Raw genomic sequence first — 288,358 nt, forward strand, 5'->3', positions numbered from 1 at the left:
TGGTAATATCTACCTCCATATCCTCATTCCCATTTGTCATCTTACCATTATCCCTAAGCTCCTCATTAGCCTCATTAAAGAATGAGGCAAAGTATTTGTTTAGATATTGGGCCATGCCTAGATTATCCTTAACCTCCACTCCATCCTCAGTGTTAAGCGGTCCCACCTCTTCTTTCTTTGTTTTCTTCTTATTTATATGGCTATAGAACATTTTGCTATTGCTTTTAATTCCCTTTGCAAGGTCCAACTCTACATGGCTTTTGGCCTTTCTCATTTTATCCCTACATGTTCTGACCTTAGTAAGGTAGCTTTCCTTGCTAGTTCCTCCCATCTTCCACTCCTTGTAGGCTTTCTGTTTTTTCTTAATCACCTCCCTGGGATGGTTGCTCATCCAGCTTGGTCTACAACTCCTGCCAATTAATGTTTTCCCTTTTCTTGGGATGCAGGCTTCTGATAGTTTCTGCAACTTTGATTGAAGTAATTCCAGGCCTCCTCTGCCTTTAGATCCACTGTATCAGTTTCAGGCAGTTTCTTACCTCATGCTTTCAGCAGTATTACTGACCAAACTGTGTAGGTTAGGAACCCTCCCCCAGAGTCAAGTGAATGCTTCCTTTTTTGCTTCAAGTGCAGTGAACACTCACCAGGCTGTTGTGAGAAGATCCAAATGCTGAATCCCACATGCCCTTCATGTGTGGGAGCTGCGCAGAGTTCAGGCACTGTTCCTGGCCTTGATCATTTTGGGACATACGCTTGCACTCAACCCAGATTGCCATAAAAGGAGTGAACTCTCTGGTTTACAGTTTACCTCTTCAGGGGCATGGAGTGGTGAATGTCAGTAGAAACATAGACTTTACTAAGGATTATAAAAAAACACTGCTCTTCAGCTAACAGGATAAAGAGATATACAGATCTCAACAAAATAATAAACACACCTGTATCAATTTCTCCTGTCTGTTTCTTCACCACTCTAGAGAGGTTTTTGTATTGATCTGAGCCTTCTGAGATGTCCAGGATCCTTCCCCAGCAGCTCATGACTTCTCTTCTGAAACACAGCTTGGGGTCTGGGGAGGGAAGGGGAGAGGAGGTATGGTGCAGCTGGCCCAGGGCTCCTCTGGCCATGGGGGCTCGGTGCTCCAGCCAGCCTGGGGATCCTCTGACTGAAGGGCGGGGATGCTCAAGGTTCCTCCGGGCATGGGGGGTTTCGGAGCTCTGACTGTGGAGGGGGAGTGGGGGTGTTGCAGACAGAAGCCGCAGAGCTGGGGGCTAGCCTCCTCAAAGGGAGGCTCCACCATCCACCCATGGCAGCCTACTCTAATCCAGCTAGCCTCCTGTGATCGTATTGGTTTGCACTTAACAGAAACCCCCCCACTACTAAATCATGCCTTTTTTTCCCTCTTCCCCTTTCCTGACAAAAGCTTTCGCCTCTTGTCTCTACAGTTTATATTTTCCCCGTACCAACAGCTAGTTCTTTCATTCTGTTGCTGGTGGTTCTCCACTCCCATTTGATCCACCCCTTGCAGACAAACTGGAGGAAATAGCTTCTCCCAGCTTCAGTAAATCTCCTTATCATATCAACGGTTCAGTCATATACAGTTGTTAAGGTTAATGACACTCTATTGTCCCTTGTCTGGTAGATGCATATTTCAGCCACTGTCAACAAGTGTTGGATTCCATGTCTACATAGAGGTGATTCCTGATACCGCAATTTCATAATGACAACTTCATAACGTGTGGCTCTAAAGAACTTTTCCAAGTATTTCCTGCACCAGTCCCACGAGGAGCATGAGCATGTTGAAAAACTCATGAAGCTACAGAACCAGAGGGGCAGTCACATCTTTTTGCAGGACATCAAGAAACCAGACGTTGATGATTGGGAGAATGGGTTGACAGCAATGGAGTGTGCCTTGCACCTGGAAAAGAATGTGAACCAGTTACTCCTTGATCTGCACAAGCTGGCAACTGACAAGAATGACCCTCATTTGTGTGACTTGAATTTATAAGTTCTACAGCCAAATTTCCCAAATTGTCATAAACTACTAGTCATTATTACCCCAAAAAGTCCCAACTGGAAGTCTGTGTATCTTATGTAGATGCTAAACTATAAACCAAAACATGCAGCAATGGAAATGATAGAAAGGATCCAGCACTTGCTCCTGTATATACAGCAACAACATCTTTGTCTACCTGCACGTATGAAGCATTTTACATGACTGAATAAGGTCTGGTAGCTGTTACAGTAGTTGTCGGAACCAGGAATTTGGATTTCCTGATTTACATGTGATTAAAATATCAATCTCAACCCTGCTTAACGGTAGACTTCTTGTATTTGATCTTAGTTGTTAAAGGTAGGAGAAAGGGATGATTTACTAAATGTCCAAATACACACGAATGTAGCATCTTGAGATTCATGTAAACACACTGGGTGATCTCTTTTGAAAATGGCTCATTCAGCGTGTAATTGTACATTCATAAAAAAAATGCTGTGGCCTCAAAATTACATCAGGACCTCAACATATCACACTCTGCATTCACCAGCTGCACCTGTCCCAGCCATCCTAGTTGTGTAGAACCCATCCTGAAATCTGATCTGCTGGACAGAAATTCCAATCACACATAACAGTGCCATTTAAATTCACACAACATAAAATGTCTGCCAGTTATCCTGTTGAACTGTTCCTATATCCATTTAAATTCTGGATGAGTTTTGTAAGTGATGCTAAATAGAGAATTCCATGTTGAGTTTCTCCTCTCTCCCTCCCCCCAGAATTTAATAATAATAATGCTTTGCCCCCATCATGAATGTATCCCTATACAGTGTTTTAAGATGCAAGGCCAAATCCTGAGTTTCTTATTCAGCTTTTACTCAGTCCTTAGTCTGGAAAACTCCCATTGCAGTCATCGAAAGGTCAGTGCCACATTGCCTCCTCCTGTGGAAGAACTCTCAAAAGAGGTCAAAGAGAAGGAAGGAGGAGGTTTTCCTAATAGCATTGGTTGGATGGGAGGTGGATTTTGGTCTTAGCATTCCCCATGGCTCTTGGATATCTGTGGGGAAGGAGCTCCCCTTTATTTGGAGCCAGGAGACAGTTTATAAGACAGTTCCTTGCCCTGCTGATACCTCTTCTCTGGCAGCCTGGCTCCTGTTGGAGTTGTTCTGACATTGGCTGGTTCTCTGGACTGGAGCCAGAGTGTGGTAACATGGCTCTGAGTGTATAACTTTACACACATACAAATCCTGCCACATAGCGGGGATATGGTCACAGAAGTAGGTCCTCCCTTTCTTCACCCTCTTCCAACCTCAGAAATCTGTGGATTTCACCACATGAGCCTCTTGGGGACAAGGTGGCGGTGTGCCACTCCTCATAATCTCTTCAATTTGGAAAGGAAGAGATCTATGTTTGTAATGTTTTTTCTGCACATGGACACCTGGATATAATCTAGGCCTCAATAAAGAATTCAAGATGTGTCCAATCCATACTCAGTTTTTCTCCTTATGGTGTAAATACAACTGTGTAAACAAATTTAAAGTGAAGCAGTTCTCTATTTAATTTTCACCAATTTTTAATTTTGCTGGTGGGAAAAATACCATGGTTTCCTCTCTGCTTTGTGCTTCCCTGAACTCTGAAAAAGTCATCCATGGTATTATTTAGATTGAAAAGTATGCTTAATTTTATTTCTTTTGCTGCAAAAATGCAGCCTCTCTCAAATCTGAGCAATTGAACTGAAGCTAGTTTGCTGTTGCTTGTATCACATGAGCCATCATATTTGCCAAATGCAGAAATAAAAAATGTATTTGGAAGAACACAGATTAAATTTACCAAAGTAGCTGGACTCCCTCATTTATTTAGTTATTGCTCTGCAATTGCATATGCATGTACATGCTTATTTAAGTTCAATGGGATGGCAATACACCACTTGTCATCCCTTCAGGAAGAGACACATTCACAGCACTGTTTGTTCATTACACTAGAATTTACAACTCTTCCAGCTAAATCACACTTCTGATTAAATCCAACCTATGAAAAATGCCACACTGACACCTAAAATGGGGATAAGTTATTTACGTGAGAAGGGGATCACACAACAGGTTGTAGGAATTGGTTGTCCTATTTCAAATGCAGATTGGAGCTGCAAATCTACTATTTGGTCTGCTTCCTATAATCACTTACAAAAATGTTAAAGCCAACATTAGCAAGAAAACAATAAACATGTTGTCCAAGGGGGGACGGGCTGGGGGTGGTGGTGGAATAGTGATGAACACCAGAAATAGTCTGAGCAGTGCAGAGAGAAGAACAATTTCAGTGCAGCTTAAGTGCCATTAAAATAAATGTCCTCTTTTTTTAACATCTAACTATCAAAAGGAAGGTATACCATCAACAGGCTCATGTCCTGTTGCAGCTATATTAATCAAGCATTTGCTTTTAATTTATTGCATTTCTCTTGTCCATTATATTACCATTAAGACAGGGGTTTGACAGGCTGTTGCTTATGCTCTGTCATGATCTGTCCATAAGGTTTTGTGAATAACATTTTTTTAATCATTGCAGAAATTCTTGACAAATCTACTTTTACAATAGAATTGGTTTATTGCTATCCTGCCTGGTTGTTCCATTTTATTTATGTATGGTCTTCTAGAAAGACATAAATGCATTGCATCTCAATCCCACATTTCATTTATAGCATAGCAGAGAGTGTCTGCAAGGCAACTATAGATAATTTCAAGTCTTTATGATGCCCATATTTGTTTATAGCATCAGAACAGTAAAGACTAGGGAAAAAAGGACATGAAGAGAAGAGATTTGTGCATGGCAGACCTTGTACTGTACATTCAGGAGTAATGACAATGGGTGAAATAGGGTATACAGAATTCCTTGCAGACACATTTCTGCTTTTTCATGAAAGCGGCTTATGAGTTTTTAACTATAGGAGAAAAGGACACATAGGGATGGATTAAGATAGGGTATTGAGTTCATGGATCTGAGAAACATGCACCTCTAAGTATACTACCAAGAGTATAAAGATTAACAATAATTTCCACATCTCAAGGACAATTTTAACCAGAGGGTGTTACCAGAGCGTGTTTAACCAGATACTGGGAAACTTTCACGGGAGAGTGCATCAGCCACTTTGTTAGAAGCTCCTGAGATGTGTTGGATGTCAAAATCAAAATCTTGGAGAGCTAACCTCCACCGAATAAGTTTTTTGTTATTTCCCCTGGCAGTATGAAGCCACTGTAGCGCAGCATGGTCGGTTTGCAGGTGGAAACGCGGTCCCCAAATGTATGGACGTAGCTTTTCCAAAGCATAGACAATGGCATAACATTCTTTTTCACTGACTGACAAGTTGCTTTCCCTCTCAGACAGCTTCTTGCTGAGAAACACTACAGGGTGGAATTCTTGATCAGGTCCTTTCTGCATTAAAACTGTTCCCACAACATGCTTGGACGCATCTGTGGTTACTAGGAACGGTTTGTCAAACTCTGGAGCCCTTAGCACAGGGTCAGACATGAGTGTCGCTTTAAGCTGGTTAAAGGCCTTCTGACACTCTTCAATCCACTGAACTATATTTGGCTGTTTCTTTTTGATTAGGTCTGTCGGTGGGGCAGCAATTTGGCTGTATTGTGGTACAAATTGCCTGTAATATCCGGCCAAGCCTAAGAAATATTGGACCTGTTTCTTTGACTTTGGGACAGACCACTTTTGGATAGCATCCACTTTGGCCTGTAGGGGGTTGATAGTTTCTTGACCCACCTGGTGTCCAAGGTAAGTCTCTCTGTTTAGGCCTATTTGACACTTCTTAGCCTTAACAGTTAGTCCTGCCTCCCTTATGCGCTTGAAGACTTTTTGTAGATGTTCCAGGTGTTCTGCCCAGGAATCCGAAAATATGGCCACATCATCAAGGTAGGCGACTGCATAGTCTCCCAATCCTGCTAGGAGACCATCTACAAGTCTTTGGAAGGTGGCGAGTGCATTCCGCAGCCCGAAAGGGAGGAACTACCAACTGTCTCTGAGGATGCCAGTCTTCCTGGTGTCCACCAGAAAGAGTTTCCTTGTATAAAAGTCCTCGTTCTACAATAAACCTGGGTCGATTAAAAGAGCTGAGAGGTGGTTGGTTGCTCCTTGCCACCGTCCAAGCTCTTTGGAGGCTTTCATCTGCTTCCTGTTCGGTCTGGAACTGTTTTCTTGAGGCTGGAGAAATCAGTTCCTCATTGGATTGTGGATCTGGGCTTGGTCCCTCTGGAAGCGAGGCAGGTGATGGGGCTGTTTCCAACGACTGTGAACCGCTCTCTGCTGGTGCACTATGTTGGGGTTCAGGCTCCGGCTGTGTCTCTTGTGTAGGGTTTTCTGCTGCTGCCAGTGCAGGTTCGGTGGGACCCACTGGTGTTGGGGTTTCAAGTACTGGATTTAGTGCTGGCAATGGTTCTGGTGCCGATTGTTCCGTTGGTTCCGGTTCTGAAACTGGCTTTGTCTGGGTCTCTGTGACTGGATCAACTACTGCTGTTGCAGACGTTGGCCTGGGGTCCTGTTCCATCACCTCTGACCGGGTCCTGGTAGAAGTTTCCGGAACAGAGCTAGGTGTGACAACTTGCTTAGCCTGGCTGCGGGTGACCATTCCCACCCTCTTGCCTGACTTCACACAAATGACCAAGACTTCCCCCAACAGCATGGGGATGGGATAATCATCATAGACTGCAAAAGTCCACATTCCTGACCAGCCCTTGTACTGGACAGGCAACTTGGCTGTAGGCAAGTCAAAAGAGTTTGACTTGAAGGGTTGAATCGGCACTTGGACCTCTGGGTTGATTAAGCTGGGGTCCACTAAGGAAGCATTGATAGCAGACGCCTGTGCTCCGGTGTCCCTCCATGTGGTGACCTTCTTCCCGCCCACACTCACAGTTTCCCTCCGCTCTGAGGGTATCTGGACCTGAGGACTTCTGGTGTGATTCCGGTGCAATGAACTGTAATCTGTTGGGGTTCTTGGGGCAGTTGGCCTTTACATGCCCCGTCTCATTGCATTTAAAACATCGTCCAGCTGATGGGTCACTGGGCCAGGTGGATTGCTGGAGAATGGTGTGGCCGGACGATAAGGTGTTTGGAGTGTTCCTTGGGGTGTAGTTGGGGCCTTGGGATGCCCCCGGTAGTAGGGTGTGGTCTGAGGTTGTCCCTTCTGGTATCCGCTCCAACTGTGACCAGGGTTTTTTTTCTATCTCCTCCCTCTGCCCACTTTGTTCCGGTTTGCCCCACCTCTCTGGCGATCTGGGACTGCTCATATCGATCAGCATAAGAAACAAGACTTTCTGCTGAGTCCATTTTCTTATCCCATGAACACTGTTTTCTTTCCTCCTTGCACATATTCAGGAATTGCTCCTGAGCCATCAAATCACACATTCCTTCAAAGTTAGTTACACCCCTTTTTTGGACTCATTTATCTAACAGATCCTTTATCTGGTTTAGATAAGCCACATTACTTAGTCCAGGTCTTCTCTTAAGGCCTCTAAATTTCACTCTGTAAATTTAAGGTGTATCTTGAAATTGCTTTAAAGCCAAATTCTTGAATTTATTATAGTTAGAAGCCTCATCAATAGGCATCTTATTGAATATCTCCAGAGCTCTTCCAGTCAATTTTGCGACCAATGTGATCATCTTGTGAGCTTCAGGAATTTTATGGAGTGTGCGCAGCCTCTCAAAGGTGAGAAAATATTCAGCAATATAACTGGATTCATCATACTGTGGACATAGTGGCTCCTATTTGTGGATTGTTGAATAAGGATTGTTAGGGTTATCCGGCATATTCTGCTGAGCCTTTGTTTTCTCCATCTCCAGTGCATGATTCCATTCTTTATCTTTTGCCTCCATTTCTCTCCTGTGGACAGCCTCTTTGGCTTTTTATGCCTTGGGTTCTGTCATCTTAGCCTCTCTGTTTTTAACTAACTTTATACTTGAGAGTTAAAAAAACCCAAAAAACTGGCTTGTAAAATTTTTGTGCTCTAATGTGATACCTATGTTCTCTGATAGCTATTCTCAGCCTACAGAAACATCCTTTGTCTCTAGGTAAATAGACAGAAAAACCCTCTAGTTGCTCTTAGCTAAAAAAAAAAAACAAACCTTCAAGTCTGTGAAAAACTTCTGAATTTCCCTGCAGGAGGTTAACTACTGTGCCTTGAGGTAGAGAAAACTCCAGCTCAAAAAAGACAAATCCCTTTTTTATGCTTGCTGCTCTGGCCCCCAGACAGAGACAGAAAAACTCTAATTGCTTTCAGCTTAAAACCTGCTTCTAAGCAGCCCAAAGGGAAAAAGAAAATGTCCTTTTAAAATCCTATTGTGGTTTTGCTTCAAAATAATCTAAAAAAAAAATCTCAAAATTATCCCACTGCTCTGCCACCATGTCAAGTTTCCTTCCCCACTCTGAACTCTAGGGTACAGATGTGGGGACCTGCATAAAAGACCCCCTAAGCTTATTCTTACCAGCTTAGGTTGAAAACTTCCTCAAGGTACAAACTTTTTGCCTTGTCCTTGAACCCTGTGCTGCCACCACCAAGCATGTTAAAAAAAGAACATGGAAACGTCTCCACTTGGAGACATTTCCCCCCCCCCCAAAATATCCCTCCAAGCCCTACACCCCCTTTCCTGGGGAAGGCTTGATAAAAATCCTCACTAATTTGCATAGGTGAACATAGACCCAAACCCTTGGATCTTAAGAACAATGAAAAAGCAATCAGGAGCTTAAAAGAAGAATTTTAATTACAGAAAAAGTAAAAGGATCACCTCTGTAAAATCAGGATGGTAATCAGATTCAAAACATAGAGAATCCCTCTAGGCAAAACCTTAAGTTACAAAAAGACACAAAAACAGGAATATACATTCCATTCAGCAGAGCTTATTTACCAGCCGTTTAAACAAAAGGAAATCTAACGCATTTCTAGCTAGATTACTTACTAACAAGTTCTAATACTCCATTCCTGTTCTGTTCCCAGCAAAAGCATCACACACCCAGACAGACCCTTTGTTCTCCCCCATCCAGCTTTGAAAGTGTCTCATCTCCTCATTGGTCATTTTGGTCAGGTGCCAGCGAGGTTATCTTAGCTTCTTAACCCTTTACAGGTGAAAGGGTTTTGCCTCTGGCCAGGAGGGATTTTATAATTCTGTATATAGAAAGGTGGTTACCCTTCCCTTTATGTTTATGGCACTCCCACTGCATGTATTCTGAAAGATGCTGCACACTATTCAAACCCTGCTCTGAAGATAGTTATTAATTTCCTGATGGGCTCATCACTATATTATCCTAGTTCTGCACAAATATTAATGAATTTATTTTCATAACTTCCTGTGAGGTGAGGGGCTGATATTATCCCATTTTAGAGATGGGAAAGTGAGGCAGAATGAGCTTAAGATCAGAAGTATCCATTTGTTTTGAGAACCTAAATTGAGAGAATGAAGACCTGATTTTGAGAATACTTAGAATTCTTTAGCACTGTAGAAATTCAAAGCACAGCTCACATTGACTTGAGTTGCAGCTGTGAGTTCTCAGCACTTCAAGTCAGACCGTAGAAAATGAACAACAAACAATTAGTGACCATGTGTAAAAAGTTTGGGTTGAGTGACTTGCCTAATATTACACTGTGGAAGAGGCAAGGATAGAATACAATTCTATCCAACTGCCTTAACTGTGAGACTATCCTTTCTTTTTCTGTAATGAATGAGGCAGGTGTCCCATAGACAACCAGTTTCCTTCATTAAACAACCCTGATTCATCCTTAGAGAAGGTCCACACTGCACTGACTGAGGCAGGGTTCCTTTGGGGAAAAAAACAGTATGTGATCATGTAATTAACGATTATATCATAATTATAAACACGAGGGAACTGAGTTAAAGTAGCACAGGTCACCTTAATTTTGCCATTTCCTAATTTTTCAGAGCTTAACTTTGCAACCTGAATGTTCTTTTAAATCAGTGTTTGGTGTGTCATTGTCTAGGTTTTTAAGAAGCAATCTGATAAAACAGACATTTTCCATCATGTGACATCTCATACACACACATTTGGTTCATCAGCTGGGTTGGAACTTTTAGATACACTGCAAAGACTTGTTCCATATGAGATAACAGACTAACTGATGGAGTTAGGAGGCTGTTGTCCTCTACATGGACCAGCACTAGAGGAGGATCATCACTTTGCAAGTGAGTATCATAGATATTTGCTGACAGGAGAGGAAGGGTGTGACTCAGGAATCTAATCTTTATTCCATTCCACACTCTGAAAGGGGAAGATGGTCTAGTGGGCACAGACTTTTCTGCTCATTCTCCACAAGCATCACCCTTTCTGCTCACTCTGCTCCCACTTGACATAATTCCAGTCCTGTCTCTTCCTCATGTCTGGTTCCTCATCCCAGTCTTGTTCTCATCTGTCCAGCCTCCACACTTCAAGCCTCTCATCCCAGTCCCAGGTTTTTTGCTCAGCTAGACTCTTCCGTCCCCATCTCTTCATCTGATGTGTCTCTCCCCCCCCAACCTGGCTTCAAGTTTCACTAACCCCCATGTTCCCTATACCCAATGGTGCCCAGCTTCTCACCTGATGTGTGTCCCCCTGACTCCTTTTCCAGTCCCTTTGCCCAACAAGAGCCTGTTCTCCCCTCACATTATGCTTCTTGTCATATCTCCTTCCCTCCTCACCTCCTTACAAAGACAAAATGTAAAAATAAGAGGAAAAATTACTATCAACAATTTGTAACATAAGAATCTGTCGGACCATAATCAGAACAGCTATTCAGGTTTCCAAAGCTATTTCATAGCAAAATATTTAAAAAAAATTGTTATAACTCCCTGCAATGTAGCTGTCACTTTAAGAGGCTGTTCAGCTTGGTATTACAGGGGCCACCCCTGGACACGTTGCTTTTAGGAAGCAGAAGCACAGACGGTCCAGCTGGAAAAGGCAATTGTAAACACCACATTCAACTCAGTCTGGGGCAGAAACCATCAAACAAAAGGGAATTTTATATTTCTTGTCTCATATGAATACTGGAAGTCAGTAAAGATGTCACAGAATTGTTGCAAGACAGATTGTTGTGAAGTGTGGACCGCTCTCCCCATGTTGGAGAGAATAAGGAAATCAGATTTATTAATTCCATACTCTAGTCACTCTTTGAGAAAGAGTGAATGACTGAGAATCAAATTCTATGTAAAGCAGAAACAGAAGCAAGATCATTATTTGTCATATTGAGCTAGCTTTGGGAAAAGAAAGAAAGCAAATATAAAGAAACTGATTTTAAAATGTTATGCATTGTGTTATATCCTGGAAAGAGAGAGAGAGAGAGAGTTTCTGTGTCACATTGTTTTATTCCTTCATGTCAATAAATTTTACTATTTTACTTGTGATTGAACTTAGGACAGGAATTCTCAAACTCTATGCATTTCATGGGCCACATCAATGGACTGTTTCCCCTCCCGTTGGTGACTGCACAGATCACCTCCTCTCCCTTAAGTGATCCCATTATATCCGTTTGGCAACTGTAGCAATTGCTTACATGGAAAAGAGAAAGTACGTACTTTAGTTCTTGATGCCTTTTTTAATGCAATTCAGCAGCTGGAAATGGGAAAGAGAGAACACAATGTGGCCTGTCAGCACTCATGGACCACCGTCAACCGCTCTGCAGACCTGCCCTGGTCCATGGCTCACATTTTAAGACCTGCTGACTTAAGCAATGAGGCTTGTATTGCTTTCTATGAAGAGACTACTCTGTAGTGTAATACAATTCACTGCTAGTACATCTTTGTTGATATTATCGGTCTCTCTCTCTCACATTGTGCTGCATCCTATATCTGATACATCTTAACTTTTGGGGAAGGGTTTATGCCTTTTTTACAACCAGAAAAATTCCCTCTAGGCACTGTTTGGATGGAGCAATACTGACATCCACTGACGTAATCTTAGGTGGATATTTGCTGTATCTCTCCTAGCCAATGTTACACAATCCTCTACTATGACACAGAGAAAGGATTGGGATTAATATGATCGAAGGAGGGATTGTGCTGAGTCCAATTTGTTGTATTAGGAAATATCAACTGTTACAGATTAAAGCTGTGAAAAGGATTACAGCAGCAAAATGAGAAGCTACACTGTTGTGAGCCAAATAACAATATGCTAAACACAAGTGATGCAAATATCAACTTGAAGAAAATATAAGGTTGGGGAGAATGAATAGCAGCTCTGTACCATCTTCTCAGATGAGGTTTAGAAACATTTTGGTATCTTACATAATGTAAACCTGCACAGTTTTGTACACATTATAACACTGATGGAGCAGAAACAGATTTGTTTTGTTTTCTTTTTTAACCAATGGGGTAGGCAGTTCAGTGAAAACAATAACAATTAATAACTCTCTGGTTGCATCTCAGACCTAGTTGTAATTTAACTTGGTATCTTGTTTATATATTTAGTTACTATTCAGTGGCTTGCCACTGTGAATACTGCAGGATCACTGATGATAAAGGAAAAGTAAATATATCTAATTAAGAAAGAATGCTTACAAGAAGTGGTCACGTGTTTACTGTTTATCACTGCAAAAAGAGTAGATTAGGCTAATTACCTTGGACTTCAGACACAGAGAGCCTTCTATCAGGAGGGGGAGGGGGAAGCTTCAGCAAAAAAGCTTTCCTTTCTCTGTACCTCCCACTGCATTCACTTGCAAATCACTGTGTGCTTGGGAAAGCCTGTGCTTTCCCAGTCTCTAACCTTCCCATGGCAAGTGCTGTGGTTCAATCAGAAGAACCTCTCTCTCTCTCTCCCTCCCTCTCTGTGAGGGAGTGATTTTTTATTATTATTATTTTCTTAATCAGGAGCTTTGAATGAAAGCCAGTCAGTGAGAGAGCTCCCCCCTAAGCATGTCCAGAGTTAAGTGATGCTGGAAGAAGAAGCTGAGTTAGATTCAAGTAGGATCAGTCTTAGAAAATAACAGCAGAAAACAAACAAAAAAGGGAAGATAGTAGCAAATTCTCCAGCGTTGCTTGGGTTGGACACTACTACACTTGCTCAGAAGCAGAATAAAAGGTAGGAGCCTTTCATAATTGTATTTCCTTTGGTGGTTTTATTTTCTTGAACTATCAGCAGCACTGTATTTAATGTAATCCATAGAATTATTCTATTGTATACAACTTTTATACATTACAAAGGCACTTTGATAAATATGACACATACATGAAATCGAGACAAATGTGTGTATACTGTATTCAAAGTGAACTGCCTTTATACATATTCAGGATCGAACTGCATTTTGCAAAGCTTTTTTTTTTTTTTCCTTCCCCCAGTAACCAAGCTAGGTTCTAAGCAGCACAGTTTTAATTTGTATTTGATTACTGTAAATTCAGTGGAGGAATACTATTTGGACTTCAAAAACATAGTGTTTCATATTCTAATTATCACGAGCATAGCATGCAACATACACATACGTGCCCACACTGACTGCATCCTGATTGTAAGTCTATTACAGCTTTCTCTGATATTGCACTATTGTACTTGACTTTTGATTGAATTGAATCCAAACACTTAAAGCAAATACTTCTTCAGAAAGCAAGTCTCTGTGTTGAGACTGATGGCAAGGTAGACAGAGGCAATACTTTGCGTGCGTGTGTGTGTGTATCTGGACATGTACAGAGGGAAAAGTGCACACACTTCTCCTATACAAACATTTCATATTGTGGTTAGAAGGTAAAAAATCAAAGAAAAAAGGGAGAGAGAAGAAAGAGAAAATATATGTAGTCAGCAGTTGTTGTGAGCCTTTATTGTCACTGCTGCAAAGAAATCCATATTTTATGTGTTAAATTCATGCAGCACATTGCAAGTCCAAATCCATATTCCCAAGAAGTAACTGTTGATGGCGTTGTAAGCTGCACTAGATATTTGCAGTAGGCTAATACTGTACATACTAGTTGCAATCAGAAAAAAACTAGCAGACCTTTAGCATAAGAGAATTAATCTGCACATGCAATCAGTGACAAACAGCAACCAGCATTTTAAAACTGACCTATCATCTTTGTTGTTTCCACACAAATGGAGCTATTTCCTATAATCTTCATCTCTCATTCCAGTAAAAGCCTCTCTGTTATCCAAAACTGCACATCCGTTACTTGTAAGGTGTTTTGAGATACATTATTTTGTCCTCTGTGTGTGTGAGAGAGAGAGAGAGAGAAGAAGCAGCTCTGTAAAGAATGTTCTGCTTGCTTTTTATGGTGACGGTAGGCTTTATATTTACATGTTACTATTGCCAGTTTTTTTACTTGGAAAATATTTCTGAGTCTCAAAGCCCCTTGTTAAATATTCCATTTGCTAGGAATATTTTCACTTTCGTGCTAGTGTTCTTGAGAAATTCAGGTGATGGGAACTTTTACGCTAATCACATATTATTTGAATATAATATTAATTGCTTTAAAGAAAGCAATGAGAGAATTAAGTGTGGGATATGGGTAGGAAGAGGGAAGTTGGAAAGATAAGTTATTTTTTCCAGAGCAGAAAAAGTAGCTCTATATAGAGTCAATGTGGCTTCCACAGGGAGATAAATACTTCTTGGATCATAAGATGGTAATCTTCTATGTGCCTTGGGAACTCCTCAAATTCAAACCCATTCTGGTGAATACCAATGTAGCTGACAAGCTCATTTGTGGAGCAGGTTTATATAATAATTTATTCCCATCTTAAATCAATGTTTTCTGTGGTTTTGAGTGTCAGGGCGAGTTTGTATCTTTGAACTTAATTTTGTGTGATAGAATGTTAATGGTAAAATAGATCATAGCATACACTTCATGCTAGTTTTATTTTTGTAATGCTATGTTTGATTTTGTAGCTATATGTGGCATAGGTAAACAGATCTTACTGCTTCCTTTACCCTTCTTTTATATTTGTAATACTATCTCTTTACTATTTTGTAACTTTAAGTGGCAAAGGGAAACATCAAGGGCATATATCTGTAGGTATAGATATTTATATGTCAGTATATAGATACTTAGACAACTGTTGTTTACAGCATTGGTGAGCAGTATTGTGGATTTTGCTTTGGAGTTGATGTGTACGTCTATAGTAAAATTTTATATATATGAATGTTCTCAGTGGACTAAGGCTCCCTTATGAAAGTGCAAAGTGATGAAAATAATACCATACAGTTTTAGTAGAATCTAATATTGTGGTTACAGTCATGGTCCAAATATGAGCTTAGTTTAAAAAAAAAAAAACTTTACTGGTTTCCTATTAAAACACTTAGAGAATGACAGTACAAAACAGCTTATGTTGAAACAGTTACATATTTTCCCATCATTCTTGTTAAGTAACTCAATGTAAAAGACAGAAAAGGTTAATTTGAAAATGATACCCACCTTGGGTCCTCAAAGTCATTTCCTCATCTCAACATGATTTCCCAAGGAAACAAATGACTGAAAGTGTGTGTGTGAGCTGGGTGATTTCCATGCAAATGACTTATTTTCTATGTCTGTTAATCAGATTTACAACCAGGTGGCAGGTAATATCCTCTAAGAATTTCCCTATTGCATACCTTATCATGCCACTAGGTTGCAACATTTAGTGCATAGGGTAAGGGTAAGAGTGAAGTATTTCTGGATTGGCAGCAAAAAAGAGGTGGGGTTTCTAACTTAATATTAAATCTTAATTTTCATTGATTCATTATTAGCTAAAGTGTTGCAAGGTCTCAGGCTTCCTAATTAGACTTCATAATATGTCGATGTTCAGACATATTAATGATGTGTTGGTATTGTCAGTTAGCTCCATAATTTAGGATGATAGACAGAAATGGAAGGAAAGATAGAAAGTCAGTAAGTAGATACAGTAGTAAAGAGGGGCTTGAGAGACATTTTGGGAATGTCTTATCACTGGCTGCACTGAGCAATATATGCATTGCTCTCTTTTATGAATTACTATATGTAACAGAATTGATGCAGAGATGTTAATTAATGTATCATTCGTAATACAGGCTGAATATCTAAAATAAGAGAGAGTGAAGGAGTCTTGGTTTATTTTTAATTACTCTCAAACAGACTGTTTGGGTACCCCAAAGTAAAAAAACATGAAAGATGACTTTGTTGTTAATATCATGGATATTTAAGCAATGGCAAAATTGAATAAGCATTTTTAATCTTCACTGAATTATGTATGATTGTGTATAGTTATTAAAATAGAAAAGAGAGACTCTGAATGCAGTACAGCGAACACTTTTTAAACTGTGTATAAAAGGTCCCTTAAGAAAAACCTGCACCCTGCACCCTTCAATATGGACTATTCATCAATATTGACTAAACGAGACCCAAGCACTATATTAGTGGCTCACCCTCTGACTTCCCATGCTGCCTTTCATAAGATTAATTAACTCCCCTTTAATATTTCCACCTATAAAGATCATATTTATATGACATTTCATGTATACAAATGTTTTTTTCCAGATTTTTGATAAAACTTTGCTTTCTGTTTAATTTCCCCCCCTTGGAATAGGTATTCTCTTGATCTTTCTCTGTTGCCCTAGAAAAATCCCTCTGGGGTGTGTGTGTGGGGGGGATGTGTGTGTATTTGTTTCTGTCCATGTAGATTTACATCCTCCTCACTCTCAAGTCCTTTGAATGACGACTTCCTTGCAGTCAGTGGGTGGGGGTGGAGATTGAAACCCACTCTGCTACTGTGTTGGTTATAGCAGTCAAGCAATAGAAAGTAATCCTTGTCCCTTGGGAGTTGAGCATGCTTTGCATCCACTGGGCCACACTAACACAGTAGAAAGTAAACGAGACCCAAGCACTGCCTTTGCTTTTGCGTGGAGTTGAGGGGAGCCAGAATACGATCCATACCAGAAGGCCACTGAGCTCATGAATCCTCTTTATTAGCTTACCAGTCTATCTTTTACCATGTGGATGGTCTGCCAGAAATATGGTAGCCAGTATTTCTGTATTTCTTTAGCCTTCTTGACTATTTAACATCAAAGCTGATTACTCCACGTGGAAGGAGGGAAGAAACTTTATATGTTCTAAAGAGATTACATTACAATGAATAGGATACTATATTTTCTTTATCTCTTAATTCACATTAGATCTCCATTCCTTCCCTGCGTTTTGCCTCCAGAAACTAGTATGAAAAAGATGACTGTGTCATTCTGTTGATAAGAAGGAAGTATGTGCTGCAAGAGGCATAAACAGCACTAGAAGTAACTCTGAAACATTCTATAGGTTGCACTATCAATAGGTCATATGATTTGGGATCTGCTTCTGAACTCAAACCTTAGTCTTCCAGCTGCCAGTATGTAATGCTATCTTGGTACCAATGGCTGCACTGGGGGAATACAGAATTTTAGGAAGTTTAACTAGATATACTCTCAGGTAACATAGCAGGTGTCTGTTTTAATTATGTGAGAGTGTAGGGACAATATTATTTAATTCATTTAATGACACAATACTTATCTCTTTGTTACTCTTTTATTATGGCAACTCTTACACATAAGTCAAAACCAACTTTAAATCATATTTAATTTTCAAATAAAGGATATAAAATCATATTTTGTTTTTGGATTTTTAAAAGGTAATGGTTCAGAAAGAATATCTAGTAGGAAATGAAATGTCCAGACATTTGCAGAGTTCTGCTGGTGTTCAAAAGCCAAAGAAGTTCCCTTCTGTATTTTTTAACAACAGCAGAAATCTTTGTTTGAAATATTTTCCCATGTGCAATTTTATATTACCCTATATGTAATTATGTTTTTTGTAAATCTTATGATTGTATCACTGGTATTCCATCATCTGCCACGTTACTGATAGGCTAATGCAATAAATCCAGTCTCAGTGCTTTGCATTACCGCATAAAAACATGACATACCTTCATTTAGCATGATAAAATCATGCAATTAAAATGAATGCAATCCTTGTGAGCTCTGCAGATGTTATAGCACCCAGTTTTAAGGAGTAAGGGGTAGATATCAATGCAGTTCACTACACTTATGAACAAAGAGCTTGAAATACAACGTGTAATATGGAGGTTTGCTTTTTTCAAATTAACAATGTAAAATACGTAAAAAATAAATATCATACCCTCATGTGTCAGGGTAAGCATTAGTAACGTATATGTAATAGGTTTATTTAACAGAATGAACTGAACATTTGAAGAATTTCGACATAATCCTAGTGCTGAACATAAATAAAACAAATAATGTGTTTGTGTCTAAGAAACTATTAACTATGGTTTGTAACCTGTCCTTTAAATCAGCTACTGTACCCAATGACTGGAAGATAGCTAATGTAACACCAATATTTAAGAAGGGCTCTAGAGGTGATCCTGGCAATCACAGACTGGTAAGTCTCAGGTAAGTACTGGGCAAATTAGTTGAAGCAATAGTAAAGAATAAAATTGTCAGACACATAGAACATAAATTGTTGCGCAAAAGTCACCATGGTTTCTGTAAAGGGAGCTCATGTCTTACTAATCTTTTGGAGCTCTTTGAGGGGGGGTCAACAAACATGTGGACAAGGGGGATCCAGTGGACGTAGTATACTTAGATTTCCAGAAAGTCTTTGACAAGGTCCCTCACCAAAGGCTCTTATGTAAATTAAGTTGTCATGGGATAAGAGGGAAGATCCTTTCATGGATTGAGAACTGGTTAAAAGACAGGGAACAAAGGGTAGGAATAAATGGTAAATTTTCGGAGTGGAGAGGGGTAACTAGTGGTGTTACCCAAGGCTCAGTCCTAGGACCAATCCTATTCAACTTACTAATAAATGATCTGGAGAAAGGGACAAACAGTGAGGTGGCAAAGTTTGCAGATGATACTAAACTGCTCAAGATAGTTAAGCCCAAAGAAGACTATGAAGAGCTTCAAAAAATATCTCACAAAATTAAGTGATTAGGCAACAAAATAGCAAATGAAATTTAATGTGGATAAATGTAAAGTAATGCACATTGGAAAAAATAACCCCAACTATACATACAATATGATGGGGGCTAATTTAGCTACAACTAATCAGGAGAAATATCTTGGAGTCATTGTGGCTAGTTCTCTGAAGATGCCCACGCAGTGTGCAGCGGCAGTCAAAAAAGCAAACGGGATGTTAGGAATCATTAAAAAAAGGATATAGAATAAGATGGAGAATATCTTATTGCCCTTATATAAATCCATGGTACGCCCATATCTTGAATACTGCATGCAGATGTGGTCCCCTCATCTCAAAAAAGATATACTGACATTAGAAAAAGTTCAGAAAAGGGCAAATAAAATGATTAGGGGTTTGAGGACCCATATGAGGAGAGATTAAAGAGGCTAGGATATTTCAGCTTGGAAAAGAGGAGACTAAGGGGGGATATGATAGTAGTATATAAAATCATGAGTAGTGTGGAAAAAGTGAACAAAGAAAAGTTATTTACTTGTTCCCATAATATAAGAACTAGGGGGTCACCAAATGAAATTAATGGGTAGCAGGTTTAAAACAAATAAAAGGAAGTTCTTCTTCACTCAGCGCCCAGTCAACCTGTGGAACTCCTTGCCTGAGGAGGTTGTGAAGGCTAGGACTATAACATGGTTTAAAAGAGAACTGGGTAAATTCATGGAGGTTAAGTCTATTAATGGCTATTAGCCAGGATGGGTAAGGAATAGTTTCCCTAGCTTCTGTTTGTCAGAGGGTGGAGATGGATGGCAGGAGAGAGATCACTTGATTATTACCTGTTAGGTTCACTCCCTCTGGGGCACGTGGCATTGGCCACTGTCGGTAGACAGGATGCTGGCTGGATGGACCTTTGGTCTGACCCAGTATGGCCATTCTTATGTTCTTATATTCTTATGCAACACATGAGTAATGTGCATTCTTTCACTGGTTGTTGCAAGAAACACGTGTCCACCTTTAAAGCTATGACACATCTAGGACTAGCTTTCACTTCCAGTGAAAGCAAAGGAGCCATGTGTATAAGTGATGGCGTAGCTTTGGAGATACAAACAATTAAAAGGGGGTAATAATCCCTTTATTGAAAATGGATATGGCAAAGTGGACAGGGAAAAATGAATTGTTGTGTTGTGAAAAAGGAGTGGCTGAAAATATTCAAGGTGGGGAGAGGGTTATAAGCTTTCTAACGAGGAAACTATTGGTCATAAACATTGAATAGTATAGGAAATCATTTCCAGATATATTTATTTTGCCAATTAATAATCACTATTAAAAGACTCAAGGGCCCATCAGCTTCATCAAAGAAACAGCAGCTTTATCAATTTGCTGTCCATGTCTCTCAAAGTATTAAATTAATGGAAAAGGCAGACTCAGGCAAGTAAATTATATGCTTTCTGAAATTAGTACCATTGGGTATTTCTATAATGCTGTTAGACATCCAGGGCTGACCTGATCTTGCTAAGGGGCTGTTTAATTGCAGTATAGAAATTCAGGCTCGGGCTGTAGCCTGGGCTTTAGGACCCTGCAAGGTGGGTACATCTCTACTGCAGCTTGGAGCAAGCCTCCCAGCCCAGGTAGACAGGTGTGTGCTAACAGAACTTGAGCTGGTTCACGAGCAATAGCTGTGTGTACGTTGTGGCTCAGGCTGAAGTTTAGGTTCTCAAACCCACCTGACCCCTTCATCTCACAGCTCGAGTCGCAATATCCACATTACTATTTTTAGGTCATCGGCTTGAGCCCTGCTAGCACCGATCTATCTAACCTCACAACCAGCGGCAGTATAGACACACCCACTAAGGGTGCAAATTTTCTGTTAACTTTAATGGCATCACAACCTTCAGACAAAATATTAGAGTAGCTTTTGTGGGCATCTTAAAATAATATCTATTATTGAAAACATTCCAACTGCAACCAAAGTACTGCTTTGTAAGCTTTACCTTTGACAAAAACATCTGAGGTTTTTATCCAAGATGCAGTGAAGTAGAGGACATGGCAATAGGTAATGTCTTGGAAGTTAAATATAGCAAATAGTTTTTAAATTGTTTTAAAGCATCACAATTAATACTGTACAGACTGTTCACACTGATATTAGTGATCTTGTGCCATTGCACTGAGAATGTAGACAATGATTTTGAGGGATGCTGAGGCCCTATTGACTTTGATTGAAAATCAGCTCCACAGTGTGTTATTTCTGAACACAGACCTACACTGTGTTGGTAAATAGGCCCAATTAGTTTAGGCCTAAATCCCAAATGATTTAGGATTATTATCATGGCCCATAGAAACTTCAAGTGGAAAAAGTTTGTTAGATCATCCAATACTTGTCAATCTCACTTTCAGGGCAAGATTGTTCTAAAGTATGATGGGATAAGAGTCTAATCCAATTCCCATTGAAGTCTCCCACTGACTTCAGTGGGCTTTGGATCAGACTTCTAGAGAGGGAATTCTTACTTCCCTGCTTTGTGACAGGATACATTTGCATGAGGAGCAAAATGCCATTTGCTATTTTTACTGCCACATTACAGCTTCCCCAGTTTCTCCCTTCCATTAAGTATCAATATTTCTTATTATTTCCCTGAAATATGTTTGTTTTCATTGTTTTCCAAGTTGAATTTAATTTCTCTTTCAAGGTTTGGTCTCCTGTAAGAATCTCTCAGTGTAAATTTATTTGTAAGCTAATTTATTTTGTCATCATACTGAGATTTGTACTGTTCCTATATAGAGGCCTACAAGCAATTCATGCACTTTCTAGAATTCTTCACAATTCATGTGAAGTTGGCTTAGAATTATGAGGCTTTCCCCAGAATCGCTTAAGTGGGTGGATTTGCTCCTTTTTGTGATCAGTCTTTGGTCACAGGTCAGATTCAATAATGATTTGAAACTATTTTAACATAGGTATCCTGAAAATTCTCAGGTCTACAAATTTGCAATAAATCATGGTGGTGGGAATTTGTGCTTGTGCAAACACAGAATTTTAGATGTGCACAAACTATTGCATGCATGTACAACCTGCAATTTTTGCATGAATTGGATCATTGGTGAAGTTTGTGGAATGGTGTCCAAACCAGATTTAGGAAGATTGGAGTAAGTCTAATAGTAATGTTTGTTCCACTAAGGAAGAAACATAAAATAGAGGCGAAATTTGTCATATCAGAAGTATATACATTTTTGAAAAACTGCACATTGTCACCTAAAAAATAATAAGACAACTCATGTTAACCATGCAAACTACAGATGAAATGTGCAACTTTTACTACGAGCAAGCACCGGTGACAAGTGAGCCATGGTCCAGTTCAGGGCCAATACCTTATGGTCTCCAAGGCCATCTTAGGCCTGAAGGAGGGGGATTTTGGGGACCTCGTCAAAACAACTCCCCAAGTCTCTTAAGGTTTTACACTGAGCTCATAAAGGCTATGTGCAGCAAGTAATTTTCTGATAAAAAGAGGTCTTTTCCAGCCAATTTGTTGTCTGACTCCTACATGCCCCAGGAGGAGGTGCTGCTTCTTCGTAGTACAGTCACCTCAACTTCCCAGAGCACCTGCCTCTTTTAGAGATTATTCCTGGTTTCCCTCACAGTCCAAACTCCTGCTATCTTCAAAGGGTATCTTGAATGAATCACAAATACAGCAGCTGGCCCATATTAGGCTGAGAAATTACTTCATGACAGCTGGCCCTGTCCTGCAATACTGCATTTAGGGCATGCAGCTGTGCATGCTCTTGCTCTCTATCTTCTCCCTCCCCTTTCCCTTTTTAATCCCCACATTTAGATTAAGATTGAGGATGCTATTGATTCATTTAAACATTAAATCAAGGATGGCTGCCTGCAGTCATCAAGGTTTTTTTTGATGGTTTTTAAGTATCAAAGGTATGAGATTCTGCAACAGCCTTCCAATGGGGGTAATAAGGGCAAAAAAAACCTAACTAGTCTTCAAATGAAATTTGTTAAATTCAGGAATAGGATTATATGATGGAATCGCCAGCAATGGCGGGAAATTGTATTTGATAACCTAAAAGTTCCTTCCAGTCCTATGTTCCTAAAATTTATTATATATATTTTTACAAGTAACCACAGTTTCAGCAATGAACCTAAAGCAAGGTCCTGTATCTGGAAGTTTGGATCTGAATTTTACAACTAGGACCCATCTTTATACTTTTGTGAATCCTATTCACTTTACTCATGTAAGAAGTCCTCATTGTACGTTGGAAGAATTACAGCCCTAATTTGGCAGTCTATTTTTTTTTAAGTAAATTACTTAAACCTCAGTGGCACTTAAGCACATGCTTAAGTACTTCTGCTGAACTGAGACTTACAGGGGTGAGTTAAATGAGAAGGATTCAACCCTTAAAAGGACTCCTTTAAAAATGGTGTTTAATAAATAAATGTCCCCAAACTACTGGAAATAATTATTAATCATTTTAGTATCAGCAAATGTCCTAAATCTGCACTAGAATAGTCCATCAATTTTAAAGGTAGTAACTGAAAAGCATAAACCAGGACATGCACAAGACATGCAAAACAAGGAGAGATTACAAAAGTCAAAATAATGTAAATAACTATCATATTATTAAAATGGTCAGAAAATGTAAATATTTAATCTATCCTTTCACATGTAAAATTGTAATGAAATATGTAAATACCCTTTATTTAGTACTATACTATTTATTTCAAATTGTTTAATTATAAAATCTTTTGCACAAATCAGTGCTACTTTAAAGGTGCCCCCCCCAAGTTTTGATTTATGTATCATTAAAGCCTCATTCCTGCAAAGAGAATCACATGCACCCACTCAGCTAGCCTCGGAATTTTAATTACAGAACTGGGACCTAATTACCATTTGTAACTATGGTGGTGAATTATAATCACATGTATAGTGAACAATGTTTATCCTTCTCAGCACTCAGTAGAATCTAGAGTCAGTACCATCAAATGTGAGAGACCATGGCATCATATTTCTATATCACCAGCAGCATTCATTTTATTGGAAATCCTGTTGTACTCTGATCTAAAATAAATGTGGCTGCCTGTGGAGTATGTGAAGGCAGAATTTGGCCCTGTGACTCATAAGACACATCAACACTGAGTAAATTGTATGTAGCACTTCTTACTACATCAATTAAATTCTTAATTCATGAAACAAAAAAAACATTCTCCTTTCAGACATCAATTTATTTAAAATATTCTATTCTATTTTAAATAAATTATCTGAAAAGTATCTCAAATACATAAATATCAGTAATAATATTCAACGTATGTAATGATTTCATGAACCATTTAATTTTTGGTATTTACCTGTGTTGTCCTTGTAACTACTATATGTGCAACAGTATCATAGTAGGTTTCACTTGGATCAACTACTTAAATTTTGGAGCCATGTCCATAAGAGGTCAGCCCTGTGCATCAGGGTGGGAAGTAATTAATTGCACTTATTGTATCTGAAGAAATTAAAGAGCTATGTAAAGAGTGAGTGGAAGATTCCTTAACCTTTTACTGCTTTCCACTCCCCACCAAAAGAAAAAAAAAAGTACTTCATATTCCTGACCACTGTTCCCTCTAAGCTGTTCGCACACAGATCGTAAACCCCGTACACATGGCAAAACACCGTGCACACAAAAATTTGCACAGAAGATGTTTTTTGCGCACATGGCTTGTCAAAAATTAGAGGGAACATTGTTCTTGACACACATCTCTTTTTCCTGCGAGGGGAGTTACTACAGCCTTTGGGCTGAAACAGACCTCATATCTGTCTCCAGCAAAAGGAGGATATTGACATGGGTTACATCACTATGTTTAAATGATTAGAAAATGATACTTTTATGTGGGGGATGGGTGTTTCTGCCATTGAAATCCTGAGGTGGGTTCCTCTCCCTGACCAAGAGATTGGCACCCATCTTTTCCTTGCTGTTGATGCTGAAGTTTTGATTGCCATTGGGAAAACCTTTCTCCTTTCTTGTCCTCTCTCTGACATGTAAAGCAATACGATGTTTCTTTGACTTCATGCTCTAAAGCATTTTATTGAATTGAACTAGTCTCATGATTAAGAACAAAAGAACAGCCACACTTTGTCAGACCAATGGTCCATCTAACCCAGTATCCTGTCTTCTGACAGTGGCCAGTGTCAATGCATCAGAGGGAACAATTTATAGTGATCCATCCCCTGTCATCCAGTCCCAGCTTCTGTCAGTTGAAAGTTTTGGGGCACTCAGAGCATGGAGTTCCATCCCTGACCATCTTGGCTAACAGCCATTGATGGACTTATCTTCCATAAAATTATCTATTTCTTTTCTGAACTCAGTCATACATACATACAGTCACAACATCCCATGCCAATGAGTTTCACAAGTTGATTGTGTGTTGCGTGAAAAAGTACTTTATTTTGTTTGTGTTAAAACTGCTGCCTATTAATTTTATTGTTTGACCCCTAGTTCTTGTGTTATGTGAAGGGGTAAATAACACTTAACTATGCACTTTCTCCATGCTGTTTGTGACTTTATAGGCCTCTATCATATTCTCCCTTAGTCATCTCTTTCTAAGATTAATGGTCCCAGTCTTTTTCATCTCTGTTCATACTGAAGCTTTTCCATAGCCTAAATCATTTTTGTTGACCTTCTCTGTACCTTTTCCAATTCTAATATATCTTTTTTGAGATGCAGTGACCAGAACTGCATGCAGCATTCAATGTGTGGGCGTACCATGGATTTATATAGTGGCATTGTGATTATTTTTATTATTATTTTCATCTATCCATTTCATCCTAGATTCTAACATTCGTTTTGGTTTTTTGACTGCCACTGCACATTCAGCAGATGTTTTCAGGGGAATATTCATGATGCCAATATCTCTTTCTTGAGGGATAGCAACTAATTTAGATATCATCATTTTGTGTATATAATTAGGATTATTTTTTCCAATATGAATTACTTTGCACTTACCAACATTGGATTTCATCTGCCATTATGTCACTGAAATGGGCTGAAACGTACATGGACCAGACCTACTTTTCAAGGGGTTAGCTCCATCTCTGGATGTAGATGTTTCCATTGGAACATTAATACTTTTATGGACACGGTACGATATTATATACACATTTGCTCACCAACTCCAACAGGTTTGAGATGAGAAAGTGTCTTGATTTACTTGACTTATTAATTTGATAAAATCACAAAATATATGAGAAATTATTTCATTCTTTTATTTGGAGTTTTGAGGTACTGCCCACTAATGAAATTGTCATTGTTTTTGATTATTGAAATACTTTATTTTTAGTCATGAAATAACTATGTGGTGAAATTATATAAATTGAATGAGAGCACAGACTAGAGAGAAACAATGCGTCAGCCAGCTGAACCCACTCTGTGAAGTACATTGGGTGTATATGAATATATCCCAGTAGTGGCTCATTTCATCCAGCTTCTTGTTGAGGTCAGAATAATGAGAATTATAAAAAGAGTGATGAACTGAAGCATAGTGCATTATAGAAATAATCCCATTTAAATTTGGGTACATATATATCTTCAGAATATTTCAGCAGTCTATGCTATGACTCAGAGAGGTCAGTAGGCTAGCGCTCTCTTAAATTGATTACCTGTGAATGACAAGAAAGACAGAGATCTTATTTTACTTCTGAAATGTAAAACTTAAAAAAAAAAACAGTTTGTTACATTTGGGGACTTTAATTATGTTAATTAGATTCATGATTTAGAACAATATTAAAAACAGCAGTTTTCAAATCACTTCTCTCTTATAGGTTTTCTTTTCATTCCTACAGTCACCAGGCCATTTAAAGTTACTCACAAATGGAACAGCTCATCTCAATCACTAATGAGCAACCTAAACTACCTGTATTCTATGTTCATATATGACCACTGATTGGGTTATTTTTCAGTGTTGCAGGCTCGCTGTAAGAAATGCTTACTGCACAATACACGGACTCAAGCAAAAAAATGTAAAATTCCTTGGTATTGTAATTTGGTTATTACTTTTCCCCACTATGAATTTAAATATGTATTTTTAAAGCATAGGTTAGCAGGCTTTTAATAAGAAAAGGAAGAAAAGAAAGCACAGTACTGTAGATTTGAATATATGACTAGTCTATGAACATTTTACCTCTGGAGAAGAGTTCCTGTGTTGTCACTAGATAACAGACCACAACTGGACCAGTTAGTGTTAGGGTAAAATAGATTATATGGCGGGGGAGGAGATGACCAAATGGCAGTGACATTTGCAAGTTTAAGGAAAACAGATGAATAAAGGCCTGAACCGAAGTCCATTTGAAGTCAGTAGGAGTCATGTAATTGATTTCATTGGACTTACTTTGAGGCAGTAAGCCCTCAGAGATAAAGTGTGAGTGCCTTAAAATATAGTAGGTAAAATAAATTGATCCATGAATGAAATTTCATCTTTCAATGCAGTTAAATACTGTACAATCATAAACAGTGTCAATAAAATATTTCTGACATAAAATCTCTTGTTTCATAATGCAAACATCCTTCAGGGTATTGTTTTTTATAAGAAAAAAAATGCAGTTAGTTAAAGAATCTTAAGGAGAATGCATAGCTCTGCTTTTTTATGTGTAGACACTATACTTTATCACTATTTTGAAGAGAGATATGTGTCAATAAGTGCAGAGTAGAAGGATTATAAATACCAGTACTGCAATTATGGCATAGAATTTTTACTTTGTTTTCAGCTCTTGAAATAGATAGACGCAATTCAATCGGACTTTATCATAGAATTGTGTTCTTGCATTTAACAAAATTCTCTGTGAATTGTGATGTTTTGTGGAAACTAGGAAATAAAAAAAATTGAACATAATGAAATTAAAAATATGCTAGGAATATTTTTCATCATTGACTCTTTCTTGTAGCATGCACCTTTATAAAGATTTCAGTGAATTCAAAATGGCAACTGAATTTCTGTTTAAAATGTTAATGTGGAAAAATATTTTATAACTCTTCAGTTACCAATGAAAAAGAAATAGTTCAGCAGTTTTTTAGATTAAACTTTTCCTGTTGTTGTGTTTTGTTTGTTTTTAACTTGGATGAAATTCATTTACTTCAGGGTCATCAGTGTTTGGCTGGTTGACCAGCATACCCCTCTGTATGTTTTTGCCCACGGCTTGAAAATCAAGTATTTAATACTAAATTGTATCCCCTTCCTTTCTGCAATTTTTAGGAAACCTAAATTTAAGGAAAACAAACTTCCTGAATATTAATTGAACCAAAATTAGGTCTCAGCATTCAGCAGCTTGTCAAAGCAGGGGAGGGTTATGTGGACAACCTATTGGCTCACTTGAAGGTGAACTGTTGATGGTTTCTCTGGTAAAATTCCCATCAAAGCTTGTTTCATTTCTCTAGCAAGGAAACCTTAAGAATATCAAGATTTTTAGCCCTTTGGTGCCATCTTGTGGCAAGATGTCAGTTGTGAGGCAAGAGAAAAGTCATTCAGTCCTTGCTTTGAGTTTCTATACCTACTGCATAGCCTGGATTTAGTAACAGGAATACATTCAACTTTACTACCAGCTATAAAATGACAAACTGAGTCATGATTAGAATAGCTACAGAAATCGCACAAAACCGACTGTACTAATTACCAGATAGAAATACATTTTTACTGTACAGCTGCATGGAATTTGTATAGAATACTTAAATATTTAGTTAGGTCAAGGCAAAACCTAGCATTCTCCAGTGTGTAACAAAAAAGCAAAAAAAAAAGACCTGTGCTAGTGGTTTTTTTTGGCACTTTGGAAAATGTAAACATAAATGTAGAGGCTATGTGTTAAAATAAAGGGTGGTGACACAGCTGCTGTTCTTATCTAATTTATTATTCTGTTGTCTCAGTGTACGTTCAGCTAGACAAATATACTTGCTTTCATATTAAATTAATGCTTGGTTAACTCCCAATAAACTGAAGGTAATGAACTGGGTGGGTGTGTTGAGTTTGTTGAAGTTAAGGTTTGGTCATCAATGGTGCACCACCAATTGAGTTCAGTGGGAGTTGCGGGTGCTAAGAATCCATCAGGATCAGGTGCGTATTCAGTGCTTTGAAAGGCACCATACACTGTAGGCAATGTTTTTTTTCCCCTCCTCCAGTTATAGACCGTTCCTGGATGCAAAGATAATCTGTGAACAGGTGGGACAGAAATAAAATGTTGATCCTCCTACAAAAGCCATTGGCCCCAATTATTTTAGGAGAAGTTAAAAGTTTGTTTTACTAAGATTAGTGGGGGAAAAGGGAGGGAGAGTTATAATTTCTCTTCCCTTTTTATCTAGGTATTTATATGCCCCCATCAACATAGCATCTGAGCACCTCTCATTTGTTAATTATTTATATCCATAATTCCCTTGTGAATTAGGGGAGTACTATTATCTCCATTTACAGATAGGAAATGGGAAACACAGAGATATTAAGTGCCCCAGATCACACAAGCAAACTGTTGCAGAGCCAGAAAATGAATGCAGGTATCCTGGGTCACAGTCAATTGCCTTAAACACAGGACCATCTTTGCTCTCTTTTTCTAACAGGATATAGTCCCTTTCTATTTTCCTCTTTGTGGGAGTAAGAATACACATATAAGTACTTCCATGGTCAGAAACTCAATGAAAATATTTTTTTTCTAATTCTAACCTTTGAAAAAGGAAGTTGTATTCCATGTGTACCTTTCCGGAATTATATCCATATGAGCCAGAATCCTGACATCAATTTTGGAAGTACTGTATGGGTGTTGCACTCATGGTCAATATTGTTTTCATTATGCATGCTCTGTGTCACCTATCCTATACACTTATCTGGAAAGTAGAGTTAATCTTAACATTATGCCACTGTAATATGCCAATTTGGACAGAGAACTATCATTCCCTACTATGATATGTCTGGAAATGCCAGACAAGAAGAGATTATATTTTAATAAACAATCAATAGCTGGTGCCAGAACAGGACACTGCACTGTCCAGCAAGTGTGAAAAACAAATATCCCTCAATCCAACAGATCAAGGATGCCCCAGGTGGTAGAGAGATGTTAATTCTGTGGGTGTTGCTGTGATTTCTCTGGTTACAATTGGGTCTTATTGCCAAAGAGTATATTTAGAGATGCATTTCAGCAAGGTAGGGATAAACAAATATTAATATGCAGATGCTTGCTAGTGAATGCAGTAGATACAACATCTGGCATTTCAGTTTAAGTATGATGATTTCTCAGTTTACAATTTTCACTGTCTCAGCCCAGTAAAGTTCCCTTGACAAACACCATATTTAGCTATTTATCTCTGTTTATGTATCTTCTGAGCTTTCATATATGATGCTTTATGTATCATAGGATTGTATATGGTATGTGAAGACTAAAGCTTATAGGCCAGATTTGCTGAAGCTGACATAAGTTGAAAATTACTCCTCCCTGTCTCTTTGTTGCCTACTACCAGGCCACAAAAAGCAGGGCCGGCTCTAGGCACCAGCAAAACAAGCAGGTGCTTGGGGCGGCACATTTCTAGGGGTGGCAAAGTTTACAGAAATTTTTGGCATATCGCATTACATTTGGCTATGGTTAATTGTACCTGTTCTGTTATGACACTGCTAGCTTAATAGAACAGAGATGTTGCACTGTAGCAATAAATGGAAGTGCCTGGAATTCCATTGGCATGCATAACAAATTATGGAAAATTCTGCAACCTGTATCACAGGTTGGATACATAATTTTTATGCTTATTTGATCACATGGTATGGCAGAACAACAAAAACAGTAAACCAAAATAAATTTGTGATAATCTTGTTTAAAACAAAGTGTATCCAAAATGCTTTAGAGAGTTGTCGGGAAGAGGAGCCATAACTATTATCTGTGCAAGATTTTTCTCTTCTCTTCTTTCTCTTTTTTTTTTCTTCTTTTCTTTCTGCTTTGTTTTAGGCAAAGTAGAAAAGAGATCTTCAGCTTAAATTTGAAATGAAATGGAGAGTAAATCAGGCAGGGATACAGCCGTACCTCAAGTCAAGATCTGCCAAGGAGAAAGTCCTCACACCAAAGGTGATAGGATTATGTGGAGGGTCCAAGAAGAAGCCAGTACTAGATGAGCAAAGGGAAGTAGTGTGGGAGAGACACAGTGCTTGGAATAGGCTGGAGCAAGTTTTAGAACATGGAGAACAATTTTGAACTGAATCCTGAAAAAAAATGGAGAGCTGATGGAATTTGATAAGGAGGAAGAAGGTTGGCTGCCTGTTTTTATGCAGATGAAAAGGCAGACAGTACCAGTCTGACCATGATGAGGTTTGAAGGGGAAGGTCTTGAGGGAGACCAGAGCCAAGAGCCGCAACAGTCAATGCAGAAGAGGCTTGGCTCAGGATTTGAGCAGAAATGAAGATGAGGTATTGGCATACATGGGAAAAGTTGCAGACAGTGAAAAGTGGATTTACAGCCCTTAGGGATGTATGAAAAGAAGAGTTCAAAGATAAGGTTATGTCAGTGTTCCAGTATGTGGAAGCAAAGGCAAGGTCTGAGTTCAAAAGATAAAAAAGATGGAGGTGCAGGTGTTGAAGATACTGCACTTGCTCAAGAGAAACAAGTTTTGGGTAAAATTCTCTAAAGGAAAATGAGATAATGGCACATGTTTACTTGCTTAATACAAGAAGAGAAGGTGGACAAAGAGAAGTTAGAGTTAGCCAAACGTACATATTTTATATCTTCAGTACAGAATTGTTAATATTAAATATAGCTATGTAATCAAGGGGACAAAGGTTAAATAGAAAGAGCAGAGGGCTTAGAACTAAACCTATTGTGACACTATGAAGGTGGAGCTTTGTTACAGAGATGGAACTCCTTTGTTACCAGAGAGAAAAGAATTTGATACGGGTATAACCATAACAGGAAGAGTGAGAGACACCTAGATAGCCAGATGGGTGGTCTAGAAGGATGGAATGGTCCCCGGAATCAAAGCCTCCACTAGAGCTAAGGAGGGAATAGGTGGCGTTGCCAATGAAACTACGTTGACTGAAACTACATAAAACTGAAATGAGGTGAAACCCAGACTGAGTTAAGGGTGTTGTTGTGATATGACACCACATATGTGAATATTCCAGAACACCTGTTGTGTCTGAGGTCAGCACTGATACATGGTTTGAATGTATCCTCCTGGTCTTCTTTTTTGTAATAGTGAATTTTATGTCTTGCCCCAGTAATGGGCGCACCCTAAGAATTATCACTATGTAACTCAAGTTCATTCACACATCAGGGCTTTTAACAATCACTCCCCCTTCCCCCATTTTTTATGGAGGAAGGATATGTGGTATGCATAATTTCCTAAAAACAAAAACATGAAAAAATACTGCTGTTCTTGAAATACATTAGTCTTAACCTGTTTTGAAATGTCTCTAGTACCATTTTAGAAGAACATATTTCACAAAGAACTGATTTTTTTCAGAAACTAAGGGTTCCCTCCCTCTTAATGTATCAAATCTAAGCCTCAGATAAATCACCTACCTATTCTGTATCAGGATTACACCATTTGTCTATAGATTTCCATTTTCAATCCCAGTATATGCCATTTAGCTAGAATATAGGGAGGCTAAAAAAATATATTATTTATTATACTGGCTCTGTTAGATCTTCACTATAAAGAGGAAACCAAAAAATGTCTGTCATAAACCTTCAGAAGATGATCAAAAGAAAAAAATGTTTTAAAAATGTTTCTGGGGTTAGTCAGTCAGAAAAGATTGATTGCTGCTGTATGGGACTTGTATATTTAGTGCGTGCTTCTCCTGACTGTCAAAATTATTTATGTCTAGTGTGAATACTGACTAGTCTAGGCACTACACCTAGGTAGTGGCAATGAAGGAAGAAGGGGAAAATTTTTCCTGCTGCACAACTGCAGTAATATATAACTGACATGCTTCAGGGGGTGAGTGCCTAGAGAAATTCTAAACAAGATGTAAAGGTCACTAAAGCATAGGTTCCCAATAACTGTGTACTGTTTTTACATATGAGACCTAGATGTAACATCCTTTCAGACACCTGTAATAATAGTCTGAATGAGTTGCTGGCATGACTTTGCCTTTTGGCGATTTACAGTATTTAGGGCAAACCAGGCAGTGGCTATTTAAATGGAAAAGAGAAGTGTTAGAACAGGAAGAATGACACTGTTCTTTCTGGATACACTTTTGGTATCAAATTTAAAAATCCTCCCTCCCCTAGTATAACTCCAGTCTTCCTCATACAGAACTGAGCACAGAGTTAGATGTGCATAGTACCCTCCAAAGCAGGGCATGTTTCTTTCATTGTTTTTATTCCTCTTTCCAGTGGAGGAGTGATTCAGGCCATCTCAGAGGTATGAATATTTATCACTGACACAGAGATGGAAATTGTATTTCAACAGACTGATGCTTGAACTATATACTTGTTAGAAAAGAAAGCACCATTTCCCTGGAATGCATTTTTACCTGTGCCCCTTCAAATAGAATAAATTGTGAAATGCCTACATGGGAATATGTGCAGCTTTCTAGTTTGTAAACAGAAAATTCTGGAATGTATTTTAAATCAAGGACAAAAAGAAATCCTCATGTCTTAAAAATAAGAACAAAGAAAAGCTGTATATACAAGTATTTGCTCTGATGTCATATTTAAAACATTATTTTGCTTGGCCCTGATTTAATTTTATTATGGCATTGACACAAATTATCTGAGGGAGAAGAGAGAGGCTTTTAAAGAGAATAAAACTTTCCAAACTTAGGAATTCACTAGTTGTCCCTCCAAAGGTTGAAAATGAGTGTGTTTGCCAGTTGAAGTGAAATTTCATTAATTTCACTTCAACCAAGAAAATATCAGATGAGAAGTGTTCCAGCAGTCTATGTGACTATCAGGATCTAGCCTGTTTGAGCCTCCCAAGCTCTGCTCTAGTTCCTTGAATGGAAGCGCTTCTACAACAGCAGGTCGAGGTTAGGAAGGCATGGAAATCAGCAATTATCAACTCTGCCATGTTGTCCTCCCTTACCTCATAACTCTTCTGTGAGGGTCCTGCAGGGCTCCTGCTCTGAGAGGCCTTATCTAATCAGGGAAACTCAGTAAAATAAGATGAATCAACTGAAGCAGTGAAGTTAATGTGCATAAAAGTTAAAGTGCATTAAACCCCCATGAGGATGCTCTCATTCAGCAGTAAAGTGGCTTTAGTGGACAAGCCCTGAGTGAGGAAGGCTTGGGGCTAGGGTTTGGTGCTCTCCAAGGTGTGATAAATTCTCCCTCCCTCCTCAAAAGAAAACCCAAAAGAGAATCCGGTTTGTTACAGCCACATATGCTTCTTCCCTCTTTATTACATGTTTTGGCACCCTCAAATAAATGTATTTCCATTGGCAACTGCAGTCCTGTTAGCCACGTACTTGGTCACCTGCAGGAGCCAGGCTGTTCAAGAACAAGTGGGAGCTGCTGGGCTGGGAAGCACTGCAAAAGCTCCTTGCCTTCAGTGGATTTCCTGAGATCTAAAAATTAAGGGGATGTAACAACCTTCCCCTGGAGAGTTTCTACTCATCAAACCCTTGATGTCTCTGGAGGCCGAGTGAAGACCCAGATGTAGGGAAGGGCCAAAATGCAGCTTCATGTGTGCAGACACCAATTCAGTAAATTACTGAAGCATGTACATAAATTTATTTGCAGTCAATGGGTCTTGAGCATGTGCTTAAAATTAAGCACATAGTGCTTTGCTGAATAGGGTTGGGCTTATTTATATATCTAAGTGCTTTGCTTAATTGGGGCCTTAAACAGAATAGCACCAGTGTATCTGCAAGCGCATCTTGCTCCAGAATCTTTTAATTTTCTAACAGAAAGGCTCCAGAAAAATACAACTGAAACTAGGGCTATTCTGTTTACAATTGGCCCTGAACTTACGTTGGATAATCAGTATGTCAGTTGTGTAGGTTTGTCTTATTTTGTGCTCAGATTTATTGTATTACTGATAGCATTAGTCAAACAGTGTACACCAAATATTTCTAATACATTCAGGCATTGTATTGTTTACTTCCTAGATTTTAGTAAGAGGGAAAATTTCTCTCATCACATAATTCTCAGGAGATAGTGGTTTGTTTCATAAACTTTTAATGATCCCTGAGAAGTATTTGACAGGTAGTTATGTTAATTGATTTATACTATTTAAATATCCCAAGGTGAACATTCTACCTTCCTAAATTATATGTACAGAACAGTTGTAATGGATGAATTACCTGTAGAATTGCTTAATAGTACGTGTGACCATATGTTGTCCTGGAAAAAGCTTAAATTGAGACTCGGTTTTGAGATTTTGTTCAAAATCACATCTATTTCTTCGTAACGGCTTAATTTGCTTCTGGTGTACAATATACAAGGTAGCAATTTCTGCATTCAAATGAATGTATGAAATCAATGCATATTCAACAAAGTATTGATCTGCTAGTTGGGCAAAACGGTTACATCATGGTAGGTCATATAATCCCAGTCAATTATTTTAGTAGAAAAGGGTTTATATATCATATAAAATTAAATTAAAACAAATGTGAAGAGAAACCTAAGCCTTTGCTTCTGAATATCTTAGAATGTAGGATTTGAAGGGAGCTTGATAGGTAGGGCCCTACCAAATTCACAGTCCATTTTGGTCAATTTCACAGTCATAGATTTTAAAAATCATAAATTTCACAATTTCAGATATTTAAGCCTGACATTTCATAGTGTTGTGATGGTAGGAGTCCTGACCCAAAAGGAAGTTGTGGGGTGTGTGTGCCAGGTTATTGTAGGGGGAGTGTTGGCATTGTCACCCTTACTTCTATGCTACTGCTGGGGGCAGTGCTGCCTTCAGAGCTGGGCAACTGGAGAGTGGTGGCTGCTGGCTGGGAGCCCAGCACTGAGCACCAGCACAGAAGTAAGTGTGGCATGGTAACCAGCAGCTGCTATTTTCCAGCCACCCAGCTCTGAAGGCAGCAACACAGAAGTAAGGGTGACATGGTATGGTATTGACACCCTTACTTCTGAGCTGCTGCTGGCGGGACGCTGCCTTCAGAGCTGGGTGCCTGGCTACCAGCCGCTGCTCTCCAGCCACCGAGCTCTGAAGGCAGTGCATAAGTAAGGGTGGCAATACCATGACCCACCTCCGACAATAACTTTGCAACCCCCATGACCTCCTTTTGGGTCAGGACCTCCAGTTTGAGAAATTCTGGTCTTCCCCATGAAATCTGTATAGTATGAGATAAAAGCACACGCAAGACCAGATTTCATGGTCCGTGACGTGTCTCGCACGGCCGTGAATTTGGTAGGGCCCTATTGATAGGTTATCTACACTGAGGCAGGACTAAGTATTATCTAGACCCTCTCTTAGGTGTTTATGGAACCTGTCCTTAAAAACCTCCAGTGATGGAGAACCCACAACCTCCCTAAATAATTTGTTCCAGTGCTTAACTACCGTTATAGTTGGTAAGTTTTTCCTAATGTCCAAGCTAAATCTCCCTTATTGCAATTTAAGCCCATTACTTCTTGACCTGTCCCCAGTGACTAAGGAGAACAATTTATCACCTTCCTCTTTATAACAACCTTTTTACACACTTGAAGACTGTTTTTGTGTCCCCTTTCAGTTCTCTCTTCTCCAGACTAAACAAACCCATTTTTTTCAATATTTCCTCATAGGTCATGTTGTCTAGATGTCTAATAATTTTTTCCTCTGGACTTCCTCCAATTTGTCCACATCTTTCCTGAAGTGTGGTGCCCAGAACTGGGCATAGTACTCTAGGTGAGTACTCAACTCAAAGAAGAATTACTTCTCCTGTCATGTTTACAAAACATTCTAATACATACTAGAATTATGTTTGTGGGTTCCCCCCCCAACAGTATTATACTGTTGATTCATATTTAATTTCTGAGGCACTAAAACCCCCCAGATCTCTTTCTGCAGTACTTCTTCCTAGGCAGTAGTTTTCCATTTTGTAGTTATGCGATTTGATTATTTCTTCCTATGTGTAGTACTTTTCCATTTGTCCTTATTGATTTTTTTTCTATTTATTTCAGGACAAATTGAAGAAATGATAAGATCATTTTGAATTCTAATCATATCCTCCAAAGTCCTTGCAACCCCTTATTTTTAAACACACACACATTTTTACTTCTTCTGGTATAACCTTAATTATGTGGTCTATATTTTTTAATGCTTGTGTGGTGGTGGTGCTTTTAAGCCAAAAATTAACTGTAAACTTTCTTTAGGTATTTCCTGCATAGCTGTGTAATGCTGCCCTGCCCCTATTCAGAGGCTGGAACATTTGCTTTCTTTTATCTTTCTGTCTTTTGCACTTATTGATAATTCATATGTTCTTTTCATATGTCATATATTTTTATGTTAATTGAAATCTTCCTTAGGATGGCTTACTCTACCCTATATGATATGCCTCTCACTTCATGTCTCCTACTGTTTGTAGACATTTGAATTAGAGTTGTACTATGTAAAATAGTAAAATCAAGATTTAATGGTATGTAATCTCACTTCTTATAAGCAAGACTGGGTTTACATTGTCATGCTTTAAAAGGCAGATTGAAATATCCTATAAAACACCTTATTCTGCAGCTCTGGTGCACATGTAAAATTCCCATTGACTTTAAGTATATGCATGTAGCAATGGTGGAATCAGTGATACATTTACCTTGGGATGACTCCACTATGTCTCTGATCTACCTGTGTGGCAGCTGGCATGTTGAGGTTTTTGGGGCTTTTTTACATCTCTTCCTTACTGATGAACCATGCTGTCTCCTTAATAAAAGTCCACTATATCGGTCATTACAAAATGATACAGAGCACTGTTTACAGCTGTAAGTACTGGATTCTATCCACCTCCAGGATATTCTTTGTTATTTTGGAGGTGGCTGCAAGTAGCTTCATCTTCAGTTTCTCGTTTGCTAGTTGATAGTGGATTTACAGTATGTTACGGAGCTTGTATGTAATTTAAAGATACTAAATGCCACCCACAGGCCAATACGGTATATTGTTTCACAGTGCAAAGGTATATTTTGCAGATAATTTTACGACATATACTGGGTGGACTCTTAATTAATGATAAAGAAAAGCCAATCACTATCATCTATCACTACATAAAAATAATACTTATTTATGCCTGTCTTTTTTTTTCTATTGCATCTGATAGACAGCAGTCTTCTTAATCAGTGAGGTGGTCAGGGCTGGGACTCTCTCTTTCTCTCACCATGTACAGTGTCTAGCACAATAGTGGCCTTGATGTCAGATATGACCTTTAGGCATTACTGTAATTCAAATAATAAATTATAATAACTAACAAGTACAACAAAATGTACCCACTCTAGTTATGGACTCACCCCATCTTGTTCTGAATCCCATTCAATCTCATTAAACTAATCAGGATTGAATTGGGCCTACAGTTGGATGGGAAATAAACAAGAAACATTTAAAGGCTGCTGCAAAATGGTGTTGATTCAGTAAGTGGCCCTTTTCTGTCTGAATCAGAACTGAACCAATGGTTCAGCATTCTGTCAGGAGGAGTTTTGCTGTTGGTGATGGTATATTTCAAATTAAATGTAAAAGCAAGTTGCAATGACCTTTTGGGTTTGTTAAAGACAATGTCACAAAAGCAGAGATTTTACCTTGGTATTCTTGCCAAATGCTACCTTGGTTATTTATATGTTGTTAGTCAGGGCCTGTTTAAATAAAGTGGGGATCCCCAGCAAATGCATACAAATGGGCATAAATTCCAAACCCAAAATTCAGTCTTTGACCTTCTCCCTCCATCTAACCTAAACTGCTATGTTATGAAAAATTGTATGTGGCAGAGGGAGGAGGAGGGCAGAGTAGGAGGCTGGAGGCAAGTCCTATAAGTGCTAAAAGGGGTAGAAAATAAGTAATCAAAAATGCACGTAATTGGTGCAATCCCTACAGAGCTGTCAGCCAGGATGAAGTTGTATGTAATCAACACCAAGCAGCACTGGAGCACGAGGAAAATCATCAAAGTATAATTTCTTGGGGCCACTGGAGCTGAGTACATCCTATTGGAGGTTTGGCAGAACTGTTTGAGTTAGTCCTGCTCTCTGCCTAAAACTTTTCTGCTGTTTCATCTGAATAGGGTTTTTATTCCTGTCTGTCCCAAACTGTTGTATGGTGTTGCAGTAGGTACTATTAACCAATTGGTATTTCTCTCCACAAAAGCAGCTGCACTTTTGGATCTTTGCAATAAACCTAAGCATAGAAATATAGGTTATTACTGTTTGTATGGGGTACTAATGGCCCCATTGTGCTAGACATTGTACAACCACAGAGCGAGAAACCCTCTCTGATCTGAACAGCTTGCCAACTAAATGGACACCATGAATAAAGGCAAGAGGTGGATCCAGATGCACAGAGAGGTGAAGTGATTTGCCTAAAGTCAACACAGCAGGTCAGTGGCTGAGCCAGGAATAGAAACCAGCTCTCCTGAGTCTGGTTCATTTCCCCTATCCATTATACCCTACCACTGCTCAATATGTTTTAAATAAGAATGACAATAATAATTCTGATGCTTTTTTAAAAATAAATAATAGTGGAAAGAGAAGAATATTATGGTGGACAGGGAATGGACAAGTAAATTAGTTTAGTAAAAATCAGTAGCTAATGGTCACTGTGTTTTAAAAAAGTAGAATTCAACTACCGTTACATCCCCTTTTTCCCCCTTTGGAAACATAAAACTGAACATTTGATGATGAGTTACATAGCAAGTTTGAGCTGAATGGGATTTGAAATGGCTGAGGTGCAATATCAAACTCAGGATATCAGACATTACATTGGAGACAAGCCATCCTTAATAGGGATGCTACTGCTGCTTTAATGTTATCATTTTTTACCGTTTCAGACAGCAACTGTTCTATATACTTAGAATCGTTCCATTTGCCTTCCCTTTCCATACACAATGTATGTAAACATTAACTATTGTATGTTCAGCCCCTGGGGCTATATTTCCTTTTGCCAGTAATGTTTAAAGGTATTTCTCAAAAACCAGAAGTCTAAAGTGACAACTTAAAATAAAACCTAGCAAACTGAACTCCGACTAAACATAATACAAATAGGTATTTCGTTTTTCAAATTCTACTTAACCCTTGGGGCAGATTTGGAAACAAGTATTTGACCTTATATTCATTTTTTGTTGAACTAGGTTAAAGGACTTCTATTAGCAGTTCCCAGACTGTGGTCATTGAAAGATTGCTGGTCCCAGCATGTTGGCTCTTTTACTTTGTTCTGTCTTCTAAATTGGATTAAGATAGCTAAAAATATTTCTTACCCCCTTTTGACCTTGGGTCAGCCAAAGTTTGGGGCCCTGCAGGTTGTTTTCATTAGGAGGCAACATTGTTGATGGAGTCAGGTATCTTTGATGCAGTGCTGTTTATTTACAAAGGATTTACAAAGTCCTGTTTCCCTAAACACAGGAAAACTCAAACTGCTCTTAGCTCCATGCCCCTTTCAGCCATTGCTCAACGCAAAAGCTTTCAGTGTAGGTTTTTCTTAGGGCCATGCTCTCAGTGCCTTTGATGTGGGTGGTGATGTGCCTATGGTATAGCACAGGAGGTGTAATTTCCAGCTTGAGTAGAAATGCCCGTGCTATCTCTGATGGAGGTACCACATTAACAACAGAAGTGCAGCCACAGTGATGGGATGGGCTAGCTGCCCCAAATACAATCCTGTCTGAAACCTTAAGTATTTACCTGGGTGGCTAGCACCTCCTGCTGCTTGTGACAGTGTGGCTACACTTCTAGTTTTGGTGTGTTAGCTCAAGTAGAGCTTATGCAGATATGTCTACCCAAACTAGAAGTTAAACCACCAGTGCCAGTGTACAAAGATCCTGTGTTTGGGGTGGGAGTTGCTCATGCTTGTTTCTTAATTGTTATACGATGGGCGGTAAATACACCCATGAGCTTCAGTGATGTTTTGCCAAACCCACAAGAGTATATATTTTCTGATTATTTGGTTTTTTATTTTCTAATTAATTTCCTAATTAATTTTTAATATAAATAATTGATTTAGTTGGCACAGGGTTGCAATTTTGTTATGATTGGGCACGGTGATCACAAGCTCACAAATGGGCATCGGGGTTGATCCACAAGACACTCTCTATTAAGAGTCGACTCACATTGTGGAAAAAGTGTAAGTACCCTTGCCCTAGTCCTATTTAGAGCTGCAAGCATCTTATTTGCTGGGTTGGGCCCTTTTCCCCTATTTTAAATAATTTGCAAACAGATGAAGGGCCAGATTCTCTGCTGGTGAAAATGAGTACATCTTTGAAGTTCAGGGACCTGAATGTGTTCACATCAGCAGAAAATTTGCCTCAGTAACTTGTAAAAAGCTTAATTACTGGTAATTATCTAGCAGATAGGTTTTATGAATATAGTAGGGCCAATGGGATTGTTCAGAAACTGTAGTGAGTTCTCCTTTGGATATCTGACATTTTTAATTCTCTGTTCATGCTGTGTGATCATATCAGGATGCTGCTGTCTGCTTATGTAATGTCCCACTCCCATTTGTATGGAAATTCCCCTTTTCTGTTCTCAAACTGTATGAGAGAGTTCTTTGAGAGAGGGGAGGGAGGAGTAAGAAAGTGCCCTCTTAAAAAGACACACAAAGGGGATGGGCAGAAGCTGTTCAGGGGCACTCCTACTCTAGGCAACACCAGCATAACCTGTGGCACAGTTGAATGTTTATGTCAGCGTCCGAGCACAGCAATGTGCTGCAAAGAAACAGCAGTCTTTTGGGGGAAACACTAATTGGAAAAGCAGGAGTTCTGGGTATTTGGTGGGGAAAGTATCCAAGTACAGAGCAGGGCTGGACTTAGGTGCCCTGGCTATTCTTTCTTTGGCACCCTTGAAGTACTGCTCCCCAAGCAGTGGGCAGCCGCTCAGCAGGCAAAGCAGCAGCAGGTGGAGACGTGGCAGTGCTGCGGATATCATGCTGCCGGGAGGGTGGAGAGGGGATATGTGTGAGCACCTATCTCCTGCCCCACAGCCCTGCACTCTCTTGATGATGGCAACCCTCCTCCCCTTACCATGACGCCCAGGTGGTCGGACACATTGCCTACCCGTAAGTCTGGATTGGAAGACAGACTATTTTCCAGTCACAGGAAGAGAAGGATACAAATATTGTTGATCTATTTAGAATCATAGAACATTAGGGTTGGAGAGACCTCAGGAGGTCATCTAGTCCGGGGTCTCAAACTCAAATGATCACGAGGGCCAGATGAGGACTAGTACGTTGGCCCGAGGGCCACACCACTGACCACCCTCCCACCCGGGTGCCCCGGCCCCGCCCCCACTCCACCTCTTCCATGAGGCCCTGCCCCTGCCCCCCCTCTTCCCCTCCACCCCTTCCCTGTCCCCATTCCAGCCCCCTCTCTGCCCCAAGGGGGTGCAGGGTGCGGCAGGGGGTTGGGGAGCAGGAAGGGTGCGGGGTGCGGCAGGGAGCTCAGGGCAGGGGGTTGGGGTGCGGGGTGCAGCAGGGGGCTCAGGGCAGGGGGTTTGGCTGCAGGAGGGGTTCGGGGGGCAGGTCCGGCCCGGTGCGCACCGGGGGAAAGGCAGGCTCCCTGCCTGCCTGCCTGCCCTGTCCCCGTGCTGCTCTGGGAAGTGGCCAATGGGAGCTTCGGGGGAGGTACCTAGAGGAGCAGCCAGGGCAACACACAGACCCCTGTGCCCCCTCCCCCAGGTCCCGGCCACTTCCCAGAGTGGTGCGGGGGCAGGGAGGGAGGGAGGGAGCTTGCCCTGCCCCTGGTGAGCGCCAGGCCAGAGCCGCTCTAGGTAAATGCTGGAGGGGGCGCAGAAAATAACCCCACGGGCTGCATACGGCCCATGGGCCGCGTGTTTCAGACCCCTGATCTAGTCCAATCCCCTGCTTAAAGCATGGCCAACACCAACTAAATCATCCCAGCCAAGAGGGTTCTTTTGTGAATGACTCATTGTGATTAGTGGTTTTCTAGTGCCCTTTCTTCCCATCAGTGCTGGCTTCTGTTTCTTCCTGATGACAACAGCCAAGTTGGTGACCTTCTTATCTGTCAGCAGTGTCTTGTGAATTCCCTTGTAGATGCAGGAACTTGTCATGTGTAGAGAGATTCCTAAAGAACAACAGTCTCCCGACATTAATTCTCTTCTTCGCTATCTGGTCACATTTCAGGCAACCCCCTCTGTGTTCTGAACATGCTGTTTGGTTCATTATTGTTTAGTCATACTGTCATTCTTCCATAGTTATTTCTAGGGATGTGTCAAGAGTTTGCAAGTCGAAAAGTTCAGAGGCAAGGAAACAACTTGCAGTTGCTGGGTGCTTTGATATATAATTTCTAGGGCTGTCAATTAATCGCAGTTAACTCACACAATTAACTCAAGTTAATTGTGATTAAAAAAATAGCGATTATCACAGTTTTAATTACACTGTTAAAAACGGAATACTAATTGAAATTTATTAAATATTTTGGATGTTTTTCTACATTTTCAAATATATTGATTTAAATTACAATGCAGACTACAAAGTGTACAGTGCTCACTTTATAGTATTATTTTTATTACAGATATTTGCACTGTAAATATGATAAAAGAAATAGTACTGGTATAAGGTGAGTTGAAAAATACTATAATACAACCTCTTTATCGTGAAAGTGTAACTTACAATTTTTTTTGTTCGTTATGTAACTGCACTCAAAAATAAAACAATGTAAAATTTCAGAGCCTACAAGTCCACTCAGTCCTACTTTTTGTTCAGCCAATCACTAAGACAAACAAGTTTGTTTACATTTACGGGAGATTATGCTACTGGCTTATTTACAATGTCACCTGAACGTGAGAACACGCATTTGCATGGCAGTTTTGTAGCCAGCATTGCAAGGTATTCATATGCCAGATATGCTAAACATTCGTATGGCCCTTCATGCTTCGGCCACCATTCCAGAGGACATGCTTCCATGCTGATGCCGCTTGTTAAAAAAAATGTGTTAATTAAATTTGTGACTGAACTCCTTGGGGGAGATTAGTATGTCTCCTGCTCTGTTTTACCTGCATTTTGCCATATATTTCATATTCTAGCAGTCTTGGATGATGACCCAGCACATGTTGTTTGTTTTAAGAACACTTTCACTGCAGATTTGACAAAACGCAAAGAAGGTACCAATGTGAGATTTTGAAAGATAGTTACAGCACTCGACCCAAGGTTTAACAATCTGAAGTGCCTTCCAAAATCTGATTCGGATGGGTTGTGGTGCATGCTTTCAGAAGTCTTTAAAGAGCAACACTCAAATGTAGAAACTAAAGAACCCAAACCACCAAAAAAGAAAATCAGCCTTCTGTTGGTGGCATCTGACTTAGTTAATGAAAATGAACATGCTTCGGTCTGCACTGCTTTGGATTGTTATTGAGTAGAACCCCTCATTAGCATGGATGTATGTCCTTTGGAATGGCAGTTGAAGCATGAAGGGACATATGAATCTTTAATGCATCTGGCACATAAATATCTTGTGACGCCGGCTACAACAGTGCCATGTGGACATCTGTTCTCACTTTCAAGTGACTTTGTAAACAAGAAATGGGCAGCATTATCTCCTGCAAATGTAAACAAACTTGTTTGTCTGAATGACTGACTGAACAAGAAGTAGGACTGAGTGGACTTGTAAGCTCTAAAGTTTTAGGTTGTTTTATTTTTGAATGCAGTTATTTTTTGTACATAATTCTACATTTGTAAGTTTAATTTTCATCACAGAGATTGTATTACAGTACGTGCATAAGGTGAATTGAAAAATACTATTTATTTTGTTAGCACAAATATTTGTAATAAAAATAAATACAAAGTGAGCACTGTACACTTTCTGTTCTGTGTTGTAATTGAAATCAATATATTTGAAAATGCAGAAAACATCCAAAAATATTTAAATAAATGGTATTCTATTGTTTAACAGTGCGATTAATCACATGGGTTAATCACAATTAATGTTTTCAATCACACAGTTATTTGTGATTGTTTTAATTGCTTGACAGCCCTAATAATTTCATGAATATGATAGTACTCATCTGCCGTAGGGAATGTCTAATGTGGACAAAAAGGACTTAGCATTCAAGCTCTGTTCTCCCCCTCTACCACCACTTAGGCCCAGCACATACACTGGACCTAATGGATGCAGCAAATTATGCATGGAACAGCATGGAAGAGATTGTGCTTGCTTTAAGTTGCTTAGGAATGAGAAGTTAGATACTGCCCTGTAGATATAGACACAGAAGTGGGTTGTGTCAAACCATAAATCCTTAATTACTGGCCCAGTTATGGCATGTTTTGGGGAGACAGTGGATTTCCTTATCTGAGAGAGGTGTTGACCAGAGCTTGTCAAATTTTTCTGAATATTGATGTTTCCAAGAAAAACAGGATTAAAATGTCACAAAACATGTATCCAGTTTTTCTGCCAGTTCCAAGTGTTGATGATTCTGTTGGGGTTTCAAACGATATTGACTCTTTCAGAGAGACAAGGTGGGTGACATGGGCAGCGAGTAAAGCTTCCCCTGAGGGAGACTAGCTCCCTGTCCTGCCTCTTTTGCCCATGGCTGCCCACACTCCACTTCTGCCCTGCCCTCTCCCCTACTCAGCCTCTTCCCCACTCAATGGTCCCTCCTCCCACCACCACTTACTGGTTCTTCCTCCCTGCTCGCCCCCCTGCCATTACTTTCTGGCCCTTCCTTCCCCACCCTTTCCCATTCGACCCTCTACCTGCTTGTCATGTGCGTCCCTCCTCTCCTTCCCCCTCCCTGCTCGGCCACCCCTCACCACGTAGGATCCCTCCTCTCCTCTACCCCTTCCCACTCAGCCCCCTGCTGCCGCTTGATGCATCCCTCCTCCCACCGGAGCGGACCGGTGAGGGGTGGCAGGGGAGAGAGGGAGGAGGGACCAGCAAGTGGTGGTAGGTGGGCTGAGTGGGGTGGAGGGGTGGAACCGGTGAGCACTGTCAGGGACCTCCAGAGATGGGGATGGAGAGTGCTGGAGAGGAGCAGCCAGGCAGAGAATGCTGAGCTTTTAGATGCACCATGCAGGTTCCTGGACAGCTGAGGAGGCGGTATCTGCTACTCAGCTTCCCGATTCATCAGTAATCTCCCTGGCGAGTCCCAAGGACCCAGGAAGCTGAGTAGCACGTACCACCACCTCAGCCGCCCAGGTACCTGCATGGTGCAAAATAAATAAGCAAAAACTTTCCTCAGAGTCCCTCTCCCAACATGGAGGGGAAGTGGCAGGGCCACTGCAGTCCAGAACTCGGGCGGCATGGTCAGTGGTGGCTGTGCTAGGGGAGGCTCAGCCTCTCCTGCCCGACTATACCTGCCGCCGGTGGTGGGTAATGTCATATCTTTTCTTGGACCAACTCCTGTTGTGGAGAGAGACAAGCTTTCCAGCTACACAGAGCTCTTCTTCAGGGCTGGGAAAGGTGCTCGGTGTTATAATATAGCTCAGTATTATATAGAATATGCACAACGCTTTCAAAAAAGGAGCCTGGAAGATGAAATTCATAACTTTGCTAGATGCTTAAAATCATGGTCTAATTAAAGACCCTGGAATTATTGCTTATTACAACAATCTGTAACCCACAAACTCCCCTTTTTGTCTTATGGCTACAGGAGTGTTGTTGGGCCACTTCACGTTGAATGGTCCCTTAGACAATGTACTTGCTACTTACGCTAAACTATCTGTTCCAGCTTACATGTAGCTGTGACACTCTGAGTACCTTTCACAGACCTGAAGAGGAACTCTGTGTAGCTCAAAAGCTTCTCTCTATCACCAACAGAAATTGGTCCAATAAAAAAAGAGTACTGTCACGGGTTGGATCACAGAAACCCCCTTGGGGCTGCCAACTGATCTGCCAAGACTATTTCTTCCCCTGCTTTCCCTGCCAGCTTGGGACTCCAGCACCCTGTCTTGCTAAGCCAGACACGCCTGTCTGCTCCAACACAGACCCAGGATCTGAACCATGTGCTGTGAAGCTGCAGACTTAACTGAAAGCAACTTCAGGACTGCTCCCATCTTTAACACTCAGATGCCCAACTCCCAATGGGGTCCAAACCCCAAATAAATCTGTTTTACTCTGTATAAAGCATATACAGGGTAATCTCATAAATTATTTGCCCTCTGTAACACTGATAGAGAGATATGCACAGCTGTTTGCTCCCTCCTCCCCCTATGTATTAATACATACTCTGGGTTAATTAACATATAAAAAGTGATTTTATTAAATACACAAAGTCGGATTTAAGTGGTTTCAAGTAGTAACAGACAGAACAAAGTGAATTATCAAGCAAAATAAAATAGAACACTCAGGTCTATGTCTAAGAAAACTGAATAAAAACTTCACCCAGTCAGCTTCCTTTTACAGACTAGTCGTCTTCTAGTCTGGGTCCAGCACTCGCTCACACCCCCTGCAGTCACTGTCCGTTGTTCCAGTTTCTTTCAGGTATCCTTGGGGGTGGAGAGGCTCTCTCTTTAGCCAGCTGAAGACAAAATGGAGTGGTCTCCCCAGGGTTTAAGTAGACTTTCTCTGGTGGGTGGACACCCCTCACCCCCCCTGTATAGAATCCCAGCTACAATATGGAGTTTTGGAGTCACATGGGCAAGTCACATGTCCACTCGTGACACAGAACTTACAGGTAGCAGCCATGGGTCGCATGCTATCTTGAACATCCTCAAGTAGACTTCTTATGTGGATTGGAACATTCCAAGATCCATTGTTTCTTAAGTGCTTCTTCACTAGGCACTTAATTTGGACATTCCTTTCTCCAGAAGTTGACCAAACACTTTACAAAGGCTACTTAAAAATCAAGCCAGTACACAGCCAATACTCATAACTTCAAATACAAAAATTATACCTGCATACAAATAGGATTAATAGATTCAGTAGATCATAACCTTTACAGAGATATGTTACATGGTATATGTAGCATAAAACATATTCTAGTTATGTCATATATGCATACATGAGCATTTCCCATAAAGCCTTATGGGGTGTACCATCACAAATACCTCACCTACCTTTTGTATCTAATATCCTGGGATTAACATGACTACAATTACACTTGACTGTGTCAGTAAGCACAGAAGGGCAAGGTTCAGTAAAATAGGTTGTGGCTCAGATTTCCTGCATTGCTTCCCATTGCGTGAATCATCTGAAGGTGTCCTGTTGTTAAGCTTGCATGTGCTCTATGGTTTCTAGTATCCTGAGACGATATTGCTGTTGCCAATAATTTTGTCAGAAGAGTAGGCTGATAAATCGATGTAATCACAAATTGTCCTTTTTTAGTTTGATTTTGAGGATAGGACATACCTCTGTTGTTAAAAATGACTCATAAACCAGTATAGTGTACAGAGAATTGAGTCATTTATTGAAAATCTCCTCAAAAGATCATTTTTTAATGATGTACATGCTGATAAAACAGCTCCTAATTATAAATAACAACAAAGGAATATGGACTATAGTGACAGGAAGATGTAAAACTGAGCCTCAGTAATCTATCTGTCATCTAGTCTCCCTAGCAGGTTACTGCCAAGAAATGGAGATTCATTGGAAGGGCTAAAATAAGCAGCAATTTTAATATTTGTTCCAGTAACACCCTTCTAAATTGCAGAAGTCTTTGACCCTTAATTAGCTCCCTATTATAATGCACCACTATGAATCCCTAACACCATAATCCATTAAAACACCAAAAAGGGTTGGATAATAAATGGACAATAATATAAACTGTAGACAAATTAGGCAGATTCTTCCCCCAAACTGTACTCTATACAGCCCCACTGAAGTCATTGTTAACAACTTGCAGTAACTTCCAATTCTGCTCTTGCCTTTTGTAATCAGAAATTAGCACCATTGAAGTCAATGGGATTGTATTGGGGTAAAAATGGCTTGAGATCAGAATCTCGCAGGAGGAACTTTTTCTGAATACTGCTATTCTTTGCAGTTGCTATTCTTTTTCTGAATAATACTATTTTTTTCTTTTTTCTTTTCTTTTCTTTTTTTGAGAATATATGTGGATTATAGATTTCCCATAACAGAAATTCTGTAAGCTTTATATGTGATCTGTAAGTTCATATTCCTATTGAATTTTAACCATGGTTCATTGATCTCCACTATCTGATGCAATGCCCACAGAATTCTCTTCATACGTTACTGCCTGTTTCTCACATCTTGCTTAGCAGAGAAGCATAACAAAAATGTGCAAGGCTTCTGTTTTCTTTAAATATTATTATTAGATCAATAGGGGTGTTGTTGAAGTAAGGAAGAAGTGAGGCCCTCACATCCCTCCAAAGAGAATTCCTGTGTAGGTGGGCACTAAGTGGAGCTTCTTCACTGGGACTAAACTGGGGAGAGGAGGGCCAGCAGATTCTCTTTACTCTTGGACTCTTTTGAGAGTAGTTGAAAATGGCCTGCTGTTCCATTACTGTCTGACAGCTACAAGTGAGGAGTTCTGATTGGTGGGTGATTCTGAAGAAGGGCAATGGGGTGAGGTATATAACAGTTCAGAGGGAACTAGAGAGCCTGGGTGGGCAAGGTAATATCTTTTTATTGGACCAGCTTCTGCTGGTGAGCAAGACAAGCTTTCAAGCTTACACAGCGCTCCCTGAAGGTGGAATTTTATCAGGGATAAAATTCCACCAACCGAGGGGTGGGGGGGCCCAGAAGCAGACCCTTTATTAAATGGGTTCATCAAGTCTGTTCCGATGTTGGACTCTTAGCCCAACAAGACCTTGCATCCGCACATCAATAGATTAAATGGAGAATGATCACTATGGCCGAACGTTTGGCTAAGCATTGTGGAATTAAATTGGCCTGATCCCTTTTTATGAGTTATTTGTGGGATTGCCGATGGAAACCATTTAGCCTAAAAGTATGCGATCATCTTAGAGTTGGTGAAAGGTACTTGGAATCAGGAATACAGTGTCACTGTTCTTAAGATAGTAATACACCGTTATTGAGTAAGGCCTCCTTAATAGAAGGCTAAAAGCCTTTTCCATTAAAAGCTGACTGGATACATTTCTTTCACACCTTTGCAGCCAGGAGGATGGTTATTCAGCAAAATGGGTAATGTGTAATGTAGTATCCTCTAGGGTCATGATACTGTGAATAATGTATATCAAAAAGGTAGGAAAATATCAGTATTGAATGAAAAATAATGGAGAACAAATAGAACACAAGAGAAAGCTCCTCCTTTCCTTTGTTGTTGTCAGAAAGATAAAAAGGCTGAACAAGCCACAGCAGAAGCAAGCTTTAAGTAACATTCAGTTCAGCACCAGCTATGGAATCTTGCCTGCAAATTCACTGTGTTCCTTAATTGAAAACATGATCACCAGTTACAGCTGTGGTCAAATAAAAGCAGCAACAAGAAAATAAATGGTAACTTCTGTCTCCAAGGAAATCCTAACCTATAACTCGCAGTTCTGTCATCCACTTTCTAATGCACCAGATGCTTCCAGTAAGAGTAGAAAACATTACTTTTATTGTCTGACATATCTCCAATACAGAAATTGCATGAGAAACTTCTCAGATTATCTGCAAATGACAGTGAGGCCTCAAAATGTGTTGCCTACAGAATGGCAAGAAAGAAAAGGAGCTGCATTTTATTCCAGAATAATGTGTTTGCATACTGTGCAGACAATACCCCACACAGTTCTGGCAAAGCAAGCGAAGGACAGTTAAATAGTGGCATCAAAATAAAAGTAATATTCTGCCAGGGGGGTGTTCTCATAATACCCTATGTTTGGAAAACAGTTTGCTTTGGTGCTACACTTCAAGTCACTGAAATGAAAAAAAGAGAGAATTCTGCATATGGAAAGAACTATGGCCAAAATGTTCATGTCCAAAAATTTAGGATACCTCAATTTTTGGGTGCCAAAACTCCGACAGACGGACATACACAAGCTCTGAATTTCAGAGATATTGAGCACCCAGGATTCCAGTTGAAGTAAACAGGAATCGCTTATGCTCAACACTTAAGAAAATCAGCTCCTGGATGTTTCAAGATGGCTACCCCCTTCACTAGGCTTCACAGCCCGACCTGCAGCCTGAGTCACAACTTCAAAGCACTCCCTACACTGCTATTTTAGCATGGTGGCATGAGCCTGAGACTATTGACCCAGGCTGGGAGGCTTGCTGCCATGGGCTGTGTAGACTTACCCCAAAGCTCCTGCTGTGTTTAATACCCCCCACACAGTATAGTGCTGGGTGCTGGAGGGTGCTTAGAGCCACAGCTACAGGTGAAGTTCTGTCCACCACTCACTGTTGTGCTGCCCATTAAACAGTGACTCCAGTTAGGCAGACACAGACTTATCTTGAAGATAACTTTCTACCTTCTGAAGGGCTCTGTCTTATGCAGAATCATTCTGCTGCAGCACACCACACAAAAATCCCAGAGTCTGCAGACTGCCCCAAGGGTCATTCTACCAGACAGGTGATGAAACTCACAATGGTTAAATAATTTAATTAGCGAATTATTTCTATTAGATTTCTCACTGTTCTTTTGCTCTGTGTTCCTTGTGTAAAGTAGAGACTGGAGAATTACTATGATTTTGAGTTTTATTACCCAAAACACTTTTGAAAGCAAATGAAAAATTTTCAGAAAGCAAAATCAAGATGTTACTGTTCACAATATGAAAAATAAAACTCAAGATGGGAACTTACAATTTTCAAGAGATAATAAAACAGTTTGAATTAATTCAAAGTCTCATTACAATCTTATCACAAATTGTTATTCTGGTTTTATACTAGTCTGGTCAGGTGACTTTGGTGCCAACATGGAAATATGGAGCTGTAAATATAAATCCTTATTTACTTCCAGTCAGATTTCTATGTCACTGGAATTATGGGACTGATTGTGTCAGTTCAACTAAAGCAGAGTTTATAAATGTAGACAAGTTATTTAATTATTGAAAAATGTCAATTCAGCAAAATGACCTTGCTGATGTTATATTCATAGCCAAGCGTTGCCACTTATATATGTAAGACTATCACACATCAAATGCAAAACAAAATATGGAGGTAATAATTTTGACACTATTCTGATTTCTCCAGAGTTTCTCCAGTACTGTAAGCTCTTTATCCAAAGGTACAGTGGTAAAATCTTTAGCTTACAAGCCAATTCAAAGATTCTTCCTCTTTTTGTCTAAGAAGCTATAAATTCTCTTGATCACAAAATCCATGTGATTTTTAAGATGAAATCTTTGAAATGCTCAGGGTTTAGGGTTTCTCGCAGTGAACTTTTGCTGTAGGGGAGCGTAGTTTCTATTACAAAAAGTAGTAGGCTTAATTAGCGTAGTGAGTTTCTCTAGCCTCAAATATGTTGCTACTTATAACTTCTAGGTAACTATGATTAAACTTGTTACTGAAGTACACATGATCATACATTTTAGTCATTCAGAAGTTTTTTATTTAGGTATTTTCTAAGAAGCATGCCTACCTCATAACCAAGTCAACACTAGGGTAAACAATGAAAGTACTTTTATCAGTTGGAACTGGCATGATGGTGGGGTTTTCCAAGTGAGTTTCACAGTTGCAGTGGCTGGTTTCTTGAGAGAGAGAATTGATTCACTCAAGGTAGTAAAAAGAACAGGCGTATTTGTGGCACCTTAGAGACTAACAAATTTATTTGAGCATAAGCTTTCGTGGGCTACAGCCTACTTCATCAGATGCATACAGTGGAAAATACAGTAAGACGATTTTATATACACAGAGAACATGAAACAGTGGGTGTTACCATGCACACGATAATGAGAGTGATCAGTTAAGGTGAGCTATTACCAGCAGAAGAGGAAAAAAACTTTTGTAGTGATAATCAAGGTGGGCCGTTTCCAGCAGTTGACAAGAACGTGTGAGGAACAGTAGTGGGGGGCGGGGGCGGGGAAGAATAAACATGGGGAAATAGTTTTACTTTGTGTAATAACACATCCACTCCCAGTCTTTATTCAAGCCTAATTTAATGGTGTCCAGTTTGCAAATTACTTCCAATTCAGCAGTCTCTCATTGGAGTCTGTTTTTGAAGGTTTTTTGTTGAAGTATTGCCACTTTTAGGTCTGTAATCGAGTGACCAGAGAGATTGAAGTGTTCTCCGACTGGTTTTTGAATGTTATAATTCTTGACGTCTGATTTGTGTCCATTTATTCTTTTACGTAGAGACTGTCCAGTTTGACCAATGTACATGGCAGATGGGCATTGCTGGCACATGATGGCATATATCACATTGGTAGATGTGTAGGTGAACGAGCCTCTGATAGTGTGGCTGATGTGATTAGGCCCTATGATGGTGTCCTTTGAATAGATATGTGGACACAGTTGGCATCAGGCTTTGTTGCAAGGATAGGTTCCTGGGTTAGTGTTTTGGTTGTGTGGTGTGTGGTTGCTGGTGAGTATTTACTTCAGGTTGGGGGGCTGTCTGTAAGCAAGGACTGGCCTGTCTCCCAAGATCTGTGAGGGTGTTGGGTCATCCTTCAGGATAGGTTGTAGATCCTTGATGATGTGTTGGAGATGTTTTAACTGGGGGCTGAAGGTGACGGCTAGTGGTATTCTGTCACTTTCTTTGTTGGGTCTGTCCTGTAGTAGGTGACTTCTGGGTACTCTTCTGGCTCTGTCAATCTGTTTCTTCACTTCAGCAGGTGGGTATTGTAGTTGTAAGAATGCTTGATAGAGATATTCTAGGTGTTTGTCTCTGTCTGAAGGGTTGGAGCAAATGCAGTTGTATCGTAGAGCTTGGCTGTAGACAATGGATCATGTGGTGTGGTCTAGATGAAAGTTGGAGGCATGTAGGTAAGTATAGCGGTCAGTAGGTTTCCGGTATAGGGTGGTGGTTATGAGCCGGGGAGCACATCTGGCAGGGGCTGCATTAGCCTGTTTCTGCCTGGGAAATCTTGTTGTCTCCCAGAGCAGCCTGGTCCCCCCTCCCCGAGCGCCCCTCCTCCATGCCACAGCCTGAGCCCCTAACATTCATCCCCGCCTTGCTCCCCTGCCGGCAGCGTTTGCCCGTTGTGCAGACACAGCTGCCTCTGGGGTGGAGTAACCAGAACAGCCCAGACTGCTGGAGAAAGCATCCCCTACCGATCTCTGCCCACTCCCTGCAGCACAGCGCCCCCTAGCACCACACTGGGGCATTGGGGCCAGCCCTGATTGCCAAGAGAGAGCACCCCCTACTGATCTCTGCCCGCTCACAGCACAACGCCCCCTAGTGCCGCACTGGGTAATTGGGGCCAGACCTGATTGCCAAGGGAGAGTGCCCCCTACCAATCTCTGCCCGCTCCCTGTATTATAATTTTTTAAGAATAAAACATGAAACAAGTGAAAGGAAATTACTTCACAAGTTAGTAAGAATTTGTTGATAAGTATAGATAGTTAGCTGTTGTAGTTACTCAAAATGTATGAAATGCAAATGGCATCTTCTATTTTACGTGTTGTAAAGGCTTAGGCCTAAGTCAAGAATCCTGGCCTATATGTGAATGTAAATAATAATTATTGTTATTAATAACTCCAAATGCTTGGTCTCATAACTACCCAGGCGCACCACTGTTTTGACATGGTTTACCTCCCGGTGGTGTTTTTTTAATCTGGCAGGCTTAATTACAACTAGTGGGTAACCAGAATCTGACTGTGATGTATCCAGCCACTGTATCAGATCACAGAATGAGGAAGGTAGACTGGATGTAGTGAAATTCTTTCCATGTCACTGATTTATTGGTTACTCTTCAGTGTTTGTGGCATGCTGCATTTGATGTGCTACCTTATTACTTGCTTGTTTATAGAGAAGGATAATAGAATTCTTGGCACCTGAATGACAAAGTTAGGCTTTTCCCAGGCAGTTGAGGGGTATCACTTGGCTGACACTAATTTAATCACAGCTCATCAACTTTGTGGCATTTTCAAACAGTGGCTCAATGCTAGCAGAGACTAGATGCAGGAAGATACTGTGGGTAGGTCAGTAGCCAGGCACTTGGGAGACTAGAGTTGAATTCGCTGCTCTACCACAGACTTCCTGTGTGACTTTGGGAAAATTACAGCCTCTTTTGTCTCAGTTCCCCCATCTGTTTTAAGGGTGACAGTACTTCCATACTCACAGGAATGAGGTGTGGAAGAGAAGATAAATACATTAAAGATTGATAGCTTGGCCATATAGCTAAGATATATAGAGATGGTAGAGGCCTTTTAGCAGAGACCAGGTGAAGTCTAGCTTCTGTGATCAGGATGGAGCAAAACATTTAGAGCAGTTGTAGTCGGGAATTCTACCATGTCTGAAGAGGAAGCTAACTGAGTACAGCAGTCACAGTTTTTAGTCAATGATAAGCATCATGCACACACAGTTGTCATTCTGTTAAACTGAGGTATTGTGAAAATCAGGGTACATGCAGAAAACATGCACTGCCATCTTGACATTTTGACTGCTGTCTGACTGCAAACTTGGGATAGAGAGGCTCTAACCCAGGGGTGGGCCAAATCTGGGGATGGAAATTGTATGGCAGGCCATGAATGCTCACAAAACTGGGAGTTGGGGTGCTGGCTCTGGGGTGGGACCAGAAATTAGGAGTTCAGCATGTGGAAGGGAGCTCTGGGCTGGGGCAGGGGTGTGGGTGGGGAATGAGGGCTCCAGCTGGTGGTGTGGGCTCAAGGGTGCAGGAGGGTGGGACGAGGGGGATCAGGGCTGGGACAGAGGGTTGGGATGCTGGAAAGGGTCAGGGGTGCAGACTCCAGGCGGCACTTACCACAAGCAGCTCCTGGAAGCAGCGGCATGTCTTCTTTCTGGCTCCTATGTGGAGGCACGGCCAGGCAGCACTGGGCGCTGTCCCATCCATAGATACCACCCCTGCAGCTCCCATTGGTTGTGACTGCTGGCCAATGGGAGCTGTGGGGGCGGTGCTTCGGGCGGGAGCAGGGTGCAGAGCCCCCTTGCTGCTTCTACATGTAGGAGACAGAGTGGGGACATGCTGGTGCTTCTGGGAGCCACATGGAGCCACAGCACGTGCGGAATGGGGCAAGCCCCCGACCCCAACCCTGCTCCCTGGCAGGAGTTTGAGGGCCAGATTAAAACGTCTGAAGGGCTAGATGTGGCCCTCAGGCCGTAGTATGCCCACCCCTGCTCTAATTAATATCTCTAACCTTTCAAAAATGTTACAGTTAGTGTGTACTTTTTCACCACCACATCTGCCCTACATGACATTCTGATGGAAGGTGGTACTGGAACAGACTACAAATAGATGCAGATTACAGCCTTTTGTACACTGAGTAAGGCAGGAGTCCTGGGGGGAAGTAACATGAGATCAAGTAATTATAATATGTACACATGAGAGAGATGAATTAAAATTTTACGAACAATATTAATTTTTATGTTTTATAACTTGAGTGCCTGACATTGCTATTTTAATGGTCTTTTAATAATTTTTCCTGGATGTAATATAGTGGATCTAATATTTAAGGCACAAGTGACTGAGTATATGATCCATACTGAACTATGATTTCTTTTGTGGGTTAACTCTTAAAAATGTTGCTAACAGATTCCACAAGTCTGACTCATTTTGCAGAATTTTACTAGTGTATAGCAGTAGCTTCTGCAGTAAAAGGCGTGAGGCAAAGAAAGCCAAGAATATAATGTGATTGTCAGCACTTCACTGCAGAATTGTAAGAATTCCAAATACATTTCAACAGCACCATAAAGACGAGCTCTTAATTTGCCAGGTAAAAGGGTACATTGAGAATGATACAACAAATACAAGAACAAATTGTACAGCTATAGGAAAGTGGCTATAGGAAAGTGATACATATTTAAGGAACAAACCAAAAGGAGCTGAAATACAAGCTAAAGCTTCAAATTAGTTAAAGATAATTGACAAACCACTTATTGTGAGAATCACTGAGTACATTGTAAATATACCCAGGGTCTAATGTTAGTTTAGTTGAATAATCAAATGAAGGACTTGTAGAAAACATGAATAACAACGCATACTATAGGAAGCATGTGTGTGCTCTGATGTTCAATAACTGTTATGCTAATAAATAATTGTAAAGACACAAATATATCATTTTAAGAAATTTTCTAGAAGTGACGTCATCTCCATTTTACCATCGTAAAGTAAGGTTTAAAACTGTGAGCCTGTCATTTGTCTGCCTGTCTTCACAGGAGATTTTATTCCCACTACCCTCATCTGATTAGCAGGAATGGGAGTCTCCATGCTCCAGGCACAGGCACCAATACAAGTTTGAGGAGCCAGTATGTAGACACCAATGAACACTTTATTAAATTACACAGTCTTCTAAGCAGGCACAGTCTCTCAGTGCTCCAATTCTTCATGCTTCAGTGAACTGACTCTGCTCTCTGAAACTGTAAGGTTTCAGCCTGAGCTGCAGATCTAAACTCCTGATGAGATTATGGTTAGTTTTTAGATGTTTGGCATGCTTCTGTGCTTATTCTATTACTCTGATGGGGTTGATAGTTGGCTGGCAGAAAGAAAGCACTAGAAAGTACAGACCTTGAGCCTTACATTTCCATCTGCCCTGAAGGAAAAGAATGTCTTGTTTATAAATGCTCAGTGTCATTCACTAGAATTCATGCTGCTGGCCAGGAAATCACCTGCAGGACAGGGTGAAAGTTAAGTCTCCAGCACTGCAAGTCTTGCTGTACCTCTCAATCTGGGTTCCTGACAACGTCCCCAGTAGAATTTTATGATCTTTCCATTCCCAGAAAAGTCGAAGAATATCAAAGATGGACTGAAACAGAATAAAGAAAAAGTAAATGTATTGTTACCAAGATAACTTATTTCTCTGGTACATGTTTCTAAATTATAGCGATAGATCCACTTGCCTGGATATTTCACTGTAATTATTTGCATACTTCATTTATTGGAATTTCATGTACTGTACATGTATCCCATAGAGGTTGAAGATTTGGCAAACCTATTGTACTGTCTTGGGGATTTACAAATTGTACCTAGTTCGCTAATATTTTTTCTTCTAATCTAAATCTAAGGTTCTCTCAAGTGCAATTCAGCTGCTAAAACACAAATGAATTCATAATCACTCAATAGCTGTTGAACATAGACTCATAGAATCGTAGGAATGGAAGGGACCTTGAGTCCCCTTCTAGTCCAGACACACTGTATTGGTGAGCTGCATGTAGTGTGTGTGTCTGTGCATTTGTATGAATGTTTGAAGTATCATTGAGTGCTCTGTAGTCAATGTTAAAGCTATAACCTCCTAATATAAACTCAAAGTGTTTTACTTCCCCCTAGTTTATCCAAAGAAAAACTCAATATTCCTGACATTTTGCATGCCGCATCTTTTAGAGTAGTGTTTTTGTTTGTTTGTTTTTCTGGGATGTTTGCTAAAAATCAAAAATTCCATTTTTATGTTATGGTATTTTTGAATATTTGCCTATTCTTTTTAAAATGTATTATTTTTTGGAATCATCTTTTTTCCACAGTGAATTGGCCTACAGACTCCATCCGTAATTAGAAGCAATTTTCTTTGGTTGACATTGAAGAGTAAGTTTTCTTTGGTTGACATTGAGGAGTAAGTACTTTATTTGTGGGAGGGGTGAGACAAAATATAAACAAAGCATTTTCCTGCCTCCAGGCTTTGTTGCTGCAGCAGCTGCTAGACTGAATCTGAGGAGAAAAGGGATAGATTAGGCTAGGTGAGGTGTGATACGGTAGAAAAATAATTTAGGAGGAGGTGTGTGCGGACATATCATGGAGAAGCAGGGTGGAGCTAAACTCCCTTGTCAAAATGAGAGGAGGCAGGAGGACACTGGTGGGAATTCAAGTTTTCAAGATCATATAGTAGGGGGAACTTTGAATGAGTCAGGAGATAGAGAACAGAATGTGGGTGTGGCAGGAGGAATAACTTGTTAGCAAAGAACTTTGGAAGGTACAGATAGTAGACATAGAAGGGGTGGGATGTATTTAGAGGAATCATGGAAGGTTGAGAGGGGATGGCACAAAAGGTACAGAGGCACACATAAAGGGACAGGCTGTATGGAAATGGTGGTAGGAGATGGGGAACAAGGTATGGACTGGAGTGTTTTAGGGAACCATGGTGGGTCATAGAGAGGGGATGAAAGGGACTGGATGATTATAAGATCTCAATTCCTTTTCAAGGAATCATTTCCTTTAATCACCTACTGATTTTTGTTTGGTTAGTTATGAGTGTAACATTTTTTGCAAATTTGAGAAGAAAGAAAGAGTTATAGCTGTATGTGTATGTGGGGGTGATAGTGAGTATTGATGGGTTATAATCGTGAAGGACACACTAGATACCTTATTTTTAATTTTAAGACATAATGTGCTTGTTTTTAAAGGTGTGAAATTTTACAATGTTTTGTTGTATAAAACACACACATACCTATTGTTAACCATGAATCACTGCTAAAAAAAAAAATAGCATTTCAGTACAGTTCCACCTAACATTCAACAACAATATTACACTTTCTTGACAAAGGTAATAATACTGCTCGGCATTTTTTTCTCTTAGAATTTTTTTCTCTGCTCTATTTTTCAGTTTCTTTCTCCTAACTGGGACATGGATAAAATAATGTTTGGGCTTGAAAGAAACATTCATATTGTATCATGCAGCTTTGAAATAGGGGGAAATGAGTTCACCATCCCTAATTAGAAGCAATTTTTCCGAACCATTCAGTTTGACTGTGTCCAGTTTAGCAGCTAACCATGCAGACTTTAGTCACCTTTATCCATTTAGGAACTTGAACTGAAGATGGTTCAGAGATATAGATGTCTCTTTTACAAATACATACTATAAATTAACAATGATGAATGTGTCCAGTGCAGTGTACAATGTAGAGCCGGTAAGCTTCAGGTAGCAAAATTATCAACTTATTGTCAGTTTATCATTTAATCCTTTGATTCAGAACTAGGCAGTTAATTTGTGAATAGGTTTGGGGGCATCTTTACAATTACTTGCATCAAAGTAAAATGACCTTTAATGCATAATAAGATGAATGATAAGATTAAAATCCTCTAAAAATTGTTCATTTGAAACAACTTTCTTTTTCTTTTTCAATTATGGTAACTGAAGCTGCATTGAAAGGCCTTTTTTTTTTTTTTTTAAATGAGGACAAAGTTGTATGCTGAGTATTTACTCAGTTGTGTTTTGGAAAAGCCACTTGTATGTGTTCAGAATCTGTTACACAAGCTGCCACTTTACCATGCTGGGGTCTAGCATATCAGAAGATTTTTTTTCTTTTTCCAGTCTTCATTTTTTTGTTCTTTATATTAAAAATGTGGCAACAGAGGTTGAAATCCCCCAAGTTTCTATGAATGTAGGATTTTCTGGGGCTGATGGAGAGATGAAGAATTTATATATCCAGTTACACTGCCATGCCCACTCTGCTAAAGGCTAGCTGAGTAGACTCAAGAGTTTAGAATTCACTTACACCAATGTAAATTAGGGGTGACTCCACAGAAGTCAGTGGAATTACACCAGAGTAAAACTAGTAGGAGAGTAGAATCTGTTCCATTATATCCCCTAACAGAAGGGAAACTTTCTCATCATAGAACCTCCCACACAGTTTATCTTAATTTGTTATAGGCATTCTCGGACTAGAAAAATACCTTCCTTTGGAATATTTGCAATGTTATGGTACAGGACTGAGGAACAATATTGAAGCTGTGTGTGGATTATTGTTGTGCAACATCTTGTCAGTGCCATAAATCACTTCACTTTCAGGAAGCTAGAACTCACCTCCAATTTAATCTTACTCTGATCTGTTTGAATGCAAAAAGCAAACTTTCGAAAAATTGTGCATGAATCTCTGTATCTCCTTGTTTTGGTTGAAATGTTAAGAATGAGCAGTGAATTCCTGTGCAAGAGGCTTCTCTTGTGGCATTTCAGACCTATTGAAACTAGGGAGCAATGTTACTTTGTGATGGGCATCTCTTGAAAGATTCAAAGGTTCTTTATGATTTGGAAAAGCATGAAGAATCTGGACACTTTTCCATAATCTAAACCTATTGCTAACACCTTGAAATCTGCAAATTGGACTGGAAATTTTGTGAGAAAAGTCTTGACCATGGCATTTCATGCTTCTGATCAGGCCTGAAATGATGCAAATAACCTTTCACATTGTATTGTGGCACACCTGCTTCTATTCTGACTCAAACAGGAATACAGAGGCACACAAGAGTGGGAAAATAATTTTAAAGTAGATTTCTGAAGTGTTTCAAACTTAAAATTAAAAAGTTAGTTTACTCAAGATCAAATTTGGGACTGAGAATCCAGATCAGTTCCCATTTATATGATTTTTTGCTTCTCTTGCCCACATAGCACTGTGCACACGAGCGCTTATGTCGGTATAAGTTTTGTTGCCCAGGAAGGTGGTTTATTCATGCTGCTGAACGACATAAGTTATATCAACATAGACCGTAGTGTAGACATATTAGTGGGAATATATCAAGCCAACTATCCTGATTCTGCTTTCTCACCAGAGAACATAGGGAGTATCTCTTTTTGAAGTACTGTAAGTGAAGCTAAATTGGTGTCAATCAGAGCAGAATCAGGCACAGTCCATTTTCTCAGTGGGTTTCGTTTAATTTGAAATAACATTTTACAGGAATGAGGTTTCAGGTTTAAAATTGTAAATAGCGGTATAGCATGGCAGGCACTCACTGCCATGGCGCCTCCTGCTGGTCATCCAGGAATTAGCTCAGTTCCAGCCTCGGAGTGCCTCCTGCTGGCCAATGTCTTCCTATTGATGCCTGCTTTCTCCACCACTTATAGCACTTCATGCCCCGTGTCCCTCCTGGACCCCGGTGCCCCTTTCCTTAGGGTGCTGTCCCGTAGCAGTGCCCCCACACTCTGGGTCTCCCCTCCTCAGGGAACCCCAAACCCCTAAGCCCACCTCACCTCAGTAATCCACTGCCAGTCCTCATCTAGCCCCTTCCCACAGGGACAAACTGCAGTCTGAAGTGGCCACTCATCATCGGCAAGGGGGGTTTGGACCTGCTGCCTTTCCAGCCTCAGCTGCCTCCCTGCAGCCCTAGTACTTCCCCTGGCCTTTAGCAAGGCCTCAGCCTGGGGACCCACCAGGCCAGAGCTCCCTAGCTCAGCCTGCTTTTCCCCAGCCCTGCTCTGCCTCAGGTACCCTGCTTGCTCTCCTAGGCAGCCTGGTCCTCCCTGTTCCTCAGCTGGAGCAAGAGTCTTTTCTCTCATTCCCTTGGCCTGCCCTTTTATCAGGGTCAGCTGGACCCTAATTGGGTATGGCACTGTTTACCCAACCAGGCTCCCTTGGCTGCTTTTAACCTCTTCCTAACCAGAGTGGGGTATCTGCCCCGCTACACGCGGATTGTATATTGTAACAAATATTGAACAGTGTTTTAAGAGCATGGTCCTGGCCATAGGATGCTGAAAGAAGGGAAGAGATTTTAGGGGAAAAGTTGGGTGAAATCATCAGTATTTCCATATGCATTCTGAATTATTGTTTAAAAAAAAACACTTGAAATTCTGCTGAATTGCACATAACTTTTTGGAGAAAATACTCCATCAGAATTTCGGTACGTTTCCCAGAAATTTCCAGTGGCACTAATAAAGTGAAAACAGTTAGAAGCTGATAACAGTTTCAGGTTCCTCCAGTGATTAGATCAGCTCTAATAAGGTTATGAAGAATCTCAGCTGACTTGCAGTATTTAGTACAGAGCTGGGGATGCCTCAGTGTCATTTGTATCTTCTCGTCTAACTCGAAACCAAAACTGCCATTTCCCCCCCGTGCCCTTTATTTAGTGGCATTGCCACTACCAGTTGCAATATATTAGGCAGAAGGGTTTTGTTGTTGTTGTTTTTTAAGGTACATTTTATTTAGTTCAAGTATGTGACCATCAAACTTAATATTACACTTAAAACAGCAGGCTGAACTCAAAGAGGAGTCCAAAGGGGAGAACCCTACTGAATACATCCATTAAGCAGCATAGCCTGCCAAGTTCATGTACATTAGCTAGTTTTGTAATTTTAACAAATTCCATCAGAGCTTTCATTCCACTGACCTAATTTAACAAGAAGGAAATTCAATAACAATCCCAAACACTGACTCATTATTTCCCAGGAGGAATTTAACAACACTTCTACATCAAATAGTGATGTGTGAACAGTGGAATATACATACCTATGGGCTGGGGGTGGGGGTGGGGGGAGCAAGAGAAAGAAGATACTGTATCTCCTTTACACAGGTAAACCAATAACTTTCCATCTTTGGGGAAAATAGTAACAGGTCTAAGGGCTTAGATGTACATATGCAACTTCCTCTGACTTCAAGAAACATCAGCTAAGAGCAAGATTTAGTCAGTCTCTGTCTCTCTCTGTGTGTGTCAATAAAAAGAATATAGGCATGGGCGTATGGGCAACATAGAATTGTGGTAATGCTATTCATCAACAAACAAACACACAGTACCTACCCCATGTAATACAATTTATGATTGAGCCTGATCCTTCCAACCTTTGCTCACATAAATACTCCCTTCTTATACAAAGTAAGGATGTGTTGGTCTGGCGATATATCATTACAATGGAATGATCCTGGGTCCTGATCTTGCTGTCACTAAAGTCAAAAGCAAACATTAATTTTTGCATCCTGGTAGAAGCAGACACATACCAGCAAGGCAATGTCTCACAGTAATACATCGTGCTGGGAGATGCTCATATTTTATTAATTGTTTTAAAAATTTTAAATATTAAATATTAATGTTTTAAAAACAATAAAATATTAGAATATTATTTAAATATTAAATTAGATATTAATGTTTTAAAAAACAATAAAATATTAGAAACTCACTCATCATCAGGCTTTTGCAAATTGAACAAAAAGATTAACACATTGACTTTTTTTTTGTAAGAACCCAGAGCAGAGCACGGGGCAAGAAATGAGATGCATTTTTTGACATTTATGAGACACACTTTTAAATTAAGAATCTGAAAATGCCTAGGGTTGTATTCATCCATGGTGTAAAGCCACTGAAGTCAACAGATTTTTGTCAGGGATCAATGTAGCCGAATGCATTGTTCTAAGGTATGCTAAACAATGCTGTGTCCAAATCATGGAAGTAAAGGAAAACCCATCAAGTTTCTGTATCATTTCAGGGTTTTTTGTTGCATATGGAAGAATACAGTATATGTATATACTGAGGAGCTACAAGCATTGGCTGTATATACTCCCATTGCAGATTTAAGAGAAAAAAATGTAGAGAAAATGTATCCTATTGAGAAGAAAAAGCCATAGGAGCATTCATATACGCTTGCTGCCTAGCAACAGACACCATTTCCCCCTTAGCAGGGGTCAGTGGGCTCTGCAAACAAAAATGGACGCTGAAATACGAAGCTAACATTTCTCTCTCACAAATTAGCCAGTAAGGAATTAACAAGTTCTACACTTCTGTTCTGGTTGCAGACTGCATTATGTGGCCTATGCAAAGCTGTTCTTATTTCATTTAAGACAAAGTACTGGAAAGAAAATTATATTATTTCCCAGAAACGCACCATTAGCGTTCAGAAATGTGTTAGCCCCTTTACCAAATAAGTAAAAGAAAAGATTGACATTCCCCAACATTGACATTCTTCAACAATCAAACAGCCCAGTCTTGTTCCCACTGAATTAAAGTCACGTCCTTTGAGTTAATATAAAATCCAAGTGACTTCTGTTCAGACTTCTGCCAAATTTGGGTGTTAAAAATTAGACATGACACAATAAGTAAGGGTGGGAAACTTAAATGTGGGGAATGAGAAGGGAAGGCAAGTGTTACAGTAATAATTGTTTGTAGTTACTCATTTTAGTCATGTGTATATCTGAGTTCTGTTGGGCGTGGTACTTAAGGTACTTACGGGACTTACAGATAAAATTAATATTTTTAGGTAGGAGTTGAAGGTGGTAATGGAGGCTTGGCAAAGAGGAACTGAAAGAATAGAGTGCACAAACTGGATTTACAAGTAATCCAATGTTTTAATCTTGTTAGCCAGTGGTCCAAAAGACTAATGCAAAGCAGTTTTAGAAACCACAGAAATGATGAAACATTAGTTCCCCATTGTTTTCTATATTTATTTGCATATAGAGAGAGTTCTCTTATTTATAGCTCCTAATGTTTTGTCTGCTATATTTATGTATATTAGAATAATCTGTAATAATAATTGTATATACTTAAAGTCCATAATGTACCATTATGATACATAATTATATATCTTTCATTTATAGTTAATATATTTCAAAATAGCTTCGGTCAAGTTGCCATGCTGCTTTGGAATGACATTAAATATCAAATGTGATCCTAACAAAAACATTTAAGTGTTAATATTCTTTTTTTTTTAATTGTATTTTACATGGTTTGCCTGCTGAAGCAAATCTAAATGAGCCATGCAGACATTTGCTCTTAAGCGTTTGGTAATTTCCAAATTTAATCTTTTAAAGTGGAAATCAGCTAATGGTGTCAACAGTCATGAAGAGTGATATACTGAGAAGGAACATAGGCACAAGATTGGAAACAGTTTATTTCTGTTTGATGTCAACAAAAGATATTGATGGAATCTGCCTATTGCTTCACAATGGTGCTAAATGCTTCCTTATTGTGTCAGGAAAAAACATAAAATACTACACAAACCTAACATAACAGGTTTGGAAATGGATTTACTTTTTTTCTCTCTCTGTAGTAAAAGTTGCATATTGAATGTCAAATTTAAGTATATTGTAAACCAAAAACATCCTGAGTTCACTATGACTTAACATCAAATAGATCAAGTCCTAGTTATTTCATCATTTTTTTTCTTGCATTTAAAGTTGTTTGCATGCTACCTCACTTCATACTGTAAGTACTACATCCTAAGAACTTTTTATATTAAAAAGTTTGCTTCTTGTCATGTTGCATTTCTTTTGATGCATATGATGTTCCCTTTTGCCATTTAAAGTGCCTGGGGGAACTAGTGTTTCACCATTTCTGTGGTTTCTAAAACTGCTTTGCGTTAGCCTTTTCAGGCCTCCGGATAACAAGATTAATAAAACACTGGATTACTTGTCAATCATATCAGGTGGAAAATATTTGAAGTAAAGGCTGCAGTATTTAATATGTAAGTGCTAATAGTATTAATCCCCTAGTCTACATGAAAAAAAAAATCCTCAAAGTTCTTAAACTGAAAAGTTAAGAACAAAAGTTAATCAGCTCAATGCACTTTTGTTGTGTTTCTCATGTAATGTTTTGAAAGCAGCTACCTGCTACATTTGCAGCCCTCCCACTTGGTGAAGGTTGACAGAAACTCTTTATAGTCACGATATCAGCCATCAGTTGGGTGCACATGGGAAATAATCAGTTGCTTTCTTTGCTGTAAAGTACAGTGTGAAGTCAGTCACAGGCAAATGGAATGTTTTCAACTTACACTGTGTCTTTTCTGTTTATTTTGAGGATTTGGTGGATATGTGTGGAAGGGAGATGAACTATTGGAAATCACTTGGCTGCACTGCCAACTAAAGAGACATCAAAAGGTAATCCAGGAAAAGAACACTGTTGACCCCACAGCCATCTGGCTTGGAGGACAGACAGCAGTGGAGAACTATGATAATACAACAAGTGTTACTGCTACTGCTGCTCTGGATGTGCCTGCCACATCCCTGCTATGCAGAAATGCTGTTCAGAAGGACAACTGACCACCAACCGAAAGACTTTGTGGCACGTGTATCAGGGAGTGATGGAAAAGCATTTCACCGACAGAAAAGGGGCTGGATGTGGAACCAGTTCTTCTTGCTGGAGGAATATACAGGCTCTGATTATCAATATGTAGGCAAGGTAGGTCTGTATTAAGGTTTGATATTTCTCCATTACATCCTTATATATTTGTCCTACTACTGTTCTCAAGTTACTACAATGACTTATTCTCCTAGCTGAATGGTTGGTTTTCCAGGCAACACTATACAAGTTGTTTATCTGCTCTATTGGCGATCTCTAAAAGTAATAATGCAAAGAGTTACTAAAAACTATTTAGGAACATACAAATGTCTGAAACAAGCTAAAGTGTATTTCACAAATTATTGTGTGATCTTCACAGCATTCCTACCACCACCAGCGACCTACTTTTCTCTCCTATTTCTGAATCTTGTATTTTAAAATTCTTTCTAAAATTCTGTTTCATATTTTTTCTCTTTGACCTTTTTCAGTTTCATGCAAATGCATGTGGACTCCTATCCTCTGTCTGTACTCTTTGTACACAATTCTTTCAAACACAAAATGGCCTTTCTCCTCCAGTGCTCCCTTTGTCTTAATAAACTGCAGAGGACGAATGTCATTAACAAATGTGATGGAAAATAAATATGAGGAATGAAATTGTGAATTTAATGCTACTGACACCAAGAAAAGAATTCTGTATTTTTAAATTAAAGCATAAATTAATGGGCCACTTTCTGTGTTGACTGCTCTTGATGTAGTCCGATTTTTTTTTTATGTCAGGATGGTTGTACTGAGTCTGCCAGTGCAGAACGTGGCCCAGTATTTCAGAGCCCCATGCTGAAGGAATAGATGGAATAACAAAAAGTGAAGAATGGCAGCAGTTCTAGGGATGAAAAATGTTCAAATAACTAATTTTATTATAGGCAGCTACTAAAAGTAAAACAGCAACTTGCTCAACCAAAATCTTCCTGTCTTTCCCCCTTTCATCCAAAGCAATTGCTAATGAATCCTTATATAAATGCAAATTACTTGCCCAAAGTGAGAGTAATCAGCATAGTGCAGAGGCCATGCATGGAGCAGGTGTAAAAATGCATTGACTACGTTCTTTCTTTCTTAACCCTCTTTTGAATGAACTCCCATGGTTAATCAAAGACAAAACCAAGAGAGTTCCTACATTCCGTTGACTCTTTGGATTTTTGGGAGTCAGGCACTATCGCTCCCTTCTGAGCAACTGGTTTCTCACATTTCCTTTCCTAGCTATTGGTTTCTCAGCTTACATGAAGTCGGAATTTGGTCCATTAAAATGGAGGCTCTCTCCTTCCTTTGACTGTACCACTAATCAGTAACTATTGTTTGAGAAAGCACCAGTTGAGGCCTTACATTTTTGCTTTTGTTAAACAACAAATGAATTGAGAAGCAACCAAAATGGAGATTTGTGTGATGTCTGTGGATGCCTGTTCTGAAAGATTTAATTACACAACATTACCCTGGGTAATATCCACATCATGTTTTGTTGACTTCCTCAGATTAAGGTTCATGACCCAGATAATCTCATGTCATACAATATAACATGCTGGATTATAAAGGTTTTATGAATTAAAATAGGCCAATTCTCTCTCTCTCAATATAAAATGTTGGGCTTTTGTGCTGCAGAATCCCATGACAAATTGAGCATCGTACAGCCATTCACAAACTTTGACAACACAGATTCGGTTATCTTCATTGACTTGGGTCCTGATGATACATGTGCAAAACTCAAAAGATTTAAACAACAGTCCTGCACTGGGATCAGCTGTGCCTGTATGGAGTCCTATTGATGTCACGGACGATCTGCACAGGTGCAGGTACCAATGAAAAACTGGGGCCTTACTTTAGGCTCAGAACCCCCAGAGTTTCATTTTGAGCCTCAGTCTCATGGAATCCAACACATAAAACAAAATTTCAGCTGATTTTAGTCCAAAACCACATTCTTATAGAACAATCCTATGAAATATAATAGGGGAGAAACCAATAGGGTTCTATGAGAGTTATTCTTGCAGACTTATATAATTTAATAGAGTGAGAATCCTTTCCATAGATTTTCCCAGCCATCCTATGAAATAATATAGCAGGTATGTATTTTTCTATTAAATTCTGTAGGGCTGTCTTATAAGAGCTTGTACATTATGTGCTTACATTAGAAACTACAAATAGGCTCAGGTTCCTTAACTTCCATATTTTTCATTTTAATTTTTTGCAATCCTGGCCTTAGTATTGTGTTGCTATTAGGGCTGTTGACTAATCGCAGTTAACTCACACAATTAACTAAACAAAATTAATCCTGATTAATTGCGCTGTTAAACAATAGAATACCAATTGGAATTTATTAAATATTTTGAATGTTTTTCTACATTTTCAAATATATTGATTTCTGTTACAACACAGAATATGAAGTGTGCAGTGCTCACTTTATATTATTATTTTTATTACAAATATTTGCACTGTAAACAAAAGAAATAGCATTTTTCAATTCACCTCATACAAGTACTGTAGTGCAATCTCTTTATCGTGAAAGTGTAACTTACAAATGTAGATTTTTTTTGTGATGTAACTGCACTCAGAAACAAAACAATGTAAAACTTTAGAGCCTACAAGTCCACTCAGTCCTACTTCTTTTTCAGCCAATTGCTAAGACAATCAAGTTTGTTTGCATTTAAAGGAGATAATGCTGCCTGCTTCTTATTTATAATGTCATGTGAAAGTGAGAACACACGTTCACATGGTACTTTTGTAGCCAGCTTTGCAAGGTATTTACGTGCCAGATATGCTAGACATTCATATGCGCCTTCAGGCTTTGGCCATCATTCCAGAGGACATGCTTCCAGGCTGATGATGCTCATTAAAAAATAATGCATTAAGTAAATTTGTGACTGAACTCCTTGGGAGAGTACTGTATGTCTCCTGTTCTGTTTTACCCGCATTCTGCCACATATTTCATGTTATAGCAGTCTTGGATGATGACCCAGGGCATGTTTGTTTTAAGAACACTTTCACAGCAGATTTGACAAAATGCAAAGAAAGGTACCAATATGAGATTTCTAAAAATAGATACAGCACTCAACTCAAGGTTTAAGAATCTGAAGTGCTGTCCAAAATCTGAGAGGGACGAGGTGTAGACCATGTTTTCAGAATTCTTAAAAGGGCAACACTCAGATGCAGAAATGACAGAACCTGAACCATCAAAAAAGAAAAGCAACCTTCTGCTGGTGATATCTGACTCAGATGAGGAAAATGAACATATGTTGGTCTGCTCTGCTTTGGATCGTTAACGAGCAGAACCCGTCATCAGCATGGACGCATGTCCTCTGGAATGGTGGTTGAAGCATGAAAGGACATATAAATCTTTAATGCATCTGGCACGTAAACATCTTGCAACACCAGCTGCAACAGTGCCATGTGAATACCTATTCTCACTTTCAGGTGACATTGTAAACAAGAAGCAGGCAGCATTATCTCTGCAAATTGTAACCAAAATTGTTTGGCATGAAGTAGGACTGAGTGGACTAGCAGCCTCTAAAGTTTTACATTGTTTTATTTTTGAATTTAATTATTTTTGGTACATAATTCTACTTTTGTAAGTTCAACTTTCATGATAAAGAGATTGACAGTACTTGTATTTAGTGAATTGAAAAATACTATTTCTTTTATTTTTACTGTGCAAATATTTGTAATAAAAATAAATATAAAGTGAGCACTGTACATTTTGTATTCTATGTTGTAACTGAAATAAATATATTTGAAAATGTAGAAAACATCCAAAAATATTTAAATAAATGGTATTCTGTTTTTAACAGTGTGATTAATCACAATTATTTTTTTTTAATTCCTTGACATCCCTAGTTGCTATATAAAAGCTTTACATAACTTTAGTCCTTTGTATGAAGTTGCAGACAAGTCCAGCTATATTTGCATTTAAAATACCCAGTTTAGGAGATAACTGTGCAGGGATCATTGGGTGGAAAAATGGGCCTTCCAGACAGAATTTGTGCTTTTAAATTATACAGTACATTAAAACCCTTACATACTATAGTAATGGAAACTGACCAGATTGATACGGGATGTAACATTTTCAAAAATGCCTACGTCCCATTTTCAAATGTGACGTATATAAGTAACGATATTGTGGAAAAATTTACCCTGATTCTAGTCTTGCATCCCATACTTATGTGGTTCATTCAGCTGAAGACAGTAGAACTATTCATATAATTATAAGTATTGCAGGACTGGGCTCATAATATCTAGAAATGTCAGTTCAAAATATTTACAACAGACATCTAATTTTTGCCAGGAAATAGGCAGAAAAATGAGTTGTAAATGGACCAAGGGATAATGAGGTAGTGACACTCAAAGAAGGAAGCAGTATGTTTCTTCCTCATTAACACCCAAAGAGTATGGTGCTGAGAGGTGGTAAAATTCTCAGGACAGACAGTAGCTTATTTGTAAGTGGAACTTAGTGTTAATAATCAAGATTCTGATTAACACCTTGTAGTTGGTAGCTAAGTTGGTTTATTATAATTTTTTTAGTCCCAGTTTCTATTAAAATTCACTTACAAAGTACTTTATTTTGGGAAATATGTGGGGAGGGACATTCCTAGTAATTTCATTAAATATTTATTTCCCTTTTAGTTCTCTAATGAAGCATCCTTGTTGCATCTATGGATGAAAGATTAAAGTTCATGAAAAAAAGAGGAGAAAATAATTATAATAGCCCTTTTTTCTTTAAAGGTTGGGGAATATACTGAATGCAAACTGACATTTTTTTTTCTGAGGGAGGCAACACTTATTAAAATTTCCAGGAACTGTTAGTGGGAAGAAGGAGTTCAAGAATGACAGAAACTTAAATCTAATTAAATTGCCTTTGTCAGCCATTTATTATTTATTTCTCTGTGTGGATGTAGTTTCAATGCTGACCTTTAAAGACTATTATTTATTGCTCGTACTTACAGGAGCACCCAAAATGTGCTGGGTGCTATGCAGACCTTTTTTTTATATTTATTTCTGTTTATAATACATCTTTCATGCAACCTCAAGGCACTCTTGCCATGAATTAAAAACACAATTGCATAGCCAAGCCAGCAGCACATCCTCATTCCAAACAGAACATACATGATTGGTAATGAAAACAGTTCTGCACAATGCCCCACCTCACTCACAAAGAGCACCCATCATAATATTCTTACCTCCCAAAAGGCCTGAGGAAATAAACAGGCCTGCAGCATACCTGAAGACCAAAGGTTCTGGACTATTGCAGATAAAAGTGTGGAGTAAATTTAAAAGTTAAGAGCACCTAAAAGAGAGAGTCTTGCTAGCAACTCCCTCTTTTCTACATAGAGGCATTTTCAGTTCTGGCACCTCCACCATTTTCATTTCTGCCACTAGAACTATAGCATTAAGGTGGAGAGGGAGAAAGGGACACGATCCTTGCTCTGAGGTGTTCACAACTGGAGATGACAAGCCGCGTATTGAGTTGGGGGAGAGGGATAAAATACAAACAATCAAACTTTAAAAAAAAATGTCTATTGTCCCCCACTGCCCCTTATCTGAGCATTGTTAGTTGTCAGTGTTCTTCTGGGCACAATAGTAGAAATGGGTCTTGTGGAGGGATTTGAAGAGGAAGACAATAATGGCATTATGGGCTAGTTCAGGAAGAATTTCCCATAGTGTAAAGAAAGTGACAAAGGTGGTTATGAGGGGAGATTCAAACAGCTTATTGAGGCGGGCTGAAGGATCAGAGCAAGGAAAGGTAAAATGGTAATAGACAAGAGAAAATAAGTAGAGAGGGGCAGAATTGAGAAGAGGTTTGAAGGGCAATTAAAGATAAGGAAGGATAAATCCAGTCTGCACATTCAGAACATCCCACCTGAAAGGCAGTGGAAATATATCAAAGTATATTTCTGAAAAGCCACCTTCTACATCAGATGCATTCTATGGTGCTTTACAGAGCCAAACACCCTATAAAGAACAGAACAACAAAAAATTGTCATTATTTAACACCTGTTTCTAAAACACAAACAGAGAATAAACAGTTCAGATCTCTTTTTGAAGCCTTCACCTTTTATAAAGTTCATACATTCATATCTGCCTTCCAAGGTTCATGGCTGAGGCTGGGAAGAGGAATGAAACCTTATTTCTTAAATACATTTTACTCCTCTTTATTGTGGTAGAGCCCAAAGATCGCCCAAAATGGGTCTCTATGGTGCTAGCCACTATACAAACAGAGTAGCCGACAGTTCCTGCCCTGAAATGTTTGCAATCTAAATAGACCAGACAGACACAGGATGGGAGAAGGGGTAGAATGAACAAGCAGACTGAACAATGTGATGTTCCACAATATTGTGTGTGTGTTGGGTTAGTTAGGAGGTGCTAAAGAAAAGGGAAGGGAGATGGGAAGTTGAAGAAAAGAAAAATGAGGGTACGAGGGGCAGGTGTGGACTGAAGCTGAGATGAAGATGTTGTGAGGGAGTAGGTTGGAGCAAACGGTCAGTAAGCTGACTGGCAGAGACAGTCCAGTCAATGCCGTAGAAAGTTCTCTGAGTGTCTGAAGCTGCTTCTGCTGCTGGAGTCTCTGGCTGGTTCCTCTTTGCAGTTTTCCCCCAAGGCCACATAGGAAGGGGAGACACCCCTTGGGTCCTAGTTTCCCCAGAGTTTGTGTGGAGTGGCGTTAGGAGGTCAGGATGTGAAGAGGAATGTAAGATTGAAACAAATCATTCAATTAAAATTGGCCAAGAATGTAGGAAAAATGTTTGCCAAGGGCAGAATGTCAAAGTCAAAGTAAGTGCTTAACATAGGCTAATTAAATGCCATTAATATAAGGACTGCAGCAGTGAGATGCTCAGCAGAAATGCAGACTCTGAAGTACCAGATTCTTCATGACTGTGATATCAAAGCTGATAGCTTCCTAAACTCATGGGTGAAATTCTCTGTGGTAAATCACATCTCTTAGCATGCACCCATATCTCTAGCAACTGAGAGGGAGCCTGAAGACTGCTGAATATCATAATATCCAATTAAACCATTCCAACTCATGAGTGAAGTTCAGAATTCAGTTTGCACATTGCTTGTTTTGTGGCCTTTATTATTGTTTAAGCCAGTTCCAGAAAATACAACTGGAAGAATGTTATAGGAATGTAGCCTAGATTATCATGAGCAAGTTACAGGATATGCCTAACTCAGTAGGAACCAAAATGTCACCAATTAACGTTAAGAAAGCAGATATTCAAGTACATTTGTGACCTGCTGAGATAGACACAACAGCTATATATTGCAGTAATTCTGGGGTTTTACTAAATAATATATGTGTTATTTTATTATATTATTTTATATATTATAATATTATAACAATAGTATATTATTATAATACTATTATATTAGTATTATTTATATATGTGTTGTTTTTTTCCAATAACATTGTACTACATATTGTAAGTTCTCTGGGGAAGGGTCAGGCCTTCCTTTATTTGTATGGTGTCTAGCACCTTGTGGGTGCTAGTTGAAATGGATAGTGAAGGTGATACTACACCATGGTTTATTTATGACAAAGCTATATTTTTGTTTCCATTATCAAACACTATCCTTTCTGGAAAACTAGAGAACATTAGACCCAGAAAAGGAAGGCATTATAGGAGGATACGAGTTATATACGGATTGTAGAATCTATTGGAATATCTTTGTAATGCTATCATAGGAGATAATAGCCTACAACAAAGCAACTTTTCATAATTCCAGAATAGGTGACTCAGAGATTGAGCCAATTGAAGTTTAAAATTCTAACAGACACAAGGACATTTTATCTAGATTTTTTGCCTTATAATAATGATTAAGAATTCTATTCTGTTTTAGCCATGGTGAAAGGGCAATATGACCATAATATAGCCTCTTCATGTACCCAAAGACTGATTCCTACTTTATTTCCTCCTTTGTTTTAGTGCCAGGTGCAATTTATTTATTTATTTATTTATTTTTAAGGAAGAGGTGCTGTTACAAGACCTGAGTCATTTTCAAGCTTGTTCTACAAAATTGGATTAATCCTAAATATATTTAGTAGTTTGTTGGAATAAATCTTACGGTACTTTTTATCCTACTTCTGCTGAATAGAATTAACAATTAGTTAAAGATGAAGTTTAAGAAGTTTCCAGTTTAACATGATTTAACCTGAGTAGGTATTGAAAATATTTTTGTTTCATATATTAATAAATTGATGCCCTCCGATTTTGAGACAAAGTGTTGAAAGGCACATCCTGTCTGCCCCTGAATTTATGAGACAGACTTTGCAGCACAAAATAGAATACTTAGCTCTTTATCCTATTCTCTTCATGTGTAGATGGTAGCTGGTGTTATAGGATCACATAGAATACTCATAATCCAGGAAACTCTACTCGGTTGTGTATGTCTCCCAGAAGGGCTATCCAAAACAATCTGGTTTTGCTTCATGAATTCCCACATGCAAAATTTGAAAATTTGGTGAATTTAGTTAAGGGTGAAATTTCACCTTTTTAGACATGGTGTTTCTTACCAAAAATAAATGCATACATACATAAAGGAAAAGGACAGAAGCAAACCTTGGATCAAATTTAAATTTTTCAAAAAATTATGTTAGGCAAAAACTTGCTTATTTTTCCATCGGAAAAAATAACTGTGGTTTCCCCTCTCCCTTCACTTTTGAGGAAAAACATGAACATTTTAATGCAATACCTCAATTTTTGGATTTTCTCCCCCATCACTTTACTGCACATTTTTTCCACCCAGTTCTACATATCTCACACAACCAGTCACCACTCGGGTCACTGGAGATTACCCATGTGAGTAAAATGAGCAGGATTTGGCCCAACACCTCCAGTGCATTAGTTATGGCACAAATTGGAATGTTTATATACTCAATATATGACACAAGAAAATCTGACTAGGCCAGTAGATAGGGTTACTAACATACTTCAAAAATAAGGGTCTGTTTTCCAAGAACCCCTGCCCTACCTCTCCGCCTATTACTATTATTATTAATATATTATGTATTATTAATTAATTAATAATCAGTATTCATCTACAATTGCTACGGGGATTTCCTGCTGCTTTTTGCAGCACTCAGCAACTCCCAACCTTGTTGTACAGAGGTGGAAAAATAAGGGTCGTCCCTTGTAATAAAGGACTGTTGACAACCCTACCAGTAGTTATGCAAGAATAGAAAGTGTTATGTTTCATGGCATAACACAGAGAAGTTAGATAAAACACAGAATTCGCTTGTTGGAAGGTTGCAACATAACACTACTTTATTTGTTAGAAATAAAAATGATAAAGTGCAAGAACCCATAAACAGAGAGAGACAAGGCAGGCTCTCCTTAAAACATAAAGACAAAACTCACCCCACCTTACCCTAGGCTGTCTACCAGTGAACTGACTCCTAGGCCCAGATTGCACACTTTCCTGCAGAGCTCCTTAGCCTGCAAGCAGGAAAACCCCCCAAATTTAAAATGACAGCTTGTAATTTTCACAATTTTCAATACACCACAAAAGAAGCAAGAATCAGTAAACAGAATATCACAGAGTAGACGTGACATCGTGTGCAAGAAGGGGGAATGTAACAGTAGTATGAAAAAAGAACAGGAGTACTTGTGGCACCTTAGAGACTAACAAATTTATGAGAGCATAAGCTTTCGTGAGCTACAGCTCACTTCATCGGATGCATAGAATGGAACATATAGTAAGATAGATAGATATATACATACAGATAAGTTGGAAGTTACCATACAAACTGTGAGAGGCTAATTAGTTAAGATGAGCAATTATCAGCAGGACAAATAAAACAAACAAACAAACAAAAAACGTTTGTAGTGATAATCAAGATGGCCCATTGATACAGTTGGCAAGAAGGTGTTAGGATACTTAACATGGGGAAATAGATTCAATATGTGTAATGACCCAGCCACTCCCAGTCTCTATTCAAACCCAAGTTAATGGTATCTACTTCCCTATAAAAAGAAAATGAGTACTTGTGGCACCTTAGAGACGAATAAATTTATTTGATCATAAGCTTTCGTGAGCGACAAACTTCATCGGATGCATTCAGTGGAAAATACTGTGGGGAGATTTATATATACATAGAGAACATAAAACAATGAGTGTTACCATACACACTGTAACAAAAGTGATCATTTAAGGTGAGCTATTACCAGCAGGAGAGCGGGGCGGAGGGGGGGAACCTTTTGTAGTAATAATCAAGGTAGGCCATTTCCAGCAGTTGACAGGAACCTCTGAGGAACAGTGGGGGGTGGGGGGGAATAAACATGTGGAAATAGTTTTACTTTGTGTAATGACCCATCCACTCCCAGTCTTTATTCAAGCCTAAGTTAATTGTATCCAGTTTGCAAATTAATTCCAATTCAACAGTCTCTCGTTGGAGTCTCTTTTTGAAGTTTTTTTTGTTGAAGAATTGTCACTTTTAGGTCTGTAATCGAGTGACCAGAGAGATTGAAGTGTTCTCCGACTGGTTTTTGAATATTATAATTCTTGACATCTGATTTGTGTCCATTTATTCTTTTACATAGAGACTGTCCAGTTTGACCAATGTACATGGCAGACGGGCATTGCTGGCATATGATGGCATATATCATATTGGTAGATGTGCAGGTGAACGAGCCTCTGATAGTGTGGATGATGTGGTTAGGTCCTATGTTGGTGTCCCCTGAATAGATATGTGGACACAGTTGGCAATGGGCTTTGTTGCAAGGATAAGTTCCTGGGTGTGGTTCTGTTGTGTGGTGTGTGGTTGCTGGTGAGTATTTGCTTCAGGTTGGTGGGCTGTCTGTAAGCAAGGACTGGCCTGTCTCCCAAGATCTGTGAGAGTGATGGGTTATCCTTCAGGATAGGTTGTAGATCCTTGATGATGCGTTGGAGAGGTTTTATTTGGGGGCTGAAGGTGATGGCTAGTGGCATTCTGTTATTTTCTTTGTTGGGCCTGTCCTGTAGTAGGTGACTTCTGGGACTCTTCTGGCTCTGTCAATCTGTTTCTTCACTTCAGCAGGTGGGTACTGTAGTTGTAAGAATGCTTGATAGAGATCTTGTAGGTGTTTGTCTCTGTCTGAGGAGTTGGAGCAAATGCGGTTGTATCGTAGAGCTTGGCTGTAGACAATGGACCGTGTGGTGTGGTCTGGATGAAAGCTGGAGGCATGTAGGTAGGAATAGCGGTCAGTAGGTTTCTGGTATAGGGTAGTGTTTATGTGACCATGGCTTATTAGCACCGTAGTGTCTGGGAAGTGGATCTCTTGTGTGGACTGGTCCAGGCTGAGGTTGATGTTGGGATGGAAATTGTTGAAATCATGGTGGAATTCCTCAAGGGCTTCTTTTCCATGGGTCCTGATGATGAAGATGTCATCAGTGTAGCACATGTTGAGTAGGGGCATTAGGGGATGAGAGCTGAGGAAGCATTGTTATAAAAATAAAAATAAAAATGCCATAAAAATGTTGGCATACTGTGGGGCCATGCGGGTGCCCATAGCAGTGCTGCTGATTTAAAGGTATACATTGTCCCCAAATGTGAAATAGTTATGGGTGAGGCCAAAGTCACAAAGTTCAGCCACCAGGTTTGCCGTGACATTATCGGCGGTCGGAATATGAACAAGAGGCTGCTAGGCAGCTCTCCAACACCACTTTCTACAAGCCATTACCCTCTGATCCCACTGAGGGTTACCAAAAGAAACTACACCATTTGCTCAAGAAACTTCCTGAAAAAGCACAAGAACAAATCCACACAGACACACCCCTGGAACCCTGACCTGGGGTATTCTATCTGCTATCCAAGATCCATATACCTGGAAATCCTGGATGCCCCATCATCTCAGGCATTGGCACCCTGACAGCAGGATTGTCTGGCTATGTAGACTCCCTCCTCAGGCCCTACACTACCAGCACTCCCAACTATCTTCGAGACACCACTGACTTCCTGTGGAAACTACAATCCATCGGTGATCTTTCTGAAAACACCTAAAGACTGAAAGTGGATGGGTCATTACACAAAGTAAAACTATTTCCCCATGTTTATTCCCCCCACTGTTCCTCAGACGTTCTTGTCAACTGTTGGAAATGGCCCACCTTGATTATCACTACAAAAGATGTTCCTCTCCTCCCCTGCTCTCCTCCTGGTAATAGCTCACCTTAAGTGATCACTCTTGTTACAGTGTGTATGGTAACACCTATTGGTTCATGTTCTGTGTGTATATAAATCTGCCCACTGTAATTTCCACTGAATTCATCTGATGAAGTGAGCTGTAGCTCACGAAACCCTATGCTCTAATAAATTTGCTCTAATAAATTTCTGTAAGGTGCCACAAGTACTCCTTTTCTTTTTGCGAATACAGACTAACATGGCTACTACTCTGAATACTTCACCATTAATTCAGGCTCAGCAGTTTCTCATTGGAGTCTGTTTTTGAAGCTTTTCTGTTTCAAAATTGCCACCCTTAAATCTTTTACTGAGTGGCCACAGAGGCTGAAGTGTTCTCCTACCAGTTTTTGAATGTTATGATTCTTGATGTCAGGTTTGTTTCCACTTATTCTTTTGTGTACAGACTGTCCAGTTTGGCCAATGTACATGGCAGAGGGGCATTGCCTGGACCAGTCCACACAAGCGGTCCATTTCCTGGACACTACTGTGCTAATAAGCGATGGTCATATAAACATCATCCTATACCAGAAACCTACTGACTGCTATACTTACCTACATGACTCCAGTTTCCATCCAGGACACACCACACGATCCATTGTTTACAGCCAAGAAAACACAAAATATAAATGGGCAGAGTCTGTTAGTGTTCAGAAATGTGTCCAATAATGTTACAGATGGTAAAATGAATTTAAGCAGAAATAGGAAGATGCAGCTGCAAAACTTACAGGACAGTTAGTATCCACTGTGCATGCTGTATCATAGCATAGTGTCATAACACTCTAGATATGTAAAAGATTTTTTTTGGTCATCTAATTCTATTCCCCCGAAAATGCAGGATTGTTCCCAATGGTTTATTTTCAGAGCTTTGTCCAGTCTTATTTTAAATGGCATGTGTGTCCACTATTCGTTTTTGTAAGCTGTGCCACAGCCTACTAGAGTTACCGTAATAATTTCTTAACTTGTTTGTCTTCAGTCTGTTAATCAGTGGTATAGGGAAAACAGTGCTCCAATATCATTTGACCAATGTTGTTCTAATAAAACAGCCAAATATTTGATATCTTGCAGTAATGATCTCAAAGAAAGATAAAACACTAAATAGAGCTCTTTACACATGCTAAATGAAACAGAAACCATACAAATGATCTCCTGCAAAACTCTTTTCAGATACACCATTAACTTTGGCAGAAATCTGCAAAACTTCTAGTTGCATCCAAAACCAGGCAACTTTACATGACACTAGATTTCATTTCAGCCGATTGTCTGCCATGAGACTCCCACGAGTCTGCCCAGACTCCTCCTTTGCTTTCACCAGTATTCTGGGAGGAGAAACCTAGGGTTCTCCTTTAGCTGTCCCCAACAAGCACACATGTGGTGTCATCAGGGATGATTGGCTATCCTGCACTCCTTTTTTTATACATATATTGACTGTAAGCCAACTCCCACATAAATCTATTGGACCTATATTAAGAAGAGTGGATGGTATACTACTTCACTATGCACCTGGAAAAGTAGGATAGGGAACAGGCTGCTGCTGAAGAGCTAGGAGGGAAGGGAGGACATTCAACCAAATGCTGTAGGGAAGGTGGCTAGAAGGCTAATAGACTTTCTCCCAGAAGGCAACTTACTATAAGGGAGAAACTCTGAGCTGCTAGGTCGGGGGCACAAAGTTTCCTTGCATTTAACTTAGGTTGTCTGGAAGTTTGGATGGATTATTTCTCAGTGCAAGACCAATCTTAGAGATCCTCTAAGTGCCATAGACCCCTTAAGGGCTGTTATTCTGGCATCTGATTGCTTTCTGGCCCTGCATTCTCTATATCTGAAGACCATTTAGGCACTTAACCTAGTGCAAAACATTCACAAGCACTAGTACAGTCTTCACAAACTCAGTTTCCTCCTCTCTTCCATCAGTCTGCCAGAATAAGAACATAGGAATGGCCATACTGGGACAGACCAATGGTACATCTCACCCAGTATCCAGTCTTCTGACACTGGAGGGTGCCAGATGCTTCAGGGACAATGAACAGAATAGGGCAATTATTGAGTGATCTATTCCCTGTCATCCAGTCCCAGCTTCTGGCAGAGAGGTTCAGGGACACCCAGAGCATGGAGTTGCATCCCTGACCATCTTGGCTAATAGCCATTGATGGACCTATTCTCCTTGAACTTTATCTAATTCTTTTTTTTTAACACAGTTATAATTTTAGCCTTCACAAGATCCCCTGGCACTGAGTTCCACAGGATGACAGTGTCTTATATGAAGAAGTACTTCCTTTTTGTTTGTTTTAAACCTTCTGACTATTAATTTCATTGGATGGCACCTGGTTCCTGTGTTATGTGAAGGGGTAAATAACATTTCCTTAATCACTTTTTTCCATACCACTCATGGGTTTATAAAAATCTGTCATATTCCCCAGCCGCTTAGTTGGCTCTCCTCTAAAATGATCAATCCCAATCTTTATAATCTCTATTCATATGAAAGCTGTTCCATACCCCTAATCATTTTTGTTGTGGTTCTCTGCACCTTTTCCTGTTCTAATATATCTTTTTGAGATAGGGTGACCATGGATTTATATAGTGGCATTATCTTAACATTCTGTTAGCTTTTTTAAGTGCCACTGCACAGTGAACAGATATTTTCAGAGAACTATCGGCATTGACTCCAACATCTCTTTCTTGACTGGTGGGAGCTCATTTAGGCCCCATCACTTTTTTTGTGTAGTTGGGATTATGTTTTCCGATGCATATTACTTTGCATTTATCAACATTTAATTTAATTTGCTATTTTCTTACCCAGTCACCCAGTTTTGTGAGATCCCTTTGTAACTCTTCACAGTCAGCTTTATACTTAACTGTCTTGAATAATTTTGTATCCTCTACAGACTTTGCACCTGCACCATTAACCCCTCTTTCCAGATTATTTATCAATACTTGAATAGAACTAAACCAAGTACAGATTCTTGGGGAACCCCACTATTTATCTTTCTCCACTGTGAAAACTGACTGTTTATACTACCTTTTGTTTGTTATATTTTAACCAGTTACTAATCCATTAGAGGGCCTTCCCATGTTATGCCATGACTACTTACTTTGCTTAAGAGCCTTTGGTGCATGACCTTGTCCAAAGGCTTTCTGAAAGTCCAAGCACACTATAGACTAGGTCACCCTTGTGCAGATGTCTGTTGATCCCCTCAAACAAATTCTAATAGATTGACTCTTCCCCAACATATCATATTCATCTGTGTCTAATAATTCTGTTCTTTACTGTAGTTTCAACCAATGCGTATGATACTGAATTTAGGCTTAACAGTCTGTAGTTGCCAAGATCACCTCTGGAGCCTTTTTTTTAAAAAGCTGCATTACTTTAGCTATCCTCCAGTTATCTGGTACAGAGGCTGATTTAAGCAATAGGTTACACACCACAGTGAGTAGTTCTCCAATTTTATATTTGAGTTCCTTCAGAACCCTTGGGTGAATACCATCTTATCCTGGTGACTTATTACTGTTTAGTTTATAAATTTGTTTCAAAAGCTGTTCTACTGTCACTGGGACAGTTCCTCAGATTTATCACCTAAAAAGAATGGCTCAGGTGTGGGAATCTCCCTCACATCTTCAGCAATGAAGCCCGATGCAAAGAATTCATTTAAGTTCTCCACAATGGCCTTGTCTTCTTTCAGTGCTCCTTTAGTACTTTGATCACACGATGGCCCCGCTAATTGTTTGGCAGACTTCCTTCATGGCCTGGATCAATATTAAAAGCTTACGGCACCCTACATGATTGATCGATTCAGATTCAGGAAGTGTAATTGGGTTATATAGGGAATTGTTTGTTTTGATGGGTAGGTGAGGGACAGTTTATTTAAACTGATTTTACCTTTAAATTGTGTATGTTTTTTATACTGTATATGCACTTGGAGTGCAAGCCATTGTTTGTTTGTTTTGTTTTAAAGAAAGCAAGCAATAGATTCTGAGCACCTTGCAGGATCAGATACTGAAATTCCAAACTATAGGCAGGATCTGTCTGAGAGTGTGAGATCTTGGGGATACACATACTATGGTGATGAGCACAGTGTAAATGATAGATGGTTTTAGTTGAACTGCAAAGACGTTTTCAGTGGTAGAGATGTTAATGACATAGTAAGCTACCTACTGAATATAGAATTGTGTATGTTAGTAAATTAACTGATAATGAAATACAGAAGTTGACATAGTCACACTAACTGTTACTCTAGGGTTTCTGCCATTTGCCTCTTTCATCCCTATAAGAAAACTATTTTAAAATGTTCTAAAATTTTCCTTCAGAACCAACCAGTAGCATTGATCTGACATTGCAGCATCTCATTTCTAAATGAGACGATCAGTTCAGTCTAGTGCCAGCACAAAAATGTAATTCCATTGATCAGCTGGCAGGGAGATTTAGAATGAAGACTCTGTGTAGATAGTGGCACCTGTCCACCAGACATACAAGAGAACTAATCATCAGTGAAATGTACTTAGCTACCATCATGCTAGGGGCTTGCAATCCTGTTGGGTGGTTTCCAACCAAGGACTTTTAAATGATAATGTGTTTCTATAGGCTAGCTTTTCTTTCCTTTAGGAAAGAAAGAAGTCTGTGTGAAACAATATTCGTATTTTAAACTAGTGTCTTAGGAAATATTTTTTTTCTTTCTTTTTAAAGTGATGTCTGCCTGTCACAAAAGGATTTTCTAAAAAGTAAAAAAACTGATTAAATTGAGGTGATATGTATTCGTAGCTGTAGCTATGGAAAAGCAGAGTCCACTTCATCACAATACAGTCATTCACTCCAGGAATTAAAAGCACAATAAAAAAGGAAGCTTCAGAAATGTTCGACATATACCTTGTTTGAAGTTATAAATGTATAAATAGCTGAAAACCGTGCAGTTTCAACAGCAATTTAAAGTCTGGCGCTTTAGGGGTATTTCTTTTATCAAATGCAGATGACCTTTTAAAAACCCTATATACACAGATAACAATGAGGAGTGGAGAGTGTTGGTGATGGAAAATCAGTCACTTACAATAAAATACCCATGAGGGGGATGGAATATGTCTAAAAAGTAAAACATGACTGTCTATCTTTTTAAAATGTGTATCTGCTGAAAGTCTTGTCTTATTATTATATTGGAATTTTTGTCTGTGCAGCTGATAAAAAATGTTTAAACCTAAAATTCTGCATTAAACAGTTCCCTCATTTTTTTTGAGTTAATATATAATTTAGGTTCAAATTATTTTTTGTCCTAAGTGGACAGAGGAACATTGTTCTTCTGAATAAACACACACAACAACCCACCCACCCCTGTTCCCCACTAATGTTGCTGTTGGTTCATGTGTCTCACCCTAGAGTATTTTCCCAGGCTTGATTGTTTTCATGCCTCATTTTTTAGGAGGTTAAAGGAGGAGTCACTCCTCAGTGCAGGGCATTTTGTGCATCATACGCTCCCTGTTTTGCCCTTTGTCAGTTTTAAATATGCAGCCTCAATCCAGTTTCTGTGTCCTTAGGTTTGAGAATGACATCCATCTGAGAGAATGGGAGTGAGACCTGTCATGGTCAAGAGACTAATGGCTTGAACTTGCATGCTGATGAGCAAATCCTGTAGGTACTGTGCTACTCCAGCTCCCATTGACTTCAGGGAGCTTAGCTGTTTCCAGGATTAGGCCTGAAATTTTTGGAAAATTCAGAAAATGCTAGAAGAGAGAAGAGATGAGAATGGACAAGAAACAGGCGGGAGGCCCCACCCACAAATCCTGTTGATCCCCTCACCTCATCTCTTGCCCCTATGCTCCAAAGGCAGAAGATCAACAGAAGGTCAGAGGCATTTATATAGAAGCCCCATATGCTGCATGAGCTTACACTTCAGCAGCCAACTCCCCCACTCTGCCAGTGCAGCTGCTTGACCAAGACTCACCCTCAAAAGATTTTGCTTCATAGAAAGGGCTCTGTTGGAAAGGCAGTATGGACCCAGATTCCTATTACTTTTGCTTGGGTCATCTACACAGAGGCAGAGGAGTCAATTATGTGTTTATCAGCCTTGCCCTACTCAATGCCAAGGTTTCCACTCCTTGTCCCCAACCCAACTCTTTCCCTGAAGTTTTCTATCCCATGGACCTCCCCCTCCGATGGAAAGGCATAGTGATATTGTGAAAGTGGCTAATGCATGCACAAGGTCACAACCTCATGTGGATCTTGGGGTCATGATATTGTCCTTTCTTTACAATTATTTTCTGTGACTTCTAAGCCAGCCTTTCTCCACAATGACTGTTTTCTTTACTTCAGGGGTTCTCAAACTTCATTGCACCGTGACCGCATTCTGACAAAAAATATTACTACATGTCCCCTAAGCCTGCCTCAGACTTATTGCCATGGGTGGCAGGGTCAAAGTCAAAGTCCAAGCCCCACTGCCCCAGCCAGGGGAGCCAAAGCCCCAAGGACTTTAGCTCCAGTCAGAGGGCCTATAACCTGAGCCCCGTCGCCCAGGACTGAAGTCCTTGGGCTTCGGTTTTGGCCTTGGGTGGTGGGGCTTGGACTTCAACCCTGGGCAGTGGGGCTTGGTTTTTGGCTTTGGCCCTGGGCCCCAGCAAGTCTAAGAGAACCCTGGTGACTCCATTAAAATGGGGTCACAGTCCACAGTTTGACAACCGCTGCCCTACTTTAAACAATTTCCTGTCAAACGCTCCATATTAATGAGACTTCACGACTAGCAGTAGTGGCTGGATATAGAGCTCATCATTGTTGCTCCTCACATTGGCCAAAGAAAGCAAATAGAGAATTATACCAGTCACTCTGATATTTGCACCCCAGGGGCTAGCAGGGTGGATACAAAACAATGATTTTTTTGTTTGTTTGTTTAAATACGGGTTCATTTTTAAAAAATGCCCATTTAAAATTAAATTTGAAATTGACAATTTACGTTAAGGCCTAAAGTTATTATTATCTATTAAAATCCTTTAAATACAAAAAATAATATGAAGCAAGACATGTTTACTGTCAAGTTTTAAAGAAGGTCAAACCACTGAACTGATGGAAGTCATGGGGTAAGCACCCAAGTTGGAACCAAAGTGCTGAACCAGCTTTTGATAGCAGTAACCTCTTCTGCAGGTACAGAGAGAATCTTTTCTTTATTTCAGTTTATTCAGCTAGCTCAGTTCAATGATTAGTTCATTTCAAGTTAAGAAACCAATTGAGAGATGAAAATGCTGAAAAGCTCCTCTTCCAAACTATGAATAAAAAGTTAGATGAGATCTACTAGTTCTGAAAATTTGAAGGACATAGTGACCAGAAACAATCAGTTCAATTCACTAACTACAGATATTGCTTCCTTTGTTTAATAAATCAGTTTTAAATGTAATACATTTGATAAACTTTTTCTATTTATCCAGCACATTTAAGGTAATTTTAATTAATAATTATACTATTAATAAAAATGCTATTTTCATACATTTTCAATTGATTTCTATCCAAATAGAGTTTGACACCACATAATCAAAATGCATCATTCACCATTTTCTAACATAAAAATTAAATCTTAATACATTTAAGATAAACTATATAATTGCTTAAATAAAAGTATATACTGACACTAAATTTGAAGCTTCTTTTTGCTAGCCAGGAAGATACTGTGTAAGGGCTATATTTGCATATCAACAGGCTTTAAAAACAACAACAATAAGGAGTCTGGTGGCCACATTGGAGCACATTGAATAGAAAGAATAAGCTAAGTAAGAAATATGTGGAGATGAAACAGTTCAGGGCCTCCTTTCTTACACATTATTCACCAAACTTTCCAATGTAGGCATGCACTTTTGCATGTTTTCTTCTGAGGCAAATGCAATCCTGATGTAATTGCTTGTGCCATGTGTATTTTGAGGTTTATGTGTTTCCGTATGTACATAAGTGTGTGCTTCAGGAAATTTGGGTGCTTATGCTGAGTGCTTACAAAATATTTTAGGAAGAGGAAGAATACATATTGACTTGCTGTGAGAGGTTGATCAGGTCAAATCACTTCTATGTGCCTCACTTACTCCACATGTAAATTGACAATCACAATACTCATCAAACTCACAAAGGTGTTGAGAGTAATAAAATGTATACAGAGCTTTGAAAATACTCTATCGGAAGAATATAAAGGCTAAGCACTATTATTATTACTTAAGCAATCATGGTTGTAATCTAGTTAAGTTAGTAATAAAGGTTAAAATGATAACAGAAAGGAGATAAAGAACTATGCTGAATTTCACCAAAGCAAATTCTGACAGAATGAGACGAGCATTGAAGGAAATTGAGCAGAAGACATCAAAGTAAACTGGTAGTTTAAAAAAAAAGAGAGACAGCGAGAGAGAGAGAGAACATCTAGGGAGTTATAATTTATTTAAATATAGTATGAATTTAAGAAAATACGCTCATGACATTTTTATCACTTTCGAGGAAGCTAATAAAAGGAGCTGATGGTGTAAAGGTGGATGCCGTTTATTTGGAATTTAGGAAAGCATTTAATAAAATGAAAATGAATCTCTACTTTGGTGTAAGTAAATATGGTATCAGTATTGACCTGCATGAGTGGCTAAATGGATATGGCTGGATATTAATACAGAGGGAAAGCATTTAAGGAAGATATAGTTTGAATTGTGGAATGTCACACAGATCAGAACTAGAAGATGTTTTGTTCTCTGTAAATATCTATTGTTTAGAAGAAATATTGAACATTAAGGTAATTAAATTGTATGATGATGTAATGAGGTTGCCATCTCCTCTGTAGGTGCCCCTTGTATGTTGGAATGACCCTTAAAGACAAGGAGAGTATTTCAGGTCATCCTGGAAGGATAAGGAGCCAGACAAGTGAATAGTCCAACTGAGGGGAAAATAGACATGTTCTTAATATCCTTTTAAGTCAGTTCCTGATGGGTGCATCCTAATAGAGACCACTCAGTGGATCAGAAGTAATACTTATGCTAGCAAACTACAGGCAGATTAAGGAAAAATGGTGAAAGGACCACTAAGGAATGCAGAGTTGGAGGAATGCAAGGGGTTAAATGTGGAGTTGCTACTTGAGAAGAATTGGAGGACGTTTCAGGAATGATTACTTCTGGGGGAATTCTGAGCCAAAAATTTAAAATTTTTGTGCACAATATTTTAAAATTCTGCATATCTTATTTGTCAAAATAACACAATATAATCACACCAGTTTCAATTATTTTGGTAATTTATTTCAAAATACTTGTGAGGAACTATGTCTGTAACAATACAGAAAACAAAAAAGATTCAGGAAATGTTTTTTGACAAATAAATTCCTTAATAGGCATATTAATACTGAACTCTAAGTAATAATTCATTTAAGCTACAATTAAGAAACATATTTCCTGCACCCCTCAGAAGCAGTGAAAAAGGGTTGGGGGAATCAGGGATAATGGAGAAGCTGTGGGAGAGGGAAGTAATTGCTGGGCAGGAGCCTTGGAGTGAACCTGGAGGGTTGTTGAATGTGGGTGGGAGAAGAATGGAATGGGGGAGGGGGAGGGATTTTTAGGGAGTTGAGGAACCTCCCCCATGCAGAAAATGGTTGACCCCTAGTCTCCCCCATTCAGTCTGCCCCATCCCTATGTGTCCCTGCACCCCCATTTACCCACCTCTTCTCCCCCCTCTCCCCCATGTGGCCCTGCACCCATACTCCCATTCAGCCCCTCACTCAGTGCTGTCATCCCACTAGCTCTTGTGTCCACTCCCCAATTTTTCACTCCCACTAGCCCTTCTGAATCCCAATCAATGTGACCCCCGAGCAGCCCCATGTGACCCATGCTGCCCCCCCGCCCAGTACATTAGAAGCAAGAGGAAGACCAAGGACAGATCAGGCCCATTACTCAATGAGAGGGGAAAGACAATAACAGAAAATGCAGAAATGGCAGAGGTGCTTAATGGCTTATTTGTTTCAGTTTTCACCAAGAAAGTTGGTGGTGATTGGAAATCTAACATAGTGAATGCCAGTGAAAATGAGGTAGGATCAGAATCTAAAATAGGGAAAGAACAAGAAAAAAAAACCTTAGACAATTTAGATATCTTCAAACCACCAGGGCCCGATAAAATGCATCCTAGAATACTCAAGGTGCTGATTGACTGAGCCATTAGCAATTAGCTTTGAAAAGTCATGGAAGGTGGAAGGTCATGGAAGGTGGAAGACATTCTAGAAGACTGGAAAAGGGGAAATATAGTGCTCATCTATAAAAAGGGAAAAAAGGACAACCCGGGAAATTACAGATCAGTCAGCTTAAGTTCTGTACCAGGGAGGGATAGCTCAGTGGTTTGAGCATTGGACTGCCAAACCCAGGGTTGTGAGTTCATTCTTTGAGGGGGCCATTTAGGGATCATGGGCAAAAATTGGGGATTGGTCCTGCTTTGAGCAGGGGGTTGGACTAGATGACAAATAATTAAGAAATCAATTTGCAAACACTTAGAAGATAATGCAGTGGTAAGTAACACTCAGCATGGATTTGTAAAGAACAAATCGTGTCAAACCAACCTGATAGCTTTTTTTGACAGGGTAACAAGCCTTGTGGATCAGGGTGAAGCAGTAGATGTTGTATACCTTGACTTTAGTAAAGCTTTTGTTACTGTCTCGCATAACCTTCTCATGAACAAACAAGGGAAATGCAACTTTCATGGAGCTACTATAAGGTGGGTGCATAAATGGTTAGAAAATCATTCCAAGAGAGTAGTTATCAGTGGTTCACAGTTAAGCTGGAAGGGCATAATGAGGGGGGGTCCCGCAGGGATTGGTTCTGGGTCTGGTTCTGTTCAATATCTTCATCAATGATTTAGATAATGGCATAGAGAGTACACTTATAAAGTTTGTGGATGATACCAAGCTGGGAGGGGTTGTAAATGCATTGAAGGATAGGATTAAAATTCAAAATAATCTGTACAAACTGGAGAAATGGTCTGAAGTAAATAGGATCAAATTCAATAAGGACAAATGCAAAGTACTCCACTTAGGAAGGAACAATCAGTTGCACACATACAAAATGGGAAATGACTACCTAAGAAGGAGTACTGTGGAAAGGGATCTGGGAGTAATAGTGGATCACAGCCTAAATATGAGTCAACTGTGTAACGCTATTGCAAAAAAAGCAAACATCATTCTGGGATGTATTAGCAGGAATATTCTAAGCAAGACATGAGAAGTAATTCTTCCGCTCTACTCTGTGCTGATTAGGCCTCAACTGGAGTATTGTGTCCATTTCTGGATGCTAAATTTCAGGAAGTATGTGAACAAGTTGGAGAAAGTCCAAAGAAGAACAACAAAAATGATTAAAGGTCTAGAAAAGATGACCTATGAGGGAAGTTTGAAAAAAAAATTGGGTTTGTTTAGTCTGGAGAAGAGAAGACTGAGAGGGGACATAACAGTTTTCAAATACATAAAAGGTTGTTACAAGGAGGAGGAAGAAGAATTGTTGTTCTTAACCTCTGAGGATAGGACAAGAAGCAATGGGCTTACATTGCAGCAAGGGCTGTTTAGGTTGGACATCAGGTAAAACTTCCTTACTGTCAGAGGGGTTAAGCACTGGAATAAGTTGCCTAGGGAGGTTGTGGAATCTCCATCATTAGGGATTTTTAAGAGCAGGTTGGACAAACACCTGTCAGGGACGGTCTAGATAATACTTAATCCTGCCTTGAGTGCAGGGGACTGAATGAGACACTCTGAAGATCCCTTCCGGTTCTATGATTCTATATCCCAGGCCTCCTCACCCGGCTCCAGAGCCAGGGCATTATGAGAAGGCAGCCTTTCCCCCCTCTCTCCATGGCTGGCTGCTCTGGCCCTTTGCCAACTTCCCTGTCTGCTGGTGCACAACAGCCCCTCGTGGGCAAAAGGTGTAATTTAATTTGAGGGGGTGGGGTGGGGGTGGGGGGAATCTGCAAAGTACATGAATTCTGTGCATGAGCAATGGCACAGAATACTCCCATGGAGTATGCGTTTGCAGCCTTTCCTTTCTGCCAACCCAAATGGTGATTTTTTTTCATAGATGAATAATTTCTAGAATGCACTGGGTACTAAAACTAACGGGGCCAAAAGTGCCATTTACACTCTCCTGATGGCTTGTGGTACACCTGTCATGCTACCAACTACCCAAAAAGGCTTTTCTGTAACATGACACCTACATGATCCATAAGCAAGGATACTATAGGTAATGAAAGCCATAGAAATGCCAGTAATTATAACTGAAGAGGGACAATTACATTACAGTTGGAAAACAAAGTAAGTGGGAACAGAGGTGGGAAACAAAGAAAAAGAGCGAAACAGTTCCGGTGGCATTTAGTTGAAAATAAGAATAATGACTATCGATTATGGTGGTTAAATTTTAAGAATAAGGCTTGGCAGTGGCCTTAAGGAAAAAAAAACTCAAGTGGCCTTATATAAGTTGGAGAAAATGAGAGAGAGAGTAGTTTAGAGAGGTTATGTTTAGAATAGTGTACACAGTTTTGGTCCCTGGGGTGCAGCCTGGAACTGGGATACTGCTGAGTACTCTGGCTTACCAACCTGGGCTCCATCTCACACTATGATGTTGTGACAAACTGTAAACCTCTCCAGCTACTGCACTTACACAGATATCCACAGACAGGGACACTCCCAGCTGATTTATAGGAATGCTTTTGCCAGCCACTCATGAAGTAACAATAGAGAGGCTCCAGCCAATTTCCCCAGCTCCCCAGCCTAGGACCCCAGAGCTGTACCATCTTGCCCTGGTCAGAAGCCTGACCAGTGTAAGTTTATTACTGAGTACCCCACTTCTACAAAGGAAAGGGGACATGCACCAGCCCTTGCAACTTGAGTACATTTCCCAAGCACTTCAACCAAAATGCACTGTTTTAGGTAAAATACAAAAGAGATGTATTAATTACAGAAAGATAGATTTTAAGTGATTGTAAGTAATAAGCGCACAGGTCAAAGTTGGTTACCTAAGAAATACCTAAAATCACAGTCTGAGTTCTATAAACTAGACAGGATTTGAATCAAGCAGTGTCTCACCCTGAGAGATAATACAAGCAGGTTACAGATCTTATGAATAGCTTATTAATAGTTTTATATTATTGCTGTAGCAATTATTCAGATGCTCAGCCAAATCAGAGAAAACTGTCACAGCTTCCGGATACAAATCTCTGATGCAGTCCAGATCTTCTCTCAGAGATTTTATAAGATGTACAAAAGGAACAAAATTGTGATCACTTCCACCCGACTGAATCACCTCAATGTCTGGAAGATTACAACTTCTTAGCTCACCAGTTAGATGCTGAAGAGTAAGCAAATTATGATGCTAAGGTTGCCACCTCTCTCCATCCAAATCAGTCCGTACTCAGCAATGTCTGTGTCATGATGTACTCCTTGCTCTCTCACCAGCTTCTGCAATCTCATGATCCAAGAATCCCCAGCATCCATATGTTGGCAACAGCACATATTTCTTTTCCCTCAGCAGTCAAGGTACCTGCATTGTCAGGTCCAACCTCTGGGCTGTGTGTCTTTGGAAACACCACATTAATCTGTGCTGAAATCAGGAAGTTGCCACTTCTTTCTCCTCCCACTCCTTTCCAAACCCCTGAGGGACCAGTAAAATGCAGATTTTCTCAAAGAATCCATCCAAGGCTTACTGACCACACATCTTCATTTCCTGACCCCTCTGCAGCTAGAACACCTCTTGCCATCCCTCTCCTCCTAGCCACACCATTCCCACCACCTAGCTTGAGTAGACATATTCACATTAACTCAGTGAAAGCTAATGCACTACAAATACGAGGGTAGCCTTGGTATCATGGGCAGTGGTGAGCAATGGCATAGGATAGCTGCCCCAAGAATGTACCCATGCCACTATAATAACAGTCCTTGCCTTAAAGCATTCATAGCCTAAATCAATTGGTGGTTCTGTACAAGGTTTGCACATGGATTGGGGTGCACTGACAGAGTTGTGGGCTGTAGGAAGTCTGGTGTATGTTGGTAGAGCTGGTGCTGCCATGCCATTATAACTGGTTTCCAGAATGTTTGTGAACGCAAAATTGACTTAAGATAGAGAGGTACATTTTTTGCCCAGCCCTTAACAATTTATATTTTACAGTGATTCTATCTGGAAACAAAGAAAACCTTGTTTTCGGTGAGCCTCCAGCAATAGCCAAAAGAGCTAAGAAGCATTGATGTTAATGAAGTTTTGCATTCATTTAAAAAGAAAAGGACTTAATGATGTTTATACATAATGCAAATTGTATAATAAGCTGTATGAAGTCTAATGTTGTTTTAATGGTTATTTGGTTAATACCTAAGCTCCTTTATAAAGTCATATTTAAGCTATCTAATAAAAAAAATGTTGCTTATTGTTGGCACAAAGGTCTCCTGAAACTGTTGCTTAATTACCTCTTTGATTGTTGTCCTTATTGAAAAGCCTGTGTAGATTAATATTTTTTTCTTTCCTGTGTTTATGGAGTTTCCAGTGCAGTGAAAGAAAGGGCTGCTTTGGGTTTCAGCACATTAAGCTTCCTAATTCACCTTAGACCAATTTATGCTGAGTGGGGGTATGCTCTTGAAACCTGGTCAACTCTTTTCAAAATGCATATAGTGGACAATTCTCAATTATACCCCATAAGAGTTTGCAGCTCCAGAAACTAACAAGCCAGCAAAAAGAAACATTCCAATCTTGAAACATATAAACTATGCAATAATGAGTATAAGGAAACTTAAATTCCTAGTCATAAGTAGCATCCTCCCCCCTCCATACTGTGCTGAGATCCTTAAGGAAGGAAGAGAAAGGCAGTGGACAGTTCCAACTTGGGTATGGGTCAGGCCAAAGGATGTACATCACTTTACCCAATAGCTATGTGAAGAACACCTAAGAGAGTTGATATAGCTTGAGATTGCTTTACATTTACCATTGAAACCCCTCTGCCATGGGAAGCCTGTTTAAGAGGTTGTGCAGCAGCCCTGTTCATGGTTGGGGTTATCCTAGCTTCTAGAGAGTGGGAAAGGGAAACTGGGCTTCAGAGCCAATGAGAAGACCAAGTGACTATGTGGATGGTTCTTGCCTCTTATAGATCAGCAGGGTTTGTGGGTCTGCCCTGCAGCTCAGTCCATGGCAAACACAGCTATCCTGCCAGAACAATGTTGGAGAAACTCCATGAAGAAAACCTCACAGTTGTGTCCTTTTCTATTGGCTTGAACCATTATCAGGTACAGGTTACATACATATTTCACACGGATCTACTTCTGATCTTCTGCAGTTTTAAAAGGAGAACTTACCCTAATATTTTACTTTTTGCACTAAACAATGGAAGGAAAATTAAGCATTCACCTGATAACTCACAACTGCTACTTGGTGCATAGTATCAAATTAATCTCTAGGTCCCACTGGCTCTGCCAGAAAGGGTATGGCCTCTGCCAGAGTAGAAATTGTGGCAGCACAAGGCAGCTGCATCTTCCCCGTCTGCTAGGTGGCCTTGACCTGGGGAGGGGCATGGCCAGGGTGGCACTGATTTCACACACTCATGATGAAGCCTCTGTTGCTCCTATGAAGTTCAATGCCTAAAACAGCAAGGAGTCATCAGCAACAGACGTCATGCTGGAGAGCAGTAGTTAACAATGGGTTTACCGAGTCTGAGATTAATTGTCATATGGACCTTATGGGGTTTGTTCAAATTTTCTCCCCTCTCTCCCGAATAACTTGAGTGGATTTACACCAGAGATAAATTTGGCACAGTGAGACTAATAAATCCAAACTGAAATCAGCTAATCTAACCTTGGCTGTGCAGTGCAGAGTGGAGTGTTTGTGTTTGTCTGTTCTGAGCAAGTAAGAGGATTTCAAAGCTTTTCTTACCTTGCAACCAATATGCAGTTGCTGTACTTTCTTTTAACTTTGTTCTCTTGTCATCTTTCCCAGTCCCACAAAATTGCTCTTTCAGATATGCATTCTTCTTCTCTGTTTCTCACCTCTTTTAAATAACATGCTATAGCACAGGACTTGCAAGCTGTGACAACATAAATGAGTGAGATTTCAGTAGATTAAGGGTATGTCTTCACTACCTGCCGGATCGGCGGGCAGTGATAGATCCAGTGGGGATTGATTTATCGCGTCTAGACTAGAAGCAATAAATCAACCCCTGAGCGCTCTCCTGTCGACTCCTGTACCCAGCACCATGAGAGGCGCAGGCAGAGTCGATGGGGGAGCGGCAGCAGTCTACACGCTGCAGTGAAGACACCAAGGTAAGTCGATCTAAGTATGTCGACTTCAGCTACGTTATTCATGTAGCTGAAATTGCATAACTTAGATCAATCCCCCACCGCAGTGTAGACCAGGACTAAGAGTGAGACTGTAAGTATCTCATTGAAACACAGTGCAAAATCCTTCATCAGACAAGAGAGTTACTTTAAAAACTACCTTCAGAATAAGTCAAAATAAGTGAGTCTCATTACAAATGAATGAAATTTGGCACCAAGCTGCTTCACTTAAAACTCAGCAGTTAGGGAAAAGATTGTGCAGGATAAATACTCTAAAAAGAGAAAACGGAAAGGAGAAATGGTTTTGCCACATCTGTTGTAGATCTTGTCTTCTAGGCTGGTACAAAGGGAAATTAACTGACAAGTTTTAATACCTTATGTTTTGAGATGTAGGGGAAATAACTGTTCTTCAATACCATAGTTATTAGAATTAGGGTCTGCTTTTGTATTTTATAAGTAAGCCTTCCTGTAGGAGTTAATTGCAAGGAGAGTACTACTATACTACAGGGTGTTCAGAAAAGAGATGAATGAAAAAAAAAGGGTTTGATCTTTTTTAACATCTGAATATCAGTGTCTAGGGCAAAGAATTACAGTATAAGTGAGAACACTTCCTCCAATATATGATTTAACTATAATTAAATAGAAAGAAGCTAAAAAATAAAGATGGAGTTAAACATTCCATCTGAAACTACTGTTCCAAACTGGAGAAAATTCAGGACATTTTCTAGATTTGAATTTTATATCTAGGTCTCATTGTTGGTGTACATGCTCCTGAAAATATACACAGTATAGAGTGATACAATTGCAAGTTATAGGAATTAAAAACACATTTGGGAAGGTAGAACTGAATAGTCTGTATTATTTGGTGAAAACTACTGAGGAAAAAAGTGAGATTTGTTTTATACAGGGAAGTTTCCTATATATTACTGGGCAGTAAAACAAGATGAAAATGGGCTTGAAATGAATAGAAGTTTAATGTAAGAATTTAGTTGATAGATTTTACTTGTAGTACAGTTCTAATCTGAAAAGTGACTACATACATTCTTATTATTTGTATCTTGATACTCTGAATTTTAGGTTAACTAAAATTCAGATAATGACCTTGGAACCTGTAATTTGAATAGAAACAAATTGTATTAATCCTTACATCAGAATACTTGCCATTATTATTAGCTATTCCAGTATTCCAAATTTTCTTGCATGTGAAAATGGCACCTTCTTAATCAATCTGCTCCTTATGTTATTCAGAATAGTATCTTCTGTCTTTTCTGATGGAAGTAGGTTTCAAACTTTTTACTTTTGTTAGTACTACAGCAAGAATTCAACTTTCAGATTCCATGTGGAGCTTGGAGGGCTGGCAATTAAGGAAGAAAAATCTTTTTACTTATATAGTGAGCAGATTTGATTTGGAATCATTGAAAGGCAATTAAGGTGTAAACCTCCAGTGTAATTTTCAAGTCACTTTTCAAATTAGAACTGCACCGGTGTAAATTTGAAGTAACTCTACAGACTTTAATGAAGATACTGCAGAACTCTGGAGGTATAACTGACAGGAAATTGCTCAAGAGACTTATCAGTCTATCAACTTTACATATCTGTCTTTTCCATGAAGGGGCTGGGGGGAACAAGTCTGAGTTAGCTTTATTTTATGTAACTCAATTACATTTTCTAGCTGTTGTGTATCTTTCCCTATTGCACTGCTAATAATGTTTCTATAAAAGCCATACACCTAATAGGCTTATTGCTTCATCTTTTTCCAAACATTGTCCAGTATTTATGACACTGCATTCATTTTAATAATACTGCCTTACAGTAGTAAGTGATAGTGCTCTGGTTAATGTGTTTTCAGGTAAACAAAGTATTTTAATCTCAGTCTAGATTAATAACTAAATGCACAGGGCTGTGACATATGGTAATTGCAGTTGCTGTACAGTGAGTCAAACCCATTGGGAAAAAATACAGGAGATATTCTGTTTTTTGTCTAGTAAGATAAAGTATACAGTGGTGACCACTGAAAAGTGAAGTGCTCCTGTGGGAGGTAGAAACAAGTAATTCATTGGTTTGCAAAATATCAGGTGTGGAGATTGAAACAAAACCACATCTTCACAGCTGATTGTTTTGTGAGACAAAATTGTTAAGTGAAACAGATGTCTCTTCCTTTCTCAGCTTGGCTGTCATGAAACATAGACGCCCATTAGCCAAAAGAGCTATGTGAAATGTTTTACACTTAAAGTAGTATACAGGAAAACTCCACTAGCTTATTTTTTGCCAACTTCCCTGCTAGTCAGGAAAAGACAAATTTCATTTCACTTGGGACAATATCTTTTAAATTTTCATAGAACTATTTAAAATAATTCAGTTTTGGGGGTTTTTCCCCCAAAACGTCATTTATAATGGACATTTCTGATATTAGCACTATAGGTTGCCATCTTACTGAACAGAGGTTTTGGTTTTGTTTTTGATTTGCAACAATGCTATGTGTGTGAAGTCAGTGCCAGAGGACCTGCTTTTGATCTTACAACAGAGTAAGGCTGTAGCACCTTGCAGAAGTTATTTCATTTCTGACCCACAGAAAGGAAAGGTGGCAGTGCTTACAGAATGAGCTAGAATATAGTCTACCTCCTCACCTCACTTCTGTGTGTTTTACTGCTTTACTCCTCTAGTTGCCACCTGTAGTCTGACCTACAGACCGTGAAGCTTCAGGGGAGAGTGAACACACTACTGTAATGTGTGCTTGGTGTTGGAGTAGGATTGGGTGCCAGCATAGTGCCCCTGCAGTGTCTGTGACACCATGGTGATAGGTCCTCCCTGTGAGTTCTTCTGAAGTCTTTATGTATTAAGTGTGGGAACTACAGCCTCTTTCTAAATATTCTGCTCTGCAGTAGGGCAGCCAGCCACCCCCAAAGCATTCATAGGTGTGTCCTCAAAGTCCTTTATTTAACTACTTCTGGTTCATTTGGGTGCAGTAGAGGAAGACACTCTTCGTTGACTAAATGTTGTGGCTTTTCCCAAATATCGTTACATTTTCATCAGCAGTTTATTAAGTACTTTTTATACATATGTAGCAGCTAAGAGACCTTTTGAAATATGACAAATCTCAGAAACTCAGCATAGGTTTGTGATCCTTTTGGAGAAACAGAGTTCCATTTTAAATTCATGACAAACTAATTTGAAGTACTGTTGTGACTATTATGAACAGCCCTACTATAAAGTAATGGGAAACCCTATATCTATCTCCATTCTGTATTGCCTTTATCCAGAGTGTCTAGCTATCCTATACTCATTCTATGAAAAATAGGGACAGTCCAAATTCCCAACCTTTTTCGGGAGGGCGGGAGGGCTTGGAAACATTTCAGGATTCACCCCGGTAAATATGTCATGTAAGTAATGTAATTATCTGCCAACAATGGATCCATGAGTTTATACAGTGTATCTTGTGAAAATGAAGGAAACAGATTCTCCAAATTATTATGCAATTAATTGAACAGTTGTTTAAGGTAATTCTGAACAAAATAAGAAACAACTCAAACTTTCCTTCATCCCTCAGACTGGAATTATCTTTTGAGGTTTTAAAAAAAATGGTTAATACCATTCTTTCCTCCTTACAGTTTTTTATCACCTTTATTTTCTATTTGCTGGTTGGGTAAAAATGAAGAAAAGAAGAAATCCCAGGAGAGGTTATTTTTGAGAGCTATGTACCCCAATTTGCAAATGAAAGAGGGTCTAAAGTTCTGATAAGTGATTCTTTGAGCCCAACTTAAACCCTTTAAGTGTTTCAAAGTCCTCCTATCACTAATGCATATGTTTGTTGTTGAATACAACATAGCTCCTCAGACCACCTTAGGGTGATATACGCATGCCAGAAAACAGTTACTTATGCTTTATGTCTGTGGTTCTTCATGTGTTATTTTTGCCTACCTGCAAATGTGAGTTGTGCTCCCAGCACCCCTGAGCTTGGGGAGACTTCTAGAAAATGAGTGCCTATTGGGACCGTGGAAGCACCCCTTAGTGACACTGAACATTTGGAGTGAACCTTATAAACCTCTGTTTCTTATGATAAACCCCAGAATCCTGTGTGAGCACAGCTCTAGGTGGGATATTTGAATATGCTGTAGCTCATAGGCTAGAAAAGTAACTGAAGGGAGCTGCTTTATGGACCCACACTCTGACTCTGATTTTGAAAAGTGGATTTTACCTCAGCAAACGTGACTTCCTTCATCTGCATAGAGCTTTATTACTCTGATTTAATGCAGGTGAAGCGAATTCATTCTGCAAGTGCAACTCCCATTAAAGTTGTTAGAAATTTCACATGCAGATCAAGGGCAGATATATCTCTTCATCTCTACAATAATTTGGTAAAAGAAAAGGGCTACTTTAAATTAGCCTGTCACCACTGCATGTTTTTTATAACCACTCAGTGACCTGAACAGATAAATATTTCAGGAATGGCATGTTGACTTTGCTATGGTATTAAGAAAGTGGGACAATCTGTGACTACATGCAGTAATTTAATATTTAAGGTGACAATATTATTGACTCAGAACTTTGCAATTAGAAATGTATTAGAATGAAGTGTAAATATATTTTAAATACTGTAGATATATAGATATGCACAGATAATATATCACATACACAGAATTCTACATTTAATCCATGAAACTGTCAAAGGCTTCTAAAAATGAGCTCCTTGCAACTATGAGTGGAGCTTTGTCTGGCCAGTTGGGGGAAAAGAGGTTGTAGCCCCTTAAAAGATTTCCCCCTCCCTTAGGAGTGATATCACTTGAGATGGGGGTTGACCAGAAGAGGCTCAGGTAGGTCATTGGGCCCCTGAACACTTAGGGGATAGGAAAGGTGTATATATACACCTGTCACTCCAGTCAGAACCCTTTTTCTCCCTGGATCAGCATAGAACCAGTTTTTTTGGTTTGCCGAGGGAATTGCACTACTCACCTTTTTGGGACTGAGACGGAATTTTTCCCTCAAAGCTAGGGCAGGTGTGAATTTTTTCACCTACTCCACAGCAGCTCCAGGATCTGATGGGGTAGGGTCAGGAGATATTATTCAAGATGTCACAACTTAGCAGGTAGTAATTGTCAAGTGGAAGTATTTGTTCCAGAGGGTGGTCTAGTTTCCTGATAAACCAGAATTGGAAGTGTGTTTAGGGAAGTGTAACAGGGTACCTGGCCCCTTAAATGAAATTGGGCCAACTTCTCCTGTTGCAGTCCTACTGCACCCTAGTTTGGTGTCATGGGGAGGGAGGGGCTGCCTCTGGGAGTTATAAATGACAAGTGGTCCAAAGGCAACAGAGTTTGGAATCCAGAATTCAGAGGACAAGAGAGCTCAGAGGAAAGGCAGAGATAGGCTCAGAGCTTCAGGAAGGGGATGCCCCTGAAGAAGGGAGCCATGAAAGTTTCCTAGTGAGCAGCAAACCAGATCAGGCTAGTGAAAACAGGAGGCAGCTGAGAGGGGTCCACCTACAAACTTCCCCAGGACACAGTGCCACAGTCAGAGAGGGATGAAGGCTGAGAGCAATAGAAGGAGATGCCTGCTGGCTCTCTGAGCCGGAGGGCTGAAGTCTGGGGAATGATGGAGGAATGAGTAGAACCATAGGGAAACAGCTAAAGTGTGAGGTGTGGTAAGAGAAGTCAAAACTGCACTGGGGAGCTGGGGCACAGTGAGAAGAGCCAGAGCTGTATTTGGTGTATTGTAGGGACTGGAAAGAGTGAATGTACTATTTGGACTGGGGAATTTTGAATTATGAAGTGGGACTTTTGTTATAAACTAACCCCACAAAAGATCCATTTATATGTAGAAGCATGTCTGGAGTTATTGGGGACTCTATAAGAAAAGGGGATATTGAGGCAGGCACACTTTTTGTGCTGTGGCCTGCCATAGGAGGGAACCTCAGGCAGGGCCACCATAGCATAGGAGAAGGTATGCCCTAATGAAGCTAAGGAAGGGGTTGACTCCTATATCTGGTACAGCAGGGAGACAGCTCCTTTTCCCCAGCCCCAGAACTCTCATATGACAGGAGGGTGGTGGGGTCTCAGCAGGGAGAGCTGATAGTATCTCTCAAATTGGTGGAAACGTTTCGTGAAGGAATGGTAACGTGTTGTACAAGTTATTGCTGGATAGTTCCGAGGTGCATTAATAAAGCTGTGGCCTAATGTAACCACATCCTTTGTACCTTGTGTTTCTTCCTGCATGGTTGAGACCATGTACCCCAGATGTTTGCAGGCACATTTGTTTTCATGCCAAAAAATACTTCAAAAGGAAAGTTACTTTTTGGTAATTCAATATATCTCAGTCTCTTCTTCTCCCTTCCCATGATAGAGCACCAGCTGTTGTGTGTATCATGACTCTGCCCCTCCTAGGAAGCACACAGCTGAAGGAACTGTCAGAGAGATTTCCTTTTTGTCCTTGGGTATGTCTAGGAGAAAACCAGTGAAGAAAATTAGAAAGCAAGGAAGAAGTGGAAGAGAGAGAGCCTGAGGAGAGGTTGAGACTTCCAAGTTGTAGGGGGCAAAGAAACTGGAGGGGGAAAGAAGAGGACTAGATCTTACATAGAAGAGACTCCCCTTACAATTTCTTTCCTTGCTTTCTTCCTGTTAGATGTAACCAGCTGTCCCTGACTGTCTTCCTTGTTTTTAGAAAAAGGAAGATGTATGACAAACATGTTTTGTTTTGTGTTCACTGTTTATTTTAATTTTTAGCTCAAGCAAAATTTAATCTGTAATTCTTTGCTCCATGCTTACGCTTACTGTTAGTTATTGTTGAATCAAGAGAGAATGGGAAAATTACTCTAATCAAAGTTCAGTAACTTTTAATCAGTTTTCTAAGTTTCTCAGTTTCTAAGCTGATAATGGCTTTGGTCCTAGATCCTGCATGAGTTCCTTCCCTTCTCCAGGCTCTGCTCATTATGAGTGTGTGGGAAAGATTCAGCTTCTGAAAATTTACCACAGCAAGAGGAATTAATCCTCAGACCTTTACTTCATCCCTCTGTTCCATTGAACTCATTTGGTTTCTGCAGAGACACCTGGGTATTGCTACATCAGAGCAGACCAGTAGTCCATCTAGTCTAGAATTTTGCCTCTGATATTGGCCTGAAATAGATGCTTTAGAGGAGAGTATGAAAGCAACATAGTGTACCAGGAAAACAAATGTAATAACTGGATACCATGGGGGAATATTTATACCTGATCTACGTGTGTGATCCGTTTATTCCCTAAGCATGAACATCTTTTTGTTATCCTAGCTTGTAGGATTGAAGATGGTATTCTGATAAGTAGTCAATGCTACTTTAATATCGCTATGCTGTTTCCCCTAATTATAGTTAAAACATGAGGGGAAAGCCCAAAGTGCTGCACTAGTTTTATTTCATGTGTGAAACTTTTTGGATCATTCTAATATTCTTGCAGCCTGACCTCCTTTTTTTTTTTTTTTTTTTTTTTTTTGGTGAACTTTGATTTTGCGGCTACAATGTTGTGCCTATAAATAAATGTTGCAAAAAATTTGATGGTGCAAATAAGTGTGGACACATTTTATAGTGCTTAGATGCCCAGCTGTTTGCACCTAGAAATGAATGTTATTGTTGTTAACTATTATGTATAGTGTCATTAAATGCACAAATAAGTTAGTGAGGCACGTAACTGCCTGCTTACAGTGATCATAAATTTTGCCAATGGTTGTTTGAACTCACTAAATGGGCTTAAAGAGTTGGTGGTGGTTGTTCCCCCCCCCCCCCAAAAAAAAAAATCCATGCTCAACAGCATGGCCACAAAATCAGAAACAGATTAGAGGTGCTTAAAAAAAAATATCGGGGCCTTTATCAGACATGACACATCTGCAAAATTTAAAAACATTTTAAAATATACATTTCAGGGTGAAAATAAATTGAATTATTTAATTCTACAAATCAGACATAACAGACTCAATGAGAAAGCAGGGAATTGTGTAACAGGAAGCGGGGAGGTGGTGTTGAGTGTAACACTCTGGCTTAGCCAATTGCATTTCAGTACAGTATAAAATAGCAAAAACATTTTGCATTAGGGCTCTTCCAGTGTTAGAAGTCATTTGTAAAGAAAGATATCTGATAACCTGATTTAAATCAATACTGATTGCTTAATGAATCTGATGCTTTTTGGTTTAGCCTGATAAAACTATCTGATGGGCATAAAAGTGATAATGAGTTACACTGAAATGTACTCCAGTTTAGGAGAAGGAAACATAAATAATAAGAAATAAAAAATTTAAAAATCGTGTGACACACTGCCAGTTGTTCTGTTTTCCTTAATTGTCATGTATCCTGCCATGTCCTTTATCTGCTTAGTGAATTTACAACTAACACAGCAGGTTGTGAATTTTTAATAGGCTCTCTTTAAGGAAAGAAAAGGTCAACATTAACATAAAATTCTTCTTTAAGATTTGTGGCACAAATGTTTCACAGCCGAGAACAGGTGTTGCTGGAAAACTAAAATCTGCCACAACAGTCAAGTGAAACGACTCTTTGTGTTAAGTGAGGGAGACGTGAATGCTTTAATACAGCACAATGACTGCAATGTGCCAAGTCAATGTAAATAGAAAATGAGTGTTTTTCCAGTCCTCATCTTGTTTTTTTTGCATGCAGAATGACTTCATGTCTTTAAAAAACTTTTTAAAGTAAAATATTTCTTTCTCTCTCTCTCTCCTTTAGCTTCACTCTGACCAGGACAAGGGTGATGGATCTCTCAAGTACATTTTATCAGGAGATGGGGCTGGTACTCTTTTCATTATTGATGAGAAAACAGGTGACATCCATGCCACTCGAAGAATTGATAGGGAAGAGAAAGCCTTTTACACCCTTCGTGCCCAGGCTATTAACAGAAGAACTCTGAGGCCAGTGGAGCCCGAGTCAGAGTTTGTCATAAAAATCCATGACATCAATGACAATGAACCAACGTTTCCAGAAGAAATTTATACTGCTAGTGTTCCTGAAATGTCAGTAGTCGGTAAGTAGTGATTTCTGGTGTAAGGACATACTTTTAACTATGATCTTTGACATAACCATTTCCCCAACCATTATAAAGTCAGTTAAGTCCTGATTTTCACTCAGAAGGTAAGTAATATTAGTACTTTTCTTGTTTAGAATTAGAAATAGGCCTGAGAGAAAACCCTACATCTGGTGCGGAGTTCAGGGTTCAGACTCTGCAGCCAGATCCAGATACAAATTTTATGGTTGGAGCTTTTGTCTATTTATAATCTTAAATACATTAATTCAAATGTTGTTGGAATTTGAATAAAAAGATGTGATACATAATTCATGGTTTGGTCTATGTGAATTGTATCCCTCCCTGAAATCTGCAGGAAAAAGGTGATTGGGGAAGCCTTTGATAAAAACTTCAGTGGAGTGTTTCCTTTCTATTTTTATAAACTGAAGCAACTCTAGTCTGCCTTCTCTCTCCTGGGTTCTGTGGCTGAGGAGCTATACTTCCTTGCTCCTGTCTCCTAATGCATTGACAGCAGACACAGTCCTGAAGAAGCTTCTGTTCATTCTGTGCCTTTGTTCACCTCTTTGCATTGTTTTTTTTTGTTGTTGTTTTTCTTTTGGGGGGGAGGGGCGGGGAGGGGTGGACTTTGTTGTTACCCTTCCAGTTCTCCCACAGCTTGCTTGTGGCTGGTGGTAGTCGGAATCCGAAGTGGCTTCGCTGTTCTCTTTATGCTTCATTTCACCCTCTATACTGGTTCTTAGATAAGAGCTTTGCCAGTTCCCATTCTCATTTTTACTTGTGGCTGGTACATGGGCAGGAGCTGAGCAGTTGTTAGGCAGAGTCCCATGGAAGGACATAAAAGTACCGTTACACATTGTGCTACATGCTGAGCATGACTGAGATAAATGTAAGCCAGTACAAATAACATTCAGAATCACAATTAGTTGACATGATGCTGAATTCAATTTGTCTTGGTGTATGAAGACTGCAGTGTTGTGGTCAGCATCATGTCAGCTAACCTGTTCAAACTATAGAACAGTCCTCCATATGATGATAACAATTTTACAGAAGAATCATGTAAGGTATGTTTTATGATAAAAAGTGGTCAATATTAAAAATTCACTATTTCCCAGATTAGTATACAATTGTATATGTGATACAAAGTTTCCTACTACATTTAGAATACAAAATAACTTGAGTGTGGAATCTGTTGGTAAATATTGACTTTATAGTAGCTACTAAAGTATGACTTACAAGTATATCATATAATTTTTGAGAGACCTCACTGACCCTGATTAGTATTTACAATCAACAGAAGAAGACATGGACACTAGAAGAGAAGAACCCCCAGAGAACTTTACAGAACTATGTGGGAGCATCATCCTGTTAACTGCATTGTTAACTATATGCATCTACCACATAGTCTAAACCTTCCATCATCTCAAAGTTTCAACATTAACCGAGCAAAGTTTATTTTAAAAAATGGTAATGCATTATCTGGGAAGGCACTGCACAGGGTTATATTTGGATTAGGGCTGTCAAGTGATTTAGAAAATTAATCATGATTAATCATGGAATTGATCACACTGTTAAACAATAATAAAATACCATTTATTTAAATATTTTGGATGTTTTCTACATTTTCAAATATATTGATTTCAATTACAACACAGAATACAAAGTGTACAAAGCTTACTTTATATTTATTTTTGATTACAAGTACTTGCACTGTAAATAAAAACAAAAGAAATAGTATTTTTCAATTCACCTAATACAAGTACTGTAGAGCAATCTCTTTATCATGAAAGTTGAACTTACAAATGTAGAATTATGTACAAAAAATAACTGCATTCAAAAATAAAACAATGTAAAGCTTTAGAGCCTACAAGTCCACTCAGTTCTTGTTCAGCCAATCACTCAGAAAAACAGGTTTGTTTATATTTGCAGAAGATAATGCTGCCCTCTTCTTGTTTATAATGTCACCTGAAAATGACAACAGGCATCGTCATGGCACTTTTGTAGCCGGCATCACAAGGTATTTACATGCCAGATACATTAAAGATTCATGTGTCCCTTCATGCTTGAATCACTATTCCAGGGGACATGCGTCCATGCTGATGATGGGTTCTGCTCAATAACAATCCAAAGCAGTGTGGACTGATGCATGTTCATTTTCATCATCTGAGTCAGATGCCACTAGCAGAAGGTTGATTTTCTTTTTTGGTGGTTCGGGTTCTATAATTTCCTCATTGGAAAGTTGCTCTTTTAAGACTTTTGAAAGCATGCTCCACACTTCATCCCACTCAGATTTTGGAAGATTCTTAAACCTTGGGTGGAGTTCTGTAGCTATCTTTCGAAATCTCACATTGGTACCTTCTTTGCATTTTGTCAAATCTGCAGTGAAAGTGTTCTTAAAATGAACATCATGTCCTGGGTCATCATCTGAGACTGCTATAACATGAAACATATGGGGAATGTGGCTAAACAGAGCAGGGGACATACAGTTCTCCCCCAAGAAGTTTAGTCACAAATGTAATTAACACTTTTTTTTTTAATGAGCATCATCAGCATGGAAGCATGTCCTCTGGAATGGTGGCCACAGCATGGAGGGGCATACAAATGTTTAGAATATCTGGCATATAAATACCTTGCAATGCTGTCTACAAAAGTGCCATACAACTAAATGCCTGTTCTCACTTTCTGGTGACATTGTACATAAGAAAATGGCAGCATTATCTCCTGTAAATGTAAACAAACTTGTTGGTCTTAGCAGTTGGCTGAACAAGAAGTAGGACTAAGTGCGCTTGTATGCACTGAAGTTTTACATTGTTCTGTTTTTGAGTGCGTTATGTAGCAAAAAAAATCTGCATTTGTAACTTGCACTTTCATGACCAAGATATTGCACTACAGTACTTGTATGAGGTGAATTGAAAAATACTATTTCTTTTTATTATTTTTACAGTGCAACTATTTGTAATCAAGAGTAATATACACTTTGATTTAAATTACAACAGGGAATACAATATTTATGAAAATGTAGAAAAACACTTACCATATTTAATAAATTTCAATTGGTATTCTACTGTTTAATAGTGCAATTAAAATTGTGATTAATCATGAATAATTTTTTTAATCACAATTAATTTTTTTTTAGTTAATCATGTGAGTTAACTGCAATTAATTGACAGCCCTAATTGGGACCCTACAAAACTAGTCTGAATAATGAAGGGATCACAACAAGGTTATCTAGCTTCAGTGTTTTTAAAATGGAACACAAAAATAACATTGACTATATATAAATTATAGCTTTTCTGGTACCGTAAGTCTCAGCAAATGTCATGCAGCTTCAATTAAGGAGATGATTTTGACAGAACAGTTCTGTATCATTTGGAAAGGGAGGCATATGGCAGGAGCTGGGATTGGAAAAGCCATCTCAGACCATCAGTCCCATCCTCAAAATCTTTCTCTAAAAGACATAGAATCATAGAATATTAGGGTTGGAAGGGACCCCAGAAGGTCATCTAGTCCAACCCCCTGCTCAAAGCAGGACCAATTCCCAGTTAAATCATCCCAGCCAGGGCTTTGTCAAGCCTGACCTTAAAAACCTCTAAGGAAGGAGATTCTACCACCTCCCTAGGTAACGCATTCCAGTGTTTCACCACCCTCTTAGTGAAAAAGTTTTTCCTAATATCCAATCTAAACCTCCCCCACTGCAACTTCAGACCATTACTCCTCGTTCTGTCATCTGCCTCTGAGAATGTCACTCTGCGGTATTATCTACTTTAGTCTCTTGTTACCTTGTTCATTTTTCCTCTGTGCAGGTCATGGGCAAAGATGAGGACCCTGCATTTAGGTCAGTAGCCCAGTAAGGCTGCCCGCTTTATGTAGATTACTGTACATATCCTCTTCCTTCATTCTTTTCCTCACTGAGTCCCAAAGGATTACCACTTATAACTTTATTCTTTGTTCTTTCCTGTCTTCTTGGTGTTCCTCATGTTTCACAAAGGGTTTCTTCTCATGGCTGCAGATAAATCAATTTTCTTCCCTGTACTTTTTCCTCTGGACTCTCTGCTAATATCCTTCAAACAAGAATAGATGTTTCTGACTTTAAACCTGTTATGATTCCTGTTATGATCTCATCCTTTCTTTCCTTTCAATTATGCTTCTCTATTCATCTCTTCCAGCCTAGGAATTCTGTTCTTTAATCACTCCCTCAGTGTTCTCACTTCATATCTTCAGGGTTTAGCAGCACAGCCTATGAATTCCCCAGGCTATGATTTTCTTCGCATCTTTGATGGCTATCATCCTTCCTAGTTGTTCTTCTAGCCCTCTAATCTATTCTGCCTTCCTGCATTATGGATATCAATGTGCACTTCATAAAGGTGTAACCTCCCTCTGGGTTTACATGTGGACTGCAACTTGGCCATCCCACAGTTAGCCTGTCATCTTTAGACATAGTTTTCCTTTTGTCTTTCTCTTCAGAAGAACAATCAGGACTATTTATAGCTGCCACTGCTCTACTTGCTCCCCAGGCATTTGTTCACTCTCTCATTAGTATGATATGTCCCCTTTTCCCACTGCTAAAATATCATAGCAATAATTGTTTTCTATAGCACTTCCTTCTTATTTCAGTCACTTACCATGCTACCACTTTGGATATTTTTATTTTTATTTTTTTCTGTACTTCTTCCTGCTAATTCTCCAGCAAAACCCTCCCACATCTGCTCAGCTAGAATCTCAGAATGACAGGTTTTAATGGCTCATACGATTACATTGCATCCTCGTATTTTGTACCAAACACTATGTCAATCCACTGCACACTAAAATAAAATAAAATCTACAGTCAGTAGCAGAAAAATCCAAGGAATAATGATTATTATGTTATTTTTTGGAAGGCCACCCAAAAATATTTACACAGTCTTGAGTGCTATGCTTGTCTCCAGCAGCTTTTTCCTCACTTACTGGAATGCCAGGTATCTAGACGCTCTTTCTGACATTACTTTCACTGAGTCTATCTCCTCTCCATTTAATTTGCTGCATGTAATATAGCATTCACATTTCAAAAATTAACAAACTGGAAAGTACATGCAATTATTTCCCCTCTTTTTCTCGGGAAACAGCAGATAGATTTCTGCTAGATTTCTTCAGCATGCTGTTTGTATAGATATGCCAGCAGAAGGGAGCTTAGTGTGTAGTTAATGCACAAAACTGGGAGGGAGACGGTCTGAGTTCTCATCCAAGCTCTGCCATGCATTTCTTATCCAACTTTCTTCTTGTTAATTATCCTGTCTGATCCTTACCTAATTTAAAGGTTAAATTCATGAATAGTTGTAAAGTGTTTTAAGATGCTTACATGGAAAGCAGCATAAATTGTGAAGTGTATTAATATTATTATACCCAGTTTAGGTCAGACTTTAGAGATGTTCAAAAGGTATCATTACAATTATTTTCAGACATGCCTTCTGAGAGCTACAATATTCTAGAAGCTGGCTGTTTAGTTATATTATGTAAACGCTATTGGCCTGATTCAGCAGTGCATTTCTCCACTGTATGGCATCAAATGTGTAGTTATCGCAGGGTAAAACTGGATTAATGCAATTGTTCTATAAATTATTTATAATGTACCAGATTCACCAGTACACTCCAGCTACTTTGGTCTATTTACAGAGTAGTTGGAGTGTGTTTGGTGAATTTTGGTCCTTTTATGTTCTACCATACAATGGTATTCTCAAGGGTCAAAGTTTGCTCTCAACATGTAGCTCTGCCTCCTACCAATTTCATCAGAAGTTGTGTATGTGCATCCAAGGGACAGAATTTAACTTGAGGGCTGCATAGAGCAGAGTATTTACAGTTCTTCTTTCAGCAGGAAGTATCTTTTAAGTGCACTGGACATGATTTTTCTCTGTCTCAAATTTTCCATTAATTTGATAGTTATTCCTGATTTATACCAGGTGTAAAGAGGAGGAGAAATAGATCTGCTATTTATTTCAGTAATGCCATGAGATACTTACCCATCTAAAATGGTGTAACATATCATGGAATATCAAAAATGCAACCCGTTTTCATAGGTTACCTAAGTTGACTTCATTTTAAAATGGAAACATTGATGAAAGACTGTGCAACACTAAGAGGTCTGACAAATTTGTTTCAGTATTTTTCAGTACATTACTGAATTGGCAAACAAAAGGGAAGCAAAGGATGTGCAATCGTTTTGCTTGCATTTCAGAAAAGCTTTTGATACTATTCCCACAAAAGACTGATCCACAAAGATTTGATGTATAAAGACTGGTACATGGGAGTGCTATTGAAATGGATTAAAAATTGGCTACCAGATGGGAAACAAATGGTTTCTTAAGAGGTAACTATAAATTGCCGACAGGTAATAGCAAGATAATGTTGGAAAGGGCAATCAAGGTCCACTTTTACATACCTTGAATGGCTTGAAAGAGGGTTTTGTTTCAAAAGTGGTTAAATGTGATGATGAAATGTAAAGGAAAGCAGCTAACACATTCAAATTGATCTGTACAAATTAATTTTGGGGGCTGATTAGACACATGCAATTCAGCATCGCAAAATAGAAGGCAATAAGGCTACAGGGTAGAACAAATCATAACTTGAGCTGGTAGAATTATTCATTGGGAGTATATTATGTAAATTTAGTCTTTTTTTCTGTTTGGTTAATCACAGGGTCCCTATTGTAGGTGAGATTATGTCAGATCCCTGTGTGGTGCATGGAGAGGGTGCAAGGAGCTTTCCTTTACTTTTATGGCCCCTGCCACCACCCCTGTGCAAGGGCCAGACCCCCAGCAGTATCTCCTACATCCAAAGGAGGCACAAGTCTAACAAGTTTAACAGGGTCCATGCTTTTCCCCCCAACCACCACATAGCAGCTAGCCGGGTGGACAAAGGGAAACAGGCTGCACCATCCAATAAGATGGTACAATCCCTCACCAAACCTGCCCTCCACCCCACCGCGGGTGATGTGGCTCCACATTGCCCTCAGCATGACACTATCTGGTAATGAGAGGCTTGATGCAGAGCTCAAGCCTGCTCCCATTGGTTTCAGTGGGAACAGGATCAAATCTGTAGCCTTCAGAAGGAGCGTGTGTGTGTGTGTGTGTGCGCGTGTCTACCTACACTGCAGCTGGGAATATGCTTTCCAGCCTGAGTAGACAGACTTGTGCTAGCTTGGTTCAAGCCAATGTGCTAAAAATAGCAATGTGGACATTACGGCTGGAGCGGCATCTCAACCTCTCAAGCCCGCCCAATTCTCAGCTGGTGCCATAACATCCACACTGCTGTTTTTACAGCACAAATCTGTCTACTTGGATCGGGACACTTGCTCAGAATAGCAGCATAGATTTACCTTGTGAAACTGCACAGGGGACACTTTGCAATGGTGGTCATTACAGGTATGGAGGTGACCGAGGTAGAGGGAACGTATCCAAAATAATTTATTCCATGCTTAGTGTGGTGTGGCTTCAAATGAAAAATGGAGTCATATGTTGTCTGTGCATCTTGTGAAACACAACTGGTGGAGCATAGCTCTCAGAAAGGCATGCTATAAGATCCAGAAGAAAAGAAATAAATGCATAGATTTAAAAACAAACAAACAAAAAAACAAGGGACCAATAGATTATCTAGTCCAGTGGTTCTCAAACTTTTTTTTTTTTTTGCAGACCACTTGAAAATTGGTGAGGGTCTCAGCGGACCACTTAATGATCTTTCGAAATGGTGTTAATACCGTTAGCTAACTATTGTAAAGCACTTTGGATAAAAGCGCTATATAAAAAAAATCTTAATAATTAACATTTTTCTTCTACAAATAAAAGCACACAGCTCATATTTTAATATCAGTAGTCTTGACTTTCTAATGCAATGGATGTGCCGTCTCTCACCCACTGCAGCAGCTCCTGAGCTGGGGCTGGGAAAGAAGGCCATCTGTCTCCCCGGCAGCCGTAGCCCTGGAGCTGGGGAAAGTCACCTCAGCACATCCCACAGCTCTTCACATCCCAAATTCCCCCATCCCCTCTTCACCACCCCACTGCCCCCTCCCACCTAGCCTTTATTCCCCCCAAGGCCACCACCTCACCTTACATGTGCGTCTTCTCCAGGGTCCAGGCACCTGATTAATGGAGCCCCACCGGTGTGGCTCCACTACTTAGGTGGGTGGCCCTTCATTCTGTTGTGTGCAGCTGCCCAGGCATGCACCTTAGAGGGAACTATCCATGGAACACCTGAATGGAGCTCAGACCACAGTTTGAGAACTTCTGATCTAGTCTGACCTCCTGTATAATACAGGCCATAGCATTTCCCCATTTAGTCCTGTCCTGAGCCAAACAACTGATGTTTAACTAAAACTTGTCTTTCAAAAAGGCATGCATTCTTGACTTTTTAAACGTTTACAACAAGCTGTTCAGAGTTAACAAATCATCTAACAGCAAATAATCAAAAATGGAATTTAAAGCAATAAATGTCCTATTAATTAGAAAGCTCTATTTCTTTAGAAGCAAAAATGTAAAGCAAGCTGGCAATTTCAAATATCTGTACTTCTACATTTTTAAGGTTGCTCTGTAACTTTTTAAAATATTGATTATAAGGAAGGGCATAATTCTTCACATTGTTTCGCTAAATTGCTTTTATATGTAAGAGAACACTAAGCATCGACTTTCATTAAGGGTGCAAAACCATGAAGAGGTATGTAGAATATTCACATGCTATTGAAAAGAAAAATGGAGAAAGGGAAGCGGACAATTTTTTACTGTAACTTTCAATGTCCGTTAACTTAATCCTCTCATCAGCATTCATACCATAAAACAAAATAAAAATACATCCTCAGATAGGAGGAAGAAATATTATCCAATATCCAGAGTCTTATTACCCTTCAAAATTCAATCAAACAACACTCGAAGGTCCAGTTCTGCTAAGGATTCAGAAATTATAAGTATATTCTCCAATTTTTCCTCCAGAGAGAACTGATAGATATATTTAGTTTTGGTAGAAACAGAAAGACAATCCAATTGCAACACATTTGAATTCCTTTCAATAAATGCTGCTAATTGGTCTGTATAAAGCATATGCATATATAAGCCCCTCCAATTTCACTCAGCACTTAAAAGGAAAGAGAGATAATTCAGCTAGTAAGTCTATAAACTGATCTTGCAAGTTGTTCTGATGTGTATGGAGGAGTGCAAAGTTGTGCTCTCCCAGCTTCCATGCTTGGTGGTAATATATGTCAAGCCGCTTTGCGACCACTCCCTTCTTTGTGAATGAACAGGGTAAAAAAAGGGGACAGGGCCAGGGCAGAGAATGAGTATATCTCAGGAGACATGGTCTAAAGAGAAACCTTCATCATGCTAATCAGGAACTTAGCTATGCATTGCCTTTGCTGCTTGACTCCTTCTCCTCATTAATGTGTCACTTTCATTAATGCTATAGTGCTCATCATTGTTTAGCTTTGCCTTGGATGTGCAATACTCCACTCCTATGCTGTTTGGGATCAGGAAGGTAAACCCTGATCCTGCAATTTGTTGCATGCAGATTCAGAAGTCCATCCACGCACAATACATTGTAGGATCAGAGTCTCGAAACTTAATTTCAGACACCGTAGCAAAAATTATGAGCACTGTACCCCTCAGAATCTACTCTGTGCCAAAGTATGTAATCGTGTCACACACAGCTGAGTCAGTCTCTGGTTTGATGCCTTCCGTCATCGAGATGCACATGTGACTCCCTTCTTAATTTACAGAGTTAAAAATGTACCTTCCCTAAAAGAACAGCATAACCTGTTATCAGTTCCCAAGAGGGTTTTTCAGTGTCACTAAGGAAATCTGTAGATTAGAAAATGCTTTGGCATATAATAGATTTTAAGTTTTCTGCCTCATGTGGACATGGCCTTTAGCAATTATTAGTATAACAGAAGGTATTCCAGATGTTTGTCTTGTGTTTGTGCAGTCTCCATGTGCAGCCATTTTTTCTATGATTTCTATTCCCAATACCATTTTCTTCAATGAATTCTGCATTCTGTTTTAAGTGTTCATATGAACATCAACATAAAAAAGCAGGAACCACCCTCCTGTCCTCCTGACATGCTCTTGCCTTAATTTAGAGGCACCCCTTACTTAGTCATTTCTTGTTTGCTCTGTAGGGACTGAATTCTGCAAGATGCTGAGCTTTCTAGCTCTGGTCCAATAAAGCACTTATGGATGTGCTTAAAATTCAGCATATATATAGTTCCATAAGCAGGACTACTCACATGCTTAAAGTTAATCATGTGCTGAAGTAATTTGCTAGGTCAGGACCAGAGTGCTTAGCACCTTTAGAGAATCCTGCTCCAAGCAAAGTAACAATGTAGACTTTATCCCATACATCCTGCCATGACAATTGCTTTTAGGGTCAGTGGTTAATGTAGATCAGATTAAAAGTACAGAAAACTGATTCTGGTTGCTGTTGTCACAGGTGTCAATATTATGCAGTGATGTGGTGAAGGTATGCAGGAGAGGGAAGATAACTGGAACAAGAGAAGAAATGTACCTGAAGGACTTCCTGTCCCCAAGAAGTCCAATGGCTAGCCAAATGGGCAGATCCCATGGTGATAGATGACTTTTTAAATACACAATAAGAGAAGCAAACGTATATATGTGTGTGCAGTATATGGAGCTGCAATACATAGGAAACAATCATGATACTCCCCATCACTGTAAGTGCTATAATTTGGACTTCATCGGGATGGAGACTCTGCAGTGCTACAAACAGAAATAATAGTGAGGATGCTTGAAGGGTTTGGGGAGGGATTATTTCACAGAAAAGTTTGAAGTAGCCATGCTATTCCATGAAGGGTAGAAGATTAAGACATTTCAAAATATATCTTTTAGGTAAATATGCATGTTTTATGTAATATATATTTGTTTTTCCCTTTAGAGTGGAGAGGCAATGGTGCTTATATCTCCTTTTTCCCACCAGGGCGAGATGTGCAGATCTAGGTGAACTATTCAATCTGCTGTCCTTTTAACATTCCTGGATCTTTGTATATTGCATTGCCATTAGTGCACAGAAAGATTTATGAGACAATCTGGTGTCATTGAAACACACGCTTGTTTATGTTCAAAAACCTAAAAGAAAACAATGGTTATTAGCCAATAATAATCATGTAAGGATATGCATTAAACTCTGCTGCTCTTCTGGTTTGACTTTACTAACTTGGTTCTGATCTTCTATTCAGATTTAAGGAAACAGCTTCCAAACTGCTTAGTACTAGATCCTATAACTTGAATAAGTAAATATATTTTTTTTAATTGACCACAAGTTTATATGTAGATAAACAAACAGGTCCCTGTGATGCAGGAGTCAATGAAGATTTCAATGGGGTTACTTGAATGAAAACTAGTGCTTTTGCTCCTCCTCCTGGTGCCATGCAGAACTAAGCTGAATTTGGATACTTCAGGTACTTCTGTGGTGCAAGTCACAGCTACTGATGCGGATGACCCTTCATATGGAAACAGTGCCCGTGTCATCTACAGCATACTTCAGGGACAGCCATATTTCTCTGTGGAGCCAGAAACAGGTCAGGAAACTGATATTGTTTTCGTCTACCACAAGCGTAGTAGTTTTCTTTCTTCTAGAAAACGCACCAAAAATAGGGCAGATTTGTACAAAGCCAAGCAGTGAAGGGCTACAACGTTTCTTACTTGCTGTGTTTCAGTAACTTACAATCCTTGTAATAAAGGTGAAAGCCCTCTCTATTACAGCTATCTAAATAAAGCATAAGTTACTTGTCTTGTTTTGGGTAGGAATGAGAAAGTTGTAATATAGGACTAATGTTTTTGTTTCTATCGTACATAGAAAGAGAGAAGCTGTAATGAAAACTCTTCACAGAGATACACAGATAATTGGATTGCGCTGATAGTGGATGCACGCTTGAAAAATATGTTTTAAAGACACATTGAAAAAAAACTCAGTATCGTGATACGGTGCATGTCAGAAATGCAGGGATGGATAACGGTTGCTTACATGTTTTCCTAAAGGCATCATCAGGACTGCTTTGCCAAACATGAACAGAGAAAACAGGGAGCAGTACCAAGTAGTTATCCAGGCAAAAGACATGGGAGGCCAGATGGGTGGATTATCAGGGACCACTACGGTGAACATCACACTGACTGATGTCAACGACAATCCACCGCGATTCCCCCAGAGTAAGCTACATTTAATAGTCCTCCTGCACTACAAAAGCTTCAGAATTAAAGAGTTAAGCAATCGCCATCTGGTTTAATTTAAAGTAAATCTAGATTATGGAGCACACATGAACAAAAGGCTTATGTACAGATTTATTCACTGTTATTAAAGTAGAAAATTAAATGTTACAGTAGTCCTTTGTTCAGGGAAATGGTTACATGATCATATAGAACAAAAGGAAACCTGGGATACCTTTCAGGATTATTTGTGGGAGTGGGGCAGGATCATAAGAGCATTAGAGCAATTCTTTCTTTCTGGTTACCTATAGATTAACAATTTTTAATTCTTACTGGAAAACAAAACATGTATTAATTTTAGCAAGGAGGAAATAGGTGCACTGTAGTCCCTGCTTAAACATTTAATCATGAAGACCCCAACTCTGGGGAGGAATTACCTGAGGAAATCCAAACAGATCTGTATTTGTATAGACACAGTGCTCTAAAAAGCTGATATGCAGAGAACCTCCCAAAGTGAATGTGAATGGCATTTAACATCACTGTTTTTGACAGCTTAAACTTATCAAAGCACTTTATATTGCTTTTTAACCTTTTTTGTGATATTACAGCTTTCAAGCCTTCATAGTCTCAAACTAGAATAGGAAACCATTATTAGCCTCTATTTATGTAACCTGGAATTGTTAGACTCTTTCATATTGCAAACTTGTTAGAATATTAATTGAAAATTCCAATTGGTAGGATGGTTTATGTAGGTGAACATTTTATTACCTATTTAAAACATTTTGCATATATTGCAGCCAGAACATTTATGGAGTGCCCAAGATTCTATAACAGCAAATAGTTCCCATCCTTCTTCTCTCCCACTACTTTTATCCTGATGCAACTCCATTGACTTCAATTATGTTATTCCTGACTTGCACTGGTGTACAACAGAGGAGAGTCAGGCCCGATATCTCTGACTTCAACAAGTTCAAATAACAGGCAGTGCGTAATTGTCTTGGACACACAGGAAGAAAGACGAGATGCAAGTGATGTGGTTTAATTAGGCCACAACTTTATTAGCTTCACTCTTCTGGGAACTGTCCAGCAATAACTTGTACAGTGCAGGTCATGATTCCTGCCTTAATCATTTGCACCTCATGCAGGACTGTCATTTGTCCCCCCTCCTTCCACAGCTTGTTCCCAGCCTGTGGTTTATGGAACGGCTATAACTGAATTCTTCATTGAATACCTACGACTTTTTAGCTTTTATATTCATTGTATTCACTTGTGGCCTGATCCAACTCCCAAAGAAGTCAGTGGGTATCTTTCCATTGACTTCAAAAGGAAGTAATTATAAGGCCCTTCATCTATAGCAATTAATTTGTTGCCGAATTACTTTGCAGTTGGGGATATTTTTATGGCTATCCCTCTCTTTCTGCTGATACCCGCCACTGCTATGTTAGACATGGAGTAAATTACAACAGACACACAAATCTTAAAGTGTTCATGAAACTGACTGAAAACTTGCCAGATTCATGACACTGCTAAAGTAGTATTGATTTAAAAAAAAAAAACGTTTAAATTGCATCTAAAACTTGTTAATAAACATTAAAATGATTCTTGACTTCATCATGTGTATATGAGCTTAAAGAAAGTGACAGTCTCTTACTATGTTAATGACATTAAAATCATAAATCTGTCATATTAATCAGACATTTTCAGATTCATGATTTGGACAGTCTCACTAGATTCATAAATTTATTAGATAAACATCTGTTTTCTTAAACCAGTGAAGACAACACAGATATCAGTTATGGAGTGTTTACTATGGATACTTCAGGGTACTGATCACTGTTAATACCCAGTGAGCTCAACCATCAGCTGCAGGCATAGGGCATTTGGTGTAGCTCAGTTGGGAGCACAAAGGGTACCCAGTCCTAGACCAAAAAGGTGCTGGTCCCAGGGTATAAATTAGAGTAACCTGATAACAGCTGCAAGAAACTCTTCTGGAAGATGGGGAACACCAATGTGCTGGAATTCCCTGGCCAAACCCCTTTTCCTGTCTGGAAGGAAGGAAGGTTGAGTAGAAACATGAGGATCACCAGATGCTGGAGGAATGGCCAGTTAAGGTGGCTTTGGGGTCACTTTGTGGGAGCAAAGTGGCATAAGTAACTTAAGTGCAACCAAGGATTGGAGTCAGCATATACCACTTCAGCATATCAATCCACTTGTGATTTTTGACATGGAAAAATTGTATTTTGTGATGGGGAAAAAAGATGTCTTATCCTAGAACAGCTACAAGTAGAGAATATAAAGAACTAGTTAGAGAACTGTGAAAAAGGAAATGCATAACTTCAGTTTTTTTGCTGTGTTTTGATTGTTATATGACTAACCAGTATTTGATGACGGTATATTGTCATGACATATCCCAGCAAATTATGTAGGTTTTATTTTGGTATTAAATAGTTTCACTGATAAACTGCTCAATTAAGCTTTTAGTAAATGTGTCCCTTAGGGAACTGATTTCAGAGCTGTGAACAAATCCACCATGTTGGTTTGGTTGTGATTTTGACACGACTAACCATGATGCCATGAACAGCTGCATTTCAGATAACTCATTATGCAAGAGCATCTTTTTGTGGACCATTTAGAGAAACATGAACATCTTTCAAATCCCAGGCTATTTCTCAGAGAGCTCATGCACAATTTCTCAAATGCTCATCTCATGGTTGGAAACATCAGTTTCTACTAAGACTTTAGCTAAAGCTCATTCTGTTTGGTTACAAGATGATGCAAGTGTAATTAGGCAATTCTACCTCTGGTCCCACTGTGATATTTACCAGGAAGAATATCCAATACAAATTCAGTTACATTAGCCAGGTCCTATGTCCATAATTGAATTTAGAAATTGATGGGATTTGTGACCTTCAGTGGGTCTTTTGCTCCTAAATCCCTTAAGCACATATGTAAATATCTCCCTTATGCTACAAAAATTTGCCTGGTTTTCCTCATGGAGCATCCACAAGCAGATAACTGTCTCTGTGGGAGCAAGATACTCACTGTTGGACAGACATGTAACACTAGGTTTTGAGCTGCTGCTGTTGTTTTTCAGGAAATGGGCTTAAGTTACAAGCATAGAATCATAAGGTTAGAAGGGACCACAAGGGTCATGTTTGGATTGATACACACAGTTTCCCTAACTTCAGTTATATTCAGAAATGGAGTTTTGTTTTGGGATCATCCTAGCTGAAAAAAACAACAAAGTTAATTTGGTTGAGTTCTCTGGACTCACAAAAGCTAGTGCAGTTCACAGATCTTTCCCCCCTGTAATTTAAATCCAAGTTGTTCTGGTTGAGCACAGTGTAGCAAGTAATAGAACTTTAGAATGGTTAATAGACTATAAGACAAAACCAACAAAAAGACAGACTGTGGGAAGTGGTCTGATACTATGGTGATGAGCGTTATATAAGTACTATAGACCAGGTCAGGATGATGATACACAAATAGCTTGTTAATCTCCCTCACCCCAGCCACCATTCCAAATAGCCCTTCAAGTGATCCATTAGCTGTTGGCCAATGTATTATAAACATTAAGAAGTGGACTTGCAAAGGGATTCAAAGGAGTTGCCTTACAGTCTGGCTTTGGGAATGGTGTTCTATGTATTAAAGGCAGTGCAGAACAAAGTTCAAGGAGTGTTTCTCATGCACCATAAAGCATTTTAAAATTTTAAAATGAAAAACAATTACAACATATCTATATTCATTGAAAAAAAATAAAATTAAAAATTGAAGTAAGTTCTATAGTCTGTTTTAAACACTTAAGAATATGGAAAATGAGACTAAATGTTGCTATGGCACCCTTAAATCTTCTCCTTCATGTGTTCTGTCTCGTGAAATGTTAGGAGACATATGGTCTTTCCTCATGGTCTCTCACAGCACTGAATAAATATTTATTTTATAAATATGAGCAGTGGGATTTCGTTGTCATTTTTGAACCATTAACAGATTATAGAGAGATTATGTACTAATGTATCAAAGTACACAGATTTAAATATTACAGAAGGGTAATGAAAATGACAACATAAATATGAGCTAAATCATGGAGCTGAAAACACTGAGGTGCAAGAATGTCAAGAAACATATTAATAAACAGAACTAAGTGCACTTTGGCGATACAATACTCTGTCACCACTGTGCATCCTGTAACAGGGTATACCCCAAACCCCATGAAGCTATGAGAAATGTAATTTGACTTAGTGTTCTGTCTTCTCTGGTTTGGTAGTTGATGGTTTTTCACTAAGTGGGTACAGTCTAAAGCCAATATGTCAAAGTTTAAATTACATTGGGCAAACATTATATAATAACTGGGAGAGATAAACTAATTCCTACAAATAAGAATAAGCCTGAACCTCAGTCCTATCCCCACAATGAACCAGACACTTTCCTTGATATGGATCTCCTCAAAAGGAGTCCACCTCTTCCCTTGCAACCCCTATTTTAATCTTTCTACCATTCTGTTAAGTATCAGGAACAACCACCAAGTGACTTGCCTAGGTCTTCCCACAGCTTTATTGACAAAAGAAGGTTGCCAGTGACCTTCCCAATTCTTCTTATGCCTTTCTTTGGGAGAACATGTCCACCACTGGCCTCCCTTAACGATCCTGCTTGCTTGGGGGCTCATCGCCATCCCACAGTCACTCAGAACCTAGATTTCTAGTCTGCTGGGCCTAAGTCAGTTTTTTCCAATTTCAGAATTCTGATATATTCTGCAACAGTATGAGCAAAAGGAGAGTGGATCTAAATGGGAGAAGGTTAAGGGATAGGAGAGAGCCAGGGACTTGTTTTTAGTGAGGGGTGGAATGAGATTTGAACAGGTTTGGATAAGCATCTGAACTTTTGGATACTTTCCTCAACTGAAGCTCCAAACCTTGGAGATTCCCCCATTACTAATTAATATAAGCTACAAACAGACAAAACAAACAGTGCTAAAGTACTTGCTAATGTGATCCTGTCAGATCTCTCAAGAAATGTTTGTATTTGCATGAGAGACCCATATGGAAAAGCCAAAGGTTTTCAGGAAGTGGGGCTGCTAATTTGTTAGGGTACATCTCATCAACAAGCTCCTCTGCATCAATACTGAATCCATGCCCCACTATGATGTAAAGCATCACTGTGTTACTGGATGCGCCATCTTGTGGGCGTCATGTTCATCTCCTTTCTTTGTACAGCAGTTTTGCCTTAGATAATGTAACCTTAATATTCCCTCTAGTTCACCATGCTTAGCATACAGAGTGCCTAGGAAATATTGAGGTAACATTACTTAGTTAACTAAAGCCACTGGAAAACAAGGTTTTTATGGGTAGCCAGTACACAGTGTAACTATCTTAGATTTCCTCTTTGAAGCAGGGTAGTGTCATAGCAGCATCTGTATCAATTTTAAAATTTTCCTTTATAAAAAAAAATGCTGCTAAACACACAATGTGGCTAAAGGTTTTTCCTCCTCATGGTCCTGGCAGATGAGGATAATGTACACTTATACATTAATGGCATGGATAGGGCCCAGAATGCTAGTCTGTATAGTAAAACTCTGTTTTATTTCATTGTTGTTATTTATTGCTTTACCTTCATGTTTGTTGGTCAGTGCTTTGCTAAAGCTCTAGGAATGCTGATGAGACAGTTTAGGTAGTACAAAACCAATAAGAAAACTTTTTTTGGGGGGGTGCATCCAATTTTAACAGTAGTGCTGAATGTATAATTTGCAATAAAAATTGGTTTAACAAAACTAGCTACCCTTTTTTTCTCATGGGAGGTTCATGAGCAGTTTCCTAGAACTTGTTTGCTATTCAGATTAATTTGGCATATCTTTTTTGAATTTTTTACCATATGGACTGATGGTAAATACTTGAATTTCAAACAATCACTTATATGTGATTGGTCAGAGAAGTCAATTGATTCTTTTTGTTCCTTGACAGAATGAAAGTGAATGCACTTCTCATGCAAATATATGCATGTGAGAATTTAAAAACTGGTTTCGGTGAATAGTTATGCAGTTGGCTTTAAAATATGCTTTTTGCAAATATTTATGCCAGTGAAATTTTATAACTAGAATATGAAAATGAAAGCACCAAGCATATTTCCTGCTTTGAGCAGGGGGTTGGACTAGATGACCTTCTGGGGTCCCTTCCAACCCTGATATTCTATTGCCAATTTGATTCACTTTAAAAGTATAAATCAATATTTTTACATTATTCACCAAATAAATTGTAATAACTCTATTTTAATTTTTCTGTGATGTCAAAGTAGATTTAAAAATTAACTAAATATGGTTCTTTCTTCAAGGATCTCAATCAGGATATGAGCCTTAGTATTTAGAATCTGAAAAGTGTTTGCCACTCAATTATAAGGATTTTAAAATAGGTCTACTTTGTGTCTTAGAATTAAATGGCATTTTAGAAATTGGGTATTTTATTATTACAGCCCTTTTAGTATTAGGCATAAAGTAAAGTGTAACAATGAAATTATACTATCATTTTTAATGTTTTAAAAATGAATAGAAATGTTTAGATAATGAGCAATAAATAGACGCTTTTAAGGGAAAAAGTCCTCTGATGAATCAAAGGAAAGAATTACATTTGTGAGTTTCCAAGTCTGTAGCTATGGTCACAGGAGTAAGTGAAATAAAATGAGTGTGGGACATGTGAAAAATGAATATTTTGTATCTATAATAAATATATATCCTAAGGAGCATGATTGATTATTTTGTATATTTAGTCACACAGAAGTAGAGTGATTATTAGTATCTGAAAAGTACCAACACTATGTAATATTACATTAAAAGAATACTGAGGTTGCAAAGTCAAGCACACATTAGAAAAGGTCAGAATTAAGTTTGCTTGTACCACTTTGATTTGTCCCCCTTGTCTGTATGCATTTATATTGATTTGCATAACATAACCTAGGAAGTTGATGGCAGAGCCAGGAATAGAATCCTGTTCTCCCCTCTGTACTGAATGAAACAGAGTTCTTGAAGAACAAATAGTCTAGGATAATGTAATTAAAGACTGAATCATAATGCACTGTTTCTAAAACTTGCTGTGCCTCTCTTTACTTGTTCTGCTTCTTTTTCTTTGTAGACACCATCCACCTCCGCATTCCAGAATCTTCCCCAGTTGGCACTGCCATTGGTAGTGTAAAAGCCACTGATGCTGACACTGGGAAAAATGCAGAAATGGAATACAGAATTATTGATGGTGATGGAACAGATATGTTTGACATTGTGACACAGAAGGACACACAGGAAGGCATCATAACTGTGCGCAAGGTGTCTATAATCAGTAACAACTGCTGAATGGTTTTGGTGTAGAGGACTGATGTAAATACCAATGTTGTACATTAGACACATATAGAAACAAAAGTAGATCATATTATGATCAACCTTAAAAGCTCAACATTTGCAAGAGTTACCACACAGCCGTATCTTAGAACATGTACTATTTCCCTGTACTTAGAATAGGAAATAATTGGTATTTGAGATATCACTGAGAAGTAGGAGTAGAAAGGGCCATCTCCAATATACTGCCACTATCATCACTGATTTTAGTACAAGTTTGTTTGATGCTTGACTGACAGTTTTTCAGTTTTTGATGCTAGAAACAGGTTTCAGTGTATTTCAGAGAAATACCGCACTGCTATAGTATAGGGAAATACTTTGTCCAAGATACATGTGCACAGTAACTGATTTTTCATAACTGTAGTATCACAGGGCAACAGCATCACGATCAGGAACTGCCAGCCAGGGCTTAGTAGCATGCAACCTTTACAGAGTAATAGCAGCAGCTAAGAGTGTGGGATTTTCTAAAATACCTAAGACAGTTGAATGCCTAACCATAGCTAGAGCACTGTGGATTTCTTAGCGCTGGTCTACATTACAAAGTTAGATCAGCTTAACTGTATTGCTCAGGGCTGTGAAAAATGTCATAGACTCTTATCATCCCCTGATGGTAATGTAGGCAGTGCTAACTTCTTCAGACCCTGCAACGGGATTGTATGCCTCAGTCTGCTTTCCCTGGGCAACTACCACCTCTCTCTTGAGAGAAGGCCCTTTTAATCCTGTCAGAGTTCTTTCATCCTTTTGTGTTCATAGGCCTTTACCTGTTCTGATCAAAACCATTTTTGTGGATTGGTTGGAAAGGAGGCAAAATCATTCAAGTTAATGGTCCAGGTATTGTTTACCTCTTACATGTTTGCTGAGCGGTAGCTTATTTTGAGCCATTTTTTTTTTCCTACCTTTTTTTCCCCAGGCAGATTCCTGTTGAGTTAAACCAATATAGTCTTTCAGAAAACAGCCCAAGAACCAGGCCTACACATAGAATTAATAAATTATTACAGAGCAGTTCCAAATCCATCACAAATAGCTCATAACAAAGAACATATTTCTGGACTAATAATTATGTGTGCTAAAGCGTTTGGACTTTTAAGGGTTCGTGCTCCTCTTCATGAATGAAAATGAATAATACTGCCCCACCAATAACAGGGAACCAAACTGACTGCGTGTGCATTTGTGAAAATATTCACAAGTCAATTTTTGTATTATTCAACCAGTTCTAACTGAGGATTTCCAGTGCACCTTCCAGTAGTGAACAACTAACAAACAATTGCTCTTTTACTACTCCACCCAAAATGTAGAGTAAGGGCCCCATTCAACATTAATTATAATGAAACTTAAGTACATGCTTGAGTGCCTTCCTGAAGAGGAATGGGATAACTTAGGACTCGTCTTCGTGTATAATGGTGCGGGCGCACTATTGCAGCTGTGCTGCTGTAGTGCTTTTGTGAAGAGGCAACTATGCCGACAGTAGCGCTTCTCTTGTCAGCGTAGTTAATCCGTCTCCTGGAGAGGCGGCAGCTATGTTGGTGGGAGAAGCTCTCCCATCCATGTAGCACTGTCTACACAGAGGGTAGGGCGGTTAGGTCAGTAAAACGACATCGCTCAAGGGTGTGGATTTTTCACACTTGAGTGATGTCATTACACCAATATAGATGTGTAGTGTAGACCTGGCCTTAGATGCTGAAAGGTAAGCACCTGTGGTTTAAAATCAGACATGTGGTGGACTGCTTTGCTCAGGAGATTTGGTAATGAGCTGCAAGGCCTTTCACTTCCAAGTGATGGGTTCATACCCAGCTTGCATCATTAAATGCTGCAAATTATTACGATCAGATACCCATTTCTGAGTTTCAGTTCCTTGAGGACAAATTGCTGCATTTCAGTTGGTATCTTCAATGGCAGTCTCAGTAAAAAGACATTGAGAATGGGCTTGGAGACATAATTACTCTTCCTTCTACTCTGATTTCTCTTCATAACAAGGTGGAGCAGAGGAGAAAGAGGAAAGTTTCCATTGCCTGTACTATACCTCTTCTGCTGATACATAGAATATTTAAATCCCCAAAGCTGTCACTCAGGCATCTTTCATGAGCACTAATTGTATAAGTTTGAGGTGGGGGGTAAATGTGTCTCTAGAATCCATTTTGATAAGTGAAAACCACTGACTTGATATCCCTGTTGTTTGTGTGAGCTAATGAAGTCTGCTCTGCAATCAGACAGGTAAATTCTCAGCCTGCTCATTCTCTATATATCATTCATTAGCTACCACTTTCCATCTGTGACACTTGCAGAGAAATTGGAGAATGGAATTTCTTGTCTACACAAAATGGATTCTAATTATAACCCTGAACCCTTCGCTTTTCATTTTAAAGGTAGCTGCTGACAAAATGTCAAATCTATTTTGCAAAAAATTCTCTGATCTTGGATTCATGAAATTCAATGAAAACGAGCAAGATTAAGTACTGATTTTTTCCCAGTAAGGTTTTAAATCTTTGTTTCAAATTTTTTTTTTTTTGCACAATTACAGTTGGCGGCTTAGGTCTGTTTAAATTTATTTCTCCTTAAACAATGAAACTCAGACAAGTGTAAGTATGTGCCTTTTCCACATAAGAATGGCCACATTTGGTCAGACCAATGGTCCAACTAGCCCAGTATTCTGTCTTCTGATAGTGGATGATGCCAGATGTTTCAGAGGACATTAACAGAACAGGGCAATTATGAAGTGATCCATCCCCTCTTGTCCAAGTTCCAGCTTCTACCAGTCAGAGGTTCAGGGACACCCAGAGCATAGGATTGTATCCCTGACCATCTTTACTTATAGCTACTGATGGACCTATCCTCTGTGAACTTACCTACTTCTTTTTTTAACCCAGTTATACTTTTGGCCTTCACAACTTCTCCTGGCAATGAGTTCCACAGGTTGACTGTGTGCTGTGTGAAGAATTACTTCCCTATGTTTGTTTTAAAATGCCTGCTATTAATTTTGTTGGGTGATATCCGGTTCTCGTGTAATGCAAAGGGGTAAATAACACTCTTTCATTCATTTGCTCCATGTCATTCATGACTTAGACCATTTTGTTAGCTTTTTTTGTCTGCTGCTGCACATGAACAGATGTTTTCAGACAACTATCCACAATGACTCCAAGATCTCTTTCTTGAGTGGTAACAGCGAATTTAGACCCCATCATTTTTGTATGTATAGCTGGGAATATGTATACAGTGTGCATTACTTTGCATTTATCAATATTGAATTTCATCTGCCATTTTCTTGCGCAGTCACCCAGTTTTGTGATAACCCTGTGCAACTCTTCACAGTGAGCTTTGGACTTAACTTTGTTTAGTAATTTTGTATTGTCTGCAAACTTTGCCACCTCACTGCATACACCTTTTTCTAGATCATTTATCAATATGTGGAACTGCTCTGGTCCCAGTGCAGATCCTGGACTGTGCTATTTACCTCTCTCCACTGAGAAGACTGACTATTTATTCTTACCCTTTGTTTCCTATCTTTTAACCAGTTACTAATCCATGAGATGACTCTCCCTCTTATTCCAAGACTGCTTACTTTGCTTAAAAGCCTTTGGTGAGGGACCCTGTTTGTCTGTCGACCCTCCTCAAAGAATTCTAATAGACTGGTGTGACACGATTCCCCTTTACAAAAGCCACTTACTCTTTTCCAACGTATCGTGTTCATCTACGTTCTCCTTCCTGCAAATGTTTCCTGAAGAAATTTGGCATTATGGCCCTGATGCTGCAATCGTTCCACAAGCACAACTCCCATTTGCTTCAAGAGAAAGGTCTGGGTGTGGAATGCTTGTCTGATTTGACCCTGTATTTGTGCAACATCAGCAAAATTCATCAAACAGTTGCTAAGTTTGCAGGCAAAAGTTTGCACACAAAAATCTGTTTAGAAAATAGCAATTAACACAACATTTCACTTTTGGAATTTTCTCAGATTTACACTAAGCCGTTCTACCTAGCTGCAGGTGATACTGTAATACAAATAATAATAAGTGGTGATTCACACTGACGTCACTGGACGTTTTGGTTACTCAAGGAACTGGATCCCTATTCTGTTCAGCTGTGGAAAACGACTCTCTGGATTTTCCTGTGAGGTTCTGAGTGCCATTAGCGCCTATTAATCACAGTGGAGTTACACCATTTTACATCAGCTGATGATTTGGCCCATTATGTCTTTACTTCCCCTATGTATCCAACACATACAGTGTAATTTAATAAAGTTTATCTCCTTTTTTCCTCCCTCATAGACACTGGACTATGAAACCAGAAGTCTTTATACTCTGAAAGTAGAGGCTGAGAATACCCATGTGGATCCACGATTTTATTATCTTGGGCCTTTTAAAGATACTTCAATTGTAAAAATCTCTGTGGAAGATGTGGATGAACCTCCTGTCTTCAGCAGATCCTCTTACCTTTTTGAGGTGCATGAAGATATCGAGGTGGGGACAATCATAGGAACTGTAATGGCACGGGATCCTGATTCTGCTTCAAGCCCTATCAGGTAATGTCACAGTCTCTCTATATACCTCATGATTTAAAAATCAAAATACAAAAACAAGCAAGCAATTGTGTGGAGAAAATGGTTTCCCTTTCAAATTGTGATTGATGAACGTTGAGGTAGCTTTTCCACCCTGAGACTTGGGGAGAGGAGAGCAGGGAGGAATTTCTGTAGTCTGAAGGAGAAGAACCCTTCTTCTGTACAACTACTAATGTCCACAGGGGAGAGCCCCTCCCCTGCAGACAGTAGGAGATACACAGGAGCTGATATTTACCTGGGTATATGCATAATCTCCCCGGTAACCCCTTAGGGAGTTCATCAGCCCTTCCGAGGCTCAAAACTGAAGAACTTCCCTTGCTGTGAGCCTATGCAAGTTGATCTACCTTTGCCTCGTATTTCCAGCCACTGTGAGCCTTAGAGGCCTCATTATTGCCCACCAATACATCTCCAGGAGGCTTGCTGGCAACACCCCAATCCTCCACCACCACTTCCAAGCCCTTGGAATTTCTCAAGCCATAGATGAGCCTAGGTAAGCTTGTCAGGCCCTCCTGTGACTAAACCTGTGGGGTTTGGGAGCCCCCTGATAAGCCTATGCTCCATGGGAGTGTGCGGGCTGTTGAACGTCCTAATATTTCCTCGTGTCAACCTCAGACATGGTAGGACATTGACCCAATGGTAGGATGAAATACCACTCTAAGCTATTCTCCTTTCTTCTATAATCCTCCGAAGGTCCATAGGAACAGGTCTTCCTTTCTTCTGTCCAGGGTCCATGCAGGAGCAACAAGGAATGAACAACCTCAGTCCTTGGTTCCTGCCTCCTGCTTCCTAGCCTTATCTGTGAAGCTGCTGGCTAGTTAAAATTAGTTGTGCAAATCCAGACAACCCATCCCAGTGTTACAGTTTAAACTGTTAATGATTTCAAAAAATAGACTTTCCAAGTACTCCTCTATTTTGTACAATTAATCTCATTGAGCTGAGTCCACTAAGTTTTACCACTCTCCTTTTTGCTTGGTTCTCCCTCCCCTTCCCAAAAGTATAAACTGTAGAAGAGAGACAAGGACGATGAAGTAATATCTTTTAAATATATTTTATTGGAGCAACTTTTGTTGGTGGAAGAGACAAGCTTTCAAGCTTCGCAGAGCTGTTTCTCAGGTCTGGAGAAGGTAACTAGGCTGTCTGAGCTAATTACAAGTTAGGACAGGTTGATACACCTATGGGGTTCACATATGTTGTAGGAGACCACTTAAAATGAAGTGGACAGGTAAGGGTTAGCAGGTTGTGGGGTGTGTTACAAACTCTTGTAATGAACCATAAAACCAGTGTCTCTGTTAATCCGTATTTTTTAATGTCTAACAGAGTTAGGAATGTACATTCCCAGGATAGTCTTTCAAATATATTATGCAGGTTTCCTTTGAGGATGAATTGAGAGGTCAGACATGTCATGATCTTGTAGGAAAAGTGTTCACCACAGGTGGTGACTGAAGACAAGGAGGGGGTTTGGGAATAATTTACTTCAGGATGTGGTCCCCATTGTGTGTGGGTTGTGATTGTTTAATGATACCCCCAAAATATACTGGAGATACATTTCTTTTTGTCGATGTTGTGATGCATTTTTTCACAAATTCTTCTTCAAGGTGGCCCATAAAAAGGTTGGCATATTGGAGAGCCAGCCTAGTACCTATGGCTGTTTCCATGGTTTGAACAAAGTGTTAGTTGTTAAACAGGAATTTGGTGTGGGTGATGTCTGAGTATTGTACATTGTCTTGTAGGAATTTGAGGCAGGCAGCAATGCCATCATGGTGAGGAATGTTGGTGTATAATGAGGTGACATCCACGGGGACAAGGATGGCATTCTGTGGGAGGTTGTTAATAATGGAGAGTTTCTGGAGAAAGTCAGTAATGTCTTGGCAGAAGTTGGCCCTTTGTGTGGTGAGTGCTTTGAGGATGATTTCGGAGAGTCCTGATATTCCTTCAGTGAGAGTACTGTGGCCAGATTATGATGGGTCCATCTGGGTACCTTTGTTTGTGTATCTTGGAATGCATGTAGAAGGTCCCTGTTCAGAAGGAAAGGCTTATGTGGGATGAGGCTGTAGAGGTTTTTCTTGGACTGCTTGAGGAAGGATTTGATGGTATCTTTACATTCCTGTGTGAACTGGTATGGGGTGGTCTTTGAGTTCCTTATAGCAGGTGGTGTCAAGAGCTTTCTGTTGGCCTCGTTGATGTAGCCATCAGAATTAAGGACTAGGATTGTGCACTATAGTGGTTGGATTTCAGGGACTGCATAGCTATCCTCTCGGTGGTAGAGAGATTGTGGTATATGTAGTGTTTCTCTGACCACTACATACTACTCCAAATATGCTGAACAGCTCTGCAGACCTCAAAAAACTGAAGAAATATCTCCTGCACTTCCATATTCCAGAATGAAACACTTCAAACAAGAAATTATAACATACTCCTACATACTGGATGAAAAAAAAATCAGGAAGTCTACCTGGAGTCCATGCAGGAAACTCAAACCAATCTCTAAGCACTAAGCTTTAGAAGACTATTTGGACTTTGGTCACATTTGACAAAGGTGTCAAAATAAGTGTTTGTCTTGTCTGATTTTCTTCAAATATGGTAGACACAAAGCATCATTTACCATCTATAAGGACAATATTCCTTTGTTTTTAGACTTTGAAGCATGGCAAAACTGGGTTTGTAAAGGAAACTGAATTGTAGCCTCACTTATGATGACTACTCTGGCTGGAAGAGTAAGATAACAGATGGAAATTTTGAACCTTTAAAGCATCCAGTATTGATAATGCATTTGAATATTGTTCCTTTATCCATTCTAACTTGATGTGACAACTGGGAATCTAAGTAGTCAGGTTTTTGAAGCTGTGATCTTAAAAGGAACAAAGTTGTTGGTTTCACTTGTCTCTGGCACAGCTTGATGAGTGGAACTGCTTCAAGTGAATAAGCTATTTCCCCCCCATCATGCTCTATTATTGATATAGCATAATAGCCTGACGATGCTGTCACACCATCACTCTTGGTCATGTTAGTGTTTCTTCCACTGAATGACAGAAGGTAATTCAGAACAGGCAAGACAGGTGAACTAATGAAATTAAGGGCAGAGGTGTAAACAGCTTTAACGGGGAAAAAAAGTGAAAAGAATCAATGAGTCTTGATTTAAGTTTCAGAGTAGCAGCCGTGTTAGTCTGTATTCACAAAAAGAAAAGAAGTACTTGTGGCACCTTAGAGACTAACCAATTTATTTGAGCATAAGCTTTCGTGAGCTACAGCTCACTTCATCGGAGGCATTCAGTGGAAAATCCATGCTCCTCACTGAAGGAAACAGAACAAGGCAGGACTTTCCATATATGTGGTAGTAATATAAATGTGTATGATTCTTTACCTTTCTTGTTATTGCTGTTTTCTGCTGGAAAAAAAACCTAACAAACAAATTCCGTAGTAGGGATCAGATTCAGCCCTCCAGTGTACATATGCTGACTCTATTAATTTAAATAACAGCCTTACATTTCTATTCCAAGAATCCAGCTCTTCAAAATGAGGATTATAACATTTTAGTTACTACCAAACCATCACCAGACAGTTATAGAATATCAGGTATTACAGGAGAAAATGGACAGCTAAGATTTTGCCTTCTTTATTTAGACAGGTTGTGTCCTTTTGTAATCAGGTTAGCCTGAATAAATCTTTTATGAAACTTTCTATTTAAAAAAGAAAAATTTGGGCAGCTTATGAAGTTGCCTGTTTCTTCTTTTCTTTTCTTTTCTTTTCTTTTCTTTTCTTTTCTTTTCTTTTCTTTTCTTTTCTTTTCTTTTCTTTTCTTTTCTTTTCTTTTAAATAATGGAGATGAGCCTAAACTAAACCTCCCAGGTATGAACTACCCTCTTCCAAAGCTTGGTGGAATCTGAATCCAGGTCCAGATCTGCATTTTACATGTGATTCTTACCTCTAAAAGGGTATGTCTATGGAGCCTGGGGCAGCAAGCATCCTAGCCCAGAATGAGGAGCTTGTGGGCTTGTGTTACTATACTAAAACTAGCTGTCTAGATAGCACTTAGAAATTACAACTTGGGCTGGAGCTTAGGCTCTAAAGCCCAACTCTCTCCCTAGGTTTCTGAGCCTGAGCTCCAGTGTGAGCCACAATGTCTACACAGCAATGTTTATCACAGTAGTACATGCCCTGGGAGCCTGTGTTTGTCGATCTGAGCTGGGAGGCTAGCTGGTGCAGCCTGTGTAGGCATACCCAAGTAGTCCAAACCAAAGCCAAGATCCAAATACCCCAAATTTTAGATAGGATTCAAAACCCAGTGCTGTATCTGAATTCTGTAGCTCAGGTCTTCCCTCTCATAGAAATATGATTTTTAAAGTGAAAATAGGCTATAACTACAGAATAAATACAGAATGTGTGGTTTGCTGCTTTCTGTGGCACTATTCTTTTTTTAACAGACTTGAGTAACAATTGGGCTATTGTCTGGGATTTAGAAGATCAACAGTAGCATCTGCAGGCTTTTGAGAACACCGGGATGATGTAGAAGGTGTATGGTTGCATAACACATACATAACCAAATATTTTGGGCTTATAAAGATAATAGGATTGAATCTTATTTATCTGGGTTGTGTTGGGTTGTGGAACTGTGATGTGAGAAGTAACTCAAATAGCTGCATCACTTGCCTGTTGAAAACCTGTACTATGGAACTTTGACTTATGTCCAGATTTTAAAAAAATGCATTTGATGGCTAAAGTATAATTGCTATGCAATATAAACATCTTGATGAAATATAAGTTCCCCCAAACTTGCCAGGCACTAGGGAATTTTCCTTAATTGTAACTTGTAATTTGGCCACCTGGTTCAGAACTAACACAAACCTTTTACCCCAACTTTGAAGCAAATTGTTTGTGTGCTTTCAATGGTTTAATTGGGACTGGGAGCATCAAAATACTACGAGAGGCTATTCCCATGGTACACTATTTCCAGCCTGGGTGAAATGAGTAAGTACTGGAAATACAAAGACAGGTTTTTGTGAAGGTTCTAGAGCATTCACATACATTCACAAAAGCACGCAAACTCTTGGATCATTCTCCAGACAAGATCATACCCGCATACTGTCAGAGGTACTGGACAGGGTTACCTAGTGTTGGCCTATCTATGCTTCCAGTAAGTGCAGAGTTAGGCAAACCTTCAGTGCTTTTGGAAATCCCATGATACACCAACTGAAAGGCCCCAATCCTTCATTTACCCACAACCTGCCACTGATTTCAGGGGCAATTTTGGACGCATGAGAAATGTAGATTTGGGTCCTAAATGGGAAGAATCAGAGAGCAATATGATTATTGATTTCAGTTTGCCACCATGTGACAGAATGACTTTCTCGACAAGTCAGTTGAAGGTTTGTCCATATGAGTATTTGCAAGGCAAAGGCTTTGCAGTACGGTACAAAGGTTCCTTAATATCAGTAGCTTCATTAAAACTGAAAATCCTGCCAGTTAACATACTTTTAACATTTTTGATTTTTTAAAATTATTATTATTATTTATTATTAAATAATTTATTTTTCTTTTAAATAAATTTACATTAAACTAGGAACTGAAAGCTTTAAACTGTCATTTCAAAAAGCTCAGAAATGAGTTGGCAGTCTGATGTGTTTTTTTTCAAACTGAAAGAGAATTTTCCTCTCAGGAAAAAAAGTGTTTAATTACTGATTTAAACAATGTTCTCTCTCCGCTCCCTATAATAATTCATATTTTAATACAATATCATTTAGTTACAAAGAAAATATTCATAGAAGCCTATGAAAGTTACAGGATAAATTGCAAGAGGAAATATAATGGATACATCTATATTGAGATCATTCTTAGGATTTGTATTTTTCTGTGTACTAGGTTAATATTTTAAGAATTATTTTAAGTTTTTTTTGTTTTTTTTTAGTTTCAGGGACAGTCATCAACATAACTAACAGATGAACTGCACAGCATTTTAAAAAGTTTAAACTTGCAGAAACTAAGCATTTATCTCATCTAAATTATCTCATCTATCATTTTGATGGAATGTATATAGAATTTGAACGTTATACAGATGTACTGTAAGGTAGAGTTGCTTCTTTTAATTTTCAATCACTTACATAATAATTTTTGTCTTCGTTTATCATGTTTAGATTTTCTTTGGATCGTCATACTGACCTTGACAGAATATTTAATATACACTCTGGAAATGGATCCATCTACACTTCCAAACCACTTGACCGTGAGATATCACAGTGGCACAATCTTAGTGTTATAGCATCCGAGATCAGTAAGCCAAATCTTTTTAGTTTTCCTTCATTTCTAAAGTTATTTAAATCTTTCTGGTGCTCAGAATAAATTTCTTAAAAATAAATAGCGTTAAGCCTGGTGCTTTATACATCTTTTCATTCATCTCAGACATTTACAAGAAGCCATTTTGACATTACAAGTAAATAGAATAAACCCAATGTACCATTAAGATTACTACATCATTGCATCTAATTCCAGTCCCACTGGCACAAAAGATTCTAAGTGACAAAAAAAAATCTGAGATTCTTCAAGGGAACTCATGAGGAGCGTTCATTATGAAATTATCTGTTTTAGCATAAGCGCTATATCACTGGTAAAAGCAATAGTTTCTGATGATAAACATGGCTGGTGCCACCATTCTTCAGGCTGCTGGCCACTGTGATAAATGTGTTCTTTCATAGTATTTTCATACTGTGGGAATTCAAGGCCCTTCTGTGCTTAAACTGAGATAGTAATCTCATTTCTTTGTGAGGATATTTTGAGAGAATTTAACTTCTCAACTTAGTTGTAGGAATTAGGTCTCTCTAAAGAAATATGTTAATTTTTTTTGAAAAGTTCAGGTTTTTTAAGGGCAATCAATCTACATAATAATTGCTTGAAATTCATACCTGCCAGACTCTACAGTCACCATCCCTTTATAATGTATTACTGAGCTTCTTCGAAGAGAAAAGGCAACATTGGAATATTTAGGACATTGCTTTCATGACGTTCAGATTTTTGTTCTGTTTTAAAGAAATTTAGTATGTCAAGTAGACATAGCATGTATTTCCTACAAACACTGATACTGTGATGCAGTGGAACCATAAACTGAATTCTTCACAGATTGCTCCCAAGACACCACAGCATGTCATACACCCAGTCAATACAATAATTTATGATCCATCTTCATTGTTTCCTACCCTATTCCAGAAACAAAGCAAAAACATATAAATGTTTAATATAGTTTGGTAGAGGAGTTCTCAGAAATGAATGATGTATGCATGACTTGCCTTTCACTAAAGAGTAAGGACCTCAAAAATTAAAAACAACCAAAACCCTATTCAGTTTAGTGCTGCAAATTTTCACCCAATCCTACTCCCACAGAAGTCAGTGGGATTATTGGATTGATTTAAAGAAAAACCCCTATTTATAGATTTATATTTTTTCTTACAGTAATTTAAGTATGTGATTCTGTTCTGACTTACACCAGTTTTACACTGGTGGAATATTTTTTTCTTTACTGAAGTGTCTACTGATTTATAAAAGGAGAAGTGAAAGGAAAATCAGACCCTGAGAATATCCTTTCAGAGTATGTTTGTCGCCAACCAGTGACCGCTCCTCAGTGTAAAACAAATTTGATAACATCCATTGTGTTTTGATTTTAAAAAACAAATTTCTGGCAGAACAATACTCCTGAGCCCAACGAAAACAACAATTGTCATTGGGTTATGCTAATAGAGTTTATTTGTATACATTATATTTGCTTATTTCATTAACAGAAGTAGTGTTTATCTTCATGAAAACAGCCTAATTGCCCACTAGATACCAGTGAATGAATTTGTTTCTGGCACTAAGCAAAATCTGTTCTGAACACTGATGTGGCCTGATCCTCACCTAGTTTGAGTCCAGGGAGCTATGCCAAATTACACCATCTGAGGATCTGGCCTTGAATGCTGAGTTCTGGAAGAATTTTAAAGAAAACAAACTTTTTTTTTTTAAATGAGAGCAAGAGATCACTTGTTTCTGTTTTCACTTCTTTTCTTTTGGCAGACAATCCCAAAGATACCACTCGTGTTTCTGTTTATGTTCGAATTTTGGATGTTAATGACAATGCCCCGCAGTTTGCCATATTCTATGATACTTTTGTATGTGAAAATGCAAGAGCTGGACAGGTATGCATTCTGTAAATACTTTAAGCTATTTGGTTTTGCTATGGCACTCAGTTTTAGGTCATTCTTTAGAAATGCTAGAGAGAGCATGCTGTTTGAGAGAGAGTGCTTCTAGTACAGTTTATGAAACAAAATGAAGACAAAGAATGGCTGTCAGTAAATCAGTCTTTAAACCTACACAATAATACTTTACAATTGCTCCAGCATGTAAATTACCAAATTACTTTTCTTTACTTTTACAGAAATGGCTTTCTACAAGAGATCTGTTCATTTTACTCTTAAGCTTTTGCATCAGTGGATCTGTTTTTGTTTGCTTTAGATACCTAAGCATATAGGTCTTAAAGATGTGTTCTTAATTGATTTCAGTGTTAGCTTCCAAGAAGAAAGCAACATGCTATAAATAATAATTGGTAATCAAATTTCAATTTTTTTTTCAAAAAGAGGTCAATACTATGGAGCTCAGTTGTACTTTGAATTCATATTTATCGTGTTTAGAAACATCAATGTCACACTTACTTTTTTATGCAAATGACAGTTTATCTCCCAAACATTTTCTGTGGGTGAATCAAACAAAAACATAAAAGATGTTAATATCTGAACTGGTAACATATTATTTTGTTTGGCTTTTATAGAAACCATACAAAATAATACAGAAAAATATACTTGATTAAAGTAAAACAACTCTGCTGCCCACTGTCTAGTTCCTAGTAGGCAGCTAGCCATTAGGGATGTTGGAAACCCACCAGTTTCCCTATTACTGTGTTGTGTGTTCCACAGCACATTAATCCAAGAATTAAAAAATGTCCTTAAAAGTGGCATCAGTGGTACCAGAATGGCATGTACACATTACAGTACTGTTGAAGAGAGTGTGGAGGAGGAATGCAGACTTCTCTGAAAATAGTTAATTTCTTGGACACCTTCATTTCCAGATGGCTGTCTCATTTTATTTATTTTTCTGAGTGGTTTTATAACTGTAAATTCACTGGTACAGATTATGTTTATGATGCACACAACTTAATCTCTCTGGGTCATTGCTAGTTTAATTCTGTCCTCTTGTATATTAGTTCCTCCTTTTTTTTTTTTTTTGTTACCATAATTACAAATGATGTATAGTGAAATTTAGACTTCACCGAATAGTCTTCCCCACTGATAAGTAACCACTGTTTATCAAAAAATGTTCAATCCTATCCTAGAATATGGTGTTTTATGTAGTTAGGTATTTTATTTCTTTATATGTTTAATATGTGACATTATGTTGACTGGCTTCTTGATATCTAATATATTAAATAAGCTTCAGAGGGGTAGCCGTGTTAGTCTGGATCTGTAAAAATGGCAAAGAGTCCTGTGGCAACTTATAGACTAGCAGATGTATTGGAGCATGAGCTTTCGTGGATGAATACCACTTCATCGGATGCATGTCAATATATTAATATGTGAGCTATTGAGAGAATTCAATATATTAATATGTGAGCTATTGTGATAGCATCTAACATGTGCTCGACATTTTCCAAACCTACAGAAAAACCCCAAAGAGATTACACTATAAGTTCACAAGACAGACAAAGGCACAGACAAACACCATAGAAACATAATGTATAAGTACGAGGTGATGCTGAGTAGGAGTCTTGATCGTTTTTCTCCTCTTACTCTTCCGAATCATCCTTGCTCCACTCCTCCAACTTCCCCTTTATCCTCCAGTCTCCAACTAGCCTTTACTCCCCACCATATAATCAGAGAGACAAAGAAACCTACAGCCAGTTAGATGGTGTGCATGCCAAGGGAAGCGTGGAATTACAGTTGTCCTGTGACATCCTGGAGGTGGAGCAGCCTAAATAACCTTTCACCTGCCCCCAGCCTGGAAAGGGTCCCTACCACCTCTTTCCTCTGTGAAAGAGGGTTGCATTCAGCAGAGAAATCATTGGATTAGGGCAAGTACAGCCAAATCTGTTCCAGATATTGAGTGCTGTCTTGCCACTTTTTCTTCCCATTGAGAGGGGACAGGCTGCTTCCTCCAGTATGGTTCTCGGAGCAAGGTTTCGGACCCCCAGGACCTTACCTGCACAGAGTCTTGAGTAGCTGTTGAATCACTAACTATGATGGAGGCTTTTAAATTTGGTTTTCATGATCAGTGTTCAATAAACCAAAACTGCTTGTCAGTTATTAGACTCTCCTTTACCAAATGTATACAGACTGACTCCCTTATCATATGTGCAAATATTTTACCTGAAAAAAACATATCCATCTAACTGGCAAATTCATGGATTTTTCGTCACTACATTTCTTAAAGTATGTTTTGGGTTTTTTTTTAGTTGTTGGGTCTCTCTTCTCACTGTCTTTAATTTATTGCAGATTATAAAGAATTAGTAGAAAAGATCCAGTGTTTGTTCAACTCTTTAGTGCATTTCATCCAGATCCATACGTGTATATCTTTTTTGTTTTATCAAATATTGTTTTACTGTCTATTTGTTTATCCTTTGCTCTTGCCATCTTCAAGTATCATATCCAACAGTTTCCCTGATTAGATCCTCCGATGTCCTTGTTATCATTAGCCTTTTTATTACAAGCTAAGTTCAAATAGATTTATTTAAAAATTCACAGTCCTCACCTTTTCAAGTTGTAGCAATTTTATTTTCTACCATTATTCTTCTTTTCAGGATGTATTTATAGGACATTCTTATTGCCTTTGATTCCTTACTAGCATGATATCTGCTTTTTTCTGTCATTATTTCTCAGTGATTCATTCACTCAAACATCTTTCTTATTAATCTCTTATCTCTTCCAATTATTTCTTACTTTAGTTCCTTCTGTGACCTTCCTTTCTATTTATATCTCCCATGCGTTTTAAGTTGTACTAGATTAGACTTTCTTCTTTCAGTATTGTGTTTTTTACAGCTTTCCAAGCCTTACTCTATTTTGTTTCCAGATAGCGATGCATCTCATGCCACACTAATGTACTGTTTGCTATGAGTGTGTGATGGGTATGTAAATCATGTATTAGGATTTCTGTACCCTGAGTAGAACACAGATACACAGGAATCTGCATATCAGATTTTAGATTAGTGGTCTTTTTACTCCAGTACAGTGGTCAGTACCAGGAAGATTTAAAGAACCCTGCAGTGAACTATTTTGGAATAAACTGCCCACAATACTGATCAGCTAGTGCCTAGCTTATGTACTGGGTCTATACCATTCATGATGTTTTTACACCTTTATGACGTCTCCTCTTATTCATCTCCTCTCAAAACTAAACACTCCCAATCTTTTCACATGCTCTTCTCATGGAAATCTTCCCATTCCTCTAACCATTTTACTCACCCCTCTCTTGATCTCCTTATGTTTATCTCCCTCTGTTGAGAAAGAGTGATCAGAACCATGCAGAGTGTACAAGATCTTTGGCTCCATTGCAGTTGCTATATACCACTCCGGCAATGAAAAGGGGCTGGTGAAGGATAAAAGAGTGTGGGGAATCACTGGTGGCATTTCCAGACAGCTATCTTTTTTTCTTCTTCTTCTTGGTTTTGTATTTTCCTTGGAAAATCAATAAGCAAAGAATGCAATGAGTGGAACATTGAAATTATCTCAATAATAATTGCTAGTGACATCACAACAAAGGAATGTACACGTAACTTTTTTTCTTTATGATTTTAGTTTCTGGTTTTTCTTTCAAAAATAAAACATAGGAAACAACCAGTGCATGATGAGGGGGGTCAAGGACAGTAATATATGTTTGGAGAATGGCTAGCATGCATCATGTTGGCTTGTAGGAGCCAACAGTATACATATAATATATACAATTAAATAGCCATAGTGCATAAGAGTTATACATATTATGGCATAATATATTAGCCCTATGGCATCCATTTCACAGCAAATTTAAGTGTATTCTCCCCTTTTTTGTCACCAATATCATTACTTTCTCACGTAGTGTGCACAAATATTTTCAACCATTCCAAAGAAACGAGAGGTTTATTAGGAGTTTCATTTTCTGAGTATTAAACACATTACTTTTAAAAGTACATTTTTTGGTGTTTGCTGGAAAATTTAATTCATCTACTAATCCCAGTATACACATTTTGTTTTATATTCAGAACTGTGGAAAGAAATTTCCACATGTTGCTTCAGTATATTTGAAGTAAGCAAAAAGTAGGTAGAGTGGGTTAGCTGATGGTTGGTGGCATGTCCAGTGTTAATTAGCTTAAACTCCCTTGATGTACATGCTCTAGCATTCAGTAAAATCTGTTTAAGATTTTGTTCTGGAAAAAACAACCACGTCGTGATAATGGACAAAATGCACTTCCAACATTCTGGTTTTTTTTTCAAAAACCAGTTTTCTTCTGACAATGAGAGATATAACTGAGCTTCCTACTCATCTATTTTACCTGCATACATCAGTGGAGAAACAGAGTTAATTAATTTGTTATTGCCCGCAAGGTGTCCTTTATTACTTAACAAAATGTGTTAATAGGTACATTAGTTCATTTGACCATGTCTTACCTCGTTGCTGCTGTTTACGTGATTGCGCTTTCTGTAAAATACAACAAGGTGATCTAGGCAGGGGACTTTAAGAAGCAAAGACATTTTGTGAAACATTTTGAATACTCGAGTCACATGATCAAGAATAATAATGAACCAAATTTAGTTTTTTTATTTGCAGCCTATTTGGCAAATCAGTTTTAATATTCAAATTGTCTCAAAATGTGACTACCTATTTACTTACATTGCATGTTTTGCAGATACCTTTCTTAATATCGGAGGCAACACTAACTTTCATGACTGTTACAGATACAGTGAGCAGGATTTAGCCCACCAAAACTCCAGCAACATTGAATTAACAGTACAAATGTTCTTCACTTCCAAAGAGACTAGTACAAGAGTCCACGTAATCAGCTGGACTCCTGAATTCCTGTCGTATCTAATAATGTATTTTATGAGCAACTGAAGCTCGGGCTTGACCAATACTTGGATGGGGGAGCCACAAGAAGTGCTAGTTAGTGAGGCAGGTGTCACGCTTCCGTACAGCATGGTGTTAGACGGCTCTGCTCTGCTGGAGGTGCTGCCATTCAGATCAGTGCGCAACCAAGGGCCCGACTGCTTGTCACTAAAGATCCCATGACACATTTTAATATAGTCAAGGTGTTAGTCCTCAGCAAACTGAGCCTGGCTCAGGATGCTGCCCTCCTAAAATCCCTGTTAATATTTTATCGGGTTTAATTCCCCTCCTAAATTTTGTTTAGCAGCATTGTTGGCACAGAATGCTTGCTGTATTCCACTTAAGACATAGCTGTGTCTCACTGCGGGTGAGTGATCCCTATTGCTTGGAAAACATTTTAGGATTCTCTATGAAAGAGTTTACATACAGAGAAAGTGTGTGTCTATGTGTGTAATATGAACGGAATGCAAGATCCTAAATCAGCAGGAATATTATGATTGGTCCTCATGCCAGTGTCCCAGCATATAGTGTATATACGTAGAAGTATCTCAAGCCAAATTTCATTGTCCTGTTGAGTTTGCCTGTTGTCAGAAACAAACTTTTTTGAAATATGTTTTCTTCCTTTAGCCTAAGCTGTGACATATTTGTCTTTAACAATTCATTTATGTAACTGTATAATTAAATATATGAGGACTTCTTTTTGACTTGTTCAAGTACTCCAGGAGGTTTATTAAATCTCTTGTGCTTCATTCCTTAAGAATACAGCCACTAGTTTCCCAACTAGTGGCATGACACTGTAAAGTGTGTCTATGGTGATTATACATATGTTTACAATAGCACATTTCATCTAGAGATGCAAAAACACCTAAACACTTTACAGACTGCTTAATTATACATACATGTGTATATATTTTCAAGGATCACTTCACCAATTGCAAATTAACTACCGGTAATCTTAAAACTACTCTTTGGTTAAAACACAAGAGTGGAAGTGTTAAGTGAACTGTTTTATTGATTTACAATAATGTGATATTGGAGGTTGCCATAAAATACTTACAGGCTTTTGGTAATGTAAATGTAGCTGAACTTAATTGGGGGTGTTCTGGTAGGGAAGAGCCTGATGAAATCTAGCCTTGGGGAAGAGAGAGGCTTCCAGGGAGGAGGAGAGCCTTGTCTCGGATGCAGAGGCAGAATGTGGCGGGCTCTATTTTGTGGGGAGCTGAGACTGTTACTAGTCCCCTGGTCAGGGGACAGGAGATTCTTTTGTGGACCTCTGTCCAAGCCAGCAGCTTCTGCTAATCTCCTGTTAGAATGCTAGAAGCTGCAGCTGAGAAACTGTTGGGGCTTTGATGAAACAGGGAGCCAGGGGTGGCTATGCCTGGGCTACACTGGAGCCAGTGACTGGCTGTGACCAGAACTGACTGAAGGGAGAACCACCACCACCTTTTCATTTGGGAAAGTGCTTTTAGGGGACAGGGGATAGCCAAGAGACTTTAAGGGGTTTCCTTGACTCTGAGAAGAGACAAAGTGGTCTTATTGTCTAACCAGGGTCCAGGGTTACTGACCTCTGGGTATAACAGCTCCAAGTTTCAAGGAGTTGTGCCACTTAGAATGATCCCAAGTTAGAATTGCTGTGCCCCTTGTTGCTGTGGAGGGACTGATTTACTGGACCAACAGAGTGCTAACCCTGGCTTCAAGATCTTCAAGCATGCCCATGCAAGGAAGTGCCTAGAACTCTGAAATTCAGAAGAGTTCACACTCCAGGATGGTGTCAATGTAAATGTAAGTTAGCTAAGTTGTATTTACTACTGTAAACTGCATAGATTAATTAATTTATTGAAGTGGGCCCCTGCTGATTTAAAGTAGTTGTGACATTTTAATTAATCTCAGTCTGTTATAACATGTTTTTTTTTTTTCTAAATTGTTACATAAAGGTGTGTTAAATCTAATTAAGAATATATTGTTTGTTTGTAATTGGTACTTTTGAGTTAGACCCCTTGCAGAGATTAGCTCTGGTTTATTCCTGAAGGCTTCCAAGGCACACCAGTGAGCAGGAGGCTCCAGCTAGGTTGAAGCGCCACCAAGTAAAAATATAAGTAAAAGGACTGTCTTGGAGAGGTGAATAGAGGATTCCTACCAATCCAACATCACCACTGATATACTCAAGATCTCCTTTACTGTCAACATCATTGGGTAGCTGGTCACACAAGTGAGTGCTGCCTGCTCCCGAGTAACCCAGGAAGGAAAGTGGAGGTGCAGGGGATGTTTGGAGAAGGATAAAGGGATACAATTGAGAGAGAAAAAGCCTAAGCTTGCACTGTGAAAGAGTTTTGCCTCTGCAATGTGGAAGGACTGGAGGAGAGAAGTGGGGAGTTAGATGAGTGTTTGGAAGGCCACAGAGAGGAGGTTGCCATTGCTGAGGCAAATGATGATATATCTTGACAAGAGTTTTAATGGTAGGAATGAAGATAAACAGATGCATTTTGGAGATTCTAGAGAGACAAAGAAAGCAGGATTTAGCATGTCATGGGAGAGATGTCAAAAATGATAGGGTAGATTGCATGCTTGAGGAACCAGTCGGATTGTATAGTTGACAGCAGTAATGGAGCAGGGAGGATATGTAGGAAGGTTCTAGAAGAAACTTCCATTTTTGCCAAGTTAAACTTGAGTAGACAATGGAACATTGAAGGCAGGATGTCAGTCAGTGGAGAGGTATTTCTGGTAATCATCAGCATAGAGTAATAACCGAGGCTGTGTGACTGGAAGTCACCCTGGGATGAAGCAACAAAAATCTCAGATTTACATCTAAGAGATGGGACTTGCAGTAGCTAACAGCCAGTAAGTTTCAATGATGAACTACACTGGTTCACTGCATACTTAAATAGAAGAATGGCAGGGAATCACCACTACTTCCTGCAATGCCTACAACAGGCTTTCTTTGGAAGTCTGCAACCCAAGTACTCTGATGAAGCTGAAGTTATGATATCTACCCAGGATCTCAGATCCCAGCTAGGGGTGATAGAGGTGTATGTGTTTTAGCATTTTGAATAGAATGTTTGAGTGTCATGGTAAACAATTTTCCCCTCATAAACTCTTAATTTACATGATTTTCTGTGCTGGGAAATGGACAACTGAATTTCATTACAAATTTAGAAGTTTCAAAGTGGTTTCCAATTTGCAGTGTTTGGCATTGAACAATTTTTGTTTCCCCCATCTTCTACCTTTTTACCACTGAGTGTAATCAAATTAAAGTTCAGGGGGTTTTCTTTTAATCCCTCTTTGTCTTGCAAGTTCCTCAGATTTGGAAGAGTTACAATGGCAGAGTCAGTGTTTCATTTTTGCTTTTGTTCAGTCTAACTTTTCCAAAGTTGAAGAAGTGTTGAAAAGTTAGAGTCGGGGGAAAAAAGTAGACAATGATTTTTTTTTTACATTCAGTGTGGTGGGGAGGGAGAGGATTAAAACGTTCATGTTATTTTCAGTTTTCAAACATTTAAATGAAATACAAATTTCAGTTTGAACCATAATGAGTATTTTTGTTTTGAAATTGAAAAATTTTCTTGTGAAAAATTGTGGCCAGTTCTTTGTGTATATTTTAAGTGTATTAATTTAATCTGAATTACTATTGTATATACTTGCTAAAAATATGTATAGAGAAATGTGTAAGGGGCAAAGGTAGGTAGCAGTTCAAAATATAATGGGGGGGTGGTTGTTTTGATTTTATAAACACTGGGTTTAAACTTTGCTTTGCAGTATTTAGAATCCAAACTCCCGACCAATGAGCTAGGTTACTTACTACTTTATTTTTTGCACTTCATCAGGAAAAGCAGCAACATATATGATGAAAGCTACATTTGATCAGTTACCATATTATATAGTATTATTCATACCATAGTTTTATAAATATGGATTTTTTTAAAGCTGGTACTGTTCATTGAAGTACCCAGATAACTGTATCACAATGTCTGCTTGTTTTTGTTTTTCCTTGTCTGCAGCTAATACAGACCATAAGTGCAGTAGACAAAGATGACCCACTTGGAGGACAAAAATTTTTCTTCAGTTTAGGTGCTGTTAACCCAAACTTTACTGTTCAAGATAATGAAGGTAAAATACAGAGCTTGCCCATGGTATAAGATTTATCTTTCATTCCGAACATATTACAGGTATTTTTCTGAAATGTTTGAACTTGTGTTTGCAACAGTTAAGACCTATTAACTGGAAAAAAGGACAGGGCCTTCACTGGCCACTGAACCTCATACAGAGAGCAGACAAAATTAATGTTACTACTGTGGAATTGCCTATTATCTTACTGTGCTTATGATCCTTTCTTCTTCTTGTCCATCTTCTTCCGTCCACTTACGGAATTATGATGGAAAATTGGGTATCATCACATCTTATATTATTAATTGCAATATGCTTGTTGGTGGGGGGACAATATGATGGAAATAATTTCCTTTATTTTAAAAGAAGTGTAAAGATTTAAATATTTTACAAACCCAAAATGTAAGCTTATGTTGAAATAAATCTGGATCAAGATTTCAGTTGCATTTGGTGGCTTTACATGTTTTTAAAACATGGTGATTTTGTCCTCTTTTGGTTTGGGGAGTGTTACAACCTGAACTCAATAGCAATGGATTAGTGGGGAGTAGATGAGACAGTTGAAGGCTTATGATAAATGCTGTCTGTGACATGGATATAACCACTACATGTAATCTATAGATACATTTAGTACACCATAACCAAAATATAAATCCACTGAAGTTATATAAAGGACACAGACTTGTAATCATTGGAGGTTTACTTAATCTATACACATTCAAAACCAAATAGCATTGATCTGTTCTCATCATTAAGCCCCTTATCTGGAAATAAATGAATTAATGTATGCTCTGTAGAGGTAAGCCATAAGTGGGAAATGGTAGAGTCTCAACTCGGAAGATAGTTTGGAGGTAGGTAAATGCCTACAGAACCCATAAGACTGTCAGCTGTCCTCGACGTGCAGAAGATTTCACTTTATATAATCTTAATTCACCTAGTCAGCTTCAGTTTAAGGTCACAGAATCTTAGACTCAGAAGAAAAGAAAAATCTTTCTAGGCTTAGTAAGCCTCCACAGCCTCCTGCACCCCAAAACATGACCACTGAAAAAAGTTCCTCTGGCTGATGTACAAGCAATGGAGAGTCTGTAACAATTGGTGAAGGGGGAGGAACAGAGAATAACATAACAGGATCTAACATCAAATTATTTGGGGTTGTGGGTCAAAGGCAGTGTATAAGAGAGGCTAAATCTAATGCCTGATTTTTTGAGGGGGGTTGGGGAAAGGGCAATGAGAGCAGAGGAAGCGTGAGCATAGGGACTGTGTTCTTAGTCTTCTGTCTTTGCTCCTTTGTATAGCTGAATGAGGCTGATGACTCCAAGTGGATAGCCACTTTGGGTTTCTTTTTGCTCATTTGTCATTTTTTTTCCTGACTGTTGCCAGGAAATGCTTTTAGGATTTTATCTTTTGTTGGGGAAGTGGGACATGACATGAGCACTCATCTGTAGTCTGTTTGGTTTGTGTTAGAATTATGAAATCAGCCAGCATAAAAAGATATGAAACCAGGATGACATCAGATGGGAAGAGCTGTAAAGGAACATTCTAGAATGAATACAATGGAATGTTCTTCACTTCTCTCAGCCTTCTAGCTCAAACCAAGTGTAATATTTTAATAGAGGATATATCTTGGGGACTAGATCCTGTCTATGCAGATTTCAGAGTATCAGCCCTATTAGTCTGGATCCACAAAAACAAGAGTACTTGTGACACCTTAGAGACTAACAAATTCATTAGAGCAAAAGCTTTCGTGGGCTACAGCCCACTTCATTGGATGCATAGAATGGAACATATAGTAAGAAGATATATAACACACACACGGATAAGTCAGAAGTTGCCATACAAATTGTGAGAGGATAATTAGTTAAGATGAGCTATTATGCAGAGGATAGGCTCTAAGAAAATATATCTTATCATTTCTAATGATATTCCACACTTTTTGTAGATGGGTTACACTCATTAACTTCAATGGGAAGTCAACTGGCAGTACAGATAATGCTTATCTATCAGAGATTGACAATGCTGATCAAAGAGGAAACATTTGCCCCAAATCTTGTTTTTGTATTTTTGTCCTGTATTAGTAGAAAGAGCAGCAGCCCTCCTGGCAGCTCTGACTTGCAGGGAGGCTATTTGCACAGCATTTAATGCTACTGTTTACACTACAGATTAATAACAGCATGGTAAGACTCTGTACTACTTGACACATATACAGTATCTGGAGTACATTAACATGTCTAAACTGTTTAGGAATACAGAATTGCATTTTGATCTTCTGAATGCCCATGTTAATCACTCTTCCAATCACATTTCAGCTTGAGATACTGAGGAATACAATGCATTGGACAAAAGCGTGTTGAGCAGAAGAGAGAGGCAAAGCGGCTTTTTGGTCAAGTTTAAACACCAGTAGAAAAAAGCCTGATCTCAGATGTTAAGGAAGTGCACTTTCCAAAATAACATAGTGAACCAAAAACTCTGATAAAAAGTGTTTGTGTCTATTATATATAATATGCATTTTATTGTTATATATATTACTCATGTGTAATATATAATTATTTTTAACTGATATAGATAACACTGCCAGAATTTTGACTCGAAGAAATGGCTTCAGTAGACATGAAATAAACACCTATTTCCTGCCAGTGGTGATCTCGGACAATGACTACCCAATCCAGAGTAGCACCGGCACGCTGACAATTCGAGTGTGCACCTGCGACAACCGGGGGAACATGCAGTCCTGTAATGCCGAGGCCTTGCTCCTTCCTGCTGGCCTGAGCACTGGTGCTCTAATTGCCATTCTCCTCTGCATCATTATACTTCTAGGTAAGTAATAGAAAAATGCATCTTTTCCCAAATTAACTAATACTTCAGAGATATAGAGGCCTGAGCAGTTGCAAGCTACATAGTTTTGAAATATTAGTGTTTTGTGATATAAGATTCAAATTTACTGTAAAACAGTGGAAACGGTTTATTCTCTGGTGAACTTAGATGTAGTAAAACATTGTTTCTAGGTGACTAAGAATGAAAAACTCAGGTTGTTAAATTGTTCCAACAAATTTCAGTATGCAAATGGCAGTACCTATATACTTACAGTGAAGTTGTTCCCTAAAAAAATGGCTAAGAGGGTTGAACTACATAGCAAAGTCAAATCAATGAACTGGGACTTCGGTTTTTGGCATTTACTGGCAGAGAATTGTAAAATGTACTTTTAATCAGATAAATGATTTGAGATACTTTTACCCCTTCATCCATGTGAAATCATTATCTATAACACTTTCTAATAGGAAATGTACTAGAAATGGTTGTGAGAGCCAAGCAAACCGATCAATATTTCTCATCTTAAGTTTACGTAGTGATTCATCCTTCTTAGGGGAGCAGTGTTCATTTCTCTATAAACTGGTGGAGTTTGCCCCCTGAAACCAGTAGATCTTGTGAGAACTAAATGGAGGCCAGGACACTCCTCAAATGCTTTGGGATGAAGTAAAGATAACAACTTCAGTGTGTGTTCCATGAGAAGACACACGAAAAGCCTGGCCCATGACCAATGTTATTTTATGTAAACTTTATTTACTTTGCGATAGAATGCCTCAAAATCCTTAATATGCTTTTTACGATAACATTTCAAATATATCTCTGGTTTGTTGTATTGTTAATAGATGTTCTCTCATGCACATGGAAAAAAAAAAAGCTCAGGGAATATTAAGTAAAGGGCCAAATGTTGCCCTTAACACTGTTAAATCCAGAGTAACTTTCACTGATTCAGTTCAGTGCAATAGGCTAGAGCCTGATCCCCTGCTATCATGCCATACATGGAATTTGTTTGTACAGACTCTTAGTCCTCAAATAAGAAAATTACATGTAATATTATCTTCTATCATGCATTTCATAAGTCTTTCCCTTTCTTATACAGTGAGCCTTAGTGCAATTGAGCCTTTACTGGGCCATAGGAAAAACCTGATTTAATGTGTCTTTAACATTGAGTCACACCATAATTTTGTGTCTTATGAACGGAACAGTAAATTATTCTTTGTAGTGATAGCGCAGTGTTTTAGGAAACCTAAATGTCATAAAACTTCACATTTAAAATTTAGGTCTCCTGTGGAATATAGGGGAGCGAACAAATTTTGGAAAAATTGTAAAGGCTCTTGATAGTACTAAAAACCTTAGTCTGCAAGTAGAAATACCTTACGGTAGTTTGATTTGTCAGGGGTAATTATGTTACAAATGGAAAAAAAGTTCAGCTGATGCCGTAGTAATAATAAAGGACAGGTATTTTTAGGAACATATAAGATCACCACAGGGGTTTGTCTTAGCAAAATTGCCCAATATAATGTTGAAATATTTTTTCAGAAGCCAATTTGGTGAAATGATGTAACTAGCTGTGGAGGAGGAGGGAATTGTCTATTATTTTAAATTAATATCATATGCACCTCAGTTTATCTACTTGATATTATCCTGCCTGACTATATGGAATTAAATCAAACAAGGCTGTTAAGGGGAAAACAAAACAATGACAAAGTTAAGTTACCACCAGAAAGAATACCAAGGTCCTTACGAACGAGTAGCGGAAGCTATTCATTGGGAAATCTGTCTGGTTCCAATTAGACTAAAAGGTTAAGAGAAAACTGCAGGAGGACATTCTCTCTCTCGGAGATGGAGGCAGCTGGGCTAAGTAGAAACTGCCAAGGAAAGAGTAAAGTTTAGGTGACAAGATGTATACACACACACTTGTTTAAACCCTTCTCCTTGATAGTTATGTATTTTTCATTGAATAAGCAATACTTTTTCTTAGGGCTCTCAAGCGATGAACAAAATTAATTGCCATTAATTGCACTATTAAAGAATAGTAGAATACAAGTTATTTAAATATTTTTGGATGTTTTCTACATTTTCAAATATATTGATTTCAATTACCACACAGAATACAAAGTGTACAGTGCTCACTTTATAGTACTATTTTTTTACAAATATTTACACAAGTAAAAAAACAAAAGAAATTGTTTTTTTTCAATTGACCTAAGAAAGAGATTGCACAACATTTGTATCATGAAAGTTGAACTTAAAAATATAGAATTATGTAAAAAAAACCCTGCACTCAACAATAAAACAATGTAAAATTCTAGAACCTACAAGTCCACTCAGTCCTATTTGTTCAGCCAATCTCTCAGGCAAACAAGTTTGTTTTTACATTTTCAGGAGATAATGCTGCCTGCTTCTTGTTTACAATGTTACCTGAAAGAGACAACAGGTGATTGCATGGAACTGTTGTAGCCGGCGTCACAAGATATGTACGTGCCAGATGTGCTAAAGATTCATGTGTCCCTTCATGCTTCAACTACCATTCCAGAGGACATATGTCCATGCTGAGGTTCTGCTAGATAACTATCCAAAGCAGTGCGAACCAATGCAAATTCATTTTCATCATCTGAGTCAGATGCCACCAGCAGACGGCTGATTTTCTTTTTTCGTGATTCTATTCTGGAGTTTCCACATCAGTGTGTTACTTTTATAAGGCTTCTGAAAGCATGCTCCACACCTCATCCCTCTCAGATTTTGGAAGGCACTTCAGATTCTTAAACCTTGGATTGAGTGCTGTAGCTATTTTTAGAAATCTCACATTGGTACCTTCTCTGCATTTTTGCAAATCTGCAATGAATGTGTTCTTAAAACGAACAACCTGCTGGGTCATCATCTGAGACTTCAGTCACAAATTGAATTAACACATTTTTTTTAAATGAGTATCATCAGCATGGAAGCATGTCCTCTGAAATGGTAGCCAAAGCAGGAAGGTGCATACGAATGTGTAGCATATCTGGCACATAAATACCTTGCAATCCGGGCTATAAAAGTGCCATGCCAACACCTGTTCTCACTTTCAGGTGACATTGTAAATAAGAAGCAGGCAGCATTATGTCCTGTAAACATAAACAAACTTGTTTGCCTTAGCGATTGGCTGAACAAGAAGTAGGAATGAGTGGACTTGTACGCTCTAAAGTTTTACATTGTTTTGGTTATTTTTTGTTATATAACTACACTCAAAAAATCTTTATCATGAAAGTGCAACTTACAAATGAAGAGATTGCACTACAGTACTTGCATGAGGTGAATTGAAAAATACTATTTCTTTATCATTTTTACAGTGCAAATATTTGAAATAAAAATAATTTAAAGTGAGCATTGTACTGTTGTATTGTGTGTTGTAATTGAAATAAATATATTTGAAAATGTAGAGAAACATCCAAAAATATTTAATACATTTCAATTGGTAATCTATTGTTTAAAAGTGCAATTAATCATGGTTAATTTGAGTTAATCGCATAAGTTAACTGCAGTTAATTGACAGCCCTACTTTTTGTTTGAAGATGATTTTTTGAGTCACTTTAATAAGCTGCTAGTGACATGCCTCCTAAATGGAAATTTCTTAGAGGTGCCAAACACAGTTGGGCCTGTAGTGTTAAAACATTTGGAAAGAGGGGTGCTGCCACTTGAGGAGTGCATTTGAGAGGGGCTGCAAAGATGGGATTAGGAGTGACCCAGTCAAAGAGGGGCAAGCCGTGAAGTTAGTCACTCTGGGAAAAGTGCCCGTGGACAGACTGGAGGATGTGACTCATCCCTGAATATATGAATAGCCATTTCTTCTCTGAAAAAGAAAGGGTTCATTAGATAGTTCTTATGTGTGTTAATGTTTAGATTTCTTTTTTGCAGGGAGATAAACAACATTTCCAGGTTCATCCTATTTCTAATTATATGTAGGAATATGAATGGCCTCTCAACTGATCTGCATTAGGCAGAACACTGAATTTCAGCAGTGGTCTTCATAGAATCATAGAAGATTATGGCTGAAAGAGACCTCCAGAGGTTATCTAGTCCAACCCCAACTAAATCATCCCAGCCAGGGCTCTCTCAACCCAGGCCTTAAAAACCTTTAAAGATAGAAAGTCCACCACCTCCCTAGGTAACCCATTCCAGTTCTTCATCACCCTCCTAGTGAAGTAGTTTTTCCTAATATTCAATCTAGACCTCCCCCACTGCAACTTGAGACCATTGCTTCTTGTTTTGTCATCTGCCACCATTTTGAACAGCCTAGCTCCATCCTCTTTGGAACCCAAGTCACTCTTCTCTTCTGCAGACTAAATAAGCCCAGTTCCCTCAGCCTCTCCTCATAACTCATGTGCCCCAGTCCCCTACTCATTTTTGTTGCCCTCCACTGGACTCTCTCCAATTTGTCCACATCCTTTCTGTAGTGGGGGGCCCAAAACTGGACGCAGTACTCCAGATGTGGCCTCACCAGTGCCGAATAGCGGGGAATAGTCACTTCCCTCCATCTGCTGGCAATGCTCCTACTTGTATAGCCTAATATGCCATTAACCTTCTTGGCAACAAGGGAACACTGTTGACTCATACCCAGCTTCTCATCCACTGTAATCCCCAGGTCCTTTTCTGCAGAACTGCAGCTTAGCCAGTTGGTCCCCAGCCTGCAGCAGTGCATGGGATTCCTCTGTCCTAAGTGCAGGACTCTGCACTTATCCTTGTTGAACTTCATCAGATTTCTTTTGGCCCAATCCTCCAATTTGTCTAGGTCACTTTGGACCCTATCCCTACCCTCAAGCATATCTACCTCTCCCCTGCAGCTCAATGTCAGCCGCAAACTTGCTGAGGGTACTATCCATCCCATCATCCAGATCATTAATGAAGATGTTGAACAAAATTGGCCCCAGGGCAGACCCCTGGAGCACTCTGCTTGATACCAGCTGCCAACTAGAGATCAAGCCATTGATCACTACCTCTTGAGCCCAATAATCTAGCCAGCTTTCTATCCACCTTATAGTCCATTTATCCAATCCATACTTTTTGTAACTTGCTGGCAAGAATACTGTGGGAGATGATATCAAAATCTTTGCTAAAGTCAAGATATAATCACGTCCACCGCTTTCCCCATATTCACAGAGCCAGTTAACTCATCATAGAAGGCAGTCAGGTTGGTCAGGCATGACTTGCCCTCGGTGAATCCATGTTGACTGTTCCTGATCACCTTCCTCTCCTCCAAGTGCTTCAAAATGGATTCCTTGAGGACCTTCTCCAGGATTTTTCCAGGGACTGAGGTGAGGAAGACCGGTCTGTAGTTCCCCAGATTCTCTTTCTTCCCTTTTTAAAGAAGGGCATTATATTTGCCTTTTTCCAGTCGTCCAGGACCTCCCCCGATCACCATGAGTTTTCAAAGATAATGGCTCTGCAATCACATCAGCCAACTCCCTCAGCACCTCTGGATGCATGAGATCTGTACTTGTGCATGTCCAGCTTTTCTAAATAGTCCTTAACCTGTTCTTTCACCACTGAGGGCTGCTCACCTCCTCCCCAACCTGTGCTGCCCAGTGCAGCAGTCTGGGAGCTGACCTTGTCAAGTTTCAAGTTTCACTGCTCTGCATGTGTTTTCATTATGAGTTCTAACTCCTCCCCATATGGATATCTAGTCAGGAGTCAGAAACTGATGTATGTTGTAACTCAGAAAAATAAAACTTTTTCCTCAATAAATCAGCTCCCTGAATTCATAGTCAGAGCTGCTTATTTAGACTAAAAGAAGTGTTTAGTCTTATTACTATTTAAGCACCTTCAGGTGTTTGAGAGAAGGACTTGGATTATATTCCTCCTTGTGCATTGCCAGCAAGAATGCACTGTCATGTTCCAATCGGTTACACTTCTGCAGACTCCCTGAAGTCACATTGGTTGCATAGGTCTATCTGAGGACACCATGGGCTGCAGTAATGGGTGTTCATATGTGAGGATAAAACAACACAGCTTAGGTTTGATAGGCACAGATGAGTTTCTAGGGCTAGCAGGGTTTTTTTGGTTATTGGTGGTGGTGGTTGTTTTTTAAAGCTCTTTATAAATAAAAAGATGCTTTATTTGAAACTACTGTCATGGAAGATGGCAAGCTCGCAATCACATGATGTCATTTTAGAGTCACTTTTCAGAGAAGAGCCTCTCATTTATAAAAAGAAAAGGAGTACTTGTGGCACCTTAGAGACTAACAAATGTATTTGAGCATAAGCTTTCGTGAGCTATAGCATAGCTATAGCATAGCGTAGCTCACAAAAGCTTATGCTCAAATAAATTGGTTAGTCTCTAAGGTGCCACAAGTACTCCTTTTTTTGGATACAGACTAACATGGCTGCTACTCTGAAACCTCTCATTTATAAGTAATGGAAGCCACCTACGCTCAGGTCTTAGGGTGGGTAACCTGACTTTGCAGGGTCATTACCAATCTGGTGGTGAGGAGAGAAAAGTAGATTAGTTTACTTGTAGTGTGTGGGTTGCAGTCCAGGACCTATGAAAAGAGCAGCTGTCGCAGGTTGTTCACTAAATTTAGATCCAGATGGATCGGTGCATTAGCATAGCTTTAAATGTACAGACTTGTTTTAAGATTCAAGTTGGTGTCTAGGCCCAGCACTACCTGCTAATTATTGCTGAAATGGGGCAGGAGGGAAGGAACTAGTCCGGTCCCACCAAGGCAGGAAGAAGATTGATGTTAGTCTGTATGATAATCAAGGAAATAATTTTAAATACTTAATTCTTTACTTAATATTTTAATAAGACTTTATATTATGTTGCTAGGATTGTTCTGTATTTTTTGGTATCATTTTCATTTGAAATGTGTAATTTTGTGTGGCACAACACAAAAGCTTAGAGTTTAGTGTCAGAAATACTGTTACTTGCAGCACCAATCCTGATCCTGAGAGAAATTAATGTAGTCCTGTGATTAACTTTGAAATAAGGTCATATCAGTAAACAAACATGCTTACTGATATGACCTTATTTCATAGTTGACACAAAGAAACCATTAATGAATTGTAGTTTGGGGTTCTCTGCAGTATGACCATGCAAATTGCATATGTGCATGGTGTCTGGAGTGTCTCACAACTGAGAGTGCCTATCTCAGGGTAGACACTCCAAGCTGGTGGTGTGTTCTATAATTAGACTTCACCAAACCATTAAAAAAGGTGAACTCCTAGATCACAGCAGGTTGCTCCCTGTCCTGAGAGACCAGTCACTTACCCCAGGTCAATTGGTACTCTAGATCTTTCACCAAAGATAACACTGGTAGCCAATTCTATAGTAAACTAATCAAAGGAAAAGAGAGTTATTAAAACCTTAGAGCAGGTAAAATATATGTATACATGAGTCACAATTTGTAATTCCAAATGGTGGCAGTGGTGAAAGAAACTGCAAGTTTCCCAAAAGTCTTTTCAGGGTACCCAGATTACCTCTGGGGATCTCCACTTTGCATCTGGCATACTTACCCGTAAGAATTCAAACAGTCCAGAGATGAAGGATCTTTCCTTAAATCCATACTTATAGCTTCTTCTCATAGAAAACAAGCTGACAGGGTCACTACCTACTTGGGATTTTTCTTTGATGATGGAGAGTGAGGAATGCATTTTGAGTCTTTGTTCACTGATTACAACACACAATGACCACTTGCTTTGAAATTAGCACTTTTCTGTTAAAGTTCTTCATATGCATTCCACAAGGCTTCTTCCTTGTTTGACGGGTTATTTAGTTACAGGGGTATACACAATGTAAAATGTTTGCTAGTATTATAATGGGATTACATTATAATGGGATACAGAAAAGTGAAAACAATGCCGGTAACATCCCACTTGTTTTCATGCAGTTTCAACACCAAATACACTCTTATGCAACCACTTTGATCTATACAAATACACAACCGAATTGACCTGGGGCTTTGACATGAGCTGGCACCTGGTCTGCCACCATCACACGTGGGATCAAATCTACTAGTTTTATTCAAGTGGCAGTCATATTGGGATTACAACTGTAATTTCTCAGCACACATCACAGAAGGTGCTTATCCTTTAGAATTAGGATTCTAATCTTTAGTTGGGAAACTGCATTGTTATCCCAGCGGGTAAATTTCCCCATTTAAAAGTCTGTTTTCTACAAGGCATTTTGAAATAAACAATTTCCAGAGGTTCAGTTTTTGAAAACAAAAATAATTGAATATTGTTAGATTTCTTTCTCCATTTTTTCCCTCCCTTGAAAAGGAGGTGGGAAACCCATAAACTTTCTGATGGTATTAAAGTTAATATCAGAAAGGGTATATGTGTGTAGCTCTTTTATGCTCTTTCAGTTCATGAAAGCATTGAAGTATAAAATGAAAGAAAGTGTTATTTTCATAGTACTTTGAATTTGAAAGTGTTTTTCCAACTGGAAATATTTAGAGAATGTTTCCACCAGCCTGTTTTTCCAGTGAAAAAGAGGGAGGGAAAAACCCTGAAAATACCCAAATCAAAATGGAATAAATATATTTTGTTTTCTAAAAACAAACAAACAAACAAAATTTATTTTGAAATGCTGATTCAAAACAACTTATTTTTTTCCAATCATAAAATTAAACGTTTCCATCAAAAATACATGTTTCCGGGGTGGGGGGGGGCGGAGTGTTAGAGGAAGAGACACTTTCTGATTGGGGGGGAAAAAAAAGTAATTGAACTAGCTTTACTTATTAGGTGGCTCAGTATTTCATACACGCAAGCCTGTAGTCAACTAAAGTATGAATACTGGTGTTTGGGTCAAGAGGTTTCATCAAATTTCCTAGTCGCTAGAAAATCCCGTTTACGAGTTGACTGCAGTCATATTGCTTGTAGCCATTAAAATTGGTTGATTCACAAATACCTTGGTGACTAAGAGTCTGAGCAAAAGCTCACTGAGATTAATAGTTTTCATATTAGATGATAGAATTAATTGGTTTCAATGGGCTTTGGATTAGGCCCTAAAAGTTCGTCTCACTATGAGTTTTTCTTCTATGTAAAAATGTTGACATTTCCTGAAAGTTTAATAATAAATTTAACATGAATAGATTTGTGTAAAAAAAATAGATTTGTCCTTTGTTAGTTATTAAGTTCAAAAACTGAGGTAACGTATAATTTAAATGACCAAACAACACTAATTTATAATGAACAGTTGGCAAACCAATTACACTATAGTCTGAATATTATTCATGTATGCTATTTTGTGAATACCTGCCAAATACACTCATAAAAAAATCAAGCTCAGTTCATACATTATTGGGAAACCAAAAATGGGCTGAATGCCTATTATTCATAACAATTATCAAGGCACGCTAAAAAGTAGTCAGTATCTTTGGACACAAAGTGAAATTAATTCTAAATTAAAAGATTATAGCTTAATTGAAACAATTATACAGCATATATAGTATGTGTTCAAGTGAGTGTGTTTTCATAAGGGAGATAGAAACAAGGTAATTTAAATTCCAGTTTCATTAGGAGTTCCTCTTTTTTATACTAAAAGAATATATGTTCACTACAAACAATAAAAAGTGACATCTTTCTTCTCTCTAACTGCAACCAGCCATAAAACAGCACCACACTATTTCTCACACAAAATCACCATTGCAACAGAGACCTCAATCAGCAATACCTTGATGATATATTCTCTTCAAGTAAATTCCTGTGCACTAGTTCACAAATGTTTAACTTTAAATAAAGTGGTCAGAAACAAGCTGTTTGGAGTGGAAGGATACCAAGATTGAATTTTATAATTTTCAAAATAATATTTAATTAACTGCAACTCAAGCACCGTTTGAGCAGTCTGCTTGAAACCTGCAAAAGTATTCTCCCTCATCATCAAAGTAGACCTGGCCATTTGCAGACCAAACCAATGTCCCTATTCAAAGATACAGAAAAGATCTTATTCTGAGTGCATCCTGTCTTCTTAAGCACAAGAGAGGTTTTACACAATACATGGTAAGGTGATGAAAAACCAGGATGGAGCTGTTTCAGGGACTCTTAAGCTTAGTTGGTAAAATTAAAATAAAGTAAAGCTATTGTTTCTGCTGGGCTTGCCATTGAGAAATTGTTAAACGGAGATCTTTAGTTTATCAATCTGCTCTTCTGTTTTTTTGTGTTTTTTTAAGTTATAGTGGTACTATTTGCTGCTCTGAAGAGGCAGCGAAAGAAAGAGCCTCTGATCCTGTCTAAAGAGGACATCAGAGACAACATTGTGAGTTATAATGATGAAGGTGGTGGAGAGGAAGACACTCAAGCCTTTGATATTGGCACACTGAGAAATCCTGCAGCTATTGAAGATAAGAAGCTTCGACGAGATATTATTCCTGAAACATTATTTATACCACGCAGGACTCCTTCAGCACCAGATAATACAGATGTCCGAGATTTCATTAACCAAAGGCTAAAGGAGCATGATACTGATCCCTCCGCACCACCATATGATTCACTTGCAACCTATGCCTACGAAGGAAATGATTCTGTAGCTGAATCCTTGAGTTCCTTAGAGTCAGGTACTACTGAAGGAGACCAAAACTATGATTACCTCAGAGAATGGGGCCCTCGATTTAATAAGCTAGCTGAGATGTATGGTGGAGGAGAAAGTGACAAAGACACTTCTTAACCTCCGATAGGGTCAATTTGAGAGGAAGTAACTTGACAGACACCTTCTCCACTCAACAATATTTAACATTCAGGAAAATTTTCCTGCCACTCAGCACAATGGTTTTCTTTTTAATTTGTTCATGGTCATTCATTCTTTCTAGTAGGATGTCACAGAATATATACAGCATTTTATTTAATCACCTTCCAAGAGCCAAAGCTATGGAAATTCAGTGTTGTCCATTTTAGTAAGTACAAGTACTTTCAGAAGCTTGAACAGGGCGATATTCCCTTAAGCAACCTCATGTACAAGCCGCTTTTGTTAGGTACATGTACTACCCTTGCAAGTGCAGCTTTTAAGAAGGCAAAGAAAAAAAAGTATGTCCAGTTCTGTACATTAACATTTAAAAAAAATGTACACGTGGTGTTAATAAGTGTGATATGCAGCTGGTTTAAAACAGTTTGTGCAACTTCATTTCATCAAATTCTATCTGCCAATGTTTTATATTTATATTTTTGTATTTATTTTTAAGAAATAAACCAGTTTTTACAACTATGTTGCCTGTTCTGGGAGATGAATTGTGAGTCCCTCCCCTCCAAGATAGCTATCTATACACTCAGGCTGAAGGACAGAATACAATTACTCCTGTAACAGTGCTTACTCCAGCCACTTTTATGCTGTCTATATTTAATCAAGCATTTCCCACCAAAATTTAGAAGTGAATGTGTTCAGAGAGAGAAGATTGGGGGGGGTCCATTCATTTGAAGAGGAAAAAAAAAAAAAAAAACACCAATCTTTCAACTGTGACCAAAAAGGTGGGAAGCAGCACCACTAGGAAATCAAGTTCTATTTCAAGAATACGACGAGTTTAAGTCATGTGATTAAAAATTTGCAATATTAGACTTGAAATCAGTAGGACTACGCAAATGCATGAGGACTACTTGGGGCTTCAATACCTCTAGTATAGCTTCTCTTTGCTGGTCCAGAGTCCTATTAAAGCCACTGAGGTTAATTTAACTGTAACAGTTAATGTGGAAAAAAAATAGTTAAAGTTACTTTTTTTTTTGTTAAGGCACCTTAACTGATTACAAAGCTATAGTTTATTAGATTGTCTAATTTAAAGGTGAATTTCCTCTTCAAAAGGATTACAAACTGAAAATATCTGTCCACAGAACACCCCAGTTTTTACTAACATGCCTCATTGAGTATCTAATATCTTCCAGAGATCAAATTAAAAAAATGTAACAAACTCAAGATTTATCATCTAGTAACAGGATCTAATGATTACAGAACAAAGCATATATTCAATTGAACTTGGTTCTCTGACTCTCCCTCAAACTTTAGATTATACAAAATTTGTTTGTGGAAAAATCAAAGATTATTTGACAATGAAATATTTTCCAGAGCCTTTAAAGTGGAAAAAATCATACATATGTTTGGTGGAATGAAGATTTGTGTAGTGTAACTTTTTCCAATTTTCTTACTGGCATAAATTCAACAACTATTTTAACAATATTAGCTTTTGGAGAGATGTAATATGACATTCTTATTACAGCACAAATCTCTTCCTTAATGGAGTGCTTAAAACCAGTGCAGCTGAGAAAATAAAAGGTAGGCAGTCATGATTGTTCCTTCAGCATAGAAAGGTCAAACTTTTAATGAGTTAAATCTTTGAATTGTAAAAAAACATGCAGATTGATTCCACCCTTGATTCCCTTTATTTAAATTGATTTTAGCTCATGAAGAATTCAGAGTGATATATAGCATTTTCCATTTTATCTGATACAAAATATGTCAAAAATCATCAGTTCAAAGCTATTTCACAACTATTTAGATCATTTAAACAGCTACCCTTTTCCATGGTTATTTTGACACAACACACAAAAGTTGATCTGCCTTCTAGTTTTATAACAAAAGTCTATTCAGTTACAGTGATGTAAAAAATTATTGACTTTAATGATGTTACTGTAGTTTCAATGGTGTAACTGAAAGAAGAATTTTGCTATTAGTCTCCCATCCCATTTTTGGTTTATAAATGCTAAGTGAATCTGACTTACCAATAGGTCATCTGCAGAACTGAGTAAATTCCAAATGCAGAAGATTAAAGTTTCTTTGACAAAACTTTTATTTTCACATCCAGATTTCCCAAATTTCCCAGTATTAGAAACAACAACAACATTAATTTAATTACAAGTGGACACACTACCCAAAGATCAAGTTCCAATACTGTCCTCCATTTACAGAAGAATTGATATTAGTAAGTCTCCATTTAATGTAAAGAGGAATTGCATGTGCAACACACAGAAGAAGTGAGGATGTATGTGTATATTGTATATACGAGACTGCATAGAAGAAATATATAACTGCACATTTGGATCAAAGTCAAACCTATGCTAGTATAAATCCAGTCAATGCTTCTGTATATTGCTCATTCAAAAAGAGTTCCAGCATTTTTAGCAAGCAGGAAAAATTATTCTTTAAACACGTGCAATATTTTGATTTACATTATAATATTTATGAAAATTAACAGAGGAAATGTTTCTTCATCACTGCAAAGACATTGAGAACTCTTTCCCTGATGAAAAACGCAGCAAAATTCTTGAGTACTAAAATTTGAGAGGGGAGTGAAACTAAAAATATAGCTGTTACCTGTTTGGGACCATGTTAGCTGCAATCTTTCTGTTAGTAGCCTTAGAAAATAGTTATTAAAATAAAGAAGTATACCTAACCAAAATACACACAGAAGTGTGCAGGGAACCAATAATCTGGATCCATGATTACATGTCAAATAGACTCAGTCAAATTTGTCAAAATTCATATAGCAGAATGTAAGACAGAGCCCAGATTTAATAAAAATACATTTTGTTGTTGAGGCAGTTGTCTGTGTGCTCGTATGACATAAATGATCATAGAGGAAACCAGTCCCAACACAGCAAAAATACTTACAAATTGTAGTGAAGATGGAACTTCAAAAGGTTTACAGCTTAGTTCAGCTAAGTATCCAAGAATTCAATCAACCTACGGCCCCCAACCACTAAGCTTCTGTCCCCAACCTAATCTCCCACCAACCCCTATCACAGGAAATAGGGTGTTTGTAAAATAAGATCTTCTCATGGACCTACCTCCTTTCCTCAGTGTTTACAGAATGACAACACTGATTCATCGTGCCTATCTCATGGTGTCTTCAGGAGAAAGGGATGATAACAAGCCAGGGGAAGGGAATAAAATGCACATAAAATACCCAAATGAGTGCGCTTCACTGCACAGTTCCACCTACATCCATCAATTTTTTCCCAATCTAGCCATTACCAGCTCCATGCAGATATCAATCCATCCACCCACCTACTACAAAGTGAATCAGCATCTTGCCAGTCAATTCATTTCTATATCCCCCTATAAGCTAATTCCGCACTCTGCCACTTCGAGCGCAGAAGTTGGAGGCCCACAAGGATTCTAAAAATTAATACTGACCACTCCAGAATTGTATTAACTCTCAAGGTTACAGCTTTTCTCTGACCATGAATTGGTAGATGCTGCCACCACCCAAGTGTGGAACCCCTCTTATAGCCCAGGAAGGCGCACTAGAGAATTCCTTCCTGTGGGGTACCCTCAAGCCCTTTCACCCCCCCCCCCACTGGGGAAGAGCAAAAAAAAAAATAAGGAAATCAGCTGTTGCCACCAGCTAATTAAAGCACATGTGCACAAATCTCTTAAGACACAAAGATCCAAATCTGTTCCTAAAAAAGGTAAAATTTATTAATAGAAAAAAAGAAACTACAACTGGGATCTCAGGCTATTTATAGATTTTAAAAGAGCAACTACATGGATTAAACACCAAGAATAGCTTTCTTCAGGTCCAGCTTAAAGGTTACAAGCAAAACAAAAGCACCTGGGGTTCGCACAGAGGAATCCAAAAGCCATAATGAAATAAAAGGGATAAACCTAATCGTATCTTCCTAGACGTTTCCTGATCTACTTACATATCTGGGGTTTTAAATGAGTAGTTTCTAGGTATGATACTGATGATTTTTTCATACCTGGCCCAAGCTTCTTACAGCATAGCTGCTGCCCTGTCCGCCTCTCCCTGGGAGAACGACAGACAGACAAAAGGGGAGTCTTTTTTCAATTTTAAAAAGTTCTAGCCTTCCCATTGACTCTTTTGGTCAGGTGCCCACTCATTTCCTTTTACCTATGCATAGCAGTGAGACTTTTGAACCCTTTACACATAGAGCAATTAGAGAACAGCTACTAAGAGAGATTTTATAGCTATTGGCTGGCTGGGTGTCCATAAAAGGGAGCTACCTCCCGCTGCCCCACCTTCATTTATCACATGCCCCCCAAATCAGAGACCGTGTTGGTCAGCGTGGTTCAGGTCGTGTCCACAATGGCTGGGATTTCTTCCTAGAGTTTTAGGAAAACAGTAAAAAAGATACATGCACCTCTAATTTTACTACTACTTATATGAAGAACTAAACAGTTTAAGGACTACAATGACTTGGAATACAGGGACATTTTTACCCCGCTGAGTCTGAGAAACCTTCCCAGGAGAGTGCATCAGCCACTTTGTTAGAGGCTCCTGAAATGTGTTGTATTTCAAAGTCTTAAAGAGGTAAACTCCACCAAAGAAGATTTTTGTTACTCTCTGACTGTGTGAAGCCACTTCAGTGCAGCATGATCAGTCTGCAGTTGGAAACGCTGTCCCCAAATGCATGGGCGTAGCTTCTCCAGAGCATACAGAATGGCATAACATTCTTTTTCTGAGACTGACCAATGGCTTTCCCTCTCAGAAAGATTTTTGCTGAGAAACACAACAGGATGGAATTGTTGATCTGGTTCTTCCTGCATTAAAACTGCTCCTATGCTATGCTTAGACGCATCTGTGGTTATGACAAAAGGCTGATCAAAGTCTGGGGCCCTTAGTACAGGGTCAGACATGAGGGCCGCCTTAAGCTGGTTAAAGGTTTTCTGACACTGCAGTCCACTGAACTGCATTTGGCTGTTTTTTCCTGGTTAGGTTGGTCATTGGGGTGGCAATTTGGCTGTAGTGTGGTACAAATCATCCGTAATACCCGGCCAAGCCCAAAAAGGATTGGACCTGCTTCTTTGACTTAGGGACAGACCAATTTTGGATAGCATTTACTTTAGCCTGTAGGGGGTTGATAGTTCCTTGACCCACCTGTTATCCAAGATACGTTACCCTGTTTAAGCCTATTTGACACTTTTTGGCCTTAACAGTTAATCCTGCCTCCCTTATGCACTGGAAGATAGCTTGGAGGTGTTCTGCCCGTGACTCTGAGAATATGGCCCCATCATCAAGGTAGGCAACTGCTAATTCCCCAACTCCATCCAGAAGGTTATCTATCAATCTCTGGACTGTGGAAGGTGCATTTCACAGTCCGAAAGGGAGCAAATTAAATTCATACAGCCCTACATGGGTGATGAAGACTGACCTTTCCTTGGCTGGGTCATCTAGCAGCACTTGCCAGTACCCTTTAGTTAAGTCTAAGGTGGAGATGAATTGGGCACATCCCAATTTCTCCAATAGCTCATCTCTAGGTGGCACTGATAGTTCTCTGGGCGAATTACAGCATTTAGCTTATGGTACTCCACGCAAAAGCAGATTTCCCCATCTGGCTAGGGAACCAGAACGACTGGAGAGGCCATGCACTCTCAGAGGGATGGATTACACCCATCTGTATTATGTCCTTGATCTCCCTTTTTATTGTGGTTTTGGCTTGAGAAGCCATCCGGTACTGTTGGGCTCTAATTGGGTGAGCATCACCTGTGTCAATGGAGCGGTACACTGAAAACATTGGCGTGAAGCTGGTGCACAGCTCCTGGATTTGCTGTCGCTGCTTACGCCCAAGGGTTATGGAAAGGCTCACCTCTTCTACACCATTGCTTTTCCCTTCACAGTAGACTCCTTCAGGCCACTCAACGACTTGTTTCTCTCCTGGGCTGTAAAGTGAAGAACCTTGATTTCTTGGGAATAAAAGGGGTTTTGAGAATTAACATGGTATACTTTAGGTTTTAGGGTAGGGTCTGGGAACACAATGAGGTAATTAACAGCTTCCAGGCACTCTCAGACCATAAATGGCTCCTCCCACAAAGCTTCCATCTTATTGGCCTGGACCGCTTTCAGGACCATGATTTGGTTACCTCCTCTGAGGGAACGCTCTCTGGCATGTTTATCATACCAGGCCTTTTGCTCTTGTTGAGCATCCTGTAGGTTTTGTCGAGCAAGGGCTAGAGAGTCTTTTAGGGTGTTTTGCAGGTTGGTTACAAAGTCCAAAATGTTAGTTCCTGGAGAAGATGTAACCCTCTCCCATAGCTGCTTCACCAACTGTAATGGCCCCTTAACTTTATGGCCATAAACAAGTTCAAAGGGTGAAAACCCCAAACTGGGATGTGGTACAGCCCTGTAGGCAAAGAGCAACTGTTGCAACACTAAGTCCCAATCACTGAAGTGCTTATTCATGAATTTACATATCATGGCCCCCAAAGTTCCATGAAACTTCTCCACTATGCCATTCGTTTGATGGTGGTAAGGGGTGGCAACCAAGTGGTTCATCCCATGAGCTTCTCAAAGACTTTCTATGATCCCTGCCAGGAAGTTAGTTCCCGAATCCATAAGAATGTCGGAGGGCCAACCTACCCTGGCAAAAATGTCTTCCAATGCCTGGCTCATGCTTTTAGCCCTGGTGTTGCTTAGAGCTACTGCTTCCAGCCATTGGGTGGCAAAATCCATGAAGGTCAGTATGTACAGCTTTCCTCTGGGTGTCTTCTTAGGGAAATGACCCAGAATATCCGTAGCTATGTGCTGAAATGGAACTTCAATTATGGGGAGTGGCTGGAGTGGGGCCTTGACCTGGTCTTGGGGCTTTCACACCCTCTTGCACACCTCACAAGACTGGACATAGGTAGAAATATTCTTGCCCATTCCCTCCCAGTGGAATGACTTTCCCACATGGTTTTTGGTCCTGTTCACCCCAGCATGGCCACTAGGGTGATCGTGGGCTAAGCTCAAGAGCATTTCCCTATACTTCACTGGAACTTTCAACTGTCTCTGAGGATGCCAGTCCTCCTTGTGCCCACCAGAAAGGGTTTCCCTGTATAAGAGTCCTCCTTCTACAACAAACCTGGACCTATTAGAAGAGCTGAGAGACAGTGGGCCATTCAGTGCTGCTGTCCAAGCTCCCTTGAGGCTTTCATACACTTCCTGCTCTGCCTGGAACTGCTCCCTTGATACTAGAGACATTAGTTCCTTGCTGGGTTATGGACTTGGGCTTGATCCCACTGGAAGCAATGCAGGTGATGGGGGTGTCTCTGTTGACTGTGAACCACTCTCTGCTGGTGCACTAGGTTGTATTTCAGGCTCCAGTTGAGCTTCTTACCGGTTTAGCTGCTGCTAAAGGTGCAGGCTCTCTGGTGCCCTTTGGTGCTGGCTCCCCTTACTCTGGTGGGGTTGCAAGCACGGGCTCTGGTGCTGAGTGTTTCACCAGTTCTGATGCTTGAGCTGGTTCTGGCTGGGTCCCAGGAACTGGATCTACAACTGCTGCCATAGACTCTGGTCTGGGGTCTGGTTCCACCACCTCTGGCTGGGTCCCGGGCCTGTGGTACCAGGAGACACAGACTGGATCCTTGTAGGAGAATCAGGAATGGAGTTAGGTGTGGAGGCCTGTTTAGCCTTGCTGCAGGTGACCATCCCCACCCATTTTTTTAGCCTCACGTGGTTGGCTAATTCTTCTCCCAGCAGCATGGGAATGGGATAATCTTCATAGACTGCAGAAGTCCATATTCCTGACCAGCCCTTGTACTGGACAGGCAACTTGGCTGTAGGAAAGTTAAATGAGTTGGCCTTAAAGGGTTTCACCATCACTTGGGCCTCTGGGTTGATGAATTTGGGGTCCATCAGGGATTGGTGGATAGCTGACACCTGCACTGCAGTGTTTCTCCACACAGTAATCTTCCTCCCACCCACACTCACAGTTTTCCTTCGCTCTGAGGGTATCTGCGAGGCATCTGGGCCAGAAGGCTCTCATTTGGATCCTGGAGTGATGAGTTGCAGTTGGCTTGTGCTCTTGGGGCAGTTGGCCTTCACATTCTCCAGCTCATTACATTTATAGCATCACCCAGCTGACTGTGGGCTGAGGTGAAGGGGGTGGTTGGAGAGTAGTTTGGTGGGACAAGAGGGCATCTGGGGTCTCCCTGGCTGTGTGGAGGGCTCCTCCTTGTAAGGTGGGGCCTTGGGCTGGCTCTGATGGTGGGGTGTCATCTCGGGTTGCCCCTTCTGGTATCCCCACCAACTGCTACTAGCTTTCTTCCTCTCCGCCACCTCCACTCATTTGGCTCCAATCTCCCCCACTTTGATTACAGTTTTGGGCTTCCCATCTAGGATGTACCTTTCTACTTCCTCAGGAACATCCTCTAAGAACTGCTCCATCTGTATGAAGAGAGACAGATCTTCCAGAGATTTAACACTTGCTCCTGAGATCCAGGCATCCCAATTTTTTAAAATGTGGTAGGCGGGTCGGGAAAATGCCATGTCTGGTTTCCACCTTAGGGCTCTGAACTGCTGATGGGCATGCTCAGGTGTTAACCTCATCCTAATTCTGGCCTTTTGTTTAAAAAGTTCGTACTCATTCATGTGTTCTTTAGGCATTTCAGCTGCCACCTCTCTAAGAGTCCACTGAGTTGTGGCCTCATCTCCACCATATACTGGTCTATAGGGATGATGTACCCAAGGCAGGCCCTTCAAAATTTTCTAAGAAGCCCTCTGTATCATCACATACCTTGTACGTGGGGAATTGCTTGGAATGGGGAACGGTACCTGGAGGAGGACTGTTAGGGCTACATGGCTGACCCAGCTTAGCCCTTTCCAGCTCTTAGCCCTTTCCAGCTCTGTCTCTGCTTTTAAGTGCTTCACTTCCATTTCCACCTCCAAGCGCTTTGCCTCTCTCTTCTTCTCTGACTCCAAGCACTTCATCATTAGAAGAAATTCCTGTCTTCTGCAGTTAGAACTTGGTCTGGGTTAAGGACATTCCTCCATCTTCACATCTGGATCTCGGGTTGAGGAGGGCTCTCTGGGGAAATCTCTGGTCCCCCATCCCCTCCCTGCATTTCTGTCATGGAGCTGGATGTCTGGGATTGTGCTGGGTCTGTCTTCTCTGTGGCGTGCTGTTTGGGAAGACTGATTGCTCTAGGGTTCGGTGCCCGACTGCAACCTCATGCACAGAGCTTCCTTATTCAAGCCTAGCTATTTATTGCCACGAAGCTAGAGAAAAAAAAACCTGCTTGTCAGGCTCCCTGGCTTTATAGGCTAAACTGTTTGCATGCCTGTTCCCCCTCAGGCAGCGAAGAAAAGAAAAGAAAAAAAAGTTCCCTGGCTTTGCAGGCTGCCAAAAGGAAAAATGTTTTCTTTTAAAATCCTGCGGTCTGGGCCCCTGGTTCAAAATGATCCCACTGCTCTGCCAGCATGTCAAGGCTAATTCCCCACTCTGTCACTTCGAGTGCAGAAGGTAGGGGCCTGCAAGGCTTTGAAAAATTAATATTGGCCACTCCTGGCTTGTATTAAACTCCCAAGCTTATAGCTTTACTCTGACCTTGGATAGATAGATGCTTCCACCACACAAGTGCAGAACCCCTTTGAGAGCCCAGGAAGGCGCACTAGGGAATTCCTTCCTCAAGCCCTTTCACCCCCATCTCTGGGGAAGAGATGAGAAAGAAAATAAGAAAATCAGCTGTTTCCACCAGCTAATTAAAGCACATGTGCACAAATCTCTGATGACACAAAAATTCAATTCTGTTCTTAAAAAATGTAAATTTTATTAATAAAAAAAGAAAGAAAATACATCTGGAAATTCAGGCTATTGATAGATTTTAAAAGAACAACTACACAGATTAAACATGGAGAATAGCTTTCTTGAGGTCCAGCTTAAAGGTTACAAGCAAAACAAAAGCACCTGGGGTTAGCACAGAGGAATCCAAAAGCCATAATGAAATAAAAGGGATAAACCTAATCACGTCTTCCTAGACATTTCCTGATCTACTTACATATCTGGGGTTTTAAATGAGTAGTTTCTAGGTATGAGACTAACGATTTTTTCATACCTGGCCCAAAGCTTCTTACAGCATAGCTGCTGCCCTGTCCGCCTCTTCCCGGGAGAACAACAGACACACAGACAAAAGGGGAGTCTTTTTTCAATTTTAAAAGATTCTAGCCTTCCCATTAGCTCTTTTGGTCAGGTGCCCACTCATTTCCTTTTACCTATGTATAGCAGAGAGACTTTTTAACCCTTTACACGTAGAGCAATTAGAGAACAGCTACTAATAGGGATTTTATAGCTACTGGCTGACTGGGTGTCCATAAAAGGGAACTCCCCGCCCTTCATTTATCACAGCCCTGACTACCTATCTCCCCCACAGTACAGAGAATCTTCCCTTTGCATGAAAAGATTGTTGTCTCAGATTACAGACTCTTCAGCAGGTTTCAGAGGAACAGCCGTGTTAGTCTGTATTCGCAAAAAGAAAAGGAGTACTTGTGGCACCTTAGAGACTAACCAATTTATTTGAGCATGAGCTTTCGTAAGCTACAGCTCACTTCATCAGATGTTTACCGTGGAAACTGCAGCAGACTTTATATACACACAGAAATCATGAAACAATACCTCCTCCCACCCCACTGTCCTGCTGGTAATAGCTTATCTAAAGTGATCAACAGGTGGGCAGTAGAGTTCAAACACACACTACCTGTCATCACTGCCCTCCTCCCCACACCTATCATTTCCTATATGTTATTGAGTTACTGACCCTCACCAATAATGTCAGTCTCTACTGCCACAAAGACCTTCATGCTTTCTCTCATGCCACCCCTCATGGAAAGGCCCAACAAAAACTTCCAAAGCTGCTACATGGCTCTTCTTAAAACTCACTTCTACAATGATGCCTGGAATTATTTTTTTTGCAGTGGCTATACAGTTCCTGTACTGAGTCCTGTGATTATTGCACTAATTACAAACTGTACTACATAGAAAGGTGGGGCACCATAAAAGCAAGAAACATGGATGCACTTTTTGCCCCAGCTTTTAGCTTGAAAATTGGCTTGTCTTTCTAGTAAAAGGCATGTTCTTTAATAACATTTCTCTGAGTATAGCAAAGGTATGGACACACTGTTAATGAAATACTTCATTTTATATACACTGCTGACTGCCTGACATCAAATCAATCAGTTTTAAAAGGCAAACTAATAAAGGGTGTATGACAACAACATATCAGCTGGAGATTATGCTCCTTTTCCTTCTTCCATGAGTGTCAGAGTGAACAAACTATGGTGCTGAATTCAATAGATACAGGGCAACCCTTAATCATGCTCACCTGATCAGCATAATAGGCCCAGAGCTCACACTGGGCTAAACAAATAGGCCGTTTGCAGCTCCAGTATCCCATATGTCTGTGTAACACTCTTCATTCGATTCTCAGTTGTTATAGAGCACACAGCAAGCAACTGTGACCATAGGGATGTGTACTTTGGTGAGTGTCATTTTGCTCCACGTAGCCAACACAATCACCTCTCCAGTTCCTCAAAGGCATACCTGGGTGGTGGAGAGAGAGTCAAAGTACTTTCATCAACATCCTCATAACTTGGGAAGCAAAGGATCATTGCACAAAACCAGCAAGGATATCTAAAACCTACCAAATCAAACAAACAGAAATTTCAAAGTTATTTTCACCCCACTTTTTAAAAATGGTCCTATTTTTATTCAAACAATTTTCTACTGAATTTAAAAATTATTTGGGTTTTCAAAATTTGCATTTTTTAAAAAAAGGAATTTATTGCAATGTCAAAACTTTAAAAAACCCCAATCTTACCATGTTACAAGGTGGCCCCTCAGAAGTAGCAATTAACCCACCCTCCCCCCGAAAAATACAAAATTAAATGAAAACAAAACAAAACAAAACATTTGAAGGACAGTCTAATTTTTTTTTCATTGAACATTTTCGTGGACATTAAAAATACACCATAATTATCCTGACTACAAATGAAATGGTTTAATGAAAACTCACATTTTAAAAAAAGCAGCAAATTTTGATTAGTTGTGTTTTATTTATTATTTTAAATTTCAACAATCTCAACTAATAACCCTGCTGTGCTGGGGTAGGGTGGAATAGTCTCTCTTCCCATATAAACTTTAACTTTCTTGTATCATGAACCTGGTCTGGCAAACCAATGCTTAAATATATGAAACATCCTCTGTGATGCACAAAGCTGCATAACCACAAAGTAGTGTTATTTACAGCAGTAGAACACTGGGCTGTTTATTAAAGCCAAGAGCCGGGGAGAGCTCCATCAATAGCCCTAGCACAGTTTTGGAAGTGCTGATTATGTTCAGAGCTTTCAGTTACTTCAGGAACACTGACATATTTGATCATAAAAAGAACAGGAGGACTTGTGGCACCTTAGAGACTAAAAGATTTAAGAGCATAAGCTTTCGTGAGCTACAGCTCACTTCATCGGATGGATAGAATGGAACATACATTAAGAAGATATTTTATATATGTGTATACATATACACACACACACACACACAGAGAAGGTGGAAGTTGCCATACAAAGTGTAAGAGGCTAATTCATTAAGATGAGCTATTATCAGCAATTCAGCAATGTTAGGGGGCTTATTCCTTCAACCACTTACTTCCCTGGTCCTTCTCGCATGAACAGAGAGCAACAATACCCGAAGTCCAAAGGAGCAAACAATTCAATATTTATTGGGGTGAACTTCCACCAAGCATGATTCCAGTTTCCTTCCTTAGTGTCCCCCTTCCCAGCTCTGATGCCACAGAGCCTTACCTGTGTCCCTGTTCCCATTCCACCCTTAGCAAAACATGATTCCAATTTCCCCACCCCCATTTCGCCCCTCACCCAGACACTTCCTGATTGACTGCAGACTATATAATAAAACTTGAGTTCTGCTTAGCTTTACCTTAACCAATCATTTTACTGAAATGTAACTAACCAATCCTAACATATTGTAACATGATTATTTAACCAATTATATCCCACCTCTTTAATTAGTTTACACCCAGCAAAATTAATTATACAGCAGACAGAAACAATCACAGAACCAGACAGAGACCATGCAAATAAATAATAGCAAAGTGGGAACTATAATGACAAAACAATACAGAAGTGAGGATTTCACATCCCAGCTATTGATAAGTGAGTTCTTCCCAGACAGGATGCTATCAAACTAAGTTTCCTTTTACATTTTCTAGGCACTTCCCTTTCTCTGGAGGTGATAGGAATACAGTCCTGTCCTGATAATGCCTAACAGCCCAATAGCACCTTCTTTCAATGTGACTAGTTTGGAATGTGAGGATGTGACCGGTCACTTCCCAGCTTATGGCTGCCTCTGAAGCTTAGCCAAAGGCCTTATACAGTCAGACAGTGATTTTGATTCTCTCTTTTATATCTCTATAACTAGCTAAGTGATAAGAATACACCTAGGCCTTTGCAGACAGGCCTGAATATCTATATCCTAACAAGCGATATTTCAAATGGAGTGTTGACCCTGAAGCCTAATGATAATTTATGTCAACCTTGTTCACTATTTCACTGCTGATGAAAGCACATAAGACGACAAAATCTCATATCATGAAGTTGTGCACAATCTGCTAAGAGCAGCACCTCATTTAGTAGCAGAAGTTGATGCAACTTTGGCGCAAAGAAGCTAGTGAGTGCTACATGTTGGTAGGGGACATATTTATACACAAATGTTTACCAACTCCTCCCCTCCACATTATGCATGTTGGAGCATGTTTTTTTTTCTTCTACATAGTATATTTGATGCACTGACAATAGCAATAAAGCAAAAAGCCAAAGTTACTTCTAAGGTTCCTCAACAGTTTGGAAGGTCAGCTTGAAAAAATAAATTGTTGTGGTTAAATCTAAATGTCTAGATTGTTTGTTTTTTTGTTGTTTGCTTTATTTTTAGTTCAACCTTCAGACTAATGTGAGAAAATCAATTTTAGCAATATAATAAAAATAATAAATAGAAATTTTAGCTGTGTAAAATATCAAGTTCCATACCAAAAATATGGAGAAAACATGTTTCATTCATACTTGCAATGGAAAATTTTGGAAATGTCACAGTAACCTTTTAAGATGGCAATTCCAGCAGAAGAACTCTTGACAAGAACTATGCACAATTATGTCAAAGATATATGAAAATCTTCTGAACATCAGCTTCTCAGAGCAGTGACCTGAGCAGCCTCTGTGTAAATGAGCCTGCAAGACAGGAAAAAAAAAATGTTGTTTTTTTTGTTGTTGTTACCCTTAATTACAGCATCTGAGGAATAGTTCTTATAAAAGCAGTCTTCTGATTCAGAGGACTCATTTGTGCCCCACTTCATGTGTGTGCACGGCAGATCCGAGGAGAGAAAGCAAAAGTCTTCCCCCTATTTGCACATCTGTGCATGGGCTGAGTACAATGGCAGTCCTTACATAGCCAAGGACTGCTCCAGGCTAATGTCACTGCTGGCACTCACCTCTCCAAAGAACAAAAGGAAGGGGGAAAGCCTTGGGCTCCACCCTCTCTGCACCAGCTACCTGAACTTAGTTTGTACTGCACCCTCAGCAAGGAGATGCAGCAGACATTCTCCCACAGTGCTCATGTAGTCCTTGTTCCTGTCTCAGGTAATCATTTAAAAGTTGAGGTAGTTCCCTGAAGGGAAGCAAAGTTTTCACCCTACACTAACTGAAAAACCAAAAGGACTAAGAGGTTGCAGCTTCCTTTGACTTCAGATGGAGCTTTGGCAGCACTTCTCTTCTGAAAGTCAGACCAGACCCTGTGAGTTATGATGGGCATGTGCTTTTCTATCTCAACATTCCCTACCCGTGGAGTCCCATGAGGATCCATCCTCTACAACAACTACATTACATGTAAAAAAATAATCTATACTAAAAGAACATTAGGGTTGCAAAGTCAACCATCCAAAAGTTATGAAAATGCCATAATTACAGCTGTCCATGCAACACTTAATTCAGCTCCCTTGTGTGTACACACTATGATATAGTTTTTCATTATATAATCAGATATTCCATTTTCCACAGGACCCTTGTTTCTCTCAGTATATAGGATGCACCTGCTCTATGGATGAATCAGGGTGGTGTAATCAGGAGGCTGTTGTCTTTGGGACTCTGCAGTGGTTTGAAGGTGTGTACTGTTTGTGGGTATTAGGACAGGTGGGTCTAGTCCCACCCAAAGCTACAGGCCCACCCCCTCAAATGAGGGGGAGCTGCCATTGGACCCAGGCCACAGTTGAATATGGAGGACCACAAATGAAAGAAAAAGGGACACGAGTGAGGTCAAAGGTTGAAAATCAGGGATCCAGATAAGGACAACTAGGAGAGAACCCCCAACAGTGCTCACTGCTCCTTAAAGGCATCTAAGGAGTCAGTGGACATTGCCCAGAGGAACTCTGCCGAGAAGCAGGACTGGATAAGAGATCATAAACAGTCTCAGAGCACCCGCCCACTCCATCCACCTTCCTCCTCCAGATATGATGGATGGCTATCTTGGCCAGCAAAAAGGAGGAGGTTGAAAAAGAGTTCCTCTGACTTTGTGGGGCCACAAATGGGGTGTTCTTCAATGAGGAAGGGCAGAGAGAAGTGCACCCAGTACCTCAGTAAGGTCACCCAATGAAATTAATAGGCAGCAGGTTTTAAACAAACAATAGGAAGTACTTCTTCACACAAGAACTCATGTGGAACTCGTTGCTAGGGCTAGCATGAAGGCCAAAACTATAATAGTGTTCAATAAATAAATAAAAATAATTAGATAAGTTCATGGAGCATAGGCCTACCAATGGGTATTAGCCAAGATGGTCAGGGAAGCAACCCCATGCTCTTGGTGTCTCAGACTCTGACTGCCAGATGCTGGGATTGGATGACAGGGGATGGATCACACAATAATTGCCCTGTTCTGCTTATTCTCTCTGGAACATCTGACATTGGCAACTGCCAGATGACAGGATACAGGGCTAGATGGACCATTGATCTGACCCAATATAGCCATTATTATGTTTTGGAGGAGCTGAAAGAAAGGCTGCAAGCTGATGTATGCCAGGGTCTCCCTCTCACCACAGAAGGGCCGAGCGTTGGAGGAGTTGATGAACTGCACCAGGTACATGCCCATGCTCACAGTTCAGTGGAGGGACCACCAAATAATATTGTTGGGAGACCATCGAACCAGAATGGAGTACAGACTGGCTCATCGGGTTCCCTGACCTCCTCAGGAGACAGCAGATCCCACATGGGTGGGACACGAGTGTGAGGAAGAGGATGGTATAAAGCACGAGTGTGTACATATGTTCCCTGGGTACAATTCAGAGGCAAACCAGCTGGGTGTTGTTCAGGCAACTCAGGTGGCATTTAGGAGTGGCTGTGGAGGCATGCAGGGCAGTGGCCTGATGTCAAGTTCTTGAGGGCCAGCGGTGAGAGATGCATGGGAACCACCCTCCTGCAACACTCTCTCAAGAAAAGCAAGAGAATCAGGTGTCAAGGCTGCCCTCACCTCCTGGAGCACATGAAAGAGGATGGTGAGGTAAGGGGAGCAGTTATAACTCACTACCCTCCATAACATCAATCGTCCACTGAAAATGTCCACCCTCAGATTGTTAGGACTCCCTGCACTCTTAGTGTTCTCTTAGGCTCCTGTTTTCTCCTGTGCCTGGGTACCAAAACAGCTACAGTCATGAAATACACATTTACATCTAAAATTGGCAAGGAGACTGCACAACTTCATGTTAGATTTGGACTTAGTCAAGGGGATTTATATATTCATAACCACTAGATCTGATTATTGTAATATACTCTACTTAGGAAAGAAGCTGATGACTGTAAAAAAGCTACAGTTGGTTCAGAACAAAGCAAACTATCCAGTATACAACAGAGGGTGCCAATAGCACATTACTCAATGTCCTGCTTTCTTCACTGGGTCCCCATGGAATTCAAGCACTTTCAAAGCACTTCATAGGATCGACTCACTATTCATTATAACCTTTCAAGAAATACATTACTCTCAGGAGTGAAACTTGTGTGAAAGGAGATTTTATTTATATATATATATATATAGTGACAAAGTTCCTCCTCAATCTTGGTGGGTCTTGGGCTTATTGGTGGATTTGCTCGCCTTGGACCTTCAAGGCGACCCTCAGTTTGGCCGTTTTCGTGAACCCACAGTCCAGGTCAACTCCTCCTGTGTCTGATCAGGAGTTGAGAGGTTTGGGGGGAACCCAGGCCCGCCCTCTACTCCGGGTTCCGGCCCAGGGCCCTGTGGAATGCAGCTGTCTAGAGTGCCTCCTGGAACAGCTGTGCGACAGCTACAACTCCCTGGGCTACTTCCCCATGGCCTCCTCCCAACACCTTCTTTAGCCTCACCATTGGACCTTCCTCCTGATCTCTGATAATGCTTGTACTCCTCAGTCCTCCAACAGTATGCCCTCTCACTCTCAGCTCCTAGCGCCTCTTGCTCCCAGCTCCTTACGCGAGCACCACAAACTGAAGTGAGCTTCTTTTTAAACTCAGGTGCCCTGATTAGCCTGCCTTAATTGAGTCTAACAGCTTCTTGATTGGCTGCAGGTGTTCTAATCAGCCTGTCTGTCTTAATTGTCTCCAGAAGGTTCCTGATTGTTCTGGAACCTTCCCTGTTAGGAAACGGAACGTCTTTTGCTTGCTCCTCAGCTATCTGCTTTCTATTCTTTCCTAAAGCCCCCTGGCCCGGATTTTTCTTACTTTTTGCACCTGCCTTAGTCCCCCCCCGACCGGGCCAGACGCTTTTTTGATTTTTCTTTTATTTTTTGTGGTTTTTTTCCGTCTACGTCCTTCGCCGGCCATCCCCCCCCACACCTGCTTTCGGGCGCAGCTATTTGCCTCAGCTGAGCCCCCGGAGGAGGGGGGGGAAGATTGCCGATTTTGCTGTCCGGAGGGGGGAGTGGAAACCCCCAGACCCAGCCGTTTTGCCAGCAGCTCGGACCTTACAACATTCTTAACATACCGGAGGACTTGGAACACAGCCAACACAGCCGGAGAACGGAGATTTCATCAGACAGAAGAAATAATATAAATTATTGTGACGAAGGCCGTAAGATTGAGTAACTTTCTGAATTATACTCTCGTGGGGGGGAGTTTGACTGTGATTACTTGCGTTTGTGGCGGCACAGGGGGTGTGGCGTGGAGACCCCCACCCCCGATCCATCGGTGCCCCTACCCCCCCATCGTTATTACAACTGTCACGGCCCCCCCACAGTCTGTCCCTGCTGGCAATCTGCCATCTCCCTTCGGATCCAGCTGTTTGCTTTGAACTTTGCCTTCCGGACCGGACCTAACAACCGACCAACCGAGACTCTTTGGACAAACGTGTGTGGGTCTGCACCCCCCCCCCCGGATTGCTTATCCCACAACTTGCCCCTTTTACTGGACCCCGATTTTGTTTCCCCCCCCCCTCCTCCCAGCCCCCCTCCCTCGGCATTTTTTCCCTTCCCATCCGCAGCCAGCGGAAGGAGGGGCTATTCCGCCTTCTCCCCTCCCCCCTCCTCCTTCTGGTGTCTCCCTGTCTCTCCCTGCTCACAATGGCGGGAAACGAGAGGGGCGAGACTGCTTTAATAAAATTAGTTGTCCCTTCCCCACCACCACCCCTGCCCAACCCCCAAGGTCCCCCCCCTACTACTATTGTTAAGGTACTTGCCACCCCCCCTGCTGGGGCACCGGTAGCAGGAGGCACCAGGGTGATTGCTGCTGCTGCTGCACCCACCACCCCCCCAGATTCTAGGAAACCCCCCCCGGTTCGCCAGAAGGGCCAGGGCGGGTGGAAGGGAAAGGGCCCCGCTAAAACCACTGAGCCCTCCATGGCAGGGGCTGCCCCCACTGCTGCGGCCTCGTCATCAACCGTGGCGCCCCTCCCAGCGTTTCCCTCCACCAGCTCTGCGATTGTCCCTCCCCCGGCCCCCAGGATGTATGCCCGGGCGGCAGCGGGCTCCCCGCTGCCTGCCGCCTCGTCATCTCGCCCCCCCCCGCCTCCGCCACCATCACCAGCGGCCGAGGCCCTTTCCCCGCCTTGACCAGGAAGCACGGTGTCCGTTGCCTCCTGGTGCCCGCCTCGCCCCACGTGGAGACATACGTGCAGGCGTTGGCGAAGGTGGTAGGACCCACGGCTATTGTGGCGGCCTCCAAGATGTATGGGAAGGTCGTTTTCTTCTTAGCCTCGGAGGATGCCGCCCAGGAGGCGGTGGAGAGGGGCCTGACGGTAGGGGGGGTGTTTGTCCCCCTAGAACCGTTAGAAGACCTGGGCGTTCACCTCGTCCTTACCTCCGTTCCTCCCTTCTTACCCAATGCTGCCCTGTTACCCGCTCTTTCCACCCTGGGGAAACTTGTTTCTGTCATCAGCCCTCTCCCGTTGGGCTGCAAGGACCCCACCCTCCGTCACATTTTTTCGTTCCGCCGGCAAGTGCAGCTTCTACCACCGGCAGGGGCGCGTGACGGAGAGGCGCTTGAGGGGTCCTTTCTAGTCCCCTATGAGGGAGCCTGCTATCGGGTCTTTTATTCTACCGGAGAGGCCCGGTGCTACCTCTGCCGCTCAGCGGGGCATGTCCACAGAGACTGCCCTTTGGCTCGGAGGGGAGGGGCACCCGAAACCCCCGAGACCCGGCAGGACATCGGCCCCGTCGCTGCCGACGCCCCTGGCTGCCCAGTACCTGAAACCAACCCTCCTCCTACTCGACCCATCGCTGCTCCCGTCCGGGCCCAAGAGATACCTTCCCTACAATGCCCGGGCGAGCAAGGGGTTTCCACCCTTGCTAGTACCAACACAATAGAGCCCATGGAGGAAGGTGTGGCAAGGATATTATTGGGTACAAGAGAGGGCCCTCCCCAAGGAGAAGCCCCCACCCCTCACGTTACCCCACCGCTACCTCCCCGAACCCCTAAACCGTCGCCTCCGCCCCCCGACACGACCCCTGCTAACCAGCCCCCAGATGATGCTATGGAGGGCTGGACCCTAGTCCAGGGGAAGCGAGGCAAGCGGAAGGCTCGAGCTCCGCTGCATCCACCCGACGCGGAAGCCCCCCGGAAGACCAGGAAAGGAGGCACTGCTATCGAGCCTCCCGCCACGGCCGCAAGCGAGATCCATCTGCCGGTGTTGGGAGGGGAAGACGGACTGGCATTGGAGGGCAGAACCCCCCCTCCACAGGAGACCCTCCCCTCCGAGACTTCTGAGGACACCCCTTCTGCCTGGACGCTACCCAAACCCCCCGCGGACCCTGAGGCGGCCGTTGAGGCGGGCCCTAGAGGAGAGGCCCCTGGGGTGGCAGGAGTTGGCCTCTCCTCCGTGTATGCGGAGATTGAGGCCCTAGATTTGACCCCGGTCACCCAGGGAGGGGATGATTTGCTGCCGGCTGGCCTCGAGCTGGGCAGCCTTACCCCAGCCTCCCTTTCCCCATGCTCCCTCCCCCTATTTGCCTTCCCAGGTGAGCACCCTGCAGAAGGCGGTCCACCACCTGATGCCGTGACCGCTAAAACCACCATGGAGCCAGCACCTAGCATTATTGGGAGCCCTTCCCCTTCCCCCTTAACCCTTGACTCTGCTCAGGAGGCACTTTCCTTTAACTGCTCGCCTCCTGCACCCCAGAGCCTTACCCCTGCCCCTGCCCCCACCCCTGCCCCTGCCCAAGGTCCCTCCTCCTGCAATGTTAATGCCGCCCCTGGGGTTATTTCCTTTCCGCCTTTTGCAGACTCCCCCCAGGGAGCAGTCTTTGCACTTTCTAGTCGCGACCCGTTAGGAGTGGCAATTTTTCCCCTGCCATCCCCCTCCACCCCAAGGCGTGAAATGAATTTAATAACCCCAGCCTGTCAGATGCCCCGTCGGTGGTCCACACCCTGTCTACCTGCCTTAGCGGACCACGAGGCTGTATTAAGAGGCCCATCAGGGAATACCTCGGGAATTGTAACCCCACCCCCCCATGAGCTGCAGCATGCGCTACGGAAGTTCCTAGAGCACTCCCGTGGCGCCCGCAATAGGGCACAGCTGGCTCTTTGGCTATGGGGGGACTTTGATCAACTCCTCCAGGCCACAAAGGCCCTTATAAAGGAGGGCAGGGGGCAAGGAAAGCGCGGTGCTGCGGCCTACGAGCGAGCCCGCAGCTTCCGAAGCGATCTACTCACCCACGGGATGGGTCATGGGTTGCTGCGCAACCCGCCGGGGGCTCTGAACCCCCCCGCCAATACGAGACCCCCACCCCCCCAGCCCTCCGTATGACGCCTCTTATTATTGCGACCCTGAATACCAGGGGCTGTAGGATGGCTCTCCGCAGGTCCCAGGTGCTCTCTTACCTTCGGGAGGGGAGGTACTCTGTAGTTTTCCTGCAGGAGACCCATACAGACCCGGCCGCCGAGGACAGGTGGCGGCTGGAGTGGGGGGACGGGGTATACTTTAGCCACTTTGTGACCTGGCAGGCTGGAGTGGCAACCCTATTCTCCCCCAACCTACGGCCTGAGGTGCTAGGGATCAATGAGGCCATACCGGGCCACGTGCTGCACCTTTGAGTCCGTATGGAGGGGCTCGTGGTTAATCTTGTTAACATCTATGCCCCGCAAATGAGCTCCAGGCGGCCACAATTTTATCAGCAGGTGTCCGACTTTCTCGGCACCCTGGATTCGCATGAGTGCCTGGTCCTGGGAGGGGATTTTAACACCACCCTCGAGGAACGGGACCGCTCAGGGGCCGAACCGAGTCCGGCCGCCGCGAATATTCTCCAAGGGATAGTCGACCATCACTCCCTAGTGGACGTCAGGCGCGACCATCACCCAGATGACACCTCCACGTTCACCTTTGTCCGGGTGGAGGCCCATCGGTCACACCACTCTCGGTTGGACCGTATTTACTTATCCCGTTTCCATCTTTCACAGGCCCACTCCTCCGCCATTCGGCCGGCCCCATTCTCCGATCATCATTTAGTCGCTGTAACGGTTTCCCTCCGTGCAGAGAGACCGGGGCCAGCCTATTGGCACTTTAATAACAGCCTGTTGGAGGACGAGAGCTTTGTGATGTCCTTCCGGGAGTTTTGGTTGGCCTGGCGAGAGCAGTGGCGTGCCTTTCCCTCGGTGCGGCGATGGTGGGATCTCGGGAAGGTGCGCGCCAAGCTCTTCTGCCGTGACTACACTCGGGGCACCAGCCGACGGCGAAATGCGGCGATAGAGCAGCTGGAACGGGAGGTCTTAGAGATGGAGAGGCGCCTGGCCGCCGATCCCGAGGACCCGTCCCTCTGCGCAGCGTGCCGGGAGAAGCGGGAGGAGCTCCGGGCCCTTGAGGACCACCGGGCCCGAGGTGCCTTCGTTCGCTCCCGCATCCGCCTCCTTCGGGAGATGGACCGCGGCTCCCGCTTCTTCTGTGCCCTGGAGAAAACGAGGGGGGCCAAGAAACATGTCACCTGCCTTCTTGCGGAAGACGGCACCCCCCTCACGGGTCCGGAGGAGATGTGTGGGAGGGCCCGTGACTTCTACACAAGCCTTTTCTCCCCGGACCCGACCGATCCTGACGCTTGCGAGGTGCTCTGGGAGGAACTCCCCACGGTCAGCGTGGGCGATCGAGACCGACTAGAGCTGCCTCTCACCCTGGCCGAGTTCTCGGAAGCCCTCCGTCGCATGCCCACCAATAAATCTCCGGGCATGGACGGGCTGACCGTGGAGTTTTACCGCGCGTTCTGGGACATTCTCGGCCCAGACCTAGTCACCGTCTGGGCTGAGTCCTTGCACAGCGGGGTCCTCCCTCTGTCATGCAGGCGAGCGGTGCTCGCTTTGCTGCCGAAGAAGGGGGACCTCCGCGATTTACGAAACTGGCGTCCCGTCTCACTCCTTAGCACGGATTACAAAATCGTAGCGAAAGCAATCTCGCTGCGGCTAGGGTCCGTGATGGCGGACGTGGTCCACCCAGACCAGACCTATACTGTCCCGGGTCGCAGCATTTTTGACAACCTCTTTCTCGTCCGAGACCTTTTGGAACTCGGGCGGAGAGATGGTCTATCGTTCGCCCTCCTGTCTCTTGATCAGGAGAAGGCGTTTGATAGAGTAGACCATGGGTACCTCCTGAGCACTCTGCAGGCGTTTGGATTTGGACCTCAGTTTGTGAGTTTTCTCCGGGTGCTGTATGCCTCCGCGGAGTGTTTGGTTAGGCTCAACTGGACCCTGACTGAACCGGTCAGCTTCGGGCGAGGAGTGCGGCAGGGGTGCCCCCTCTCGGGCCAGTTGTATGCTCTGGCGATCGAGCCTTTCCTCTGTCTCCTCCGCAGGAGGATGACAGGGTTGGTGCTGCGGGAGCCGGAGCTGCGGCTGGTCCTGTCGGCGTACGCCGATGACGTACTCCTCGTGGTCCAGGACCCGGGCGACTTGGCGCGAGTGGAGGCATGCCAAGCCATCTATTCGGCAGCCTCCTCCGCCCGAGTCAACTGGGTCAAGAGCTCTGGCTTGGCGGTGGGGGACTGGCGGCAGGTGAGCTCCCTCCCACCCGCACTTCAGACCATCCGGTGGAGTGCGGGTCCACTGCTCTATCTCGGCGTTTACCTTTCCGCCACGCATCCTTCCCCGCCGGAGAACTGGCAAAATTTAGAGGGCGGGGTGATAGAGCGGATCCGGAGATGGACGAGGCTTCTTCGATGTCTCTCCCTCCGAGGGAGAGCACTGGTGCTTAACCAACTAGTCCTGTCCACGCTCTGGTACCGGCTCAACACCCTGGCCCCGGCCCCGGGTTTCCTGACCCATCTCCGGAGATTGATTCTAGAGTTCTTTTGGTCAGGAATGCACTGGGCCCCTGTTGGAGTTCTTCATCTACCCCTGAAGGAAGGAGGGCAGGGCCTGAAGTGTCTGTACACTCAGGTCCGCGTCTTCCGCCTCCAGGCCCTACAGAGGCTCTTTTATAGTGCAAGTAGTTCGGCGTGGAGCATACTGGCGCACGCCTTCCTGCGCCGTTTCCAAGGGCTTCGATATGACCGGCAGCTCTTTTATCTTTCTCCGAGGGGTTTTCCGCGAGACCTCTCCGGGCTGCCGGCCTTCTACCAGGACCTCCTCCGGACCTGGAAATTATTTCTAACAACCAGGTCTGTGGCGGCCACCGTGGGGGCAGATCTCCTCACGGAGCCCCTGCTACACAATCCCCAGCTCTGTGTGCAGGTGGCGGAGTCCCGCTCGGTGCGCCAGAGGTTGGTCCTGGCGGAAGTTACGAGGGTCGGAGACCTCCTGGACTACAACCGGAGAGACTGGCTGGATCCCCTGATGCTCGCTCGGCGCATGGGGCTTTCCAGCCTCCGTACCCCCCGGCGCGTACTTCAGGAGGTGAAGGCCGCCTTGACCCCCGCTGCTCGGGCTTATGTTAGCTGAGCCTTGTGCGAGGGCGCACCCCGCCCATCCCTTACCCCAGGCCCGCCGGACCTTTCCATCGGGCCCCCACCCCATAGATCCCAATACACCCCTCACCCTTTCACTGCAAGCCGGCTGCATGAACTGCAGCCGGTTAGCTTTCAAATTGCTTCACGGAAATACTTATATACACTTACGCTTCACACCCTTCACGCCCACACCCTGGTGTCCCGCCCCGATACAAAGTGGCGGGATCTCCTGCCACCTTTGGAGGGTGAGCAACCTCGGTGGGCCAGCCTGTATTCCACCCTGGTCCCAAGGCCCGTCGGGGACATCAGTTGGCGGCTCCTTCACGGAGCTGTGAGCACGGGCGTGTTTTTGACACGGTTTACCCCCATTCCGGACACTTGTCCTTTTTGTAATGTGAGAGAAACCCTGGTGCACGTGTATTTAGAGTGTGCCAGATTGCAGCCCCTTTTCCGGCTCCTCACAAATATTTTATTACGCTTCTGGCTTCATTTTTCCCCCACCTTTTTATCTATACACTTCCCATCCGTGGCCCCACAAAGTCGCGGGATCTTCTGGTCAACCTCCTCCTAGCTTTGGCTAAAACAGCCATTTATAAAACCAGAGAGAGGAGGTTGGCCCATGAAGCGTCCTGCGATTGTGGGGCCGTTTTCCGATCCTCAGTACACTCACGTATCCGGGCGGAGTTCCTCTGGGCGGCGTCCACCGACTCCCTTGAAGCCTTCGAGGAGCGGTGGGCGCTGTCTGGGGTTCTCTGCTCGGTGACCCCGTCCGGTTCCCTCCCTCTGACCCTTTGATTGAGGGGAAGAGCAAGAGACGCCAGCCCCAGCCGTTGCCGCTGTGGATACCATCATTCCTGTCATCTAGGAGGGGTCCTATAATACATGGGTGTCTACCCCCCCCTCCCTAAACTGCCCACCCCGCAGCCGTGCCCATCTTACCGGGCACTCTCAGGAGGGGGAGGATCGGTGACACTGGGCGCGGCACTGGGTAACTCGAGGGGGTGGAAGACCACGAGTGTCGAGGAAGCCCCCCCGCTCTAGGCCACCAGGTAACTCAGGAGGGTGGAAGACCACGAGTGTCGAGGAATCCCCCCCGCTCTGGGCCCAGGCTAGCCTGAACACTTCTCCCTCCTGAAAGCTGCTGTGTTATACCTTCTGATTGCGTTGTTTTGTTGCATAGTTGTTTTGTTTTCTTTGGTAATTCTGTAAGCGTTACCAATAAACTTTCCTTCTGTTTTCAAAAAAAAAAAAAAAACCTTCCCTGTTATCTTACCCAGGGAAAAGGGACTTACTTAACCTGGGGCTAATATATCTGCCTTCTATTACTCTCCTGTAGCCATCTGGCCCGACCCTGTCACTATATATATGTACACACACACACACACACACACACACATTTAGAAAGGAAAAAATACACTAAAATAGATTTTACTGTAGAACAGAAGTGAAAGTTATCATCATAAGGCTGTTCAATGACTATGTAAAATGAGTTTAGTAGTTTCAGTCCAGTTTCCAGTAGACAAGTGTTGATATGACAAACCGCAAACACAATAATTGACAACCTTGTCAGTACATAAGAGAAAGACTGAATGGGCATGGTGATTGACTGCATTTACCTCCAGGCGTGATTCCTTTAATTTAGTATTGAGGTATCTTGGTTGGGCAGGGCAGGTAACTTCTTGCTGCTGTGGCTGCAATTTCTCTGTGGATAAACAGAGGACATCAGACTCCAGTGCTGACAATCTTACTCCTGAGGGTATTCTGCGCCAAAAAAATTAAAATTCTGCATAACATTTAAAAATTCTACAAATTTTATTTGTCAATAAATACATGTGGAGGTTCCAGTAGGAAGCCCAGGCCACTGACTGCACAGAGGTAGAAGATCACCCTGAGCCCCCCTCCCCTGGACATGGACTTGGTGGTAAAGTTGCACCTGACTGATACAGTACGAGGACCAGGACTGTCCCAGAAACACCCTGGGGCCCTGCCCCTCAGTTCCAAGCAGAATTTCCCCAGGAGTACAATCTGCCACATTATATAAACACAAAAGTCACAAAACAATTTAAAAGAATAAAAAGGAATATTGTGTGGGCAAGGGACTTGGCATTATACTTTGAATTTGCAAAATGCTTTTAGATTTGTTACTGCAGACATATTCAATACAGTGACACAATGCAACATTTTTATTTACTCTTATATAACAGGCAATTTGGACTAAGTGGGAGAAGCCCGTTAACCTCACAGGATATTTTTTTTTCAGTAATTAGGGTGACAGGACTGGAACAGGGATGTCAAAACAAAGAACACTGGTATCAGACAAAATAAAGATCATCGCTTCCCCAGCTAATGCATATTATTCCATTCATCTAGTCTCAGATTTATGCAAATGAGAAACCCACTTACATAACTTTTACACCATCCAGTTCATGTAAAAACTACTTGGCTAGCAATCCTCTTGGGTACTCTGCTGCACATGCACAGTGTAATCCACTTGGTGCCTGGGCATTAGGCTCAAGCCTATTTGTACAGCTTTATTCTTTGTTAAACAACATTTTCAATATTGCTTTCTGAAAGGGGTAGTGAACGCCATGCACTAGCTTTGGGTCCAATAAGAGCTATAGTTTAAGCCCCAGGTGAATAGGTGCTGGAACTACAGGTGCTGCTGTAGCCCCTGGCTTGAAGTGGTTTCTATCATATGTAGGGTTTATAGTTTGGTTCAACGGCTCTCAGCACCCCCACTATACAAATTGTTCCAGCACCACTGCCCAGGTGTGTATAAAACACATTGGTAGAAACTCTCAAACTTAACAGAAGGTGGATTATGAATTATTATTATTTTTCTTTGCTTGGGGACTGTATCTCAGAAACCCCAATGACCTCAAATTTGGATTACTAGCACTACCCTACACCTTCTTGAACACATCAAGTTTCATGGCATTATGAGTAGCCCTGCTAATTTTAGAACACCTAGAAGAGCCATCCTTTAAAAAGAAAGGGTTTCTCAACTTTAACTAGAGGGGACCTGATGCTGCCCTATAATCAACTGAGGCCTGGTCTACAGTACGCGGTTATTTTGGAATTAGCCGAGTTACTTGTAAGTAAAATTGTGTCCATCCACACGACCAAACCAGTTTTTTCAATTTAAAGGGCTCTTTAATCCAATTTCTGTACTCCATGTCAGCAAGTGGAGCAGCGCTAAAATCGAGATCGCAATTCCGGGTTACAGGTACTGTGGACCCAATTTGATGTTATTGGCTGGGAGCTATCACAGAATGCTTCTTTGTGATCGCTCTGGACAACACTCTCAACTCCGATGCACTAGCAAGGTAGGCAGTAAAAGCCCTGGGAACTTTTGAATTTCCTGTTTGGTCGCCATTAGCACAGGTGACCATCAAAACAGTCCACCATCACAGGAGACCATGCAGAGTCCACCAACACAAGAGATCACATAGTCCCGGATTTGCAGACGAGCTCCAGCATGGTCCAGACAGGAGGTACTGGATCTCATTGCATGTTAGGGAGATGAATCTGTTATGGCATAACTACGTTCCAAAAAAAGAAATGCAAATACATACGCTAAAGTCTCCAGGGCCATGACGGAAAGAGGCTACTCCAGGGACAGAGAGCAGTGTCGTACAAATCAAGGAGCTCAGGCAAGCGTACCAAAAAGCCAGGGAGGTGAACGGGCGCTCTGGGTCACAGCCCCATACATGCCGCTTCTACTGTGCGCTGCATGCAATTATGGGGGGTGACGCCACCACTACCCCACCACTGTCTGTGGACAGCTGCAAGGGGGGAGTAGCACGGAGTGAGGAGGATGAGTTTTTGAAGGAGGAGGAGAGTGCACAGGGGGCAAGTGGGGAATCTGTTTCCCCCCCTAGCCAGGAACTATTCTTAATGCGGAGCCAACTTTCAAGGCATGCTTCCTGACCATGACCCTGGAGAAGTCACTTCTGGTGAGTGAGAGCTTGATCGGAGCCACACGGTGTGGGGAAACCAAGCCATGCTGGGCTGTTTGCGTTTAGTTTAAAGGGCTCATCCCTGCTCAGAGCCTCATTGGAGCCATGCAGTGTGTATGTGTATGGGGGGCGGGATGGAGGGTGTTGTGTGAAGCGATCATCCCAGAGAGCCCGCAGGCACTCCTTTTATATGGCAAACCCACTAGGCATTGCTTGCTATGGGAGAGGGGGCCCGGCAGTTTGAAAGCATTGAAATGAATGCAGAAGAAACAAAACCTTGTGTGCCCCTAGGGCTTACCATGGTTGCCTCCAAGCTGAATTCTGTTGCCTGGCTGCATGTGGTGGCTTACTCACACCAAAGTGGCAGGTACTTCAGTATAAGAGGCAAAATGAGACCTTGTATAGAAAGAACATGTGCGGTGTACTATGAATTGCCTGTTTCACTGAGAAAGAGTGTCCCCTTTGTTCTCTAAAATGTATCTTTTAAAATACTACCCTCCCTTTTTCTCCTCCTGCAGCAGGAGCAAATGTTTCAACGCGGCCCCTGTCTACTCCATCCCAGAGGCTGGTCCAAATTAGAAGGCAGAAAAAACAAACTCGGGACAACATGTTTGCCGAGCTCATGCAGTCCCCCTGCACTGATAGGGACCAGTTGAATGCATGAAGGCAAACAATTGTGGAGTTGCATAAAGCATTACATGAATACGAAGAGAGGAGGGATGTGCGCAATGAGAGCAGGCAGGATGCTATGGTCAAGCTCATGGGGGAGCAAACTGACATGCTGCGCTGTATGGTGGATCTAATGCGGGAAAGGCAGCAAGACCACAGACTGTTGCTGAAGCCCCTGTATAACCACCCTCCCTCCTTCCCAAGTTCCATAGACTCCTCATCCAGACACCCAAGAACATGGGGGGAGGGCGAGAAGCTAAGGGGACCCATACAGTCAACCCCAGAGGATTGCACAAGCAGCAGAAAGATGGCATATCCTAATTTTTTTTTTTGGTTTCTGGACTTGTCCTTCCCTCCTCCTCCTCCTCCACCCCCCAACCCAATACCCCTCTCCCCCATCTAGCTTCTGATTTCTCTCAATGTTTTGTGCAACAAATAATAAAGAACATTTTTAAACAAATGACTTTATTTCCTTTCATATTATACATACATACATACATACATACATACATACATACACACACACACACACACACACACACACACACACACACACATATAGGTGGCAGGTAACTTTAAGAGAAACAAACACAACTATCACACCGTACCCTGGCCAGTCATGAAGCTGGCTTTCAAAGCTTCTCTGATGTGCAGCGCGCCCTGCTGCACTCTTCTAATTGCCTTGTTGTCTGGCTGTGCAAAACTGGCCACCAGGAGAGTTGCCTCAATCTCCCACCCCGCCATAAATGTCTCCCCCTTACTCTCACAGATATTGTGGGGCACACAACAAGCAGCAATTACAATCGGAATATGGGTTGTGCTGAGATCCAACCGAGTCAGTAAACTGCCCCAGCGTGCTTTCAAACGTCCAAATGCACATTCTACCACCATTCTGCACTTGCTCAGCCTATAGTTGAACTGCTTCTCACTACTTTCCAGGGTGCCTGTGAATGGCTTCATGAGCCATGCAATTAAGGGGTAAGCTGGGTCCCTGAGGACAACTATAGGCATTTCAACATCTCCAACAGTAATTTTCTGGTCTGGGAAGTAAGTTCCTTCCTGCAGCTGTTCAAACAGACCAGAGTTCCTGAAGATGTGAGCATCATGCACTTTTCCTGGCCATCCAACGTTGATGTCAGTGAAATGTCTCTTGTGATTCACCAGTGCTTGCAGCACCATGGAAAAGTACCCCTTGTGGTTTATGTACTGGCTGCCCCGGTGTTCTGGGGCCAAGATAGGGATATGCATTCTGTCTATCACCCTGCCGCAGTTAGGGAACCCCAGCGTATTAAAGCCATCCACAATGGTCTGCACATTTCCCAAAGTCACTACCCTTGAAAGCAGCTGGTCAATGACTACATTGGCTACATGAAGCACAGTAGCCCCCACAGTAGATTTGCCCACTCCAAACTGATTCCCGACTGACCGGGCTGTCAGGCGTTGCAAGCTTCCACAGGGCTATGGCCACTCGCTTCTTAACTGTGAGGGCTGCTCTCATGTTGGTGTCTTTGCACTTCAGGGCAGGGAACAGCAAGTCACAAAGTTCCATGAAAGTGGCCCTACACATACGAAAGTTTTTCAGCCACTGGGAATCATCCCATACCTGCAACACTATGTGGTCCTACCAGTCTGTGCTTGTTTCCCAGACCCAGAATCAGCATTCCATGGCATGAACCTGGCCCAACACCACCATGATCTCCCAATCACCACATGCCATGCTTCTAGGAACATCTGTGTCCATGTCCTCATCATTATCGTAATCGCGCTGTCGTTGCTTCTTTGCCTGGTTTTGCAGGTACTGCACATACTGTTGGATAATGAGCAAGGTATTTACAATGATCAGAACTGCAGCGGAGATCTGAGCGGGCTCCATGGCTATGGCACCTGCACAGGTAATCCTGAAAAAGGGGCACGAAATGCAATAGAGCAAAGTTGGCGGTGGAAGCTGTGCTGCTCGGTTCACGGTAGCCGAAAAAAGGCAGGAAATGGTTGCCTTCTGTAGCTGTCATGGAGGTGGGAGCCCAGGACAGACAACATGGAGAAGTTCGGAAGCGTGGCAATAGCAGGAGAGCAGAGTTGGCGGCAGAAGCTGTGCTGCTCGGTTCACGATAGCCGAGCAGAGTTGGCAGCAGAAGTGTTCGATGAGAAAGGAAAGAGTAGTAGAGATTACATAGGAAGATGAGAGGAAATGAGGGATGGATTCATAGTAGCAGGAGAGCAGCGGTGCACCGTCTGCTGAAAGCAGTATGGCGTCTGCACGCCAAAAAATGTGAAACGATTGTCTGCCATAGCTTTCACGAAGGGAGGAGTGACTGACAACACACCCAGAAACACCCACAATAATGTTTTTGCCCCATCATGCACTGGGAGCTTAACCCAGAATTCCAATGGGTGGCGGGGACTGCGGTAACTCTGGGATAGCTACCCACAGTGCACTGCTCCGACATTCGATGCTAGCCTTGGTACTGTGGATGTACTCCGCCGAAATCACACGCTTTAGTGGGGACGCAGAAGACGGAATGTATAAAATAGCTTCCAAAAATTCAAATAGAATAATTTCAAAATAATTTCATGCTGTTGACGTACACTGAAATTACTAGTCTTCTTAAATCACTATCAGCTATTCTTACATTTTAAGCCATTTTTAAAGGAGCAGACTCGCCCCTGCGGCGCATCCTGCTGGTCATTGGGGAATTAGCTCTTTCCAATGTGGAGCACCCTCTGAAGGCCGGTGATCCGCACAGCTCTGGCCCCTGTGCCTCTTTCACTGGGGTTCTGCCCCTGTCAGTACCCCCACACTCTTCCTCTGGGTCTCCCCTTTCTGGGGAACCCCCAACCCACTATCCCTACCTTGCCTCAGTCTGGGCTACTGCCAGTCATCACCAAGCCCCCGCTCCCTGGGGCAGACTGCAGTGTAAAGGCCACTCATCATAGGCAAAGGGGTTCAACCCTGTTGCCTTCCTCTGCCTCCCAGTACCTATATGGGCCTTGGACCAGGCCCTATAGCCTGGGGAGTTGCCAGCCTGGAGCACCCCTGCTCAGTCTGCTCCTTCCCCAGCACTGCACCACCCTCAGTACCCTGTGAGGGAGGCAGACAGGCTCTGCTCTCTCCCAGCCTGGGGAGTGACTTCTTGCATCTCTGGCTCACAGATTTTTTATACAGGCCAGCTGGGGCGTGATTGGGGCGTGGCCCAGCTGCGGCTGCTTCCCCAGTCAGCCATCCCCAGCCACAGCTTTCTCCAGTGCTGCTTTTAACCCTTTCTATTTTAGGAGTAGTGTAGCCACCCCGCTACCCCATTTAATGCACAAAACACTGACCTATGCCATTTATTAAATGAAAAACTATTCTTTATTTAGAAAGAATATGACATACAGTACTTGCCAGGCAGGAGCATGAAGCACTGTAGTTTTCTCCTAGTGCTTAAACCCGGTGAAATGAATGAGCAGGAATTCAAGCTGCAAGTGGAGTTTAAGTTTAAAATTATTCTTTTTACAAAATTATATAAACTTACTAATGAATTCCACTGACTCTTTGTGCAGTGCTGTTGCCATATGAAATATTAAAATATAAATCTGCATGGAGAATAATATAACAATGGAAGGTCATGTTGCATTACTGACTGAGATGGCAGATGGCTTCTTTCATTGCCAGGCTGATTTAATTTCTTTCACGTTAGTGAAGAGTGAACCTCAAACAGTTCAAATGTTCAGTTAAGTTTTGATAAGCATAGAAAAGTGTGAATGATTAAATTTGCAGCTTATCTGAACCTCTTTAGGTCCTAATCCTTCAGTTTCTCTGTGCTTTGACATTCCGCTGCATAAATCAAAGAAAGTAGGGCCCTAAGTCTGGAAAGCAGATTGGAAATATCAAGAGATCTGACTTTCAGGTGATTTCCCATAGTTCCTGTTTTTAGTTGGGTCAGAAACGCCAACAGAACTAGCTCTCTTGTGATAGATATCTCAGTTTAGCATTTCACTCACAAGCCTTAAGCTTTTGGTCTCACGCAAATCCAGGAAGTACAGAGGCAGGCAAACATAAAAATAAACAAACATTTTATTAGGTTCTAATTTTGGTTTCATACCTCAATAATGTCCAGGTTTGGGGTGAAGACTTGAGTTAGTTCTTACTTTTATCCTTAATGAGTTCACCCATCCTGAGAGTCAGATGTTCCCTATTTTGCTTCACAGCCTGGAGGTGAGTGGAGGAGAACACCAAGTGGTGGAAACATCTTAGCAACAAAACAAAAGACCAGATGATCTGTTGACTGTTCAATCTCTTCCTGAGCTTACATCACATAGGTGCAGATCTGCAGCTCTGGGGGAAGAGAGAGAGTATGTCAGGGCAGGAGGAGGACAGAACTGGAAGCAGTTGCTCTGTGGGGTATGCTATCATCAAATCCCAGTGAAATTCCAAAAGGATCTCTGTGGGGTAGTAAACAACATTGGAAACAGCATTAATTTACCTTAGTGGCATCTCCCCGCCCCCACGCAGAACAGGAACGGCACAGGAATGAGGAAGAGATCCTAACTTAAACTTCCCAAGGAATCATACTGCCATACTGCAGGCAGCAGCAGCACAGAGTGGCCGACCCTTTGCGAAGATTCCCTAATATCCATGGCCTCAGAGCTTGCTTTCCTTACAGCTAATCTGTCCCAGAGGGTCTTTGGAAGGTCATGACACTTGCTCTCTCCTTTAGGCCAGAAACCAAAGGAGGATGGGAGGAGCATGTAGAATTTCCTTCCTGCCTCCTTCAGGTTGTAGCATGGGAAGTTTGCAATTATAATAATGTGATTAGGAATTGTATTTTATGTCTTTATAAGAACGTAAGAATGGCCATACTGGGCAAGACCAACGGTCCATCTAGCCCAGTATCCTATCTTCCAACAGTGGCTAGTGCCAGATGCTTCCGAGGGAGTGAACAGAACAGAGCAATTTATCTAGTGATCCATCTGCTGCCATTCAGTCCTAGCTTTTAGCAGTCAGAGGTCTAGGGACACCCAGAACATGGGCTTGCATCCCTGACCATCTTGGCTAATGGCCATTGATGCACATATCCTCCATGAACTTATACAATTCTTTTTAAAAAAAATATTTTGGCCTTCACAACATCCCCTGGCAATTAGGTCCATAGGTTATGTAAAGAAGTACTTCCTTTTGTTTGTTTTAAACCTGCTGCCTATTAATTTAATTGGGGGACCCCTGATTCATGTGTTAGGTGAAGGGATAAATAACACATCCCTATTCACTTTCTCCACACCATTCATGACTTTACAGACCTCTATCATATCCCCTTTAGTCTTCTCTTTTCCAAACTGAACAGTCCAAGTCTTTTTAACCTCTCCTCATACAGAAGCTGATCCATAGCCCTAATCGCTTTTATTGCCCTTCTCTGTATTTTTAGAACATAAAAGTGGCCACAATTGGTCAGACCAAAGGTCCATCTAGCCCAGTGTCCTGTCTTCTGACAGTGGCCAATGCCAGGTGCCCCAGAGGGAACAAACAGAACAGGTAATCATCAAGTAATCCATCCTCTGTCACCCATTCCCAGCTTCTGGCAAATAGAGGCTAGGGGACACCATCCCTGTCCATCCTCTCTAATAACCATTGATGGACTTATCTCCCATGAACTTATCTAGTTCTTTTTCGAACCCTGCTATAGTCTTGGCCTTCACAACATCCTCTGGCAAGGAGTTCCACAGGTTGACTGTGCGTTGCATGAAAAAAATATACTTCATTTTGTTTGTTTTAAACCTGCTGTCTATTAATTTTATTTGGTGACCCCTAGTTCTTGTGTTATGAGAAGGATTAAATAGCACTAATTCTAATGTATCTTTTCTGAGATGGGGAAACCAGAACTGCACACAGTACTGAAGGTGTGGGAGTCCCATGGATTTATATAGTGGCATTATGATTTTTTGGTCTCATTATCTATCCCTTTCCTAAGGGTTTCGAACATTCTGTTAGCTTTTTTTGACTGCTGCTGCACATTGAGCAATGTTTTAAAAAAAACTACCCAAACTAACTTCAAGTTTTCTTTCTTTTGCATGTATAGTTGGTATATGTTTTCCAATGTGCATTGCTTTGTATTTATTAACATTGAAATGTATCTGTCATTTTCTTGCTCAATTACCCAGTTTCGTGAGATCCCTTTGTAACTCTTCGTGGTCTGCTTTGGACTTAACTATCTTGAGTAATATTGTATCATCTGCATATTTTACCAGCTCACTGATTACTCCTTTATCCAGATCATTTATGAATATGTTAAACAGCAATGGTCCCAGCACAAATCTTTAGGGAACCCCCCTATTTACCTCTCTCCACTGTGACCCCATATTCCTACCCTTTGTTTGCCATCTTCTCACCACTTACTAATCCATGAGAGGACCGTCCCTCTTACCACATATCTCCTTACTTTGCTTAAGAGCCTTTGGTGAGGCTTTCTGGAAGTCTAAGTACAATATGTTGACTGGATCACCCTCTTCTACAAATTTATTGACCCCCTACCCGGCACCCTCAAAGAATTGCTGAAGCATGATTTCCCTTTATAAAAGCTGTATTGACTCCTCACCAACATATCATGTTCATCTATGTGTCTGATGATTTTATTCCTTATTACAGTTTCAACCAATTTGCCCAGTACTGAAGTTAGGCTTACAGTCCTGTAATTGCCAGAATTACCTCTGGAACAGGTTTTGAAAAGCAGCATTAAATTAGCTATCTCCCATCATCTGGTACAGAGGCTAATTTCAGCAATAGGTTACATGCCACAGTTAGTAGTTCAGCAATTTCATATTTAAGTTCCTTCAGACACGTGGGTGAATACCATCTGGACCTGGGGACTTATTACTATTTAAATTATCAATTAGTTACAAAGCCTCCTCCATTAACACCTCAATCTGAGAGAGTTCCTCAGATTTGTTACCTAAAAAGACTGACCCAGGTGTGCGACTCTCTCTCACATCCTCTGCATTGAAGAGCAATGAAAAGAATGAGTTACCTAGGGAGGTGGTAGAATCTCCTTCCTTAGAAGTTTTTAAGGTCAGGCTTGACAAAGCCCTGGCTTGGATGATTTAATTGGGGATTGATCCTGCTTTGAGCAGGGGGTTGGACTAGACGACCTCCTGCGGTCCCTTCCAACCCTGATATTCTATGATTCTATGAATTTGGCTTCTCTGCAACAGCCTTGTCTTCCTTCGGTGTTCCTTTAGCACCTCGATCGTTCAGTGTCCCCACTGATTGTTTTGGCAGGCTTCCTGCTTCCAGCGCTGATGCAACCACTAGGCGAACTAGGCAGTCGCCTAGGGTGCCAAGTGTTTGGGGGCAGCCAAAAGAGCACTCTGGGGAGGCGGTGCAGCAAAGGTGAGCTGGAGCAGGGGGATGTGTGGAGGGCCACCTGCAACAAGTAACGGGGGAGGAGGTGCAGTGCACAGGAGAGCCGCTCCCCGCCCCAGCTCACCTCTGTTCCACCTTCTCCCCTGAGCATGCAGCCTCGCTCTGCTTCTCTCCCTCCCAGGCTTGCGTGCCAAACAGCTGATTGGTGCCGCAAGCCTGGGAGGTGGGAGAAGCGGCGGCGTGCTCGGGGAGGAGGAAGAACAGAGGTGAGCTGGGGCGGGGAGTTGCTGCACGCGGCTCCCCGGGCCGAGGGAGGGGGCAGCAGGGAGCTGCCGCACGGCTTCCTGGGCCGAGGGGAGGGAGAAAGAGAGGGGGCAGCGGGGAGCTGCCAAAGGGGGGGCGCCTCAAGGCGAGGGGGGTGGGGAGCTGCTGCAGGGCTGGGGGGAGGGGTGGCTCAAGGTGGAAGTTCTGCCTAGGTCGCAAAACATCTTTGCACCGGCCCTGCCTGCTTCTGATGTACTTAAAAAGATGCTGTTAGTTTTTGTGTATTTTGCTAGTTGCTCTTGAAATTCTGTTTTAGCCTGCCTAATTATGCTTTTACACTTTACTTACCAGAGTTTATGTTCTGTTCTATTTTCCTCAGTAGGATTTGACTTCCAGTTTTTAAAGGATGTCTTTTTTGTCTCTATCTGCCTCTTTTACTCTGTTATTTAGCTATTGGGGAATTTGGTCCTCTTAATTGTTTTAGTTTGTTTTTCTTTGGGATATACCTATAATTTAAGTCTCTGTTATGGTGTTCTTAAATAATTTCCATGCAGCTTGCAGACATTTCTTTCTTGTGACTGTTCCTTTTAATTCCATTTAGCTAGCCTCCTCATCTTTGCATAGTTGCCCCTTTTGAACTTAAATGCTACTGTGGCAGGCTTCTTTGATATTTCCCCCACCCCTACAAGAATGTTAAATTTAATTACATTCTGGTTATCACCACGCAGCTCAGCTATATTTATCTCCACCATGTCAACATGCCACTTTTTAAATCGTGGAAGAAAAGTGCTTTTCCTTTTTTGATCCCCTCAGGATCGATCTCCTTACACAGTCCTAGGCAACTGCAGGGTTTGGTTTTTTAATTTGGTTCTTGTGGTTTTTTTTTTTTAATTCTTGGTAGTCCAGTTCACTGAAGAAAAATTGTGCTGGCTACTAGCAAATGATAATGCCGTGCCATTTCTATAATATGTGATCACTTTTTTATTAGGGTATTGCCAATAATCTGTGATACAATTACCACCTTGCTTCCCACACTTCTAGTAACATCATATTTCAATAGACCACATTTGTGTATTTCAATACACCACATTTGTGGCCAGAGTAGAATACATTGATTTTAGATTCTCAAGCAGATCTTGTAACATTTTCCAAAATTTTGATCTCTCATTAAAGCACAGTAAATTCACATTTCCACCTCTGTTTAAGAGAATGAGATTCACGAGTAGAAGTAGCCCAAGAAACATTGCATACAATTTTGTGGCTACCTGAGAGAAAGATAAAAATTGGAATTGAAAGAGCCCTAGAAGATGGCTCCAATGCTTTTGACAAGCAACACAACTTGAAATCATGCTAAATTTAGATTGTTGATTGCTTCCCTAGCTAAAATCATTCTACAGATATGACACCTGTTAAATCCTCCAGATATAAACCCGGGAGTAATTCCAACCAATTAATCCCAATTAAGGAATTTATCCTGCAATTTTATTTTAACGATGTTTCAGAAGGAACAATAGGTTAGCTCTGGGCAAAATGTGTATCACCATATATGCACTCACCCAAGCACCCTATCTATACTTTAACATTGAGCTTAGTATTTTTTTTTCTCTAGGGCAACTATCCAGGACTGGATTAAAATGTAAAATGTCTAGACCTTTTAAATGTATTTAGGTAAGGAGTGACTCACAGGTACAAGACAGAGAGGAAATTTGCAATACATTACATTGCTATATTTAGAAGCCTAGAGCCACCTTTTGTTTTATGAGCATCTGATCTTTCTATTTTAACTTTTCCTTTCCTATAAAAAGGTTTGATCATGTGCTGAATTATTTTAAAATCAGTCAGTGAAATTTAAAGTGAAGCATACTAAGTAATTCAGCTGCAGAACTGCTATCACTTTGACAGTTTGGGTTCAACCCCACAATGAGAGCACAAATTTGCTCCACATGAGTGGTTGGACTACTAGAATGATATTGTCTTTAACTATATTTTTAGTCCTTTGTTTAATAATATACCTAAGCACTTCATGCCCTCTGGTAGATATAAGAAATTTTATTTATGTAGTAAGGTATTAGGGAAGAATTGGGACAAGGGGAGTGCTTCTTTTTTTTTTTTTTTTTGGTAAATGTATGTTTCAATAAAACTTAATTAAAAAGTTACATCAAATAATCTGTTGATTTTTCTGAGTTAGTTAGCACTAAAATGCCTAATGTTCCACTCCTTACATTGTAACTCCCACAATTCTACAAGAGGCTCCAAGACTATTATAAATAACGATGGTGACAATATTCTGCCAGGTCCACACTGGGCCTGGGCAAGATCTGAAACTGAGACCCTGCCATCCTTCCAAAAAAATTCCTGATGAGGGAAGGTACTGGAAGGGCTGAGGTTAGAGAGTAGGCCTATCATGCACTAACCCTACAGTGGTGGTTTCTATCCCACGGGGTGGCCCTTGCTCTGGACATTGAAATCTGGTGCATGGGGTCATAGCACCACTTATGTTTGACCTGATTGCCTCTCCATCATAAGAGAGGGACAGACAGGTCAAATTTGAATGAGTGGCATTGAGACCTGGTGCACAGGGTCGCAACACCACTCACTCAAATTTGGTCTGACCACCCCTCCATCCTGATGGAGGACCAGCTGGGACAAACCTCAGTGGCATTGCAATCCCATGCACTAGGTCATAAATCCACTCAGTCTCGGGTGCGGGGGAGGCTCTCAAATGGGGGACTCAGGGCAAACTGCCTGTTTCCTTTCCCACCTCCAGGGCGCACTGTACGCAGCTCTCTCTAATAACTCTGCCAGGTTTAAAAGATTGAGACATGCTCCAATTACAAGTGTCCCAGAACTGCCTACATTCATTTTACAGGCAAACCTTATCACAGTTGTTCTCCACCTTTGTTACTTTGAGACAATGAATTCTGTACCATGGACTACCTAGAATACCACTCAGAAGAATCAGTTAGTGCAAAATGTTGCTGACCATATTGTAGCTATGAAAGACTACAGTAAGTATGTTTGACCTTGCTGAAACCTAGTCACTTTTATAGCAACACAAAATAAACCTTTTGTTCTGGCTTTCCACTGACTGCAGGCCTTGGAATGTCCCAAGTGTCTAATGGATGCTCTCAGACCTCATGGCTGCTGTTCAGGGAAACTAGATAAATTGCTGCAGAAGGCTGCGAAATATAGGTTTCCTATGACAGAAAGATGCTATCTGGTGTCATTCTAACCTTTATAAAGTGCCTTTGAAAAATATGGGGATGAATACCTGATTAAGTCAATTAAGTTTCTCCTTTCATAATGTCTATTTTATAAATTGATATAATGACTGATCGACATGTCTGCTCTCACCGGGCAGAATAAAGATCAAGACAATTAAAAAAGGATGATTTGTTATATAAAACTCAGATTAAGAAGCTTCTAGTTGGAAAAAAGTTCTTAAAAGTCCTCAAGGTAGATAAAAGATTATTAGGTATTTTTCCCAAAGTAGGATGAAGGAGTTGAAGATTATTACTGTAATTATGAGCTTCCTAGGGCAATGTGTCACACTCAATGTCATTGTACACCATCCAAATAGGTAAAATTATTATTGTAAGTGGGGTGATTAGCAGTTTTTGTTTTTCTAATCTTAATATATATATATATATATATATATATATATATATATATATATATATATATATTAAATCAAAACATACAAATAATGAATGTTAATCATTGGATATTTGAGGTGTTAGCATAAAAACCAGTGGACAAGGCAACCTCAACGGTGCAAATATATGCCATATACTTATTGGGCAAGCATCTAGGAGCTTCCACTGACATTAAAGGGAGTTGCATCTATGGAAAGAAAGAAGACTATATATTGTCATAACAGAAGGTCACTACATTCATCCAATTGTGGAGGGCTTATGCAAAGCCCTTGGAACCACTTATGCACTATGGTGGGGTTATTGGGAGAAGAGGAGATTTTAAGGAAAAATGACATAATTTGCTAAACATTTCAAGATCAACTTTACCTTCAGTTACATGTATGCAACTCTCATTGGGCCAGAATTTGATCTAATTTTCACCTGGGTAAATTTAAAGTAATTTTATTGGTTTCTGTGCAATTGCCCTGGATTTGCATAGGTGCAACTGAAATCTAGATCTGGTCCTCTGATTTCAGTGGGCATGGCAGGTACATAGCTGAGAGTAGAACTTGCCCTTCGTGGTATACTTTTTGTACTGTAACTGAGTAAGAGACAGATTAAAATGGTGTACATATTGTTATGTTCATGGCATAAAAACGGAGAAGTTAGATAAAAACATAAAATGCTTTTTCAGAAAGATTGCTATGTAACACTATTGTATGTCTTAAAATCCAGAACTCTGACACACAGGAATAAAAAACCAAGAGAGAAAAAACAGGCTGCTCTCTAAGGCAGAAGAGATACAACTCACTACACCTTGACCTAGGCTGAATCTTTGCAGAGTGAGTGCTGCCAGTTAAAGCCAGATGACATGCTTCCCTACAGAGCAAGAAGCACCAGGAAAAACCCTGAGCATCTAAAGTAATAGCTTACAATGTTAATAGACTTTTCAGTGCACCACACCTATAATAAGAATTCTCTCTAAATACAAGCCCTTTGTCCCACATGAAAGGTCATTTAGCACCAAGTTGTTGACCAGCAGATGTAATGTCCCTTGAATTGCTTCCTTGCTTTTCATGACAAACAAGGAAGTGTGTGGGCTCTGACTTATACCAGCTGCTATGCAAACTGTCTTGAGCAAGCTTTGAGTACCTGTAAACTGTATTGCTTTTTTCTACTGTTCATTAATGATGTTTTGGCTCATAACTGAACTGATGTGATCAAACATAAGGAGGATTACCTGCAGAACTGGCACTTGTATAATGCAAACTGCCAGTTTCAAAAATATTTTGCTGGACCCTAGTGCAAGTCTGACTAACTTGTGAGTGAGCATAATTACATCCACACAGATGGGCAAGAACTCAAGTGACTAAGAGGCCACATGTGCACCTCTGTTACGGTTTTCTTCAGAGCCATATTCCCAATCAGAAGTGTCAAGCTGTCTACTGATTCCAAATATCATTGATAATGCATGTGGCACTGGTTATCCAATTCCAGACTGGATTCAAATTCTAACATACAAAAACAACAAATACTGTAGCCAAGTACTGTAAATTGAGTGTGTGTTGGGGATAGACCTGTGGGAGTCTCTACATTCCACACACACTTTTGTATAGTGGTATGAGTTCCCTGAAAAAAAAATTGCCTTTCTTTCCATTTTTTTTAAGTTGAATAACAGTCAACTTCCATGTGCACATATGAAAAATATGTAATATCAGAATCAGGTTAACTGCAAGGTCAGAAATACAACCTAAGCCTCCTACCTTAGTTGTACCTGGCCCTAGCCCTGGCCACCCATAATACTAGTGTCTCCCATAAAGAAAAATGACAGGGATGACAATGGGACACTACATTTAATTAAAGTTTTCCCTCTAAGCAAGGGATGGACACACTCAAATGTGGTAAGAAAGAAAACCTTACAGTGACATAATTGAATAAATGGAACGAACAAAAGAGAGAGTAAGATAGTTACCAGTAACAAGAAACCGCTAGTAATAGTGTGGTGAGACAACAAAACAGAGGGACATCTGATACTCAATTTATTAAGCAATAACCTCAGTTGGAGATTAGCAGAGCCTGCTTCTGATGCCTTGTCTACACTACGGGGAAAATTTGATCTACGCTACACATTTTGAGTTACATGAATAGCGGAACTGAAATTGACATATCTTAGATCTACTTACTGCAGGGTCCACACTAGGGGAAGTCGATGGGAGACACTCTCCTATCGACTCCCCCTACTCTTCTCGATCCAGTGGAGTACAGGAGTTGGTGGGAAAGCGATCTGCGGTCAATTTAGTGGTTCTTCACTAGACCTGCTAAATCAACTGCCAAAGCATGAATCACCTCTCATCCATTCCCTGGTAAGTGTAGACAAGCCCTGAGAAACAAAGGAAACTTACTTCAGGAGATAGCATTTTTGGCTCCTGTGACAAATAGCAGCCCCGTGGATGGAAATGCTGCTGTGTTTTATATCTACAGCCTGTTACCTGCCCTCCTCCTCTCTAATTATAAGCAAGAGATATATATATAGACAGAATCTGAGAACCAGCTACAATTCAACCAACTAGGGACATTTAGAAGCTGTGAGGCAGTAGAAAGGAATGAAAATCAGGCCAGGACACTCTCTCTCTTTCCTCCCCCTTCCAAAATTTCATCCACTATTGGTACAGCAAACAGTTGCCCTGATTGAGGTACAATATTTGTGGAGGAAACAGATGCAGCACATAGCTCATTTAAACAAATTCAGATAGCTTTGGGGAGAAGCTGCTGATACCTCCCCCTTTCTTTAAGCGATTAGCCCTCCAGTGCATTCAGAGAAAATTTAACGCTCTGGAAGTGAGACAAGGTAGCTGATTTCCGACAGAGGAGCTCTTCAGTCATAAAAACTGGACTTGCTGTATCAAAGGTCAGCAGAACAATAATTTTCAAATGGGTTTCCCAGTGGAGTCAAAGTATATTTATAACCTAACAGTCTTTCGATGGCTTCTAGTAGCTACAAATCTGAAGATGGACTGATTACATATGCTCAAACTTAGACAGTGTAAACCAACACAGAATTTTCATAGTTCTTTCACAACAAAGTTTGGCAGTATAGTGTAGTTTGCATACACACTCAAATTACTGAGGGCCAGATGTTCAAAGGAATTTAGGTGCCTGAAAATGCAGATAGTTACCTAGCAGGATTTTCACAAGTTCCTCATCAACTTAGGCACTTCATTCTCATTGAAATCAATAGGGGTAAGGCACCTAACCTGCTTGGGTGCATTTGTAAATCCCACTTGGCATCCAACTGCATCTTTAGGCCACTGAATACCTTTGAAAATCTGGCTGGGGGTTTGTATTTAATCCTTATCCCAATCCAAAGCTAAAAAAATTGGACTATAATCTTTATGAGACTAGGTTTTCTCATGAGTTTTCTGGCACTTTCTGCTGCCACTTGGATCAGAAACAACAGGGGAATCATTATCCCTACCCGTTATTTTGGCACGTCTTCTGCCTGTGGTCTCAGGCAGAACCAGGTAGTTTAGAGTCTCACAGAAATAAAGAATAGTTAGGAAAAATTTTAAAACGGAGCTTTACTAAACCTCAGACTTTATGACTTTAAGTACTTCCTGGTACAATATTATTCCACAGGTTTCAGAGTAACAGCCGTGTTAGTCTGTATTCGCAAAAAGAAAAGGAGTACTTGTGGCACCTTAGAGACTTACCAATTTATTTGAGCATAAGCTTTCGTGAGCTACAGCTCACTTCATCAGTATTCCACAGTAGACAGTGTACCTTATTTTTTGTGCTAAAAAATAAATCCATTTGAACCTGCAGGAACTTTAAACTTTAAGGGGAATGTTCATGACAATCAACTGAGGCGAAAGAGATCAGATTTAAAATCTCTCTAGTGTTACTAATAGAGGCAGTCAGAAAGTGCTGAATTAATCGTTCATGTGTCTGATCAAGGAGACTTCAGCTGCTTTTAACACCTTCCCACTTACAGATGAAGTAAAGGATAAACTGTATATATGCTATGACATCTGAGCAGTATGGCAAGTCTCAAAAATAGATATAACAATTCAAAATCAAAAGTTACAACCCATTCACACAGGAGTACTGAAATTACAGACCAGCATGCAAGGAAATAAGATTGTTGATGCAGACATGTGGACAGACAGAGAATTACATAGAAATCACTTACCAAAGTCAGAATTTCTCTGTGATAATCAGATGACATCCAAGATAGATTTTAAGATACTTGGTTGAGCAACATGAATGTTAAGCCGTTACAATAATTAAAATTTAAATGCAAAAACATCTGAGTAAAAGAACAACCTAGACTAGCATACAGTGAAATATAAAAACAATGAGTCTCAGACTACTGATAGGACACACACTTCCAGTAAGAAATATGTAAGACCAAAAAAGTATATGAACTAGACTGGATGAACTGTGCTACAATTCTGTCACAGAAATTGTGAATTTGAATGTGGTCCATGAAACCAAGCGGTGCTGTGATCTGGCGTAGGGGGTTACAGTGCCACTCAAGTTTGGCTTGTCCACCCCTCTATCTCCATCTATGGAGGGGCAGACAGGCCAAACCTGAGTGGCACTGCAACCATGTGCACCAGCCCACAATGTCCTATGGGACAGGAGGGAATGGGAGGCAGACCCAGTCCCATGGGACTGGAGCCGCTGCTCCACAGTGAGTGTGGGGTGGGTATGAGGTGGACTTGCTCTCCTACTCCTCTCTCCTACTCAGGGCCTCACCTTTCTTAGCACCTCCTGGCCTTTCCATGACTCATCATTCTTTTCCTGAATCTCTGCCTTGAAATTTACTAACAATTTCTGTGCCAAAATCATAGCCTCAATCATGTGAGACAGGACACATTTTGGGGATCATTAATCTGTACATAAAAGAAATAAGCCCCAAAAGACAGTCCCTTCTAGTTTGGCAGTGAAAAATCTCATTTCCACATACAAGAAAAAGTAGCAGAAGTTAAATCTAGTCACAGATCTTTAAAATATCCTTTAAGCCCTGTCCACATATAGTTTTTTACAATTTCAGCGAATAGAGTCATTCCATCTGTGTGAATAGCATAATTCCTTCTGAGGTTCCAATTACAGCACAGTACCACCACTCATCTCTTAGGTGCAGGCCATGTCTTAAAGCCACAATCTCGCCCTTTATAGCCAATGAAGATTTAAGAATAGCCAAAAGATTATTTTATGGATAAGTACCTTCAGTTCCTCAGTTAGACCCCAAACCCTAAAGATTAGCATCTTCTGAGGATTTTCTAAAATGTTCACCTCACTATGAAAAAAATATCCTGAATTAATGCAGCCAAAAGGATTCCCTGCTTCTGACTGATGCACATTAGATTAGTGAAAATTCATTTTAATTTCCTTTTTAAATGCATCCAATCTTTTTTTTGCCATTTGAGATTCTAGTTTAGTTTTCCAAATCCTTAACTGCTTGAAGCTAAGTGTACTGGAGTGTAATTATATCAAGCTATTCTTTGAAACCATATCTAAAGACACAGGATGTGATTCTGCTCCTTCATATGCTAGTGTAAAACAGGATTAACTCCACTGAAATTAAGAAATGCTGGTGTAAAACTGGTGTGACAGAAAAGTCACACCCTTTGAGCTTTTCGTTAATAGACTATTTATCACATGTACTGTTCCCCTGATTTTTTTTTTCTTTCCAGAACTTTCTATTCCAACAGTTATTTCAAATGATCTTGAATTGCTCATTGCTTCTTGGCCATAAAAAAATCACATCTAAACAATGAAATTAGTAGGTACTCAGCAAAAAGAGTTTTGCTTTTTTCACTCTTTTATAGAGTTATTTACAGGTATATTACACAGGAAAATACACATGTAACATGGGCAGATATCTACTTAAAGTAGCATGGATCACATATTATATAAAGATTATGTTTACAAAGCATTAATAAGTGATTAATAACTGCCTTAAGGATAATTAAGACATGAGTAGTATATAGATGTTACATATATTTATAAGCATATCAGTAGAAGCTGTTACAGGCCATGGTTTCAGGCCTGGTTACAGGCCTGGTTTCAGGCCATGGTTAAAAGCAGCATAATGATCTGTTAGACTCTATAACAATTCATCATCCATTCATTAAACCATATATTAATCATTTATTAACTTATTTATGAGCTTTTTAAAATATACACTTTTTATAAAGTGTGACTGCAGCATGCATATATCTAGAAACCTAAGATCATATTTACTCAGCTGTAGGCTGCTTTGGAAATTTTGGCCATGGGATTTTTGGTTTGAGATTATTATAAACAACATGCACACACTAGAGGCACGGACACACACACACACAAACAAACCAAAAAAAAACCCACGATACAGGATTTTTCCACATACAAATTTAAACAGGTGTTTGATGCAACCTTGTTACAAACAAGTAACAATATATTGGTATTTATTGGAAACTTTACTGTACATAAAGTTAAACCTAGGACTTTAGTGAAACAATTCTGGATACTTGCTTAAAACTATAAGATGAAAATTGGTAAACAAAAGAACAGTACATTGATATAGTGGATGTATTTTGTGAGAAAATATTTTCAATGGCCTGAAAATGCAGTACCCAAAAATGCTGTTTACATGTAAGATGCAGTTGACAAAAGACCTGACTTTGTAAAGGTAACAACATGAATTAGGGACAGCTAAAAAGAAAGTAACATACATGGTTAGAGTACAATGTTTTCAAAGAGGAGTTTACTGAATGTGATGGATTATCATTTAAGAGAAGGAATGCAGTGTCATCTATTATAAGAAATGAAATGCTGTAAATTCTATTAAAAAAGTGCCCAGTGGAGAATAGAGGGAGAAAACCCCAAAACACTAACACAGTGAGAAACAAAGAGACATTAGTCTTTGATCAGAAATGCCAGTTCAAATGGTGTTTTGAAGTGTCTGCAAGTTCATTGAAACTGAAACAGCAACCAAAAGGAACTTTCAATTAGTCATAAGCCAACTGATAGCAATTGGAAGACTGCGACAATGGAGTTGTTTCACTTTAAGGATATACTATAGCAGATTACTATTCAATTTATTGTGCATACTGCCAATTCTAAAGTACTCAAAGCATAAAAGTTGTGAACCACATATATTCTATTTATGGCAGAGCGGGATGGCCACTAGAGTGAATCCTGAGACGCAATTGTCAAAAAGGACTATACAGGAGGGCAGCGAACCTGGAATCTCTCTTGAAAAAACGTGCTGAAATTATCCTGATCCTGAGATACCATGTTAACTCACTTTATCCATTTATCCATACTTTATTTCACTTAAACAGTGCAAGGTGCTATCTAAGCAACTAAGTGATGGCAACCATTCAGCTGCCATGAAATACAGGTAAATATTAGGTGCTAGAATATAGCATTTATGCCACAAGCCTGACTATGGGGTGATGCAGAACTGCTCTGTCACAGCATAAGTAATAGAAAGATATTGCCTTGGGCAGGCATGACATCTCCTGGAGCCGCTCCATGCACATGTCCCCCAACGAGTTGGCCCTGCTCCCCTAGCCAGTGGAGAAGTTAGGTGAGAGTCATGGCCCTACCTCCTCCTCCTCCCTCTGCTATTTGGCATTCAGTTCCCACTAAAGAAAGGGCAGCAATAAGCAGTGCCTGAACACATAGGGATTGCTACTGTGAGTGGCTCTTGTGCAGCCACACAAGATGGGCAGGGAGGAGAAGCTTCTTACCTGCTCCCCCACAAGAGCCATCACAATCCAGCCCTAGCTCTTGAGTGAGAAGCTAATGGGTTACATTTCTTTTTAAATCCATAAACTCAAGATCAATGGTCTGGCCATGGCTACAGTTGCCGTTTCCCCATTTTCTCATGAAATATTATGATATAAATGATATATTTCCATTGTGAACATGCTCTTGAAAGAGGCTGTAATTGCTATGTGACAAACTGGTGTTCTTTAGTAATATACAGCAATACCCCTTGACTAGTTTGATATGCCATTTGGCACTTTGCACATTTAAAGTTGCTTTCATCTCTCAAACTCCTTTTTCCTCCTTATATTGAAGTGTGGACTGAAACCTTGTCAAAACAGACAAAACTGTTATATACAGAGTGCATAAATCATTATTCTGATGGGATTTTAGCATTTCCATCCTCGTCAAGCTGGTTTAATTAAACATCATTCACACCTATGACAAGTACAACTGAGTGATATGTTGCTAGGCTTTGCCAAAATATTAATTGAGATCTCATTCAACTAAATGTTAGGGTAGTTATCTGTTGTTTGGCATATTATTAAAGTTTCACGTGCTTTTCTTCTTAAACATAGACAAGTATACTTCTAACCCCATATTAGGGCAGTTTACATTAACGTACATTATTCTACTATAAATAAATACACATCTGCATAAGTCCACCTTTCTTCTTTTTTCATTTCCATGTATGATAGTGAAACTGAACCAGCACATACCATTACACCATTTTTAACCCTTTTGTCACTGTGAATTGGATTCCAAAATTCCATGACACAGAGAATTACAACTGCTTTTTCAGATTGCAGTATAAAATTCTCAGCATCAGTTTCTCTATTTCCGATGAAACTATTTCATTTATCAAAAAAGTATTAATTTATTGAAATATTTATCCCATTCTATAGCATATATTTACTTGTTTATTCATTGTATTGCACAGAAAGTTACACACAATTCCTATGACCATTCTTTCCCTTCATTAACTGTAAAAAATTTCAGCTCTAGAGGCAGTGATTAATTTTAAATTAAAATGTGATTGTCTTCTGTTTTTTCTGAAGTCAGGCATGAACACTGTTGAAGTCTGTTCCTCTGTCCCCTACCCCACTTAAACTGAGTCTGAGGAATGTGGTAAAGACACAATAAGGTAAGTTTTATACTGTATATATTTCCTTGAGTAAAAATAATTTATATTCAAATCTAAGCTCAGTTACAGTGCACATAAAGTAAATTGGAGTCACTCTGTGCATCTAAAGAAGTGGTTTTTTTTACCCACAAAAGCTTATGCCCAAATAAATCTGTTAGTCTTTAAGGAGCCACCAGACTTCTCGTTCTTTCTGTGGATACAGACTAACATGGCTACTCCTCTGATATAAAGTAAATTGTTGGCCCATTGCTCAAAATGATTTCATTAACGTGATACTGGAAGTAACACACCAAAAATAATAAATAATAATCAATTAAACAAACAAAGGCCAAAGGGTCATATGCTGACTAAATGATATATTAGATACTTCTTAGAGACAAAAAACTAAAAAAAAATAGATGGGAAATTACTGTTAATATTAATAGCAAAATAAAGAGGAAAAGCAAAAGAAAAGGTTAATCAGCAAATCACTTCAACATTCAAACACATAAGCTCACTTTAGGCTCAACCCTGCATTTCTAGAGCACCCAGAACTCTAATATACTCAATGGGAGATTGGAGATGTGCAAATATTATTATTATAATTAATTATGTTTGTTATGGTAGTACCTAAGGACCAACCAAGAATGGGGCCCTGTTGTGCTTGGCACTGCACAAACACAGAGTTGCTGACAGTCCCTGTTCCAAAGAGGTTTCAAACAACAGTAGTTCAAAGCGCACTAAGGAACTTTTAGTACATGCTAGCAGGATCCACAGGGCGACCTAGTGTGCAGCAGGCTAGAGCAGTGTACATTGACACCCCAATTTACCGTGCACCAACTCTTTGTATGCACAAGTCCTAAAGAAGAGGCTGTGCAGGAGGAAGAGGGTTGGAGTAAACAACCAATGAGCACAGAGCAAAGATAAGTCCAGTCAAAACTGTAGAAAGTTCTCTGAATGTCCGAAGCAGCTTCCGCTGCTGCTACTACGGGCTGTGTTCTCTGGCTGATTCCTTTCTGCAGTTTTCCCCAAGGTCACATTTTGGGGAGATTCCCTACAGGCACAGATAATCTTGCTGAAAAGTATGGTCCTTTTTGGAAAAGGCAATGGGATATTTTACACATGTACACATATTTAAGAAATCTTATGAACTCTGAGGATATTTTAATATTTAACTCCCTGTAAAATTTTATTTTCAGATTTTTAATTTTCTTTAAGAATATTATTTCTTGGTATATAGGTAAATATTTAACAGACATATGTCTATTAATCAGTAAATCTATGAGTGAGTGCTGCAAATCATCCAGCAAAAAAGCTCCATACAATTTCTAGGCAGATGATCATCTCTGACCCTCCAGATATGTGCACATATGCTGAAGTTTACTACAATGAGAAGTTTACAGAAGTACAATTAAGCATGCAAGAGTTTGCAGGGTAAGAGCCTACATAATCATAGGGTGTGCATTAACTAACAAAAATATTTCAGGATTAATTTTAGATTTTTTTGTATTTGTACTTTATTTTCTGTATCTGTCCACTTCATAACACCAGTCCAACTGTATAGATCTATGTAGAATGGGAAAAAACATAACTAATACAATTTATAAACTTCTAAAAACATTTTGAATAGCTTTTCCATCTCTAACAATGCTACCATTTCAGAGTCTGATATTTTGAATTTTCCAAGGCTAGAAGAAGCAAGTGCTTGTCTTGTTGGAAAGCTGGGACTTGCGAGACATCAGAATTCATGCCCTTCAGTGGTGCAGAACTGCACACTGGAACTCCATGGCCATGGGCCAAAGCTATCATAATTTGGGGGGTGAAGTTCCATACATGGGAGTGAAAAAAGGAAACTTTTTTGGCCGTACTCCTCCTTTCCCCACTCCCAATTTTTAAATGGTGGATATTTGAAGCTGATGAGAGATTTTTCAGTGTTAGTGTAAATTCCAGTGGCGATGGATTAGTGGACAGAGTGCAGGTGAGAGAGTTAGTTTTGCATGATAAATGCAATTCAACACGAGTTTTCAATTTATCACACTGAAGTCACTAGCATAACTGTGGTATGTAGATATTTATAATAACTACAGTATTCCTCTGCACACACAATTGTTTTTTTCTGGTTGGATTTTTGTTGGCTTTTTTAACTACTTTCACACTGTATAAAAATGTCCTTTTTGCTATATTTATTAAACAATATTTCCTTTTTTATTATAACATTAAAGTAGATGTACTGTATACACAAAAGCCATTACTGCTGTATATAAGGCTGATGTTCATTTTTACCCACTTTTATTAATATTCAAATAGTTTAATGGTTATAGCTATATTAATAAGATATATAGACAATCTTTCTAATGGTTACTGCAATATTAATAAGATATATACAGCACTTTTTAATGGTTATTGTTATTTTAATAAGATAGATAGAACATTTGTATTAGATGTAAGAGTATTAAATACTTAACTTGATCACAGAACAAGCTGTTAGAACGCACACTGTAAGACACAATAGTGAGATGTATAAAGCAGAGTACTACAGTTATTTCACAAATGCTGACGTTATATATGTACTATGAACACCCATAGGGTACTATTTTTAAAATATTTCATTTAGGGAACCACTATTTTTAAGTATAATTTAGCTAAGCAATAAAATTCCTTGAAATCAAGCCTCACTACTAGGGTGCAATATGCCTTGAGCATAAAAGGAACCCAGAAATCCCCCAAAGATACCATTCGGAAATTATGAATGGGGAAATAAAAGAAAACAAATCAACAACATAAAAACCAGCTGAAGTCTAGTATACAGTCAAGCTACTGAAGTAAAGGGATCTATTTTGAAATTCATGCTCTCAGTCATCTAAAGTGTATAACTTGAATAGTGTGGCAGAACTTTCAGCTCCCAACTCGTCATGACTGAAATGTGTGACAAAGATTTTAAGTGCAGTACACAACAGAACTACAGAGAAAGCTATTATTGTTATGTATTACTTGTATTGTGGCAGTGCTAAGAGGCCCCAGGCACATAGTTCCTGCACTAATGCTTATAATGTAAGATGAGACACAAGAGGTGAATGCAAACAGATAATGTAGAAATTATGTAAGATTCATATCTTAACACAAAACATGGTTTCTATAAATGCTTGTTCTTAATTTTGCATGTTTATCTCAGAATTACTTGTCTGTCTAAAATAGCCAGTGTCCCAAAGGCTTACACTCTAAACAGACAAGCAGAAAAAGGGTATAATATTACATTATCCCCATTTAACAAATGAAAAGGGAGGTATAGAAAGATCAAGGCCTAGATTTGTAAAGGTATTTAGGCACTGTCCCAGTCAGCGCCACAAGGCTGAACTCCTTCAGTGACCCATTGCTTAGCAGAACTTTAAAGCTGGAGCAAGTGCCAGTTAAGTAGCAACTTCCGCATTCACTCATGGGGACTGTGTAAGTGTCTATATGTGGGATTTTTAAAAGCCAGGATGAGTGCCACTGTGCCTAAATGGACATTTTACCCAGGCACAGCAACTTGCACACAGCAACCTGGCCAGCGCCTACAAACAGCTCTCTCTCTGAAACAACAGCTCCACATACCATAAAGAGCTTTAACTTTTGCAGCCATTACATTTTATAGGGACATTTCCACTACTTACTGCAATGCTGGATGAGAGAACAAGGTTTTATTCCCCAATACCCATTCCTGCTCAGCTATCCTACAACCTATCTCTGTCTAACTTAAATTTTTCTACCAACTCACGTTTCTGGCTGGCTGGCTTATGCTCAATCGCTATTTCATGCTCACCTGACATTTATTTCCACTGCCACCTTTTGCCTTTTTAGCACGTCTGTTTTGCTGTTACTTATCAGATGTGGTCTATGCCAGCTGCTAGAGACTGTGGGACTGTTTTTAATCCCACTTCCATCCTGCTCCACAATACCCACTCCTACCCCCTTCCACATTGTTTCTTGAATTTTTACTCCACTCCCACCCACTACAACCTTAGATCCCACAAGAGAAACAGATTTCCCTCATGTTGCTTAAAAAAAAAAGAAAAGAAAGAAAGAAAGAAAGAAAGAAAGAAAGAAAGAAAGAAAGAAAGAAAGAAAGAAAGAAAGAAAGAAAGAAGGTTGGTTAGTATATTATATGAATGGAATTTTAACTTAATTTTTACCACTAAAAGAATACATGCTTAAACCTTGCAAAAAATACTTTAACTCCTGTTGACATAGACATCAAATCTCTTTCTACCTTTCACCTAAATTTAAGTATTAAAATCTTTATTATTATTTTTAAAGTATTTTCCCACAAATTACCACAGTCTGTTTTTTTTTTTTTTTTTTTTTTTGCCCACACAATCCCACCCACAACAAAGTACTTTTTACCCATACCCACTATTGTGGTAGTGAGTCCTGTTGGACCCACATGATCCCAATCCCTCTGCAGGGCTCAACCAAATCCCATGTATTAAGCTTGGTGTGAGCAGGTCTATGTGATGGCCCCGGACAGCATGTTAGGGGATGCCTCCACCTGGTTTAAAAATGCCACCTAGTTGGTTAGGCACCTCCATATCAACAAGAGGGCGAGGAGGTGGCATAGGTAATTGTGTAGAAGTACTGCTAGATAAGTCTATGACTGACTGTAGTTATGAGCCCCATTTCTCAAGGCTATGGACCTGGGGTAGCAGCAGAGCTTGGGATGCTGAGGTTTAGACATTTGGCATTAATGGGCCGGAAAGTAGGTGCCTACAGGGACTTAGGCACCAGCCAGGTGGAAGTTTTAAAAGAACCAGTGGTGGACTTAGGCACCTATCTGCCTCTTTAGGTGCCTAAATACCTTTACAAATCCAAACAGTAGTGACTTTCCCAAGAACACACAGGAAGCCTGTGATAGAGCTGGGAATAAAACCCAGAGAGCTTGGGTTCCAGTAAAGTCTCTTACAAGGCAATGCCTTTTTACTTGTGTAAATCTGGAGTAACGCTACTGACTTCAATATGATTATTATGGATTTAATCCAGAGTTATGCAGGACAGAATTGGCTCCATGTGAAGAAACGTGCTTGTCACAGAATTGTGCCAGACCACATATCATCATCTGAATCTAAAATTAATAGCCCACAAACATGGTAAGTCTATTTCTCTTTCTCTTCTAATCTTTAGTTTCGTTCCCAGTGACACTCAAACTGCTTCCTTCAATGCTCGCTGAAATAGAGTAGCTCAGTCGGTTATAGCCAGATATCACTAATGTAGTCTTTCCTCCACAGAGGGAACTACAAATATAAAAACTCTGACAACAGATTTTCAGCTCTTCCAGAGGAAGGGAAGGAGCAGAGAGAAAGAGAGGAAAAGGAAACATGAGGAATATAGAGGAAAACAAGGTATAAAACTCTCAGTGGCAAGTCATCAGCTGATCTCTGAATTATCACAGTTCCATTGTGGAGCTATGACAATTCAAACCCAGTTTAGGATTGGCCCCTCAATTTTTCTTTCATTTCTTGATCACATATTAACAGTAAAATTGTCACAATGTTTTCTCATATTCATTGAAATTTCACTAGTTTGATTGGCCAAAGGAAAAATATGTCAAATATTAACACCTGACTAGATTTTCAAGTTGGAACTGGTGAAATTTTTACACCTCAATGTCTTCTTGGAAGAAAAAGTTTTCTAAGATATTTTACTACTCTTTAGATACTCCTTTATCTTGCTCTTTTGAAAGATCTTGAATTCCTAGTAGACTAGCAGAGCATTGGGCAGCATTCTTTCAGTCTGCACTCAAGTGTTTCACAAAGATATAAGTGCCTAAGTGGATTTTTAAAATGCCTACGTGCAAATAACTTTAAAAAGCTGGCCCTTAGTTCATTTTGCAGAAAGTGGATCCCTAAATACATTTTATTCATGTATTGAGGCAGCACATGTGCAGTGTGTAGATAAAGCTTGGATGGTTCAGAGTGCTGTTAAGTGTTAGGTCAAGTTCAGCCCTGGTGTAAGAGGTCATTAATCTCACGCAATTCACTTCTTATGCCAAGGTTTGAATTTGGTCTGCTGTCTCCAGTCTGCTTGGACTTCCATCATGCTATCGGATAGTTGGGCACGATGAGGCCAGAAAAATGGCCTAAATGTGGGAATTCCTACTCCATGAGGGACATTTGAGAGAGATTACTGTGACACTGCCCTCCCCCATATTCATCATAGTGGTATGATGAAATGATTATGACATAATTATGCTGCATCTTGTACAAGATATGTCTTGTGAGGTACCTGTGGAAAAGTTATGATTTGCTGAATATGATTATCCTATTTGTATGCATGTATCATTTTTGTTTCTAGGGTTATGGATAGTGACTATGTATCTGTATTTCAAATGTGCTTATTCTCGGTAACACCCACAACAAGCCTTTCAGGTACAATAGTGAAGAAGCTAGTCAGTGCTACTCGCTTATCAACAAAGACAGTGGACCATGGAAGAGCTTAGCCTTCCTGTGAATGTTTCAGCCAGCCTCTGAGTAATGGCTGCTATGACCTAACAAAGCACGCAAGGGCATGTGACCAAACCACATGACACTGAACTCCATTTTGGTACCTGTATTTTTCCACAAACTGGGCAGAGAACTTGGCTTAAAACAAAGTGTTTTAAAACATAGGGAGGGACTATATAAAGTGGGGAGTGACATCATGATTTGTCTTTAGTCCCCCACAACTCAACACCTGAAAGAAGCTCTGAAAGACAAAGCACTTGGAACGGGGGAAGGGAACCCAAGCTGCAAAGCAAATGCAGTTTGTGTGTTAAGAATCTGCAAGCCTGCTTGTATCATCAGTCAGGATGAGAGATTACCGATTCAAATCCTATCTGGTATTTTAGGTTTAGTTTGCAGTTTTGTTCATTTACTACGCAATCTGCTTTGATCTGTTTGCTATCACTTATAATCACTTAAATCTATCTTTCTGTAGTTAATAAACTTGTTTTATACTTTATCTTAACCAACGTGTTTTGGGTGAAGTATCTGGGAAAATCTTAGCTCTGTGGACAAAGGCTGTTGGATATCTTTCCCACATCAAGACGGAAATGAATATATTAATGATCTTACATTGTACAAATCCCTGTGCAGTGCAAGACAGTATAATTCTGGGTTTATACTCCAGCAAGGGGGCAAGGCTGTGGAGCTGGGGAATTGGCTGTTGTATCCTGTCTGTCCTTGAGCGGCTTAGGTAAAGCATTCAGGTAGTTCAGTTGGGTGTGTGGTGCCACCTGCTGTCATGCTGGGTGATAACAGGGCCTGGACAGGGTGGCTGAATCACCATCAAAGCAGTGTGAGAGAGGCCTGTCCAGCTGTGGGGGACAGCAGTTCCCACTGCTCCCAGACTGAACCCCAGGGGTGACAACCCATCACAATTACTACTTATTTGCATTGTAGCGTAGTTATGAATCTGTTGGTTTACATGCATTTTTAAAAATCAACATTTTAAGTTTAATTAGAAGTACTGTGGTTTCACATAAACTGTTCAAAGTCTTTGCATAAAGAAAGTACTGCACATATTCTTTTTAGTATGCTAATTTTTCACATAGTGCATGAAAAATTTTGATCATTGTAGTAATAAAGTTTAATTTAGAATGCTTGATTTTGACATAGCAGGGAAATTTAAAACCTGCAATAACTGAAGCAAATCATTCATGCACGGAAAACAAAAAAAATATTCTGACAAATTGTTATAACACAATTTGTTCAATATCTCAGCAACAGTAATGAGAAGATCCTTGCACATGTTTGTTTTCAAACTGTTCCTATTTCTGTTTCATATTAGGTTAATGCTGTCTACAGAGGTGTACTGAGCACTTCCAGCTGCCATTCTTAGTGTTCTGAGCACTTCCAGCTGCCATCAGCTGCCATGACTTTAATAATATTCCATACTAACTATATATAACCAATTTCTGTTAGTTAGCATAATCCAATTTCTGGATTTACCCTATAAAGCAAACACACATCTTCTGTTACTTATAATTATTTGTCCTTGTAAGGAATGAGATTATTTAAACTTGAATAATGGTGTTTTTTAAATAGTTCAAAATAAGATCATTCAGTTGCAGTTAAATTTCTAGAGGAAACTATTTGAAATCATTTTAACATAGAATATACAAACTTTTGTTCAGGTATAATAAACTTAGGAAAGACATGTCAAAAAGCTCTTGTGTAAATAGTCCTGTTTCTGGAAGGGAATCTGCTGTCAGTTCCCTCATTTGATTGAAAACCAGTATCCTGAAATACCCTGAGAATTGTGCATATATATACATATATATTTTTCCCTCAGAGTAGGTGAATCCTCAGCTGCCTAGTCAAAGAGCCATGCCAAAGCGGCTGAATATGTTAAAATTTCCCCAAAGAAACTTCTCTTTGAATCCACATACATTTTAAAGTATCTAGCAGCTGTATTAAAACATGATGCTACTTCAAAATTATTGCATATTTATAATCAGGCAGGACAAATACCTCAAACAATTCCCCATGGAAACTAGCTCAAAATGAAGTTGAATTGTTCTACCTGTGTTCATTCTACTTTTGCATTTGCTTTCTGTGCATATTCTAGCAAACAAGTTCACTGGGAAGATTGCTCAAAAAGCAAAAGAACAGATAGGTAAAATTAATTCTTGGGCAAATTTCCAAACTATTAACTCATTTTGTGTGCATGAACCTTTGTGCACTTTTTTCAAGCAGTAACACATACGAGCACAGGTTCTGAATTTGCAGGCACAAAACACATCTGGACAAGTGGATATGCACACATTCTAAAATCTCCCACGCAGGTGTTAATATCTCTCACTTGCTTGCACAGGAATGCTCAAAAGAGAATGTATGCAGCTGTTTTTGCATGCATTTAGAATAACTTTAGTGCTACCCTGGGGCAATAAGAATCTGCTTAACTTCCAGTGCAGGGTTACCCATAATAAACAAACAAACTATAGTCCAACTGTTATGCAGATAATCACATTAGCCTTTAGGAGCTTTGTAACAGGTTATACATGAGATTTATTTTTACTGAGACAGGCTGTTCGAAGTTCCTACAGGACTTGTTCGAAGTACCACGAGATCCTTAACTTTCACCTAGAAAGTTAGGTGCTCAAGATGGACTCTGAGCATTATGACTTACTGAAAGGATTATATCCCTCAGTATGTCTGCTCTCCCCTCTTACTGCACTGTAACACAAGCAATAAACATGAGCCCCAAGCCTTTTATGACCAAGGACAAGAGTGTTGCCAACCATCATGAGTCGTACTGCGTTTAATAATTTCAGTAATTTTGACATGGATGATCATCTCCATTGGACTTCATTGAGTCTTGGGTAATTTCCAAGATATGAAGGTTTCTTGTACTCCTTCTTAGAAAATTCCCAAGTTGTAATAATTACCATTGGGGAATTCTTCCGTTTAAAAGCACAAGGAGTTGGAATGATGCCAGGTGGTAACTATTCAGCTATTGGCTATTTCTATTAAGCGTAAACAACCAGAAACTGCTACAATTTCAACTGGTAAACAATTTAAGACTACAAACGCCCCACTAAAAATAACCATAGTATGAAGAAATCTCAACTACCAATAATCCAACAACAGAAGGATCCTAATTAGGAGACAAACCAATCCTAGAACAAACCTAACATCAGAAGGCGGCTTATTTGGCAATATTTGATTCTTTAAGGATCCCTGTGATAAAGATATGAAAAGGGCACAAATCTCACCTGCAAAACCCTTTACATTTATTTTTTTTAATCTATTGTTATTTCAAAGGGTAAGTTCTCTGTACTTTCTGAAAATTAGGCCCCTTTAAGGTGTCTAAAGTTGGTCACAGGGCCTGGACAGTATTGAAATCAATTCAAAAAAATGGAAGGACTCTGTGGTATTAATGCTCCATCACAACAGGGTTGGGATTGCTGGGACATCTGCAGCACTCTTTGCACTCCAGCCCCCTGGCAATATGATCTCATTAGAAACCATGTTGCCCCTGCATTCCTACCTAATCTCGCCCACAAATTCCAACCTGCCTCCCTACCCCCACCAGTCCTCAAGATTTCTAGAACAAAAAACCTGTAAGATTTCATGCTGGCAATTCCACTATTTCCTATCTGTATTTCCCAGTATATAGGAACTGCCAGTCTAGGTGAGACCTGTAAATCATCTAATTCAGTATCCTGTCTCCAACTATGGTCAGCATCAGATGCTTCAGAGGAAGGAACAAAACCTTCCTAGGAAGCAGATGTGGAATATTCTACTCCCATGAAGGTTTTAGCCTAACCCCTATTAAAGACTGGCGTAAGCCCTTTTATCTTCCTTCTTTGTAAGCATTAACTATTATAACTCTGGATATTTTTATCAATATAAAAGTCCAATCCCCTCTTTAAACCTTGCTAAATTCTTTGACTTAACAAATTCCGTAACTGTGTTGGGGGATGATAATTCATTGAACAGCTCTCCCAAAGTTATGTCTCTACCTGGCCAGCAATAACCTTGGCCCCACAACACCCTTCTGCAAGATCTAGGAGAGGAACCGATGCTACTTAGACTCAATTAACTTCCTTGTGATGGCTTTCCAACTCTTTTCAATACTTCTGTGGAAAAAAGTAAAGGGGGTGATCTGAAATGTTTACCTAGAGAAATATTCACTGCAAAGATGAACAAACAGCATTACTGTAAAAGATGTCCAGATAAATTGTTATAAGAAATGAGGGTCATTTCCAAGAATCATTTCATGGCAGAACAGGAAAGACTAACATCCATGGGTATTACAAATGATTAACACGTGAAGCAGATTTATAGACATGAGTCATCATAGCAAAAACCAATCATGAATAAGTTGTAGTCATTAATCAAGTATACGTTGTAGTCATTTATCAAGATAAGATAAATTAAATAAGCCCAATAAGGTGCAAGACCAATTTTTTTTCTGAGTGTTGTTAAAGTGGGAAACAAGTTTAAATGAACGTAAGTACAGAATACGGGATTCAATAAATATATAAAGCCTGAAAGAGAAACTGAGCAATGTGAAGACAGCAAAAATTGACCTGAAGTAGAAAATCCGAGTGTGGAATTTAGTTTCAAGCAATAGTGCAAACCATGAGAAAATCACGATGTTAGAGACCAAAAAACCAACCAAACAAAAAACTCCAGCTAGCTGGTCATTTCATTGCTCAAACAGGTTGCTTCCTATGGTACATATTTTAGCTAGCTTAGTTTTACATGTGTCAGGCTCCACCTGGGTTGGTGGGTCCATAAGGGTTACGCTGCTAGCGCTGGTGGCTGAGTTTCCCTCATTTCTCTAGTTCATGGTCTTTTGCCTTAGATGGTACCAGTGGCATCATTACCAGTGCAGAGTCTGCTACCAATGCAGTCATGATCTTATGAGGCTTTTTGTCATTGCCCTAAAAAGAAAAGGAGTACTTGTGGCACCTTAGAGACTAACCAATTTATTTGAGCATAAGCTTTCGTGAGCTACAGCTCACTTCATCGGATGTCATTGCCCTGGGACATAGGAAGTTTTAAAGTCTTTGGTGATAGAGCCCAAAGACTTGGCTGACTTGGACAGGGTTGGATCTATCCTCTTCAGAGTGGAATTAGGGGAGGATTTCCTCTTTTGCTTATGAGAGCATTCTTTACTCTCTAGATGAAACCCTGATAGAGGTTCTCCAAGCGTGAACTCCCTTACTCCTGAGTCAGGCCTTGTTCTAGGAGACGCGTTCCTCACTGACTCTGGCTGATATATGGGGCAAGGTTCCATAGCAGACTTCTGACTGGGCCTCACAGCTTTTTCTGTGAGGTATTTTTAAGCCAGATTTCTGTGCCTCACAGCTAGGGAAGGGGGGAACAGATACTGCATCTGGCAGATATATATGAGGAAGTATAGGAAGCACTGGGAGTCATCATTGACAGAGAAGGAGTGAGGACAGGGGACAGAGTTTTTAAAGCCTGGTTTTCTGGCCATTATCTAATTCCCACATTGGGAACCAGCAGGGTTCCCCAGGTGGGGAATCTAACTAATCACTAATTATATTATTTTAAAAAAATATTTACACTAAAACTAAAGATAAAACTGACAAACTTTGAAATATTTACAGGTTTGAACCCAAGGCTGGAGAAAAAGGAGAAACTCTGCACACTGGAGGTTCCAATTCAGGCCATGTGGCAATAAGAAGGAACTGAAGATATGATTGGTCCACCTCACCCTTTATATTCTTGGTGCAGAGTATGAAGAGAGCAGGGGCGCAGGCATGAACCAATCTCAGGAACCTGGAGCACACGCATACCCACAATAGAATATACATAGCAACCACTATTCAAAGAAGAACTAAACAACTTTTCAAAAATGTTAGATAGATAAATCAATATTTTAGACCCTCTTCAAATATAAAATCTTAAACAACAGTGGGAAAAACAGCAAACTTTTAAAAAGTTATGGAATGGGCAGAATGAGACTAAGCCTAATGAATATAAGCAAGATGAGATGGCGGAGAGAATGAATGAATTCAATTACTGGATTATAAAAAATATTCAGTGTCTGTTTTATCAAAAGATTACTTTTGTACCATAGCCTACACAATGAATAACTGAGTGAGGTTTATTGAGCTTATTCTTCATTTAAACATAGGTGTTGTATTTTAGTGAGGAGACCAAAGGAATATTTTAAACTTCATTAGACATTTCTAGCATTAGTTACACCTGTGTGACCTCTCAGTTCCATGGGATTGCACAAATACGCATGTGGACAAAATGCACTTGAGGTGGTTAATTTCTTATTGATGCATGTGTATAGCTCCTATTACGTTGAATAAAATCTATGCACACAATGATGGCAGAAGAAACATCTTTGGTGAAAAAGGACATATGTTGACATATCTGCAAGCATTTACACACCAGTAGCTTCACTGAATTTCAGAGAGACTACTTACATGTGTATAGTTACTTACGTGCATGTTTGCAGGATCTAACTTGTGATCCATATGACTGCTATTTTATTTCTAATCATGTGTTCTAAGAACTGATTCCTGGGTTTAAAATATCATAAATCTACAGTAATAGTGCATTATCTCTGGTAAGCATCGAGCTTTTCATAGAACAGAAGAAAATATTATTTTATTTAAATATAAAACACCTCCATTAAGCAGCCATAACACTTCAAATGTAAGGCAAAATTAGTTATATGGTATAATAATTTAAACACAAAAATGAAGAAAGATCTTGGACTTTCATTGTGGGCCTTGATAAGCCCTAACATGGGCTATTTTTAAAGCCATGCCAGCAGTATTTATTGTACTAACAAAGGCTGAGGTACCATTTGCCTTGTACTTTCTGATTGTTAATCCTTGTTGAGCCAGAATGAATTAAAATATGTTCCACCTTTTGATAAAATTTACTGTATGCCCCCAAATGATTGGTTTGAACTACTCTGTCCTGCTGAACTTCTAAAGTTAATCTTGTATTTATGGAAGCCTATGGACACTTCCGCTTGTGCCAGGTTTAGTATTCAGTTAAGCTTCCTCCATTCAACCTTTCCACCCCAGGAGAAAACATAATTAATTTTCATTGAGTGGGTATCATCTTGGTAAGTACTCCCTCAGCAAACTAACCTCCTTTAAAAAATATTAGAAACACACACTTGGACATGAGGGAGGAGAGTGGAAAGAGAGAGAAACTGACAGTACTTTATCCTATTTATCAGCAAGATAATCCTTTTTAAGTTTGCATGACCCAGCTTTATTTATGCACCCAAAATTTATTTCAAAAGACTCTACATGGTAGTTTTGCACATTCAGGGATTACTGAATCATAACTGGATTTTAACACATTAGATTTTAAGAAGAAAATTAGAATATTTTAGTTTTATTCCTATATTTCTTTTTCATAAAATGCAAGGAAATTACTTTAAAAATGGCAATCAGTCACATAAAAAAAATTATGGAGACATACATTGTTGCTTTAGATTAGATAGAAATGGGGAAAGACTGGAGGCACAAGTTTCAGCTCCATAAAGGTCGAGTTCAGTTTTGCACTTAAAGCAGTGCTTCAGCCTTTGAGTAAAAATGGATTTTCCCAGAATCTACAAGAAAATCTGTTAATTAGTTTAGGAGTTACAATTAAGTTTAAAATTGGTTCCTTAAGAAATTCATCACCCAGCATCAGACCCTTTTTTGTCCTGAATGATCTTAATAAGACTAACACAGAAGCTTCAGACTTCCCACGTAATTTAAACTCACCGAAATAGTACGCATAGGTAACATTTCCAATTTTTTTTAGGGTTAATGGCAATTTTCTTCTGTTATTCTTCATAACTGGAAGTTTAATGTTCTTTAGAGAATTCCATGAAGAACTGCTCTATTTCAAAATGGCTGTCTTCTCCCATTGTTCTCAATAAGATCATATGTTCATTTCACCGTGCCTCCTGTCAGCATAGGGAGCCACAAATATTCCCAAAGCATCCCAAGTATGACCATGTTCTGTGTATGGAACTGTTTTAGAATGTGGACCAAAAAACTGCTGACCTTAATCACAAAAGTAGTCCCACTGAAGTCAGCGTGTCCATTCATGGGGGCAAAAAGAGTAAAAGCTGGCCTATTGGATGTACCATCTATGTGCACATTGCATTTCTTGGCTTTGTTTGGATTTGTATGTTTTTTTTAGTTTGAAGAAATTAAATATTGATTATTTTAAAAAGTTAAATGTAACAAAAGATTTGGAATTTTCTGTGCACAACATATACAACAGAAGAACCCAAACTTATGAAGTAATAGGCCCCTCATGCAAGATAATCAGAGTTTCTCTCTCTCTCTCTCATTGAAGTTCATTCAAGTTGAGAATTCTCAGCACCTACCAGGACGGGCTCAGCATCTCGCAGGATTTGACTTTAATACAGTAAAGTCCTTCCCAGATCTGAATCTTGGGGCTCTATGGTGCAATATTTACTCGGGTTAGTGGCACTTGCTCACACAAGTTCTATTAGCCCGGGTCTACACTAGGACTTTAGGTCGAATTTAGCAGCGTTAAATCGATGTAAACCTGCACCCGTCCACACGATGAAGCCCTTTATTTCGACTTAAAGGGCTCTTAAAATCGATTTCCTTACTCCACCCCTGACAAGTGGATTAGTGCTTAAATCGGCCTTGCCAGCTCGAATTTGGGGTACTGTGGACACAATTTGATGGTATTGGCCTCTGGGAGCTATCCCAGAGTGCTCCATTGTGACCACTCTGGACAGCACTCTCAACTCAGATGCACTGGCCAGGTAGACAGGAAAAGAACCACAAACTTTTGAATCTCATTTCCTCTTTGGCCAGTGTGGCAAGCTGCAGGTGACCATGCAGAGCTCATCAGCAGAGGTGACCATGATGGAGTCCCAGAATCGCAAAAGAGCTCCAGCATGGACCGAACGGGAGGTACGGGATCTGATCGCTGTTTGGGGAGAGGAATCTGTGCTATCAGAACTCCGTTCCAGTTTTCAAAATGCCAAAACCTTTGTCAAAATCTCCCAGGGCATGAAGGACAGAGGCCATAACAGGGACCCGAAGCAGTGCCACATGAAACTTAAGGAGCTGAGGCAAGCCTACCAGAAAACCAGAGAGGTGAACGGCCGCTCCGGGTCAGAGTCCCAAACATGCCGCTTCTATGATGAGCTGCATGCCATTTTAGGGGGTTCAGCCACCACTACCCCAGCCGTGTTGTTTGACTCCTTCAATGAAGATGGAGGCAACACCGAAGCAGGTTTTGGGGACGAAGATGATGATGATGATAATGATGATGATGAGGATGAGGATGATGAGGTTGTAGATAGCTCACAGCAAGCAAGCGGAGAAACCAGTTTTCCTGACAGCCAGGAACTGTTTCTCACCCTGGACCTGGAGCCAGTACCCCCTGAACCCACCCAAGGCTGCTTCCTGGACCCGGCAGGCAGAGAAGGGACCTCCGGTGAGTGTACCTTTTAAAATACTATACATGGTTTAAAAGCAAGCATGTGAAAGGATTACTTTGCCCTGGAATTCGCGGCTCTCCTGGATGTACTCCCAAAGCCTTTGCAAAAGGTTTCTGGGGAGGGCAGCCTTATTGCGTCCTTCATGGTAGGACACTTTACCACTCCAGGCCAGTAACATGTACTCGGGAATCATTGTACAACAGAGCATCGCACTGTATGTTTGCTGGCGTTCAAACAACATCCGTTCTTTATCTCTCTGTGTTATCCTCAGGAGAGTGAGATATAATTCATGGTCACCTGGTTGAAATAGAGTGCTTTTCTTCAGGGGACACTCAGAGGAGCCCGTTCCTGCTGGGCTGTTTGCCTGTGGCTAAACAGAAATGTTCCCCGCTGTTAGCCACGGGGAGGGGGGAGGGTTGAGAGGGTAGCCACGCGGTGTGGGGAGGCAAAATGCAACCTTGTAACGAAAGCACATGTGCTATGTATATAATGTTAACAGCAAGGTTTACCCTGAAAGAGTGTAGCCACTGTTTTATAAAATGTGTCTTTTTAAATACCGCTGTCCCTTTTATTTTCTCCACCAGCTGCATGTGTTTCAATGATCACAGGATCTTCTCCTTGCCAGATCCTAGTGAAGATTAGAAAGAAAAAAAAACGCACTCGAGATGAAATGTTCTCCGAGCTCATGCTGTCCTCCCGCACTGACAGAGCACAGACGAATGTGTGGAGGCAAATAATGTCAGACTGCAGGAAAGCACAAAATGACCGGGAGGAGAGGTGGCGGGCTGAAGAGAGTAAGTGGCGGGCTGAAGAGAGTAAGTGGTGGCCTGAAGACAGGGCTGAAGCTCAAATGTGGCGGCAGCGTGATGAGAGGAGGCAGGATTCAATGCTGAGGCTGCTGGAAGACCAAACCAGTCTGTGCTCCAGCTGCCTTTGCTGCAGCTCAACCATACACTGGAGCATGGTTGAGCTGCAGCAAAGGCAGCTGGAGCACAGACTGCCACTACAGCCCCTGTGTAACCAAACCGCCCTCCTCCCCAAGTTCCATAGCCTCCACACCCAGATGCCCAAGAACGCGGTGGGGGGGGGGGCAACCGGCCAACCAGCCACTCCGCCACAGAGAATTGCCCCCAAAAAAGAAGGCTGGCATTCAATAAATTTTAAAGTTGTAAACTTTTAAAGTGCTGTGTGGCATTTTCCTTCCCTCCTCCACCACCCCTCCTGGGCTACCTTTGTAGTCATTCCCCTATTTGTGTGATGAATGAATAAAGAATGCATGAATGTGAAGCAACAATGACTTTATTGCCTCTGCAAGTGGTGATCAAAGGGAGGAGGGGAGGGTGGTTAGCTTACAGGGAAGTAGAGTGAAGCAAGTGGCGGAGGTTTTCATCAAGGAGAAACAAACAGAACTTTCACACCGTAGCCTGGCCAGTCATGAAACTGGTTTTCAAAGCTTCTCTGATGCGTATCGTGCCCTCCTGTGCTCTTCTAACTGCCCTGGTGTCTGGCTGCGCGTAACCAGCAGCCAGACGATTTGCCTCAACCTCCCACCCCGCCATAAACGTCTCCCCCTTACTCTCACAGATATTGTGGCACACACAGCAAGCAGTAATAACAGTGGGAATATTGGTTTTGCTTAGGTCTAAGCGAGTCAGTAAACTGCGCCAGCGTGCCTTTAAACGTCCAAATGCACATTCTACCACCATTCTGCACTTGCTCAGCCTGTAGTTGAACAGCTCCTGACTACTATCCAGGCTGCCTGTGTACGGATTCATGAGCCATGGCATTAAGGGGTAGGCTGGGTCCCCAAGGATACATATAGGCATTTCAACATCCCCAACAGTTATTTTCTGGTCTGGGAATAAAGTCCCTTCCTGCAGCTTTTGAAACAGACCAGAGTTCCTGAAGATGTGAGTGTCATGTACCTTTCCCGGCCATCCCACGTTGATGTTGGTGAAATGTCCCTTGTGATCCACCAGAGCTTGCAGCACTATTGAAAAGTACCCCTTGCGGTTTATGTACTCGGCGGCTTGGTGCTCTGGTGCCAAGATAGGGATATGGGTTCCGTCTATGGCCCCACCAGAGTTAGGGAACCCCATTGCAGCAAAGCCATCCACTATGACCTGCACATTTCCCAGGGTCACTACCCTTGATATCAGCAGATCTTTGATTGTGTGGGCTACTTGCATCACAGCAGCCCCAACAGTAGATTTGCCCACTCCAAATTGATTCCCAACTGACCGGTAGCTGTCTGGTGTTGCAAGCTTCCACAGGGCTATCGCCACTCGCTTCTCAACTGTGAGGACTGCTCTCATCTTGGTATTCATGTGCTTCAGGGCAGGGGAAAGCAAGTCACAAAGTTCCATGAAAGTGCCCCTACGCATGCGAAAGTTTCGCAGACACTGGGAATCGTCCCAGACCTGCAACACTATGCGGTCCCACCAGTCTGTGCTTGTTTCCCGAGCCCAGAATCGGCGTTCCACAGCATGAACCTGCCCCATTAGCACCATGATGCATGCATTGGCAGGGCCCGTGCTTTCAGAGAAATCTGTGTCCATGTCCTGATCACTCATGTGGCCGCGCTGATGTCACCTCCTCGCCCGTTATCGCTTTGCCAGGTTCTGGTGCTGCATATACTGCTGGATAATGCGTGTGGTGTTTAATGTGCTCCTAATTGCCAAAGTGAGCTGAGTGGCCTCCATGCTTGCCTTGGTATGGCGTCTGCACAGAAAAAAGGAGCGGAACAATTGTCTGCTGTTGCTCTGACGGAGGGAGGGAGGGAACGGGGGCCTGACGATATGTACCCAGAACCATCCGCGACAATGTTTTAGCCCCATCAGGCATTGGGATCTCTACCCAGAATTCCAATGGGCAGCGGAGACTGCGGGAACTGTGGGATAGCTACCCACAGTGCAACACTCCAGAAGTTGACTCTAGCCTTGGTACTGTGGAAGCACTCCACCGAGTTAATGCACTTAGAGCATTTTCTGTGGGGACACACACACTTGAATTTATAAAACCGATTTCTAAAATAACGACTTCTATAAATTCGACCTTTTTCCATAGTGTAGTCATACCCTTAGTAAGGGTAGCACTTATCGAGCTCTTAATACTTTTATACTATGGATGTCATTGTGTGTAAATACAATTTTTGTTGGTCTTTACAACCCCATACTGTCCAATTAAGGCTGTTTAGCAATGCTATAATAATCTATTAAATGCCAATGATTTTAGTTTAGTAATTGGGTTGCTAGGTTAATTAAAGAAAAAATAAGATTCCCCCCCACAACAGTATCAAGAAATTGCTGCATCTAAGGTACAAAATTAGACTGAGATAGATCCTAGTCTGAAATGGGTTGTAAATCAACCTCTTGTAACGTAAATATTTTATAGAAGGCATTTGCAAACTAAAAAGCCTGGCATTTATATAGTAACACATGCATAATTTCCCTCTCATATGTCATATTCTTGAGACGAAAGTAATTTTAAACCACAAGGTCACAGAAATATCTGTCAATGTCACTAAAATAAATAAATAAATGAATAAATAAATAATACAAGGGAAAGGCTAAGAACAATCACAGGAAGCAATTTAGCATTTTTCTACTCTGGAAAACATTTAATATCAATGTTCATCTTCAAACAGCACCAGGGAGAGAAGGGGTAATAATCCCTGCTGTAAAACAGAGATAAATTCAAGGTAGATAAATTGTTTCATTGATTTAATGACTGCTATTGTTCATTGGCCAGCAAAACAGTTGGAACCATTCTTGCGGGACTATAACATCTCCTATATCTGATAAATGATATGACCAGGACAACCTCAGTCTCAGCAGGAAAGACATTGAACAAATTGTCAGCATGATTTACATACAAGTTGTCAACAGCATCTGGCTTGCTGTGCAGAAGAATGATGAGCAACAGATGTTTAGAGAAATGTTGCCATCTGTCCTATCTGAATATACATCCCCTGTGAAACAATATGTTTGAATGGCTACAACAGAGATAGCTCTTCCACAAAGACCATAACCTTCTCCGTTTCAACATTACTTCTAGTCACAACAACATGAAATATCTCCAAATGCATCCAGCACAGAATTACTTGTCTTCTTGTTATTGAATAATTATGCCCATCCTCATGGAAAATGAAGGGAGAACAACTTACTCTGGAGAAGAGTATCCAAGAATAAGCTTGTATGTCATGGTCAACAGCGTCTGTGTCACTTTAAACGGGCCATCCTGATTATCACTACAAAAGTTTTTTTTTTTCCTCCTGCTGATAATAGCCCATCTTAATTGGTCTTGTTAAGAGTTGGTATGGCAACCCTCATTTTTTTCATTTTTTCTGTGTGTGTGTGCGTGTGTGTGTGGGTATTCCTACTGTATTTTCCACTGCATGCAGCTGATGAAGTGAACTTTAGCCCGTGAAAGCTTATGCTCAAATAAATGTGTTAGTCTCTAAGGTGCCACAAGTACTCCTCATTCTTTCTGCTGATATAGACTAACACGGCTACTACTTTGAAATGTGTCACTTTAGTATTGGCTAAATCTCCTTTTCAAATTTTACATATATCCTTGTGACTTTTTAAGTGAACACTACTTCCGGAATATGTAATATTAAATGACTAAATGGTATGTCCAAAGACATTCTAATTCTGGAACTGACTCTTAAGTCAGATGGCATTGTGGTTAATACAAAATATCTAATTACATTGTCAGTGGTCCCTTTGTTAAATTTGTCCCCTTGTATCTTCAGAAGAACTTTCTTATTATTTCCCCCAAAATCAATCGTTCCAAACACTCATCATTGTTCTCTCTCTGTGAAAAAGGGAGGACTGAATATATTTTATCTTTGTGTGTTTACATTGTTACTAATTGAGAAAAACAACAAACTTCAAGAATGACTTAAATACAAATATTTGGGCACATGGCTCCCATTTTTCAGTTATGCTGAGAAAGACATAATGGTCAATAAATCATTTACCATCATTGGCTCCTCACTATATTGAATATTTTCTCTTTACTTTATTATCTCTTTAGTTGCAAACCTTATTTAAAATTCCTCGAAGGAGGTACTTTATATAACTGTTACACAGTAAAAGGCAATATAGAGTTGTGAATTAACAGCCTTCCATGATTACAGCAGACTGAGTGCCTTGAAATAAAGGTGATTTAAATTAAACAACAAAGATAACAAAACCAGGATACACTCCTGAAAGCACAGATTTAGAAACAGTGCCACTGTTAGGTCAGTTTTATGGCCTAACAATTTTGACAATTTTTTAAAGAGTTCAGTGCTCTGACTAGATCTGCTCAAGGTAAAAAATGGTCAATTGTTCCAAAACATGAACCATTCACAGATAAAAACTTGTGTGGGGTGTAAAGGTGGTGTGTTTTGCTTTTCCCTCCTCCAGTATGAATACCTACAACACCAAAAGGTCAAAGGAGTTTTCAAGGCACGGAGAAAGGTGGTTGTAGATTATTGTTATTAACTGATAGATTGTAAGGGACTGCGACAGACTCTGTGATGACCTAGCTAGGGAAGAACACTTTCTCGTGCAGACGGTTACTATCGGTCAGTGTCGGACATGAGGAACCGGTTGAAGCCGGTCCTCAACCGGCCTTGACTGCCTCATATGGCCCCTTGCCAGTAAAGGAGCACAACCCCATAGTAATTATACATAAGCTAATAACGTTAAGTGTATATTAATGCCTGTTACCCGCCCCTTCATTGGACTCCGTCCCAGGCATTGCTCCGGTGCGCTGGGCTCTCCTCCTCCGTGACAGCAACGCTTGGAGTCCCCGTTGCGGGTGTGTCACTTACCTTCAATAAAGCCAATAATTTGCCGCTTTGCAGCGTTTGAGCCTCGCTTTTTCAAAGCGCCCCTGCCAGGTCCCCCGGGCCTAGACCAGAACATAGATGATTTTATAAAACAACATTAAAAGATGCTACAGACTCCTCCTAAAGTCACACGGAGGTTTGATCTAACATGCCAACTTCTGCTTCAAAGACGATTTTTTTTTTTTTTACTGGCAACAGAAGTAGTAGCTTAGGGATGGATCTATCTATCAGCAGAATGTATGAGTAAGGCTAATTACCCTTCTCCCCTCTCCCAGAAGGACAACTTTGATTTTACAGGTTCCAAAAGTCAGAAGGAAACTAAAAGAATCACTGCTAAGGGGGAAAAAAATGATGCTGCTTCAGAATGACTTTGGTGGGGAACAACAAAAATATCATAAAATAAAGATAAAAGGACTTTGGCTTGAGGATGGTAATCCTAAAAGAAAGCTGTTAATTCATGTTTACAAAAAGGTTGCTTATTTGCAATATACAAGTATTACCTTCTTCATGTTATATTAGCTAGCCTATATAGCAGCCAGCGCTGCTATAGAGTGGCTCATCAAAAAACTGAATACAAAATGATCATCCCCGTATGTCTGAAGTGGTATTTAAGTAATAACTAATCACTGGAAATGGGAAAGCACCTGACATCTACTTAGATTTCAATCTGTGGATAGGTTCCTTTACAATCTGTATATTGGCTGGCTCTCAACCAAATAGGAATGTGGCAAGGAAGGTCAGCCAAGAACAGGTCAGCCTTGTAGGATACAATCTGAAGACCTCTAGAAAATGTTTTTGTGATTGTCAGGAAGACTAGGCCTGTTTTGTAAAACAGTTTTGCATAATACATTTCAAGTAGTTTTTTAAATTAATTACAGAATGGTGTATGGGAAAGATCCAAAAAAATATCAGACATAATAGCACAGGAAAATTATTGATGCAAAATGTATAAAATGAAGAAGTTCGGCGTGAATGTCGTTTAATGAAAGGAAACAAATCAGTAGGGATTTTTTATCAGGGGCATTTTTTTTGTTTGTTTTTATGGTAGAATCAAACAAACTTTGGGGATGAATAAAGTTTAATCTTTATCACCAGATTGTCACATAACAGATCATGTTCTGATTTCACTATACTAGTGAGTTCAATGGGATTACAGCAGTGAATATAAAAGCAATTTTTGATTTGTAGTAGTTCTAATAAAACAGTTTAATAATATTTCAGCAAGACAAATCAGGAGAAGAAGTTACAAATTAAATCATGGTTCCTTTTTGTTCTAATTTAATGTAATATGAACTGCAGGTTTTTTTCTTAAACTATGTTCACAATATCACTCAAAAATTGGCATGATTCTATTTTCATGTAATTTATTGTTTTCTCTTAAAACTAAAGCACATATTGATGAAGGAACAGGGCTCAGAGGGCCAACTACAACAGCTATTTAAATAGTGCTATGAGTTACATGTCTGGTATAAATGAATCAGAAAAAGGGATTAAGCGGTAAAACAGCGTCAACAGTACAGGTTTTGCATTCTGTGAGTAGGGCACTGCGAAAAATCACAATTTCATGGTGGGTGTGCATGTATATCACAAAATTAGCTCAATACCATGTTTTTTTCCAACAGCAGGGAGCTGGAAGTGCACATCTGCGCCTGCCAATCTCATGCTCAGTGTGACTTGTAGCTCACAGTCGGGTCATGTTGGAGTAACTGGCCACCAAGTTCCCTTGGGAACTGCTGTGATTTACTCTAGCACCTGCAGCCTTTTCCCTCCCTCCTGGTGCCCACCAGTCCTCCAAGCTGGCTCACCTGCTGTGCACTTGGAGCAAGGAAATGGAAGCACTCTTTGGCCACCTAGTCTTCCCCAAACTGCCACCCCAACATGACACTGCTGCACTTATTTGAGCCACACAGAGTACAAGGCTGGGGCATGCCACGTCCACCTCCCTGCTGTTGGAAAAATTGCAGCAGTTCGGGGGAGACTCAGTGGCAGGTACTTCCACCTCCACACAGAGACCATGTAGGCTACTTGTGTCTCAAGTGACAATGGTGGTGCTGCCTTGCATAAAACTGGCCACCAGGTCTGCAGCAGGTGAGTCAGTATGGTGGGCAGGAGGGCACTGAGTGGGAGAAAGAAAGAGACGAAGGAGAAAGTCTGCAGCTGCCAGAGTAAATCCCAGCAGGGTTTTTTGTTTGTTTTTTATCGGGCAGTGGGAAAGACTCAGAAGATGGTTTTATGCAAAGGAATGCATCAATGAACTTTTACTAACTGAATTCCATGCATATGTCATTAAAATCACAACTTTACATATGACACTGCTGTGGATTTAAAAAAAAAAAGATTTTCTCAAGGTTCTAAATGAGGGAGTTTTGTACTCTTTAAGGACCAAACAAAGCATTCAAAATAAGTGTGCACAACTCCTGTTAAAGTCAATGGAAGTGGCATCCACTCACCCCAGGAATGAATTGGTTCCTGCAAACGTGGGGGATGGAGCAATACAAGTTAAAATTGGTAGAGCCTGTTTTATCTTACATCCTCCTGCTGGCTGCGGCTGCTTTTTCTGATACACCCTCTTCCACATGCTCATTATGTGTGTTACACTTATTTTGCACACTTCCTGAATAATTTATCAGTGCAAGATATACTCTTTTCAAAATAACACCACTCTTTATGAATGAGTTCTGAATATTACCCAGAGATTTTGAGGGAGATGCACTTACTCACTTCATGCTGTATTCAGGTTAAGTTGGCCCAGTAAACCAAGACTAAATGGGAATTAGATGAAGAGCTGATTGCACTCTGAGAAATGGAAATACATTAATGATTAAAGGAAAGGAAACATGGGATGGCAAAAAGAGGAAAAGAGGACCTGAATGGATTAAAATGAAGGAAAAAAAGGGAGAGAGATGGAATGCCATGAAGGGAGGAAAGAGAGATGTCCTTAAAATGTTCAGCTAAAGTGTGATCCATTTTCAGTAATTATCCAAATTTTCAGTGACTTATCCAAACTGAACTGCCAGAATATTTGACATCCACCTGTCATTAACTAGAACACATATCCCAAAGGTAAAAGACTTTAGTCAACTGATATCAGTGTGAATTGCTCCCTAGAGAGACATGAAGACATAGAGTTTTGAGATTTTCTGAGTCAGACCCCAAATTAGGTTTCATCCATTATGTTGCTCATATAATAGTTAAGGAAAGACATTTCACTGCAACCTGAGATTGTATTACTTTAAGAACACTACATGCTGTTTTTCAGCACATGTCAGAATCAGGCCATGAATTACAGCATCATACTAATACTTTAGGAGATCTCTTTAAATAAATAGAACACAAGTATCTTCTAGTGTCCCAAATTTTCAAAAACAAACAAACAACCCTCTCCAAGTCATATAGAATAAATATTAAAGACTTTACTGCATTGTTCAATCCCTCATTTTACTTTAATTATGTTAGACAACGTCGGCTTCCGTGTTTTGTGGTTACAGACAAAGCTACAAAACTTAGGATCAGGTCCACCCACGACTCCAATCTCTTTGAATAATTAAACTGTCAAAGCAGTCTCCAGCTTTTGAAATTTGGGTTCTATACTCACCAGGCCCTCCAACTCTCCTATGGAGATTCTTCACCAGATTGGTATCACAGGGTCTGCCATGGGTTATTTATGAAAAATCTGGAATCAACATAATCTTGATGTGACATCTGAGTTCAGTATCTATTCAAGCTATATCCTCTCCATACTGTGTTACAGTTGCAAAACATGGACACTGTGCTGCTCAGACTGGGCAAAGTCAGAGGCTTTTCACACAACATGCCAGCGTCATATATTGGGCATAAAGTGGAACAACTTCATTCATAACACAGACGTTTAGAGTCTACTGGGGCCATTGTCCGCACCTGGAGTCTTATTATTTTTCGGACATGTTGCCAGAACGCCACAAGGTGTTCCAGCGAGCGCCGTTCTCCGGGGATAAAATTCCACCACCCGAGGAACAGAGGCAACCCAAAAGCAGGTCCCTTATTGCATGGATGAATCAAGTCTGTTCCAAGGTTTGACTTTCAGCTTATCAAACCCTTGTGGTCACACAGGAACAGACCAAATGGCGAACAATCACTACAGCCAGCCATTCAGCTAAGCATTGAAGAAGACGACGATGACAACGTAAAACCATTAAACTGGTCTCAGTTATATCCACCTGGGATAAAATAAAAGGAAATGAATATTTATATAATATTATTTAACCAAACCCCATCTTCTCACCTCTTTGATTCTCTTTTAAATTCAGTCCCCAAGTCTGTCATGCTTAAACTATCAGTGACCTAGCCAACAGAACAAATCCTGAGATGAAATCCAAGTTGGGCACTGAGGGCTACCAATTTGCAAATAAGTCTGATAAGTCTTTAGCGCATAAAGTATGCACAGAGTGAAATACAGCAAGTGTAAATAGAAGTTCACTGGTGAACTTGAAATTGAAGACAAGTAGAGGGTTCATTTACATTTCAATCTGGAGAAGAAAACAAGATAAAACCACATCTTTCAGGAATGATAACACTAACAGTGACAGCATGTACAGACTGGATAAACATGGCACACAGATCAAAAAAATGCATGAATGGTGGCAAACATTGAATCACATTGAATTAAGATGAAAAGACCAAAGAGACACTGTCCCAGAAACAGATAATTAAAATGTCTTAACATTCATCCATCAAAATAGTTTTCAGGCTTAAAGGCCACCAAATTTTCTGTTTTATTAAATAGAAGAAAAACATTTTCATCACTTTGTTACTTACTGTGCATTAGTAGCACCAGTGGAAAGTTACCATTTTTAGGATTGTTATGCAAGTTCTAGTTATTTTCTACAAAAAATAGATGTTATTAAAATTGTTTTAGTTCTTTCAAATTTTGTTTTGACAAGGTTGACTTTTAAATATATTGTTACCTTGTTAAACCAGCCTGGCACGAAACTCTTTCCAGAGAGAAAACAATGGCAGCTCTAAAGTGGGAGCTGACATGAAATGTAAAACTTCTATTACTATTTAACTGCCAGCAAAAAATTCATGATGGAAGGTCATATGTTCCTTTAAGGCTACCCACTGACAATATTTAGCTAGTATGTTTTTGTATGCACCTTGTATTCTTCTTATTCTTCTTTATAAAGGAACTTTTTCTAAAGTCCTATGAAGTACATCAGTTCGTAATTTTTTAGTTCACGTCCTTTTACTTCTGAGCCTCTTATCCTCTCAAATAGTTTTGTGACATCCATCATTTACATCTCTCAGATCTCAATACAGAAAAATAATGTCCCTTCTTAATTATCTTTTGAGTTAATACAAACTCAGAATGCAATAGAGCTAAGTTTTCTGTTTGGGGGCAGAGAACTGGCTATAGACTAGTATGAATCTGAACAGTGGTAGAAGGGATTCATGATAGTGGATGAATCCAGGTCTCCAAAACTTGGTAAGTATGAAAGAAATATTTCAGGATGAACTGGAGGGAGCCCTAGCCAGCTCTTGGAAGCAAAGCTGAAATGATAGGTGTGATTTGATGGCAGGCATTTCTCCACTGATCCATATCCATTTTCTCCCCTTACCCCATAACAGTAAAATACCAGAATTTGTATATGTATCAAATTGAAGAATCATCACGTCCCTAACATAACCCAAGATTTCCTAATCTCTTTTTGTTGTCATACTCTAATTCTTTTACTCATGCAAGTTTTGCCATCTTCACACATATTCCAATACCCTTTTATCTTTCCATTGACATTCAAAGTGTTCACAATAACTTTGGGTTTTGTCTCACCAGCCTCTCTGAACAAACCTTGTGTTTAATCTGTCTGTGATGGTGTGTTCCACTAAGAGTAGCATACTATTGTAATCTGGGAACTCCAGCCCTGATGTGAGTGAAGCTCAATGCAAGAGCTCTTAGCATGCATGGGCTGTTGCCTGGTTTTGCTCTTCTTATAAAACTGTATTTATGGAGACGTGTAACTGGCTGTGCACCTAAATTTCCCTTCTATTGGGCAGCATATTTGTTTTAACTGATGCCAGACAGTGGACTAAAAGCTTTATATTTATCCTATTCCCTCTTATTTTTCTGATCAGTGTTTTGTAGAGTTTGGACATTTAAGGCACACGTACTTTACTTTTTTTCATGTTAATCTTCAGGAACTCCTACTTAGTCTGTGTCCTATTTTTCAGTCTCTTGGAAATCAATCTCTATCCCCTTCAGTATTGATTACTCCAACCAATTTAGTGTTTTCTGCAAATTCCTTGTTAGTTTTTTCTTCCTCCGAGTCATAGTATAAGATCATTGGATTTACCACTGATAAACGTAGCACTCCATTTGCCATTCTTTCCTACATAATCTATGTTTGATATAATACTACTCTCTGACACCAGTTCCTAAGATAATATTTTACCAATTTAGAATTACTAATATCATACCTAATACTCTAGGCTTTTATACTGTACTGTTTTTAAAGGTTTCTAGAAATCTAAGTAGATTATGTGTCTGTCTCGATGCAGTCATCTCTCATTGTTACCTCTTCAAAGAAGTTAATCAGATTCATTAAGTGTGGCCTGGCTTTTATTAAACTGTGTTAGCTGTTTTTGACAGCCAAATAAAGAATATCAGCCCTAATACTACTCATAGCTCTGTTTCCTGGTGCCAACCTCAAGGTTAAAAAAGGATATAATTAAGCATTCTAGCTTAAGTCCATGGAAAGGTGGTGTGAACTTTATACAGACACTTTGAATTGACAAAAGGCAGTTTAAGAAGATGTGCAGTTGCTAGGAAACTGTAATCACGAAATGTCATGATAAAGCATGCTTTAATTTTAAATAAGGAATGTTGGTTAATGAAAATACTTAAGAGATAATGAGAAAATATATGTAAGGAATGTATATTGTATGAAAGACTAGGTGAAATGTGATATTTAAATACTGTAAAGCTCAAAGTGAAGAAGGAATAAAAATAATCTGATACAAAGATTAAAGATTTACATAGTTATTTCATCTTGCTAGCATTCAAGCAAGCTTGTTGGAGAACAGCTGGCTCAAGTAATTTTCATATTTATGTATAATACACTAAGTACATAAGTATATTTAAAAAAATACAAAATGTGGAAGTACTTTCCATGAAGACCAGACATATTCAAAATGGTCTTTGCAGAGACAGAACACTGTAGTATCAGGAGAAACAAAGAGGGTTCAAAGTTAGCAAAGGAGGATACTTATAATAAGCAATTGACCTCCTGGAAGTTTTGCCAAAGCCATAGAATTGTATAAAGCAAAACAGGATACCCTAGGGAAAAAAAAAAAGATGTTCCAAGAATATGTTGATTAGTTTCTTAAACTTCTGAAATTCTAAAAGTGCATCTGGGCATTCCAAGACTTTTGCATGTAAAGATCCACAGAACTTGGGGTCTTGAAACAAAATCCACAGCAATGGTAGGCAACTGCAAATACAACATTCTAAAGAAACATGCTCTGTTTTCTCATTAGTCTATGAAAAGGCACATGACGTACAATTCATATTCTGATTGGCCACCTCAGTATTTCATATGAACAAAGAATTGAATGTAGATTGGTCTGCATTAGCTTTTAGAAGCGTGAACCAAATCAATCAGCAGTCCATCAAAACTAAATAAAAGAACAGTTCATTCATTTAACTGTGCAAGCATATTTATTTTACATTCTGTAATATTTTATTTAAATATAGATTCTACTTTGAGTAAAAATACATCAAATTGTAAGAAGTCTTGAGTTTTTGCCTAAACAACTTGAAATTCAACAGCTTTCTAAGAAACATTGCCAAGATACTGAATTCAGCCTGTGCTTCAAGATAAAGACTAAGGGGCATAATGTGACCAAAAATGGCAGTTTCTACTCCTACACAGTAATTATCTATATACTACAGCTCAGAAACTAGCATAAGATCAGGAAAGTTCAGGAACAAAAAAGAGTTTTAGATTTGCTAGAATAAAAAAAAAAAACACATATAAGCTTCCTAATATATGTAGTCAATAGGGAGTTATCTGCCTACATGTGACTAAATATACTGTAGCTGTCACCTAAATTGGAGACACAATGCAAATTTCATCACTCAGGGGAACTATGTGGGTTTGTGAGACTCTCTGGAGACCTTTTTGTCTTAAAATCAATGAACAGATTAAAAGTGAATGAACAGACTCATCTTTTTTTATTTATTTTGAATTTTACATTAGCACCTACCTGGCATCTTCCACTTATAAAAACAAAAGATCATAAAATAATAAAAACAACTTTTGAATTCAGAGGCCACTAGTGAACACTCTCTTTACATTGCTCTGCTATAAAACCAGTCCTAAATCCTCACTATTTAACAAAACAAAATATCCTTCAGAGGCTAAATTAAATAGTTAAATCTTACATTACATACAACTTGGACCCTGGAGGGAAGGAGAGAGTGTACTCCAGAGATCCAAAAATTTCACTGCTGAGAAAATTCTATTACCGGCTCTGAGGAATTTAGCTGCAGGGACAAGTAGCAAGAGAAACTCAATATAGATCAATTTCCAATACAGACAAAGGAAGAGGCACTATCTGAGATAACTGTGTCTTGGACCATGTAAAGTTTACATAGATTCTAACTACAGATGCAAAAGACATGGCTCCCATTTCATCTGAATTACATGCATCTGTGCCAGCTTATTCCCATCCATATCTTCACCAACATGAGACACTGGGAAAGTACAGAAACTGCATTATCCAGGTATGATATAAAGAAAATGAAGCTCTAATTATCATCCTAATACTGGAAGGATTCCATACCATATCATCTTCCTATCACCCATAATGGCTGCACACATACATTGAACAAGATCAGTGACAAGACTAAACCCTGTGGTTTAGTCCCACAAGCAAGTGCCCTTGGGAAAGAACAGCAAGTTCTCATTACTGTCAGCTGGAAGCTTTCCAAGGGAAGGAAAAGACCCATGGAATATTGTCTGTCAGAGAACTACATCAGTAAGTTACCAACTGTATCAAAGGTTGCTGACATCTAACAAACCAGGCAAAATGGTTTAACCTTAGTCCATTATCAGAAAGAGGGCCGAATTCCCTTAATGTCATTAGCAGGACTGATAATATGCAAGGTAGTTGATAGAAGGAGCCAGGGCTGGAGGTGGAAAATCTGTGGCACACACAGTATGAATAATCATCATTATTTAATAATTATGCCAAATAAAAGATAACATAAGCTAGCACAATACCGTGTAAATATATTTTATTTCTTGTAATTATTTCAGACAACATAAATTAATGCAAATTGTTTATATAAAATGAGAAAAGGAATCCAGCAGTTTATGACATATGGCACACATCTCAGTGAAATTGAAGGTGTCACCATCTCTGACTTGTTGACCAAGGCACAGCAAAATCTAAGCACCATGTCATAGCAACCCCCCACCCCAACAACAGCTTCTTATATATCCAACATTTAACTGTTAAATGTCATTAAATGCTCTAAATTAACTGAAAAACATTGCACTGTATATTGGTCAAGTATAAAATATTGCATGTGATATATGACTGCATTGCATTTACAACAATGTAATACTGGATATAAAATTAGAACACATTTATTCAAAAAATATATTTTTAAGTAACACAAGAAAAGAAATGGGTAGAAAACTTGAACCGGAGCCAATCGCCAGACCAAGTCAAATGATAAACAAAATATAATAATAAGAAACCTACAGCTGAGCATTCATATGAGCTAAGAATTGGCCTGCCTTAGCCAAATGCACACAAAGAGATCTGTGAAAAGAAACAGAAATGTGTATACATTGTATGAAATGACACCCCTAAAACAGGCAAATTGACACACAAACTTATTTATCACAAATATAGGTATGGATCAAGTCCAACTTCAGTATAAAAACATTATAAGACATACATTCTATAAATCCATGTTAATTTAGATATTTCTTACTAATTTATCTGGGGTTTGACAAGCACTCTTATTTCAAAAAGAAAATGAGTACTTGTGGCACCTTAGAGACTAACCAATTTATTTGAGCATAAGCTTTTGTGAGCTACAGCTTACTTCATCGGATGCATACTGTGGAAAGTGTAGAAGATCTTTTATACACACAAAGCATGAAAAAATACCTCCCCCACCCCATTCTCCTGGTGGCAATAGCTTATCTAAAGTGATCACTCTCCTTACAATGTGAATGATAATCAAGTTGGGACATTTCCAGCCCAAATCCAGGTTTTCTCCCCCTCCCCCCCACAAACCCACTCTCCTGCTGGTAATAGCTTATCTAAAGTGACCACTCTCCTTACAATGTGTATGATAATCAAGGTGGGCCATTTCCAGCACAAATCCAGGGTTTAACAAGAACGTCTGGGGGGGGGGGTAGGAAAAAAACAAGGGGAAATAGGTTACCTTGCATAATGACTTAGCCACTCCCAGTCTCTATTCAAGCCTAAGTTAATTGTATCCAATTTGCAAATGAATTCCAATTCAACAGTTTCTCGCTGGAGTCTGGATTTGAAGTTTTTTTGTTGAAGAATTGCAACTTTCATGTCTGTAATCGCATGACCAGAGAGATTGAAGTGTTCTCCGATTGGTTTATGAATGTTATAATTCTTGACATCTGATTTGTGTCCATTTATTCTTTTACGTAGAGACTGTCCAGTTTGACCAATGTACATGGCAGAGGGGCATTGCTGGCACATGATGGCATATATCACATTGGTGGATGTGCAGGTGAACGAGCCTCTGATAGTGTGGCTGATGTTATTAGGCTCTGTGACGGTGTCCCCTGAATAGATATGTGGGCACAGTTGGCAACGTGCTTTGTTTCAAGGATAGGTTCCTGGGTTAGTGGTTCTGTTGTGTGGTATGTGGTTGCTGGTGAGTATTTGCTTCAGGTTGGGGGGCTGTCTATAGGCAAGGACTGGCCTGTCTCCCAGGATTTGTGAGAGTGTTGGGTCATCCTTCAGGATAGGTTGTAGATCCTTAATAATGCGTTGGAGGGGTTTTAGTTGGGGGCTGAAGGTGACGGCTAGTGGCATTCTGTTATTTTCTTTGTTAGGCCTGTCCTGTAGTAGGTGACTTCTGGGTACTCTTCTGGCTCTATCGATCTGTTTCTTCACTTCTGCAGGTGGGTATTGTAGTTGTAAGAATGCTTGATAGAGATCTTGTAGGTGTTTGTCTCTGTCTCAGGAGTTGGAGCAAATGCGGTTGTATCGCAGAGCTTGGCTGTAGACGATGAATCGTGTGGTGTGGTCAGGGTGAAAGCTGGAGGCATGTAGGTAGGAATAGCGGTCAGTAGGTTTCCGGTATAGGGTGGTGTTTATGTGACCACCGTTTATTAGCACTGTAGTGTCCAGGAAGTGGATCTCTTGTGTGGACTGGTCCAGGCTGAGGTTGATGGTGGGATGGAAATTGTTGAAATCATGGTGGAATTCCTAAAGGGCTTCTTTTCCGTGGGTCCAGATGATGAAGATGTCATCAATATAGCGCAAGTAGAGTAGGGGCGTTAGGGGACGAGAGCTGAGGAAGCTTTGTTCTAAGTCAGCCATAAAAATGTTGGCATACTGTGGGGCCATGCAGGTACCCATAGCAGTGCCGCTGATCTGAAGGTATACATTGTCCCCAAATGTAAAATCGTTATGGGTAAGGACAAAGTAACAAAGTTCAGCCACCAGGTTAGCCGTGACATTATTGGGGATAGTGTTCTTGATGGCTTGTAGTACATCTTTGTGTGGAATGTTGGTGTAGAGGGCTTCTACATCCATAGTGGTCAGAATGGTGTTATCAGGAAGATCACCGATGAACTGTAGTTTCCTCAGGAAGTCAGTGGTGTCTCGAAGATAGCTGGGAGCGCTGGGAGCGTAGGGCCTGAGGAGGGAGTCTACATAGCCAGACTATCCTGCTGTCAGGGTGCCAATGCCTGAGATGAGGGGGCGCCCAGGATTTCCAGGTTTATGGATCTTGGGTAGCAGATAGGATACCCCAGGTCGGGATTCCAGGGGTGTATCTGTGCGGATTTGATCTTGTGCTTTTTCAGGGAGTTTCTTGAGCAAATGCTGTAGTTTCTTTTGGTAACTCTCAGTGGGATCAGAGGGTAATGGCTTGTAGAAAGTGCTGTTGGAGAACTGCCGAGCAGCCTCTTTTTCATATTCCAACCTGTTCATGATGACAACAGCACCTCCTTTGTCAGCCTTTTTGATTATGATGTCAGAGTTGTTTCTGAGGCTGTGGATGGCATTTTGTTCCACAGGGCAGAGGTTATGGGGCAAGTGATGCTGCTTTTCCACAATTTCAGCCCGTGCATGTCGGTGGAAGTACTCTATGTAGAAGTCCAGTCTGCTGTTTTGACCTTCAGGAGGAGTCCACCTAGAATCATTCTTTTTGTAGTGTTGGTAGGGAGATCTCTGTGGATTAATATGTTGTTCAGAGGTATGTTGGAAATATTCCTTGAGTCGGAGACATCGAAAATAGGATTCTAGGTCACCACAGAACTGTATCATGTTCGTGGGGGTGGAGGGCAGAAGGAGAGGCCCCGAGATAGGACAGCTGCTTCTGCTGGGCTGAGAGTATAGTTGGATAGGTTAACAATATTGCTGGGTGGGTTGAGGGAACCGTTGCTGTGGCCCCTTGTGGCATGTAGTAGTTTAGAAAGTTTAGTGTCCTTTTTCTTTTGTAGAGAAGCAAAGTGTGTGTTGTAAATGGCTTGTCTAGTTTTAGTAAATTCCAGCCACGAGGAACTTTGTGTGGAAGGTTGTTTTTTTTATGAGAGTATCCATTTTTGAGAGCTCATTCTTAATCTTTCCCTGTTTGCTGCAGAGGATGTTGATCAGGTGATTCCGCAGTTTCTTTGAGAGTGTGTGGCACAAGCTGACAGCATAGTCTGTGTGGTATGTAGATTGTAATGGATTTTTTACCTTCAGTCCTTTTGGTACGATGTCCATCTGTTTGCATTTGGAAAGGAAGATGATGTCTGTCTGTATCTGTACAAGTTTTTTTCATGCAGTTGATACATTTCCACTCCATACGGCTAAATGCAGTGCCTTGCATAATGACAGGTTTCAGAGTAACAGCCGTGTTAGTCTGTACAGATTGATAGAGCCAGAAGAGTTCCCAGAAGTCACCTACTACAGGACAGGCCTAACAAAGAAAATAACAGAACGCCACTAGCCGTCACCTTCAGCCCCCAACTAAAACCCCTCCAACGCATTATTAAGGATCTACAACCTATCCTGAAGGATGACCCAACATTCTCACAAATCCTGGGAGACAGGCCAGTCCTTGCCTACAGACAGCCCCCCAACCTGAAGCAAATACTCACCAGCAACCACATACCACACAACAGAACCACTAACCCAGGAACCTATCCTTGAAACAAAGCCCGTTACCAACTGTGCCCACATATCTATTCAGGGGACACCATCACAGGGCCTAATAACATCAGCCACGCTATCAGAGGCTCGTTCACCTGCACATCCACCAATGTAATATATGCCATCATGTGCCAGCAATGCCCCTCTGCCATGTACATTGGTCAAACTGGACAGTCTCTACGTAAAAGAATAAATGGACACAAATCAGATGTCAAGAATTATAACATTCATAAACCAGTCAGAGAACACTTCAATCTTTCTGGTCATGCGATTACAGACATGAAAGTTGCAATTCTTCAACAAAAAAACTTCAAATCCAGACTCCAGCGAGAAACTGTTGAATTGGAATTCATTTGCAAATTGGATACAATTAACTAAGGCTTGAATAGAGACTGGGAGTGGCTAAGTCATTATGCAAGGTAACCTATTTCCCCTTGTTTTTTCCTACCCCCCCCCCGATGTTCTTGTTAAACCCTGGATTTGTGCTGGAAATGGCCCACCTTGATTATCATACACATTGTAAGGAGAGTGGTCACTTTAGATAAGCTATTACCAGCAGGAGAGTGGGTTTGTGTGTGTGTTGGTGGGGGGGTAAGAAAACCTGGATTTGTGCTGGAAATGGCCCACCTTGATTATCATACACATTGTAAGGAGAGTGATCACTTTAGATAAGCTATTGCCAGCAGGAGAGTGGGGTGGGGGGAGGTATTTTTTCATGCTTTGTGTGTATAAAAGATCTTCTACACTTTCCACAGTATGCATCCGATGAAGTAAGCTGTAGCTCACAAAAGCTTATGCTCAAATAAATTGGTTAGTCTCTAAGGTGCCACAAGCACTCCTTTTCTTTTTGCGAATACAGACTAACATGGCTGTTACTCTGGAACTCTTATTTCAATCACAGCACTGATTTGGTTTTTAAGTAAAGTAAAACAAGTTTATTCAACAAAAGGACATAGAATTAAGTGATATCAAGTGAAAGGAATAAAGATAGAGATGGTCATAAGCAAACAAAAGTAAAAGTACACTTCCAAGACTAAACCTTAATATCAGGAAGTTACACTATTTGACTAAGCTGGTTTCTCTCCTAAACTTAGTTCCACAGACTTCAATACCCTTGGTTGAAGACTCCAATGTTCTGTAATTTCCAAATGATGGATACCAAAAAGACGTTCTGTTTCCATTTATGTCTCCCAAACTTCATTGACCCTTTTACAAGAGGCAGGGAAGCTCCGTGGTGTTTTTCCCTTCCTGTTGATTTCCCATCCCCTTGCTGACTCTCATGTAAACAGGATGTCTATTGTTTTCATTCCAGAATACTTAATTTACAATGGAAACAGGTAAACATACTCAATATACTTTTATTTTACAATAATATTATACACAGTCAATTCAACTACTTTTCATTTGAGGTTCAAACACCCTGTGTTTATAGCCTAGTAAACCTTTTAGGCTATAAATTCTTCTTAAGTGTATCCCCAGATAAAGTTTATCTCTCGTTCTGGGGTGTAAATGCCATGTTGTCTTCTCCTCTGCTTGTTAACTTGATAGACTTTTTACCTTACAGATAAATGTACCTTCATTGTTTCTGCCTGGCAATCAGGCTAGCCATACAAGCAAAGTACTCCTAATTGTCTAAGGCAGACTGGACTTATGCATTGCCTGCCAAACATATTGTAAGAACAATTCTAGCACATATTTATAACTATTTGTATGATTCCTTTAAACTATGCAATGATTTTCAGTACCAGCATATTACCAGTTTGTATATGATACCTTACATTACACCTTTTAGATGCAGATTATGACAACAGTGTTTTAGGTGTAGTGAGTATGTCAGGCCTAAAAAGAGCTGCTGACACAGAGTAGTGAAGCACCAGTGGGCCTCTGCATCACACTCAGGCACTCTGGTTTCTTTCCCTGGACCTGTAAGGAAGAAAAGCTCACTGTAGTTTGAAAACTTGTACCTTCCACCAACCGAAGATAGTCCAATGAAATATATTACCTACCTTATCTACCTTGTCTCTTTGAAATTACTTTTGTTAACTAAGATTGTGAAACACTGTATATGTGTCTACTAAGCTTAATAGTTTCATATTACCTTTAAAGTTCTAGGTGTAGACAGACATAAAATGAGACCAAGTGTGCAAGCCCCTTGAACTGCACTCAGTCTATACATTTTGTCATAAATGTAGAAGTCTATATTAGATAGGAGTGTTAGCTCATGGCTAACATAATTCATGGGGAAGTAGATTAAAAGAGTTCACTACAATAGATCCATTGGGAAGAAGACCTTGATGAATTGTCATGTACGTAATTGAGCAAATTGTCTTATGCTTTAGCTTTGGATTTTTTTTTCTTCTGTTCTATTAGCAGCACCGGAATTGATAACCACTTGGCACAAATGATGCCCTGTTCCGAGGTACTCTTAGGCAAAAATCAAAACAGTCACCCTCCAAAGGTAATGACTGAGTACACATGTTGTTTTCTATTATGGTTGTGTTATTTGATTCTGAAAACAGGAATAGTTATTGGATTAACTAATTTTCTAATTCATGAGAGCAAAACCATAGCCCAATACTATTTTTGCCTTGTCTTATCATATACTATTAATTTCCATTGTTATGGACAGTTAATAAACATTAAAAAATTAAATTAGACTTAAGTCCTTTTCTTTAGTTAAGCAATAAAAATCCAAAGTACCCTGAGAAAGCTGATATGTGTAATCTGTTAAGAAGCTTGCTTAACTAAATCTTGTTTTATAGCCTATCTTTTTACAGTGTTTATCTCCTCCTTGGTGGGCATTACAGATAGCGACAGGAAACTTTGTTCTGCCCAAGACAGAAGAACGTTTTTTCCCAGTTGTTATGAAAACCCTATCAGACATATTGACCGTCATGACCAGATCTGAGCTATTATCTGTGGAAGGAGCTGTACTCTGAGACCTCAGTTGAATCATTATGTTCCAGGTGGTGGTTGCTATGCTCTCTCTTTCTGATACTATTCCCTGAACTCAGTCAGTAAGACCCCCTTAAGAAACAATCTGATTGTAGGGTGCGATGCAGAGGGGGTACCCAAAAGTACTGAATAGGTATATGAAATCTGGATCATTGATGCTTGCCTGTGTATGAGATCAGCATTTCCAGTAGGCTCTTGTAAGAGTTGCATTTTTGTTTCTGTGATCCCACTTGTTTTCCATAAGGGCCATCTTCATCTTTTGTTCATTTTTTTTTTCTGAGCTGAGACCTCGCACCTTATAGCTTTCCTCAGCCAGGCATATGATCGACTTCCCTGGCAACATGTCTCTGTGTTTGTCCTGAATCAAATATACTTTAGATGGCATGCAATTCTAATGTTTGCTTTACCTTACTCTCTGTCTAGAACCCCGATCAGAGAAATTGTTCTTTTTTTCCCCTAAAGCCAATATTATTGCTACCATGATCCTAGAGAGAGACGCGGGGAAGCACATGTAAGATCAAATGGTAGTAATCAAAGCTGAAAAAGAAAAAAGGCTTCCATCCATCTACAAAACATAAGAATTGTCTGAGGATGGTAAAAATGGGAATGCTTTGAGGACAAGCCTGCATTAGGAACTTTTTTAGATATTTCAGACAGGCCCTTGCTCTGCTTGTCCCCAGTTCCCTCAGGCTCCAATCTGAAGTAGATGATGAATTATTCCATTCATGTCGTGGCCTCCCATGTGTTACTGAGACTGGGAATGAAACAAATCTATTTCTGAAATTCTTGCACAGCTTCACAGGTTACCCCCTCTGCAAAATGTCCAGTGGCCTAATTTTAGGTAACCCTTCTGCTCCCAAACTGAGAGAGTCTGGCACAAGTCAGGGGCCTAATTCTAAATGGGAACAGTTGGGAAAACTGCAGATCACTCTGAGGCCATAGAAGGCAGCTGTTGACTCTGCACTTGTCCTAGCTAACACTTGCACAGAGGCATTTTCTCTTTTTGTACTTCACAGATTGCTTCAGTTTGCCATATGACCTGTATTCCTTTCTATAAAGTCTGTCTTGAGTCAGGTGTGTAAGATGAATTTTGTCATGACTTTGAAAGTCATTCCACAAAGTTTTCCAGTGAACCACTAAGATAGCTGGGAACTGATTTGTCTGAATACCTGATCTCAAGGACCAAAGCCCCATATACCTACATGAAACAGATTTGAATCCCACTGGGAGAAGCCCTTAGCACATACAATTTTTAAGTTTTGAGGGCCCCTTATTGTTTGCAGGTTCTTCTATACCTGGACTGCTGTCCCTCTTGTCTCTCCGTAGATATCTGCTGGGAAGGGTGAGGGAGGGGCAGTCGAGGATAAGGTTTTGGCACCCTGCAGCAGAAGCTGGGAACAATACCTGGAGATTAGGTTGTAGTGACCCACCAACAGCTGGGGATGACAGATAAATATTGCCCCAATCTTTTACATGTGGCAAGAAATCCCTATCCCCCTATTACACCTTTGCCTTCACACATGGAGGAATATATAACTATACCCTGTCTAGGGAAGCTGCAGTTTCCGTATCCTCTTTCCTGATAGAGTGTATCCTCTGGTGGGTTTATTTTTGTTTGTTTGTTTTCTTGGGCTTTTAAAATATATATACACATATTTTCCTATTTGATTCTCTAACTCTGATATTGGTTTTCTGGCCTTCATTCCATACGGAGGAAGAATTCTGTTTGGGGGTGGGAGGCAGGGTATTTATGCATGCCTAGAGGAACCAGCACATATCTACGCCCTAGTCTTTTCTGCACTCACCTGCCATGGAGCACTCTGTGAAGGTGAGCAAAGAATTGAGCAATGGTTTTATTATTCATTTGTTTCCCCAATGAGAGTTTGTCCTCATAATCCTGCTCTAGTGGGGGAAGTGAAACTGTCCTTAGAGATTGCTATGAAAATATTTCAAGTGTCTAGCAATCTCCCTAATCTCAGAAAGGCTGGGCTTCTTGTTTTCCCTTACCAACATGGACCCCTTCTGGATCTCTCAAGGAACGATCTTGCCTGGGGCTCAAGGATAGGTTCCCCAGAAGCTCTACCCATCTCTGTTATTCAGGATTCACATGGTACAGACGGGTCTATGCTTCTCCTGGAGACCTCAACCTGGGATATTAGTAGGGATCCCCTGGAGGTAGGAAGGGGGGCAGTGCCCAATGGCCCCTTACCAGCTCTCTGGCATTGGCAGTGTCCATGCTGTGTCCAGTGCCCCCACAAGTTGCAGGCAAGGGGGAGGGAAAGGTGGTGGCTCATCTGTGCAGGCTATTGGGATTCAGCTGCATCTGACACTTTGCCTTTCTGGGCTCATTTCCTCATGGGGATGTGGTCTGCTTGTCCTGGAGCCAGTTCATTTCCAATCCTGCCTGCTTCCTTTCCTGGCAGAGGAGGGAGCATGGCATACCTCTTGCGCAGCAGAGCTGGCTACTCCAATCCTGTCTGGCACCCTTCCTACCCCCAAAGCTACTCCAACCAGATTGGGCTGTGAGGGACACCATCTTGCCTGCAGATCTCGCTGAGCACCACAGTGAGACATTTAAGAAGGTGATGCGGGGGGGACAGTCCCTTTTTTACCTCTGACTTTTCTTGGCCTTGCTTGTTCTCTGAAACCTGCAGGGGCACCAGGTGTTGCAAATGCCTCTTAAGGGGAAACAAAGTTGAAGGGACATTCTCCCCTAAGTCAGATGCAGCCCTGGGATATGGCTGGGAATTAGACAGACATGTTATTGAGCTGAATTGTTAGTCTAAGAATTTGAAATAAAGTATGGTGTTTTCTTTAATAATGCTTTGCAGCAGGGAGGCCTGGCTGAGGCGAAGGCCGCTTGGGAGACAGAAAAGAACTGAAAGGAACTTCAAGAGACAGAGCATCCCTTGCTGCTAATGACTGACAGGACTGGTTCTGTCCCCAACTGGAAGGCAGGCTGAAATACCCACTGTAACAGATCTGTGGACCGTAGCAAGATGAAGAATGACAGCTCTCTGGGGAAATTCAGTGTGTTAGAAATCAACTGCATTACAAACATTCTCCCAACCCTATCCCTTTTTAGATTATAACTGGCAGTGTGTAAGCTATGACTGTGATAAATTTAAAAATTTCTATTAATCTCAAATGGGGAGACTTCCAGATATAGTATTAGACGACTATCTAGTGGTCATCTTCTGAGTCTCAATCAATAGCATTGTTAACTTTTCCTGAAAAGAAAGCTGTTCTAATCAAACTCAGGTCAATGAATCAGAGTAGACAAAAAAATTAAACTGTCATGTAGGCTTCCAAAGACAAACATGCAATTTTCTTCACAAAATTATTACTTTAGCCATTTTATCTTCTTTATTAACTGAAACAATGTTGTATAACTGGAGTTGAGTAACATGCCGTACAAGACAGAAATCCTGACCTATTCTATCTTATATATTGGAGAAAATTCTACACTCTAAATTCTTGCAAGTGGTTGACTCAAAGTATTTGACCCCTTAGCTCGTTCAAAGTACCTTCCTTATTAATAGCTAAATACTACATTGCCAGGCATATCATCTTGTTTTATAGTATAGTACATTGTTTTGCATTCTTGTAGCCATTCTCAATCTAGAGGTAGCTTTGTAAAGGCAAAAGTTTCTCTGACCTGTCATTGGTAAACAACAGATTTGTTTAGAAACATAGGGAATACATGCTGAACAGACCGATGCACTATCTACAGTAGCTAGACATCTACACTCTGACAGTGGACTGTGCTTGGTACTTCAGCCGGAGAGGAAAACACATATGATACAGAAACTGTTACTGCATGACAGGCATGCTAGGCAAAACCTTTCCATCCATATCAGTGCTTATATACTGAAGCAGGGACTACCTGGAATATGGAGAGGAGAGGACACATACCGTCACTGTTTGGAAAGTTACTGCATATTTAGGGAGTGAAAATAAACAATTTAGTGGGGTCCTCCTACGAACAGTAATAATTCTAACTTTCATCAGGCATATCAAGGGACTTAAATGTCAATTAAGCAAACTTCACTATATGGGTATTACTATACCCATTTTCCAGATGAATAAGAAGAGGCACAGAGAAATTAATGGACTTGCTTAGATGAGAGTTAGAAAGAACTGGGACTAGAACCAAGGAATCCTAACTCCTAGTCCTCTGCTGCATCCCATAGCCCTGGTCTACACTAGGACTTTAGGTCTAATTTAGCAGCATTAAATCGATGTAAACCTGCCCCCGTCCACACGATGAAGCCCTTTATTTCGACTTAAAGGGCTCTTAAAATCGATTTCCTTACTCCACACCTGACAAGTGAATTAGCGCTTAAATCGGCCTTGCTGGCTCGAATTTGGGGTACTGTGGACACAATTCGACAGTATTGGCCTCCGGGAGCTATCCCAGAGTGCTCCATTGTGACCGCTCTGGACAGCACTCTCAACTCAGATGCACTGGCTAGGTAGACAGGAAAAGAACCGCAAACTTTTGAATCTCATTTCCTGTTTGGCCAGTGTGGCAAGCTGCAGGTGACCATGCAGAGCTCATCAGCAGAGGTGACCATGATGGAGTCCCAGAATCGCAAAAGAGCTCCAGCATGGACCGAACGGGAGGTACGGGATCTGATCGCTGTTTGGGGAGAGGAATCCGTGCTATCAGAACTCCGTTCCAGTTTTCGAAATGCCAAAACCTTTGTCAAAATCTCCCAGGGCATGAAGGACAGAGGCCATAACAGGGACCCGAAGCAGTGCTGCGTGAAACTGAAGGAGCTGAGGCAAGCCTACCAGAAAACCAGAGAGGCGAACGGCCGCTCCGGGTCAGAGCCCCAAACAAGCCGCTTCTATGATGAGCTGCATGCCATTTTAGGGGGTTCAGCCACCACTACCCCAGCCGTGTTGTTTGACTCCTTCAATGGAGATGGAGACAATACGGAAGCAGGTTTTGGGGACGAAGAAGATGATGATGAGGAGGAGGAGGTTGCAGATAGCTCACAGCAAGCAAGCGGAGAAACCGGTTTTCCCGACAGCCAGGAACTGTTTCTCACCCTGGACCTGGAGCCAGTACCCCCCGAACCCACCCAAGGCTGCCTCCTGGACCTGGCAGGCAGAGAAGGGACCTCCGGTGAGTGTACCTTTTAAAATACTATACATGGTTTAAAAGCAAGCATGTGAAAGGATTACTTTGCCCTGGCATTTGCGGCTCTCCTGGATGTACTCCGAAAGCCTTTGCAAAAGGTTTCTGGGGAGGGCAGCCTTATTGCGTCCTTCATGGTAGGACACTTTACCACTCCAGGCCAGTAACACGTACTCGGGAATCATTGTACAACAAAGCATTGCACTGTATGTTTGGTGGCGTTCAAACAACATCCGTTCTTTATCTCTCTGTGTTCTCCTCAGGAGAGTGAGATATAATTCATGGTCACCTGGTTGAAATAGAGTGCTTTTCTTCAGGGGACACTCAGAGGAGCCCATTCCTGCTGGGCTGTTTGCCTGTGGTTAAACAGAAATGTTCCCCGCTGTTGGCCACAGGGAGGGGGGAGGGTTGAGGGGGAGCCACGCAGTGGGGGGAGGCAAAATGCGACCTTGTAACAAAAGCACATGTGCTATGTATGTAATGTTAACGGCAAGGTTTACCCTGAAAGAGTGTAGCCACTGTTTTATAAAATGTGTCTTTTTAAATACCGCTGTCCTTTTTTTTTCTCCACCAGCTGCATGTGTTTCAATGATCACAGGATCTTCTCCTTCCCAGAGGCTACTGCAGCTTAGAAAGAAAAAAATCGCACTCGAGATGAAATGTTCTCCGAGCTCATGCTGTCCTCCCACACTGACAGAGCACAGACGAATGCGTGGAGGCAAATAACGTCAGAGTGCAGGGAAGCACAAAATGACCGGGAGGAGAGGTGGCGGGCTGAAGAGCGTAAGTGGGGGGCTGAAGACAGGGCTGAAGCTCAAATGTGGCGGCAGTGTGATCAGAGGAGGCAAGATTCAATGCTGAGGCTGCTGGAGGACCAAACCAGTATGCTCCAGTGTATGGTTGAGCTGCAGCAAAGGCAGCTGGAGCACAGACTGCCACTACAGCCCCTGTGTAACCAACCACCCTCCTCCCCAAGTTCCATAGCCTCCACACCCAGACGCCCAAGAACGCAGTGGGGGGGGCACCGGCCAACCAGCCACTCTGCCACAGAGGATTGCCCCCCCCAAAAAAGAAGGCTGGCATTCAATACATTTTAAAGTTGTAAACTTTTAAAGTGCTGTGTGGCATTTTCCTTCCCTCCTCCACCACCCCTCCTGGGCTACCTTGGTAGTCATCCCCCTATTTGTGTGATGAATGAATAAAGAATGCATGAATGTGAAACAACAATGACTTTATTGCCTCTGCAAGCGGTGATTGAAGGGAGGAGGGGAGGATGGTTAGCTTACAGGGAAGTAGAGTGAACCAAGGGGTGGGGGGGGGTTCATCAAGGAGAAACAAACAGAACTTTCACACTGTAGCCTGGAGAGTCATGAAACTGGTTTTTAAAGCTTCTCTGATGCGTATCGTGCCCTCCTGTGCTCTTCTAACCGCCCTGGTGTCTGGCTGCGCGTAACCAGCAGCCAGGCGAGTTGCCTCAACCTCCCACCCCGCCATAAACGTCTCCCCCTTACTCTCACAGATATTGTGGAGCACACAGCAAACAGTAATAACAGTGGGAATATTGGTTTTGCTGAGGTCTAAGCGAGTCAGTAAACTGCGCCAGCGCGCCTTTAAACATTCAAATGCACATTCTACCACCATTCTGCACTTGCTCAGCCTGTAGTTGAACAGCTCCTGACTACTGTCCAGGCTGCCTGTGTACGGATTCATGAGCCATGGCATTAAGGGGTAGGCTGGGTCCCCAAGGATATATATAGGCATTTCAACATCCCCAACAGTTATTTTCTGGTCTGGGAATAAAGTCCCTTCCTGCAGCTTTTGAAACAGACCAGAGTTCCTGAAGATGCCAGACGTCATGTACCTTTCCCGGCCATCCCACGTTGATGTTGGTGAAATGTCCCTTGTGACCCACCAGAGCTTGCAGCACTATTGAAAAGTACCCCTTGCAGTTTATGTACTCGGCGGCTTGGTGCTCCGGTGCCAAGATAGGGATATGGGTTCCGTCTGTGGACCCACCACAGTTAGGGAATCCCATTGCAGCAAAGCCATCCACTATGACCTGCACATTTCCCAGGGTCACTACCCTTGATATCAGCAGATCTTTGATTGCGTGGGCTACTTGCATCACAGCAAGTAGATTTGCCCACTCCAAATTGATTCCCAACTGACCGGTAGCTGTCTGGCGTTGCAAGCTTCCACAGGGCTATCGCCACTCGCTTCTCAACTGTGAGGGCTGCTCTCATCTTGGTATTCATGCGCTTCAGGGCAGGGGAAAGCAAGTCACAAAGTTCCATGAAAGTGCCCTTACACATGCGAAAGTTTCGCAGCCACTGGGAATCGTCCCAGACCTGCAACACTATGCGGTCTCACCAGTCTGTGCTTGTTTCCCGAGCCCAGAATTGGCGTTCCACAGCATGAACCTGCCCCATTAGCACCATGATGCATGCATGGGCAGGGCCTATGCTTTCAGAGAAATCTGTGTCCATGTCCTGATCACTCACGTGACCGCGCTGACATCACCTCCTCACCCGGTATCGCTTTGCCAGGTTCTGGTGCTGCATATACTGCTGGATAATGCGTGTGGTGTTTAATGTGCTCCTAATTGCCAAAGTGAGCTGAGCGGCCTCCATGCTTGCCTTGGTATGGCATCCGCACAGAAAAAAGGTGCGGAACGATTGTCTGCCGTTGCTGTGACGGAGGGAGGGGCGACTGACGACACGGCTTACAGGGTTGGCTTCAGGGAGCTAAAATCAACAAAGGGGGTGGCTTTACATCAAGGAGTATTTCAGGCAGGACTTCACGGAGGGTTCCAATAAGAAATGGTGCACCTAAGTTATTTTTCTTATTGGAACAAGGAGATTAGCCTGGCCTCTGATTGATACATGGCTAGATTTACCTCGCTGCACCTTCTCTGTGAGTGACTGCAGTGTGACCTAGAGGAATGAGTCCCCTAGACGGGGGAGGAGGCAAATGAGTACAAAACAAATCTGGTCTATTTCTTGTTTTGATCCACTCCATCTATCTTTTACATCTTTGGCTGGCAGCAGACAGTGCAGAAGGACTGCATGCCATCCACATCTCATGGCTGCTCAGCAGAAGATGGTGCAGTAGGACTGCTAGCCATCCTCATCTCTTGCCTGCCCGGCAGAAGATGATGCAATAGGACTGCTAGCAATCCGTATCATCTGTCTGCTCACCATAAGACAGTTCAATAAGACTGACTGCAGGACTAAAGAGAATGACCTGGTCAAGTCACTCCAAATTTAGTCCCTGCGCCCATGTCTGCCCAGGTGCTCCCAGCCGACGTGGCCAGGAGCACCTCGGACACGACGAGAACGGCTACCAGTTGTACTGCACCGTCTGCTGCCAGAAGGCAATGGGTTGCTGCTACTGTGTAGCAATGCCGTACTGCGTCTGCCAGCACCCAGGAGACATATGGTGACGGTTACCTGAGCGGGCTCCATGCTTGCCGTGGTATGGTGTCTGCACAGGTAACTCAGGAAAAAAGGCGCAAAACGATTGTCTGCCCTTGTTTACATGGAGGGAGGGAGGCCTGATGATATGTACCCAGAACCACCCGCAACAATGTTTTAGCCCCATCAGGCATTGGGATCTCACCCCAGAATTCCAATGGGCAACGGAGACTGCGGGAACTGTGGGATAGCTACCCACAGTGCAACGCTCCGGAAGTCGACTCTAGCCTCGGTACTGTGGAAGCACTCTGCCGAGTTAATGTACTTAATGCATTTAGAGCATTTTCTGTGGGGAAACACACACTCGAATATATAAAACCGATTTCTAAAAAAAACAACTTCTATAAATTTGACCTTATTCCGTAGTGTAGACATACCCATAGAAACAGTCTTCTAAATCACAGGTGAAACTGCAACTCCAATTCTTATTTAGATACATATCTAATAATTTTTTTTATTCTCACAGCATTAATAATATGCCATAGAAATTATATCACAGATGAATTATACATTGATTAAAATTGTATTTTGCATTTCTACAACGCTATCTATAAAAGACTTGCACAAGGTCTCATAGAAAGCCTATGATACAGTGGGGTTTAGAGTTCTTCTAAATCCCAGACCTGTGCTTTAAACATATGACAAAACCATGCTTCTTCCCTCAAAAGCATTTCTTCTCCTCACTAACTGGTAGACTAAGCTCTATAAATAGGTTCTATCCTTCTCTCCTAACCTTAGTCAAACAACAGTCTGGGAGAAGCTAAAAGTTTAGAGCAACTGTAATTATGTACATAAAATGCATCATTTAAGCAATACACTTGTGAGGGATAAAGGTTTTAATTTATGGAGAGGGCCAACCACTCCTCAGGTAACTCAACTTATTTACCTTATTCCTTATTTACCTTTACCCTATGTTGGTATTTGAAAGAATAAACCAGTCCTGCATACCTTTATGAGTTTTATTAAAAAGAATAATCAAACACTAAACAAACATATTGCTAAAGGCTAAAACTATTACCAATTTCACTAAACTAATTGATCAGGACCCACAAGTGAAGGAGACAGACAGACACAGGGATGAGTTTTAAATAGCAGGTTACTACTTTAATAAACTTAACAATGGAGGCTTTCAAGTGGGTCTAGTGTGCATTTACAGGCCATCTATCATACAGCTCAAAAATCAGGGAAGACTCTCCACTGCATACCTCTAGGATTCAGCATGCTCTGCTGAATCCTCTCACGCTGTCCCCTGTGAAGGGGACAAGAGGTAACAAAGAGGGGCCTTGGTCTGCAAAAATTTCAGATCTCCCTAAGATCCACCAGCAAAATCCTAGGTCTCTTATTTCTAGCCCTTTGGGCCCCTTATTCGCCATGGACACCAGCCACAAATGGCAATGAACTAAATATTCAAACAATTCCAAATAATAAAAATTCTAAATCCTATTTCTATTTAACCTAACTTTGTCACCATGATGCTCTGAGAAATGACAAAAACACCCACCCACCCACCCAAACAAAACACCAACCAGGCCTCAGCCAATTTTGCCCCAATTCTGACCACCTCTAAATATAACAATGAATCACTTTTTTATTAATTATCTTCAGGAGACTGAGTGAGGCATCTGTTTTGCTGTTATCTAACTCCTCCTCCCACAAAAAAACCCAAACAAAAATACCCTAAAAATCCTATCCATGACAGTGGTGTTGACCTAGCTCTCGTAGGATGTAGATGTCCATTTTGGTTTTAGACTCCAACCAAGAGATATCACATCAAGGAGTAAAATCAATTTAACTAATCTAAAGAGACCAAAGTGGTTTCTTAAGTTACCCCTCAATGCTACTCCATACTTCCTCCTTAAATCTTCTTGTTATGCTAACTAATACTCTTCTCTTATTCTCCCACCCACAGAACTTTCATGCTTACCATGTTATTTCAGAATAGAGGAAGTTTCACTGAGCAATGCTTACAGCTTATGCGATAGCAGCTCTGGATAAAACTCTTCCTTAACCGTGAAAACATTTTAGAGATTCAAGGGCAGAATTTAGATTAAGAGATCAATATGGTGCAGCTGTTTCCCAAAAAGAAATGTAGCACATATGTGCACACACATACAGTGTTCGCACCCAATAGAACAAGGAGATGTCTCTCCCCGCAAAAATAAGAAGAGAACACAGAGAAAATGGAAAAAAAAAATGAGGTACTTAAGAGGAAAAAAATGTGTTTGAACATCTTTTGTTTCATGGATTGGTGATCTTTCTCTCTCACACTGCAGGACTGTGACTGCAGTTACTGGAAACAAGCAATGAAGTTGCTCCGCGAGAGTGTTTGATGCGAGCATGGGTCTCTTGGGCAGCAGCAAACCAGTCAGGCTATCATAGCTGATGACCAAAGTCTTCTCTTCTTCCCCAGGTGGCCTGCCCAGGGAAGTTACGGGCACTTCTTTTAGATGTTGTTGGTGAAAGAAAAGAGCACATTGGCCTTCTGGATGGCCTTGACCTTTATAGAGGGAGACCACATTAGACACCACCTTTGTATCTTTGGGGCCAATTAGGTCATCCATATATTCTGGATACAGTCAACATGGCACAGTCCTCGTCAAAGTGGGCAGACTTCAGTATAATGCCATGGCAGAAAGCCACATTCAGCATAATTGTTGTCTGGAAAAATATCTGCTACTGCAACCATATGCCATATGGTCCCTCACAACACAAAACTAGGAGTTGTGAGGGGCCTACTTTATATGAAGCTACCTCCAGCCTTCCATCTGGTGTAAATGGCTGGGGACCACAGGGCATAAGTCATTTCTTTAAAAAAAAACTAACAACCTGGTGTGATGGGGTGAAACCCACATCATGGGCAAGAAAGACTTAAAGTTCCATTAATCAAGTCACTTCACCTGGACAGTAAGTACGTAGTTACTTATCATCCAGGGAAGGTGGGACTAAAGAACGATCAGGTAATAACTGAACAGAAACCTGGGCCCTACAAATAGCCAGAGAGATTTTAGTCAAGGGAGAAACCATGGGGAGCAGACATGAGGGTGGGCCCCTGTGAAGGACTGACAACACCAGAGACCGTTGGAGGCTAGAGGCCTCAGGATAACATAGGTTCTTCAGGACAGTGCTTGATACCAGAGGCAGGGAAAGGCAATGACACCCCAGGAAATGGCTGTCCAAAGGGCCCAGAGGACAGGTTGATTCTTTTTGTACTTTGAACTGCACCTGGAAATTTTGTTTCTTACCCTGGAAAGGGTTTGGGCTAGATAATTCTCAGCTGGGTCGTGTGCAAAGATTGAAACCCTACAGGGGACACTGGAGATGAAAATCCCTGCAACATGGCACCCTGACACAAGGGAGTGCTCTGGTGGTGAGCGTGCATTATTACACCTAGTCACACTCATGTTCTCTCTCATACACATGCTTTAAGCATTCTGGAAATAAATTTAAATAGCCTATTACAGGCTGTCACTTTCTTGCAATAAGCAAGACAATTCGGGAAGTAACTTATGGCTTCTCAAATAGGTACAGGTACACAATTTATATACAGTAACTTTTGACCTAAAAACAAAGAGCTGGTTTTATATATTATCACTATAATTCCATTTAATATATAAAAAAAAGTTTATACTAACCCAAAATTCTCACTTGGGCTATTCCTCTCAAAAACAGTGGTCTCCATTTAAATCTTTACAAATAACTATGCAAGGAATTATTATCACAGTAATTTCACTGTAATATTACCTACCACAGATTTTCCTATAGTAGGCATAGGGAAGGAATACTACAGCATAACTATATACCTAAAAAGGCAAAATTGTAAATATTTTAAAGGCAACCATTGTAGGGGACGTTCTATAACAATATAAAGAGAGTACAGTCTTACATTATACAGTACAATGAATATTTTAACAACAAACAATAATTCTCCTCTGTTCCATAAAGGCACTAGCAAATCCCTTAATAGTCAGTTAGTATAAACAGTATTAAACAATACAAAACACAAGAGAAACAAAATGAAGGAAAGTTATATATAAAAATTAAAATGAAACAAAAAATGAAACAAAACTAATGGTGAAATATGAAGCACAACAGGATAACAGCTGTGTCACGGTTCCTCCCCCACTCTGAACTCTAGGGTACAGATGTGGGGACCTGCATGAAAAACCTCCTAAGCTTATCTTTACCAGCTTAGGTCAAAACTTCCCCAAGGTACAAGATATTACCCCCATTATCCTTGGACTGGCCGCTACCACCACCAAACTAATACTGGTTACTGGGGAAGAGCTGTTTGGACGCGTCCTTCCCCCCAAATACTTCCCAAAACCTTGCACCCCACTTCCTGGACAAGGTTTGGTAAAAAGCCTCACCAATTTGCATAAGTGACTACAGACCCAAACCCTTGGATCTGAAAACAATGAAAAAGCATTCAGTGTTTTACAAGAAGACTTTTAATAAAAAATAGAAGTAAATAGAAATAAAGAAATCCCCCCTGTAAAATCAGGATGGTAGATATCTTACAGGGTAATTAGATTAAAAAAACATAGAGAACCCCTCTAGGCAAAACCTTAAGTTACAAAAAAGATACACAGACAGAAATAGTTATTCTATTCAGCACAATTCTTTTCTCAGCCATTTAAAGAAATCATAATCTAACACATACCTAGCTAGATTACTTACTAAAAGTTCTAAGACTCCATTCCTGTTCTGTCCCCGGCCAAGACGACGACAGACAGACACAGACCCTTTGTTTCTCTCCCTCCTCCCAGCTTTTGAAAGTATCTTGTCTCCTCATTGGTCATTTTGGTCAGGTGCCAGCGAGGTTACCTTTAGCTTCTTAACCCTTTACAGGTGAGAGGAGCTTTCCCCTGGCCAGGAGGGATTTCAAAGGGGTTTACCCTTCCCTTTATATTTATGACACGCCCCCCAAATCTCAGCTAGGGTGAAACACTGGCTGGGATTTCTTCCTGGAGCTCTAGGAAAACAGAGTTAATAAGACACATGCATCTCTAAATATACTACCAAGTACATAAAGACTAACAATATTTTCCACATCTCAAGGACGATTTTAACCAGTTGATTCTGGGAAACTTTCACGGGAGAGTGCATCAGCCACTTTGTTAGAAGCTCCTGAGATGTGTTGGATGTCGAAATCAAAATCTTGGAGGGCTAAACTCCACCGAAGAAGTTTTTTGTTAGTTTCTTTGAGGGTGTGAAGCCACTTTAGTGCAGCATGGTCGGTTTGCAGGTGGCAACGCCGTCCCCAAACATATGGGCGTAGCTTTTCCAGAGCGTAGACAATGGCATAACATTCTTTTTCAGTGACTGACCAGTTGCTTTCCCTCTCAGACAGTTTTTTGCTGAGAAACACTCCAGGGTGGAATTCTTGATCAGGTCCTTTCTGCATTAAAACTGCTCCCACACCACGCTCGGATGCATGTGTGGTTACTAGGAACGGTTTGTCAAAGTCTGGGGCCCTTAGTACAGGGTCAGACAGGAGTGTCGCTTTAAGCTTGTTAAAGGCCTTCTGACACTTTCCGGTCCACTGAACAGCATTTGGCTGTTTCTTTTTGGTTAGGTCTGTCAGTGGGGCAGCGATTTGGCTGTAGTGCGGTACAAATCGTCTGTAATAACCGGCCAAGCCTAAGAAGGATTGAACCTGTTTCTTTGACTTTGGGACAGGCCACTTTTGGATAGCCTCCACTTTGGCCTGTAGGGGGCTGATAGTTCCTTGACCCACCTGGTGTCCAAGGTAAGTCACTCTGTTTAGGCCTATTTGACACTTCTTAGCCTTAACAGTTAGTCCTGCCTCCCTTATGCGCTCAAGGACTTTTTGTAGATGTTCCAGGTGGTCTGCCCAGGAATCCGAAAATATGGCCACATCGTCAAGGTAGGCGACTGCATATTCTCCTAATCCCGCTAGGAGACCATCTACAAGTCTTTGGAAAGTGGCGGGTGCATTTCGCAGCCCGAAAGGGAGTACATTAAATTCATACAGCCCGAGATGTGTGATGAAGGCTGACCTTTCCTTGGCAGATTCATCTAGCGGTACCTGCCAGTACCCCTTGGTTAAGTCCAAGGTAGAGATGAACTGGGCCCGTTCCAGTTTCTCTAATAGTTCATCAGTGCGTGGCATTGGATAGTTGTCTGGGCGAGTTACAGCATTTAGCTTACGGTAGTCCACGCAAAAACGTAGTTCCCCATCTGGTTTGGGAACGAGAACCACTGGAGATGCCCATGCACTTTCAGAGGGGCGGATTACACCCATCTGTAACATATCCTGGATCTCCCGTTCTATAGCAGTTTTAGCTTGAGGAGACACCCGGTAAGGGTGGACCCTAATTGGGTGAGCATTACCTGTGTCAATGGAGTGGTATGCCCGTTCAGTCAGTCCTGGGGTGGCTGAGAACGTTGGCGCGTAGCTAGTGCACAGCTCCTGGATCTGCTGTCGCTGCATACGCCCAAGGGTCATGGAGAGGTTCACCTCTTCCACACCACCAGCACATTTCCCTTCGTAATAGACACCTTCAGGCCACTCAGCGTCGTCTCCTCCCTGGGCTGTAAACTGACAAACCTTTAATTCTCTGGAATAAAAGGGCTTTAGAGAATTAATATGATACACCTTAGGCTTTCGGTTGGAGGTGGGGAATGCTATGAGATAATTAACAGCTCCCAGGCGCTCCTGGACCATGAATGGCCCTTCCCACGATGCTTCCATTTTATGGGCCTGGAGCACCTTTAAGACCATGACCTGGTCTCCTACTTTGAAGGAACGCTCTCTGGCATGTTTATCATACCAGGCTTTTTGCTCTTTTTGAGCATCCTGTAAGTTTTCTCTAGCAAGGGCTAAAGAGGTTCGGAGGGTGTTTTGTAGGTTGGTTACAAAGTCCAGAATGTTAGTTCCTGGAGAAGGTGTAAATCCCTCCCATTGCTGCTTCACCAACTGCAATGGCCCCTTAACCTCATGGCCATATACAAGTTCAAATGGGGAAAACCCTAAACTGGGATGTGGTACAGCTCTGTAGGCAAAGAGCAACTGCTGCAATACTAGGTCCCAATCATTGGAGTGCTCATTTACGAATTTACGTATCATGGCCCCCAAAGTTCCATTAAACTTCTCCACCATGCCATTTGTTTGATGATGGTAAGGAGTGGCAACCAAGTGATTTACCCCATGAGCTTCCCAAAGGTTTTTCATAGTTCCTGCCAGGAAATTAGTCCCTGCATCTGTGAGGATGTCGGAGGGCCAACCTACCCTGGCAAAAATGTCTGCTAGTGCCTGGCACACACTTTTAGCCCTGGTGTTGCTTAGAGCTACTGCTTCCGGCCATCGGGTGGCAAAATCCATGAAAGTCAGTACGTACTGCTTTCCTCTGGGTGTCTTTTTCGGAAAAGGACCCAGAATATCCACAGCTACTCGCTGAAATGGAACTTCAATGATGGGGAGTGGCTGGAGAGGAGCTTTGACCTGGTCTTGGGGTTTTCCCACTCTTTGGCACACCTCACAAGACTGGACATAGGTAGAAACATCCTTGCCCATTCCCTCCCAGTGGAATGACCCCCCCAACCTGTCTTTGGTCCTGTTCACCCCAGCATGGCCACTAGGGTGATCATGGGCTAAGCTCAAGAGCTTGGCCCGGTATTTAGTTGGAACTACCAACTGTCTCTGAGGATGCCAGTCTTCCTGGTGTCCCCCAGAAAGAGTTTCCTTGTATAAAAGTCCTCTTTCTACAACAAACCTGGATCGATTAGAAGAGCTGAGAGGCGGTGGGTTGCTCCGTGCCACCGTCCACGCTCTCTGGAGGCTTTCATCTGCTTCCTGTTCGGTCTGGAACTGTTCCCTTGATGCTGGAGACATCAGTTCCTCATTGGATTGGGGACATAGGCTTGGTCCCTCTGGAAGCGATATAGGGGATGGAGCTGTTTCTGTTGACTGTGAACCGCTCTCCGCTGGTGCACTATGTTGGGATTCAGGCTCCAGCTGAGCCTCTTGTGTAGGGTTATCGGCTGCTGCCAGTTCAGGTTCGGTGGGGCCCTCTGGTGTTGAGGTTGCAAGTACTGGATTCAGTGCTGGCACGGGGTCTGGTGTTGGTTGTTTGGCTGGTTCCGGTTCTGGGACTGGTTCCATCTGGGTCTCTGGGACTGGATCCACTACTGCTGTTGCAGACATTGGCTTGGGGTCCGGGTCCATCACCTCTGACCGGGCCCTGATAGAAGTTTCCGGAACAGAGCTAGGCCCCACGGCTTGTTTAGCCTGGCTGCGGGTGACCGTTCCCACCCTCTTGGCCTGCTTCACGTGATTGGCCAAGTCTTCCCCCAACAGCATGGGGATGGGATAATCATCATAGACTGCAAAAGTCCACATTCCTGACCAGCCCTTGTACTGAACAGGCAACTTGGCTGTAGGCAAATTGAAAGAGTTGGACTTGAAGGGTTGAATCGTCACTTGGATCTCTGGGTTGATTAAATTGGGGTCCACTAAGGAAGCATGGATAGCTGACACTTGTGCTCCAGTGTCCCTCCACGCGGTGACCTTCTTCCCGCCCACACTCACAGTTTCCCTCCGCTCCAAGGGTATCTGGGAGGTATCTGGGCCTGTGGACCTCTGGTGTGATTCCGGTGCAATGAACTGTAATCTGTTGGGGTTCTTGGGGCAGTTGGCCTTTACATGCCCCAGCTCGTTACATTTAAAACATCGTCCAGCTGACGGGTCACCGGGGCGAGGTGGGTTGCTGGAGAACGGGGTGGTGGGACGATAAGGGGTCTGGAGGGTTCTTTGGGAGGTAGGTGGGGCTTTGGGCGGCCCCCGGTAATAGGGTGTGGTCTGGGGTGGTCCCTTCTGGTCTCCGCTCCAACTGCGATCAGTTTTCTTCTTCTCTGCCACCTCCACCCATCTGGCTCCAATCTCTCCTGCCTCGATTACAGTTTTGGGTTTCCCATCTAGGATGTATCTTTCTATTTCCTCAGGAACACCCTCTAAGAATTGTTCCATTTGCATTAGGAAGGGCAAATTTACTGGAGATTCAACACTTGCTCCTGATATCCAGGCATCCCAATGTTTCACAATGTGGTAGGCATGTCGGGTAAATGACATGTCTGGTTTCCACCTTAGGGCTCGGAACCTCCGACAAGACTGCTCGGGTGTTATCCCCATTCTGACTCTCGCCTTGGATTTAAACAGTTCATACTTGTTCATATGTTCTTTAGGCATTTCAGCTGCCACCTCAGCTAAGGGTCCACTGAGCTGCGGCCTCAGCTCTACCATGTATTGGTCAGTAGAGATGTTGTACCCAAGGCAGGCCCTTTCGAAGTTTTCTAAGAAGGCCTCAGTATCATCACCTGCCTTGTAGGTGGGGAACTTTCTGGGATGGGAAGTGGTACCTGGAGAAGGATTGCTAGGGTTTGTTGGTATATTCTGCTGGGCCTTTATCCTCTCCATCTCCTCCACATGCTTCCTTGCCTCCATTTCCCTCTTGTGGGCAGCCTCCTGTACCTCCTTCTCCAGCCGCATGAGTTCTATCTGTCTTTCATGTTCCCTTTGTTTTTCCTCAGCCTGAAATTTGGCTAATTCCAGCTGTAGTCGAGCCGAGGATTTGGCCATTCTAACCTCTCTGTTTTTAACTAACTTTACACCCGAGGTTTAGAAATAAACAAACAAAACTTGGCTGTAAAATTTTGCTGTGCTGGAATAGAATACCTATTCTCTGATAGTGATTGTCAGCCTACAGAAAAAGACAATTCCCTTGTCTCTGCTCTGGGCCCAAATTAAAGCAAAAAACCTCCAACTACTTGGAAACCTGCTTACCCAGCCCAAAGAAAAAAAAAATTTCTTTTCAAACCTGTGCTCCTTGTAAAACAAAAAAAAATCAAAATCCTAAAAAAAACCCTGCCACTTTTGTCTCCAGGCAAATGGGTAGAGCACACACCCCCTATTTACTTTTAGGAAGAAAAGAAAAAAAAACCTCTGGGTTGGAAGACTGAATTTCCCTGCAGGAGTTAAGTACCCTGCCTCCAGGCAAAGAAAACCTGCAATTCACAAGATAATCCCCTTTTGTCTCTGCTTGGCCACAAAGCAGAGAGAAACCAAGCTGCTTTCAGTTTCAAAGCTGCTTTCTGGACTTCCTAAAAATTCCTTTTTAAAATCTGTATTTCTAGTTCAAAAAATCTCAACTGGATCTCAAAATGATTTCAGGTTAATCCCACCACTGTGCCACCATGTCACGGTTCCTCCCCCACTCTGAACTCTAGGGTACAGATGTGGGGACCTGCATGAAAAACCTCCTAAGCTTATCTTTACCAGCTTAGGTCAAAACTTCCCCAAGGTACAAAATATTACCCCCGTTATCCTTGGACTGGCCGCTACCACCACCACACTAATACTGGTTACTGGGGAAGAGCTGTTTGGACGCGTCCTTCCCCCCAAATACTTCCCAAAACCTTGCACCCCACTTCCTGGACAAGGTTTGGTAAAAAGTCTCACCAATTTGCATAGGTGACTACAGACCCAAACCCTTGGATCTGAAAACAATGAAAAAGCATTCAGTGTTTTACAAGAAGACTTTTAATAAAAAATAGAAGTAAATAGAAATAAAGAAATCCCCCCTGTAAAATCAGGATGGTAGATATCTTACAGGGTAATTAGATTAAAAAAACATAGAGAACCCCTCTAGGCAAAACCTTAAGTTACAAAAAAGATACACAGACAGAAATAGTTATTCTATTCAGCACAATTATTTTCTCAGCCATTTAAAGAAATCATAATCTAACACATACCTAGCTAGATTACTTACTAAAAGTTCTAAGACTCCATTCCTGTTCTGTCCCCGGCCAAGACGACTACAGACAGACACAGACCCTTTGTTTCTCTCCCTCCTCCCAGCTTTTGAAAGTATCTTGTCTCCTCATTGGTCATTTTGGTCAGGTGCCAGCGAGGTTACCTTTAGCTTCTTAACCCTTTACAGGTGAGAGGAGCTTTCCCCTGGCCAGGAGGGATTTCAAAGGGGTTTACCCTTCCCTTTATATTTATGACTGGCTCTAACTTGCCTTCTCACACCTCCCTCCAAACACAATCACTATGTGAAAACACACACATTTTTAAATGAAGCAATCAATTGCCAAAACAAAGCACTCAACATGTATACCACCCAGAGCAATCAGTCACGTCATCAAACCATTTCAGAAATAAAACACTGAATTTGGGACATGATCCTGCAAATCTTACTAGCTAGACTGAGAGTAATCCTTACCTGATTTCAAAAAGGCTGTTTGTGTGACTAAGAATTACTCAGTAAAGATTGAGAAAAGATGGCAGAATTAGGCCCTTATTGCCCAAGAAATACATATTATTGACAATAATATCCTTTTCCAATCAGGTATTTACTGGTTCAGGCCACACTGCATAGAAAATTTGGATTGTCTGAATTAAATTAACAAAAAAAACATGCTTTGAGCTAGGGTAATTCTGGAAGCGAGTATTCTGATTTGGATTTCACAGGGTTATTTTGAACTGCTCTGGATATTATCTTCTTTTTATAGTTTAACGTGTATGAGCTTTTATTAATAAAGAATTAGGTATATACTTCTTAACAGTAATTTTGAAACTTTTTGAGCATGTTACCTGTTTTTTATTGATATATACCTGTGTTATAGTTAAGATTTATAATTTGATTATTTTTTATTCTAAACCCTTCCAATTTTGCAGTATTGTAATATTTCATCTTTTGACATGGTAAAAAAAACCCCACCTTTTTTACTCATTTCAGTGACTCCGGTTTTGCTTTAGTTTTTTTTTTTTTTTATTATTATTATAAAAATGTCCCAAATAGTGTAGTTTAGGATCTTATTCTATTTGCTTTTCTGAATTTACCCTTTTCCTTTGTTTAGTAATAAGGTTACAGAATTTTTGAGAACACCTTTATATAGTAATCTTCCAGAGCACAAGCTATTGTCTGTTTCATTTTATTCAAAATAGTCTTGAATTTGCTTTTGAGCAAGATAATTTAAAAACATATTTTTCTAGCCATTGTCTGGGAAGCAGGCAATTCTTCCCTGTTACCATAACAAGATATATGAATGCATGACCTATTGGCGTTTTATCATCGTTTTTAGTAAACAATACTGTGCCTACCAGTTTATGAACAAGAAATTAACAATCTATTCTGATGTACACAAGGAATGCACAGAAATTAAAATGCAAAGTCCCATTCATGTGGAGTTTTTCATCTCTAAGTATCAATTGATGGCAAATGATTGTTAATGCTTTTGCATCAGATGCTTGGACTTACTTGCTTCAGACAGAAAGTTTTGACCTTCATGAAAATAACAATTAAAATCATCAGTACCAATACCTTAGACCTTTGTAAAGCAGGTACACCTCCAGTCACAACTGTTAATTTGTAATGTTTTCTCTATGCAGAAGGGGTCTGATCCTGGATTCTTTGCACGTTCAAAATTCCAACTGGCTTCAGTGAAAGCTTTGGGTGCAAGTTTGAACCCCAGTAGACTAGTACTTTACAAAATTGTAGATATTACATTTAGCCCACACAATACTACTAAACATGTACCTGCTGTGGTTTTTGTGCTGTCAATGTAAGCTTTTGAGAGTGTATATGCATGTGTCTATCTTTCTTCTTTGTAGGACCTGATCCTGCAAACACTCCAGCATATAGTCTCATTGTTTTAAACAGGATTATGCAAGTAAACACACACTACACATATGATTTAGTATCAGAAAGAATGGCTTCCTAGAGGGGAAAATAAATGTGTCCAACTAATTCTTGAAATAATTTGTTTCTAAATCCCTAAATATCCTAAAAACACATTTTAATCCCTGTCTCCTTGTCTTGAATTACTTCCTCTAATTAAAATCTTATGAAAAATTTGCACTTGACTGTGTCTTACATCTTTTATATTTTCATTCCAGTAAGTACTGTACTTCCATTACATGAACTGTACATTTCATTAAGTGTTGTGTTACTTTATATACTTTTATTTTGCCCCTGTTCCAGCTAACTGCCATAGACCCTAGCAGCTAATGGACATCACGGCTGGATTAAGGCATAAACTAACTAAACTACAGTTTAGGGCCTCGCAATATGAGAGGCCTCTAAAAGAGAAAAAAAACTGACTCCATTTCAAATTTTATCAAAATTGGTTGATAAATAAAGGAGATATGGGAAAAAAGATTCTCTCTAAATATAGACATTTTTGTTCAAATATGACAAAAATATACACCTCTGGCTACACAAATACCCTTACCCTACCCTTACCCTTCACTAATTGTCATTATTGACAGGCGGGAGGCCAGGGCTCAGAAAAAAATGATAATTACATTTGTAAAATTAATATTTCATCGAGTAAGTCTGCTACCAGTCTCCTAAGATAGTGTTTTGTTGGTCAGCTGCTACTGGTAAAATTCTGACCGTGATTTAATAATTTATTTAAATAAATAATCTCACTGTTGATAAAATCGGGAAAAATGTGAGGTCAGAGATGGCAGGGTCATGAAGCAATCCTGCTTAGCTCTTACTTGTATGGGACTCCTCCAAGAAGTGATGTCATGTATAATGTCCCCATTGGCTGGTAATAGCTGGAAGGCTGCCATCTTTTGTTTATGGTCCAGCACTCTCAGTCGTATAGTGCCCTTTCTCCTGTTTTGATTTGTTTTATTAAGTGTTACTGTGTTCTTTCTTCTTTTGAGCTGCACATACGTACAACTGTGTATTTCAGTGTGCATACCAATTTCTGCTTCATGCACTATCCATCCTTCACGTGATTGAGTTTGCAGGTGATCGTCTTATGGACTTGGGTCGAGTGGATCTTGAGGAGGATACATTTGTGTTGAATATAGGCTAGTCTTTCTCTATGCCTGTCTAGAGATTACCAGTCTTTTTTCTGGTCAATTCTTTTTCTTTCTTTCTCATTTACGCATATAGCTTATTGTCACTCTGTGTGCCTGAGGTGTTTACCGAGATTAATTAGTGGTCCTGGGGGAGACAGAGGATAGAAAAGTGATCTCTGCCCAGAAAAAGCTGCAAGAAAAGCTATCTGCCCTAACCATTCTGTGCATTGAAAGTGACAAACCCTATAGCTTATCATTTGAAGACATCACCAATGACTTTGCTCTCCAAAAGTCATAAAAGAAAATGTTTTAAATGTCAGTGTTAAAATTAACGTGATGTGCAAACAGACATACTGTAGATTGTACTGCTTCCATTGAGTAAGCTGGTTTGTGTAACTGAAAATGTAAAGTTGTAAAATGTAAATGTTGCTGAAAATGTAAAGTTTTCATATCTACTAAGTAAGAAATCAGATGGAAATATATTAATTGGAAACTATTTTAGAATGCAAACAGGCACATTGTAAGATGTGTTTTAGTTGGATTATTATTCTATTTTTACATCTTCGCCTTTGTATATATACAAATATAAAGCTTTCGTGTTTCAATGTCCTTTCTGTGAAAATAATGTTTCTATGTCTTACACTTGACATAGTTTAGGGCCGCAGAATGTCATAATCCAGCCCTGATGGACATTCTCCTTTATTTCACTTAGGACTTGTCTACACATAGGGTTTTTTTTTGTATTGATTTAACTATTTCAGTTAGTAGTGTGATATTTTATTGAAATGGTTATACTGGCACCACCTTTTTCCCATATGGGAATAGCTATACAAGTATACAGCATCATTAGATTGATATAACTGCATTCACACTAGGGATGTTTTATTGCTTTAACCCCAGTATAATTAAAGTGGCAAAACGTTTGGGTTTAGACAAGTCCTTGATAAAGGCCTGTACTTTTGGAGGAGGCGGATCTGTCATAGTAGATTGCTGAATGACCACAGTAAGCAGCATGTTAGCAAGCAATATAAATATTTTAAAACTTGATTATTCATTTTAATATAAAACCCTTTATCATAATTTTAGCATGCCTACTTAATACATATACGGTAAAGTTAAGCCCCTTTATTTTCAGTTCAAACCAATTTTTACAAAAAAATCCTCGGATTTTACGAAAAGTATTATTCTGTTTTTTTCTGATTTTCACCCTACTTTTGTATTATTCAAATATACACAAATAATTTATTTTATTAGGAAAATACAATACATTGCATGAGATATATGTTTATGAAAATACATTAGTCTGTGTGTATATGCAAAGCTGCCTGTTGAAGTAAGGCTGTGTATTACTCTAGAGAAGATACATACAATAAGTGAACAGGCATGCATGCAAGCTCTGAAGTGCATGCACATCTGATCATACTGATGAATCGCATGCCCACCACTTACACATTTCAAGCTGTTAGCAGATAACAGTTTAAGGTTTGACACATTCAAATGGGAAGAAAATGAAAATCTGTATCACAATGCGTTTCAGAACACAAGGAAGTATTTGAAAGTTTAAAACAAAAACAAAAACAGGAGAAAAGGATGAAGTTGAGTGTATGCACTGCAAATGGTGTGGCCCAATTATTAAATGCAAATATTTATAGGCTAATAGTTCTAAGTCTACAACAGTAAACTGTTTATTCAAATGGAAAGTTTTACTTGGGGATTAAGATATATTTTTCTCTTAAACTCAGAGGTGGCATTGTGTTTTGAGTTCTGTTTTATTTAGGCAGCAAACCACACTGATGAACAGAATTCAAAGCATTTATCTACTGAATACTTTCCCCCCATCTTTCCGTCCACCAAAATAAACCCTGATATTTACCCAGAAAAAAATAATAATAGTTTTTACACTGATTTTCACCTTTTTTTGTTGTGGCAATAAACACTGATAAGTTCCTAGGGAAAATTAAAATAAAAATGGAAAACAAAGAGCCCTAAGTATAATGCACAATACAAAGTCAGTTAAAATTAAAATGACAGCATCAGCTGAGCTACTCCTTAAATATGTATTGATACAAGAGTTCCTAACAGTTCTGAAAACACTATTGTAGTTATTGGGAAATGCAGTTAGGGCTTTAGCTACACAGTGATGCACTAAATCATTAATGGCTGTGTATAGGACTGTCATGTGCAACTGTACTAAGATCTATTGGTGCTTCTTTCTTTCCATTTTATAAACAAAGGAAACAAAAAAAAAGTTTAAGCATTGCATTAAAACTGTGTTAAGTCTTTGCCTTTTAAAATTACAATAGCAAAGATATTTTATATTAGTGCTTGTAAACATGTGGCCTCATGGCAGTCCTGCAAGTCATCCATTGCCTCAGTTCCCCTCTTGATTTCTCAAGCTCAGTACAGTTTTTGGAATATATCAATAGCTCTTTTTGAGGGGTTAATTTATTGCTGAAATTTCCACTACTATATACCTGAATCCTCCGGTGCAGTCCAAACAGTACATTCATCCCAATAGCCCACACCAAGTATGGTTATGTCGTCTCTCACTACACCCTAGCTCAGCTCCAGCATCTCTCACCACACCTCAACCCATCTCCTCTAGCCCTGTTTCCTTCCCAGATAGGGTTCCAGCACTTTCCTGGAGACATCAGCAGCCTCCCCCATCCACCATCCCCCAGACTTCAGCCCTATGGCTACAGCTCTGCAGCTCAGCGGGCCAGCAGGCATCTCCCTGTGCTGCTCTCAGCCTTCATCCCTCTCCAGCCCGCTGTGGCTGTTGCTTTGTGGCCTGGGGAAGTTTGTAGGTGCCCGCCTACCCCCAACTGCCAGCCTGCCTTCTCTTTTTACCAGTCAGATCTGGCTTCATTGCTCCCTCCTTCAGAGGCATCCTCATCCAGAAGCTCTCAAACCAACTTTCCTCTTCCGCTACGCTTTCTTTACTCTCAGGACTTTGGACTCTCTTTCTTTTCTAAACTCTTGGTTCTGAGGTCTCATTTAGGATTCTGAACTTCTATTTATAACTCCCAGAGGCAGACTGAACCTCTTCATTCTATTAAACCAGCGCCCACCTAGACTGGAACAGGAGAGATGGACCCAATTTCATGTTAAAGGGCCAGCTACCTGGTACAGTACTTCAATTCAGTCCTTAACTTGCCCAGTTGTTGCAATCTCTTCTAGCGCACACAGAGCATACTATAATGTCCCTCCCCCTTAAAAGACCCAGGAATTTTTGAACTTCCATTTCCTGTTTGCTCGGCATGGAGAGCTCTCATCGCATCTTCCCAGGTGACCATGGTGGGTTATCGCAGCAAACACTTTACCGCTTGGACCACTGTGGAGCTGCTGGATCTGATCAGTGTTGGGGGAGAGGAGGCTGTGCAGTCCCTGCTGTGCTTGAGCTGTAGGAATTGGGATACCCATGGGCAGATTTCTCGAGGCTTGTGCGAGAAGAGCTATGAACGGGACACTCTGCAGTGCAGAGCAAAGATAAAGGAGCCGAGGCAGGAGTATCATACGGTGAGGGAGGCAAACCGTCACTCAGGTGCTTCACCTAAAACCTGCCAGTTCTATAAAGAGCTGGATGTGATCCTCGGTGGTGACCCCACCTCCATCGCCAAGAGCCCCATGGATACTTCGGAGGGCACAGAGGCAGAAGAAAGAGGACCTAACCCAGAGGATAAAGTTACTGATGAAGAGGTGGAGTTAGATGAGGATGTGGAGCTCCCAATGGGGTCACCCGGTGGGGCGGGCAGGCAGCCAGGAACTTTTCTCCACTCCTGAGGTGCCCAGCCAGTCTCAGCAGTTGCTCTCCGCTGAGCAAGAAGCAGGAGATGAAACTCCTTGTAAGTGGCTGTGGTTTGTGTAGTGCGGAGGTGGGTTCAGGGCATAGAAATTTGGGAGGCTGTCTGTGTTTCTGTGAGCTGAACATTTCCCTGTGTAGCTAATCAATACTGCAGAACAGGGTGTTGATTCACAGCGAGCTCTCACGGGAATCCTCCAAAAAGATCTCCAGGAAAGTTTGCTGGAGGTACTCGGTAATCCTCTGCCCCAGGTTGCATGGCAGAGCAGCTTTGTTTCTCCCCCCCTTGTAGGAAACTTGCCCACTCCATTCGGCAATCACTTGTGCAGGGACCAATGTGGCACGTAGGCGAGCAGCATAGGGATCAGGGCAGAAGCCACAAGCATTGAGTAGATGTACCGTCATTTCCCTGCTTACCCTTAGCAGTGAGATGTCTGCTAAAATTACCCCCACCTGTGGAAAATAGTAGGAGAATTTCAGAATTTGTTCACAGAGATGTGTGCCTAGCTAGGGTCAGTGAGAAAGTGATGGCAATGTTACAAAAGGTGTATTTAACTGAAATATGTCAATGCTGTGAATTAATTTCACAATCCCGCTTCTGTGCATTGTCCCCTGTGCTTCACCAGACGTGGCCTTCAGGAACATCCCATGCACCCCCGCCGAGCGTCTCCGCCAGATAAGAAAGCACCTAAGACACAGCAAAGAAGACATGTTCCTTGAGGTCCTGCAGTGCTCCTATGCAGAAAAAAAAGAAAGAAAGGCGTGCTGGGAAGCCAAACAGCAGGACAGAAAAGAGAATCACACGTTTGTAAAGGATGCTACTAAGCAGATGATTAAAGTAATGGAAGAGCACACGCAGATGCCGAATTCCTTAATAATGCTGCAGAGTGAGCAGATCAGTGCTCGACCTCCACTGCAGCACACTCAGAACGCTTTTCCATGCCCCCTCCCGCACCGAAACTCCGCCCACCCATTCCTTTCCACCTTCTGGGACTTCTCGGTTTCCCCTTCACTCCACCCCTCGAACCATGTTCACAATGATAGCTGGACCTACACACAACTCTGAAAGTCTACCCTTCCCTGGTTCGTCCTTTCCAAGCATCTAGGTATTTATGTGTGCTGTTTCTTGTGCAATAAAAGCAAACTTTTATCGTGGTAAATCATCTTTATTTTTTTTTCTACAAGGTGAGATTGCGGACACTGCCAAAACATGCACAGACATTTTAATCACTTTATTATAGGACTATAAGGCCCCAAATGTCGTCATGGCCTCTTAGGAAAACAACATGTGATGTAACATTGAAGCAACTCAACAGAGATATATATGTTACAGGTGGTCATTGTCAAAGTGCTGCCTCAAGCCTCCCTGATTCGAATAGATCCCCTCTGGGCTCCTCTGACAGCCCTGGTATCTGGCTGCTCCAAATCAGCGGCCACGCAGTCTGCCTCAGCACTCCACCCTGAGCAAACCTTTCACCCTTAACTTCACAGAGATTAGGTAGCATTCCGCATGCAGCTCTGACCACAGGAATATTATCCTCGATGAGGTTCAACCTTCCATAAAGGCATTTCCAGCATGCTTTTAATCTGCCAAAGGCACATTCAACTGTTTTCCGGCACCTACTAAGCCTGTCGTTGAACCACTCTTTAGTGCTGTCCAGGTGTCCCGTGTAAAGTTTCATGAGCCATGGTTGTAAGGAGTATGTAGGGTCTCCCAGGATCACCGTGGGCATTTCAACACCCCACACTGTAATCTTCTGGTTAGGAAAGAAAGTCTCCGCTTGCAGCTTTCTGTACAGGCCGGTGTTCCGGAAGATGCATGCATCATGCACCTTTGCAGACCACCTTGTGTTGATGTCAGAGAAATGCCCATAGTGATCCACAAGTGCCTGCACCACCATGAAGAAGTATCCCTTCCTATTAGTGTACTCTGTCTCAAGATGGTCTGGTGCCAAAATTGGAATGTATGCACCATCTCTTGCCCCTCCACAGTTAGGGAAACCCATTTCTGCAGAGCCGTCCCTTATTTCAAGCACATTTCCCAGAGTCACAGTCCTTCGTAGCAGGATGCAATTTATTGCCCTGCACACTTGCATTAACACAGCCCCAACAGTTCCCACTACAAATTGATTTGTGATGGACTGGTAGCAGTCCGGAGTTGCCAGCTTCCACACAGCGATTGCCACACGTTTCTCTACCGAGAGGGCAGGTCTCATTCTGGTGTCCTTGCACTGCAGGTCTGGGGTAAGCTCGGCGCACAGTTCCAGGAAGGTAGCTTTCCACATCCAAAAGTTCTGTAGCCACTGGTCATCATCCCACAGCTGCATGATGATACAATCCCACCATTCAGTGCTTGTTTCACAAGCCCAAAAGCAACGGTCTACTTCATACACGTGCCCTGTGAATGCCAAAAGCAACCTAAAGTTGCTCCTATCCATATCACATAGAATGTCGGGCACCTGCAAATCTTCAGTTAGGAGATGCACTCCGGTTTGCTCCATCATCCCACAACACCTAGTGACAGAAGGACTATGGGATAGGTACCCACAGTGCATTGCTCACACTGTCAATGATGGTGCCCCCACTGTGGATGTGATCTGTGGACAGAGAGAACAAGTGTGAACATGAAATTGCAATTTTTATTATGTCGACTTTTGGGTGTTGACATCACTTTTGTTAACATAAATTGGTAGTGTAGACATGGCCTAAGAACCTGGAACCTCTCATCTCCCTTTCAGCACTCATCTCATTCTCTCCCTACTCGTCTCCAACCTCCCCCCATTTTTTATCCACCAAATGACCCTCGTCTTAGTCTTTTTTCCCTCCTCACAAATCCTTCCATCTTTTGTCCCTCTCCATTCTCTCTCTGGTGCCTACTGCACTCACAGCGGTGTCACTTGTGATAGAGTCTGGACCCCTTTCCATATCAGCCTCTCTTGTGTCTGTCCCCTAGAAGAGGAAAGGAATGCTGCTGCCCCAGCCAGTGCTTCCCCTTTATATCCAGCAGAAGCTACGGTGTCAGGGGCACAGAGCTCTGGCTCCAGTCCCCGTCTGAAGCCACAGGACGGGGCACAGGATCCTGGTTGCAAAGTCAGACCCAGTTGCAGGGCAGGGGAGCGAAGGGTCCTAGTTCTAGCCCTGGCTCCAGTCCCAGTCACAGAGGGGAGGCCCACAGTCCTGCCTTCAGCCCAAGCTTCAGCCACTGACAATTGAAGCAAACTCAGAGATTTGGAATCAGTGAGTGTCATGGCCCCCAGACTAAATTATAAACCTAGTTGTAATCCATATTTAAACATACAGATTTATTTGTATACTAAACACACAACAGGGGTAAAGGGCAGGGGTTTTTATTCAGTCAATAAATCAACGTCACAATTTGCATACCTCTCAAATGTGCCGGAAGTCTAGTACTTGGATGACTTTGCCATTGTCATGACTTGCTTCTGGGCAATCACAAAGCTGTAGAAGTCTTTGCAACTCATCAGGAAATTCACTTTGACAAGGGTTTCACACCGCACCAAGTCTATGCTGCTTTGATTCCGGATATCAGTCCATGCACCTTTCATGATTGAAAATACACGCTCTGTGTATGCGTGGCTTACTGGTATATTGAGCATGTATGACATCAAGCATTGGGTATTGAAAGAGTAGCCAGTTGCTGAAAAATCAAACCATTTCTCCAAACATAGGATCAACACAACGTAAAATTTCATGAAGTCTTTCTGGAGTCATGCAGCAGTGACAGGCAGCATCTCAGTTAATGCATTTTCAACTTTGGAGCCAAAGAATTAGTCATTCTTCTGTTGCTGAAGGTTGATTCTCAGAGCATTCATTATGGCATACACTTCACACGGTGTCATACTCATTTTCCAAACAGAGCACAGTATTGTTGAAGATTTTCAGGACATTCTGGAGGAAAAACAGATGAACCTCAACTTTGCTAGGCCCCTCAGTTTGTTCACCATTTTCCATGCCCGAGAAGAGCATCCAAAGATTCTGGGCACTTGTCACTTCCCAGAGAAACAAAGTAGCACTTAACAGTCTGCCACATATTTACAAGCCTGTTTACAGCTTGGAAAAGACTCAACCAGTGTGTTAGAACATGGCACAGTAAAGTGGCATACTCCATATTCACGAAGTCAAACATATCCTTCAATGCTGCTACTCTCTTAGCAGAACTGCTGAAATGATTGAATGTCTTAATCACCAGAGTCTCAATGTCAACTTGTAGGGTATTCTAGCATGTTTCATGGCATTGTGCACAACATGGGCAGGAAAGTTTGCAAGCAAGATATTTTCATTTTGTTTTTTTAAATTCTGGTACACTGATTGTCATTTTCTATAATTCACGTTTGCATTATCAGCACAATAGGAAGACACTTTGTTCAGGTCTAATTTGTCTGTTGCAAGTTTTTCAAGTAATATGTTGCTTATTGCCTCTGCAGTCTCTTGGCTTTGCTCATAGAAGTCTAAAAGTTTATCTTGGACCCCATGTCCGGGTGTCCAGTATCTCAGCGATAAGGGGAAAGTTTTCACATTGCCCTTGTTACATGCATCTGTGGCAACTGAGAAATAGGGACCACCTGGCTTGCTGAGGGCTTTTAAAAATTCTGTTGAGAGCAGTGACAGCACATTTTTGATCAATGCCTCCACTTTAGTCCGGCCACAGCTGACGTGCTTCGCAATCATTGAATCTGGCTACAAGGTAGGCGCCAGTTTAAGTTCACAGTCACACGAGCAATAGGAGTGTTGATGGACTACTGTGTGGTAAACTTGAGTTAGCTCAGCAGCAATAACCCTGTTGTTGAAGGATTCATTTGGCCAGGTGAAAAAAATTGAGACCAGCTATTGCTTTTGTGAGTCTTGGTGTTTTGTTCATGATTTTTTGAATCAGCATTATGCTTAACATCAGACTCACTGCCATGGCAAATGCTAAATTCCTTCCTGCGTGCTTTACAAAAGGCTTTTGAATCACACTCGTAGGATTTCCAAATCTAGGTGTAAGTGGTTTGCCATTCTGTCCTGTATCTGCACTGTGTTTTTTGTTTTTTGGTAGTTGGCTCCTCCCTTGCCGTTGCCATTTCGGGTAGGGTTTCCAGCTGAAAACCATTCACTAGTTAGCTAGCCACTGAAAAGAACCGCACAGTCTCTGTGCTTCTTACGTATTATTACTTGCCCACTGTGGTTTGTCCCACGGTATGCACTGTGGTTCAGAACTGTAAACTACATATCCCTACTGTAAATTGGGTTATACCTGAAAAAAACTTGAAAAACCAAAATTGCCAATAGATAACATAGAGCACAATCGGGTTTAATGGGACATTCCCAATTGACTAATTTTCTATTTCACTACCAAATTTTAAATTTTACCTGACTTTCGGGACACATGGCGCCCGATTGTACATTGAGGCAGATGTCCGCCGCCAGGTGGAATCCCGGCTTGCCAGTGTGGGTAAGTGAGCTGGGCAGCAGCTTAGCAGTGCGCAGCCCCGGCCTGCCCTGTGGGGAATCAGCATGTGCAGAGGCAGGTGCCTCCTTTCCTTGGCTCTGCCAGGAGCTAGGTGGACCAGTCTGCACACACCCTGCTGTGGGGAGGATACAGGCATTTCCCGGGAGTTGCCCCAGGCAAGTTCTGCTGGGACCCACCGCTGCACCCCCTCCCCCCGCCCCAGCCCTCAGTTGAGGAGGTGAGCAGTGGGCAGGGCGGGGCCAGCCAGGGGCAATGGGGTATGCATATCACACTGGTCCACCTTGTCCTGTGCTACCAGCATGCCCCTTCCTGTTAGGGTTGGGCCCATCACATGCCACACAGCTCCCCTATGCAGCACCCCCTGGATCCACTATGCCCTGCACCCCTGAAGCCCCCACAACCCTTCCACCACAAATGCACAGTGTTGTGCACACCACCACCCCTACCCAGCACCCCCCCTGCCCACAGCGCCCCACACCGAACCCCCCACTTGCTAGTTTCCGAATACACACAGATTTTCCCTCCCTCCCAGTGCCCATCCCCACAGTCTCACCACCACAACTACACAATGCCCCACACAGACCCCACTGCCCCGACACACACAGATCTCCCCCACTTCCCAGCACCCCCCAACAAGCCCCCACTGCCTAGCACCCAAAACACACAAACCTCCCCACTGACCAGTGCCCTCCACACCCTCAGAGCCCAGCACCCCACCACAGACCTCCTAGACACTCACTCCATCATACCCTTCCCCCTTCCCTGGCCGCACTCACTGGCCCTATTCGGAGGTCTCTGGCTCCTAGGGTCAGAGCAGTAGGGGGTCTCCAGACTCTCCACTTGCTGTGCCCTCCACAAGTGTGAGCTCCAGGGCTCCCATTGGCTGGGGAAAGTGCCAATGAGAGCTGCTGGAGCCACAGAGTGGGGCTTGCAGGTGGGAGCAGAGCACAGAGCCCCCTACCCCCCCCCCAGACCCTAAGAGCCAGAGGGACCTGCTGGGGGTGGAGGTGGGGGGGTCCCGGCGGTGCTTACCTGGGGCGGCTGCTGGGAAGCATCTGGCAGGTCCCTCTGGCTCCTAGGGTAGCATCAGAGAGACAGCAGCTCTCTGCGTGCTGCCGGCACCTGCAAGCCCCGCCCCCTGCAGCTCTGATTGGGCAGGATGGAGCACTCATGGTGGGTGTAGCATGCGGAGACCCCCTCGCCACCTCTGTGCCTAGGAGCTGCAGGCTTCTGCCAGCTGCTTGCCTGGTTGGAGGTAGGAGCTGCCCCATGTAAGCACCCGCAGCCCAGGACCCCACGTACGTGCAGTGCAAACCAAAATATCGGGACAAATGAAGTCCCTACTGATGTATGGTTGAGATGCAGGACAGATAACTTAAAATAGGGACTGTCCCGATATTATTGGGACATCTGGTCACCCTATACTTAGCAGACCTTTTCAGCTGGCAGGACATGGTCCCAGCAAGAACGGAGCTGAGCGAGCTGCAAGCTCTTGCCTCCTGCTCAGAAGGGTGACATTGCTGCCCCTGCTGGCAGGAGACTGATACTACAGCTTCCTTCTATCTTTTGCACCTACCAGCAAGAATCATAGAATATCAGGGTTGGAAAGGACCTCAGGTGGTCATCTAGTCCAATCCCCTGCTTTGTCAAAGCAGGACCAATCCCCAATTTTTGCCCCAGATTCCTAAATGGCCCACTCAAGGATTGAACTCACAGCCATGGGTTTAGCAGGCCAACGCTCAAACCACTGAGCTATCCCTGGGAGGAGAAGAAACTGCTATTATAACAACTAAGTGCTGTTGCACAACCCAGCCTCAGACTCTCTTCTCTGTTCCCTCTTACAGCTTCCTCCGTCCCTTTCAAAGCCAGCCAAAGTAGGGGAAAGGAAGAAAGATGGCTTTGCTGGAGGGCAAGGAGGAAGAGAGAATATGATTCCCACATCCTTCCCTATACTTACATTCATGATGTGATGCATGTGGAATTTAGCCACATGATTCTCATTATATTTATCAAGTTCCCTTTAACCTTTTTTAAAACAAAAAACGTCTCTCGATAACAGACAATGGACAAGTGCCAAGAAAGCAAGATACAGAAAAGCCCTGAAATGTCACTATGAAAAACAACAAAACCAAACCCCTTTACGTATTGGTTTTGTTCTGTGCTTTAAAAGAAACAAGATCACAAGGAAATTAAAATTATTTTCTCCTGTGAGAGTTCTGAAACTGAGCCAAAGATGTGTTATAAATTATTATAAAGTTTCCAGCTACTCCAAAGTTAGTTTAAAACATTTAATCTTTTATATTTTGCTGTATTTCCAGTTTTACACTATTGAATTTGTCTTGCCAGCTCACTCGATAGCTTCTATCTTTCCACAAAATCAATTGCCCCATACCTACAAGTGTATTATATATATATTTTAAAATGGAATAGAAACAAAAAGACAATTCTGTGACTGCAATAGATTTTTCACCTAGATCATTATATTTAGGTGAAATGGAACATGCACTTTTACCTTTTTCTTTTTACATTATGTTTTCTTTGGAAAATAGGTAACAGGCTAAACTGAAATAAGTGCATACACAGCAATAATTCTCTGTGTGCACCTGTCTTTTATAGTCTGCTACCTAATGCTCTTTCAGTGAGAATTGGTCGGAGATGGCACAGATGGCTGCACGGTACTAGTCAGTGAAAAATTATTTCTTGTTGCTGGAATTTACTACCAATGCATGACTATCTATCAGCATGCTCAAGTACAGTTCATAGCATGATGTGGAATAAAAGAAAAGGATGCAAGGCAGTGAGCAGGGAAAAATGTTTTTGAAGTCCATTTTACATACAATTGACTCTCCTTTGCAATTACTGCACTTCAAGCAACATCATCAGTAGTAAGAATGCAAACATAATAATTGTTATTATTAATACGCTTATAACTTTAAGCATCATAAGCCTTCAGGGCAATGAAAAACAATGTGTTTTCCCCAAGGAACTTAAAAACTAAGGACCTGATCCAAAACTCATTGAAATCAATATAAAAAGACTCCCATTATTTTCGATGTGCTTTGAATCAGGTCGTAGGAACCAAAATGTGTTCATTTTAATCATCCACAAAATTCCAATTATATTCAATAGGTTACTCATGTGAATAAGGCAAATGGGATTTGATGCCAGGTTAAGATATATACTTACATATGCCATGGTTCAGCATGCAGATGGATAAGTGGGGCTGTAGATACAGATATACCCAAGATGTGCTAATAATTTAAAAAGTATCAGAAATAAACTGCCATTTACCATTCCCAGTCTGTTAAAGATTTATCTAAATTTCTTAAAGGTGGGGATAAGGGAGGCCAGGAATGATCAATTTCTTAAATTAAAAGTTATGTAGATGTGTAGATACTGTATTTGTATCCTTCACCCACAGAACTCAAAAAAACTCTACTGAATGAATATCCTTCTTTGGGCAATGTAGTCCCAGGCTCAGTGTTAAAGCCAAACACCCCTCTTCTGTCCTCACACAAATCTATCTGACCCGGTTAGTAAGTACTCAGGACCCCGGCCATGGGATTTGGCAGGGGAGGTGGGTCATAGCCCAAGTCCCACTGGGACTCAGGTTCAAACTGCTTCATTTTGCAGTTCAGACACAATTCAGGCCCAGGTCCCCAGACTCACGTCCTGAGAGTCCACCAGCATTATAACACAATGAGGGCCGTCCCTAGGGAGTTTGGGGCCTGGGACAATCCCTGTCTCTGGCCCAGGCCTCGTCCCCGCCCTCATTCCAACCCTTCCCCTAAGTCCCCGCCTCTTTCTGGCTTCCGACCTCTCCCTTGAGCAATGCCAGGAGCCAGGAAGGCCAGGGCCGGGTTGCTTGCTGCTGCCAGTGCCAGGCCCCCCGTTAGTCCCTCAGGCTGCCCTGGACCCCACATCCCGAAGCGCTGGGGCCCCGCAAAGTGCGGGGCCTGGGGCATTTGCCATGGTCCATCCTATGGATAGGACAGCTCTGCCCTGCCCACAATCCCAAAGGCCAGTGTTCTTGGCCTCTCTAGCCCAAGAGTAGCCAATCAACTCACAGGACATGGAAGACTCTGGATGGTTACAAGTATAGCTGTTCAACATTTTACCCTTCCATTTTATTCTGACCACTGAACTGCAGAGTGAATCATTGCCTGCACTAGCTATGGCCACCAACAAGAAGACATCTTTTGTCAAGCGCGCTGCTACCTGGTCATGGGATCAAAGCTAGATTCTGGTAAATCTCTGTTGTGAAGCAAGAAAGATGGTTGACTCCAGCTGTACCAAGAAATAGTGAACAAGCTGGCAGCATTGTGGATTCAATAGACTGGTGACTAGAATTGGATTAAGTGGCTCAAGAATGACTACCAGAAAGCTAGGAATGAGAACCATACCTCTGGGAGCTCCCCGTCACTCTCCATCTTTTAGGAAGACTTTGACTGGGTGCTGTACAGAGCACTGAGTGGTTCACAGTAGCCTTCTGGATGACAGCCTTCTAACCCCTAAAACTAGTATAACACTGGAGGGGAGCCAGCAATCATTGGATCACGCTAGGAAAGTGACTCTGGTGCTCATGCTGATCCTCAAAGAGGCTTTACTGCCAGAGCAGCTGTAGCACATCCTGGGTACATATTCAGAGGAGCTGTTTGATGGCCCCTTCCCTCCCACAGAAGAACAGCCTGCCACTGAATTGGCAGCAGAAACAGAAGAGGCAGATGTAGCCCCAGAGCCTGGTAAGTGTTTGGCTCCATGTCTGTTGTTATGAATATACAAATGGGAGGGATTCCACTTAATGATCCAAAGCAATGATTATTGCAAGCTGCAGGTAGCAGCATGGATCTGCTAGTAGCAGAATGCACACTAGCACCTTGGCGTTACACCAGTGTTTGTAATGAAAGATGGGCCAGGGATCAAGCAATTTTTTTACATTCATAAGTGATTCAGCAAGACCAGTGGTGCCAGGGCTATAAACTGCCAAGCCTATGGGTGCCGGGGCTCAGCCCTGGCACTAATTAAGCACTGTGTCACCCCCAATACCACAACGTAGAATTCAAAATGGAGACTGGAAAGCAGAAACAACAGTTAAACCAGCATTTAACATTAATCTTTTACTAAGTATGTGTGCATTCTTACAAAGACATGCTGGGATGTTAAAAGTAAGAACCTTCAATTCCCTTTCCTGGTAGTACGCTGCACCAACAAGTCAGCCACATTCCAGTGTAACAAGCCGCCTGTAAACAGAAAACTGTACAGGGAGGGAAGGGGGAAACATAGCTAATGGGTGATGAAATCACTGTGTGAAATACAGCAAGGGGGTTGTGTACAGTCTGGAAAGTTGCCAGGAAAAGGAGGACTAGCTGTACAGTTCTCTGAGGGTCGGTATTGTCATGTGTGTTTGCATATGGTCCATAGTAATCAGAGCAGGCTGTATCATAGCTGCACTTGGGTGACTGCAGGAATGCAGAGTTTTTAGCAGATTACAGGGAGGCAATAATCAATGTGGCTGCTAGTAAAGCATACTGTTGATGCCTCATGAATTTTGACCCAACTATGGTTGCCTATAGCTGCAAACTTTTCCTGTAGTAGAAATTCCACATAGGTAGACACGTTTTGGGGAAGGGCATATTTTTCCAGGACCTATTTTTTAGTACAGCTCACACCACTTGTACATGTGTTGCTCGGTCACCATAAGCTTAAAAACTTCTATGGGATACATGACTGGCTTGTCATGGTAGCTTGGAATAGAACGTCCCTTTGCAGGTTTTTCATTCTTCATTTAACTCTCAGCTTGTGCCCATGGAGCATCTGGGAATTTAAGGGTTGTTCTGAGAAATACTGAAGCTGAATTTTACAAAGTATCATTTTTTGACTTTGTGATCCCAAAGGCACATTATTCTGAGGATGTATTGAACCTTATATGAAGAACTGAGCCAATAAAGAACTCTCTTGTTTCTGTTTACAGGCCCTTCCACTTCTGCAGCCCAGTCACAGTCCACAAAGAGCCTGGAAAGTTGTACTATCATGGAGCAGTCAAAGAGGAACTGTACCCATGACGAACATATGGTGGACAACCTGGCCAGGGATAATAAGCAAGGAAAAGGATTCATGACAAGTTGAAAGGCACAGACAGGCTGCAGAGCTAGTGGAGAGAAATGCAGAGCAGGAGAAGAGATATGCAGCACAGTCTCTGAAGCAGAAACATCACTTGAGGGAAGACAATAGAGTGCAGCAGAAAGACTTGAGAGGCAGCTTGGACTAATGGCTATGAGGGGTCAGGCTCCTGCTCTACCCGAACCATCTCTGAAGTTGCTTCCACAGAGCCATATCCCGAGAGACCAGAAACACACTGGACAATAGCATGGTTAAGTTGCCCATGCAACTGGGATTCAATACTAGTTAGCCTGGGCACATATACCCCCTGCAGCACTCTGCTCGCCATAATTCCTCCATTCCTGGGCAGCAGCGCCAACCCTGTGCTAAATGTGGTACAAAGGGAAAGAAGAGCGGGGGTCCAGGAGACACAGAGAAGTAGGGTATTTATTTGTTTCCACTGGTTTCACAGTAATGTTCAATGTGTTATGCACTTTATTTTATTTGCTATTACTGGTTTTGGGGATTTAATGGCAGCTGGCCTGCCTAACAGGCCTTTATTAATTATTATTGTTATTATTATTAATTATTATTATTATTTTGTAATACAGCAATGCTAACAAACAAAGGCTTTTATTTCATTAAGAAATAATATAACCATAACTGTGTCACAATACAGGGCGTGTGTATTTCAAAGAATAAAAATAAAGGCATGATAAGGGGCAACTGGGAAGTTGTGTCCAAGCACAATTTCTCAGTGCATCTTTTCAGATCAATCCACAATAAAAATCCACAGTTCGGATCACACAAAACACCCTTCCCACACTGTGTACAAGCAATCATGTGATCCACAATTAAACAGTAACAATAATCACCTCCCCTCCCCTCATTTGTAGTGTATACCAACAGTACTTAATTTACTGTTAACATTGCTGTACAAATGCTCTCCCTCTTCCATTGGTCAATGCAAGTCCATAACATGGGTGCACAAAGCATGCTTGATTTCTGTTGTCTACGTGCATCCTGCTCCAGGTGTGATAGGTGCACTTTCTGGCAGAGTGTACTGGTTCAGCAATCCACCACTGTCAGAGATCTACTCAGGAGAAAATGGCTCACCTTTGGATTAGACAGGTTGTGAAGAGCTTGGAAAGCCACAATAATGCAGACAGCATCAACGCCCATGAAATCCAAATGGTTCTATAAACTGCACCAGTGGGATTTCAGTCTTCCAAATGCACATTCAGCCACTGTTCTGCATCTATTGAGAGAGTAATTAAACCTTCCTCTGTTTGGGCCTCTGAGATCAGAATATGGTTTCATACACCAAGACAAAAGGGTGTATATGGAGTCCCTTAAAATAGCAGTGGGGACAGTTATTCTATTTTTGACTATGTCATTTAGTGGGAATAATGTCTCTGCCTGTTCGTGAAGGTAGACTCCCAATTGGTGGAAAACCCTGGCATCATGAACTTTTCCAGTGCAGCTCACACTGGCATCCATAAAATCGTTGTCCATGAGGGACTGCATAACAAAAGAGTGGTTCACTTTGTGGTTTATATACTCCTGTGCTCTTTTAGAATGGCAAACTACAGGCATATGAATCTCATCAGTGGCCCCTGAGCAGTTAGATAACCTGATTCTCTGAAAACCAGCAGTTACTAAAGGGACATTGTTTATGCCCGTCACCTTTGGATAAATCACATGCCTGGTCGCTTCAGAAATCTCTGCATGCCCCCCTCTTCCCCTCCCACCCCCCAAGTCCCTACAGTCAATTTGCCAATTCCAAATTGGTTAGCAATGGACCTATAGCTGTCGGGAGTAGCCTGTTCCCAGATAGTTATGGCAACCTGCTTCTGGACTGGCATGGCCACCTTCATGCATGTATGCTTATGCTGAAGGGTCGGGGAAAGCTGCTCACAAAGGTCCAGAAATATAAGTTCCTTCAGGCAAAATTTCTGGACCCACTGCCATGATCCAGATGCACCGGTCTACATAGGACATCAGCAGCTGTACTGAGAGCTGTGAGCAGCAGCAGCCAGTTAGAGTACCACAGTCAGGATCATGAACAAAACACCAGTGGTTGGGCCTAATGGTCAGAGCCATGGGTGGCCAACCCTGGAGATTAGAGAGTAGCAGAGTTGAGCTGGACTCAAGAATCAGGGCCACAGGAGACCTGGGAGTAGGTCGAGAGCAGAGCTGGGGGTCAGTGCCAGGGACCGGAAGCTGAATGCCAGAGTCAATGAGGGAGCTAGAGGTGTGATTTAGAAATGGAGCCAGCGGTCAGAGCCAGGATGCCAATAATGGGGAAGGGCAGAACCTGGAGCAGGCATGGGTTGGACAGGAGCAAGAACAGGAGCAGACAAGATCAAAAGCAGCTGCAACATGGAACTCATTGAGCAGCTAGTGAGCTCTGGTTGCTGCAGAGTCAAATAATAGCTTAGCATTTGCTCCTCCACCAACCAGAAAGTGCAGTCAATCATCCCTGCCAGGGACAGTTAGGCCCAGTGTGTTGCTAGGAGACTTACCCTGCTGCACCTGGCTCCCCAACACTGCCACATCTGTACTTTTGTCCTCCCCCTATTCTGACATGTCTTTGGTAGGTCAGAAAATGCCACCAAAGTGTCTACCAGTGTCTCATAGATGCTTTGCCTATTTTCCGACACAGGAGTGTGTGACATTCCCCTCTGCTGTTGTCTGGACTGGTGATCTGCTAGGCCACTCCAATCCTTGACTCTAAGAGCCAGCCTTAACCTACCCTGCTGTGAGAACTCCCATTTCTGGGCTATTCACACACAGCCTCTGGTATGTAAGCTGCTCCCAGCTACTTGCAAGCAAATGACACTAGCCAATATCTCCGGTCCCAGAAACAACCCTCAGAACCTCCGTCTTGCAATGTCCAATTATGACCACTGGACGCTGCAAGCTTATATAAGTTCATCAATTTAACAAAGAAATTGATATGTACCAGGCTTGTTCTCCCAAGGGGAGCCTCTGATATACTGCAAACCAAACACACTGCTTCAGGTAGAATAAACAAACACATGTATTAACTAAAAAGATAGATTTTAAGTAATTATACATCAAAGCATAACAAGTCAGATTTGGTCAAATGAAATAAAAGCAAAATGCATTCTAAGCTGATCTTAACACTTTCAATGTGCTTAAAAACTTAGATGCTTCTCACCACAGGCTGTCTGGTTACTTTTCAGTCAGGCTCTCCCCTTTGATCAGAGTTTCAGTCGCTTGGTAGTGGTGGTGTCCGTAGATGTAGGTGGAAAAGAGAGAGCATGGCAAAATGTCTCTCCCTTTTATCACGTCCTTTCTTTCCTCTTGGCTTCCTTCAGAGTCAGATGAACATTACCTCATCGCAGTCCCAAACTGCCCAAAGGAAGGGGGTGACTCCCTGGAGGGTCTAACAGATTCTTTTGTTGCTGCCTAAGCCAGTGTCCGTTGTTCCTGGGAGGCTGGGCTGGGTTTGTCCCATCCATGCCCTGACGAGGTGTGTACTGCCTCTCTGTTCTTGGAGAGTTTTTGCATGGGTTTGCTTTAAGCCATAAGGACACATTTTCAGCCTCATAACCATATACATGAAATTATAACCTATAACCTTACTATAGCATTACTGTAACAATTACTATAACATTACTATAACAACCATGCTCAGTGCATTATGAGCCTTCCGAAGACATCCAACATAACAAACTTTGCATTGGATACCACACAATCATTTTATAGAAATGAACATGGAGGTGTTTCCCTGAGGTACAGAGCGTCAGAGAGTGAAATCACTGAGATCATACAGACCCCAAAGATAGCTCGGCAGGATGTGTTGGCAGGCTGCAACAACCTCCTGTAAATTGCTGCAGGATGGGCAGTTAAGTTTTCGCACAATACACCATGAACAAATGGCTACAGACACTACAGCTGGGGAGGCCGGCAGGAAGCCTGGTATAGGTTAGTTTGACTCAGGTCTGAGTAGTGCAGCATGGATGGGTGAGCACTATATGAGACCCAGGTTTCGAAGTTTTAAATCTAGGGTCAGTGTAGACGCTGAAACACAGGTTTACAAACGCCAAGCCTGCAGGCTTTCCTCCCACAGACCCGGCCTTACACTGTAGTGCAGACATACCTTTTCTGGTGCCTTAAGGCAGCCTGACAAAATCCCTCTCAATTGAGGCAAATAGGAAGCTTTCCCAGATAAGTAGGACCAATGCCATTTTAATGTTTGCAAAATCTCTCTCTCTCTCGTTCTCTCTCTCTCTCTCTCTCTCTTCTTTTAATCAATTAAGTTTCTATCCCCTATTGTTTGAAGTAAACCTTTAAAAAGCATAAAGCAAATGCAACCAATGAGGCAAGTATGGGAGCAACCATTCTCCCCCAATTGTGGAGAAATGGGGCAGAAGAAAAAACAATTAATTAGCGAAGGACAGAATTCACTGATGAGGGGGGAGTGGTGTGTGAATGGACCGGTGACTGACTTGAGGGATGAATGACAGTTTTGTGGGTGAGGTTGAACAGGAATGAAGTAGGGTACAACATAAGACTGGGTCAGGAGATTAGGTAGAGAGGAAATGTTAGGATGGTGTGG

General features: G+C 40.9%; 1 protein-coding gene across 3 annotated transcripts; it reads left to right on the forward strand.

Annotated features, from left to right (window-relative positions):
• The first annotated feature begins 12,732 nt into the window (after window positions 1-12,732).
• CDH10 (cadherin 10) lies at window positions 12,733-159,123 on the forward strand. 3 transcript variants are annotated; one of them, XM_073332273.2, is made up of 12 exons: window positions 12,733-13,038; window positions 66,261-66,641; window positions 103,654-103,948; window positions 115,371-115,490; window positions 115,951-116,118; window positions 123,231-123,418; window positions 127,747-128,000; window positions 134,165-134,301; window positions 136,071-136,192; window positions 145,112-145,220; window positions 147,777-148,028; window positions 158,161-159,123. In XM_073332273.2, exons 2-12 carry the CDS (start codon window positions 66,411-66,413, stop codon window positions 158,652-158,654), a joined length of 2,370 nt encoding a protein of 789 aa, XP_073188374.1. In that variant the 5' UTR covers window positions 12,733-13,038; window positions 66,261-66,410; the 3' UTR covers window positions 158,655-159,123. The 3 variants fall into 3 exon arrangements, with proteins under 3 accessions (XP_073188374.1, XP_073188375.1, XP_073188377.1); XM_073332274.2 differs by having other exon boundaries at window positions 123,231-123,409; XM_073332276.2 differs by lacking the exon at window positions 158,161-159,123 and adding an exon at window positions 153,153-153,405.
• The last annotated feature ends 129,235 nt before the right edge of the window (window positions 159,124-288,358 follow it).

This window comes from Lepidochelys kempii, chromosome 2 (assembly GCF_965140285.1).
Source record: "Lepidochelys kempii isolate rLepKem1 chromosome 2, rLepKem1.hap1, whole genome shotgun sequence".
Taxonomy (NCBI): Eukaryota; Metazoa; Chordata; order Testudines; family Cheloniidae; genus Lepidochelys; species Lepidochelys kempii.

Bases quoted from the DNA above. Each gene is read 5' to 3' on its own strand.
- CDH10 (XM_073332273.2), top strand. From the start codon at position 66,411: ATGATAATACAACAAGTGTTACTGCTACTGCTGCTCTGGATGTGCCTG. The intron at 128,001-134,164 runs GTAATGTCACAG...TATCATGTTTAG, and splicing joins TCTGCTTCAAGCCCTATCAG to ATTTTCTTTGGATCGTCATA. The intron at 134,302-136,070 runs GTAAGCCAAATC...TTCTTTTGGCAG, and splicing joins TGTTATAGCATCCGAGATCA to ACAATCCCAAAGATACCACT.